Source organism: Eumetopias jubatus, unplaced genomic scaffold (genome assembly GCF_037043125.1).
Source record: "Eumetopias jubatus isolate StellerSeaLion01/CBP00866 unplaced genomic scaffold, mEumJub1_p1.0 scaffold_3, whole genome shotgun sequence".
Classification (NCBI taxonomy): domain Eukaryota; kingdom Metazoa; phylum Chordata; class Mammalia; order Carnivora; family Otariidae; genus Eumetopias; species Eumetopias jubatus.
This window is the reverse complement of record NW_028274809.1, coordinates 16120816-16409173: the sequence shown is the minus strand read 5'-3', so window position 1 is coordinate 16409173 and position 288358 is coordinate 16120816. Positions and strand designations below refer to the sequence as shown.

Genomic DNA, 288358 nt, shown 5'->3' with positions numbered 1-288358 from the left:
AACGAAGTCCTATTTAACCTGATTTTACGTAAAACGATTCAATTTGTCAGGGGGAAAACTTTCTCATTTCCTTTCTGCAAACTTGGTGGCCACCCAAGTCTGTGTCTTGGTCTCCTAAGCCACTGCTCAAGCCACTGCTCAGCCAATGTTGGCTGAGGCTCTCGGGAGCTAGGATTTTTTTTCAAGTTTTCCGTCTTCAGAAGGTTGATTGCGTTGAGCAGACGGCATTTTCTAGGGGCCGCGGTAGTTGAGAGAGGTAGGTGCCCAAAGTGTATTTTCAGAGAGCAAATGCAGACTCAACTCGCCGCTGAAAGGAACCCAGGAACATACAGGCCTGAGTGTCACGTGTTGAGGGCTCGGTCTCCAAAGCCTGTGGGCGGTGACCCGACGCTCTCCTCCCCAGAGCTGGCAGATGCGGGAAGGGACGCGCTCGCCGCAGACTCGTTCTCCCGGGTTGCGCGTCCAGCCACCGTGAGCAGCAGGGCCAGGAAGATCCCGGAATGGAAGTACTGCGGCTTGAACTGGTTCTGGAGTACCCATGGGAGCCAGCCCAGTACAAGCATCCATAAGCCAGCCACCACTTGCTATAAAAAATGTACAAATAGATACCACGAGGGTGTGTGTGTGGCTTGGGGGCCTGCAGCTCCAGGGTCTCTCCTTCTCGGCCTTTCCCCTGCCCTGCCGGAGCGCTCTGAGGTTCTTCTGTAGCCAGAGATCAGCTCGGCCCCTCTCCAGCCAGGCGGCCGTCAGAGGACCCCAGAGACCCAGGGCAGGGTGAGAAGGCACCCTCAGTCTCCCGGTGCTGGGCCAGTAGGGCTGCGGGACCACTTTGGACCTAAAGACTTCGGGGAGTCCAAGTTCCCTGAACTTGGTATCCCTAAAGTCCGACCCCGGAAGGCCAGGACCGCGATGTTGGCTGGGGCTCTCGGGCCTACGGCGCCCACTCGCAGTTAAACCAGACCAGGCCGAGAGCCAGAGGCTGGACAAAGTCGAGCGCAACAGGTCGCGCGGGAAGGCGGGGTGGTTCCCGGTTTTCCAGATTGGGTTTGAGAACGAACCCCGGTTCTACACTTCAGCCACTCCTTCCCTATCTCTGAAGGTTGTGCCTCCCCTTCTTTCCGTGGTCTCTCCGGAAGGAGAAGCTACCACAGCCCTCCCCGTTCCCCAGAGCAGGAAGGGGGTCTCCACCCAGGCCCCTTCCGCGGTCCCGGGCCTGTGAGCCCAAGTCTCCGTACCGAATCCCGGCGCGATGCGGGCGGTAATTAACAAAGGAGTGGCCCCACAGTGGGGCTTGGAAGGCAAGCGCCCGCACCCTGCAGCCCTGAACACAGGTTTGGGAGGCAGCATCATTTCCCCAGGCTGACAAACTACCCAGAAAGCAGGCTGGAGAGTCTCTGCCACAGTTTGTCCATCCGCGCTACCGGTGCACGTGCAAAACGACTGAAGCCTTGAAGGCAATAGTAAGATAATGGGGGGGGGGGGGAAATAACTTGCCGATGCCTCCTCTGCCCATAATTTCAGAGGAACTTCAGGTGAAATAGACAGCCGGCTGCCTGTTCGAGCCTGGGGCGAGCATGCCCCATTCACTTGAAAGTTCTTCCGCTCCCGGGTTTGGATGTGCGGATCAACAGTACCATCGTTGTTGAGTGACGTCTGTTTGGGCCGCAGGACGCCCTTCAGAGCGCAGCTTCCGCACTGTGGGCCCAGGCTTGAGCCTTTCATGGTCCACGGACTTCTTGTGGCCTCTAAGAGGTGACCTCGGTTCTAGCCAGCCAGACACTGGCCTTAAGAGAAAATTGCGATCAATGTAAAATAATATCCCTGACTTGAGGGGGTGGGGGGACGTCTGCCACCCAGGCCTTTTTTGCCCCAACTGGAGGGCCTGGCGCAGCAGCCCCTCAGAGACGCGCCTGCCCGCTCGCCGGGTCCCAGTCATCGTTCTGTGGTTTGAGCAAACACCATGAAACCCTCGATTCCGCAGAAAGGCGGCCCCGCGTTCACGCGAAGGAAATCAAAGGACCGAGTCCTTGACCACGCGCTTCTTGGCCGGATGCAGTGATACCGGATTGGTGAATGCTTGGGTTAAACCCGCGGCCCAGAGCAGCGCCAGGCCGAAGCGACCTTCGTTAGGCCCCCCGCAGTTGTTTTGTCAAAAGCTTTGGCGCCGCTATTCTCCCCACTGGAAAATCAGCCGGGATGAGGTCGGATTTAGGGACTGGATGGGGATCTGGGCTCCGCACTGAAATGTGGTGTGGGCCAGCCCCCGTGATTTTTGCCCCTGCGTGCCCCTACGGTGCCCCCGCAGCTGGGGAAGTGGGCTGAGAATGTGTGAGCGGGATCTCAATAAAGAACATATGGTTTGTGGGTAGAAAAGAAGGAAAATGAGGAAAGAAAAAGAAGAGGGGAAGAAGAGAGATGGAAAAGAAAAAAATTTAAAAGGCAGGGAGGGAGAGAATGAATCTCGCGGCAAATTGTCTCCTGTTTTGTTTGGCTCTGCAAAAATTATCTTTATGCAAATGAGAAAGACAAGATGCCAGAGCCCAATTCTCCCGGGGAATAAAGGGTCTTTAAAAAAAAAAATTAGAATAAATCCTCTCTAATCTTCAAAAATGCTCTGCCCAACTCAGTGAATCCACGGGTGGGGCGGGGGAGATTTGAAGTTTAGAAGAGAGATTCGACAACTGCTCTGCTTGTGAGAATGCAAGTTGTGTGCCTTCGGAGGGGAGGAGTCCTGTGTTTTCGTGGGGGTAAGGACTGAAGAGTCTTGCGGGGCAGCCTGGGCCTTGGGGAAGAGGCGGGGAGGGGGGGATCTGAGGTGGGGGGGGAGTGGAGCTGGAGAACGTCGATGGGAGTGCTGGGGGAGACGCGAGGGTCTGTTGGGTTTCTTTGAGGTCTGGAGCAATAAGCAAGGCAAATGACCACTCCAGGAACTCCTGCCTCAGGGTGTTTGGGGGTGCGTTAGGACGAAAAGAGCCCTAACTGGGTTCCGCTCGCAGAACCCTGAGTGGGGGATGGGGTGGGGGAGATGGAGGTTGTGCGGGGGAGTAGATGAGGTGGGGGAAAGCTAACAGGCCTTTCGCTTGGATCAGGCCTGGTGCCTGAATCCACGCGGCTCCAGGACCCAAGCCAGAGCCCTGAGCCGCCGCTGCTTCCCAACCCGGATATCTTCAACCACTGCAGGACATTTTTCTCCCAGGTGGATTTCAGAGGGAGGGATGCAAGGAGCAAGAAAAGAGAGATCTGGGAGAACAGCGTTTAGACCCGGGTCTCTAGTTAAGCCTGGACGCACCTGACAGTGAGGGCACAGGAGCCCAAGTCAGCAGAGCTGTGAGTAAACCCAGGACCCGCAATCCGCAGGGATTAAAAATTCACCCGGTGCGAGAGACTGCGCAGCCAACTCCACGTAGTAAGCACAACAGGTGGGGGGAGGTGGAAGAGGCTGAGTCTCCCAGAGCCCAGCCGGCGTGGGCCGGGGACACGAGGAAAACAGTAGGAAGGGTGCGTCACGCACCTTCCTCTCGGCGGCCCCTGTGGGCTCCCCGTGCGCGGACAAGAGGAGGGTCGCCCGCTCTGGGATGCATCCTTTCCTGACCTCACCAGCCTTTTGTAGGGGAGGAGGAGGAGGCGGAAGAGAAGAAGGAGGAGGAGGAGAGGGAAAAGACAGAAAAAGAAAGGAAAGAAAAGAAAGAAAAGAAAAGAAAAATAAATCACCACAAGCCAAACAGGACGCCTCAGCCCTTCCAATTTTTACACATCATTAATTCCATTACATTCCTTCCTAGACCTTAAACTTTCTCTCCATCTCCCTCCCCCTCCCCCAGGAAAGCAGCTATTTCGTGCTTTAAATTAGGTGTTTCTTTCTGGAGATGGATTTTAAACGAGTCTTGGGTTTGGGGGTGAGGAGTGGAAGAATAATTTTTATTTAGAACCTTGGAGATGGGAGGAACCTGGAGGGGAAACTCTGAAAAGATGAAAACTGACCATCCAGAACGCCAAAAGCGGTCGAAAGGAGCCTGCCAGACCGGGTAATTTAGCTGGAGGGAGCCCCGGACAGAAATGCAGACCTGGGGCTAACCAGCTGCCCAGAGCCCTGTCATAGAAAGCCGTCCCGCGTCCCCTCGATGGCCCTGCGTGTTGGTCACTCTCGCGGTCTTGCTTCTTTCCTCCGGAGAACTCCCAGAGAGGTGTCCCGGCCCCCAGACCCCCAAAGCCCAGGCTGCGCCAAGAGTTAAGACAAGTAGCCCCGAGAGGAATGCGCTTCGGAGAGCCTTTTTTTCTTACCATTTCTAAACGAAATCTAATACTATCTGGCTGCAAATATATATATCACTGGCCCAGAGACTGAAAGATTAACATTTGGATATGTAGGAAATGTAATCTGCATGGCTAATTGATTCCTAGCGTATCAGTTTAAAGGATAAAGATCGATATCTACATGATGGATATTGTATTAATAGGGGCATAAATAAAGGCCGAAGAGTCGTTACGGAAACCTTTGAAGCCTCTTCTGGCTCTTGGGCCCTCCACGCTGCCACGCGGCTTCCCCCACCTTCCCGCCCCCAGCCCCTCCTGGGTGGGGGAAGCATTTGCTTCCCCCACCCAGGGGGAGAAAGTCTCAGCCTGAAGCCAGAGTGTTTTAACGCGGCGACGCTCACGGGAAAGGCGGCACTTTTTTCCTGGGCTGGAGCAGGTGGACAGCAAGACCGGAGAGAGAGCGGTGTTTTAGCAAAACTCTCCCCTCACATACTTAGAAACACAGACGCATAAGACTCACATAGGGACATACACAGTCACACACGTTCACACACACTTTCAGACACAAGATCACACATACATTCACACGCAGGGGTAGGTTCCCAGCGTTTCCTGAGAGCCTTTGGCCTTAGGGACTCGGAGCTAGCGCCTCTTTCCATCCCGCACCCCCTCCCCGACAGCACCGACGGGGGTGCGCTCAGGGTTCCGCGATCACCTCTCCTGGAGGTCCCCTCTGGTGCTAGAAGGCGGGGGTGATAAAAAGTCGCAGTGAGGAGCATGCGGGGCTGGGAGTGACCGCCATGGCCCCCCTTGTCCTTTGAGGGGATGAAAGCTCACCCAGAGCTAGGGTGGTGTCCGACGGAGTTAGGGTGTGGAGGTGTAAGGTCCAGGGAGTAGGTCCCTAGGTCCCGTAGACGGCGAGGCGAGGGGAACAGGATGGGGGATATTTCGATCCGGAACTAAACAGCCTCAACTGGGTGGTTGCCAATTAGTCCTAGGTCCCAGCAGCCACCCCAACCGCGAAGCCCGTGCGGCCGAAAGCATTTTGCAAATGCAAATAAATCACCCTTCGCTCCCTTCTCTCCATTAATTAAGAGGGACGTTTCGACAAAACGGGCGTAATCTTTATTAATTACGCAGCCCTCAGAGCAACGTTTGCATCAATCACGCCCAAAGCGAAAGTACAGGGGGCGCCTAATCCCTTCCCAGAGCGCCTTTGGAGACGGAGCTGAGAAGCTGGCGTTTCCTCCGCCACGTCCACCTTTCGCGTTGCAGTGGCGGCTCGCTGATCCCCGTGAGATGGTCTTTCCCTGAACCAGAGCCCGCTGCGCGCGAGCCCGACGGCTCCCAGGGCCCGGACCCGCCCGAAAGTCCCCCACGCCTGTCCCTCCCTCATCCGGGCACTCACTCGTATACACGCACGGAAATTGACACGTACTGGTGCCAACACACCCCAGGGCTGGTTTTCTCCGCCCTCACCCTCCACTTCCTAGCCAGGCCCACACAGTTCCCCACCCTTCTCCCTCTGACAGCCGGATAAAACTCGATTCTGCGGAGCCCAAATCCCCGCTGAGCAGCAATCCAGGGCCCATCAGTCTACTCCTGCGTGGAGGCGACAGGGGTAGGGGGACAGAAAACCCAGTCCAGTGACCCCGAGGACGGAGGATGTCCCGAGGGTACAGTGGGGAAGATCTTAGAAGCCCTTCAAGGTGGCCCACTACTCTTGGATGCCAAGAGTGCCACAGGACGCTTGCGTTGCGCAGGTGGGGTGGGGGTGGAATATCAAAGCTCCAGTCCTTGGCAGAGAAACCCCGGAAAGCTCGAAGCCTCCAGACCATGTGTAGGAAAGCTCACTGGAGATGGGGGTCGACAAATTCAGGTTCCTTCCCGGCAGCCCCGCCGACCTCTGAGGGCAAGGACCCTGTGCTCACTCTGGAGAGTGCCCTAGGAAGGAGTGTCTTGTGCAACCACCTTTCCCGAGGTGGCCCGGGATTGGTCTCAGCCAAGAGCCCCTCTCACCGCCATCCCTCCAACGCCAACTTGCGGGTCCTGTCCTCTCTGTACCTTGAATCTGGACGGTCCGGGGTTGAGATTCTTCCAATGGAGCCCCTTAAAGAGATTCTGCTGGATTAAAAAAAAAAAAAAAGTGGGCATTTTGGGATACAAATCTAATGGGACAGTGATTTCTGAGGCGGTAGCAGATGAGTTAGGAGCTGCACAAGCCTCTTTGTGGGTTTTCTGAGTCCTCTGTGCTGACAGTAAGGATCGGACCTGGAGGGACAATGGGTCCATTCCTAGTTACCTTTCTTGGTTTTGCTGCCCAATTATGAATGCTGTGTGAAGCCTGGCATCGGAGGTCGGGCCCTCAGTCGACTGGGCCCCAAAAGCACTGACCTGACCACCCTTGCATCCTTGGACACCCTTGGCCCAAGGAAGTCTCCCCTGGAAGTGGAAAGTCACATTAGCCCTGGGACCCAATGGCCTGCAGAGAAGCCTGACGTGTTTCGCTGTGTTGGGCCATTGTGGCCCAGCCAAGAGGTGTGGGAGCTAGCACTGCCCTCCCTCTGGCCTTCGCAGCGCCTGGAGCATCGCCCTGTTCCCCACTGCATCCTTCATGCTCAAGCTGGGCACACTCTGGTGTCCAACATTATCCCATTCGATCATCCTTTAACCCCTCGGAAAATTCTCATTAAATGCTGAGGCTCCTTTGCTCGCTGGTCACCTCCAGGGCCTGAGACACCTGCAAAGCTGGCTCTTGAAGCCTTTCCCTGGGCAAGTTTTGATTATTTTATTCTAGCCCTTATCTCCAACCGAATGGTCAGTTGTCCTCTGCTGTGTCCTCAGAGCAGATCACAGGGCTGGCCTACAAGGACTTTCATTCATTCCACACATACTTATTAAGCTTCTACTATGTGCTGTTCCAAGAGCTGGGGCTACACTAGTAAAGGAAACAGACCAAAATCCTCCTCCTGGCAGAGCTGATGGGCCAGAAAATAACTAAAAAGAATATAAGTGCCACAGGTCAGGAGATTGGTTGCAAGGATGAGGCTCAGCTCTGGAGAAGCTGAAGGACTTGGGGGAGGAGGTGAGGGGGAGGAGTGGGCATGGACAGCTGGAGTCGGGGGCTGCGGGGGGGGGGGGGTGTGCTATTTCAGCCAGAGAAGTCTGGGCAGCTCCTCTAAGGTAGCTTACTGAAGAGAGGGGAGGGCAGGAAGGAGCGTTCAGTGGAGAAGTCCAAAGGGATGGAGTGAAGGAGCCATATACATTGACTACAGTAGTGAGAGACAACTGTCCACTGGACATTCTGAAGTCCTGGCAAACTGGGGCAGGCCCTGGCCAGCCAGACCTACAGATATGCTCTGCCAGGAAAGAGGCAGTTTTGGGGTCTTCTTGGGGCTCAACGTCCCTCTGAATGTTCTCCCACTGTCCTCTTTCTGAAGACACTTCCTTCAGGGTACTAAACTAGTGACAGGGGGACTGAGTCTTCTCAGGAACACCTGGAGGTTTCCTAGAGACCAACCCTCTCTCTGCCTCTGGGAGTAAGGCAGATGTCACCGTTGGAGGTCAGGGGATTGGGACTTCCCGATCCTAGAGAATTAGTCATCACTTTCCAGCTGGTGGCTCTTGTGAGATAAATGGAAAAGAAAGCAGGGACATTCAGGAGAGAGTGTCTTCACAAGGCTCCACAAATTACTAATACAAAGTCTTTGAAAACATTTTCCCTGAGGAGATTGGGGACCAGGACCCAACACATAACGTGGAGGTGACAGCCAGTTGCCCTGCAGTGGGGGCTTGAAAAGAGGCCAGGGCTCTCTCCGCACAGCGTACAGATGTACCACCCAGCCAAAGGGAGTTCTCACTTGTCACAAAAGCTACTGACAAAACGAAACTGGACGAGATGTTGGAGTTCCCTAGCCAAAGAGAAAACAGAAACCGTGTAGCTGTGGCCGAGGTGAGCAGGCTCATGGGAAAGGGAATCCCAACGGCATCTCCAGACCTGAGTTCTCTATCTCCAGAGCTGGCTGAGAAGGTTCTCAGAAAGCCCAGGCTGCCCTGTCATGATGGGGTCATAAGAGTCACCCCTGGAATAGAAATGATACTTTCAGGTCCCTCAGAACAAGGTCACATTTCCCTGGGGCGAGGGCAGGGGTTGCACTCTACTCCTCTGATTGGTGAGGAAGCCCCAATTTCAGAAGAGTAAACAGTGTGGTTTCATAGGGATGGATGACCCAGGAAGGCAGGAGCCAGACCCTGGGGCATTCAGGAACAGAGTGGCAGGTCACCCTGGGAGGGAGAAATGAAAGAAGCTTTTGGAGCTCAAAAAGAAGGAAGTGCCACCAGAATGAGAGGTTTGGGGCAGGGGGGAAAAAAGGAAAGAAAAGAAAATGAAAATGAAAACTCCTGGAAAGAGAGAGGATTGCTTTAAAACTGACAAGAGGAGAGGAGGGATGGAAAGGGAGGGAGGGAGGGAGGGAGAAAAAGAGAATATGACCAAATATAGAAGAAACAGTATGACTAAGATATTTCTGAAAAAATGAAACCTAATTGATGTCAGTCAAGGTGGGTTCATACTAAACAACAATGAATGACTGTTTCTCATTTGAAGGACACATTTGTACTGGAAGTAATCTGAATCCCCATTTCACCGTTCCAGAATATGGGGGCCTGGAGGACATACTTGTATATGGGGGGATAGCAAATGTAAGAGATTGGGAAGGACATTAGGATGGAAAATACAATAGTTGTAACCCTACCATGTGCCAGGTATGGTACGTATACTTTTACTTAATATTGACTTAATAATTCTATGTGGTTTGCTCTCAAGGTTTTCAATTTCATTTATGTTAAAAATAAATGAAACAGAAGTTGGGTTTTGTCAGCTTATACATTGAAGAAGTTCAGGGTGATGGAAGAAAGGGTGGGTATAAATAAAATCAACCCTTGAGATAAACCCTTTTAAAGTCCAGGGTGGGGCAATCAGAGAAAGGGATTCCACCTCCTCTACATACCACCACAGGTAGCTATGCCATCTCTCAGTCTCCCTCCCAGGATTCAGACCACACTTTCCAGGAGACTTCTCTGAGGACATGTCCAGTGTCCTGGGATTGGCAGTATGAGAGCTCAGAAGGCTTGGTGTGCCTTGAGCCAGCTGCTTGGATTCCCAATCTTGAATAAGCTATTTTGGGAGAATTGCAAATATATTTGGGAAAACATAAGCCCATTATGACCAGTGACACTGGCACATTATCATCACATAAATATATAATAGTAATATTATATAATCACATTAGGTTACTATTTTATGGTTATTATATTACCACAATATGAGAGTATTATTATGTTATATAATGTTATATATGTATCATATAATAGTAATGGCATATATTTATTGAGCATTTTGAAGGTGCTGGTATTGTTCAAAGCGCTTTACAATTTTACAATTTACTTACTTCTCCAAACAACCAGATTATATCTAGTCAAAATGAGGGAAAGGGGGCACAGAGAGGTTAATTAATTTGCCCTAGACACAGAGTTAGGAAGCAGCAGGGCTAAGATTTATTTCTTAAACATTTTTTAAATATTTTATTTATTTGAGAGAGAGAGAGATCATGAGCAAGGGGGAATGGTAGAGGGAGAAGCAGACTCATCGCTGAGCAGGGAGCCCCATTTGGAGCTTGGGGCTCCATCCCAGGACCTGGGATCATGACCTGAGCTGAAGGCAGACACTTAACCAACTGAGCCACCCATGTACCCCCAGAGCTAAGATTTAAACCCAGGGCATTATATTGCCAGTCCTGTTCAGTTAGAAAGCCCTAGGTTTCTGGGTTGCTTGCCTAGCTCAGTGGGTAGAGAATGTGACTCTTGATTTCCCAGTGGTGAAGTCAAACTCCACCTTAGGGGTAGAGTTTACTTTTTTAAAAACAGCATTTAAAAAAAAAAAAAAGCCCTAGGTTTCCACCACTCTGATTAGAGATCTGGGAGCTGCCCAAATACTTCATCTCCCCATTGTTTGCTTTGTTCTGGTTGTAAATAAATTTCCACTAAAGTTACCTTTAATGTTTCTGGAAGGCACTGATCTATCTTATCTCTACTGAAAAGAATTTGGAAATTTACTCCTCCTCATTCCCCCCTTTAAAACACACTCAACGATATAATCCCACTTTTAAATTTTTGCTTATTCTAAACAACCCCCCCTTTTTTTACCCCCCGCAGAGAATTTATTAGTCCATATTCCACCCGGAAAAGAACCTGAGACAGGTTGGCATCATCCATCTGCCTCTAATTCTGGCTGGATAAGTGGTAGGCCAGCTGAAGGTTTGCAGAAAGAATCCAAGTCTTCTTGACTCCCTGAAGATTGGCTCTATCTCTGGAACATGTCAACGTTGGGGCTTCTTGAGGTCCTACCAGGGGTCTAGCCCAGTGGTGAACCTGGCCTTCTGCTGGACAGGTGGTCCTGGAAGGTCTGGGGTGCGAAGCTGGCGGGGTGCCTGCGGGGGAACTCCAAGGAATTGACAAGGGAAAGCTAGGGACTCTTAAGGTACTTCCAAACCCCCCTCCCCCCACCCCTCCCATCCATTCGAGCTTGCCCGCCGCCGGGACAAGGGCAGGGGTTGTCTGGACACCTTTTGCGTCCTTGAAAGCTGGGGGTGGGGGGAATGGGGCGGGTTTTCCAGAGTCCTGAAAGCACAGAAAGAAGGGCTGAACTAAAGCGACTCCGCGTCCCCCGCAGGCTGCGACAGCCACCGCACTCTGCGTCTTTTCTTCTTTACCTCTGTATTTGGGGCTTCTCCGCTCTTTTTAAGAATAGTTGCAGGGGCGCCTGGGTGGCTCAGTCGTTAAGGGTCTGCCTTCGGCTGGAGTCATGATCCCAGGGTCCTGGAATCGAGCCCCGCATCGGGCTCCCTGCTCCGCGGGAAGCCTGCTTCTCCCTCTCCCACTCCCCCTGCTTGTGTTCCCTCTCTCGCTGTGTCTCTGTCAAATAAATAAAATCTTTAAAAAAATTAAAAAAAATAAGAATAGTTGCGAACTCAGAGCTTTGAGGCGGGCGCGGGGAGAGTCCCGTGAGCACCCAGGGACTGTAAATACACCATCGGATCATAAATCACAGACACTGGTGGAGGGGGGTGCGAAGCAGTCACAAAATCCAGGGCGTCAGGGCTGAAGACCAGGTTCCAGATAACTCAAAACAAAACAAGCTGAGCGGAGATGCTGGGTGCGAGGGTGGGGTTGACAAGATCCCGTGCAAGCTGGTCCCCATCCCACCCACGCCACACAAGTGGGCCATGTAAGAGCGTCCTTGCACCTTCGATTTCCACCCCGGCCGGTGCCTGCCCGTCTGGGTCACAAGTGCGCGCGTTGCGGGGCGGAGGACTGGGGCAAGGGACCGCGAAGGGGACAGTCCCAGCCGTGAGGGGATCAGCCTGTCACCCCGAGCAGCTGCCTCAGGTTCCCTCCAACCCAGGAGGCTGCGGAAGATAAGGGACATAGGCCAGCCCCAGGAGGCGGGATTCCACCTGCTGCCCTGGGAGCCAGCTCCGGGGAAACTTGTCTTGGTGACGGGCTCCGGGCGGTCCTTGCGGAGTAAGACGGGACAACCATCAGCGCTCCCAGGAACCCGCTTTTCGCCTGAGAGTCCTTTAGCTCAACAGGGAGCCACCGCAAGCGTCCGCGTCCAAAGGGAGAGAAATCGAGGTAATCCCCCGCCTCCCACCCACAGCGGCAAACTGGGTCTCAGAGCAAATCCATTTACACCTGGATCCAAGAACATGGAATTAATCTGCACGCTGAACGGCTGCTCAGAAGGGTCCTTTCAAAGCACTTAATAGTTCTCCTAGTGAATGTTTTAAAACATGAGTCCGCTAGATCTGCTTGAGCATCCATCCTGTTGGCGTCCAGCAGATTCTCCTTCAGCTGTCACCTACAGCTGTCACTGGCAAGGTTTTGATAATTTAACCTCGAGACTTTCCTGGTTATCCACATAATCCGCCCCCAAATCCCCACATTGTCACTGAATTTCGATGACTCAGGGGATTTGGAAACCACTTACCTATATTTCCGGGAGGAGGAGAGCTCACAGATGAGTCCTGTATGGCCGGGAGGGGAAGCGGTCACCCCGCCTTCGTTAGGAGAGATCACAGCACTCCAAATGGGGATGCAAATATTTACTTAACTTTCCAAGGAACACAAAGTCCACAGGAGTGTGAGTAGGGGGGAGGGGAGATTCAGCGACCAAAGCAACGATTGCATAGTTATCCAAACTAGTTATCTAAATTATGACCACTTGCAAAATCCAAGCATCTCTCCATGATCTCCCAGTTTCTAAGAAACCTGGTGGGGTTTAATTCATTAAAGTGAGATTAGGGAGAAGGTCGCATTTCAATAAAAACCTTGTGAAATACAATGGCTTTCAAATCTTGCTGCATAGTATAATCACCCGGGGTGCCTTTTAAAAATACCGATGCACCTCCCCTCCCTGCCAATTAAATATATGTCTCTGGGGACTGGTCGGGTGCTTGGGTTTTTGTTTTTGTTTTTTCAAGTTCCAGGTAATTCTAACCTGCAGTCAGAGTTGAGAACTTCTGCTAAGGTTCCCATCAGGCGATAAGTTTGCTGTGTGTGAATTTAATAAGAAATGGACTCTATGGACAAATCATTTGCCTTGCAGAGATTGGTCCCAAACATTCTTCCTAAGCAGTAACTGTCTACTTCTCACTTGGAGTTAATCCTTCCTCCAAACTACAAGTCAGGCGCAATTGTTCTCTACCACTCAAGTTTGACTATAAAATATTTTCAAATGCACACACAGTAGACATATACATGTGTTATTTCTATATGATGCAGATAATTCCATCATTGTGGTAAGAGAGAGCTGAGCTGCCCAGGAATTGCCCTGGTTTTTGAAATAGTAACTGTGGAAATAATAGTGTTCTGTTCTTGCAGTGATTAAACAATTTCCTCTTTATTTTGAAAACAAATTTGTTTTAAATATTAGGAGCTAGGAGAAGCTTTCTGCATACCCTTTCTATTCCCTTTCTTCTCACTTCAACATTCCCTCACTTCACCCCACAGAGACGTGGTATTTCTAAACCAAAGATAATCCAATTTTACATGCAAAGACATTTTTTTTCCTAAAGGAAGTGTGCACATTCTTCCTGAGCTCCTAGGAATATTCTTGGAAACTGGATAGTGAACACTTTTACTTCCCCGAATGTGTTTTATAATCAGGAATGGTGGTAAATTTATCACAGAAAAAACTTGCACATTTTAGTTTTGCATAAAAGAACAGAAGCCCCAAGTTTGATTGATGGAGAGAAACATGCTTATGGTATACATACCAAGCTTTTCTTTTCCTTTTTTTTTTTTTAAGATTTTATTTATTTATTTGACAGAGAGAGAGAGGGAACACAAGCAGGGGGAGTGGGAGAGGGAGAAGCAGGCTTCCCGCAGAGCAGGGCGCTCCATGTCGGGCTCCATCCCAGGACCCTGGGATCATGACCTGAGCTGAAGGCAGACCCTTAACGACTGAGCCACCCAGGTGCCCCATACCAAGCTTTTCTTAAATGGACAATCAAAAGAGATCTAGCAAAAGATAGATAAAATCTCTCTCACACTTTCTTCACTCATAGGACTTCAAATTAAGATCTGGCTGCAGTCATTTTTAACATTTATTTCAGAAATAGTTCCTTGAGTAAATATTAGATATTCCCCAAACTTACACTGTAATGCATACAATAAAAACACATTGTTTCAAAGGGAAAAAATGTAAATGAATACTTAGCAGGATGCAGTTCATTACCTAAGACATGAATTTAATCAACTTTGTATCATAGCAGAAATATAAAACACAAAAATATTAGCTAATGGGAAATGAATGATTAAAGAGGATGAACTGGATCACAGAATAATGGGGCATTACTCAGCTATTTAGATTATACATTTAGCAAGTCTATGAAGGGTAAGTTATTTAAAACGGCAAAGATTGAAGAATTAAAACGGAAAGCAACAAATGATGAGAAGTTTACATCCAATGTCGTGGGAAATCTCACTCGCAATATAAACGTGTCTCACCAATGCAGGTGCTGCTAGCTTGGTGGAGATTGTACAGTCATGTTCGTAAAGAAAGGAAGCCAAAAGGAGTCATACCTCGAAATCTCACAATGCATAAAATGATTGGAAATCAAGGCCAGATGCCCTTTAGTCTGTCCAGTGCCTTCTGTCACTAAATAGAGTGCACTGAAGATATTCACCGTGATAAACTGATTTTTTCTCGAAAATCAAAGTGGTTTTCTGGTATATTTTTTCACCTTTCAAAAATCCTTATGAAGTCGGGAAAAGCAACTGTTTACCCAAGCCCCCCAGAGTCTTGGGAGTTATTAAGTGGTAGTATGAGTAAGGGGAGCCAAGTTGCTTAACATTCTAGTCCAGGGGCTCCCATTCAGCCAACTCAACAGACTAGTTATCTGCCACTTACCATATGCTGAGGGCTGACCAAGGTTTTGTGGGTAAAGTCTGTGACCAGATTAGGTTTCTGCTCTTATTTTTGCATTCTGCTTGCAGGAGATTGAGATAAAGCATGTAACAATGAAACGAGACCTCTGCAGACAGTAATAAATGCTAAGAAGAAAATAAAACTGGTAGATAGTCCCTTGCAATAGAGTGGTCAGGGCAGACCTCTCTTGGGAGGTGATATTAGACCCTTGGAAATCTGAAGGAAAACAAGGCCATAGATCCACACAGGACTTCAGTTTCCAAAGCATTTTCACTTATATGCCCTTTTGTGTATACAAGTCCTGAAACCCACGCCATAAAGTAAAGCAGGGCTGATATTTGGTGTTCCCATCTTGTAGCAGACGAGTCCGAGGCTCAAAGAGGTTAAAGTATTGCCAAGGTCTTTCCCAGAAAGGAGAGAGCCCATATTGATTCACATCTCCTGGGTGCCATTACTAGTCTTTAGACCCCACATCAATGCTCTTTCTAGATATGGATCACCAAATCGTATTGCATTCAGCGGCTGAGTATTTAATTTATTTCCTGCAAGATGAGTTTCTTTCACTTGAAATTTAGACTCTATAGAATCACGATGATAACTCTAACCTTCAGCTCCAGAACCTAAGCAGAACCTGGGCCATGGAAACCCTGAGTTCTTGAGCAGGTGTGCAAACCAGACTTTTACAGTGACTTTATTGGCAGTTAACACTGAGCTATAGATGAGTCCAGAATTGAGTCAAGCTCTTACAAGAAGATGAGAATTTCCACAAGAAGGAGAAAAGCACTCCACTGTCACCACGAGCCCTCTCTACAACTCACCGACCATTTCAACAATTACTTTTTAAACTCCTGTTTTGTCTATCTAAGGCACTGGTGTACCAAGACTTCCCACATGTTGTAGGAATGACTAAAGCACATCCGCAAGATGGGAGACACTTGAAAACCACTGGAAATCACACCAAAGTTTTCCATTACTTTATCCTGTCGCTTAATTCCTGATAAGGAAGTCAGAAATTAGCAGTAATACAAAGTCAGCCAAGAAAAACAAAAAACAAACAAACAAACAAAACCCCCTCACTCTGTTTAGGTACTGAACTACTAATTGTATCTATTTTAAAGTAGTCTAACTCAAATTTCTCATTACAAGAAATTTACATGTGCAACCTAGGAAAGAAGCAAAATGTGGCTTGTGACTGAGGCAATTCAGATATCTTTCTCATTTATGAGGAATAATTCACTTTAGGTCATTGGTGTACCTCCCTCTGTGGAACATAAATAAACTCTCTAAGAAGCAAGCTGGACCCCAAGTAACTTTAGACAGACTTCTAGGTTGGCAATTTGAGGGAGTGAAATAACAAACATGTGTGTGCACACATGTACACATTGTTACATCCACAAAGTCAAGTTCTGTTACTAGCACACACGCCACACATACATGTGCAGATAGACTTGTGCAACTAAACAGTTGTGAATACAAACAATGTGTCAGCACTGGAAGTAAACAAAAAGTAAAAGAAAAATGAATACAGAAGTAACACAAGTTACTTGTTGGAGGTATAAACAACTCAAAACTAGTCTCTGAAATGTGACTCAGTATTAGGAACATAAAACCGTTAGGAACTGGAAAACATTTAGCAGAAACTAAGAACAAAATCTAACAACAGAGTTTAGTTTTAGTGGATGTTATATTAGTGGGTGGGTAAGCTGCTTCTCCCTTCAAAATACAACAAATCTCCCTCGGCCTTCAGGAGTCCTGTTAAACCCTAGAAATAATTCCATAAAATGCCCACCCTAGCAATGGACATTCCTCCCATGTGTGAGTTATTTCTCTCAGCCCCATTCAAAATGTGAAATTAGGATTTGGATGGGGATGTGTATTTCAAGAAAAGTGCCATACAAATAACTCGGAGCATGAAAATAGGTTTTTCTATAAATGCTTCTTGTTTTTATTAAGACAGTGCAGACATAAAACACACCGTATTGCAGTTCCTAAATTGCAGCCATACCACTTATTGATGACCAATAAATTACTTCACTCTAGGATAGATACAAATGCTCCATTCAAGTTCAGTTAATAGAATAGTGTCAGGATATCACAGGATATCATGCAGACAGCTTGCATAAATACAGGAGGAATAATAGCATACCCTCAATAGCTTCTGTGAATTTTAGACATGAAAACATTGTCCTATTCCAAATTTCAAAAGATGGAATAAAAAATGTTCTCATATAAAATACATTTGGAACAGTGGGTTTTTCCTTTAAAAAGGCATCTAATCCACCTGCAACATACACTCGCAACTCAGCTTTTTAGTTACAAAATCAGGTAGATATGTATTCTTTTTCATCTAATGTGACCGATGTGAACATTTCAGTGATTTCCAACAAAATCAAACAGTTAAATTCAAAATAATATTTTCCTGATAAGTGTGATATATATTTGTAATCAAAGGAAGAAAGACTTGTCAACTTAGACTTGTCAGTTTCGTCTTTGGGCGCTACTTTCTATTTTATCAGATTATTGAAAGTCAGTAGTTGTTTCACAGTATAAAATCTTGAATCAATTACCAACACGCCTTTATTTTCTGCTCCTAATTTTGAAATGTACTTGGACTGGAGGTATGGGAGAAATATTACTGATTATCAAACACTTGCCTGGAAATTTCAACGCACAAAGTTTCCAGATTTATACATCCTAAAATAAATTATTTTTTTTTTAAATAAAATTAAGAAAAAAGGCGGAGGAAGCCTACAGCTTATATTCTGCGTGAATAGCTTTCAATTATCTTCCAGGTGGGGGCAACAGTCAGTCAGTTTTGAGAGAAGAGAGAACGGGCTCTTTAAGCTCCCTGAGTCCAGTTACAGAAGATGAAATGACTTCTTAGTAGTAACACTGAATAAAACCACCGTAAGTTTCCAGGAGATGGGACTTCTGCACTCCGCCCGGCTGGGAGCCTCTGGATCCACCGCCTCGCGCGCGCCGCCCTCTTCACTCCGCGGAGTCCGAGGCAGCCCGGGCGCGCGCGCGCGCGCGCGCACGCGCGCTGCGCACCTGCCGTTGGCGCCCAGCTGCGCGCGACTGGCTCCCGCCGCCGCCGCCGCCGCCGCCGCCCCACTCCCCGACACCGCTGTCCCCCGGCGGTGGACGTCACCCTCAGCGCCCCGGCTCCTTCGCCTTCCAGGACCGCCAGGAAGCAGGGAAAGCCTTCTCTCACGTTGACATCTCATTCATCCTTGCTCTGGACAATTCAAGTCCTTTCACGACCGCTGCAGACGTGCGCGCGCGCACCTCTCCCCTCAAACTCTCTAGTCGCGGTCGCCAGAAAACCAGCTCTCAGGCGGGGCGGCGGGGGTCCCACTCCTCTTCCCCTTCTCTTTGCAAATCCTCGGACTCTGGGGAGGGACGGTCGTGCACTCTGGCGAGGACGAGGGTGGTGCGTGAAGCGCCGGTTGACCTTGCACAGTCTGTGGAGACGGGACGCCCCAGCAGCATCCCCGCCTCCTCGGTTGCCCTCTCCGACCCCGCGCGGGACAGGCGGGGCGTGGGAGGCCGGAGAGGCGCAACACCCCGGGCCGGCGGTGGCCGGGCGTCCGGGGGACGCACGGAGAAGGCGAAGCTCGAGCCCGCGGAGCCGGAGACCCCCTGCTCTCTGGCGGCGCGGGGCTGGAGGTGCTGGCGGAGGTGCTGGCGGAGGTCCAGCTTGCGGCCGCGCTACGTGTCGCTCCTCCGCGTGCCGCCGCCCGCCGCCGCCCGCGCCCTCGGGCCACCCCCGCCGCCCCCAGCGGAGGCGGCGGCCGCGCCCTCGGGCCGGTACTTGAGCCAGCAGATGACCCAAGTGACGACGACCGAGAAGAGCGCCAGGATGCTGGCCACCGACAGGCAGATGGGCCCCACGGGCGAAGGCGAAGGCGACCCGGTTGCCGGGGCAGCGCCAGGGGGCGCCCCGCCGCCGGGAGGTCCCCCGCCGCCGCCGCCGTAGTGGTTGACGAAGATGAGGCCGGTGAAGAGCAGCACCACCATGGAGAGGAAGGAGAACACGACGCAGACGCAGCCGGCGGTGAGCGCGGCGCGCTTGCAGTTCTGGCAGCTCTCGTAGGCGCCCGGGGCGCGCAGGCCGGCACGGGCACGGGACCCGTGGGCGGCGTCCTCGGCGGGCGGCGGCCGCGGGGCCGAGGCCGGGGCGGGCGGCGGGGCGGCGGCGGGCGCGGAGCGGCGCGCCGGCAGCGGCGGGAGGCGGTCCTGGGGCAGCGGGTCGTGCGCGGCGCGCAGGGCCAGCGGGAAGGCCTCGGCGAGCTTGGTGTTGTTGGGCAGGCCGTGCACGCGGCTGTCGGGCAGCGGCGTGCGGTGGCGGCACACGGGGCACGCGATGGCGCCGAGTGGGCCGTGCCAGGGCGGCGGGCGCAGCGGGCGCTCAGGCGCGGCGCTGGCAGAGGCGGCGGCGGCGGCGGCGGCGCGGAGCTGCAGCTGGCTCAGGCACTCCTGGCAGAAGGTGTGCAGGCACGCCAGCAGCTTGGGCGCGCGCCGGTCCGCGTCGAAGTAGTTGTAGCAGATTTTGCACTCGTAGTCCTCGAGCGGAGGGAGGCCGGGGACCGTCACCGCGGCGCTCCGAGCTCCCGCGTCCCCGCTGTCCCGGGCTCCCGCCGCGGGGACCCCGGCTCCTGTCGAGCTCCCGGGGCTGCTGCTTGGGCTCCGCTCGCCGCCGCCGCTGTCGCTCGCCGGCGCTGCCATGGCATGATCCGCCCCTCATCGGGGGCAAGGTGAGGCGCCTTCCTCCCCCACGGGCGCCGCCTCGGCTCCCGCCGGGGAGGAGGCGCTTCTGCCTCCCCCCCCTCGGGCTGCTGTCGCCTGGCGGGGGAGGCACCGCTAGCTGGGCCGGGCGGGGGCGCAGCGTCGACCGCCTCCCCCCGCCCCCCCCCCCCGCTGCCCCAAGGCGCGGGCGCCTGGGTCCCTCCCAGTCCCCTGGCGTCTCTCTGCCGTCCCCCTTGAGCCTCTCAAGGCCACTGTCCTGGCCCCTTTGGATGTCGGTTTTTGTGGGACTTGGAATTGGAAGTGGAGGGATGCTGGGGGGGCGGTGCGGGAACGAAATTTGGGGTGCGGCTGCTCAAGGATGTGGAGCCCATGCACACACACCCTCCTCCTCCCCGGCAAACAGGCAGGGGGTGGTGGACGGAATCCTGCCTGGTGCTGCTTTTTCCTTGTTCCTCTCCCTCGCCCTCCTCCCCTTTATCCTTGTTGTTCCGCGTTTACTGCCCTTGGTCTGGGGCCCAGTCCCTGGCGGAGCCTCCTCTCCCCCCACCAGCAAGAGCTCACCGGTGATGTAATGCGGGACCCGCGCAGGGAGGGGCAGCAGCAGCCTGGGCAGCGGCGGCGGCAGCGCGGGTTCCTGTCCTTCGTGAAAATCGTGATGTCATTTCTCCGTCCAAGGGCGAAAGCCAGCGATCACCCAGCCATTTACACTTTCCACTTGCATTTAGCAAAGCCCAGGTAACCCTGCAGGCTGGAAGCGGAGGGCTGGCATTTTCATTTCACCATCTGGAGGAAATTTTGGAGCTAAACAGTATCTTTCTTTCCCCTTGAAATATTTCCTGCTGAGATTTAAGGAGACACGAAGACACAGACTCATGGCCAGGTCTGGCTGATTTTCTGGCGCTGACCACAAGGGAGGAGGTAGCTATTTCGTTGGTGCGCAGGCGTTTACAGAGGCAGCAGGGGGAAGTGTTATTGTCAGACAGGTTTACGCAATTTCAAAGTCCGGCTTAAACTAGCCCCTGGCACCATTCACCACCTTCCTCCCCTTAAACTTTTAATACGCAAATGTAGAGAGCCAAAAATTCCGTGAGTACCCTAGGACAGATCTTCCTGATTTTTTAAAACGAATGGAAGCCCCCACTGGGCAGGTTAGCAAGAAGCAGCACTTTTTGAAGGAACACCCAGTAGAATACAGGACTAGTGATTTTGGGGGACCATCCAAAAGGTGCTGTTCAGATATTCCTAACCACAAAGTTCTGTTCCCTTGTTTTTCTCTAGGTTGGACGTCCCCCCCATGAAGAGAGAACCACAGCAAGGGAGAGGAGAGGATGGTTCTCTGGATTCCCATGAGATGGGAATGTTTCCACTTTTTCTCCGGGTTCTCTGCAGAAGGCAGTAAGATGCTCCAGAGAATGTTTGTGGAAAGGATGAATGAACGGGAAAGCAGCTGAAGGGAAAGGACAGAAAGAAACGGAGAAGCCACCAGTGCAGGAATTGTCATACACAACTAGTAAGTTTCTATGACATTTGAAAGTAAATTTACTTTTTATTGTTGAATAGTGAATGTGATAGATGTCTTAAGTGTGAGGGATCTTAGGGAAAACTCATTAGAGACCCCTTTAGCTTTCCATCTCCTAGTTTCAAATTTTATAAATATGATTTGGGGTAATACTCTTTCTTCTTAAAATATGTCATTCTGTGATAGGGGCTGTGCCGAGCAGGGGGCAAGGTGATGCACATCAGGAGAAGGTCCTCATCTGGCCTTGGAATATTACAGAGTTATGCAGACCAACTTCCCAGTGAAGGAACTGGCTGGCTGTCCTCTTTCTTTCCTTGAGCTGTATGATTGTGAAGAGCCTGGAATCATGCATTTTATGTGCAGTTTTAAACTGGGTTCTTCTAATGAAGCCCTTTTAAAATTTTTTATTTATTTTTTTTAAGATTTTATTTATTTAAGAGAGAATGAGAACGAGCAGGGGGAGAGACAGAAGGAGAAGCAGACTCCCCACTGAGCAGGGAGCCCAACTCAGGTTCACCCCAGGACCCTGGAAGCATAACCTGAGCTGAAGACAGATGCTTAACTGACTGAGCCACCCAGGTGCCGCTTTTCTACTTAAGCCTTGATTGGCCCTTACTGAGAAGAGACATAAAGCTGATGTAGGAAACGTTTAGAAACGGCGCATGGGGGGAAAAGAAGCACAAAAATAGGAGAGCTAGTGTGTATTTATGTCTTGCCCTTCCTACCCACCCAGTTCCTAGGGCATATGCAGCTTCCGTGCCAAAAGGGGATGGAAAAAGAGTTCTGAAAGTCCACATGTCTGCACTGGGCAAAACAATTGAAGATTTTGAATTTTCACTCGATTATGGATTCTCAGCTTTCGATGGAAGAATGGAGAAATGGAGCATGGGGCTAAAGCGGAGTTTCTCAGCCTCAGCACTATTGACATCTTGAGCTGGATAATTCTTTGTTGTGCTGATCTGTGCATTGTCAGATGTTTAATGACATCCCTGGCCTCTACCCACTTGATGTCAGTAGCAACCCTTTCCCTGGTGGTGATATGGGGGGGGGGGTAAACCCACCCTGGGGGGTATACTTACCCCTGCTGGAGAATCACAGGTCTCCACCAAAGTCACAGATTTAGTTATGGGGAAACCAAAAGCAAAAACATTTCCCAGCTTTTAATTGGTACAAGCAAAGATAGCCTTGGTAAACAGAAGTAATTATTTAGTAGCTACCAGCATTTTTTCTACAGCTCATGGTCGCTTCAGGACCCTAGCGCCCTCTTTGAGAGGTCCATACTTTCTATTGGTGGGATCATAAACAATTGCCAGGATTCAGTTAGCAATGCTGGAATTTACTCTATGTGTGTGGATGGCTTTTAAAGGGACCTAGCATCTCCAATCATTTATATCCTAGGGCCAGTCACTCATTTTTAGGACTCAAAAAGGTGTCACATGGGGGTTTTTGAGAGTGCAGTGAGGAGCCATGACATGCCTGAAGAGTGTGAGTTTGGGTGCCGCAGGCCACGGGCATCCGCCCTAATAAGCTGTAAGGCCCAGTGCTCACAGTGTCGCCTGCAGCAGTAAGTAGTGAAGCTTGGTCATTCGTGTAAGAATTAGGCTTTCCTTGTGGTAAAAACTGTGTTGAAAGGGATTCTTAAGTCAGAAACGAGGAACTCAATATTCACATCAGGGTCTGAATTGGCTTTGCTCATGAATCCTGCTCAAGCCTTGAATATATTAGGTACTCAATATTGGCTGAATTGTTTTCTTTTTGAAGACTCTTTTTGAGTAAATGAAAGACACCAATGGTCTCGGGTAATCTTTTATATATATTTTCTCCATCAACTATCTAAAGAGAGAGAATGTTTTGTTTTAGGGTTAATTGTCCTGGGTCCAAATGCTAGGTCTCCTCCTCACCTCCTCTGTAGCATTAGATATGCTAGTTAGCTTCTTTGTGCCTCAGTTTTCCAAACTTTAAAATGGGAATGAGTAGTGACCTAAGTCTGTTGTGAAGATTGAATATATTCTACACATAACACACAGAGTTCCCGATCTCTATTAACACTCAATATTGTTTCTGTCAGGCATTTCTATTCCGGACCTCAACAGTCCTCACAAATGCCCTATGAGAGAAGCCCAGAAGGTTTGTGTCACCAGCCCAAGGTGACAAGCCAGTAGCGACAGAGTGGTTCTAACCCAGGTCTTCCACTATTTCAAAGATAGAGACACATTTAGCATCTCAGTCAGAAAGACAAGGAGGAGCCCTGACCTAGGAATCTAACCACGTGTTATTGATCTGTTAGTCATAATAAATAAAGCCCTGTATAAAATACGAGGACAAAGTGAAGTCTCATTGGTAATATTGGAAGAATAGATGTATAGTCAGATAATGCCACTCGGAAGCAAGTAGTAAATGAGTCAATCAAAAAGTTGACATTTAAAAATAGAAACTGGGTTGATTCAATTAGACATTTATTGAGGTCCTACTCTGGCAGGCGTTAATTGCTGTGTGCTAAGGTACCTGGCCTTCAGAAACTAAGACTTTAATAGAGGATATTAAACATTTGTGCAAAACTTGGAGGCAGAATGAGGCAAGTTTGTGGTCCAGGGACAAGGTCTGGTGGGAATAAAGAGGAGAGAGAAGTTATTTCTGCTCTGGGGAGGTAAGAAGTTTCCACAGACTCATGGTCAGTGAATTGTAGAGGGTTTGGAAAAATTCAGAGAGAAAGACATTCAAGGCAGCAGCAGGAAAAGCGGTGTGTTGAGGGCATGGCAGGTGGCCTGCTTCAGAGAGAGCATGCAGTGTGTAGGACAGTGTCAGGGGAAACTGAGAATGCTGTACTAGGAGGGATGGGCTCAATTCTGTAGACAGCTGGATGGTCAAAGGTCAGCATAGGGCAGGAGTGTCCATGAGAGGTTGAGCTTGGGAGTGGTACGTATCAATTAAAAAGTTACTTTAGGCACTAGATCTCATTGCTCTATCCTGCAAAGATATAACTTCTAAAAGAATTAATGTATTCCATTTATGGTGATAAGTTTTCTCCCATTGTGTAGAGACAGTATGGTCTAGTGGTAAGAACACTAGTAGCTACTTACTAGCTGTGTAGTTCTGGAAAAGTTACTTAACCTTTCTGTGCCTCAGTTTTCTCTCCTGTAAAATGAGAGAGTGTTCTTTACTTCAGAGAGTTGTTGTAGGGTCTGAATGAGTTAATATTTGTTCAGCTTTAAACAGTGCCTAGTACATGGTAAGAAAAGAAGCTAACCAAACAGGCCCAATCTGCAGTGATTCAGAAGATGCTTTTTCTGGGGCGCCTGGGTAGCTCAGTGGGTTAAGCATCTGACTCTTGATTTCGGCTCAGGTCATTATCTCAAGGTCTTCAGGCTTGGGGCTCAGTGTGAAGTCTGCTGCTTCTTCTCCCTCTCTCCCTCACCCCTCCCCCACTTGCTCCTGAGCATGCGCGCACGCTCTCTCTGTTTCTCTCTAAAATAAATAAAGCATAAATAAATAAGTGAATAAATTTTTAAAAATCTTTAAAAAGATCCAAAAGATTCTTTTTCTAGAGAAATTATCGTTTCTTTTTTGGTAAATAAAAATAATTCATGATGAAAACTCTCTCAACCAGGTGATCAAAGTTAACTTCCATAGTGGTAAGTCAAGCTGATCACGTGTACCCTTGATATGTATGGAGAACGGCACTTTCTGTGATAGTCCTCTCAGAAACCTGTAGCCCCAGTTTAAGCACGGGACAACATCAGACAAATCCCAGTAGAAGGATATTCTACAAAACACCTGACCAGGACCTCCCCAGACTGTCAAGGTAATCAAAAACAGGGACAGCCTGAGAAACTGTCACAGCCAAAAGGAACGTAAGGAGCCAGGACGACTAAATGTGAGGGGAGATCCTGAACGCGAGACTGGAACAAGAACAACAACAAAGACATTAGGCGAAAACGGGGGCGCCTGGGTGGCTCAGCAGTTAAGGGTCTGCCTCTGGCTCAGGTCATGATCCCTAGTCTTGGGATCGAGCCCCCCATCGGGCTCCCACTGACCCCGGGAGCTGAGTCCCCCTGGGGCTACAGGTTTCTGAGAGGACTATCACAGAAAGTGCCGTTCTCCATACATATCAAGGGTACACGTGATCAGCTTCTCCCTCTCACACCCCCTTTGCTTGTGTTCCCTCTCTCACTGTCTCTCTCTGTCAAATAAATAAATCTTTAAAAAAAAAAAAGACGTTAGGCGAAAACTAAGGAAATTTGAATAAAGCGTGGACTTTAGTGTTACCATGTATCAATATTGGCTCATTAGTTATGATAAATGTGGCCTATTAACATAAGATGTGAATAATAGGGGAAACTGAGTAAGGAGTATATGGGAACTCTCTATGTTATCGTAATTTTTCTGTAAATCGAAAACTTTTCTAAAATGAAAAGTTTATTTTTTTTAAATGTGGTCAATTCGTGGGAACTTGCAATCACAAGGCCACTAACATTCCTTAGGATTAAGACATATCTGCTTACTGTGCATTTATATCACTTCAAGTAAAATCCAGTAAGCAAGATTTGGAAAACTTTCCAAAAAAACATTTGATTTAGTATTTATTCCATTAGAGTATCTTAATACTTTTTACAATGTGCAGATAATAGTAATTTTTAAAAATGTATAGAAATTGTTCAACTACTTCAAAGAAAATTCAGGAAAGAGAATTTTATTATTTTTTTAAAAGATTTTTTTTGTTGTTTTTAAGTAATCTCTACACCCAACATGGGGCTCAAACTTACAACCCCAAGATCAAGAGTCGAATGCTCTACCCACTGAGCCATCCAGGTACCCCAGGAAAGACAATTTTTAAAAAATATTTTATTTATTTATTTGACAGAGACACACAGCAAGAGAGGGAACACAAGCAGGGGGAGTGGGAGAGGGAGAAGCAGGCCTCCCGCGGAGCGGGGAGCCCGATGCGGGGCTCGATCCTAGGAGCCTGAGATCATGACCTGAGCCGAAGGCAGACACTGAACAACTGAGCCACCCAGGTGCCCTGGAAAGACAATTTTAAAATCACCTATAACCCAGTACTTTAGCACAGCTATTGCCATCCCTAAATTTATTATTCCCTTAGGTATATGTTTTACATAGTTGTAATAGTAATATATGTACTTTGCTTCACTTTAATTTGATTTATTCATCTAAATTACTATTTATGGTGTCTATTATGGACCAGACAGTGTTTTTCAGGTTGACAATGTAAACCACACAGTAAAGAAAACAGACAAAATGCTTGCCCTCTAGTGTGTGTGTGTGTGTGTGTGTATGTATGTGTGTGTGTGTATGATAGAGAGACACAGGCAATAATAAATAAATATATAACATGATAGGAAGTGGAAACTGCTATGGAATAAAATATAGCAGGAGAGGAGGACAGGGAATATTGTGGTGTCAAACAGGTAGCTTGCTATTTTAAATGAAGAGACCAGGCAAGCCCATCAGATAAAGTGATATTTGAGCAAAGACATTAAGGAAGTGGGGGACAGAACCATGTGGTACTCCAAGAGTGCCCCAAGCAAAGTAAAGAGCACGTTCAAAGGTCCTGAGGTAAGAGCATACTTGATGTGTTCCGGGAACAGCAAGGAAGCCAATGGCAGGAGCAGAGTGAGGTAGGGGAGGGGGTAGGAGATGAGGTCACAGTAGGTGTCAGAGTAGAGCTGATCATGTAGGGTCTTGCACACCATTTTAATGATTTTTGGCTTTTAATTAGAATGAAATGAGAAGCCATTGAAGGGTTTCGAGCAGAGAAGTACAGGATCTGCTTTAGGTTTCAAAAGAATCACTATAGCTGCTGGGTGAAGAATAGATTAGAAGGCAAGTTTAGAAACAGGTAACCTGGGTAGGTGGCTCTGATTAGCAAACTAGAGAGAGGAAGGTGCTCAGATTCTCTGGGACTGCTTGGATTCTGTACGTGAACAGGAGGCTGACAGTACTCGCTGATGTGGGGAGCGGGGGACTGAGATCAGTTTCCAAGGAGGCTTCCAGGGCTTTTGTCCTAAATCCAAAAACTCCAGCTTACATGTTTTAGTCAAGAGCAATCATTAATTTAACAACTATGGAATAAGCATTTTTCCATGATATTAATACTTTTTATAATCAGGACATCCTTCATTTCCTTGTTCAAATATAGTAAGAGTGATGCTTGATGCTGACCATCCAATCCAAAATTGCAACCTCCTCCCCACTTCCTGTCCTTCTTACCCTGCTGAATTTCGTTCTGTAGCTACAGTTGTCGGGACCCAATGCAAACTGAAAATGTGGAACACTTGTTAAAAAATTATTAAGAATTTCAAGAAGCTTAGGGCGCCTGGGTTGCTCAGTCAGTTAAGCTTCCAACTCTTGGTTTCTGCTCAGGGCATGATCTCGTTCGTGGTAGGGGGTTAGGGCCCCACATCAGGCTCTGTGCTCAGTGCAGAGTCTGCTCAGATTCTTTCTTCCTCCCCCTCTGCCTCTCCCCGCTCTGGCTCTCTCTCTCTCAAATAAATAAATAAAACCTTTTTAAAAAAAAATGAATTTCAAGAAGTTTGCCAGCAGAGCATTAAAGCAAGTGGGAGGCCCTACTAAGTACAGGGCCCTGTCACAAACCTGAGAAGCCAGCCCTGCATACACATGTCATATATTTAACTAGCTGTTTTGTTTACTGTCTGTCCCTCCTCATATTCACATAAGTCTGTGGAGGATAAGGTTTTTGTGTTTTGTTCCCTGCCTTATCACAATGGCTAGAATAGCACCTAGCACATAGTAGACACTCAAAAAATATTTTTGAATGAATAAATGATTTTATTTTTTTTTTTAAGATTCTATTTATTTGAGAGAGAGATAGAGAGTGCAAGAGAGAGAGCATGAGCAGGGGGGAGGGGAGAGGCGGAGGGAGAAGCACACTCCCCGCTGAGCAGGGAGCCTGCCACAGGGCTCGGTCCCAGGACCCTAGGATCATGACCTGAGCCGAAGGCAGACACTTAACCACCTACGCCCCAGGAATAAGTGATTTTAAATGGCTGATTAACATTTTATCCAATTACTCTCACATAATTTTTTTTTTTTAAAGTAGGCTCCAGGGCGCCTGGGTGGTTCAGTTGGTTAAGCGACTGCCTTCGGCTCAGGTCATGATCCTGGAGTCCCGGGATCGAGTCCCGCATCGGGCTCCCTGCTCAGCAGGGAGTCTGCTTCTCCCTCTGACCCTCTTCCCTCTCGTGCTCTCTATCTCTCATTCTCTCTCAAATAAATAAAAATAAAATCTTTAAAAAAAAAAATAAAGCAGGCTCCAGACCCAGTATGGAGCCCAACGTGGGGTTTGAACTCACAACCCTGAGATGGAGACCTGAGCTGAGATCAAGAGTCGGTTGCTTAATCCACTGAGCCACCCAGGTGCCCCTCTACCATAATTTTCTTAAGAATTCCTTCATCAGTGGATATTTGGGTGGAATATTTTGCTACTATAGATCATGTGGCAATTAAAATCTTCATCATCTAGCCTTTGCTATATTTTGGATTAATTCTCTAAGACCGATTCTCAGAAGTGGAATTTTTATAGACCATTGTCCTTGAAAAATGCAATTTGCAAAATGTGTTGGCTGGATGACTTTACATCATATTAAGCGTTAATTATCCTTGACAATTTGAGTTGTTCTTTAGAAACACATTTTATCACTGAGAAAATGCTTTCCTTCTGTTAATATCTGTGTTTATGAAAGGGTTTTTTTTCAAAAAGAGTAACTTTTTTCTCTTCAAGGACTTTATTGCAAGTATAAAACCATGTCTTGTCCTATTGCTTGCTTGAATTTTGTTTCAGCAAGATACGAGTAAAGAAGGAATAATCATATAGATTTTGTAGTTAACATAATAAATTCATCCCATTTCCTCGTATATTTTCTTGTCTCGTTGGATTTTTGGTGTTTTAATACTGTGCTTAAACTCTACTTTATGCAATAAGGTGCATGTCTGTTATGCTCCCCAGGGACTATACATAGTTGCTTTTAAGAGTTTTAGCTTTCTTTAAATGTAGTTATTCGAGTTGCCCACCAAAAGAGAAAAACTTGGGGCTTCCGGGGTTCAGAATCCCATGTCTTTGCCATTGCTCATGCAAACCTACGGAGTGTTTCGTGTCCCAGAGCTTATCCCAGCTGGTGGAGTGATTGGTACTGTGGTTGGTTTCTGTGTCAGCTGGCTGTCACCAAGGTTTGTCAAGCATCTACACTCCAGCGCAAAACGGAATCAGTCCTAAACAAGATGGGAGGTAGGTCAGAGCATCCCAGACTCTTGTGTCTTAACACTTTATTTTCTTTTATGTAAGGAATTTGAAAAATGTTTTTCTGCTCTTAAATTTGTGGAGCAGCAATATTTTGCAATTTCTTTGTTTTTCTACTTCCATTTTACAATAACGGTGCTAATATAGACCATGAAGGTCCAAATCATTTACCCAATGCCATGGGGTAAATTAAGCTAAAATCCAAAGCTATATTTCTCTGAAGGCTGTAGGGGAGAATTCGTTTCCTTGCCTTTTCCAGCTTCTGGAAGATGCCTGCATTCCTTGCCTCATGGCCACCTCACTCCAAGCTCACATTTCCTCTAACTCTGACTCTGACCCTCCTGCTTCCCCCTTACAAGGACCCCATGATTGCACTGGGCCCTCCTCGATAATCCAGGATACTGTCCTTATCTCAAAATCTGTAACTTAATCACATCTGCAAAGTCCCTTTTGCAGGTATGTAAAGTAAGATATTCATGGGTTCTTAGGATGCGGATGTGGACATCTTCAGGGGCCGTTATTTTCTTGACCATATAAGCTCTGCAGCCCCAATAAGGCTGCTCACAGCTAGTGACTAGTCCTTACGTTGCATCTGCCCCAGCCCCTACTCATTTGTAAAAGAGCTGAGAGAAGCAATATTTCTCAGCCCATTATGGCCCACCAGTGGGCTGCAGTAGACCAGTTAGGAAACTGCCATAAAATATAATCATGTAAAAGCAGATTTTTTTTGTCATAGGAGTGCCAGCACCCACATTTCCATCCCTGAGAACTTTCTCCTACAAGGAGAGTCTCCTTTGCTGCCTGGAGTATAGAGGAATTAATGCCCCCAGGAGTAGCCCTCAACCAAGGACTGATGAGAGCTGGTGTAGTCATACCCCAGCTCCCTCATCCCTCCTCAGGCAAGTGAATTCTGGGGCACATGTTTTCTCCTTGCTCTCAGAGTTTCCCCAGCAGAATTAAGCTCCAGATACTCACAGTGGGAGCTGGCTTGACAGGGTACCCTTTAGTGGCTGTCTTGCCTTTCCTGCTTCCTGTTCTTACCTCCCTTATTGGTGTTCCCTTGGGGTCACTTCTTCTGGAAGAACTCCAGTTAAGATGTGGGGAAAAGCTTTGAAAAGAAGGGAGAGCAGAAAAAAAATGCTCAGACACGTTTGCAAAAGCTTTTCTTGTTGAACCCTTCTTGAACTAAAAACTGGAGTGGGGGTAATAGTAACCCATAGATATGTTTTAGGGGCTTCCAGGATGTGAATATTTGTCTGTCACTTGTAGAGTGTATCCTGGGGTGATTCCAAGCCCCTGAGAGAAGCTGCACCCCTAAGGTTCAGAGTACATTGTAGCAATGCGGTAGGGGTAGTTCCATGGGGAGAGAATTAGACTCAGTTCATTCCACCACCCAGTTTCGAGTCTCCTGATGCCCCAGTGCACTCCAGGAGAACACACAAAACCTCCTGAGCCTGAGTGGGGAGCAGGTGTGTCTGAGACAGTCCAGAGGTAGGTCGTGGTTGGGAGAGGGAAGAGGCAGATGGACCTGAGAGGGAAGGTCCCAGCAACAGAGCATCAGGTGCACCAGTGACCAAGATGGGATGATGGTCACCTGGGCAGAGGCCAGCAAGGACCCGCTTGCTCCTCCCCACCTCCTGCCTCTGCCCTCCTTGGCCCCAGATGCCATCCAGAGTAAGAGGAGAGAGAAGGCCACAGTCCTGAACTGACTGAACCATTACCCCCAAAAAGGTGATTTGTAAACTGGAAAAGAAGTGACCAAATTATTGGCAAAATTAAGTTTGTTCTTTTGCTGTTATTCAAGGAAAATTGGGGGGGGGCGCTTATAATTCAGGAGCATATAAGATTATACCTGCCACTGGAGAAGATATTTCATTTCCCATTATGTGTTTTAACTGTGGTTCACCGTTCACGTGGCACCATGAAAATAACCCTAGGAAAACACAGGCTAACTGGATAATATGGAATAACATAAACGTATTAAACTAAAAGCAATTTATTTTTCAATGTTCACACACATATGCATACACACACACACACACACACACACACACACACACACACACACACGTTCCTCTGAACTGCTGTGCCCTTATGGCTCTAAGGAGGTGGATGGGTCAGTACCACGTTGGGAAAGAGGCCTCATGAAGAGCTCAGGTAAGGCTAGCCTGGGAGGAGTCTGCAGGGAGAAGGCGCAGGAGACTAAGGTGTCAGACAAATGTGTCCCGGCTCCCTCCTTCTGGCCGATGAACCCCACAGGTGAGGTGGAGCCTTGGAACTTGTTATTAGGTGATATGAGGGGATTATTGTTGATTTTGTTTGATATAATAATAGCAGTGGGATTATGAAAAAAGTTCTTATCTTCTCTGCCTAGGGATGTATTGTAGGAGAAAGAGTGTGATATCTTGAATTTGCTTTAATATGCCCTGGCAAAAATAAATATATAGACAAACACACTTAAAAGTGGGAGAGGGACACCTGGGTGGCTCAGTTGGTTAAGCGTCCAGCTCTTGATCTTGGCTCAAGTCATGATCTCAGGGTCAAGGGGTCAAGTCCCTTGTGGGGCTCCGTGCTCAGGACGGAGTCTGCTTGTCCCTCTCCCTCTGCTCCTCCCCCTGCTTGCACTCTCTCTCTCAAATAAACAAATAAATCTTAAAAAAAAAATAAAAGAGAATAGAAGAAATAAAATTGTTACCATGTATAAAAATTGTTGAAGCTGGATGATAGGAATTCAGGTGTTAATTATACTACTTTCTTTTGTGATATTTGAAAATGTTCCTGTCAGTTGTTAATCTTAGAGACAGACTCAAAATTGGCAGCATTCTTATTAAAATAGTCCTAATGCAGCTCACACCCTTGAAGGTCTCACTAGCACTTTGGTTTAAGGGACTAGGGAAAATCATCTTGAATTCAGCTCTTTCATTCATTATTTTTTCTTGACTCTTTTCTCAGCCTTCTTTAAGAAATCAAGGAAGAGCTACGGGGGGGTGGTGGTGGGTTGGGGAACCTCGATGTCAAACCAACCCTTTCCGGGATCACTGCCCAGTGCACGTTCTACGGGTTCTTCTCTCCTGTCTTTTCTCCCACATGCTGCTCAGGCACCATCGGAGCCCAGAGCCCTACCCTTATTATTCCGGGTATCTCTGAGTCATTGCTCCAAAACCCAGAATAACTGGATCAAGGGAGACGAAGAGGCTGTGTAGGAGGTTATCAATGAATGCTTATATGAGCAGAATGGAAAAACTAGAGCTTCCTATGCAGCGACCATACATGGTCTGTGAAGCTCTTTGTTACTCAGATCTTTCAAAAGATTCAGAGAGATGCAGGTCTTGCAGGCGGGTCCTCTCCTCACCTCAGAAAGTCTATGAGGCTAAAATTGCCCCACCTTCATCTCTGGGAGCCAAAAGACCGTGCCTCATGTGCCAACCAGCTGCAGGCTCAGTTCTAGTCCAGCTTCTCCACCCTTCAATCATTTGGTATCCTTTGCATGATAAAGGCAAAATTAACTGGACATGCATGCAATGTACGTTTCTCCAAAACGCCTTTTTGCAGCTTGACCCTTTTAATCAAGTCTGTATGGTTAATGGAGAAAAAAAATTTCCCCTCTTGTTAAATCTGCCCTTTGATTAGATGCTATAAAAATAATTAGGTAGAAAATGTGTTTTAAAGATAGAAAATCTCTTTCTCCTTGAGCTATGAATCTTCTCTTTGAGAGGCAAAAACCAAGTGCAGTATTTTTAATACAAAGATAAGCAGCTTCTTGGATGCCAACAGGAGAAAAGAAAGCTGCGATTGTATTGCATTTCTGACTGGTGTCTGTGCCGATGCTTCTATCGCTGCTGTGACTCCCAAAACTAAAGGCTGCCCGAATGTGGGAAAATATAAGACAGTGGAGTTCCCAGCCTGACACCAGGGATTGTCCTGACCTCTAGAGAGAATAAAGGCCAAAGATGGTATAAGGCTGTACACAAAATATCTAACCATAGCTTCAACTGGAAGAAGAGGGATTGTGGGTGCTCGTGGACCACGGGTGTTGAGGAGATAGCCCAGCCTCTGAGACTCTAGTGTCTTGAATTCTTTGCAAGGTCCTGGGTAGTGAAAGTCTTCCCAGACGCTGGATGGCCAAGCAGCTACTTGATGTGATTAATCTCCCAACTGCAAAATTTAAAAGGAAAGGGGATTTCAAATGAAAATATGTGGAATTTAAGAAACAACACAGAGGATCATAGGGGAAGGGAGGGAAAAATAAGATGAAATCAGAGAGAGAGAGACAAACCATAAGAGACTCTTCACTATAGGAAACAAGCTGAGGGTTGCTGGTGGGGAGGGAGGTGGGGGGATGGGGCAACTGGGGGATGGCATTCAGGAGGGCATGTGATGTGATGAGCACTGGGTAATATATACAACTGATGAATCACTGAACTCTACCTCTGAAACTAATTATACACTATATGTTAATTAATTGAATTTAAATTAAATTAAATTGAATTAAAACAATTTCAGACCCACTGTGAAATTCTCTCGAGTTCTTTTGTTTTACATACCTGTATAGTCAATTTATAATCTCTTAAGTCTTCTGGCTCCAAGAGAAAATTTTAAAAAGACCTCCTACCTTTGGTTAGAACAAAAATAAAGGTGAACAGAAGAAGCACGAAAAATGTCTGGATGTAAATGATCTCAATTCATCTGTGAGTAGTCCTAGGACAGTCACTGTTCTTTTGTGTTTGTGTGGCAAAAAGTACAAAACACACAGTTTACCATCTTAGCCATTTTTAAGTGTCCAGCTTAGTAGTTTTCAGAATATTCACATTGTTGTGAAACAGACCTCCAGAACTTTTTCATCTTGCAAAACTGAAACTCTATACCCATTAGACAGCTCTGCCTCTGCTCCCTCCCCCCAGCTCCTGGTAACCACCATTCTACTTGCAATTTCTATGAATTTAACTACTTTAGATACCACATACTAGTGGAATCATACAGTATATGTATTTTTGTGACTGGCTTATTTCACTTAGCATAACGTCCTCAAGGCTCATCCATGTTGTAGCATAGACAGAATTTCTTTCCCTTTTAAGATTGAATAACAATCCATTGTATGTATATACCACATTTTGGTTTTTTTGTTTTTTGTGGGGTTTTTTGTTTGTTCATTTGTTTTTAAAGATTTTATTTATTTATGTGTCAGAGAGAGAGAGAGTACAAGCAGGGGGGAGCGGCAGGCAGAGGGAGAAGCAGGCTCCCAGCTGAGCAAGGAGCCCGATGCGGGACTCGATCCCAGGACCCTGGGATCATGACCTGAGCTGAAGGCAACGGCTTAACCGACTGAGCCACCCATGTGTCCCAATATACCACATTTTGTATATCTATTCATCTGTCAATGGATATTTGGGTTGCTTCCACATCTTGGCTATTGTAAATAGTGCTGCTATGAACATGGATGTGCAAATATCTCTTCAAGATCCTGCTTTCCATTCTATAGATATAAACCAGAAGTGGGATGGCTGGCTCATATGGTAGTTCTCTTTTTAATTTTTTAATTTAACCTGTGTTCCATAGCGGTTATACCATTTTACAACCGCCCCCCACAACAGTATACAGGGGTTCCAATTTCCCCACACACTCACTAACATTTGTTATGTTCCGGTGTTTTTTTTCCTTTAATAGTAGCCATCCTAATGGGTATGAAATGATATCTTATTGTTTTGATTTGCATTTCTCTGATGATTAGTGATGTTGAGCATCTTTTCACATTCTTGTTGACCATTTTCATACGGTCATCTTTGGAGAAATGTTTATTCATGTCTTTTGCCTATTTTTTAATTGGTTGATTCCTGTTGTTGAGTTGTGCATATTTTAGGTTTTTTTTTTTTTTTTACAAATCTATTTATTTTTTTAAGTAGGCTCCATGCCTAGTGTGGAGCCCAACATGGGGCTTCAACCCATGACCCTGAGGTCAAGAGTTGGACACTTAACTGACGGAGCCACCCAAGTGCCTCATGGGTGTTCTTTATATACTCTGGATATTAATCCCTTTTCAGATATATGATTTGCAAATATTTTCTCTAATTCTATAGGTTGCCTTTTCACTCTGCTGATTGTGTCCTTTGATGCACAAGTTTCTAAGTTTGATGTGGTCTCATTTGTCTATTTTGCTTTTGTTGTCTGTGCTTTTGGTGTGTTATCCAAGAAATCCTTGTGACATTCAATGTCATGAAGCTTTCTCCCTTCATTTTCTTCCAGGAGTTTTGTAGTTTTAGGTCTTCTGTTTAACGATTTAATGCATTTTTACTTAATTTTTGTATAGGGTGCAAGATAAGAGTCCAGCTTCATTCTTTTGTATGTGCATATCCAGTTTTCTAACGCCATTTGTTGAAGACACTGTCCTTTCTCCATTGGGTGATCTTGGCACCCTTGTTGAAGATCATTTGACCATATATGTGAGGATTCGTTTCTGAGCTCTGAATTAAAAAAAAAAAAAATTTAATTTATTTGAGAGAGAGAGAGAGCATGAGCAGTGGGGAGAGGCAGAGGAAGAGGGAAAGCAGACTCCCTGCTGAGCAGGGAGCCTGATGCAGGGCTCAATCCCAGGACCTGAGATCATGACCTGAGCTGAGAGCAGATGCTTAACCGTCTGAACCCACCCAGGCACCCCTCTGAGCTCTATATTTTATTGCATTAGTCTACTGGTCTGTCTTTATGCCAGTACCACACTGCTTTGATTACTGTAGCTTTGTAATTTTTAAATTTTTTTTAAGTAAAATAAATAAACCCCAGCGTGGAGCCCAACACGGGGCTTGAACTCATGACCCTGAGATCAGAACCTGACCCAAGATCAAGAGTCAGATGCTCAACTGACTGAGCCACCCAGGCACCTCTGTAATTTTTTTTAAATCAGAAAGTGTGGGTCCTCCAGTTATCTTCTTCTTTTTTGAAATTGTTTTGGCTATTCAGAGTTCCTTAAGATTCCATCCATTAGGATGAATTTTCCTATATCTTCAAAAAAATGCCCCTGGGATTTTTGATAGAAATTGCCCTGACAGTCATTGTTCCTTAATAAATGCACTGGAGAATCTCAAAAAAAAGTGGTGAAAGTTACCAAGGCAGCAGACAGAAGCTTGATAGCTAGAAGCATGTATAATTTTCTCAACCTCTTTGTAAAATAAAACTATCACAGTAGAAAATTATACCAGTGAATGTATTTGTCTTAGTTTGTCTTTTTCTCAGATCTCTACAAATTAAATGGTGGTCCATGGACGCCTGGGTGGCTCAGTTGGTTAAGCGACTGCCTTCGGCTCAGGTCAAGATCCTGGAGTCCCGGGATCGAGTTCCACATCAGGCTCCCTGCTCAGCGGGGGGTCTGCTTCTCCCTCTGACCCTCTTCCCTCTTGTGCTCTCTCTCATTCTTTCTCTCAAATAAATAAATAAAATCTTTAAAAAAAAATAAATGGTGGTCCTTAGTAGAAAGGGAAGAGAGAATCAGTTGTTTCCTTTGAGCAGTAATTTTTTTTAAGATTTATTTATTTTAGAGAGAGAGAGAGAGAGCAAGCGAGCAGTAGGGGAGGGGCAGAAGGAGAGGGAGAAAGAATCTCAAGCAGACTCTGCGCTGAGCAGAGCCTGATATGCAGGGCTTGATCTCATGACCCTGAGATCACAACCTGAGCTGAAACCAAGAGTTGGGCATTTAACCAACTACGCCACCCAGGTACCCCAAGAACATAGTAATTTTAATAATAACAATAATAATAGTGATTGCCATGGTATCATATAATTTGTTTAGCATTTATGTTATATAAAGCATTTATAGTCCATTATATCATTTTATTTTAGTCCAAAGCAGCATGTCCCAAAGTTATGATCCCTGGAATACTGGTTCCTGGGAGTCATTGCCAACTACATTCTTTTATACTCTGCACTTAGGGATTCATTGTTAAAAGCTCTGAGGAGTCCTGCTGCAGATATATAAAGAAATCAGTTCAGTTTTATATAAACCAGTGTTTACCAAATGTTATGGCTACAATTTTTTTTAGTAAACTTTGTTAATGTCCCGTGAATGTAAGGTATGACTAAAGGCACTCAGGGCAGAGAATTTAAATGAACAGTTTTTATTTTTTTATTTATTTTTAAAAAGATTTTACTTAGAGAGTGCAAGAGTGTGAGAGAGAGAGAGAAAGAACACAAGCAGCAGGAGTGGTACAGGGAGAGGGAGAAGCAGGCTCCCCACTTAGCAGGGAGCCCAACATGGGGCTTGATCCCAGGACCCCGGGATCAGGACCTGAGCTGAAGGCAGACGTTTAACCGACTGAGCCACCCAGGTGCCCCTAAATGAAGTTTTTAAATGCTGCATTGCAAATATTGAGTTTGTTCACAGTGGTACAGGAAATAAGATGCATAGGACAAGGGAGCACATCAGTCAGCACAGGACTGATTTCTCCCTTCATGCCTAGAAGGAGCTAAAGCTGGGGGTAACAGTTGGCATGCATGGAGACCTGGGTGTGTTTGTCATAAGGAAACTGGACCATTTCTTCCATATGCTATACACGTGAAACTGTGTACCATCCTATTTGCAGCAATACCCTTGCTGAAAAAGAGCAAATGGATTCTGAAGTTATATTGAGCCAGGCCAGACGAGATCTGTTAGATGAGATCTATTTAATCACCTCTTCACATGATGATGATTTGGAGTATTTCCTATAGAGCAAAATAAATTACCTTTCATCCAGCATGATTAATCATATTGACTGTTTATATATTTCTCTCCCTGGCCATGATATATTCTCCTTCCTAATTTCTTTTAAAGAATGGCTTCTTCCAAAACACTAAGAGTTCAAAACCCTTTAAATGATGTATTATTTATCTCTCTGGTCACACAGATTCCTTCAGAGTCATTACTGACTCATTCCTACAGAGTCATTAAATCCATCAACGGCTCATTTGCTGACTTAACAATCAGCAAATTTGGTTTTCAGGAGACTCAGGCGGCTGTAGAGGGCAGATCCATGAGGTGGTATCACATCCATTACCAGCATGCAGCGGCGAGGTGCTCACTTCAAACCAGGGGAACATGTGTGGGCCTGCAGCTCAGACAGTTTTGGAGGCCCTTTTTAAATAATTCAAATTATTAGACACTACATTGAATATTCACTTAGAAACATCATGTAAACGACCACCATAACAACAAAATACTTAAAGCTGACAAACTCTGGAAAGATCTCAAAGTGTAGAAAAAGAAACACATATTTATTTAATATTTAGCTGATACATGACTCAATAAAATTCTTGTCTGTATATGCTTGATCGCCTATTCCTGCAACAGTGATTTTGTCCTGGTTTCTACGGGGAGACTAGAAGGAGAAATCAGACTTTCCTCTGATTGGATCAATCCAGTAATGGATTGGTGGTGAATCACGATGGTGGATGAAATGATATTTTGTTTTGTTTTGTTTTGTTGCCATGGGTGAAAGGATGTTTTTTATTTTTGATAGTGTGGAAAGATTTCTTTCGGCTTCTCAACTTACTCTTGGTACACTTTTTGGGATTGTTACCAATTTTAGGAAAACTTCTCTCAAGTGTCTTTCACAGACGAGCTGTAGGATTTCAAGGCATTTCAGAGGTTGGTTGTTGCAGAAGTGAATCTTAAATACTTTCTGAATTGATAACACTCATGGATCAGCTTGTCTTCGGGGTCCCTAATGTTGTGGCATATTACGAGGGTCATGTCAGACCCTGCACCTTCATTTATCATGGTAGACCGTGTCAGTAGAGTGGGCGTTAGAAGCATTACTAACAATTGTTCCTGTAGGGGGTGCAGCTAGAAATAACTAAACTATACACAGAAGAGTCTGTGAACCACACAAATGTCCCACTAAACCAAAACTAGACGTAACCCATCAACTTTCTTAGCCATGATCCAAAAATGCCCATGGCTCCTCCTGTAGAACCCAACACAAAGGGAACTATGAGGAGAAGCTGCAGTGGGAAAGAAACAGTGGCCCCAGCCATTTGTGGTTAAAATATCATACTCCTGTAAATTTTACAAGAACATACGGCCATGGAAGCACTTACAAGTGCTCCCCATGAGGAGCCATGAAACTTAAGCTTTATTGGTTTCCTGGTAAATCCACTTCTTCATTTTTGTCCACTCCAATTTTCTTTGGTGGAGCTGCTGTAGTTTCTTTAGAAATGATGCATGTTTGCTTGTTGAACTGAAGGACCAGATCTGTCGAAAATATGACACAACCGTGTAGGAGATGTGCACATGGCTGTATTTCAGCTGGCCGATTTATTACATTTAATAGAACAATTGCTTGACATTATGGGATCAGTAACTTTTAAATCTGAGGTTAAAATCATCTCTGTAGCTTTCTAAAAATACAATACACAATACACCCAGAAATTCTGATTCGGTAGACCCAGGGTGAGGAATCTCCGATTTTCAAGTTTCCCAGCTGATTCTGATGTGCTGCCAAGTTTGAGAACCACTGATGTAGACACAATATTTGGATGAATGCCTCTGCCTGCCGCAGTTCCATGGGACAAAATAAAGGGTGAACTTACAAAGAGGCTTTTGGTTTGGTGCAAGCAAGAGTGGTGAGTTCACCATCAAGTCAACTGCACCAGCACTTGGTAAGGAGATTGTCATAGGTTTTGTATTAGCTCAGACTCTTTTGGGTGCAAATAGAAAATCCCATTTCAAACTAGTTTAGGCATCAAAAGGAACTTATGGACTCCTGTGGCCACAATGTTCCTTTCAGGTGTGGCTGAATTGAGGTTTCACATAGCCTTCCACAGGGCATTTTCCATGGAGAGAAAGCACCCCTTTCAATAATGAGTCTTGGAAGAGAGTTTTATTGCCCCTGGCTGGGTCAAGTGTCTATTTCTGACCCAATTGCTACATCCAGACCATGGTCTGACTGGCCAGACCTGAGCCAGAGGACCACCTCAGGCCTTCAGGGTTGGTCAGCCTCACTGACCCATGAGACCTGAGAAAGGGGGGGTGGTTGTTCCCGTAAGGAAAATCAGGGTTGCAGGCAGAAACAACTGATGAATGGGTGGTTGGCTCAGTGACCTCCAGAGCCACTTCTAACTGAGGGCAGACTTGCTTTGTCTTTGCTCAGGCCTCAGACTTGCCCGGCCCTGGTGCCGTGCCCATCTGACACCCTGTTCCTGACAACTGGGGCCATGGGACTATGGGGAGGGGTGCTCTGGAAACTGTCTGGTGATCTGCGGCTTTCTGTCTCCTGTTTGGGTGAGGTGCCTGCCAGCAGTTTTGCAACAGTCCAAAATGAGATTGTGAATCAGAGGAGACTAAGCGGAGAGGTGGAGTCAAGATCCAAAGCCAAAGGAGGCAAAGTCAACAGAGGTTGACAAGAGGATGTTTCCGAAGTACATGGAGGTGTGCATGCGAGAAAGTAATTTTGGAGCAGAAGGACAGCTAGAACAACTGGCAAGGCCATCTCCTGCAGCTGTTGGGGGGCCCAGAACGGCTAACCCCACGATCCACTCACCAAACACGTTTCTCCGTAACGAGATAGGTGCTTTTGTGCATTAACTATCACACTATCACAAGTCAGTGGGAAGGCAGACCCAGAGATGGGCCAGCCGTATCCCCCTCAAGGAAGGTTCACTGTTGAGCTGTAGAGAGGTCTGTCACCGCACAGCTCCCAGCTGATGGCTCCTTCAGGGCCTACCTGGGCAGCCAACAGCAGCTGGGTCTGAGATCATGCCTGCCCTAGGCAGCCTGCATCTAGATGTGGAGTATGAAGGCCCGGCTAGTTCAGTCCACTGAGGGACAACTTTAATGGCTGTTGCTTGCTCTGCAGCTCTCCACCCATCCAGGGGCTTTATGAGGCCTGCAGCTCCTTTTCCCCCTCTGCCCAGTTCTTCCCACGAGCTTTCACCAGCATTGATCCCCAGTGAACATCCTGAACCCCAGACTTGGTTTCAGTATCTGCTTCTGGAAAACCCACCCTGTGATAAGTGTCATTAGGTTACATTTTAATCGGCCTATTTGAAGTAAGAAGAAACCTGCAACTTCCAAACTACGTTTTAATTCATAAAAAAAAAAAGAAGAAGACCTAGGACTCCTTCTCTTTCACTTAAAAAAATAAGATATTGTGACACCTGAAACTAATACAACACTTAAGTGAATTATACAGGGATTTTAAAAAAAATTTTAAAATATGGATAACACATTGAAAAAAATCTAAACTGTGTATTTGCACAGTAATCAAATATAGAGTGCTTGATTCTAAGTTGGTAGTTCCTATATAATTTGTTTTTTAAGTGCAGATTTCTGGGGGGACCTGGGTGGCTCAGTTGGTTGGGCAACTGCCTTCGGCTCAGGTCATGATCCTGGAGTCCTGGGATCGAGTCCCGCATCGGGCTCCCTGCTCAGCAGGGAGTCTGCTTCTCCCTCTGACCCTCCCCCCTCTCATGCTCTCTCTCTATCTCATTCTCTCTCTCAAATAAATAAAATCTTTAAAAAAATAAATAAAGTGCAGATTTCTGGAACGATACAGAGAAGATTAGCATGGCCCCTGTGGCAGATGACACACAAATTCATGAAGACTTCCCTATTTAATAAATAAATAAATAAATAAATAGTGCAGAATCCCCCCTCAGTTCTTTTTATTAGCCTCTCTTAAGAATCAGAGTGAAACATTTTCTTTGATTTTGCCAAACTTTGAGGACCCTGTAAATTCACAAGAAGTTGTGTAAGGAAAAAGATCTTCTAGTTTAATTAAATATTTGGGTAGGAAGGAGTCATTGTCTTCATCAGATGTTTTCAATCAAAAATTTTAAAAATTAAAATAAGGGGGCACTGGGGTAGCTCAGTCGGTTAAGCGTCTGCCTTCAGCTCAGGTCATGATCCCAGGGTCCTGGGATCGAGCCCCATGTGGGGCTCCCCACTCAGTGGGGAGCCTGCTTCTCCTTCTCCCTCTGCCATTCCCCTGCTTGTACTCTCTCACTCTATCTCTCTGTCAAATAAATAAATAAATAAAATGTTTTTTTTTTAATAAAAAGATTAAACTCAACACTGAAACTGTTTAGAACACGGTATTATTTTTCATTCACAAAGGCATATCGGTATCTCAAAACATATTTACATGATGATTTTGAACCTCGGTTTTATTTCATTACAGCTGTGGAGAGTATGTACTTAGTAGAGGCCTAGAGTTTTTAGAGACCCTGTTAAATTATTTTCTTTTTAAAAGGGAGTAAAATATCATAATTTAGACTCTTAAAATGTATTTTTTTAATCCAAGCCATAAAGCACACAGCTAAAAAATTGAAACAGCTCAGAACAGCTTATTATGAGAAAAGACCAATCCCCACATCGGTGCTGCTCACTTCCAGCCTGTCTCTCCTGAAGCAGCCCTATTAATCATTTATGTCGTAAGTTCTGTTAGTGGTTACCTAATGCATCTCTAAATTACGTACTTACATCGCCACTTCCTGATCTGTCAACTTTGGATATTAAATATTGATTTTCTGCTATCGTGGGTAAGGATTTAGTTCCTCCATTGTCCCAGTTTGTAGTTTTGTATTTCTATTTTTAGTTTCTTTGTAACTGTAAATAATATGCTAAAAACTATGTCTTATTCCATTGGTTTTCAAAGGCTCTCGTGATTGCTCCTTTTATGATGAGAATATTAACACCCTTATCCTTTCTTCTACATCTCTTCCCTCCCTTATTTCCTGACCTCTGTTCACTGTTCTCTAACTTTTATGATGTCAATGTTGATAAATTTCTATTCTGTGGTAATCATAATTAACTATGTCTAAAGGTTGGTTCTACATATTGAAATGGAAAAAAACAGTGTTCCCTCTTCTATGAGTCATGACTGGTTTATCAGAGACCCATGTCATGTGCTTTGAACATACCTCTTTGTGGTTTCATTGTCATGAAACTTGAACCTCCCCAGGGGAAATGTTCTAGGCATCAAGGTCAAATGTCTTCTCCTTTCTTATATTCTGTCAGTTATTCAGAACCACACTCCAGTTTAGTTGCTGTATATTTGAATTGTGATTTTTTTTTTAAGATTTTAGTTATTTGAGAGAGAGAGAGAGCACAAAAGCCAGGATGGAGGGGCAGAGGGAGAGGGAGAAGCAGACTCCCTGCTGAGCAGGGAGCCCCATGCGGCCTCCATCCCAAGAACCTGGGATCATGACCTGAGCCCAAGGCAGACACTTAACCAACTGAGCCACCCCGGTGCCCCTGAATTGTGATTTTTTAATTGATTTTTTTCCTACCTTCTGATTGCTTTCTCTCTTATTATTGCTGGTGAATGAAAAATAATGGGCTTTATTCACTGTTATTTGCATATCTTATTGATTCTGTTGATTGAATTTTTTTTCTCCTTCTCCTATATCTTGGAGAGTGTCCCCTTGGAGTGCTCTGGTTTCACATTTTAACATGGACTGATTTTTTTTTTTCAGAATAGCTGCTCAAGTTTCATCTTGAAGTGTGCTTTCATTAGATGCCTGGTTAGTGACATGGTTTCTTAGATCCCTTATCATTCTCTGTCTTGGTGTTCACCTTCAGGTAAATTCTTCAGAAATAGTGTAACCTAAACTCTATGAGTTCTTGCATGTCATAAAAAGAAAATGACCATTTCCCATTCTAAGTTGATAGAGTTTGTATGGTACCCTTGATTCAAAACTATTTTTCCTCAGAAATTAGCTGCTGAGAAGGCTAATGCAGTTGAGTTTTATTTCCCGAGGGTGACCTGTTGTTGCTCTCTGGAAGATTTAGAATATTCTTTTATTCTTGGTGCCCCGAAATTTCTTGGTGATATATCTGAGCCTGGGTCTTTAAAAATTAGGAAAAATTTAAGACATATGAAGGGGCATAAAGAATAATATAATGGAAATAAAACACTGGATATTCCTTTTTTCATTTAGTCTCCTTGGCTCACGAAGGTCCCCCTTATTAGAATTTTTATTAGTGGAATGGATTCATCCTCTGTCTCTTTTTTTTTTCTATTATCTATTTCTTTTTTTTTAAGATTTTATTTATTTATTTGACAGAGAGAGACAGCAAGAGAGGGAACACAAGCAGGGGGAGTGGGAGAGGGAGAAGCAGGCTTCCCGCTGAGCAGAGAGCCCCCCATGAGGCTCGATCCCAGGACCCCGAGATCTTGACCTGAGCCAGTCAGACGCTTAACTGACTGAACCACCCAGCCACCCATATCCCTATATTTTTAGCTCTTCTCTCATACCTGTCTGTCATACCTGAACCCAGAACCACTCTGGAGCTCTGTTGAGAAGATTGGTTCCCTTCTCCACTGCAGCTTCCTCCTAGAATATTCTAAACTGCCACCTCCTCAGCTATTAAACTTCTATCTGTTGCTGTCTTCCAGAAATTTGCTTACATCTCTCATCTGCAAGGTCACCCTCTGAATAGCTTGCTTTTATTACTGTTTTTATTCCTGTACTATTATTTTAATGGGATTTCTACAGAGAAGAGAATCAAAAATATGTGCTCAGCATGTAGATGACATCGTGAATCAAAAAAAAAAAAAAGTAAGGATTTTCCATTCTGCCCTCATTTAAAAACTTATAGACGTGTAGAAAAGCTAGCCAGTTTATGACACGTTTCTCCTGAAGGACCCTATAAGGATAAACTTCCTTATATATATATATATATATATATTTGAATATAAAGCAATTAAGTTCTCATTATGAATGAGAACTCCTTGTGTCTAGTACCTGACAGGTACTGCCTCCTTGAATGCTCATTTGACAGAGGGAGAAACAGAGGCCCAGTCCAGCAGTTTACACAAGGCCACACAACTAGTAAGTGGCAATTCAGTTTCAAAACCCAGTTCTGTCTGCTTCCTACACTGTGCATGTTGCCTATGAGGGGGCATAGGCTGATACAAAGTATGAAGGATGCCAACAGAAGCAACTTCTGAGCATAAAATAAAGACCCTAAGTATCTAGTTCAATTGATTGTGGCCACAGTCCATGTGTACAACAAAGGTGACCAGAAATTCTTTGTGAAGAGAAGGTACTCTTCTTTCTGCCTAAGACTGAACATTCCGAGGGAGCAGGTTTAATTGACGCACAAGTCTTTTGTGGTAAGCAGGCTGTTGTCTTTTATTTTAGTTCTCTTCTTGAAAGGCTCTGCTGAACTCTGTCCTCAGCAAATGCACTACAATCATATTGGCATTTCAGTTTCGGAGAAAAAAATCATTAATTACAATGTACATTATTGAACACCCATAGTAGTAGGATTACACTCTGGGAAGGGCAGCATATGCACCCTGTATTAATCAATTATTACTACAAATCCAAACCATACTGACAGTATTAGACATGTGATTTTTTTTTTTAAAGGATGGAACTGCTTTACTTACACTAATCTCATGTTTCCTTTCCTCAGTTTGAAGTTTTAAAAGACTGACATTTTCTGTGGGTTAATTAAATCAAATATTTAATACTATTTTTAAAAACCCATTTCATGACAATGAATTGAACATATGCAGATGGAAAGAAATGAGAACTGTAGCTCTCCAGATGGAAGCTCTTCAGAACAGATGCCATCATCTCGACATGTGCTCTGGAGGAAGAGGATTAATCAAAATAAGGAATAACAATGTAGTGCTTAATGGTTATGGCTGGTTCCTAATTTATAGGATAACTGACATATGTGGGGGAGTCAGAATGCAGTGAGGCCAATGCAAAGAGCCACTGCTTCATATGGTACAATTTGCAAGGGAGTCAGGAACAAGGGATATAGCTTGTCTCGTTATTTTAATTATTGTTTTAATTAATTGCTGGAAGTGAAATTGCCATCTCTAGAAACCTCGAGATAGGTACAGCAGCAAGGAGGTACAGAGCCCTCGCAAAGGGCTCAGAATACCGGTCCTCCAGCTCTGATTTTCTCTCCTTAGCAAGTTGATAGAAACACCTAACCTGGGGGAAATGTTATCAGCTAATATTATTTTCCTCAATATATCTTTTTCTACTGAGCCAATTAATCTTTAAGAAGATTTCTCTTTTTGTGCTTTATGGGCTGAGTGTTGGTATTTTGCCTGTGCTATTCAAGGAAAGAAAGGGAAATTCTTGGCAAAATAGATTTGTGTTGCAGTTGATTGGAATGGAAAGACTTGAATGATGAATTCAGATGAGTTCTGCCTGTGTTCTGCCAAATTTTTTTTAATAGGAGAAGGGGATCAAAAGGTTAAAAATGAGGGAAGGAAAGGAGGGAGGAAGGAAGGCAGGCAGGCAAACCAGTGACAGTTTTGCAAAAACCTCTGCCCTGTATTCAGATATTTAAGCCACATTTGCCTTTGATTTCTCTCTGAAATAGCTCTACAAAACTCAAGGTATACTTGAAATTTAAGCAAGGTTAATAAAAGAACCTGTAAGCCTGGGAAAGGTATTAGAGCCAGATTCATGCCCAGATAATATTGGCCAATGAAATCATCTTTATGAGAGAGAAGACCTCAGTGGTGTAAGATACCATGATGTTATGAGAGGCTAGACCTGAATATGACCCTTAGAGTCAAGATCCTAGCAGGGCAGAAAAACAGAACGAAAGGAGACCTGAAGTATGGCTTACTAGAACCTTCCACCAGCCCCTATGCAGCCTCTAGAGCTCAACTCACTGAAGAAATGCAACATGAAATTCCAGATGATGGAAAGCCGTTTCAGACAATGTTTGTACCCAGAGGGCAGGGGAGAATTGAGGCCATTGTGTAGATAACAAAGGCACATCTTTCTTTGTTGGAGATTTAGATGACTGGAAAGACAGTCTGGACCATGATGGGAGAAGTGCTATATGGAGCCAAGAGGATGCACTGAAGATGAGCTGCTGTGATCTCATGTAATAAGGCCAAGGACGTCTTACTTTACAGTAACATAGAATTGGATACACAGTGACATGGTGGTTTATTGGTGATAAACACCAGAGTAGTATATACTTGAGAGCACCAAAATATATAATAATCACAGTCTGAAGGAAAGTACACATTAAATGTGATATATTGGATTTGGCTTTTTAAATTATGTGAATTTATGTCCATTTTAAAGTAGAGGCTAATGATTTTTAAATGATATGTCGATTAGAGTTGGAATCTAGAAATGCTATTTTAAACTTTGCAAGTCAGGAACAATTCCACAGGATACCTTCACTGTGAATAAGGAATAACTTCAGCTCTGTCCTACTAATGCTGACCAATAACAGTGTGCGGGCTGATATGAACATCCAGCAAAATGCAGAGTTCTGAATCAATTGCCAGTGTTTAGAACATCTCAAGTGCTTAAAAGAAACTTTAAAGATGACAAATACTTTTCATTTTGCCAGCTCTACTATATTTTCAAGTTAGCTGCTGACTAGTCACAATGCTTAACTGCTAAAAGTTTAGCAAAATGTCTGTATTAAGTAGATTTATGTAATACAGGGCTTAAATGTCTTTTTTCACTGAGGAGTAAAAAGTAGAATTCATAGGGCAATGGCTAAGCACACGAGCTACAGTCAGAGAGACCCTATGGGAATCCTGCCTCTGCTCTGACAGCGTGAAAATGATTTCTAAACCCTCTGAGCCTAAATTTCTTCATTCAGGGGCCTAATAATCGTACCTATTCTTTAGGTGTTATAAAGATTAAATGAAATAAAGTACTTGATAAGTGCCTGACTTATAAGATACAAGATTTTGTTTTGTTACATTTTAATGGAAATTATTCAACATGATGCAATTTTAATAGATGCGGTTTGGGAGCATAAATACAAGGGACTTTAAACAGAAACATCAAAATTTTACATACAAAATTTCCTTCCTGATGAAATGCATAGTTTAACATGCTTACCTAGAGCCATCTTTGCAAATTTCTACCTGTGGGTGTTTTGGGCAAATAAGTGAGTTCAGTGGATTGTTTATAAAGGTTCTAACTCAAAGGAGAGGAGTGCTGAATTTATTAATTTATTGATCGATTCATTCATGACTGTATTCATTCATGAATGCAGTGATCACATTCCCTCTGTCTAGAATCTGAATTAAGACCCAGGGGAAATTTTAATCCGTGGGAGGCTGACAGGTCATTTAGAACAAGGCTGAGACAGCTAAATTGGGCCAAGCAGGAGATAAGGATGCAGAAGGAGGGACATGAGGGAGAGAGTGAGAACCAGGGCCAACATGAGTGAGAAACAATTGGGGGCTCAGGCAGAGACAGTGGGCAAGGCCTGCCAGATGGGGGCAAGGCCTTGATTAGGACTGATTCTGTTTCTAGACTCATGCACACTGATGACCCTTTGGCTCTGGGAGATTTCCCTGATGCCCCAAATTTTTGCCACCTCCCTCCCCATTGTACCTACTCTTGTTTAAATGGGTTTCTATGCCTTAAAACTCCAAGAGAAGAGCCTGGTGCATAGTGGATGCTGAAAAATCACTTTCCTTTGGACTTCATAACTTTCCTGGGTTTCCTGTTGGCTCAGGGTGGAAACTTTCCTGGAAGCTAGTGAGAGTCAAAACATCATACCACTATCAGTGTCTCTTATTCTGGTGATCCTCCCAAAAAAGGACCATTTAGGGGGAATTAGTGGTATGGGACTTTGATCCTTGGCATCATTAGCTCTCCCATTTGTCTAATGCTACCAAGTTTGCTGGTTGGAAAATGGACATGATGAGGGTAGCACCAACATTCAAGTAGGTGCAGAAGGGAGGTGTCAGAAATAGGCATATTCTTTTTTTAAAAAAATTTTAAGTAATCTCTACGCCCAACATGGGGCTCGAACTCATGACCCCAAGATCAAGAGTTATATGCTCCTCTGACTGAGCTAGCCAGGTGCCCCAGAAATAGGAATATTCTGTATTGATATATCATTATTCCTCTAACTAACATGCACTTAGAGACATGAAATCTGTTGACAGTTTGGAAGACAAAGGCTCCAGGATGCTAAGTGAGGGTCCAATAAGATTGCAAGAGACAAATGCCCATTTTCCCCCAACTCTCTTCTCTATTGTGGCCATTATTCGGTGCCATATAGCCTCTTTGCAATGACCTGTCCTGGTGGGGTGTGCTATGCTGGATTAACATAATGGCCCTTCTTTAATCACTATTACTATGACTTTTTCAAAAGTCTTGAACACTGTTGACAGAAACTGCTTTACGCTAAGGCACAGGAATGTTGGGCACAGAACCTGCAGGGCTTAGTGAATGGAGGCTGAAATTCCACACTGCTAATGAAGCGTGATATTTAAGAGTTGAAGCAAATTACCTATGAGGTCTCAGCCTTGAGCTCTAGGAAGTAAATCTCTTATATAATTACAAGGTTGAATTAACTGTCCAAATTAAAAAAAAAATTAACTGTCCAAATATTATTTATTGCCTTATAATATTTAGCTCTTTATCCCTCAATGATTATTATTTACTAAATAACTATTACTAGTGTTAAGGAGTAAAGTACTACATGTAATAATAATTATTATAAATAAAGTCATTGTTTATACGTATCATATAGAACTTACTATGCTAATTCAAATATCTATTTAAATTTCATATCCTGTTCATTGTATTACAATATATAACACTTTATCCCTATCTAATTACTAGTACATAGTAGTATTAGTATTTTGTACTAGTAGTCCTAGCAACTAGTGATCATTTACTACTAATAATTAGTATTATTTAGGTATAAAACAAGCTAGATGTCGAAATAAATATATAAATACACATACACAAATACTTGAAAATAAAGCTCTCATACACTTATAAAAATAAAGTGCTATATAATAATAATTATTTCAGAATATTTGGAAAATATAGAAAATAGAAAAAGAGGGGCGCCTGGGTGGCTCAGTGGTTAAGCATCTTCCTTCGGCTCAGGTCATGATCCCAGGGTCCTGGGATCGAGTCCCACATCGGGCTCCCTGCTCGGCGGGAAGAGGGCTTCTCCCTCTCCCACTCCCCCTGCTTGTGTTCCCTCTCTCACTGTGTCTCTCTCTGGCAAATAAATAAATAAAATCTTAAAAAAAAAAAGGTTTCAGGATGAAACATTAAAAAAAAAACTAGAAAAAGAGACAGAAAATTCCATATTACACAACTCCCAAAGACTATCACTTATTGATGTGTTAGTCTATTTCCTTTTGATCTATTTTCTACACAAAAGTGGTATTATTGGTGCTGTCATTTTCCTTGATTGTGATTGTAAGCATATAGAATTTTGTATTGTACTTTTTAAAGATAATATCTCTAGCATTTTCCAAATTTTCATGAGGTCTTCCTAAATGTAATTGTTCATCATAACACAGTTTTTCATCATACATTAACTTTATCATCTGTAAGTGGAAATTTAAGTTCTTTCCAAATAATTTTAATGCTTATTCTTTGAATATTTTAAAGTAAGTTTTTGTTAGAATGTAGGAGCATCTTTCTAGTATCTGTATTTTACTTGTTTAAATCTGCTTAGTTGTTTCAAAGAGTCACTCACCATATATCTTTTTAATTCATAGGAAATTTAGATATTTATACTTAAGACGCAAAGGAATTTACTAAAAAAAAAAAAAAATTCTAAAGAGTCACTCCTCTGAGTCTTTCTAGTTTGTTTGAAGACAGTTTGGGAGTTCCTAGAGTCTCCGTGATCATATTCTCACGGACTCAGTCACTAATGCTAATGGTATTTTGGTTTTTGGAGGCATTTCTCCGAGAACTGTCTGGGTAAAGTGATTCAGTGTAATATTTGGAACATTTTCCTTATTGGTGTTTTGCTTGAACTTTATTAGATTTTTTTTAGAGGGGGAGGGACAGAGGGAGAAGGAGAGAGAATTTTAAGCAGACTCCACACCCAGCACAGAACTGGGCACGGGGCTCGATCTCACAACCCCAAGATCATGACCTGAACTGAAATCAAGAGTCGAATACTTAACCAACCGAGTCACCCAGGTGCCCCTATTAGATTTTTTAAATAACAAAAGTGACATGATTTAACAAGTCAAACAATACAGAAACATTTAAGAAATGTAACAATCTGCTCTCTACTCCTGCCCCCCAAGATAAATGTAACAGTTTGCTGTGTAACCTTCTGTGTCCTTATGCTCATGTTTATGTATATAACCGTGATCATTTAATGATATGTGATACACACACACACACACACACACACACACACACACACACACACATACACACACCGAGGGGGAGTTTGGGATTTTTTGTTATTTGAAAATACCATTACACCACATACATTATTCTACAATGTCTTTTTTCACTTAGTAATATATATATCATGGGTATCTCCAAAGCAATAATATACACCTAACACCCTTTCTACTAGCTGCATGATAGTACATGGTATGGGTATAGCAGTTTATTCAACTGTTCCTAATAGTGTACATTCAGGGCATTTAGAGGTAGATTTTTTACATTACAAACAATGCCATAATAAAAATTCTTCAACATATATTCTTATATATTGCTTTTTTATTTTTATGGGCTATATTCTTCTAAGTGGAATCCTTAAAGCATATGGATATTTCAATTTTCAGGAGATATTTCCAGATTAATTTCACGAAAGATTGTAGCAATTGACAGCTATGTATGAAATTGCCAGTTGCAGCTCCACCCTTAATAACATCAAATTCTATTGCTCTTAATACTTGACAATCTGAACTTGAAACATTGTCCTGCTTAGCTTGCATTTCCATACTACTAATAGAGTTATGTATATTTTCAAGTGTTTGTTGATGTTTGCATTTTGTCTGCGAATACCCTGTTCATATCTTTGCCCATCCTTTTGCTGGGTTGTTTGTCTTTCTTATGAATTAATATGAAGAATTTGTACATTAGGGGAAATGACATTTGCCCTGTCACATACTATGCCAATCATTTTGTTCCAATCTACCATTTGCTTTTCAACTTAATTTATTATATCTTTTCTCACATAATTAAAAAACTAAGTATGTAACTTTATTGTTTGGGGGGTGTATTTCAGATGGAAAGTAAATTGTGCCAAGACTATTTATTCAAATAGTCATACATTACCCTGAATTGAAATGTCAACTTGGTTATATATCAAGCTACTACCTATCTTTGGATTTGTTCCTGTTGTCTGTAATTTATTTCATTGCTCTAGTAAGACCTCTACTGTGATATATCATGCTAGTGTTCTCTATTGGAGTAAGTAAATTAAAATAACTATGTTGACTTGTTTACTATGAACACAGTGTTCTTCCATTCTTTCGGTTTTGCCCCATAGACACTAAAATATAAAATGTTTTAAGCTAATGGGCAGGAATACCATTTTATCTCGGTAGCTTTGTAATAAATTTTAATGTTTAGCAAGGCAAGATGGTACCCATGCTCTGCTCATGTATGCATGTGCACCTGCTCATGCACGTATACACACATCTTCCTTTAAAATTATTGCCTATTCTCAGATACTTATCCCTCCATATAACTTTATGTTCATTTTGCCTGGTTTTAAAACATCGGTATTATGATTGCATTTGCATTAAATTTATTGTAACCATCGGGAAATGATTGGCCTTTTTAATATTAAGACTGCCCACATGGAATCAGGAAATGTTTCTCTATTAGTTCACGTTTTGTTTTATACCCCTAAACAAAAATTATAGTTTTCCAAATACAGGTCCTGTGCCCTTCTTGTGTTGTGGGCTTTTGTTTTGTTGGTTTGGTTTGGCTAATATCAATGGAATTTTTTTTTTCCATTTCTACTCCTAACTGGTTATTGCTATTATAGATAAAATTATTATTCTGGGTTTTTCATATCTTGTACCTAACCACATTATCTCTCTTATTTCTTCTTATTACTTCCAAAAGAACGTTATCAGCCTCTTGGCCTTCTTTTTTTTAAAAGATTTTATTTATTTGAGTGAGAGAGAGAGCGAGCGAGAGAGAGCACGAGCAGGGGGAGGGAAAGGGAGAAGCAGGCTCCCCGCTGAGCAGGGAGCCTGACATGGGGTTCCATCCCAAGACCCTGGAATCATAACCTGAGCTGAAGGCAGATGCGTAACTGACTGAGCCACCTAGGCACCCCTAAATCTTCTTTTTTAAGATTTGATTTATTTATTTGAGAGAGAGAGAAAACACATGAGCAGTAGGAAGGGCAGAGGGAGAGGGAGAGGCAGACTCCTGGCTGAGCAGGGAGCCCAATGTGCGGCTCGATCCCAGGACCCCAGGATCTGACTTGGGCCAAAGGCAGATGCTTAACTGACTGAGCCACCCAGGTGCCCCAAACATAGTATTTCTAAGTCACTTTTGCAAGGGGTTACATTTGGATTTTTTTCTTTTTTTTAATGATCAGCTGTTGGCTTTCCATATTCTTTCTTTGTTAATTTCTTGAGGTACACTGTGCAAGAGACGATGGAGGAGACCCCCTTAATGGTGAGGTTTTAGGCCACTGGAAAGAGCTGGGAACTTGATGAGCCCTGTCCTGGCTACTGCCCAACACCTGGAATTCCAGTCGGAGCTCCATTCCTTTAGCAGAGTTCCTTACTGCCTCAGGTTATAGTATCACTTGGAGAAGCAGTGGGATGCATCCCAGGAAAAAGCATGTTTCACACCATTTGCAACAAAGGAAATTTATTTTTTTATGCTCATACAGAATATAAAAACAATCTTTATGCTTGTACTTCACTGCCCTTTTTCAGGCAGAAATTAATGGCCATTTTTTGAAAAAGAGGCAAATTGTTACAAAGATATGCAAATGTGAAGTTTTCCATACAGACAAATAAAAGATACTCTTTCATCTGTTCAAAGTGAATTTAACAGCAAAGTTGCTGCTGTTGAGCTTGAATGAGAGGATGAAATTGTGGAGTGCTATGTGATAGAACACCAATGCCATCTTTGACATTCAGTGGTTTCTAGCTTTTGATTTGGCCGACAAGTGATGAAAAACTCTTGTTCACAAACATAGTTCACTAACGCAGTAATAGAATCAGAGCTCCCACGGCACGCTTTTTGAGACAAGGGCAGGCTTGAGGCAGATTTTTCCAGGACTCTTTGGGTTAATCCATGTAGCATCCGTTCCTTTGTGAGGTCATTTTTGGCATTGCCTGCATGCTTGATGTCAGCAAGTTAAGGGTCATGAACACACATTTAATTTCAAGATCACTGGAGCAGAAATAACCATCAAAAGGATTCTGTAGGGTTCCAGGTGCCTACAGATTTTTGCCTGCAGAAAAGTTGAAAAAAAAAATCACTCTCTATTTCAGCCTAAAGAAATACTTTTTTCTAGCATTGAAAATTCAGTATGATTGCCTCTTCCTGTCTTCTTTTCCAGAGGAGTAGTTTGGATGGAATGGAGGGTTAGCAGCTTTCCTAATAGAATATAAGGCTTTGAATGGAAAGAATGACCTCATTGATTTGATCAGAAGTATCCACCAATAAGCCATGAATAAAGTCATCCATGTCCAGTTGTCCTAAGTAAATATTCCTTTACTTATAACATATTTGTTTTCCTGAAGGTCATTCAGGTGCTGAAGACCTGCCTTCTAGGAAGCCAGCAAATTTCTGTATATAAGAAAAGTACCTTATTTTCTGCTGCCCTTCTTGTATCAAATTAACTCCTCAAAAAGTGGTGGTTGGAGGATCTGAAGTGGATGTCTTCCATGAAAATGGGCCACCAGGCTTAACGCGGGAAAGTTGGCAGTTTTCTTTGCCATCAGTGTTTGCCTAGGTAGAAAGCCATGAAGCACATACATTTCTTCTCCAAAGCTGGAGGTATAGATGTTCTGCAAAGCATCACAGAGCTCCATCTCTATAGAGAATATTGAGATTGTTTTTCTAGTGGCAGTTTTACTTTGCAGATTCCATTCTGAAGTTATCAGTGGTCTCTGCATATCCAAAAGGGGATTATAAAAGGTATTTTTTGATGGTAGTGCAACACAAGGGAGGAAAATCAAAAAGTGATCCCATGGTATGTCCTGCTAAAGGCATAGCTGACAATTTCTCCATTTCTTCCTTATTAGGTAGCATCTCTCTATAAAGAAGAGCTTTCTTTCATCACCTGGAGATGAGCCTCCGTTCCTTCTATAAGGTAAGAGTTACAGTCTCTTCCTCTCCTCCCAGAATAAAGCCTTGTGATTTAATAATCACCTCCAATAGTGGTAAATGAATTTCTTCTTTTTCTCCCCCGTTCTTTTCCTTCTTTTTAAGTTTGAATGTCATATGGACCAGGGATTTTTATTTATTTACTGTTACAATCACCGTATAGTCATCGTTCCTTCTGATGCTCCAGTTGTCCTAAATTTAGTTCTTTCATTCTGGCTTCGGAGCCCTTTTGAAACATCCCCATTAGACTTTGAGCGCTTTCTTGCCTTAGGGCAAACAGATGTTTGCCTTGCCATGTACTTTCCGTGCTCTAGACCTGAAATGGCTCATTTCTCTAAGAAGTCCTGCTTCCCTTTAGTAGAAAATATTACTTACAAATCAAAGTCTGGCTCTCTAGAAGTCTACGTTGTCAATGGGGAAAAATATTTTAGATGTTACAGCCTGGCAACTACAGTCATTAGACTTTTTTACCCTTTTATGCACAACAGCATCCCAGGCTGGCAAATACTTTAAAATTGTTTTGAGTGAATTGATACTTTAATAGCATACTTAGGCATAACTTTTTTTTTCAAAATGAATTTTAAAATCAAAGAAAAAGATCATTTTGGAGAAGATTTAAAGAACCCTGCAAAGGTTCTTCAGAGCCCCCCAAGAAGTGCCTGGATTTGTGTTTAGGAATTCTCTATTGGTTAGAGAATGGCTGTCCACTGTTACCACCTGGGAAGTTTTACAACAAATCCTGATACCAAGGTCCTGCCTCAGAACATATTAAACCAGAATGTTTAGGGGTCTGTCTTAGCATCGTTGTCTTTGTTTGGTATTTTGTTTTGTTTCAGTCCTCCCGGTGATTCTAATGTGCAGCCAGAGTTGAGAACCCTTCTGTTAAGCAAGCCAACACCCATCGAGAATAGTAACACCTAAATATATAATAGTATACTAATAACATATATAATAATATATAATAATAACACCTTTTACATTTCATTGATCCCAAAGAGAAATGAAATAGCCAGGACAATGGGTGTCTGGGCAATTGTTGGAAGGTGCAGGGAAGAAAAAAAAAAGAAAAAGTACAGTCTTCATATACAAAATGAACTGCTTTTTTGCTTTGATCAAATCTGATGACCAAGACCTCCAAAGTGTTTACTCAAGAAGCAATAAAACTTTATCAGGAAATATTTGAGCTGCTGGCCGACTGATAGAGTTAATGCACCCGTTGGATAATTCCAGCCTTGACATTGTTTATCCACATCACCATGTCCCAGGGTTTGCTGGCTACCACTGCTACTATTCTGGAAGAACTTGGAGCTGGAACTCAAAGCCACTGCTGCTTTTCTTCTGATGCATAAAATAATTTTCCAAATCTATCACGTCATTAGGTGTCTCTCTGGATATAATGGCCTGAAATCTGAAACAATGGAACTACTGGGGAGAAATGGCTTTCCCATTTAATTTGTCAGACTTCCAACCCCTCAGCAGTTCCTTCTATAAGCAAAGTTGCAGCCAAACCTCTATATTTCAGAATTCAATCATAATTGATTGAAAATGTTTTCTTAAGAGCCAGTTGACTAAAGACAATGTCCTAGAAGGTTTTGTCTTTCCAGATTTTTAATACATAAATTTTCAAACATGCACAAAAGTTGAAAAAAGCACAACAAAGATGTGTGTATCCCACACTCAGATTGAACAATTGACGGCATTTTGTTGTGACTATCAGTGTGTAAGGGTTGGCGTAACTGGGTGACTCAGACAACAGGGACTTATTTTTTTCACAATTCCAGAGGCTAGAAGTTCAAGATCAAGGTGTGGACGGAGTTGGTTTCTTCTGAGGCCATTCTCCTTGGCTTGTATAGATGGCCATATTCCCTGTGTCTTCACTTGACCTTCTCTCTGGATATGTCTGTATCCTAATCTCTTCTTATAATGACACTAGTCAGATTGGATTAGAGCCTGTTCTAAGGGCCTCATTTTGACTTAAGCACCTCTTCAAAGACTGTATTTTTATTTTATTTATTTATTTTAAAGATTTTATTGTATTTATTTTAGAAAGAGAGAGCGAGAGAGTGTAGGGCAGGGAGGAGCAGAAAGGGAGGGAGAAGGAGGGGCTGAGCGTGAGCCCTTCATGGGGCTTTGATCTCATGACCCTGAGATCAAGACCTGAGCTGAAACCAAGAGTTGGAAGCTCAACCGACTGAACCACCCAGGGACCTCTAAAGGCTCTATATTTTTTTAAAGATTTTATTTATTTATTAGAGAGAGAGTGATCGAGAGAGAGCATAAACCAGGGCGAGAGGCAGAGGGAGAAGCAGACTTCCCGCTGAGTGGGGAGCCCAATATGGGTGAGCTGAAGGCAGGCGCTTAACCAACTGAGCCACCCAGGTGCCCCTAAAGGCTCTATTTTTAAATAGAGTCATATTCTGAGGTACTAGGAGTGAGGATGTCAACATATGAATTTTGGTGGGGAGGTCATAATTCAGCCCACTTCTTCCTATCATATATAGATATATAGATATATTGATTTGATGATCCACTTGAAATCTGTAAGACATTATGACATCTCCTAAATACATTGCCCTTTTTTTTTTTAAGATTTTACTTATTTATTTGACAGAGAGAGAGAGAGAGCACAAGCAGGGGGAGCAGTAGAAGGGAGCCAAGCAGGGAGCCCGATGCAGGATTTGATCCCAGAACCCTGGGATCATGACCTGAGCCAAAGGCAGACACTTAACCACCCAAGAACCCTTACGTCACTTTTTTAAAAGATTTATTTATTTGAGTGGGGTGGGGGGGTGGGGGGAGGGAGGAGGGGCAGAGGGAGAGAGAATACTAAACGGACTCTGTACCGAGCTTGGAGCCACACAAGGGGCTCTATCTCACGACCCCGAGGTCACAACCCGAGCTGAAAACATGAGTCGGACATTCAACCAGGTGCACCACCCAGGCACCCCCTAAATACATCACTTTGCATCTCTTGAGAATAAGAATGTTGTTTTTTTATGTAACCTTATACCATTATCACATTTGAGAAAATTTAAAATATTCTGTGTATTTAATCCATATTCAATTTTCCCCAATTATCCAGAAAATTTTTTATGACTGTTTTTTATTTTTCTAGATAATGATCCAATAAGATTCATACTTGAATTTGGTTTTTATGTCCTTTTAGTCTTTTAAAATCTAGAATAGTCTTGGGGCGCCTGGGTGGCTCAGTCGTTAAGCATCTGCCTTCGGCTCAGGTCATGATCTCAGGGGCCTGGGATCGAGCCCCACATCAGGCTCCCTCCTCGGCAGGAAGCCTGCTTCTCCCTCTCCCTCTGCCTCTGCCTCTGCCTCTGCCCTTCCTTCCTGCTCATGCTTTTTCTCTCTCTCTCTCTCAAGTAAATAAAATCTGAAGAAAAAAAAAACATCTAGAATAGTCTATCCCTGCCCTGCCACCCATTGCATCTTTGCCCCCCCCCCCCCGCCCCCATATAGCACTAATTTTTTTAAAACACTGGCAGGTTGTCTATAGAATGCTTCACATTTTAGATTTGACTAATTATTTCCTTATGATATAATTTAACTTGTTCCTCTCCAGACTGTGTTTATATAAATAGAAGTTAGATGTGGTTAGATTGTAGAACTGACAATATTTTTTCTGTTACGTCTTAGAGTCTCTTTCTCCTCCCCTTGACTCCAGGCCCAGCCATGTGACTTGCTTTGTCCAAGCAAATGTGACAGAAGCAGAGACTTGAAATGTGCTTGTGCAGCAGGACTTGCCAGTCCTTGCTGCCCTTGGGGACCCTGGGACTGAGTGGGCCAGTCTGCTGGCTGAGGGGCGGTGTGTGCTAACATCTCCCTACCCCTTGCCAACGTTGAGCGTGAAGCCATCCTCAACTCTCGGGCTGGCTCAGCCCAGAATCATCTATCTGATGCAAAGAACAATAGAAAATAATAAATGGTTATTCTAAACCACTAAGTTTCAGGCTGATCTGTTCTGCAGCAAAAGCAGGTAGTGCAGATACAGAGGCTTGATTAAATTCAGGTTACATGTTTTGGCAGGAAAACTTCGTAGATGATGCTGGGTACTTCCATCACATGACAGCAGAAAGCCCTGGGGCGCCTGGGTGGCTCAGTTGGTTGAGCGCCTGCCTTCGGCTCAGGTCATGATCCCAGGATCCTGGCATTGAGCCCCGTGTTGGGCTCCCTGCTCAGCGGGGAGCCTGCTTCTCCCTCCCTCTCTCCTGCTCCCCCTACTTGTGCTCTGTCTCTCTCTGTCACATAAATAAAATCTTTAAAAAACAACAACAACAGAAAGCCCATCACATCAATAGAGGGCTGACTTTCAAACCTGATTAAATGTGGATTAAGAAGACAGATTCCTGCTGAGGGGATCCCCCAAGGTACTATCTCCCCTGGATTTTAGTGTCAGGTCACCCTTCAGCCATCAGGGTTTGTAGGGCGCTATTGGTGACAAGTGGTGATACCTTCCCTCATGTTCAGACTGACCAACACCCACCAGCAGCACCCACATTTGTTGTGGGGAGATTATCCCCCACATCACAGCCACATATGTCTGTTGTTCTAAATTTTAACACTAACAGGTATCATCAGTCTGACGACTTGGCTCTACCCAGCTTTGCAGTTGTGTCAATAGCCTTCTGTATAGGCAGAGTCAAGCTAATATATAACTTCCATTGACCAAATTGGTAACTACTCCATTCTTCCCCATTTTAAAGAAGTAGGTGTTACTTAATACAAAATAAAAGGAGCGCTTCCACCCATTACTACTTGCAAAGAAATTACTAAATTATGGCATTGTTTTAAATCAGAAGCTGAAACTGATGGGGCACCTGGGTGGCTCAGTCGGTTGAGCAACTGACTATTGGTTTGGGCTCAGGTCATGATCTCAGGGTCATGGGATGGAGCTCTGTAGTGGGCTCCGTGCTCAGCGGGGAGTCTGCTTGAGGATTCGCTCCCTCTGCCCCTACCCCCGCTCATGCACTCCCTCTCCCTCTCTCTCTCTCAAATAAATGAATCTCTTTTAAAAAAAAAAAAAACAACTGAAATTGAATAAGAAAAGTTAAAGAAAGTGACGAGAAGAAGTAGAGGAAAGAAAGCATTTTTATTGATCATCTGCAATGTTCTGGGCCTCTTGTTGGAAATGGTCACAGTTGCTACAGTGGGGAAGCAACATCACTGAAATGATCCAACATTTGAGGTTCTTATCAAATGCCAACGGTTTGTCGTTGAATAGAACCCACTCATGAGTAAAAGAAAATTTATTGGACACATGCTGATCCCAAAGCTATTTCTTTAAACAAGTAAATACAGTAATAATTGCAAAAGACCAGAGGGAAATTTATGGTTATTTCTTCAGGTGATCTTTTTTGTTTTTCCTCAAATCATCTATACATGATTTCATGTGACTTTCATCTTCGCTTTGCTCTTTGTTGTATTGTTTCGTTTTTTTAAATATTGAGTATGTGTTACTTTCATAATTAGAAACAAAACAGCAAATGGTGTTAATAAGAACATTTGAAAGTTGAAAAAAGAGGGACGCCTGGATGGCTCAGTCATTAAGTGTCTGCCTTCGGCTCAGGTCATGATCCCAGGGTCCTGGGACTGAGCCCCACATCGGGCTCCCTGCTCAGCGGGAAGCCTGCTTCTCCCTCTCCCACTCCCCTGCTTGTGTTCTCTCTCTCTGTCAAATCAGTGAGTGAAATCTTAAAAAAAAAAAAAGTTGAAAAAAGAAAGTATCGTGTCCTTTTAGGCTCTTTTCTATGTAATATTTCAAAATTACACTAAAAAATTATGTGAATTTGATATTGTAGTATATAAACTTCCAAAAAGTACACAGAAGCAGAGAATATCACAAACTCATGCAATCATCCCAGGACTCTGCAGCCGCCATCGATGTCCACCATCAATTTCCACACTAATTGCCTCTATCCTTCCTCTCTCAAGTTTTTAAAGCAACTGTCAGACATCAGGTTATTTTAGCCCTAAATACTATAGCACGAATCTCAAAAAAGGAAGGGAGCAGTTTCCTACTTAACTGCATTGCATGGCCACATGCAATAAAGCTAATGATAATGTCTAATGCTATCTAATACCCTGGCCATAATAAAATCTCCCCTATTTGCTAAAAAACATCTTGAAAACTGTGCATATCAAGAAAATGGTACATCTCAAGATCCAAACAAGGTCCACTCATTGTACTTGGCTGTTCATAATCTTAGATCTGTCTTGACTCTTAATCTGAAATGGTCTCTTCCCACTTTTGTTTGTTTGTTCTGGGCCATTGACTTCTTCAAGAAACCTGGTCACATGTCCTGTAGAATGGTTCACATTGTGGCTTTGACTGAATATATATTCTAAATGGCATAGTAGCAACTGTTTCTTCAAAGCAAACAAAAACTCCTTTGCATAGAAATTTCACAACTTCTATTGCCTGTAGGTGTTGGAATCTTTTTTTTTAAAGATTTTATTTATTTATTTGAGAGAAAGAATGAGAGAGAGAGCACATGAGAGGGGGGAGGGTCAGAGGGAGAAGCGGGCTCCGTGCTCGGCATGGATGCAGGACTCGATCCTGGGACTCCAGGATCATGACCTGAGCCGAAGGCAGTCGCTTAACCAACTGAGCCACCCAGGCGCCCGGTGTTGGAATCTTTTAATGGCCATTTTGCATAGATTATGTCCTGTATGCTTTTAAATATGCAAAGGTTTTGCATCCAGGTTCTTCCAAATGCGCTGCCACCGGGCAAGGTAAAATGTCTCATGGCTGGCTACACTCCATGTCCCCATTCTAGGCTTTTCTGTCTCTTTGACCGCTTCGCTATAGAAGCACATCCCAATTTTGTCCTTCATCTCTTGTTTGACCCACTGATTTGGACTTGGACTTCCAAGTCTTTATTTTGGCATCCTTAGACTCTACTTCCGTTGCCTTCCTCCCTCATGCCCGCACATCAGCAGCACATCTGGCCTCTGGGGCTGTCATGCTCTAGTTATATCTGGGTAAGGATGACAGGCTGATTGCATTGATGGCCCCAACTTTTCCTGCCTTCCTGTATGATCCATGGCCATTGGTCATACTCTCCCACACTGCCCCTGGACTTGGCCATGTGACTTTCTTTGGCTAATGGGACAAGACCTAACTTGACAAAGCATAGGCTTGAGAAGTGTGTGCAGGTTTCCACTTGTTCTCTTGCACAGTTGAGCCCTCCTTCTCATACTTGGGCCACCACCTGGAGAACATGCCCAAGCTAGCCTGCTGCAGGAGTGTGAGCAGATGTGCAAGGGGACCATGATCAGTTGAGACCATCCTAGACCAGCCAGCCCTTGGCCGACCAGCCAGCTGACCACAGACGCATGAGCAAGCCCAGATCAGCCGAACTACAGAGCCAACCTACAGACTCAAGAGAAGTAACAAATGATTGTTGTTTTAAGCCATTAAGTTTTGGGATAGTTTATTATACAAACAATAGTTGACTGACATGGGGGGGAAATGAATCCTACACCTAAATTAATCGAGGGCCATCCTATTTCTGCACAAAAGTGAGTTACCTGAACTTATAAGTTGGATGAAGGCACTTGATTTTTCCAGAAAAATGTAATTCTGAATCTTCTGAGGTTCAAATGAGTATTCTCTTAAAACCCCCCAATTCTACCCCTTTAAGGATGAAGGTCAGTGATGATAGTCATTGACCTGGAAAATTCCAAGCAAAACCTTAATATGACTCCTCTGTTATCAGATATGAGAAAAATTATTTCAAGGCCACTGGAGTTTGCATTTGGGTCAAAAGATTCTGGTATCTCTTAAACAGTATAGATCGATACCATTATTTTGTGAACCATGAAATTGGTAGCTCCTCTCTGATATTTTGAGTTAGCATTTGAAGCTGACTTCACTATTTCAATTCAAGCGTGACTACTTCCATGATTAAAAAAAAGCAAAAGACTAGACTAGAGGAAAAAAAAAACAAAACAACAAACAACCATGGAAGAATAAATGCTGTTCAGAGAAGATTAGGCAGTGAAACCTGTGGAGACCAGAGCAAAGAGTGGGTCTCAGAGTTCCTTGGAACCACACCTGGCAATGAGGACAGAGGCGTCCTTGAGGCCAAGACCAGCGAACGACTCCAGCAAACATATGGCGGTGAATTAAATTATCTTTTAAATGAAAAAATGAAATATTCCTGGAGTCAATTAGAGCTGGACCAAATCCTGACTCTTGTAATTGAATATGGGAAATGATTTGGGGCTGTAGTTTATGTTGACGAAGAAACAGAACATGTGATACAGGCTCTTTTCTTTAAGAGAAAAGTGCTTCTTTAGTTTAGAGCTTGGAAACGCGTTATTTTCTAGACCACTACAAGAGAGATGAGACTTTCTGTCAAATCACCTGATCATAATGGCTGACAAATCGTTGATGTTGAAAAGGCTTTGACCTAATTGTGGCAAGGATTCATGCAAAGAGTTTGGGGGCTTAGGTATAGTCATTATCTTCATACCACAGAACCCCATTTCTTATGTCTGAGGGCGGACATTTATCCATCTGAGGGTATCTCTCTCTTTTTTTAATTTAAATTTTAGTTACCACCCAGGGCAATGTTCATTTCCAGAGTAGAAATCAGTGATTCATCACTTACATACAATGCCCTGTGCTCATCACAAGTGCCCTCCTTCATCCCCATCACCATCTAGTCCCTCCCCTGCCCACCTCCCTCCTGCCACCCTCAGTTTGTTCTCTATGGTTAAGAGTCTCTTATGGTTTGTTTCCCTCTCTCCTTTTTTTTTCTTTTCCCTCTTCCCCTATGTTCATCTGTTCATCATTATTTTCTTTCTTAAATGCCACATGAGTGAGATCATATGGCATTTGTCTTTCTCTGACTTACTTCACTTAGCAAAATACGCTCTAGCTCCATCCACATCATTGCAAATGGCAAAATTTCATTTTTTTTGATGGTTGAGTAATAGTCCATTGTATATGTATACCACCACATCTTCTTTATCCACTCAGCAGTTGATGGACACTTGGGCTCTCTCCATAGTTTGGCTTTTGTTGATAATGCTACTATAAACGGGGTGCATGTACCCCTTCGAATCTGTATTTTCATAACCTTTGGGTAAATCCCTAGTAGTGCAATTGCTGGATTGTAGGGTAGTTCTATTTTTAACTTTTTGAGGAACCTCTACACTGTTCTCCAGAGTGGCTGCCCCAGCTTGCATTCCCACCAACAGTGTAGGAGGGTTTCCCTTTCTCCGCATTAAGGGTATCTCTTTATGTCCAAAATAGATAGAAACGCCCAGTAGAGGGCTTTAGAAATCATCTCAGTCCTTCTTGGCCAAGGTCACAGCCTGTTGGGATAGACTCCATTCCCAGGAGTCATTTTTGGTTTTGGGGTGTTCTTCTGCCAAGGCTTACTGTGCCCAAACGGAGGACCATCAGATGGCAAACTTATGTCAATCTCGCGTGTTCCTAAGCGGAGCTCTGCCATACACAAACACGAGCCAGAATTCCTTTGTTGAAAATGACCTTCTGTTAGAGCCCGAACTGTGTCAACTGTAACCTTCATACCAGAGACGTTGCAGTAGAAGCTGCTGTGGGGGCTGGGAGAGGGAGAGAAACAGAGAGAACCCCACCCAAATACTGAAGGGGTACAACACACCTGGACACTCTAGGGAGAAACAGAATAAAAGCAGAAGGAGTTGGAAGTGAAACATTTACCAACAAGAAGTAATCCAAGTAAAATGCCCCTCATGTAAGTGTACTGGAAAGTGTGTTGCAAGGGCCAGGAATCTGCCTTCCAACCCCTGCTCTTTGTGTACTTTATTTCATTGTCGTTTGCTTCTATTTATTTTATTATCATTGGCTCAACTTTCTAAGAGCAATAAGAAAGGGGGGGAAAGGAAAGCAAATTACTGAAGTGGGTTTGGAAATGGGAAAGGTTGTATCAAGATGACATTTGAAGCGCTGGCCCAACTTTTCCTTTGAATTGTATAGTTAAGATCACAGAACAATATGGGAAATGAGCCAGATTACACGGTACATTAAAATAAACTAGAGTTATTTCCTCAACCCCACAAAGTCGGCAATGCCACGGACCACTGCCTTTCCATGAGATGGAGAAATCCTTCCCATCTTTTGGAGAAGTTCTGTTTTAGTCCTTGGAAAGCATATTTGGATTTCTTTATTTTCTTTGTACTTCTCTCCCTTGTTAACATATTCTGTAGAGCATAAGGCCTAAACCTCTTCCCTTTGGCTGGTAATATTGTGAGTTGGAGCAATGCATTGATTCAGGGTTTTCAAAGTTCATCAGAGATTGGGTGTTTTCCTGTTGTAAAGGAGTTAAGTAGCATATTCCAAAAGTTTCTTTGCAAGGATGTTGGTTTTATTTTTCCTACGATGAGAAGCAGCCTAGTAGTTTCGACCAGTCTTAGTTAGGTTTCTTTATATCTCATTTGCATTAGAAACATGAATCACTTCAAATTAATTTAGTATCTTTTATTTAGGTTGGCTTTTGAGGTCCATAATAACGAAAAGAAAGCCAACTGATATAAGACCCAGCTGCCAAAAAATTATATTTAAAATTAGAGTTTTCTTGCTTGCTTCTCTCTGGTAGGCTTTGAGATGTCTCTTCCTGCAGGATGTTTTTCAGTAGTCATTTTAAAGCTACTTTAAAATCATTCAGTCATAACTGAACATGAACAAGACTTCTTGTTAGTTCAGTTGGTCCTAGGGTCAGCTTCATAGAGTTTCAGGAATTATTCATTCCTACAAGCAAGGTTCATATCCTACCCGCTTAAACTAAAGATGGCAGATGAAAAGTACGTGCTCTTTTACTTTTAATTAATGAATAAATGTTTTGTTTATTAAATAAAGACAAAAGAATATCAACTAGACAGCTTTTTATACTCTGGCAAGCATATCATATACATTAAACTATGGCGAAAAAAGGATTTTTAAAAATAAGGTGGGGTATAATTTATTATTATATTATTGAAATTGAGAACTTTCATTTGCAGATTTTATGACATAGAATGTAATGTGTCTATTCTAGCTAAAGCTGAAAGTTTTCTCTGCCTTCAACAGGTATGTATTCATTCCTTGTCTTCATTTCTTAAAACACTGTTACAACTTGGACATTTCCCCAGTGTTCTGAAAAACAACTCTGCCCTCTGGGCTGACTGCTCTGCACTGGAAGTAGTCCTTCCTTTTTCATGAAAGGTAACACATATTTGTAGCTTAAATGTTTTATCAGTTGGTTTCCTGACTGTAGAATTTGAGAAGTGTGTCAGCGTTCTTTCCTTTTGTCCTCTCTATACCTTACAATCCAAATTGGCAGTGTTTGTGATGGTATAACATTCTCAACCACATTATGGGTCTCTTTCATTTGTCACAGAGATGTACTCCATTAGACAAGAGGTTCCTCCACAAATCTTTTCTGAATGAACCCAAATCTATTCCTGGCTTCTGGTGAGATGACCAAGGGAATCCTTGAGTCATATGCCTAATCTCTCCAAAGAGCCTTCTGTGTAATTGAATCTAATGATCTTTTGAACCTTCTCAGGAACTAGCAAAAGATTGTCTATTTTTCCCAAATTACTAATGAAGAAACTGAAACTTGGAGATACTATTAATTTATTATTATTATAAATTATTTAATTTAATATATAATATATAAATCTCTCTCAGTCCACTGGAACCACACTGTGGTCTTTGCCATTCCTCTAATAACAGAGCCTCAGTCACCTCAAGGTCATTGCTGTTCCCATTGCCTAGAACGTTCTTCCTCCAGGTATCCATTGAACTGAAGGATTTTCTGGGCTTGGACCTAAACTGGGAGAGTCCAGGCAAACTGGGCAAGTTGTTTATCTAGCTTGCATATATGCTTTACAAAGGCAGGAGTCTTGGTTGCTTATTGGGGTTTCTGCAGCCCCTAGAAGACGCATATGATAGATGCTCAGTAGATATTTGTCACCTGAATAAATGAATACTATGCAGCATCTGTCTTGGCAAGTGGAGGAAGTTGGGACAACTGTATGGATTTTCCAGAGGCAGCATCCAATATCAGAGCTGATGGTGTTGGAGGCACAAGATGTACTGTATGGGGTCTGGTGGTGATGTGCTGGTTCAGCTTATGCATCAACTTGACTGGGTTGAGAAATGCCCAGATAGCAGCAAACCATTATTTCTGGATGTTTTTGTGAGGATGTTTCTGGAAGAGATGAGCATTTGAATCACAAACTGAAACACAGAAAAGCTGGTGGCGGGGAGAGGACAGAACAGAGAACATCTCGAGATCTGTGTGACAATATCATTCAACTTCACACATACAAAATGTGATTCTCAGAAATGGGGGGCAGATAGAATGGGGCAAACAATTGTGTGAAAAGATGTCAAGAACGCTCCAAAATGATGAATGATATGAATTCACAGATCCTAAACTCAAAGCACGATAAGTACAAAGAAATCCACATGTAAGCACAGCATAACCAAACCAAAAATGAAGGCAAATCTTAAAGGCAGGCAAAGAAAAAGACACATCACATTCAGTAGACACAATACAAATAGTGGATGATGTCACCAGAAACAATGGAGGCCAGAACACAATCAAGTGACATGATAAATGCAAGCTTTTATCTTGACTGCCAAACTCGTGCTGTCATCCACAGAAGCCCAATCTTGCCAACATCATTGCTAGGTGGTTAAAGCTGGAGTAAATCAAGAGATAGGATGAGCTCATAGAAGTAGAAAGAGAAACTGAGGGCTTGAATAACACTCACAATTTTGGCAAGAGTGGAAGACCAATAAAGGAAATAGAGTGAGTAGAGGTACAACAGGATTGCTCATTTCCAAAAAAAAAAAAAAAGTGTGCTCTTTGCATGTTGGGCTGGGCAGCTCCCCAGGATGTTTTGCATTCTTAGTTCCAGTCATTCAGCCATTGTAACCACCAAAGTGATGGCCACTGCTCCTCACATTTTTGAATGCCCCTCCAGGCACTCTACTACTGGTTATGGCAGGATTTCCTGACCTTGGCAATATTGACATTCTGAGCTAGAGGGTCCTCTGTTGCTAGGGGCCATCCTGTGTACTGTAGGATGTTTAGTCGCATCCTTGACCTCTTCTTGATCAAGGTCAGGAGCACCCCTCTCCCATTGTCATAACCAAAAATATCTCCAGGCATTGTCAAATGTCCCCTGGGCAAAATCCCACCTCCCTGTTGAGAACCACTGGGGTATAAGATAACAAAAAAACTGAATCTTAAAAAAAAAAGGGAATTGGAAACAAAGAGGTAAAGGAGAATGTATAAGGAAAATAAAAACACTTTTCTTATGGCAGTGGACACTGAAGTCAGAGTGTAGGGTAAAGAGAGAACGGGTTGAGTGAATAAGGCAGCAGCAAAGATGGACATTGAATTGGGAAACTGGACAATGGAAGAAATTGGGAAGATACCAAGCTAGGCAGCAGGGTTCACAAGGTCTTACTTTTGTAGTGGAGAACTTTGAAACCTCAAAGGCAGAGGGAGAGAAGCTGATAGAGAAAGGGAGCTCGAGGACAATGCTGAAAGGGAAGGGGACATAAGAGCCAGTGACACTCATGAAATCAGTGGGTGGAGCTTTTCACTTTGTTTCTAATCTACATATGGCCATGTCCCACCCAGACTCTAGGCTGTGTGCTTCCTCCAACCCGCTGCAGCTTGAGAATCATGGATTTGCAGCACAAAGGAAAAATCAGTTCTCAGAGACAGCAACTAATGAGATGAGGTAGAGGAGGAAGAGGAAGGGAGGGGTAGGAAGGGAAAGGGAGGGCAGAGAGGGAGAGGGAGGAGGAAGATGGGAAGCAAATAGAGAAAGAGAAGGGGGAGGGATGGACAAGGAGCCCGTTAATACATTCATTCAGTTGAATCCTAATGGTCTCAGCTTCTGCCCTTGGTAGTTAATGTATAGGAACGACCCCACTCTTGATAGTAAGAAATAGACAAAGATGGGAGATAAATCCAAATTGGGTTGGGAGAGCCAAATCCCTACCTCATTCCCTATACTAAAATAAATTCCAGATGGATCCATATTAAACTTAAAAACTGAAATAATAACAGCGCTGGAAGAAGATGTGGGTGGATTTTTTAAAATAATATGAGCATATAGAAGACCTTTTAAAGCATATTACAAAACCCAAACCAATTCCATGATGGTAAAAACATTGCTAAACATGACTGTATAAAATTTTAAAGTTCTGCATGGCAAAAATAACATCAAAGTAAAAAGATGAAATGGGGGAAATTGCCATACGTACTATGGGAAAAGAGCCATTTCTGTGATAGTACAAAGAATCCATAAGCAAGTGAAAAAAATATATGGAAAAAATAGAAAAAAATGAGCAAAGGAAAATGATCACAGTTCACAACAAAGGAGATACGTTAGGGCCATAAACTCTTCTAATTACAAAGAAGCAATTAAAGTAATGAGATGCTCTTTTCACCTACCAAATAGGCAAATATTTAAAATATTGATAATGCTTAATAGCAGCGATTGAGTAGGAAAGGAGTTTCATATGTTCTTAGAGGGCCTTGAAATTGGTGACGGCTCTCTGCAGGATAATTTTGGACTATCTTTCAAAATTAAAAATGCACAACCCTTTGACCCAGCAAGTTCACCCCCAGGAGTTGATCCCGAAGACGTTGAGACTCTCTGCACCAAGATGAATACCATAGAATGCTCACTGCATCCTGGTTTGTGAGAGCTGGGAGCAGCTCCAAGTGGCCAGCAATGTGGGCCAGTTGGATAGATGATGGGATTGTTTTCCTACATGCAAGCATTACTGACGAAAAATACCCACGCATTAAGAAGCAGGCTACTACCTTGACAAAAGAGAAAGTTCAAGTGCTCCGGTGAATCTGCATCTGGTGAGGCCAGAAGCTGCAGGCTGGGACAGGCTGCAGGAAGGAGGGTTTGGAAATCCAGCCAATGGAGCCACCAGAACCGAAGAGTGCGTCACTGTGAGAAATGGTCTCCAAAGGGGATGTGTGAACCAACAGCAAAACTGAATCGCTATTGATGCTGATTCCTCTCTTTGGAGCCAGGACTTGTCCTAGAGAGTGAGGCAGTGCTTAGCACGGGGGAGAGAAGGCAGAATGGTGCAGTTAGCAGATAGCCGGGTTGGAAAATCAGAAAGACCCAAAGAGCACCACCGCAATGCCCAAGCTCAGCTATTTTAATAAAGAGTTTTATTCTTACAGAATTCTTTATTTTTAAAAGATTTTATTTATTTGAGGGAGAGAGAGAGAGCATGAGGAGTGGGAGGGGCAGAGGGAGAAGGAGACTCCCCATTGAGCAGGAAGCCCCAGGACTCCAGGATCATGACCTGAGCCCAAAGCAGCCAATCAACCAACTGAGCCACACAGGCTCCCCTACACAATTCTTTAAAGAGCACCATGAAGTAGAAAAGCATGCTAGCATGGCTCTTACAGTACATCTTCAGTAATTGTAGGGCCTTAGGATGTCAGAGGGAAATCCATCTGGTTAATTATGCTAGTGTGAACCAGTTATCATGATTAAAGTCAAGTTTATGTCAGAATGATTAATTACTGAATAAATTTCTCTAATATGAGTAAGCTCAAGTGTCATATTCCATATCCTCAAATTATGGTTTGGAAAAAATTATTGTTTCCATAAAGACATTACACAAGAATGAAGTTGGTGAACCAAAGGCTAAATATTTGAAAAGTATATATATATATAGTGATATTTGAAAAAGATTTTTGATATTTGATATTTAAAAAGATAGATATATATATATCTAAAGTACATTGGGACACCTGGGTGGCTCAGTTGGTTAAGCGTCTGCCTTAGGCTCAGGTCATGGTCCCACGGTCCTGGGATCGAGTCCCACATCAGGCTACTTGTTCGGCAAGGAGCCTGCCTCTCTCTTTGCCTGCTTCTCCCCCTGCTTGTTCTCTCTCTCTCTCTCTGACAAATAAATAAATAAAATCGTTAAACAAAGTACATTAAAAGGGGTGGTGCACCTGAGAATCTTGTGTAAATTCTATTAAAAATCAGAATTACAGTTCCCATAAAAGAGACAGATTGCAACACTTCATTCGGAGAGCATTGCACACCTGTGTGCTCATACCTTTTGCATTTTAAATAAGAACTATGTCTCTTGCCCAGATTTAGTTCAAGGTATTGATTCACACTTAGTTCAATAGTTCTTAGAAGTTTGCTCTAAATATATTTTCTACCAATGAAAACATTTTCTCTTTTTTTAAAAGCACAAATCAATAGATGCTTTCTTGGGTCCTATTATTGCTGTTTTTGTGATTCACCTGATGTATCTATGGTCAGGAGTACATTATGGTCAGTACAGAAGGAGAGACTTTTCATTTTGCAATTAAAGCAGTTCTCACTGTAATTATTGTTTACATGCCTGTGTTCTCCTCCCTCCCCAACTCACACGCCCACACACCCACGTATATATGGGCACGCACACACACCATCTCTGTAAACCTTGGGTTTTACCCTAACAAGTGCTCAATAAATATATGTTGAATTAGTGATGAATTGCCCTTTGAGACACCATCTGTTGCCTACTCAATATCCATTCTTATCTCTGCTCTTCTTGTGAAGAAAACCTTGATTCGTTCAGGTGGTGATAGGTATCTCTATCCCAAGGAAAGGGGATGAATTGTGATTGGTCTAAACCAGTGCTGGTAAGTTCATTGCCCTTGGCCAGTATTGCTCAAAGTACAGTATTGCATCTGTAATCCAGATGTAAATGAGTTTTCTAAGTAGGCTTTCAGAAAACATTTTGCTTTCTCAATAGGAAAGATCAGACTCAGTCGGGAAAACCCTTGCCCATCCTTTTCTTCCTGAAAGAAAACATGAGACGCCCAGAGGCATCTTACCATCACTGGCACATGAGGACAAAAAGCCAACAAATCAAAAATGGCGGGAATTTGGAAAGATAGAAAGGACTTATGCCAGCATCACTGAGTAGCCACACTAACTTGAGAGAAAAATTGCTTGTGCTACTCAGTGTTCAATAGTAGTAGCTGGGCATTCCACTTACTTAACAGCCAAAAGCATTCCTTACCGACACCACCCTTAAATGTTTATCATTAAAGGACATAGAAGTACTTCAATATAGAGAAGCCATTTCTGGCTCTTCCCACTCTCTCATTTTGAGTATTCCATTAGTTGTTGACTTCACTGATTTTCCCTCTATAGTATATATTCCCCAAGTTTGCTTCTACATTAGTTTTCTGTTACTGCATAAAAATTACCACAAACTTAGCAGTCTGAAACAAGGTTAATTCATTACCTCACAGTTCCTGTGGGTCAGGAGTATAGACACGCTAAACTGAGTTTTCTGCTGAGGGTTTGACAAGGTTGAAATCAAGATGTCAGCTGCGCTGCCCGCACAGTTCTAGCAAAATTCAATTTGTTGCAGTTGTAGGACTGGGGCCCCCATTTCCTTGTTGGTCATAAGCCAGGGGTTGCTTTCAGCTCCCAGAGGCCACCCACATCTCTTGCCCCCTTTCATCTTCAAGCCAGCAATGGACAACTTCTCACACATCCAATCCCTCTCATGCTTCAAATCTCTGACTTCCTCTGTCTCTCTAGACCCAGATGTAAAGGGTTCATATGAGTAGGTCACGCCCACCTGGACAACCTCCCTATCTTAAGGTCAACTGATTTGCAACCTTAAAGACATCTGCAGATCCCTTCACAGCAGTACCTGGGTTAGCATTTGATTGGATATTTCAGAGAAGGTGTGTGTACATCGGGGGCTGGGAATTCTGCCTGGCACACCTTCTGGAGGACAGAGACTGGCTGGGCCTTACACATATTTTTCAACTCCCTATCTTTCCTACCACAAGGTCCTTGTGATGTTTTTCCTCTGTCTGTCTGAAGTTCTGTTCAAATGAGTTTATTTCAGTGATTGGAGATTTCTGTCGCATTCCTGAGGCACAAGCGTGTTTAATGGGCCATCTTTGCAGAGTGTCAACGGTGGTATATCCTTAGTGGATCTGATTTAGCAAGTCCAGAGTGAAGCCAGGAATCTGCATTTCTCCACAGTACCATTGGAGAGTTAGGAGGTGGGTGGTCCACAGACCACTGGAGAGAAACAGTTCTCGACACTATACGTGCCTTGAGGGGACAGTCCATTCTTTCCAGAGCTGCCAGGAGGCACCGATGACACTAAGTATATAAATCCCTTGGCACATTATGGGAACGCAGTGAATGTCGATCTGTTTCTCAACTATGTGCACAATACCCGTCATATAGAATGCATTCAATACGTATCAGTTGAATGAAAACTTCAGGTGCATTAGTTAGGAATACTTTTGACTGCAAGGCACAGAAAACCTGACTAAAGCCAGGATTATTTTTTCACCCAACAAGCTGTTTGTAGGTACACCGTTGCTGACGCTGGTTCAGTAGCTAAATATCAGGGTTGTGGGCTGATGTCTCTGTGACTCTCTCTTTTCTAAGGATTAAAAAAAAAACCCCAGTTCTATTGGAATATAATTTACATACCAGAAAGTTCACCCATTGCAAGCATACAATTCATTGCCTTATAATACATTCACAGAGTCCTGCAACCGTCACTGCAATCTAATTTTGGAACATTGTCATCATCCCCCAAAGAAATCCCATTAGTAGTCATTCCCCACGTCTACTCTCCCCTCCAGTCCCAGCCAACCCCCGATCTACTGACTGTTTCTATAGATTGACCTATTCTGGGCACCTCCTTACAGCTATTTTGCAAGGTGTTCTCAGCTTCATGCATTTGGTACTGGGTGAGCGATTTGATATCTATGAGCCAAACACTGATGTGTATTTTTAGCAACATGATTATGCTTCCTCCTTTATCTGCAGAAGCTGATCTCTTTGCCAGTTCAAGGACCCGTTAGTTGACCAGCCTGCCATAGGAGCTCTGCTGCTATCATCAGACACGGTTTTCTTCCTTTGGCTCATTTTTAGAGGAGCTACCTTCTCCTAAAGCAACACAAGTCTTATCAAATAATATCGCCCCAAATAATAAATAATATTAGTAGATGATCTACTAATCTAATATTTGTCCACCTAAAGTTGGTACCATGAAGCTTTTCTTCATTTATATTTCTTTTTTTTTTTAATATTTTATTTGAGAGGGGGGAGAGAGATTGAGCACACACTCGGTGCACGCACACAGGCAGGGGGAGGGAGAAGCAGACTCTCCGCTGAGCAGGGAGCCTAATGCCAGGATTCTGGGGTCATGACCTGAGCTGAAGGCAGATGCTTAACCAACTAAGCCACCCAGGTGCCCCATTTATATTTCAAAATGAAGATATTCAGATCCAAATCATCTGAGAAAAAAAAGATCCTAATCCATTTTAATGGTGTCATGAACCCAGCATTTAACTACTTGTATTAAAATAAACATACCCCGTGTATGTGACAAACATCCAGTGGTGCTGGCTTCCAAACATAATGGAATTCTTCTTTAAAATATTTAACCACTGCATGGAGACCTAACTTACTTCTTAAGATGACAACTGGTTTCACTTTCATCTTTTTAAAACAAATACATGTAGTTCAATGTCTCTGCTAGCACTCAGTAGTTACATATTTTCTTGTAAGTTAATATTTAGTAAAATTTTATCAGTCTGACCTCATAATTAAATTTACTAATCAGAAAAATATTTGAATTATTGTCTAGAATAAGATGGTTTGTTATTTTAATTTCATCCACACAAGGCCTGTTGCTGGCCTCCTCTGTAGATCATGATCAGGCCATTTTTGTTCATCTCTTCCCTCAACCTGTCACCTAACTTTTCCCCTTCACATCACTCTCTGACTTCCTCCCACACCATTCTGTTTCTGCTTTTCTTTGTGCTGCACCTTCTGTCTTTTGTCTGATGTATCCTTCCCGAATTTCTATTTGTCAGCCTGACATCCCTGCAGAATGGACTAGTCCAATCCTGCCTTCCTCACCCTGTGCTAAAAGTTATTTACCATGCCAGTGCGTAATGTTGGCCATCCAGGTGATTTCACAGGTGGCTGCTGGGAAAATGGATTAAATGGGACACCCCTCCAACAGCAGCTTAGTGGAAAAGAAACTTGTTTTTGCCCTAAAGCATAGGATTGTTCATCAGTGGTTAGGCCACTCGTGAATTGATAATGCTATTTAATAATGGATTAAAGTTCTATTTTATAGCAAGTCACATAACCTTCCCAATTCTCAGTGTTCTCCTCTGTCAAGTAGAGTAGTAGGAACTTCTTCAAAGTTCTCAGTTGCTGTGATAATTAGAGATAATGTTTGTAAAGTGCCACCTTACACCATGGGTTCTCCTGGTTCTGGGGCCTTAGGACTCAGACCGGAATTATACCGCTGGTTTTCCTGGGCTCCAGCTATAATCAGGAATCCACCCCTGGAATCGCAGGATCATATGGTGAGTCATAAGAAGTGGGTGATTCAGAGGCTGCTGGGAAGATGGCGGAGCAGGACATCCCCGTGCTGACTTCTTGCCGCGTGGCTGCCTAGAGAGCACCCACATCGGCATAAATAACCCAAAAAGCAGCCCGAAAACTGGCAGAACAGACTCTCCGCAGCCCGGCATAGACAAGAGGCCACAGCGAAGCAGATCCACCCCCTCTGATAGCTCTTGGCAAGACCCCGTCAAAGCGGTGCCACAAGCCTGGCAGTGTGTGCGCGGCCCAGACAAGGTCAGCACCACTCCAGAGTGAGTCCTGCCCCAGGGAGAGGGGAAGATAACCACACACCCGTCTGACTGTGACCCTAGCAGTGGGCTGAGGGCAGGCAGCTGGTCTGACTGCAGGCCCCACCCACCAACAAAAGCTTCTCCGGGGATGACACAGGGACAGTGCCTGCAGTTTGGTGCTACTGCATCTCTGGCAAACATCTGGTCTGACTCGACTCAAGCCCGAGGCAGCCCCGGAGCAGCCCACTAACACCACGGGCACCAGACTCTGCCCACAACAGGCAGGGAGCCATCGCAGACAACAGGACTGAAGGCAAACACATCCCAGCCACAATGGTAGGACACTCCCTGGAGCAACACACATAGGAGACACCCCCTGAAGCACCAGGTTCTGGGGAACAGACATCGCACTGCAGGACCTCTTCTTCATAGAGCCACTACTTTCAAGTGCAGGAGACGTAGCTGACTTTCCTAACACAGAAAAACAGACAACACAAGAGACAGAATGAGGAGACAGAGGAATGTGTCCCAAATCAAAGAACAGGACAAAATCAGAGCAGGAGACCTAAGCGAAACGGAGATAAGTAATATGTCTGATAGTGAATTTAAAGTAACGCTCATAAAGATTCTCACTGGAATTGAGGAAGGACTGCAGGACTTCCTTGAGACCCTCTACCAAGAGCTAGGAGATGTAAAAAAGAACCAGTTAGAGCTATTGGATTTACTAAATGGAAATAAAAATAGACCATCTGGAATAAATAGCAAGCAAGAGGAAGTAGAAGAAAGGACCAGCCACCCGGAGGACAGAGTCATGGAAAGCAATCAAGCCAAGCAGATGAGAGGGGGGAAAAATACACAGAATGAAAATAGACCCAGGGAACTGAGCAACACTGTCAGGCCTAACAGTCGCACGATAGGGATCCCAGAAGGAGAAGAGCGAGGAAAGGGGGCAGAAGATTTGTCTGAAGAAATAATAGCTGAAAACTTCCTGAATCTGGGGAAGGAAAGAGAAATCCAGATCCAGGAGGCACAGAGAGCCCCCAACAAAACCAACCCAAAGAGGTCTGCACCAAGACACAAAGTAAATAAGACAGCCAAAAGTAGTGAGAAAGAGAGAATTTTAAAAGCAGCAAGAGAAAGGAAAGCAGGTACATACAAAGGAAACCCCATGCAGCTATCAGTGGGTTTTTCAGCAGAAACTCTGCAGGCCAGAAGAAAGTGGCATGATAGATTCCAACTGCTAAAAGGAAAAAATCTACAGCCAAGAATACTCTATCCAGCAAGGCTTTTGTTTAGAATAGAGGGAGTGATCAAGTTTCCCAGAAAAACAAAAATTAAAAGCAAAACTAGCCACGTCCCTGTCACACACGATGCCATCGGCCTGTGGGTCCCAAATTCACGGTCCAGCCGCCCTCCTGCCTGAGTCAGCATGCACGGCCTGCTACCTGCTAAATGCCAAGTCAACACGCCTTCACCTCAGATTGCCAAGGGCTCAAGTTGACACTGTTCCCCTCAAATTTCAGCCCCTGTACCCAAGTTTGTGCACAAAAGTGGTAATAATTATAACAGCAGAATGAAGCAACCCAAACATCTATTTCTGTGGAATACAGAATGGATAAAAGGAGTGTGCTAGGCTGAGAACATCTCCAAAAAGCACATGAACAATACATACAGCATGATTCTGGTTAGTTAAAAAAAAAAACCAAAAACCTGGGAGGAATAAAACAAGATGAGTCAGTGATAATGCAGATAGGAGAAAGCTCTCCAAAAAAAAAGTAGGCTATGGAATGATATTCCCCATGGTTACAGAGGGTTATACCTGGGCTCAGAGAATTAAGAGAATTGACTGAAGACTAAATGAAAGACCTGGATTTGAATGAGGGATATGCCAGATCACTCTGCCTCCCAGAATTACTGGCAATAGGAGAGGGAATTCAGTAAAGAAGACTATTAACAATGAGAAAGCATGATGAGCAAAATTATAAATTAGCATGCTGGCTAATTTTTCTGGGGAGGTAAGTGTTATTTGAGCAAGACAATATCCTTATTAAAATTGCCAACGTCTAAACATACCCTCAAGTGAAGTTCCACAAATGTCCAGATGGATGAAATTGAATCAAGGAAGTTCAAATACAGGATCATTTACTGATTTGTTACCAGTATGCTTAAGGAAGGCGAGAAGAGGGCGCCTGGGTGGCTCAGTAGGTTAAGCGACTGCCTTCGGCTCAGGTCATGATCCTGGAGTCCCAGGATCGAGTCCCACATCGGGCTCCCTGCTCAGCAGGGAGTCTGCTTCTCCCTCTGACCCAACCCCCTCTCATGCTCTCTCTCTCTCTCATTCTCTCTCTCAAATAAATAAAATCTTTATTAAAAAAAAAGAAGGTGAGAAGATTTGGGAGCCACATTTATTACTAGATTTATTGACACAGCTGCCTGTCCTGTCTCTTCTACTGCATTCCAGATTCCTTCAGGTAAGGGATGGTGATCTCTTTTTGTATCAACCATTGAGAGATGGTATTCCAATGGACAGCATTTTTAATGAGCATCATTGGCCTTCCTTGATTTACATGCAGTGACTGTAAACCCAGATGCTTCAGGGACCAAGCTAGAAATGAAATGAGCGATGAGGAAAGGATGCAAAATAATACAGAGTGAGGAGAATCATAGAAAACGCCAGCATGGTGCCCATCTAGAGAGAGCAGTAAATATTCAGCTCAGGTAAGCGTTGCCAACAATGTAATCTGGGCCCAGTGATATCAGAGTTTCCAGTTTTTAAAGAGGGGCTAAAAATGTCTATTGTCCATACAATCATCTGATTTTTTTATTTTTTTATTTTTTATTTTTTTTTTAAACTTGTAAGTCAGTTTCACTTTTTTTTTTTTAAGTTTTTATTTATTTATTTGACAGAGAGATACAAAGCGAGAGAAGGAACACAAGCAGGGGAGTGGGAGAGGGAGAAGCAGGCTTCCCGGTGAGCAGGGAGCCCGATGCGGGGCTCAATCCCAGGACTCTGGGATCATGACCTGAGCCGAAGGCAGACGCTTAATGACTGAGCCACCCAGAAGCCCCTCATCTGATTTTTTTAAAGGTTGGCGATTAAGTCCATTTTTAAGATCACGGCCAGATTCTGAAGGCTCTCGAACTCACTTCCTTATCTCTGACTTTTGTCTGTAGACTGTGCTCAGGGAGCCTGTCTGCTGAAGCCAGGCCATAGCCCTGATTCTGAGAACCTATCCTGGCAAGCCTGAGGCTCGGGGCTTTTGGAGAGAGTGGGTGCTGGTCCTGTGTGCTCAGGCCGGTTCCAGATTGGTCACCTTCCCATTGTAGACATAGAATTACAGATGCTTAGGTTTAAAGGATCGTTATTAAGCTGCCCTCAACAATAAAGAACATCGAGAACCCGAGGGATTCTATGTCCTCCGCATTTCCCCCCCTCACTGCCCAAGGTCCTTCTCTCTACAATATGACTTATTAAATTACCCAACTGAAAACCCAAAAGCCTCTAGACCGCATGTTCAAAATTTTTTTATTGTCAATCAGGTGAGTGTGACAGGGGAATGGTTACCTGTGTGAGAAAGACGAGCTTGTGATATCTGGTGGTTTGTGGGCACTTTTCCATGATTGTCACCTCTTGGTATAATTACTCACAATAATCTCTTTTATATAAGTGTTTTAGAAACCGCTTCTTTCACTAGCCAAGCCAGACCAGTTAGAAGAGGTTTTTGTTTTTATTTTTTAAGATTCTATTTATTTGACAGAAAGAGAGCATGAGCAGGGAGAACGGCAGGCAGAGGGAGAGGGAGAAGCAGGGTCCCCGCCGAGCAAGGAGCCCAATGTGGGGCCTGATCCCAGGACCCTGGGATCATGACCTGAGCTGAAGGCAGATGCTTAAGCAACTGAGCCAGCCAGGTGCCCCAGTTAGAAGAGTTTTGAAAGAAAAACAAATCTTTTTAAATCACAAGAGTAATTCATGGCTATGAAAAACTGAAACAAATCCCAAGTGCATAGATTAAAAACAGAAAGTTCCTGTTTGCTCCTCTCTTATGCCAGGAGGTATACATTAGCACGTGGGTGTTTTTATCCCGGATCTTCTTCTGTTCTTTTGTATGTGCACACACAAGCACATGCACACACACACAAATATGTATTTTGTGCATTTTAATATCTTAAGGGTAAATAGCAAAATGCTGTACATACTTTTCCATATTATTCTGGGACCTGCTTTGTTTATTAGACACTGTGTTGGAGGTGAATATCTGTGAAGTTTTCCAACCGACTTTTATAAAGCTTGTAGATGATTCATGAATATATGCATGAAGTATAACTAAAAATGCTTTCCTTGGATTCGGAAGCTTGTTTAGAGGCTTTAAAATTTTGATAACCAAGTGGGGTGGTTCTACCCAGATCTATATAATACACAGTCTTAGAAAGTGTTATGTTAGCTGAATTTGTACATTGAATCGTATTATAAAAATGTCCAGGAAACTGGTTTTTGGAAATAATTCAACAATGAGTGATATACATACGGAATGTTCTTTAGGAATAAAAATGACCATCCCTAATATGCCACTTGTAAAGAGTCAAGTACATTTTTTTTTTTTTTTGTCTTACGTTGGAGCACTCAGTACATGAGCTTGACCAACCCCAATGCAAGCCTGATGGAATTGGAAGAAATTACTTACTTTTCTTTATTTGATGTTTTGACGTGTTTTATCAAAGCATAAGCCAAACAAAGAGAAGGACTGAAACATCCTTGGTATGAAAGATCTCTCCCTTCCTTTGGATTCTATACGTAGGTATAGCATGCTAAACTTTACACTATTCCTCATAAAGTCTTCAAAATCCACCAAAATTTATTAGGAAAAAAAAGTATTTTTTATGATATGGCTTGATTCAACTGGATTCAAACCAAGAAGTCCTGACTGAAATCAAACTCTTAACCAATACTCATGCTCTCATAAGCATGGACCATTCCTCAAATGTCTGCTGCAGGGGAAATCCAAGACCCTAGCCTTCTTCTTACTGGTTGCCCTCTTTCTGCCCCACTGTTTGCAGGAACATCACCTGTAACTGTTTTCTTTTAAAGCAAGGTTTTAAGCTGATATTTCTCCCAGCCGGAAAGGGTTTTTTCCGCTCCTAAGAGATTTTATGTTTGATGATTTGTTGAAAATATCCAAACAGAAAAAATGGTTTTCATTATTTAGAAGAAAAGAGTAGCACCATGAACAACACAAGATGGAGTCTGTGCTTTATGGTTGGTTCAAAATGTTAGTGAACCGGAGAGCCCATGGAGCCTTAGGGCTTAGGTCAATTTATCAACAAATGCTAGGTCTCTAGTCTGCTGAGGCTATTAATCATACTTTACATAGTGTACATACAAAGATATACATTAGCATTAAAAAAAGCCTGCCAGCAATCAAATTCATATGTAGCAGTTTGCAAATTCTGAAAGGGTGGTGTGCCAAAAGTTTGCTTGGATCTCAGAATGCATTACCCATATAAAGTGACTTGATTTCCAGCAAAGTCCAGGAAGCAATTTGATTCATTTTGAGGGGAAATACTATTATAATATTGAGAGTCACTGAATTCCAGAATCTCTTAGGAAGCCCAGATGGTGTTGCCCTCTCCAGCATCCTAGGGGGCTGGGGTGGGGTGGGGGTTTAGGGAGCCAGGGTGGGGACCGGTGGTTTCCATGGCAGCAAGAAGCTACCTCCAGCAGCAAGAGGTGGCCATGGTGGGCCCTGACGGGGGACAGAAAGGTGGGAAACTGTTCAAGTCTGAGTCCAAGAGCCTCGGTTTCTGTGTTCTGTCAATTGCTGGATGTCTGAGTTAGGCCTCTTCAGGCCATGAGTAATAGTAATGGGGAATCCGATACCAAGGATTTGTGGATGGCACAGGAAAGGACCTCACAATGACTGCAACAGACACCATTGAACTGCCTGGGGGGGGGGGGCGTGCTCACCTTGCCTGCTTCCCTGCACACCTGTCTCATTTCTTCCTCACCGGCACATGGCGGAGTTGTCTGCTCCATGTTTTAAGCTCTGGTTTCTAAGTTTTCTTCTCTTTCGTTCAGCAGATGCTGCCTGGGGTCTCAGAATCCAAATTCCCAAAGAGGAAGAAGCATTTGGTGAGTCCCAATTGGGTCAAGTGTCCAGCCCAAGGCCAGCCGCCTCTGGCTTGGGGGGGCCAGGTCACATGGCCCAAACATGACTGCCAGCCTCCCCTCCGATTCATTCCTCTGCCTGCCCACGGGGAGCCAGGCTGGGCACAGACCCTGCACAAAGTATCTAATACATTTTATAATTTGGGGAAAAAAATCACATCTCAGAGCCTCACCTAAAATGGAGAGAAAACCACTTGCCTCTCAGAGTAGTAGAATTTACCTGCAACAATTTGAAAATGAGTTGTAAACTCTGAAAGCTCTAGAAATGGTAAGATTTTACTCCTAGTTTAGGTCACCTTTCACTGAATGAGTATATACTGAGCACTTAGTTCACACTGGGAACGCTTTCTAATACAAACACAAAGATAGTAAAGGCAAATTCGGGGACTAGCATGCTAATGTAGTAACAGAGAGTATGTTTTGGAGTCACACTGGCCTGCACTGAATCCTCCTTCTGCCACTTATCAGTTGTGAGCTTTGGGCATGTTTCTTCTCTCTGAGCCTCAATCTTCTCATCTGTAAAGTGGGAGTATTACTCCTTATGACAGCCTACATGGCCCTATTGGATCTTGGTAGGGCAGGCTCCTTCCTTTTCTTCAGGTCTTTACACAAATATCCCTTCTCAGAAGTAACCTTCTTACCTAAATATGCCTTCCCCCTTCCCAGCACCTTGCTCTGTACCACAGCACTTACCCCTCCCTAATACTACATATTACTTGATTTCTTATTAGCTGTGCTCCCTACTGAAATATGTTTCATGATCCAAGGGCTCTGTTGTTGTTTTTGTTAAACTTAGGTAACCCTCAGCCGGAAACAGTGCCTATTCTTAGTAAATGTACATACTGTCACATAGGGAGAACCCCATGTGACAACGGAAGAGATTGGAGCGATACTCCCACAAGCCAAGGGCCACCAAGGATTGCCAGCAATCACCAGAAACAAGAAGAGAGGCACACCACAGATCCTCCCTGTGAACCCCCGAGAAGGAAACAACCCTGCCCGCAACTTGATTTTGGACTTCTGGCCTCCAGAACTGGGAGGGGATAAATTTGTGTTGTCTGAAGCCATCCAGTTAATAGTCATTGGTCACAGCAGACCTAGGAAACTGGCACAGTACTTATTCAATCCATGGAGGTTATCGTTATTTGTGTTAAGAATGTAGCTCTCACTACAATGACCTCAGTAGACAAGGTGAGCAGTCGTCATATAACTGCCTTTACTGGAATTCTCCACCGCTCTGAGAACACACCCACCCAGTTCACCTTGGGTTGGACAGGTTTTCCAGACCAGGTTTGGTCCCTTTCTCTACCCGCACGGTCGTCCTGTGGGCTTCCAAAGGTACTTCGGGATCAGAATCAGCTCTGTCTGGCACCTTGGCCAACACTGGACCGGAGCTGCCTGAACATGACATCCAAGTCAAGAATAGCATTGTTTGGAAGCACCCCAAATGTTCATCAGTGGGTGACTGGTAAAATATAGCTTCTCTTGCACTGATACGGAACAATCTCTAATTATATCATAAGTAAGAGAAGCAAGACCAAGAACATCATGTAAAGAATGTGACCATTTGTATTCAAAAAAACAAACAGTAGATTCACATTTGCTTGTCTATGCAATGAAGGAAAATCCCACTTGAGAAAGTCCTTTAAGAAATCTGAATTACTGACATGGTCCTGTGATGATGCTCCCCTCCCCCCCGCAACTTCTCCCTGCCCCCACGTACCATTCATCTGATAGCCAGCCTCTTCAGTCATTGTCTGGAAACACAGCTTTTCTCAGGTTCTTCATTTGCTTTCCAGTGGCTTTTCATGACCTCAAACATCTACCACAAACTTTATAATCTGCCATTTGGGGTCCCCTGCTTACATAGGGACACTGTTTCTCTTTCTAACGTCACTCCCTTACACAATCCGGGAACTCTCCCCTCCAACCAAACACAAGTGCTCCATGGCCCCAGACACAACAGCCATTTCTATTTTACTGAAGGGTTTTGACAAGAATGCGTGTTGACTTGTCACATGACTTTTCTGCATGTGTCCAAATGAGCCTGTCCAAGTTTCCCAGGGCTACTGTGACAAAGTACTACAAACTGGGGGGCTTCAAACAATAGAATTCTTTAACCCACAGTTCTGGAAGCTGGAAGCCTGAGATCTGGGTGTTGGCAGGGCCACCTCCTTCCCAGACCCCTTTGGGGAGTCCCTCCTTGCCTCTTGCTGGTTTCTGGTGGTTTGCCAGCCATCTTTGACATTCCTTACAGCTGCGTAACTCCAATCTCTGCCTTCATCTTCAGTGGTGTTCTCCCTGTGTGCCTGTCTTCACAGGGCCATCTTCTTAGAAGCACAGTCGTCACATTGGATCAGGGGCCCACGCTACTCCAGTATGACCTCATCTTAACTAACTACACCGGCTGTAACCCTATTTCCAAATAAGGTCCCATTCTGAGGTACTGGGTGCTAAGACTTCAACATATCTTTTGGGGGGAGGGGACACAATTCAACGTATATAACAAATCATATGACTTTTCTCCTTAGCACTATTAATACGATGGATCATATTGGTGGATTTTTTTTGTTATTTAACGATGCTTGTTCATGTTATGACTGGAACCAGTTTCACTTAGCTACAATACATTCTTTTTTAAATGGACTTTGGATTTCAGCTGTTGATATTTGATATTTGATATTTGATTTTTGAACCCTACTCACAAGTGACAGTCATCTGTTTTCCTTTTGATGCTCTTTCAGTTTTGAGATCAATATCATAATGGCTTTAATAACAGGAATTTTGAAAAATTCTTTCTTCTAGAATAAGTAGCTTTGAGATTATCCATTCTTTAAAGGTTGGGTAGAATTTCCCTGTGAAACTATCTAGGCTAAGTGCTTTTTATGGGGGAGAATTTGAGCCCCTTTATCTCAGTCTGTGATAATTGCCGTGTTAGACATTCTTTACTGGGGCCAATTTTAGGTAAGTTGTTTCTTTCTAAAAAATTATCTATTTCATCTGCATTTTCAGATCTGTTTGCACAGGGACATGGGAAGTACCCTCTAAAGACTTTTAAAATTTCCTCTGCTTTTGGTGATTATTTTTCCTTAGCATTTCTAATTTTAAGCTTTCATCTTTTTTCCTTTTATTCTTTCTTTGTCATACTAGTGGTTTTTCGATTTTGTTAATTTTTTCCAAACACTCTTTTTGGATTTATTTATCAGTTTCATTTTTTTTCTCTTTTCCAACTTAATAATTTCTGCTTTCAGTTGTCTTTCAGTTGTCTTTAAGGTGTCTGTAACTGGCAGATTTGTAAGGTAATTCTGATCCCAGATTTGAGAATTACAGCTGTGGTACATGTAGTTTTTTACTAGAAATTAGTCTTCTGGTGCCCTAGGTCTTCCATTACACATGTTCTCATGTAATTGCACATTTCTTGTGTGTGTATGTGCATCTTATTTCTGCAACAGATAGAAGCTCTTTGAGGCCAAGCCTCCTGTATCATATCTTTTTGGGATGATAAATATTGATATTGTGGAGATGAAGTTAGAAAGTTAATGTAGGTGTGAGAACCTATGGTAGGCAGTGTCCAAAATAGCCCCTGCTAATCCAAACATCCTACTGTTCATGCTCTTGTCTTATACCCTCTCCCATTGACTGTGGGCTGGACCTACAGACTGGCTTCTAATAAGTAGACCATGACAAAAGTATTGGGGTGTGACCTCCAATATCAGATCATAAAAGATGGCTACTTTGTCATGCTCTGATTCTGTCTCCGATTCTCTCTGTTTGATGAAGGAAGCTGCTGGGTTGTGAACTGTCCTATGGAGAGACCTGTATGGCAAGGAAGAGAGGGTGGCCTCTGGCCAATGGCCCACAAAGACTTGAAATCTACCAACCACCACTTACGTGATTTTGGAAGCTGATCTACCCCTTTAGCTGAGCCTTGAGATGACTGAAACATTGTGAGGAACCCAGAGCCAGAGGACCCAGTTAAGATGCTCCTGGACTCCTGCCCCACAGAAACTTCAAGATAATAAATGCTGCCATTTTAAGCCACTATTTGTGGAAAAATTTGTTATGCAGCAATAGATAACCAATACAGAATCCCAACCCTGGATATGTCTTGATCTAGGAAATATTGCCAAGTTGAAAACTGAATGGTTTGGTTGAAATGTGGAAGTGACCTGCTCTATAGAGAGAGAACTCTAAATCAGAATTTAAAATAATGCAGTTAATACCAAAGTTTTTCATTTAAAAGGCATCTTGACATCAATTTCTTTTAGATTTCCTCATTTTGATTCAACAAAGAGATGACAGGTTTCCCTTTGAATTTACTTATTTTTAGTGCTTTCTTTACAAAAAAAAAATTATATCTGCACATGAGTATCTAGAATGTGTCAAATTAAAGACAGACTGCCTAGATAAAATTGGGCAGATGATGGGTGGAATTATAACATAGATTTATATTTTACAACATTCAAACCAACATTGGTTTGTTTTCCATACCTGATTGTCCACCAAAAATCTGTCCTCCCTGCTTTCACAGAAATACAGTTAAAGCTGGACATAGGCTGTTCTGCTAGAGATAACATTTGCAAGCCTGTCTTGGGCCATGTGACTGTGTTATTACTGATGGAACCTAAGCTGCTGCTCAGGACACTCAGGGATTTCAGATGTGCGCATCACCCAGCTTCAATCATGCAGAAGACGACAGTGACCTTGGGCTTGGTCCCAGGGGGGTGGGGCAGGGGTCGCGATGAAAAGAATCTGAGTTGCTGTGTACTGTCATGGAGCAGGGCCTCCTACTAACCCAGACTTCTCACCTTGGAACTCTTATATGAAAGGGAAATAAAAAGCTGTGCTCTTTAAGCCACTAGATTTTGGAGTCTCTTTGTTACAGTAGCTTAACCTTTACTCTAACGAATACTTCCATTGCTGGTCCTTTAAAATGTCACTTAGTAATTATTATATATACACAAATACGTGGATTTCTGCCCTGGGGGTGGAGGAGGGGAGCCAGCAAAATCTATTTCTCCCAGGCATGACTAGTGTTAAACTGTCCAAACAACTACAGGTTATTTTTCCTGCATCAACTTTATTTATTAAATGCATGACTTCAGGCTACCTTGTAACTTCTCCACTAAATGTTATGCTAGAGCAGTCCTTCAGCCTACCACTTCTTGAGGACATTGATTTTTGTTAGATTGGTTGGGAAGTTTATGTTCAGAACATCAGCCTGTGCCCTAAAAGAGAGGATCAGGGGAAGCATGCAGATCACTGCCAGAAGTCACTGGCTTTTCAGTCTCGCTCAAATTGTTCAGAGCCACATCCTCCTGAAGACTCCTTCCTAAATTGAATGGCTCTGGCCCAATACAGAATGCTACGGCTATCTCACCAGGTTGCCTTATAGAGCTTATCTAAAGATTTTTCACAATAGCCTTAACAAGACAAGAAGCACAGATTATTATTTTATCACAGGAAAAAAACCGAAGCACACTGTGATATCACAAGTCCCTGGAGGCTGGAGCCATTACTTGGTCCTCCAAGGAGATAAAATACATTATCTGAATGTGCAATTCTTTCTTCTTATGTTACATGTGCCATGCTTGCTTTTTGCTTCTTTTTTCTAATTGAGAGAAAGGAAAATTAAAGCATTATATCTCAGAGATACACCACTCAAGTGTCTTCATGGGAGAACCTATTTCTTTTTTTTTTTTTTTGAAGATTTTTTATTTATTTATTTTTGAGAGAGAGAGAAAGCACATGGGGGGGAGGGTCAGAGGGAGAAGCAGACTCCCTGCCGAGCAGGGAGCCCCATGCGGGCCTCCATCCTGGGACTCCAGGATCATGACCTGAGCCGAAGGCAGTCGCTTAACCAACTGAGCCACCCAGGCGCCCGGGAGAACCTATTTCTTTCACACATAAAAAGAACAGGTCCTGCCTTAGTCCAACTTTAGCTTTTAAAAATAAACGATAGGGTTTTGTCCCAGGGGCTGTAAATGACAGCGACACTGGGGAGGGGAGCTGTCTGCTTCCAGGGCAGGATAGCTCTTGTGTGTCACACAGCTGGATTGTGACAGCAGCCCTGTGCTGCTTCTGTGAACTAAGTATCTCCCAAGTGTCATTGCTTTCTTTGTCACCTTGATCTTGCCCCTCCATCACACTGGGAAGGAGCACAGAAACTAAAGCGTGAGGGAGACCAAACCATCCTTGAAAGCTACATCCTAAAGACTTCCTGATCCAAAAGGACAACTGGATAAACAGGAAAGTGGCAGGTGTTTGTTCATAGTCATTTGTGCAACCAAATACTCAGTAGGCTTTGCATGGGCTACCAGTAACACGCAACCTCTTGCCATCAACTGAAGACAGAAAGACAAGGATTGCACTTTTGCTGCAGGCTGATCAGCTCGGCCTAATTTGACTGTGCCTCTCACTCCTTGTCAGGAAGTGCAGAGGCCCTCGTGGGGGGAATCTCAGCGCTGCTAGGAGATTCAGGAGGGAGGGAGGAAAACCAAGGGCACCTGCAGGACGTTTCCTTTGTTCCTCGCCTTCTGAGATCTTTAAAGCAGGCAGGGGTGCGGTGAGATGTCAAATCCTCCTCCCCTCCCTTCACCTGGTTCCCTTAGGGTCTAAAGATCGTGAACGATCTTGTTGCGCCTCTCCAGTGCCCCTTTGTAATTAGAGGCAGAGCAAAAAAGTAGAAGGGAGGGGCAGCATCATCTTTCCCAATGCAGAAAACTGAGAAAGAGTAGCGTTTCCTCCACACCCGTCTAAAAGTGTTCACCAATTGCCAAATCACAAGAGCAAGCTCAAGGACTCAGGATGATTCATGTATACTTTCAACCTCTCGGTTCTTGAGCAAGGTCGAGGAGGTCGGGCTTCGGGGAGACGTTGCATCACAGTTTGGAAAAAACTTGGGGATCTTCCTTAGAGGGCTCATTCTTCCAGGAAGCAGGCAAAGAAAGACAGGAGTAGACGCCTGAGTGCGGGAAGCTGGAAAGAAATCCGACCTCACCTTGGGCTCAAGAGTGAAAGTGGGGTCACTCCGGGACCAGCCCGCGCATGGCAAGAAGGACTCCCGTTGGTCTACACGTGCTCGGCCGCTCCCCATTAGGTGGCACTTCCGCGCCAGCCCGAAGGGACCGGGCGGGGGGGCGGGGAGGGAGGGCGCGGTGGCACAAAGAGAGGCGCGGTTTAGACACCTGTGCGCCTCCGCCTAGTTGCAAGCAGGCCGGACGCCAGGGACCGCCCGAGCCCTTCCGAGCCCGCGGGGAGGGCAAGGAGGGCGGACGTGCCCCGCGCAAGGTGGAGGCGGTCACCTGGCTGGCCGCGCGCGCGGGTCGGCGCTAGGACCCGAGCGGCGCACCTGTTGGCTGGCGCCCCGGGCCCCGCCCGCCCTCCGCCCCGAGTGCCCGGCCGGGCGAGTGCCGGAGCGGCGGGGACAGTGCGAGCCGAGGGCATCGGCGTGGCAGTGTTGGCGCGCGGGCCCGGGAGCACCATGGCCGAGCTGCTGCGGAGCCTGCAGGATTCCCAGCTCGTCGCCCGCTTCCAGCGCCGCTGCGGGCTCTTCCCGGCGCTGGATGAAGGCCCGCGCGAGAACGGCGCGGGCCCCGCGCAGGCTGCGGCGCGGGGGCTCGCGCAGCTCCCTGCAGCCAACGGCAAGGGCGGCCGGGGGCCGGCCAACGGGCTGCGGAGAATCGCGGCCCCGCAGGTAACCGCAGACAGGTGTTCGCCGGGGTTGGGGAGGGGGCAGCCCACGCCGCAGCCGGCGGACGTGCAGGTCCCGCGGGCTCCGCGACGCGGGGACGGGCGAACGCCATCCCCGGCGGCGACCCGTCTCCGGGCGCGGGGTATGGAGGGCAGAGGGGGCGGGGAGTCCAGTCACCAGGATGCCACCTCTACCGCTGCCAGGTATCACCCCCGTCCGTTCTGACATCAGATGCACCCGGAGCTTTAGATCCATCTAAAGACTTTCTCCCTTCCTAAGTGAAATCATGTTCCTGAGCTTTCTCCCAAATGTGTAAGAGTTACGTAATTGAAAAGGGGAGGGGAGATGTCCTTGGCGTTTTCGCGAGAGGCTTCTCTGGGGAGAAATTCTGAGGACTCCCGCAGGATTCATTAGTTTCCGCCCCATCCCCCGTCGCCTGATCCGCACGCGAGGGGTGAGCAGGGTTCGCTGTGCCCTTCACTGTCCTGCATTTCCAGCTCTAAGGACGGAACTTCAGGTTTTAATTGCTCCTGGAGAGAGCTACAAACTGTACCCCCTACCAGCACCGGGGCAGAAATCCCCGTCCTGCCCAGTGGGTCTCTTGTAACTGGCACCAGAGACTTCTAACAGATGCAGTCGAGAGAGAAGCTCGCCGCGCTCCCCTCCAGGCTTTCAGAGTGTGGTTATACAACCCACTGCGGCTTTGGGGAGCCGGCCTGTGTTGTCATCGCGGTGCAGGGACTCCGTGCGGGAGGGACCGAACAGGCTGCAGATGCTAGCGTGCCAGGGCTGCGGGAGGGCTCTCCGCATGGGCCCTGGCCACCCACAGGAGCTGCCCTTGCCCTGGGAGAGCTCAAAGTGTGGCACTGGAGGAAGGAAGCAATGTACTGACGATTCCAGCTCCTTTTCTTGGGGGAGGGGGGAATGAAGAGCCGTTTTGGTGACAGGAAGGGGGCATTCATTTACGTGTAGATTTCCAGATCTCCTAACTGAGGAATTACGAAGAACCTGGCTTCAGTGTGGGATGGCATATTGCCGGCATTGAATTACAAAATTTATTTGAGAGGGTGAAGTTGGGGTGTGTTCTCCACTCTAGAGAAATCCTCTATAATGTTCCTTTTTTTCTTTATTGTTCCTGCTCTGTCCCACATGACATCTAGTAACTTTTAGGTGAGTTTGAGACCCGCCCCCCCTTTCCCTTTTGCCTTGTCTTAAAAATGGGACAGAGTGAGGAGCTAAGAACCAGTCACATACCTGAAATGTGGCAGAGCATCTTCTGTGCACGCACACATACACACTGTTTAACACACGGGTGGATGCACGGACTGCTTTCTGATGCCCTCTCCCCACACTCCTCCTCTGTTTCTCCAATTCAGGAAACTGAAGCAGGGTGCATTTTCCCACTAATGCTTTTCAGGCTGTTTTAAACATTACCTGTGGTAATGAAATTCAATTCTGGAAAAGGATCCTCTTGCCCATTAAAAGCAAGATAAGCAGATGTCTTGCTGAGAGGTGACTTCCACCTGCTTAAAAAGCCTGTGCATTCAGCCACACAGTAGGGGTTTCTCTCCTCCGGTCCAACACACGACCTTACTCACTATAGACCATGAAATACTAAGAGGAAGCTAAAAATTCACGATAAGAAGTCACTGTATTGGTGTGTGATGGGGGGGCGGGGAATAGCCCAGGAGAGCATTTGATACATGAGAGCTTAATGAATGTTTTTAAAGGTGGGTCTGTTTCAGGTGACTTGGGAAGATTAATATTTTGCAAATACAGGGAGAGTTCAAAAGGAAACTGATTGCATACCTGTCCCGGATAATTAATAGGACTCTAAGGGGACAGTTTTAATTGCTCCTGGAGAGATCTACAAACTGCACCCCCTACCAACACCAGGGCAGATACCCCATCCCCATCCTGCCCAGTGGGTCTCTTGTAACTGGCACCAGGGACCCAACAAGCTATTCTTCCCTGGGGGCTCTGGCCTCTGCCCAGCCCATGGCCGGCCTGAGCCGCCTGTTCTTTCTCCAAATAACCCCACTCATCCTTCAATTTCAAAGGTCAGTTCTTCAAGAGACACTTTTGCTCGCCTTGGAGTCTACTCTCCCTTTTAGAGGTTCTCTTTGTTTCTGGTGATTCTTCATTACAGCATTTATCACATTGCGTAAATAGGCCTTGGGAGAGGGGAGTATCTGATTATTGCCAGTCTGCTCCACTGGGTGAAAAGCTCTGAGAATGCAGGAAACTTGCCTGGTGTGCTCATTATTTTCTTCACTTGGGAGCTCAGTGAATTTTGTGAATAAATGAGTGCAGACTGCAATATAAAATCTGCCCTTTAAAAGCAAGATAAGCAGATTTCTTGGAAAGACTTGTCTTCTTGCTGCTTCAGCAAGCAGAATGGTAGGGGTTTGCCCCTTCCCATCCCAAAGACGACTTCACTCACTATAGATCATGAAAAAGTAAGAGAGAGCTAAAAATTCAAAATAAGAGATTAAAGATTTTTTTTTAATTGAAGAGTAACTATGGAGAATCAAATGTTTTCCACGTAACCTAGAAATCAGGCAGCACTCAGACACTGATTTAAGACCCTCCAAACAATAGAGAAGTGCGTTCTTCATTTGGGTGGCTTTAGAATGCAACACATCTAATTTTTCTCACCTCCCACATTTGCTGTATTTATTTTAATCCTTAAAACAGGACAAATGCAGAAATGATGAAGGACTTCCTTGACCAATTCTCATGCAACACCAGGCACTGCTAAGTTACAGATTAACTACATCCTTTTCAAACCAGGGCTGGGCTGGGGTTGCACAAAGCTGTCATTGAATAAATCAGAGTGGACCTCGAGATTGCCCCAGTAATCATGCCTTTCACAAATAGGTCTGAGTCCTGAAGGTTTAAAGGCTTTGTTGAGGACTTCCCAGATATCCGCACAGTGGGGCCTTTTGAGCTCAAGTCTAAATTGCTTTCTTCTGTGGACCTTCCAGGGAAAACTTCCAGTTTCATTTTATCTGTCTCACTGTGAAGGTGTGAGGTGTTGGGGCTGGCTGGGAGCCTGGCAGAGGTTGGGTGGAAGGAGAACAGGTTGCTTTCAGTGCAATGGTAACTGGTTTGCAAGGGTAACCATAGGAGGACATTCCTGGCAGTAGCCAAGGTCAAGAGGCAGGGATCCTGGGACCGAGGAAGAGGGCAAAGGCCTGGTTAGAATTGTGTTTATTTGTTCTGGGGTAAATCTAGCCTCGGATAGAATGGTATTTTGATTTTTATCATCTTTGCTTACTCAACACAGTTGCATTAAGACAGACTTTGCAGGCACCTGGGTGGCTCAGTGGTTAAGCGTCTGCCTTCGGCTCAGGTCATGGTCCCAGGGTGTCCTGGGACCAAGCCCCGCGTCTGGCTCCCTGCTCAGCGGGAAGCCTGCTTCTCCCTCTCCCGCTCCCCCTGCTTGTGTTCCCTCTCTCCCTGTGTCTCTCTCTGTCAAATAAATAAAATAAAATCTTAAAAAAAAAAAAAGACTTTGCAGAGCCTTTCCCTGTCATTACTTTAGACTGGAGTGATCTTTCCAAATTGTGCGGTGCTCCATAAATACCTTTTGATAACTATTTGTTCAGACATAGTTCTACGGTTGGGTTGAGGCAGGGACCAAAGATAGGTTATTTAGAGAAGTCTTTACACCCCTATTTTGAAACATTTGGGGCCCTCCAGTTCTATCAATCTGCAAAAACCCACGCTCCCCTTTATTGGCTTGCTCCAGTACAAAGAACCATCTTAGCAATCAGGAGACCTGGACCTGACTCCACCTCCATGTTACCTTGAACTTCTCTGGGTCTCATCTGCAGAACAGGCAGAGTGGAATAGAACTGTGGGTTTCCACCTGTGGCTGCACATTACAGTCAGAGGAACTTTGAAAACACAAACAAAAAACGAATGTCCAGGGTCCAGGTGAGAAGTGGGTCTGGAGAAACTGGCAAACAGAGGTGGGAAGCTCTGAATCCCCTTCTGGGGCCCACCGTGCTTAGTGTTTTCAGGGCGAGAATGGTGGTGCTGGAGGCTGCAGTCATGGCCACTGGGACATTTTGGCTTGGTTGTAACTCCACTGGCCAGTAGGCCGAACTTCACGTTTTGATTTTCTTTGATGTTCAGGTTTGAAATGGCAAAATAAGCCACTTTGAAAGGGTACCTTTGATCATTTTTTCTAGTTACAGATATTGTTCAGATGGGAAAACTTGAAAAAATACAAAGAAAGAATTAAATCGGTGGCCATTATACCACTGCCCAAAGGTAATCACTCAGTAAACATTCAACCTGATTTTTAGTGGCTATACCTTACTCCACAGCATGGATATACTATAATTTAGTTGGCCTATTGCTGGGCTTTTAGGTTTTTTCTGGTTTTTGCATTGAAAATAACAACATCTTTGTGTAAGTATCTTTCCATATATCTTGATTGTCTTTTTTAATTGAGATATAATTGACATATAACATTCTATTAATTATTGGTATACAACATAATGATTCAATATTTGTAAATATTGTGAAATGATCACAGTAAGCCTAGTTAATATCCATCACGACCTAGTTTTTCTTCTTGTGATGAGAACTTTTTTGTTAGAAGATTTTATTTCTTTATTTTAGAGAGAGAGAGAGTGTGCACACGCAACCCAGGGGAGGGACAGAGGGGGAAGGAGAGGGAGGGAGAGAATTTCAAGCAGACTCCGAGCTGAGCTGAGCTGAGCTGAGCTGAGCTGAGCTGAGTGCAGAGCCCTACAAGGAGCTCAGTCTCAAGACCCTGAGATCATGACCTGGGCCAAAACCAAGAGACGCTTAACTGCCTGAGCCACCCAGGTGCCCCATGATGAGAACTTTTAAGATCTACCCTCTTAACAACTTTCAAATATACGTTATTAACTGTAGTTGCCGTGCAGTAATTACATCCCCATGACTTATTTTTTTTAAAGATTTTATTTATTTACTTGACAGAGAGAGACAGCGAAAGAGGGAACACAAGCAGGGGGAGTGGCAGAGGGAGAAGCAGGCTTCCCGCTGAGCAGGACCCTGGGATCATGACCTGAGCGGAAGGCAGAGGCTTAACGACTGAGCCACCCAGGCGCCCTTCCCCATGACTTATTTATTTTGTAACTAAGTGTGTATTTTGTCACCACCTTCACCCATTTCACCTACCCCCACCCCCAATGCCTCTGGCAACCACCAATCTGTTCTCTTAATCTATCAGTTCAGGTTTTTTGTTTGTTTGTTTTATATTCCACATATAAATGAGATCAGACAGTATTTGTTTTTCTCTGACTTATTTTACTTAGCATAATGCCCTCAAGTTCCACCCATATTCTCACAAATGGCAAGATTTCCTTCTTTTTTATAGCTGAATATTCCAGTGTGTGTGTGTGTGTGTGTGTGTGTGTGTGTGTGTGTGTGGCAGATTTTCTTTATCCATCCATCTGTAGATACTAAAGTTGTTTCCAAATCTGGGCTATTGTAAATAATGCTGAAATGAACATGGGGATGCAAATATCTTTTCAAGTTAGTGTTTTCTTTTTCTTCAGATAAATACTCAGAAATGGAATTGCTAGATCATATGGTATTTCTATTTTTAATTGTTTTAAAAGATTTTATTTTATTTTTAAGACTTACTCATTTATGAGAGAGAGAGAAAGAGAGAGAACAAGGGGGGAGAGGCAGAGGGAGAGGGAGAGAGGGAAGCCCAAGCAGATGCCCTGGTGAGCACGGAGCCCCACGTGGGGCCTGATCCCACAACTCCAAGGTCATGACCTGAGCCAAAATCAAGAGTCGACACTTAATTGAGCCACCCACGTGCCCCTCAAGATTCTATTTTTAAGTAATGTCTACACCCAACATAGGACTTGAACTCACAACCCGGAGATCAAGGGTTGCATGATCTACTGACTAAGCCAGCCAGGTGCCCCATTTTTAATTTTCTGGGGAACCTCCATGTTTCCATAGCGGCTGCACCAACTTACATTCCCTCCAGCAGGACACAAGGATTCCCTTTGCTCCACATCCTTGCCAACACTTGTTATTTTTTGTCTTTTTGATAATAACCCTTCTAACAGGTGAGGTGATATGTTATCATCATCTTGATTTGCATTCTCCTGATGATGAGTGATGTTGCACATCTTTTCACGTGTCTGTTGGCCATCTGGATGTTTTCTTTGGAAAAATGTCTATTCAGATCCTCTGCCCATTTTAACCAATTTTTTAAAAAGATTTATTTATTTATTTGAGAGAGAGAATGAGAGAGAGGGAGAGAGCACATGAGAGGGGGGAGGGTCAGAGGGAGAAGCAGACTCCCCGCTGATGTGGGGGGTCTGATGCGGGACTCGATCCCGGGACTCCAGGATCATGACCTGAGCCGAAGGCAGTCACTTAACCAACTGAGCCACCCAGGCGCCCCTCTGCCCATTTTAATGGGATTATTTGAAAAACAATTCCCCTTATCAGATATATGATTTGCAAATATTTTCTTCCATTTGGTAGATTGCCTTTTCATTTTGTTCATGTTTTCCTTTGCTGTGCGGAAGCTTTTTAATTTGATGTAGTCCCACTTGTTTATTTTTGCTTTTGTTGCCTTTGCTTTGGGCGTCAAATCCAAAAAAATCATTGCCAAGACAGATTTCAGTTTTTGTCTTTTTAATTTAAATTTCCAGTCATGGAACTGCTGGGTAGAAATACATATATTATGGCTTTCAATACCAAGCTGTCCTGCAGAACAGGTGTGCTAGGTTATCTAACTGTGAGTGTGGGTGTACCCACCCCCTCACCATTATTCGGTATTAATACCCTCTTTGATCTCTGGAAAAAATAGACCACCTCCGCCTTTTTTTTTTTTAATTTTATTTATTTATTTATTTTAGAGAGTGAGAGAGAGCATGTGCAAGCAGGGGGAGGGGCAGAAGGAGAGGGAGAGAATTTCAAGCAGACTCCGCCCTGAGCATAGAGCCCAATGTGGGGCTCAATCCCACAACCCTGAGATCAGAAGCTCAACCAGCTGAGCCACCCAGGTGCTCTAATAGGCCACTTTTGCTTCTGTCTCATCTTTTCTTCCTTTATTTCCAACCAACATTTTTTTTTTAATTTAACTTTTAGTTTGTTACCATCCAGTGCAATGTTGGTTTCTGGAGTAGAATTCAGTGATTCATCACTTACCTACAACACCCAGTGCTCATCACAAGTGCCCTCCTTCACCCCCATCACCCATCTAGCCCCTCCCCCACCCACCTCCCACCAGCCACCCTCAGTTTGTTCTCTATGTTAAGAGTCTCTTATGGTTTGTTTCCCTCTCTCCTTTTTTTCTTTTCCCCCTTTCCATATGTTCATCTGCTTTCTCTCCTAAATTCCACATATGAATGAGATTGTATGCCAGCCAACATTTCTTAATCAGCTACTGTGATTCTGGGTTAGTCCTCATCCTTAAAGATACAAAGATAAATAAGATCTAGTTCCTGTCCTGGGAAAGTCACAGAGAAAATGATGCAATGCAAAAAATACTAGGATAGACTATGTAGGCTAATAATAATAATAGGCTGATAATAATAACAAGCCCAGGGAGACAGTAGCAGGAGTAGCTCACCATCCCTGGAGGAGCTCATGAAGTCTTGAGTGGGGCCTAAAAGAGCAATGGGAATCAAATAGATGAAAATGTGAGAATCCCAGGGCGCGTGGGTGGCTCAGCAGGTTAAACACCCAACTCTTAGTTTTGACTCAGGTCATGATCTCAGGGTCTTGGGATCGAGCCCGGGGTCTGGCTCCCTACCAGTGGGGAGTCTGCTGGAGATTCTCTCTCTCTCTCTCCCTTTCCCTCTGCCCCTCCCCTTCTCACATCTGCACTCTCTCTCTCTCAAATAAATAATCTTAAAAAAAAAGAAAATATGAGAATCTCTTTTCTTTACCTAGAAATCTTAAGTGATAAAACATGAAGTCACTTTGCCATTTTTGGTGAAGAGTGAAACATTCAACCTGGGTAGAGTAAGATTCCCAGCAGGAAAGAGACTAAAGGGTAATTGAACTCTTAAAAATGGTTAAAATGGCAAATTTTGGGACACCTGGGTAGCTCATTTGGTTAGGCATCTGCCTTTGGCTCAGATCACGATCTTAGGGTCCTGGGATCGAGTCCTGCATTGGACTCCTTGCTCAGCAGGGAGCCTGCTTCTCCCTCTGCCTGCCACTCCCCCTGCTTGTGCTCTGTCTCTCTGACAAATAAATAAAATCTTTTAAATAAATAAAAAATGGCAAATTTTATGTTCTGTACATTTTGCCTCAAAAAAAAAAAATCCGTAGGTTCTATTTCAAGGAGGAGAAACATAATGTCCTTCTCCTTAAGTGTGGGCTACACAGAGGAATAATTTTATAGTATGGAAACCTGACAGACACCCCCTCGGCCAAGTTATCATGGTTAACATCAACAGTGTAAGTCATGTTGACGGTGTATACTCTTGATGCATGTTGAAATTATATACTCTTGATACATGCTGAACATGGCACTTCACCTGGGTGGTCTTCTTTAAAACCTTCAGCCTAATCATGAGAAAGACACCAGACAAATCCTAGTTGAGGGGCATCCTGCAAAATACCTGGCCTATATTCTTCAAAATTGCCAAGGCCATAAATAACAAGGAAAGTCTGACAAATGTCACAGCCAGGAGTAGCCTAAGAAGACATGACAACTAAAGGTAACTGTGGTATCCTGGATGGGACCTTGGAATAGATAAAAAAGGGTGTTAGGTAAAAACTACGGAAGTCTGAATAAAGTTAGGAATTTAGTTAATAAAAATGCATCAGTAAATTTTTCTGCAAACTGAAAACTGTTCTAAAAGATAAAGTCTAGGGGCACCTGGGTGGCTCAGTGGGTTAAGTGTCTGCCTTCGGCTCAGGTCATGATCCCAAGGTCCTGGGATCAAGCCCCATTTCGGGCTCCCTGCTCGCGGGGAGCCTGCTTCTCCCTCTACCCGGCTCCTACTCATGATCTCTCTCTCTCTCAAATAAATCTTTAAAATAAATAAATAGAATAAAATGAAAAACTAAAGTCTATTTAAATTTTTCTAAAAGGGGGTAGGTAATTGAAGGGAGTTCAAAGATGGGATCATTTACAAAGGTGTATGTGGTGTTGGAGAAACCAACAAGGGAGGATAAGCATCTTGGAGCAGATGACTTTCAACCTAAAAAGGCAAGAGAAGATATGGTTCTGGCAAGCCCAGCCCCAGTGAGTGCTTAGCTGTCAGAGAGAGACTCCTGACAGGAGCTGAGGCCTTTAGTAGGGAAACACAGCCACAGCCGGGCAGGAGGAGTGGAGGAACTCTATCTCCAACTCATTCTCCAAGTGCTCCTCATATGCCGCCAGTGCCTTCCTTGGGCCAAATTCAGAAGCCAAGGAGACTGGGAGCCTGCCTGACGCTGCACACAAAGGTCAGCCTCCATGGAGAAGGGTGTAGAGTGGACCTGGAACGACAAATGGAGGAAAGTATCCAGCCCAGGTAGCATAAAGAAATTGGGATGGTGATACCAGCTGGAGTTTGGGGCTGGAGCCTGAATGTGGCTTCCTGCCGAATTTGGTCTTCAGCCTGTAGACAGAGGGATGGCAGATCAATTCCATGCCTTGTGTGGAATCAGAATTAGTGATGGGGACATCGTGATAAGAAAGGTTCTTGGGGTGTCACTGTGCCCAGTAGCAAAGAGTGTGGGATTGAATGGCCTGCGATGGGGGGCATCGCAGGAACCTGGTGCGGAAGCATTTAAGAAATGGCAATGTTCTATTCAAACAGGAGCAGACACAGCACTAACATGAAATCAAGCCTTAATATCTGTTTGGGGTTCTTCGTGATACTCTTGAGTGGCACTCACCCACAAACTCTTAGGAGGAAAGAGACCACTAATGGTTTCTTTTTTTTTTTTTTTAAGATTTTATTTATTTGAGAGAGAGAGAGAGAAACAGCATGAGAGGGGAGAAGGTCAGAGGGAGAAGCAGGCTCCCTGCTGAGCGGGGAGCCTGATGTGGGACTCGATCCCAGGACTCTGGGATCATGACCTGAGCCGAAGGCAGTCGCTTAACCAACTGAGCCACCCAGGCGCCCGAGACCACTAATGGTTTCTTAAGACATGGGTTTGCCTTGTTAATCTTACAAATAAAACTGTAAGTAATTTTGTAACAAAAATGGGTTCATTCAGGAAGAGCAAAGAATTGCAACTCGGGGACAAGCAAACTCCAGCAAAAACAGAGGAGAGGAACAGTCTTTTATAGAGGAAAGAGGGGAGTTGGGAAGGCTGTTAGAAACAAAAAGTCCATTGGAAAAAACTAGGAGTTTGAAGTAGAGTGGCTTTTCATTGGCTGACTTGTGACAGCTCTCACTGGCTGGGCTGTTGCTGGGTCGGGAGAAAACCTTTCTTCCTCCTGCTGGAGTGGTGTGGACTTGCAAGTTTGTTTTGGGTTGGGTCTGCAATTGGCTGAGGAGTGGTAGGGTGTGAGAGCTCCCCCTGCTGGCCGCCAGTTCCATTCCAAAGGAGGTTTCCTTTCACTAATTTTCATACCATCGTTTGGGACCAGGGGATCCATGCTGGGACCCCATCATTATGGCTACAAGCTGACTGGATTGGGGAGCAGCCCTCTATTCAAGGGCAGCCTTCAATAGTCTGGTCAGCATTTGATGACATGGTCTGGTGTGAGGACCTCACGTAGTTGGGATACTGCACAGGGGAGAGTGATTGATGGGACCAATCACATTGCTCCCTGAGGGAGTCTGAATGCAAGACCCACAAATAGGGACGGAAACGGAAAGTGGTGGTGAACTTCAGAGAGAGAGAGAGAGCGAGGAGGCCACAGGCAGAACCCACGAGACCAAGAAAGCAGTAGGAAAGCAGAAGCGTGTTAAGTGCCCATAACTGCAATCAGATCATGAGTTTTTCTCACTTTTGTGTAGTTGGGAATGGGGCGGGGGGCAGGGGCCAGATCCCTCTTTCTCCTATGCCCGAAGCATGTAAGTAAGGGTGTGCTAAATTCAGCCTCTTCTTTCTTGGCAGAAGCATAATCACCTGCTCTCTCCTGTCACAACTGGGCTTGCTTTATCCCTCACGACTTGACTTGGCTGTGTCATCTTTTAGCGTAATTTTTTTTTTCTGTGTTGGCTCCTTCCTTTTTATCCGGGAAATTGATGAAGGGTTTTGATTAATGAATAACTTTTTTCATAGTTTGCTTTCTTCTTTTGGACACCGTGAAGGGAGTTTAGGGATATAAAAGTTCGTGAGGGTGAAACAGACACCTGTCAACTTAAAAAAATGTGATTAAGCTACTATGTTTAGGAAAGCTGTTGACAGCAAGCCTTGTCTAATTCTAATTTCCTTGACTTACAATTAAGATGTCAACATTTTTGAATTTAAAAAAAAGGCACTTTCACTTCTGTTGTTACAGTTTTTATTAATTTTTAAATCCTCTGTTGTCATGATAAGAATTATGTCTCTAACAAAAGCATTCTTGCATTTTGTTTGGCACAGAATTTTCCTGGGAGAAAATACTGTCATGGTTTCCTGGCAACACGTTTAGAGTGTTTCTATCTGTGTTAGGAATCTATGAAAATGCTAAAATGGGGGGCATCCACTGGCCTTTATTATTCTACTTGCCTGGGAGATACACTGAACATAGGAAGAAAATGAGATATTGAAAAATCCAGTGGAGACCGCAGTACACGTTTTTCTCTCCACACTCCTGCTTCCAACACAGTATGGACGAATTAGCCAAGTGTTTTTAAAATCAAAGAAAGCAATCCTTAAGCGCAAGCCAGGGTGGACGGAAGAGGAAGGAAATAACCACCTGAGATCTTGAAAGGAGGGCGGGAACGGGAGTAAACGGTTTCCTTGAACCACTTTGAATATTGCCTCCAGGCCCCCAAATGCTGCTGGCATTTTTATACACATTTGTTTAATAAAACAAAACAAACCATCAGATTCATTCTTGCTTTTGTTGATGCTGTTTATTTGGTATGCGTGCCTGCTGGAGAAATGCCCTCTCTGTAATCTCCAAGTAGGTTTTGATTTTTCTAAATGGCAAAATCTTTGTTCCCATAGGTTTTTTTGTGTTTTTTTTTCCCATAGGGTTTTATGGGAAGTAGCCCACCAAACCAAGGGCTTCTGTGGGTAGGAGGGAGAGGGAATGGTGGTGAATAAGAAGGTTCCTCAGATAAGAGTGTTGGGAGCTGAGAAGCCAGGGTTTAATTGGTGGAGAAAGGACTTCGGTGAACATGGTTTTTTTGCAGTGAAAAAAAAAAAATCACCCTCTCTTGAAAGGTGATTTACAAAGTAGCCATGAAATAGACATCAAAGGTTTTGTTAAAAGCACTGCAAGTGAAAAGTGGCTCTGTCAGAAGTTGGGTTTGGGGTTTTTTTCCCCCCCCCCTCCTTTCTGAATTTTAATCTTTTGATGGATTTTCAGCTAGGAAGATAACAAATATTTTGAAATTAATTTTTGCACTTTTCAACTCTTTTTTAAAGGAATTTTTCTGCTTTTTTTTTTTAAGGATTTTATTTATTTGAGAGAGAGGGAGAGCAAGAGCAAGAGGGAGAAGCAGCCTCCCCACTGAGTAGGGAGCCCGATATGGGACTCGATCCCAGGACCCTGAGATCACGACTTGAGCTGAAGGCAGATACTCAACAGACTGAGCCACCCAGGCGCCCTCAAGCATTACTTTAAAAATCTTTTTAACTTTTCAGCTTGATGTAATTTCTGATTTTTGAAAATTTGCAAAAATACTACAAAAGAAATTCCTATGTGCTCTTGACCCATGTTTTCCTAATGTTAGCATCATATATAACCACAGCTCGGGAAATGGTATGCAATCTGTGGACCTTGTTCCATCCTGGAAGTTCTTCAGTCTTTGCATTTCCTCACCTTGACTTCTGAAAAGTCCATACCAGTTATTTTGTATAATGTCAATTTGGATTTGTTCAATATTTCCTCAGGATGACACTTGGGTTCTGTAGTTTGGGCAGTGGGGGTGTGGGGAGGGCTGGGGTGGGGTGGGAGGTACCATAGGCAAGGTATTGTATTCTTCTTAGTGCATCATATTAAGAGGCACAAAATGTTGATTTATTCCATTACCAGTGATTTTAACTTCAAACACCTTTAAAAGTGTGTTAAGTGGTTTCTTCCAGGTAAATGTTTTTCTCTTTGTAGTTACAAAGTATGCTGTAGGGCGCCTGGGTGGCTCAGTCAGTTAGGCTCAGGTCCTGATCCTGGGGTCCTGGGTTTGAGCCCTGCCTCAGGCTCCCAGCTCAGTGGGGAGTCTGCTTCTCCCTCTCCCTCTGCCACTCGCCCTGCTTGTACTTGCGCGCGCTCTCTCTCTCTCTCTCAAATAAATAAAATCTGTTAAAAAAAAAAAAAAGTATGCTGTAGACCAGTATTCAGACACCATTATAGATATCTTGTTTCTTGGCCTATTTTCATCATCCATGAATTTTGTCAGCCATTAGTGACATTACCTTTTAAAAAAAAAGTGATCAGCCAATTTGATAGCAGAATGAAAGCATCTCATTATTCTAATTTTGTATTTCTTTCATCTCTAATGAGGTTGAGTATTTTTCTTCTGTTTAGCAGATACTTGTATTACCCTTTTTGTGAATGGTCTGGTCAGACACTTTATCTACTTTTTCCTCTGTGATTTTAGTGGGGGTGTTTTTCTTACTGATTTTGGATGGTCTTTTTTTAGTTTATCCATTGTACATCAGAATCTTCCACTATACATCAGTTAACATAAATTCACAACCAATATGTGACTAATCTTTCCTTGTAAAGAGGAAACCTTTGGAGCCTGAGGAGGAGAAGGGAGATAGAGAGGGAGTAATAACTTCCTTCTATCTGTGGGCTTGGAAAAGTCATGCTTGGTCTCCTTGTTCTTCTACCTGTTACTTCCAGGTCCAGAAAGCCCATCATTCCCATTCTGTGAAATGTTTGTAATATTTCAGTAGCCTTGGGCAAGGGTTGGGGGTTCTGGAAGGGTCAGGGAAAGCTTACGGTCCCTGGCAACTTTCAGCAAGGAAGGCAGTAGCTGAGAGGGTGTTTCTCCCATATTATGATGATGTGAAAGTGAGGCAGGAAATGAATTAGTTCGGCTGTGCACTGCAGAGGGTGACAGACAATTGTGAGTCCTCCCAGCCTTGGGTCTCCCCCTTCTTGATGGTTCCTGAGGAGGCTTCCAGGCTGCTTTCCTGCCATGCTCAGTTATTATATCACACATGTCCTCAAAGGGAAGGAACAGATTACTATCCCCAATATTTATTCAGTAGCATATTTCTGATAACCATTACTTTTAGAAAGGAGGAACTAATGTCCATTGAGCACTTAATTTTGCCTCCATCCAATGCCTTGGTCATATTTTATCATCTAAAAATTTTGACCCTGAAGGAATTATCTGAATTTTTCTAACATGTTGGGTTATAAATGGTCTAGCCCTGATTTCTTCTTACCTCCCTAGGACCACTGCAGGGATAGAAATGGGAATTCCCACACTCATCCTGAATACTTCCTGGTGTAGACAGGTATATCTGCATAAATCACGGACTTATTTAAACTTTAAGAACTTATTTATTTAATCTTTAAAAGTTAGTACTAAATATACATTTACCTTGCAGCCCACAATTACACTCCTGGGAATTTATCCCAGAGATATGAAAACTTGTTGACATGAAAACCTGTACGTGATTGCTTATAGCAGCTGTGTTTGTATTAGCCAAAACCCAGAAATAACCAAAATCTCCCTGCTAGGCTAAATAAACGGTGGTACATCCATACCGTGGAATACTACTCAGCAGTAAAAAGGAATAGACCATTGATATACCCAACAATTTGGATGGATCTCAAGGGCATTTTGCTGCGTGAAAAAGCCAATCTCAAAAGATCACATAGTGTATAATTCCATTTACATATAACATTTTTGAAATAACAAAATTATAAAGATGGAAGACAGATTCGTGGTTGCCAGGGGTTAAGAATGAGGGGATGACTGTGAAGGGGTTGTACAAGGGGGATCTTTGTGGTGATGGGGCAGTTTTGTAACCTGATGGCGGTGGTGGTCACATGGGTCTAGTGACTACAGGTGTAGTAAAATGGCACAGAACTGTACACACATTGTCCCAATGTCAGATTCCTGGCGCTGATATAGTGCTATAATTATGTAAGATGAAACCATTGGGAGAAGGATATATGGACCTCTCGGCCCCACCTTTGCAAATGCTTATTTGCATTGCTCTAGTTATTTCAAAATAATTATTTTTTAAAAAATCAATACTACTGCCTTGTAAAAATTGGTTCTGCCACCCTTCTCACGGCTTTTACTGTAGGCCCTCTTTGTGCACCCCACGGGAAACCCAGGAAACGCAAAGCAGCATTTGGGAGATTTCCTGAGCTTGAGCCAGCCATGCTGCTGCATCTGCTTCCAGAACTGCAGGGCTGGGTTGTAACCCTGCCCTTGACGCTGGCTTCCTGACTCCGGAGAACACAGAGAAATATTTGCGGGTCTGAAAGCACGTCTATTCTTAACTTTATTTCAGCTCACTTGCTTTATAGCTGCAGGTTTTTTGCGTTAAATTTTTTTTGTTTTTGTTTTTTGTTCTGTGAAGCCACTTCCAATGGGTGTTGCCAGTAGGTCAAGTTTGCACACGGCCTCTTCAGTCTCTCCTCCAGTTGTCATTTTTTTCTCTCAATCTGTAAACATGCTGAAAATCTTCAAGCCCCTCTTTACACACCACAGAACATCTGCTTTCAGCCCCAGTGTCCCTAGCAGCTGCCGTTCCTGCCTTTCTTGAACCACGAGCATCTCCAAAGAGCCACCTGAGGTCTGCCCTCCTTTCGGCTTCCTCGCCTGTGTTTTTCAGGCAGTGTGGCCTCAGCTGGTACAGTATAAACTACAGTGAAATCAAACCAGGAGAGACTACTTAGTGGAAGATATAATTTTTGAGGTTTCCTTTGCCCATGGGTCCTTTCATTGAGAACAGCTAATTTTAAATTAAAAATTGTAAAAGAGAAGTCCCTTCGAATACACACAAAAAGTAAAGCAGCTTCTTCTTTATTTCAACTGTACTCCAAATGGGCCGTGGCTGAAGTTATGGCCAGGGGAGCTGAGTGGAAGCACAAATTCATATTTTAATAGCTGCCTTTTCTGGTTTCAAGGTCAACCACAAGGTCAACAAGCCATTCCTCAAGTGGTAAACCCATTGTATCTGTTCAGTAGATGGATGCCCTTCTCCCACAGGTGGTTTTCGTCACCAGAAAGTATTTATCAAATATCTAACTGTTAAAGGTTTCTTTCAACTGTGTTCTACAAGGGAAAAACTTAATAATGACATCTAAAGGAGATCTTGAAAGTAATTAAAATTCTAGAAATATATTTCTAGACATGGAAATGCAAAAAAGGAGCAAATTTTAAAAATGATATCCATTATATAACCCAAATTTCAAAAACTGCATAAGCGTATATTTGAATGTATTTTTTTAAAGGATCTGGAGTAATGAACCAAATGTTACCAGTTGTTTTTTCTGAATATCTTTAAATATTTCCTTAATTATGCTTTTTATTTTGTTCATGCTTTTCTTGATTTTCTGCATAGTTTATACAATAAGAAGGTATTATGTTTAGAGAAAATTAAACCATTTTCATTTATTGGAAAAAAATTTCCCCTGAGGATGTTTTGTAGTTTTGAGGAATTTTAGTTACTAAAATTACTAAGGTTGTTCCGCATAAAACTTTTTTTAAATTACCATGGACATCTCTGGAGCAAAGTTCCAAATATCAGCAGTTTTGCTTGTGTTCCTACCTTGAGGGGATATTTATTAAACCCTTGGAAGTACTCCAGAGCTTTCTTAAATGAAACAAAATGGCTCCCTCCGTGTCTGCATAAAGACCCCACGCGAAATTACAGTACACCTTTTCCTACTCTGTCCAAACAACCGCATGAATTGCCTGGAGCTTAAAACACAATGTTCTTCTGAGCTCATGGGAATTCCTTAATGCACTGAAAGAGTTTGGCCTGGAAAAGATCTCTCCTCTACTAGGCCAAAGTTGTCTTACTAGAGAGTCCAGGAAGATCTTAAGGAAAGCAGATGCTGTGGTTACCACCCCACCCTTCAGACGATTTTTGGCAAGTAGTTTTTGTTGTTGCTTTAAAAGTTGTTTGGGAAGATCGCTTTTTATTGTCGTAGATCCAAACAGTTGTGAGTGGTTTTAGTTCTGGAGTCACCTGCGGGCAGTATCTTGGGCATGCTTTGTGTTGCAACTTGGTTCCTCCTAATCTGATGACAGTGTTTAAAGTGAAGGGACCCTAACCTAGGATTCAGTGTAGGGTAGGGACATCACAGCCACCGTTGTCCGTTGTTTGGTGTGGTTCTTAATTGAATAATGTAAGAATTTATCAGTTTTCATTTTAAAATAAAGCATAATTACTAATTTCAAAAACTTAAATGAATGGATATTTTCTTTTTAAAAATAATGAAATTCTTTACTTCCCTAAAGAAATGTAAAATAACTTTTACATAATATTAATTTTAATGTAATTTTAATTGGAGTTGTATTTAATCTATGGGTTAATGTGGAGATAATTAACATCTTTATGATACAGTCTTCTAATCCCTGAACATGTTAGGACTTGCCATTTAAGTCTTTTTTAAATATCTTTCAGTAGAGTTTTATAATTATCTCCATAAAATCTTGTACCTCGTTTGCTAGATTTATTCCTAAATACTTTATGTTTTTGTTACTATTAAAACAATATTTTGAAATTGGTTTTCTGCTGGCATGTTGGAATGCAATTGAATTTTGTGTATTGATTTGGCAAACTTGCCAAACTTCTGTTAATTCTAACAAATTATCTCTCATTTCTTTGTGTTTGCAGTGAAAATGGTCAAAAAGCAGATTTTTTTGTCTTTCTTTTCTATTCTTATTCCCTTTCTTTATTTTTTTCTACCTTATTGCACAGACAAGGACCTCCAGTATTATGTCAAGTAAAAGGGGTGATAGCCCACTTTCTTGTCTTGTTCTTGATTGTAAGGGAATGGTTTTAACATTTCACCATAGAGTATTATATTTGATGTAGTTTTTCCCTCCCTTTTAGAGTTTGTTTGCCCAGTGATATACTCGTGAATTATGGCTAAATTGTATTGACTCTTTTTTCTGTACCTAATGAGAGAATCATACAAGGGTTTGTTTTTTTTTTTTAAGCTCCTTTAGACTTATAGAAGGTAAGTTAAAAGACATTTTCTTTGTTGAACCAAACTTCCATTGATGGAATATACTCAGTCTTTGTCATGATATAATCAGTAGCAATAGTTACTGTAGCAAATATGATGAAAATACTATCTAATAGACTTTTTATAGTAGTGTATTTTAAAAGCATCTTCCTCCAACCCCTTCTCCCACCTTTTTTGGCTTTATTGGGTGATGTTTTTCATAAGCACAGAAAAACACTGGACAACTTAATTATGTGGTTCATCTTCATGTGTCTATGAACATTGGATATGTATCATAAAATTTGCCTAATTATGTAAATATCCTTGAACATAAAAAACGAGTGTCTCTCGGCTAAGAATCCAAATTGTCTTTTTAAAAAGTAGTTTCTTTTTGCACTGTGTTTCTGAACTAGTATTTGAACTCTGAAGTGTGTAGCAGTTTATGAATCCACATTGGAAAGATGTGACTCAGGGGGCCCTTCGCTTCCTCCTCCCTCAGCGCAGCCACTGTTTTGTGGCGCTCAGACCCGTAAAGACTCCTCCCACAAGCACAGCGAGATCACTCGGAGTGGAGACTGGGCGAACAAACCTGAACTCAGAGTGACCAAATACTGAATTCCAGTATTGTACCAAGGACCACCTCAGAAGGAACTGGCACATTTGCATGTAGTGACCTTTATAAAACACCCACACTTCAAAGGAAAATGACATTGTTCATGCTTTCTCCCCTTAAGAGTCACAGAATTAAAACTGAAAATATATCATCCGCATGCCGATTGTCTTGTGAAGTAGAAGTACCGCGTCATGAAATCAAAGTATCCCTGGCTTTGCTCTGTGAATCTTTTTTTTTTTTTTAATTTCAGTTTATTTTATTACTGACAGAAAGGGTGTGTGAGGGGCCGGCAGAGAGGGAGGGAAGTAGCACCAGCAATGGTCTTTCCTACTGACCCTCTTACCATTTCTTCTTCCTTGTGGTTCCTGGGAGATCTGTGCTAGGCCAGGAGTAGGTGTCGCAATAATTCTGCAGTTCTTACGTTTTTCACCATTGGTTTTGGTGGTGTTGACTTGAGTCGTGGGCCACCAGGATGTTGGTTGTGGTGAGCCCTTCATGGCCACACACGCCCCTGGTAAAAGGTCTGTGTGTTCCATGTCTGTGCTGTGCTTTGGTGGGAGGCAGTGTAGTGAACAGGCCAAGATGGTGCCTTACTTCTTATACTTCCAAACCTCGTCACCTTGGGCATATGATGTAAGCTCTACCACCTTGCTCTCCTTATCTGTGAAATGGGGGAAGTAATTACATAGACCTCCTGGGGTTCTGAGGCATAAGGTCATCACTGGGAGCACTGAGTGTCACGTTGTGTCTGGCATCAAGTGAGCCCTCAAACGCTAGCTGTCTACACCACCAATGCTCCTACTAGTCCTAATGCCCCTACTGCAATTTTTTCCCAACAGGTCTTTTCTGGAATACATTTCCTATCTTGTGGTGGCAGGAGGAGTGCTGGACCACACAGGTTGTCAAATCTATGTTCTGAGCCACTTCAGAATGGCTTCTACCCTAAAATTTGGGCCAGATGTGCTTTGAATTGTCTTGAAGTATATTCAGTTTTGTATTTCTTCCTTCTGACAGTTTGTAGTATCCAATCACTGGCATAAAAATGCTTTCCCAGGTCCTGCTCCCCCTCCTCTGAGCTTACTGAGTTATGGAAAGTGTATCATGGAGTGTGTGTTTTTTTGCCTTGAGATAATGCTATCAATGCTCAGCCAAATACACGAAGCACCTAACAGTGTGCCAGGCCCTGGACTGTACTCTAGAGCCCTCAGCAATGGATCTGCCTTGCTTCCCCTGCTCTTGAAGAGCCGTCAGTCTATCTGGGAGACAGGTAAATAGATGAACATAACATGGGGTGGGAAAGGACAAATTCCCAAAGATTATCAAGGTTCAGTTGGACAAGGTCTTCCTTTCTCAGAGTCTTCCTCATTCCGCCTAAGAAAACTCTAAGTGAACATTTTGAAAGAAGTTGCTTCTAAGATTTCTGATGGACCCATGAAGAGGATGCAAAACTTACCAAATCTCAAATTAGGACAGCTGACGGTCTTAGACTTTAGACAACAGTAAATGTGATGTCATATGGAAAAATGTTCCTGGAGATTTTTTTTATTACAGTATATGATGTATAGATTTCATGCTTAAGACTAGAGTATCATAAGTTAAGAGAATTTAAAAATGGGAAAAGACATTGTGTGCACGAGTAATACGGTAAAGCTTTGAGCATGTGGGTGTCAAGACTCCTGTCAGTTCCTGGCCAAACCCCTGGCCCAGGAGAGCATTAACTATTTTAGGGTGGAAGCCATTCTGAAGTGGCACAGAAAGTAGAATCATATTGGAGGGATTAGGCTGTGCAAATCCACTGCTGTTGGGGGGAGTGGGGGTGGAAAGGCTGATGAGCTCTGGCTTCTCTGAATCCTCCCAGCACCAGGCTTGGATGGACCCACCACCTGCCTTATCCACGTACTGGCCCAGGAGCCTCATTCTGAGACTAGGCTTGAGAGAAAGGATTTGTTGGGTTTTAAAGAATGAAGATTTGGATTGTCGGAGGAGATGGAAAGAACATTCCAGAAGGAGGGAACCACGGATCAATGTGGGAATGAATGTGCCATGTGGAAGGAACAGTTAGGAAACCGGACCCACAAAAGCAGGGGAGAAAGGGGAAAATAAAGTTGGTTCTTTGGCTGCTCAATCTGTTCCTGAATGCCAGGCTGAGGACCCGGGGTGCTTAATCCTAGAGAACTAGTCCCTGTTCACTTTAAACAGGGGGATGGATGAAGAATGCAGATGATGGGAAGGTTAATTTGGGGGCTGAAATGGTGAGAGACAGGAGGTGGGGGGCCGCTAGAGGCAGTGGCTGAAGGGTTTTCCCTGGATTCTGGTAATGACCTGAGAAGGGAGACATTGGGATAAGTCAAAGGCACCAAAACTTGTGTTTTTTTTTTTTTTTTTATTACATGAGCAGTGTGTATTTACTATAGAAACTATAAGTAACCAAAAGTTTGAAATGAAATGGTCAATCTCATTACCCAGATCACCCAGAGATATTCACTGTTACTATTTTGGGGTATAATTCTCTAGACACTTTTCCTGTGCATATATTATATACATCTTTAATAAAAATACTGTTTAAAAAAAAGTACTGTTTTCCAATCTGAGTTTCCAGTTGACATATCTAGAACTTTGTCCCACATCAACAAATATTTGTTCACAATATTTTAATGACTACATAATATCCCATTTTCTATCTGTTATTTGTCATGATTTATTTTTGCCAGTCCATTAAGATCATTTCCATTTTTTCTGCTAATGTAAACACTAAAACAGATGCCTGTGTGCACATCCTTATTGATTTGACTGAGACATTCTGAATGGATTTGCAGGACTTGGGGATGGATGCCTTCTTTGCCTTTTGTATCCAAAGATAACTCAGCATCCTGAGCCTGAAGAATTTGGAGCATAATGACTGTGTTATTGACATAAATGAGAAAATATGGAAAAAGGAAGAAATGCAGTTGTGAAGACAGACACAGTAGATCAGTCAAGATTTTTTTTTTTTTTTGCTATAGGTAACAGTAAGCCCCATAATAGTTGCTTGAATTTTTATTTTTTTCCTGTAACGGTAAGTCTAGGGTTGGTGAATGCCAACATTTGTTCAGCTGCTTCCCAATATCATCAAGGACTCATGCTGCTTCTTTTAGCTCCTCCATCTTTTTAGCTTGTTGGCTTCTTGTTTCATGATGCTAAGGAGGCTGTTTTGTTGCTCCTGGCATCTAGCCATGTTCAAGTTAGGAGGTGGAGGTAACGAAAGATGTCTCTATCCTTTTTATAAAGAAAGCAGAAGCTCCTCCCCACCTCTTTACTTCTCACTGGCTGGAGTGGGTGATGTGGCCACCCCTAATTGCAAGTAAGTTTGAGAAAGGAGAAAGGAGAATTGTCCCGATCGACTTGCCCCATTGCCTGAGGTTCAGCCTGAGTTTGGGTTCTGCTAACAAGACAAAGGGGATGGGGCAGTATCTAGTAAGCAATTCATGATGTCTCTGATGCTATGCTTTGAAAAGCTGAGTTACTACAACATTCAGGCAGTATTGCTGGGGGCAGCAAGAACGCTGGTTTCCAGGCCGAGGCTGCACGGTGGAAAAGAAGATCAGAAAGATCATTGCATAACCACAGAAGGAGCCCCAGTTGGCAAGTCAGACACACAGGACAAAGGTAAAGAGCAGATTATTCAGCTTGAAGAAGCCAACTGTGAGAAGTGGGAAGAACTCATCTTTGTTACATTTTACGTAGGTGGCTTGATTTCACCCTCCCAATGATAATGGAGTCATTCTCCAAATATTACCGAGTGCTTCCCATGTGCTGAGATGGGCACTGGGGATACAGTGGTAAATGAGGGAGGCAAAGCCCGTGCACTTCTGAGCTCACAGACTAGTGAAGGAGGCAGGATACCAACCAGGGAAGCAGATGATGTCAGGTAGAAATCGTACCGTGAGGACACACAGAGCTGGACGAGGGGAGAGATGTGCCTCCCACACCCCACTTTATTGCCGAGGACACTGAGGTAGGCGGGCCAGTGTCCACAGTGAGCGGGTGGTATTTGGCAGAGCCTGGACCCTGATCCAGGTCGGGCTCCAGGGCACAGACTTGGGAACTTGCTTTTTGCCGTGACTTCCTGGGCTCCACCAGCCAAGGCCAAGTGCAGTTGTAGAAACAAAGGGACCGCAATCCCTGCTGTGAGCTGCCTGGATGCCCCAGCACCAGTTTATGCGCAGGATGGAGACACAGTTCAGGGATCCCAGTCTCTGGACTACTTGGGTTTGAACAAGCACTGCTAGGTGCATACACTTGGGCGAGTTAGCCCTCTGTGCAACTAAATTTAGTGCCTTGCTGCACAGAGCACCTGAAACAATGCAGGTAATGGGCACATGGGCAGCACTTAATACACACTCACTGTGTGTATTGTCACTTGTGGTGGCTTCTAGAGAATCTTGGCACCCTCCAATGTTATACTCACAATGCAGAGCGAGCCTCAGAAAGATATCCTTTTTTCTCCATGTGAGAGACTCACAGTCACAAATTTATAAAACTACAGACATCCTTGTGGCATGACGAGGGATTGTGTTCTCCTGATGGCACATTTCTGAAGCCCAGCATGCTCAAAATTTTAACTCCCCGCTTGACATGCTTTTGCAGACGGCACAATATGGAACTGGTCAGACTCCTAATTATGACAGTGGTCCGGAGCCAGAATCCAATCATCCCGTTGACAAAGAACTTGGTACAGAGAGAGCGGTGACCAGCTGTCCCCCATCTCCAGTGAACAGAGAGTGAAGAGGAAATGGGTTTAAGCTGCGTGAAGGATTTGGGTTATTTATGGCGGAATTTCCTGACAGTGAAGGTTGCTGAACGTTAGGGCCAGATTAGAGAGAGGGGTCGGAGGATTCCCGGCTGTGGAGATTCTGAAAACGTGTTCTTGTGTTTGTGACTGCTGTTGACTGAGTCTTCCAGCTGCGCTCTCGGTCCTGTGTCTTCCTTTCTACACACGTGGTGCTTGTAACCAAGCGACCCCTCTGAAAGCCAAGGTGGGAGGAGAAGGCTGGTCTGCAGCGAAGACAAGGGGCTCCTGGTTAGCCCAACTTTGGTATTCCGGGGGAGGACACATGAACACAAACTGGGTTAGTTCACCGTGCGCTGAGAAGCCCACCTGGGCCAGGTGAGAGGCAGAGATGGTCAAGTCGAGGACTTGGCTGAACGTGGAGGACACGTGGCAGCCCCATACGAGGATCGGTGATGCTCCTCACAAGGCCCGTGGGCACTCACTCACCCTGTTGCCAGCCTTCGATTCTCAAAAGAAGAACAAAATGTAGGGAGGTTGAAAATTCTGACCATTTTTTAAAAGCCAGTTACACGTGGGCTAAAATGAGTGTATCTCTGGGCCATAATTCTGAGCATAGGGGGCTCTCCTGTGACCGCCGCTCAGCCGGGCCCTGTTGAGAAGGAGAAGAGTGAGCAGCTCTCCAACTGCCAGGCACGGCCTCGAGGCAGCAGGATACCTCCTTCAAAATGCAAACCTATTCACGGTTTGAACCCGAAGAACTGCTGTTTTGTAGATCAATAATTATCAAATATTGTCAATCTCGTAGGCTTTGATCTAAAAGGAATCATTCACCACTTAACAAAATAATATTCAATATAACCCGTGTTCTCTCCTGTAGCATCAAGAATCTCAGCCTCCTCTGAGACTAGAATACCCCAGAGCCCCATGTTGTTTCCTGGCGAATCAGGCCCTAGCAGATGAAGATGGCGTCAGCAGTCACGTGGACTGCATCCACACCCCATTATGCCAGGCAGCGGACAGAGAGAGCCTGCCCTTCCCAGGACTGATGGCTTTGCCATTGTGGAAGCTCTCTTTACAGTATAGAGGCATTTGTGGAAACTTCTCAAAGAGACCATCCTTCTCTTCTCTTCCCATCTTCCACATACTTCTAGGCTGCCATTTTCTACAAATACAATTAGTCTAAAATCAATGGGACATCCCCTGAGGATAGAACAATTGTTATCCACAGGCGGGCAGAGAAATTCCCACTCCAAAGCAGGGTGAGTTCATCTGCATCCAGGATCCAGGACCCACAATGGTTCAGATGGAAATCAGATTGCTTACTGTTGTCTTTTTTTTTTTTAAGATTTTATTTATTTTATTTGACAGAGAGACAGTGAGAGAGGGAACACAAGCAGGGGGAGGTGGAGAGGGAGGAACAGGCTTCCTGCTGAGCAGGGAGCCCGACGTGGAGCTCTGTCCCAGGACCCCGGGATCATGACCTGAGCCGAAGGCAGAGGCTTAGCCAACTGAGCCACCCAGGTGTCCCAGCCGTTGTGTTAAACAAAAGGTGTTCTGTAGGGAGATGTGGCTGGCAGACCTCATAGGACCCAGGAGGGGATGGTCCACCTCAGAGGCCATGTGTCCCCTGCAGCCCCCAGACGGACTCCTGGAGGTGGGGAGTACGTGTCTGAACCCTTGGCCATGTGAGAGCAGAAAGAGGGACAGGAGAGGAACACCCTGCTTTTCTCTCTCCTCTTTTCCCATGTGTCCCAGAACTCAAACTCTGATGGGAGGATTTCTTCAGCCAGTTCTGAGAGCCCTCTAGATAAATAGGGTGACATGTTTCTTTCTTTTTTTTTTTTAAAGATTTATTCATTTATTTTTGAGAGAGTGAGAATGAGAGAGAGAGAGCACATGAGAGGGGGGAGGGTTAGAGGGAGAAGCAGACTCCCCGCCGAGCAGGGAGCCCGATGCGGGACTCGATCCCGGGACTCCAGGATCATGACCCGAGCCGAAGGCAGTCGCCCAACCAACTGAACCACCCAGGACATGTTTCTTTTTTTTAATTAACCACTTAAGATTTACCCTGAATTGATTTATAAATATTAACCTCTTTGTGTATTTTCTTTTTTTTTTTTTAAGATTTTATTTATTTATTTGAGAGAGAATGAGAGAGAGAGAGCACGAGAGGGAAGAGGGTCAGAGGGAGAAGCAGGCTCCTCGCCGAGCAGGGAGCCCGATGTGGGACTCGATCCCGGGACTCCAGGATCATGACCTGAGCCAAAGGCAGTCGCTTAATCAACTGAGCCACCCAGGCGCCCTGTGTATTTTCTTCATAATGGAAAAAAATGTATTTTGACCAAATGCAGAATGCATTCTTATTCTCATAATTAAATGGAATCCCCCCGCCCAATTTCTTCTCTCTAATAAGCAGCAGCAAATGAACAGAAACCATACTAAAGAGAAGAGTGGGAGGAAGAGCTGGAATCAGAGACTTACAAAAACAGAACTCTGCTCTAAAACAACTTTCTAGAAGCAATTTTTCAGAGTACCGATGAAATCAATCATCTGGGGGATGTTTTGAAGGGAGAAAAGTGCCCTATAAAATGACTAGAATATTTTCTTCATGTGACCTAAAAAAAGAAAAAGTATAATCTGTTCCTCACCACATTGGTGGAGAATACTTTGACAGTCATACTAATATTTAGAAGACACCTGTGGCAGTGCATGGCATTCTCCAGCCGCCTCTTTAAATCCTCTGAGTTTTCTGTGGCTGGCTTGGAAAATGCAGAACAGATATCTGGAGGGGCTGAGGTGCTGAGCCCCGAGCTGTCCTGGGAAGCACTGGCCCCTCTGGTAACCAGCACCCCTTCTCTTATCTGAGGGCAAAGAAGCCAGTGCCTGCTATGTTCGCCCAGTGACTGTCATGTCTTAGCAGCTTAGCTTCAGGTTTCAGACTGATAACCTGACAAAGGCACTAAAAGTCAAAGAAGATGAATATGGAACTTTCTAAATGAATGAATGAAAGGAAGGAAGAGAAGGAAAAGAACAGTGATACATCGGGGCACCCAGGTGGCTCAGTGGGTTAAGTGTCTGCCTTTGGCTCAGGTCATGATCTCAGGGTCCTGGGGTCGAGTCCAGTGTTGGGCTCCATGCTCAGTGGGGAGTCTGCTTTTCCCTCTCCTCCCCACTCACTGTCTCTCAAATAAATAAATAAAATCTAAAAAAAAAAAGAAAGAAGAGTGATCCATTGATTTTAAAACTGTATCCTTGCGACCCGTGAGCGTGGCAGCAGGGGTGAGTGGGAACGTAGTGCCTAGCGGTGGTTGCTGAGTGCCTGGAGGGGCGAGCGGTCATGACCATCGTCAACAACTGACATTCACTCAGCACTTTCTACGTGGCACACACTGTTCTAAACACATCGTGCGCATTAATGCATTTCGTTTTCGCAACTCTGGAAGGTTGATGTTTTAGTTTCTAGAGTTGCAGACCCAAGCACAGAGCCAGGGCCACCCCGCTGGTGGGTGGCAGGGGAAGGAATGACACCCCAGTGTTTAGCCAAGGTGCTGTCCTGCCTCTTCTGATCAGGGTGCCAAAGACCATTTGGTTATTTCAAAACAGAGCATGCATTTTGTGACCATGTGGCTCTACTTAACTTTCTTCCGTAAATGTCCCTTTGGAACCTCCAGGAATGAGACCTTTTCAACCTTGTGCCTTTTTTGCCAATGCAAATCAGGGAGTTTTCTCTTAAACCTGCCAGGAGTCTAAAGGGAAAGGGAGGAGAACCTGGTTGCTTTTATCTTTCTAACAGAGAGAAGGGAAAATATATCCCTGCTGGCTCTCAGTGGATGCGGTTCCTGTTTGCCAAGGTCCCATGCTTTATATCCTCGGGGGGTCAGACTCTGCAGAAAAGCAGCCAAGGTGACCTGGGCTATGGCTCTGCCAGAGCTGAAGTCTTGACGGCAGGAGAACGTGGAAGAGAAAGGAATGAGTTCAGGGCTAACGTGACTACTTTGTGATAACCTTTGAGGTGGCCTGTTAAGAAAGGGCTTCCCAGTCCATGATTCAGAATAGACTTCTCCCTACCATGAGCCGCAGAGGTTTCACGGGTCCAGGGGATCCACAGTACATGTAGACTTGTTCCTGGATAGTTGAGCTTCTCAGACTTGATACCTAGGCTTGTTGCTTGACTAGTAGAAACTCCCATCAAGTCTGAGCCTCAGTTACCTCCTCCGAAAATAAGGCAATTTGATCAAACAGTGGAGCTTTTAAAAAATAAACCAATTTGTGGGCCTCACTCCCAGGCTGGTAGACCAGACTGACTCTAGGGGTGAAGTCCAGGCATGTGTGTTTTCCTCAGCTCTCTGGGTGGCCATTAAGAACTTCTAGACGGTATTGAGGAGGGCACGTTCTGCATGGAGCACTGGGTGTTATGAACAAACAATGAATCATGGAACACTGCATCAAAAACTAATGATGTAATATATGGTGATTAACATAACAATAAAAAATTAAAAAAAAAAACTTCTAGACGGTTCTAAGGCCGTTTCTATCCAGGGTGTGCGCTGATGGCAGGCTCGCCCTTCATTACTCTGTTCATTCAACAAGTGTTTATCGGATGCTTGTTATGGGGTAGGCAGAGTAACGGCCACGTTGCTGGGTGCCAGGGATCCCGCAGGAAGGCATTGGTCAGGCTCGCTGCCTTCAAAGAGCTTGCGCTCTAGTGCAGACGAGCAAGCAGGTACAAGAATGAGAAACTCCCAGGTGGGATAAGCTATGAAGAGAATGGAGCAGGGTCGTGCCGTGAAGCCACTGAGTGGGGGGCTGGAGAAGGCATCTCCAAGGGCAGGCTTCTCAGAAACGGGAAGGAGCCAGCCAGGCAGAGCCATGCTCAGTACAAAGGCCACGAGGCTGCAACATGCTTGAGGAACAAGTATTAAAGGAAGGCCAGAGTGGTTGGAGCATAAAAAGGAGGTGAGCCTCTAGAGAGGTAGGAAAGATGTGCAGTGGTCAGATCTCCAGCCTTGACCATGAACATGCATTTGGACTTCCAAGTGCAATGGGGGGACATTGGGGAGCCATTGGAGGGTGGAGCCATGGTTTGTTTTGTTAGTTTTCACAAATGAATGGGTTCTCTGGGATTTACATTTGTATAAGGTCATTTTGGCTGCTCTGAGGAGACCTGACAGGGAGGATTTATGAAATTATTACTTGATAGTTGACCAATTAGGCTTTACTTGTTAAATTGAGAATAACTCACATACCAGCAAATTCACCCTTTTAGAATGTACAGGTCAGTGGTTTTTCGTATATTCACAAAGCTGTGAAGCAACCGTACAGCTCTGGAGATAATATATCACCACTATCTACTTTTAGAATTTAAGAATCATTTGCTTTAAGTTGCAAAAATGTGACAGTATAAGAAATTACCGTACCAACAACAGAGTGAGTGAGAGAAAGCTCTGGAAAACTCTTCCCGTTCAGCACATGCAATAGAACTTTCCGTAATGATGGAAACTTTCTATATCTGTGCTGTCCAAATTGGTAGCCATTAGTCACATGGGGCTGTTGAGCACTTGAAATGTGACTAGTACAGCTAACTGGATTTTTATCTAATTAAATTTAAATTTAAATAGCCACATATGGCTGCCATATTGGATGGGGCAGCTGTATGGCAACTTATAAATTCAGTCTTATCTGAGATCGTTTTCCCCATGTCCCCGAGCTCCCAAGTTTCCAAAATGATTGAAATTTTCAAACATATGCTATACAAATTGTTGTATTTAAACTTAATCCTCACTACAAAGAAAAAGCTGCAGAGCTCCCACAAGGAATCCAGATGACAGGGTGGGGGAAAGGCATAAGGGATAGGGGAGCCTGTTCTAGAAATACATCTGAGTGGGAGTCAATTTAGTTGGCACCAGGCATGGGTGACATCTGTACACTCACAGGAGGGCAGAGGAAAGTTGTGAGCTTGGTCTTGGCTTCACAGCTCACAAGGAATAAAAGTAATTCCAAAACCAGAATATTTTGGAGGGCACAAAAGTAAGGTTGCTTCTCCTGCTCAGATTGTGGGTTGTGTGTGACAAGAATAAAATTGCCCCTTCTAGGATTCTGTCACCAAACTATCAGTTAAGAAGAATCAGAGAGCCATGAGAGACTCTATAGACTCTCGTGCATAAACTTATTTTCTTCCCCTCCCCAAAGTTCCAGTTAAGCTGTTTCTGTTAAAAAAAAAAAAGCCTCCAGCAGCTTGCTTTTTTTTTTTTTTTTTTTTTTATGATGTGCTTTTCCATCCTTCAGAAGAAGAAAAGTAGCTCGGGAGTGCCTGTTTTCATTGCTCCTTATTTTCTGGGGGTCTCCCTCCCCTTTCGTTTAACCACCATGTTTTGCAAATATGAGGCATACATGAAGACAAACACGTTTAAGATGCTTCTTATCCTAAAGCTTCCTGTACTGTTTTGGAGCAAAAATAAATCCTTAGTATTTATTATGTATGAAGTTCTGAAAAGATGAGATGGCCTTTAATGAATATTTAATATTTATCTATAAAATCTGACATGCTGGGGAGATGAGAAATACTGCTTGATAAACTTAGAGAAGAAAAAAAATAATCGACCTCTAAAATTGCACGGTTTTAGGAAAGTGCACAAATGGAGACAGGGATCCCACAGATCAACATATTCTAAAGTTATTTCTTTAACTAATTTAAGCATTAAGTATGAAACGCTGTGACCTCCTACTTTGACAGATATATCTTCCTGTGACCTGGAAAGCTGGGTTCATGTTTCAATTCTCAGGCTCCCAGAGTTACATGCTGGAATGTTGCAAATTCAGGGAGCCAGCCTGTCACCCATCCAGGACTACCCAATGAACCCCCCCCCCCACGAGCTTGGGCTCTGCCCATGTCCCCCCACCAACAGCAAGTCCTCAGGTCTGGGGAGTGCATACTGGTGTTCCCATCCACACTAGGGAGGACAGACCTCGGGGAGAGACCTGTGTAAGCCAAGTATGCAGGGGCTTGGGCATTTGAGCAAAGAATACTGGGCTTCCAAGTGCCTGGAGAACAATCTAGAAGACTAGGCCTCTTCCCTTGCTCTGTGAGAAAGGACATGGCTCAAGTAGGGTCAGAGTGGGGCATCAAAGTCACAGAGTCCAGGGCCTGGGCCCTGATGGCCTAGCTCTAAGGGGAGCACTGAATCTTTTAAGAGCAAGTTAACCATTTCAATGCCTCTGCGTTGAAAGAAACTCCCCTCCCTAACAGACCCCTTCAACTGCAGGAAGCTGGGACCGCAGAACAGTCTCTCCTGAGTTACCCTGCAAGATCCGGTTCTCCACGTGGTCTCTGTTACAGAAATCAGAAATTTTTAGTTTGGCTGGTATTTCCAAGTCTCGAGTGCTTTTATTTAGATTTTGAAGCTTTACTGAGAAAAAATTCACATACCGTGCAGTTCACCGATTTCATTCGTTTTTAGCATAATCACAGAGTTCTGCTGCCATCACCACGATCAGCTTGCGAGCATTTCCATCACCCTAAAAAGAAATCCGTACCCATCAGCAGCCTCTCCCCTCAATGCGAGCCCTAGGCGACCCCCAATCTACTTTCTGTTCCAACGCATTTGCCTCGTCTTCACAGAGTGATTCTGTGCTTTTCCAAACTGTTTCCTCTTTCATGGGGCCTAAGCCCAGGGAGAACAGTATAATTAATCTCAGTACAAACATTTTATTTGTTTTCTCAATCGATGTAGATTAGTACTTCCCGGAACATCAATCTTCTCAGCCTTTCAAGGCGCATGCAAATCACCTGGGGACTCTGGTGAAAAGTCCCAGTGATTCTGCAGGTCTGGGATGGGGCCTGAAATCCTAAATTTCAAACAAGGGAGCCCCATGCTGTTGGCGTGGGGATCACCCTTCCAAGAAGGACACGGATGACGCTGGAGGCATGATTTTCACCGGAGCAGCCTCCATGTCAGACAGTGTGTCTGGCAAGGACCGTCTTAGCGGGGCAGGGGCCCACCATCGCCCAAAAAGCCGCCGGAAGGCAGCGTGCGTGCTTGCGTGCCTGTGTCTGCGTCAGGCAGTGGACGCGGCTTGGCGTACGCGGGCCTCCATCTACTTTTCTGACATCGGAGTGGGAGGGGGCCCCTCCCGGGAGGGGGCCCTTCCCCCCTCCCCCCCTCCCCCAACCCTTTTCTTTTTCTCTTTCTCTCTCCTGTCTTCCAATCTGTGCTCTCCCCGCTTTGTCCTGGGCCCCCTGTAAGCAGCAGAGATGTCGCGGGGGGGTTCAGTATGGTCTGGTGCCCTGGCTTATCAAGGCTGCACAGCCACGTTTCTCTGACCGTCTCTGCTGCATCAGGGTCATCAGTTCCGGTCATGCGGCACTTTCTGGAAATTGGATTCCATGATACGAAATGAGAACCACCTTTTCCGCGCTTTGGTGTTTTCAGCGAGTTCTGCGTCCTTAGGTGTAGGAAGTGTGGTCCCTGTTTATCTGGAGCACATGGGTGCTCTGGGTGACAGAGCAGAGTTGAAACCCAGAGCCTCTGGCTTTGTTCAGGGTGGGGCATCGCATGGCCCGTGGCGTTCGGTCGCCATTGATGGAAGAACTCACTTTCTCTGGGTTTCATCAAATTGTTTTTGTTCCTGTGGTTTCTTGCTAAATCACTGTATCATCAGATCCCACATGACTAAGCCAAGGCCCAAACAGAAACCAGGCTGTCTTCGTCTTCCGTGATGGCCCGTGGAGACCCTCAGAGGGTCCAGCTTGTACTTCAGATGTGAAATGGGAGCACAGGGAGGCTCACGTGGGTCTGTGGGACTCTGGGTGGCGGAGGAGGGCCGGGTGTAACGCCCTCTAAGAGCACCGCTTGGGATGTGGTTGAGTGGGCCTGTGGCAGCCTGTCTGTGACCAACCCTTGGACATTCTGCGTCTGCAAGAGATAGGAGCTCACTGAGAAAGGACAGGACCGCAAGCACGTGGTGGCCACTTAGAGCGCATCCCTGACCGGTGACTTCCTGGCTCACTCTCAGGGGCCCCCGTCACCCACGTGTTAAACCCAGCCTCCTTGTCAGGTTCTCAGGTCTCCTCTGTCTGGCTCTGGTCTTCCTCTGGCCCAGCTAGTGGCAGCTCCCCTTGTAAATACCTTACTCTCCCTCTTACTGGATGTGCCCTGCTCGGGGACACTGTGGCTTGCTGCCCCCTAGCTCTCCTCATGCTCTCCCCTTCAGCTGAAGGCCTGTCTTCCCTTTGTCATCTATCACAGCCCCAGTCATCCTTCCTGGGACAGCTTACTTGCCTCCCCTATGATGTCTTTGTTTTTTATTTATTTTATTTATTCATTATTGTTTTTAAGTAGGCTCCATGCCCAACATGGGGCCCAACGCAGGGCTTGAACTCATGACCCTGAGATCAAGACCTGGGCTGAGATCGAGTCAGATGCCTAAGCAGCCGAACCACCCAGGCGCCCCTGATGTCTTTGTTTTTTAAATCGTCTTACTTCTTTCCCTCCTCATCTTCCACTATAATTGGATACTTCTGACATTTTCTCATTCTTTATACTGTTAATAAAAACAATGCAAATACAACTATCATTTATTGAACACATATTGAGTGTCTGATGTGGTATGATGTGGTTTATATAAGGGACTTCATTTCCTCTTCCAAACATCTTTGCAAGGGAGCTGGTGTTATTCCCACTGCACAGGTGAGAACACACCCACTGCACATGTGAGAACATGCCTGCTGCATGGGCAAAGACATACCCACTGCACAGGTGAGGATACACATCCGCTTCAGAGATGACAAAGTTCATGCCTCCCCAGAGTTGCCCCAGCAGATCTGTCATTGGACCCAAGGCTGACTAACACCCAGCCCCTCTTAGGTTCCATTTATATCCATTTACCTCAATCAGAGGGAGCTGGAGCTGATGAAGGAGGGCTCTGGGTCATGTGCAAACCCCTGGGACTTCCAAAGCCATAGAGGCCTAGTTTTACCTGTTGCAAGATGGATTATGGAACTTTTTCTCAGCCTTAGCATAGTGACTGTCATGGCTCATGCCCATCTCCAGGTCTTTCTTGCTTGCTTGCTTGCTTTCTTTCTCTCTCTCTCTCTCTTTTTCTTTCTTTCTTTCTTTCTTTCTTTCTTTCTTTCTTTCTTTCTTTCTTTCTTTCCTTCTTTCTTTCTTTCTTTCTCTCTCTCTCTTTCTTTCTTTCTTTCAAGATTTTATTTATTTGAGAGAGAGCATAAGCAGGGGGAGTGGCAGAAGTGGGGGAGAAGCAGGCTCCCCTCAGAGCAGGGAGCCTGACACAGGGCTCTATCCCAGGATGGGAGATCATGACCTGAGCAGATGCTTAACTGCCTGAGCCACCCAGGTGCCCCTCATTCTTTATTTCTTCAGCAGTGTGCTTTGTGGCCCTTGGACAGCCTTAAAGGGTATCCCTGCAGCTTTTGCATAATCTGGCAAAGAGACTTTAGGTCATTGGGAAAACAAAACAAGCAAACAATAATACCAAAAAATATAAACAGAAGGTTGCAGGGAATGTCATCGGTGTAGATGCTTATTTGGTCAGGTTAAGTAATGAACGAAGGAGAGAGAAGTCCTCTGGAATGGTGCCTCCAGGTGCCCCAGCAAGAAGTGGGCAAGGAACTCCGTAAAGTTTGAGGCTGATGAGATTCCTGCTCACATCCACAAAGGCCAACCTGCAGACTTGCTTGCTGTCCTGGGCTGTGCGGGGATCTGCTGTCGGAACGGGTGAGTGAGAAAGTGGAACACAGTGAAGGTAGCACTTGTAAAAAGTTGACAGTCAAAATTGTGATCTCAAATATTTAGGGATCTAAGGAAATTCAATACAATAAATAATACTTAAAAATTTAAGGGGCGCCTGGGTGGCTCAGTCTGTTAAGCGTCTGTCTGCCTTTGGCTCAGGTCATGATGATCCCAGGGTCCTGGGATCGAGTCCCACATCGGGCTCCTTGCTCAGCGGGGAGCCTGCTTCTCCCTCTGTCTGCCACTCCCCCTGCTAGTGCTCTCTCTCTCTCTCTCGCAAACAAATAAAATCTTTAAAAAAAAATTTAAGATAGAGCAGAATCTCAATTTTATTAAAATACATGGCACCACATGGTCTCATTTACGCATGAGATAAAGACCAGCGGAGATATCCAAAGGGGTTGAGTCTCAGAGGTGGGATTAGGGGCCACTTTTACTTTGTTTTTATATAGTTTTTGGACTCCTAAATGTTCTCCAGTAAGATGTGTTAATCATAAAAAAAAACCACAAGTGATAATCAGATAATCAGGAAAAACAAAACAAAACAAAACAAAAAACAAGTGATATAAAAAAAGTCCAGAACTTTAACTCAAAAATGTTAAAAGTAAAACAAGACCAAATAAAAAAAAACAAAACAGCCTTCCCAAGGCACATAGAAACCAGAGTGTGCCAGGGACAAGCTGGGTGGGGAGAGGACCATTGTTCAGACCCAGCATGGCTTTCTTCTTCATGTCCTTTCATGGATGCGCACACAATTTCAAAGCTTTTCCTAAGTTTATTTTTGTGACCGGTGGCTTTAAACTGGCTCAGAGAGAACCTTCCAGAGGGAACTGTAGTTTGAAAACATGGTGGAAATTGATGGAACGTCCCCAGCATTCCCCCCCACCCCATCCCTGGACAAGGCTCAGGGGGAGTGTGGAGGGAACCGGGCTCTGGGGAAATATGCTCCCGGCCCATGTGCCCTTCCTGGGTCTCTCCCATCCTACAACAGTGCCCCAAGGAACGCGGGTGGATCAAGAAAGGAACATTGTGCCAAAGTACTATCTTTACCATCTTGGATTCCTGGAGAGCTCTGAAAAGTAGAGGGCTGGACTTAAGGAGCTGGGCGGGGGAGTACGGAGAAGGCTTCTTTTTTTTGTTTTCCTCCTTCTCCATGGACACACACACCCGAACCACCACGATAGCCTTGGACAAAGAAAACTCCAAGTTAAAAATGCTGTGCCCCATTTTGCCCAGAGAAACAAGAAAGGAGCAGGAAAGCCTCTGGATAAAACCCCCTTGACTTCAGGGGCCAACTGGTCAGCCTTTATTTTCCTTTCTGTCTGATTTAAATGTGTTTTTAAATCTTTAGAAGTAAAAGAGCACCAAGAAGAAAAGCTTCTATGGGCCTGAGTAATTTTCTTACATTTCAGGCGTGCCTTTTACGCTGTAGAAATTTTTTTTTTGAAGGGACTTAGGAAAGGGTGAGTTCATGCTGCCTGTTAGAACAGAATGGAATCAGCAGGTCCAAGTTCTGGATTCTGAATGTGTGCATCGGGGTGGGAGGGGTGAAATTCCCGGATTAAAACTAATGAACTCCAAGTTTATAAGACTCCTTCTTGCACATATAGCTCTTCCAAATGTCATTTTGATAAGTTAATATAAATGAATCAGAAACATCTGCACCAAAAATCCCCCTGAATACGCAAGGGCTTACCAATTAAGTGGAAGAATGTTTGGTACAATGTGTTTCAGGTTTTAGCAGATCCAAAATGTTTTGAAAAACAGTTAAGTTCTTAACACATTTTGAGAATTTAAAGGGCAGCTTGTTCTCCCACCCCACCCCCCTTAAAAATGGGAATGGTTATTTCTGTTCTTTGTGGCAACTCCTGTTGCCCTATTGTCTGGGGAGGGAATTCTCCCAGCAGAGGCCCACATCTCTCGGCTCCGCAAATCACTGTCCTGCCCTCTCTCTCTCTCCCCAATTCTTTGATTTGCCTCCTAAGCAGATAATTTTGTGTTTCAGGCACAGGGATCTGGAAGTGATGATGAGACTGCGTTCTTCCAAGTTGTAGGGCCCATTTCTAGCTTCAGGTGGGGCACTGTTCCCGCGGTGGGTCACTGTCACAATTTCAAGAATTTCACAGTCTGAGGTACCTGGGGGGGCGCTCAGTTGGTGAAGCATCTGCCTTTGGCTCAGGTCATGATCTCAGGGTCCTGGGATCGAGCCCCACTTTGTGCTCCCTGCTCAGTGGAGAGCCTGCTTCTCCCTCTCCCTCTGCTGCTCCCCCTGCTTGCGCTCTCTCTCTCTCAAATAAATAAAATCTTGAAAAAAAAAGAATTTCACAATCTGTGATACTTATCGGTCCACCCTTTCTGCTGGTGCCCAAGATGAGAGCCAACTCTTGAGGAGAAGAACAAAAAGACATCAAATGCTCAGAGGATCAGCTGAGAGGTGACGGATTGTCAGGAGGGGAAAAAAAAAACAAAGTTCAAACCCCGACAGATCCCCACTATCAATAAAAGCCACTCCGGGTTCAGTCCCCTCCAGCCACCCTCTTATTCTCGGACACAGACTGAGGGGTCCCGACAAATGCCAGCCAAGCAGAAGAAAGGGGTTCATGGGCAATTCCCTTTCAAGCTCTTTTATTCAAAGAAGCTGTCCTTCGATTTTATTGACTTTCAGTGTCACCATCCTGAAATTTTAATCACTGATCACTGAGCAGACATCGGTGAGCTCACCCAACTTGTAATTCTATCTGGACTTCAAGATGAAAGGAGAAACCCTAGTTCATTCTTGTTCTTTCTGTTTCCCCTCCAAGGGACACTGCCAATCTTTCTTAGGCTTGCTAAGTAATCATCATTTAATCGTCTCTGTAGGTTGGACAGTCTTGATCCCCTGAACTTAAAAAAAAATAATAATAAGAGTAATTAAAAGTGATGGGAGCATATTCTTAAGCAAATGTGAATCCAGGATGCCATGTGTCTACCTGACTGCGGAAACAATGGGATCCCTCCCCCTCCCCCCCATTTAAATTCAGCGCGGCTAATTAATGGTATTTTCCCACGACGTTTAAGAAATTAAAAAAAAAAAAAAACCCGAAGAATTAAAGCAGGGCTTCTTCTCACTGTTTCTGAGCCAAAATTTGTTTTAGTCTTGTCAGAGTAGATCAAATCATGCTCTTATTTGAAACTGTCTCAGTGAGTTACACTGCTGCCAACCTAAATCCCAAAGCTTGGCCTGATCCGGCTTCTGCTCTTCATCCATCTCTCTCTCTCCCGCCCGCCATGTTCCAGCACACAGACCTGGTTGCTCTTTCAGGGTCTTTCAGTAAGTGGTCTCTCTAACCCTCAGATCCCAAAGGAACCAACTCGCCTCCCCGTCTGGGGCTCGACTCGAAGGGGTCTTCCTTGGGGAGCAATCCTCAAAACACACATATCACTTTGTACACATTAGTCTGCTTTAATTTCATCACATAGCTGACTGAAATAATCTTGCTTATTGTCAACCTTCCATCACTAAAGTGTAAGTGATGAATGAATAGTCTACATAGACATGGCCTCTGTGTAGAAAAGATTTGCCATTTTCAGTTTTCTTTTTAAAGGTTGAGCCTTGCTTGGTTTGTACTTTGTGTGTTAACATGCTAGGTAGTGTCTCATAATAGCTTAAGAGAGTGTTTATTTTATAAATATTCCTCTAGGGTGTAATGGCAGGTCCACCCCAGCCTAGTCTTTCAGAGAGAGATGGCAGGACCCAGACCTTGCAAATCAGAGATTCTATTGAAAGAGGCATCAAGTTCCTTGAATTTGCCCTTCCCAATCTCTGGGCTCTAGATTAGAAATTCTGGCTGAATATATGCAGGGTATGACAGCAAGGCAAGGTGGAGTTTTAGTCCTGAATCTATTGCCTTTTGGGGCATTGCCCCAACCATGGAAGGTATTTTTCTGGGGAAGCCCCAGTCTCCATAAATGGCTAACAATCTGGACACCATAGGCTGATATCCCTCTTCCCCCACAATCCCAAGCACATGAAGATATAGCCTATCTTGAAAAATAATCCTGGGCAAGCAGGTCCATCCAGGAATTTATGTAAACTCTTCTCGAACGAAGGCAAGGAGCCCAAGATGGCTTCTTTCTTTCTTCATAATCAGTTGGTTATTTGATCTGACTGCTATTTTGGTGAGGGGGAGGGGGGCATCTCTTACACGTGCCTTCCGCTTGGTACCTCCTGCCATCGAGGTGCTTGCCTGGGCTCCGTTCCTGCATTCAGACTATATTGTAGGATCGTCCATGGACCTCACTAACCATCCCCTTCTGGTTTGTCACCAGCATTTTTACCTGTTGCTTTGATCATGCTATCTTATGCTCCTAAACTCCTATTGAGACTTCCTCTGACACTGAGGGTTAAATCTGAGAGCTTGACTTTTGTCTTTAAAAACTCTTCAGTGGGCTGGCCTTTCTACTCAAGGCGTGGTCCACGGCTGGGCAACATGGTGGCGTAGGTATCACCTGGGAGCTCAGTAGAACGTGCAGCCCTGCCCCAGGTGAACTCTATCAAATGCTGCATCTTTAACCAGATCCAGGTGATGCGCATGTCCGTTAGAACTGCAAAGTGTTTTCTGAGAAATCTTTATTGCTACCCTCACCAGCCGTGGCCGGCAGCTCGGTGGTTTCTCTGCCTCGTCAGCAATGCTGATTTAATCCTGCCAATGTCCCTAAGTGGTAAGTACTGTTATTATTCCCATTTACAGAAGGGGAAACTCATTGGTGTGAGACTATGTGGGTCGTGCATGGTGGTCCTTTGCTCTAGACCCCGTGTTCCTGACCTCCAGGCTTGGTGGCCTCCCCTCTCCCTGGCCTCTTCTCTCCAGGCCATCCCCTCTGTGTTCGGTGGCTGCTTTCTCATCAGGTGAAGGGAATGATGCTGTTCAATGTGTTTTATAAAAGAGCTTTGGGCCTTAAACTTCTTTTTAAGTAAGATTGCGCTATACCCCATAGAGATGTGATCCCCATCGGCCCTAGAAGTTGAACTTCCTGCTGCTTTCCACTTAAAATGCCCTGCTTGGGGTGCCTGGGTGGCTCAGTTGGTTAAGCGTCTGCCTTTGGCTCAGGTCATGATCCCAGGGTCCTGGGATCGAGTCCTGAATCCGTTCCCTGCTTGGCAAGAAGCCTGCTCCTCCTTCTGCTGCTCCCTCTGCTCACGTGCGGTCTCTCTCTCTCTCTCTCTCTCTCTGTCAAATAAATAAATAATAAAAAGTAAAATAAAATGCCCTGCTTGGAGCTGCAGACAGCATCGCCTCAGATGTGAATCCCTTCGGGCTCTGTTGAGGTAAAGGACTCCTTGACCTTTGGAAAACACAGTTACAGCTCTGATCTGGAAAAAAAAAAAAAAGTAAAATGACCTCGCATCGACATTGGTCCTGAGTTTATCAAATCCTTTAAATAAAGACCTCAAGGTAGGCAGACACATAGCCTGTGTTATCCCGGTCCAAGTTTGATTACAGAAAGGTATGTGAGGTCTGACAGAGATGAAGGTCAATGGTTTTCAAGCTGATTTCCGACACATTTCAAGGAGACACTCCAGAGAAAGACTTGGGGGTACAGGGCGGCCTGGCCTGAAATTAGAGGTCCCCTAGGCTTCTCCTTACTTTCAACCAGTTAGTCCAGTCTTTCAGTTTCTATTTTATAGAATAAGCCCTGGGATCACATTTTATTTAAGGGGCCTTTCCCTACCTGTAATTGTTTTTTGTATATTAAAAACCAGTTGAGCTAACCGACTCCATCCTCTGCCTCTGAGGCCACTGAGGTGCTGAAGGGGGAATTCACTTCCCCAAGGTCACGTATTGTTTCAGCTAAAAGCAATTCCTTGTATTCCTCCTTTGAAAGCTCAAATGCTGGGCCAGTTGCCAAGTCTGTCGGAGTTTGTTCCTCTGCTGTCTGGGTCAGCCCTTATTCCATCCAGGGGTGCTGACCTGGCCAGATTTCCTTTTTGTGTAGGCCTCCTCCGGGTATGTTTGGAAAACAAAACACCATTCAGGTGTGTTTGGGGGGTTGTGGGCAGATTCGAGTCGAGAATCCTCTAACGGCATGCTCTTTCTCTTTGAGGTACAGTCAGCCTGTGTGGTTGCCCCTCCCGCTGATTTATTTATGCCTTGCAGGCAGCCTTGCTGAGAACACAGCCTTGCAGAGAACACAGCCTTGCAGAGAACACAGCCTTGCAGAGAACATTGAGCAGCTCTTCTCCACCCAAAGGCGGTTCCCAACAGCCCCATCTTGGGAGACTGCATTAGAGGAAATTATGCCCTGAAAGGAAAAATTGTTTTCACCCGTGGAAACACTTGTTTTATAACTTTCAGGAAAATAAAGCAATAAGCCAAACACACAAATACAAATGTCAATGACATTTTGCCGCTAGCAATAATGGATATGTGGTCATTTCCATCTTAGCCTCCCTGTTTACTAGAAACTTCTTCATTTAGCTCTGTGACAGATGAGAAGCTCACTGAGAAGCAGTTGATTTCTACAAATAGCTCTCCACCCACCTAAATATTCAATGCCTTTACGATCTTTTGTCTAAAAACTCAGCTGCTAATCCCTGCCTCCTGGGTTCGTGGTCTGGAGACCCTGCCCACATCCTGGCCTGTCAGCCTCCGTGTGTGGTTGGTTCTCAAGAAATAGAGAAGCAGAGTCCTGGGACCTGGTTTCCTTTCTCCCAGCTTCGACTCTGCTCCTCTCTGCCATTGGCTTTATCTACCATTTCTATTTCTAACCCCTGTTTCCGCTCCCTCTAATTATTCCCATTGGGACCAACATATATACTAGCATTCTTATTATTTCCAAAGATATATTGAAGTCCTACACTGAGATTTCCTACAAGGGAAACGTCGATTCTGGTTCTGAAAAGACAAGCATCCAGCTCTTTTATTTAGGTACATCTAATTCCCAAGAATTTGGAGACCGATAATTGGCTTTCGTGCTACTTAATTACATATTCAGAGATGTTATCTAAAAACTCCTTTGGGTGTCCTATATATGCGCTGATATTTTTAGTTTCACTTTTGCTTCTTCTGTTCCTAAGAAGATTTAAAGAATATCTAGCTCTCCTCCAAAAGAGAGAAATCCTCAGAGATCGTAAAAAGCAAGTCGAAATATGTTAATTAGTAGTATGTCTCATGAAAGTGATTTGCTGTCATCCCTGCCAGTCTTTCAATTATTTACTAGGATTGAGATCCTGAACTTGGTCTCAGGTAAATCTCTAGGGTAGGGAAATGGTTGTCTCTGAGTGTTGATAATGTCCTATAACATTTGGGTATCATGAAATGACACAAGGGAGGAGTTTGACCCTTTTCAGAGTTTGGGAAATTTCTCCCTGTAAAGCTTCAAGGCAGGACAGATTCCTGGGTATATTGGTAGCTGGTGGGTTAAAATAACGAATCTTTATATACAAAGGGGCTTTTTACAGGCTTTGCCTCAAGGATGAGCCTGTAGGATGTATATTCATAAACCAGAAGCCTCAGCGATTAGTCCTCATATCAGAGAGAGGGGAGTTTGTCATTTATTTGTCACAATTTTATTGGTTCTTGTCCTGCAAATCCAGCCCTAATATCTTGGCAGAGAGGTAAAACTCTATATGCTTCCTTATTTCATTCATTTTGGGCATTATTGTCTTTCCTATATGGGATGGATCTATCACCATCCTAACTTGAATTTACTTAGAAGTAAAGTTTGTCCCCGAAGAGACATGCATTTTTAGTTTACAGCACGTGCTCGCCAGTGACTTTCTCTGGGGCCATGCCATGCACTTCTTGGCTTGAGGCTGAAGCCTTGAACTTCCCATGACTGGAGTTGAGAGCAGTGTCAACTTCCCCCTGAGTCACAGGACTCTGGGGGTGGGGGGGTGGAGGGGGAGGTAGAGATGCTGGAATAAAATCAGGAACCTTTTAGGAGAGAGGAATGCATACTTGGCACACAGCCAACAGTGTCAAGTCAGTTAATATTCTTGCAATTTCCAGGGTCATTTTTTTTTATTCCTTAAATATAAAAGCAATCTTGTCTTGTTTTCAAGGCCTCAAACACAGTATTGGTCCTTTAAAGACTTCATTCCCCCAAACAGTACTCTCTGGCACCCTCCACAAGAGCTCCTTGAAGCCAGGTACTGTGCCTGGCTCATCTGAATATTCTTGGCGCTCTGCACAGGTTCTGGGCCACGGTAGGCACAGCATGAATATTTGCAGAATAAATGCATGCAATTTAGTCTCGAATTCCGCCAAGGATTTGAGCACCCCAGACTTGGTATAAAGCAAAGCAGAGCCAAAATGCAGACCTACGAGAGTCCCTTTACGCTGTTGCCCCTGTCATAGGGCTGCCTCTTCTCCCTATTTTCATTTTGGTTTCATTTTATTTTTATAAAGCTTATGACTACCATAAAAAGCACAAAAACTCTATTTTTTAGATTGATTTAACAGGGTGACCATGTTTTTGTTTGTTAACTCGTTACTGATCTACCATAATTTAAGGACATTTGGCATATTTTAAAATAGATTGCTTATTCCTGTTTTAACCCCCTTAAGTCTTTTTTTTTTTTTTCCCCTGCCTACTGCCAGGATAAGAGCGAGGGAAGGGATGGTTGAAAATAGGACTGCATTTTAGCAGACCCTGTGTGTTCTTGATGTGTTTCTTATACTATCCCTCCACTGGGTTGACTGTACTAATCCCATTTAAAAGGTAAACCAACGGGGCACCTGGGTGGCTCCGTCGGTTAAGCGTCTGCCTTCGGCTCAGGTCATGATCCCAGGGTCCTGGGATCGAGCCCCATGTGGGGCTCCCTGCTCTGTGGGGAGCCTGCTCCTCTCTTTCTCTCTCTCTCTCTCTATCCCTCTCTCAAATAAATAAAAATTAAAAAAAAAGGTAAACTAAAAATATTCATTGGCGAGTGATTTTTCTTAAGTCTCTATATTCATTACCCGTGGCTACTGCAACAAATCACCACACGCTTAGTGGCTCAAAACAACACAAATGTAAATGTATCTTTTTCAGCTCTGGACCTCAGAAGTCCACAGTGATTCTTATTCGGACAAAACCAAGGCCTCACCAGGGCTACAGTGCTTTCGGAGGCTCAAGGGGAGAATCTGCTCCCTTACTTTTTCCAGCTTCCAGAAGTGCCCTGCATCCCTCGGCTCGTGGTCCCTCGCCCCATCTTCAGATCACCCTCTCCTTGACCTTCCTGCCTCCTCCTCCCATTTTGGAAGGATCCTTGTGGCCACACTGAGCCCAACCAGATCATCTCCCCACCTCCACATCGTTAATGACACCTGCCAAGTCCTCTTTGCCATGTAAGGCAGCAAATTCACAGATCCCTTAGGATGGGGAAATCTTTGGGCACATTATTCTACCTACCATAATCCTAGACCCAGAGAGTGTCTTCACAGCATTTACCTTCTGAATATACAAAGGAGACAAGATTTTGGCTTGTGTGCCTTCGCCTGATAGCCTGTCTTGGATGTTACTTAATTTTATGAAGAACTAACCTCTTCTGTATTTGTGTGGACAAATTGGGGTTGAGCGCACGGATAGCAATGCTATTGTAATTACTTTGGCACCTTGGCAGTTGAGAGCCTGTGAGTTTTAGAAGTTTTTTAAAACTTACCCTATAGTGACATGTTGGATGAACTCAGAGTCTTCTAACTTTTGTCTTTTAGGCTTATGTACAGAAGTACATTGTGAAGAATTATTTCTACTATTACCTATTCCGATTTTCCGCCGCTCTGGGTCAAGAAGTCTTCTACATCACATTTCTTCCGTTCACTCACTGGAACATTGATCCTTATTTATCCAGAAGACTGATCATCATATGGGTTGTAAGTATGCTGATTACTCACTAACCATGACTACGCCTACAACAGCTACCTGCTTTGGCATTCAAATACTTTGCATATGTGGTCTTCTTTTTTTTTTTAATCGCTTAGAGTCGAATTTTTATATGGTTTACTTTGGAAATATTAAAAAGCTATGAACACAACTTGTTTGCAAATCCAAACAAACCTGTGATGCATGTACATTGGCACACACCTCTATTTGGGGGAATAAACCTAGAAGAGAGATGATGTGAGGTGCAGAGGAGAACGGACGTTTCTGAGAACCCATGTATAGGGGCGTAAAATGCATCCTCCCAAGAGGCCAATTTTAGTACAATTTGACCCAAAACTGAAACTAGAAGCCATTGACTAAATCATTCCAAGTGGTCTTAGAAGCTCAGAACTAGGGCCCTGGCACTTGGGAGGACGCTACCAGTCGCTGCATGAACGTGCTTAGTGACTAGTCTGTGAAGGCGAGGGAGCTTTAATGATCAACCAGTTCAGAGGTCAGTTTGCTTGCCTGGGAGGGGGAGCGTCAGGGCGAGGCTGCCAGCACGCTGTTTCCCCAACTCAAGATTCTGCGCTGAAAACGGGTTCACGAGCTCTTGGCTGTGTGCAAGGAGTCTGGGTTCTTGTGCAGCTCTGCTCTGAGAAGCCGTATGGTCTTAAGCAAATGACTCCACCACTCAGCTTTATTTTTCTCATTTGTAGACCAAGTTCAAGGGTCTAGAGAAGCCTCCGTCAGAAGCCATAACCTCACATGTCCTTTAAGGCAAGAGAAGCGAAGTAAAAGAGTGAAGTCCTGGGTGGGGATGGTGGGGAGGGGGTGTCAGTGAGAGTCACGGTGTGGCCACTAGGGGCACTGGGGAGCAGTCACCCCTCCACTCCACCTGTGACCTTCGTGAAGCAAATGGGCTGGAGTTGCTAGATGTGTTTTTAGTGGAAAGCCTCCCATTTTTTAAATGTAGGCTTACATCTTTAAAACATTATGTGTCAGCTGAACAAAGAATCCTTGAAGTCCACATGTACGAGGCTTGGTTTGAAGACTCTAGCCTAGAGCTTTAACCACTAAGGTCTCTAGGGCTTATGGTTACGATTATTTGGCCTCAAATTCTTCCTGACTTTTTTTCCCCTCCTTTTCTCTCTAAAACTACAAGCCACTGGTTCCTTTCCCCATCCCTGTCCCCAACCAGTCTTTTTCTGAAATCTAGCTCCTGTATGAGCGAGAGTATGACCTGAGATTCTGCAAAAGCATAGGCTTCTTGCAAAAGGCAAAAGTTCGTGTAATCAATCGTGCATGTCTCTTTCTGATGTCCCTTCCCTACCTGCAGAGCAGGGCTGTCCCTGGCTCTGCTAGGAGGGCAAGGAGAGTGCGTGGGGGCAGGGAGCATTTCTGAAATGCTGCAAAGGTACACGGTGCTTGTGTTTCCTCCCTGCTGTTTACTTTCTAAGTGTGTGTGCATATGAATATTTATCAGTTTTCCAAATTTTATGGTGGTTGAGTGAGGCAAATGATGCAAAGCACTTTAATAATTGTTCATGTGCACCGTCTGCTCAAGCTGTCTCCCCCACCGAGAGTGGGCCGTTTTTCCTGAGGGGCTGAGAGGACCTTTACACCCGATGGCAGTCAGGGGACTCTCTGATTGTCCTTTTGGTTGTTATGTTTCACCGTGGAGCCCTCCTTTCAAAGTGCTTGAAGGATTTCCTGTGTGAGGTGAATTACCAGTCTTTTGTCGGAGAGTGAGCAAATCAGATCTTGGCCTGAGAAAGTAAAAGAGCAACCTTTGAGTAGCAGATCATCCTGCGCTCTGGTGAGCAGTTCCTTGCTTTTAAAAATGGGTGTGTGCTCAGGTCCACAGGCACCTGGGCTCAAGGTTCCATGTCCTGCGGGGTCAGTCGGATCCTCAGAGCAGGGAATTCCTAGTAGTTCCTTGTGCAGACAGACCGTGGAAGCCATTCCAGGAGATAGACAGGGACAGGGAGGGACAGGGACAAGCAGAGGTGGACGAGGAGAGACAGAGAGAGGGAGAAAGAGAGAGAGAGGGGCCCGGAGAGGCAAAGATGGAGAGGCACGTTGAGAGGTGGGGACGAGGGAGCTCTGTGCTGGCTGCAGAGATAAGGAGAGATGCTTGGTTTGGCTCCACAGGAAGGTAAAGGGAGTCCCTGGTGGTGGTGGGGGTGGGGTGGGGGGGTTGGGAGGGAAGGCAGGGTGGAGCACAGTGAGGTCCTTCCTCTGAGGGAGCCTCTCCTGCGGAAGGGACATGGGTCTTCAGAGAGTGAGGATGCAGCCACGCTAATTACACGAGGCAGAGCTGAAGCCCCCTAGTGTTAAACAGCTTATCTCACCCCAAAGTCTTCGAAAGGCAACTGTGTTCAAGAGTGCCAAACCTCTTGTGAGATTCTATATCTATTCAACAGTTGTCCTTGGATGGAATCACAACAGGTGTTATTGCATTTAAAAATTATTTATCGTGCGGGTGACTCATACCATCTGAGGTAGCTTAGCAGAGGATTTATGGTTCTATTAAGCACTTCCTCGTCGCAATCCTGACTGTGCCCCCACCCACACGCACACACATTGTAAGGCTTCCATTGCTTTTAATGGCGTCTGTGTTCATTATCTTATTTGATTTCCTAACAATGGGTGAGTATCATTTTCATCATTTTACAGATCGGGATAGTAATACTTCAAATAATAATGAGCCCTACCCTATGTTGAGTGGATCAGTGTATATTAACACTCACTGTGACGATGCTGTCCATATTTTTACCTCCTTTAATCCTGCCGGCGATCCTGAGAAGTGGTGATTGCCAGCCCATTTTACAGATCAGGAACTGATGTCTAGAAAGATTAAATAACTCACCCAGGATCACATTAGGGGAAGTGGATTTGATCCTGGCTCCCAGAGCCTCCTGCAGTGCAGACAGCTGCTGCAGTCATTTCTGAGAACAGAGCCAAATGACATGAAGAGCATTCTCTCTCTCTCTCTTTTTTTTAAGATTTTATTTATTTATTTGACAGAGACACACAGCGAGAGAGGGAACACAAGCAGGGGGAGTGGGAGAGGGAGAAGCAGGGTCTCCGTTGAGCAGGGAGCCCGATGCGGGGCTTGATCCTAGGACCCTGGGATCATGACCTGAGCCGAAGGCAGCTGCTTAACCTTAACCAACTGAGCCACCCAGGCGCCCCTCTTTTTTTTTTTTTTTGAGATGTTAAAACTGAGGCTTTAAGCATTAAAATGACTTTGCCCAAAGTTACCTCCTCCTTCTTCTTCTTTTTTTTAATTTTATTTTTAAGTAATCTCTACATACAACCGGGGGCTTACAACCCCGAGATCAGGAGTCACACGCTCTACCAGCTGACCCAGGCAGGTGCCCCCCAAAGTTACCGTCTATTGCATATTCACTATGATTGTGTTGCAGGTTTGTCCATATGACATTTATGAACTCTGTATTCTATCTAAGCATCTTTTATGTAACTTTCTTGACAAGTCAAAGTATTTTATCCCAGAAAATGTAGACAAGCGAACCTTTTCAGTTAGCTGAAAGACCTCAATCAAGTCATCATTTCCCTCTTCTGTCACTTACCAGGGTATTTAACCTGGCATTGGATTCAACCATTGGATTTCACTGAGCAGAGATGACTGAATGGTTATCGACCTAGATTCTCATGAAAAGACATGGTAGACTGTGCTTTAGGAAATCACTGTCCAGAGTGACTATCTCATCTCTTGACTCCCACTTTGGTGTGGTGGCAGCCCCACCAAAAAATAAAAGCTTTGAAATAGTATTGCTGTGTCTCCAAAAGGTGAGAGGTCATTTCATTGAAATTGCATGGAGGTCAGCTTTGTAACAGGCAAAAATCTCACTTTTTTGCTAAATCAAGTTATTCTCCATTTAGTAAAAGAGCAATGCAAATATTGATAGCACAGTTGATCCTTGGGAAGTTCCTTCTTGTCTGTTCTTAATGATATTTTACTTATTTATATACTGCCTCTTTTAAGATACCTCCTGGCATTCAGAACGAGGTGCAAGAAAAAAAATGGGAAAAGCAAAATTTGGGGAAATACGGATAAATTAGGAGATAAAGGCCTAGTATGAAATGAAATGTAGCTTGCTGATTCAAAGTTGAGCCACAAATCTGTCTTTGACTTTGTCCTGACCAAACCAAAATGAGATTCAATCACATCCACTAGGAAACATTTGGCTTTCCCCTAAGGGAGCAAAACTTTTCCTGACACACATTCATAGAATCATTGAGCTCTGTTGCTAAATTATTTTCCTAGAAATAGTGTGGTATCACTACCCCCATCATGTGTGAGGACCCATTTTGACTTTTCCTCATAAACTTTGTGCATTCTCATTTTTTAATCACTGCTGATTTCACCAATGAAAAAATGGTATCTCAGTTAATTTTCATTTCATAGTTTTAGTGAAGATGAAAGCATTTTTCAGATTTTTATTAGCCATTTGTATGAACTCTTCTGTGAATTGTTAGTCTGCCTTTTGAGTGGTTTTTTTTCTTAAGGGGCTTTAGTTTTTTAATTGACTTTTTCATCAGTTATAAAATGATACTGAGCTATTGATTTTTCCATGGATCAGAGACCATGTATCTTCATAGATAAGATCTTTAGAAGTTTGAGACTTTGAGAAATGGTATTTAACTTTATGGTATCATTAGTGACTTAAAGTCCTTTAAAATTGAATTTCAGGGGCGCCTGGGTGGCTCAGTCGGTTAAGTGTCTGACTCTTGATTTTGGCTCTGGTCATGATCTCGGGGTCCTGGGATTGAGCCCCACATCCGGGCTCCACGCTCAGCAGGGAGTCTGTTTAAGGATTCTCTCTCTCTCTCTCTCTTTCTCCCTCTGCCCCTCCACCCCCCTCTAAAATAAATCTTTTACAAAAATTTAATTTCAGTGCTTTTATCCTGGGTGTTTAGTTTGGGCACAGACCTCACCACTCCCTATTGTCTTACCCCTTGTGACTGCCCTGGCCCCTTTCAGGCATTTGAATTTGGGATTCCTATTTTCAGGCACCAAGTTTTTCTGGCCTGTAGTTTCCCTGGCCACAAATAGCTTGCTCCAGTGACTAGTCCTTAGAAAACCCGGTTCCTGCTGCCTGAACTCCAATAAATTTAAAATGTGTCTCAAGTTTTTCCTTGCCGTTTTTTCTACTTGTAAACATTCTTCTCATTTGTGAACATGGCAAATATGTGCATGAGAAAATCTGCAAACTTTTTTTTACCTAACATCAAAAGATCTGTTCCCTACCATGCTCACTTAAGTGAGAGTATTTTTAAGAAATTATTACCCTAGCCAAGCTATGCTGACAGTTTTTCTGATGGCTGCTTCTGAGCGTTTTCAGGCAGAATTCATGTCTCTTCTGAGGATTCATGGCTTCGGCGGACCTCCCTGATTGGAAGCGAGGCAGGGAGTCGGGGGGGAGGGGCTGCTTCCAACTCGGTCCGCAGCTCTGTGGTCTGGTCAGAAGGTCCTGGTCCTGTAAAACCATGAAAGGAACACCAGGCTGATGTTTGTAGGTAGTGCTCTTTGGTTTCCAGAAACAGAGACCCACTCAAAGTCGCTCAGGAAAGGGGGGATTTGGCGTTAAGTTTCCAGGGAATCCAAGAGCCAGAACATCATGGGGCCGGATGCTGGTGGACAGTGTGGTCCTTTGCTCAATGAAGCTGTGACCCCAGGTGCCTGCTGGTCACCTCCCAGCTGTCTTCTCCTTTCAAGACCATCGGACCCAGCTCATTAAGTCTCATGATTCCAGCCATCTGGTGCCAGTGTATGCATGGGTTGTACTTGCTCCAAACAGCTGTTTCGGCGGTGGGGATAGACAGTTAATGGGGGCACAGAGCCATGGGCCAGGCTGGAATATCAAGATTTGGACTGTAATCCTAGCAGTGAAACCAGCTCGAGGTAGATGAGGATTCTGTCCAGCAGTGCGCCTAGCTTTCAAATGAAAGGACGCAGCTAGAGGATCCTTGGAGGCCTGCAACAGAACATGGTCATGAGTCTTCTTTATATGTTCACTGTATGACCTTTAGAAGAGATTCATCTCTGGCGTGGAGTAAGAAGCAAAAGAGCCAACGTTGGGCCAGATCACATTTAAAAAACAAAAACCAAACCCATGTCCTCTCTTTTGCAGACTGAATGCTAATGTGGCTTTACTAATTTTGTCTCTGTGTGATGAATCCGCTCAATATCAGACAGTACAATTGACATCCATACCCAATCCATTGCCGAATAATTGTTAGACTGCATGCTGTTTGTGTTCAACAGGATCGAAGGAACACTTTAAAGGAATTTCAAAGGAATCTGAGGAGCAGATTTCTTTTTGCCAGGCCCTTCTGTTCCTAGTCTTCCCATTCAAATTAACTCATATCGGAGAGCTCAAGTTTGAAATGATGGATTTCACATGGCTCACATTCTGATGATTGAACCGTAGCTAGCTGATATCAACGGTACAAAGCAGACCTGGAATTTACACTTAAACTGTGCCCATGATCTAGACAGTGTCTAACTGCTGTGGAGTCTAGAGTAGTATTTTATAAAGCTGACCCATCGATTGGTTAAGAGGCAAACTTTGTGATAACCTGTCACGGTGGGCAGAATGGACTGGTGTCTCTGCATATGGGCAGGCTGCCATCTGGCTGTCCCACAGAGGAGTAAGGAAGGAGAGGGGAAAGGGCTGCCCGGTCCCTGGAATTCACCCCCCTCATCCGGGGTCAATTTTAGTGTCCAAAGATGACTTTAAATGTGATTAGCTCCTAATCTTCTGTTTAAACCACTACCACTGTTCACTTCAAAAGATTGCCCTGCTCATTAAATTGGTTCTTGCCTGAGATTAATGAGTCTTGAAAAGTATTCAACACTGGCCAGATTGTAACCCATGCTAACTTGCATTGAATGAAACAGAATTAGGCGGCAGAGATTCTGCCCAGTTTCTCTGAAGTAGCATCTCGTAATTTAGTCTTAGTTAAATATTAAGTAAATGGCTCTAGGGGGTTTGTTATGCAAATTGTATTGGTTTGGTTTTGAAACACAATAGGAAATAGTTTGGTTTCAGTCTGGGTTAAAAAAAAAAAAGCTTAAAATGCGACTCATTATGGTGGAACAGATAGTTTGGGTCTCTCTGTGGATTGCTCTCCTTACCTGAAACATGATCTCCCCCTCTCTCTTTTATGATGATGACTGGAAAATGTGCCCACATTCTTCCCTACTTCCTGCCCATTTTATCCCCCTCACCCTCTCCCATACTGTCCCTGCTCCCAGCCCCCTAAGACTGTAGTGCTGGATTTGGGTTTGGTTCTGTTTTTACTGAGCAGAATTGTAATCCTCCCAGAGAGCGGCCCCCATTCCCGAGCATCCCCTCTAAATGCGTCACTTAATTTAGCCTGTGGGTGTGTGATGGCTTTGGAGCTTAGCTAGGTATGAAGTCGTTTGAAACCCCGGAGGCCTGCAGGCGGGTTACCTTTATGGAGCTTCTTAAAATAATACAAAACGCTGAACATTTCGGAGAGTTTGGTATGCGGTTCGTCCTTCTTTTCTCCCTTTGGTTTTACGGTAACTTTTCACGTCTTATATAAAACAAACAAACAAACAAAAGACAAATAGCATTTGCCAAGTACTGTCCAGACCAGAAAGCGAGAAGCAGCCAGGCAGGGAGGAGCGAAAGGAGTTTGGGATTCTCTGAATTCACAGGAGTGGCCCGGGAAGGGGGTCGCAGGCTGCTGTCCCCCTCTGCTTTGGGGACAGTCCCTGCGGGGCTTCACAAAGCACCCTTCTTTGTCCCAGATTCCCTCCCTTTCACTTGCAAAACAAAAGAGAATGAGCTAATCCATAGGCCATGGGGGACGGGGGGAGTGGTCTTTCAGATAAAATTTTCAAATAAAATCTTAACAACTCTATTTTTTCTCCTACTAATCAATTCCATTTGCAAAGCTGTATTCTTGAAATGGGTGTGCTTACAGAGTCTTCCCTCCACGCCAGGTGCTTTACATCAAAGAACCCCACTTCACAGATGAGAAAACTGAAACCCAAAGACTTAAGTGACTTACCCAAAGGGACAGAACCAGTGAGTAACACAGGGAGTGCGCACCCCTGGTTCTCTCTCCCGACACCAGGTCCTTCTCATCTTGCTTCAGATGTGGCTACACGTTACTCATTCCCCACCCCCGCCCCCCAGTCCAATCCTTCAGAGGCGTGCTGGGCCTGCGAGGGTGGAACGTCTCCTTTGCAAGTGCCCTCTACCTATGACATTTGTCTCTCACTTCTCTGTGCTGGGGTCCCTGTGAGTACCCCCCTGGTCAGACTGTGTGCCCCAGACTTGTTTTGCTTCCCCCGAATGCCAGGAACCCAGGACGGTGGAGAAGGGTTTTGGTAGCTTTGTTCTGAGGCTGGGAAGCCTGAGGACCGCTCCCTGCTGATACTGTGGGCTTGCCCTGCCTGGGCCCACCCTCCACTGCCTTCCGCTAGTTTGCAAAGCAGCCAAGTGGAAAAGGAGGAGCGAGGATAAGAGTGGCCCTTTGTCCCCTGAGGAGGCGGTGATCTGAGCCGCAGGGGACTCTCCTTGCCCGAGGAGACAGAACCTCCTGGGGAAGACCGGCCTTTTTCTTGTCACCATGCCTTGCATTTCCCAGGCTTCTGGTCCCTTCCTCTTCGTCTGCCTTGCATTCTGCGCCTGTGGGCCCCAGTGTGAGGCTGAGGAGCCTTACTCTCCTCAGTAGCTCTCCTATAGCTTTTGAGGGTCGGGAAGTGTCCCCTTTGCTGGGAAGGGGAAGGAAAGGCCTTTAGCAGTTACAGCTGGAGAGGTCGTGCTCTAGTGAGGCCTCGGGAATTTTCTGGACGCTTGAGAGCTACTAGACAAAAAAAAAATAGTGGTTCCCTAATGGCTGTCCTCTCTCCTCCTCCCTGTCCTTTTACCAGGGCAGCCACTGGAGCGTCCCCAGAGGGGCCTTTCGTAGGCTCTTCTCCCCGGGGCAGACAACAGGGGAGGCCCTCTTTAGTGAGAGGTCCACCTGCCACCGGGCCCTTTTGCTCCGGTGGCCTCCGCGGGCACACACAGTAGCCCGGAGGCTCTAGGCCTGCTTGGCGGGAGCCGGACCTCAGTCATCCGAGGGTTAATCTGGGAAACTGAGGCTTGCTGGCCCGACGGACTCCAGAGGCACCAGCCCTCTGTCCGGTCCATCCGCTGATGTCGGAGCCCCAGCTCCAGCACTGTCCTCGCAGTCACACGCTCTTAGTCTGCCCCTCTGGGAGGAGGAGCGAATATATAATTTTCAAGGAGCCACGGTGTAACTGCCTATGAATCCATAATAGCCTAAAGTTCAGAAGTGTAAGCCTCGCGTGGCTGTGTCGGCCCAGCCTGAGTGTCCCTCCGAGGAGCAGAGCCTCCGTGCCGGCTTTCAAGGCCATGATGGCTCTAAGCACAGTGACGGCCATCATTTGTGGAGTCCCGACTCTGCGCTAGACGCAGGGCAATGGACTTCACAGACATTACTGAGTGCAACAAGGGCGCAGTTCTTATTCTCCTTTTAAAGGCAAAAAGCACTGTGAGCAGGCCAGCCGTAGCGGGTAGGGAACAGAGACAGGATTTGAACCCATGACTATCTGATCCCAGAATCCTGACCACGAACCACGACCCTCTGCACTAGCCTTTTCCCTTAATTATGTTCAATGTACCCCCCGCTTTTTTATGTATTTAACATGCTCAGTTAATTTTATTGTTTCATTTTGCAAGTAGCGAACCACGTTAATACAAAAAGCAAGAAAATAAGAAAAAGCTCCCTAAATTCTACTTCCTTTATTGATTTGCAAGCAGTTCACCGTTTCCATCTATTTGCCGCCGGCCTATCCACACAATGTTTGATCACAGCGTAGGGTTTGCATACTGCTTGGGGATAAATGGTGTGCTAGAACATTAAACAGGACTCAGAGTTCATGCATGAATACATAAGAAAAAGAGGGAAGTGGGGTCAGGATGACTCAGGAATCTTTCAGCCTAAAAGGAATAATCGAATGAAAGGATGGTTTGTTTCCCCTAAGAGTTAGCAGACTCGGATTCTAATCCAAGTGAAAATTGCTCCCTATTTAACACAGCCTGTGTTTCAGCAAGCTGGGATGGGCTCCTAGCTTGCTGGCTGTCCGAGGTATGCAACCCATGGTAGACCAGAGTTTAATACCCAAATGGCATTTATTTCTGGGCCTCAGTTTGACCATCTATGAAATATGGAATTGAACGAAATAACCCCAGGGCCCCTCTTATTTTGGGAGTTTTGCAATTATTAAAAATATTGATGGTGATGGTCTTTCCAGATAGTCTTTAGTCCTTGTTCTGACTTTAACAATGCATCTGGCCCTATAAAATTTCCCTGGAGTGACAGCCCCTCCACCTTGACTCCGTTAGCTCCTACCAGTTTTTCTGGGGGTCTCCCATGAAGGGTAATAGTGGTTCCCTGGGAAGAGGTCCTTAGGAAGATAGTTGGACCCACCCCAAGTCTGAGGCACTAGGAATCATTTGGTCTTGCAAATTCAAGCCAAGTTGGGGGCAGAGGGATTCACTGAAGCTTCAGCACTCATCCTAGTTCAGGCGCAAAGGCAATGGCAAACATCAAGCACGCAAATCTTGCTCTGAGCTTTGGGGTGCGCGCGTGTGCACCCGCGCCCATATAAATTCATTGTATTGGATATGCGCAGATTTAACTAGAAAAAGATATTAGTTTTCTTTTCAAAATTAAATTTCTTCTGGCATTCACAGGCACTGAAATCAGAGGGGACAAAATGTTTTGTTCAATTTGAAAATGTTTTTCAGATACAGAGCAGTTTGACTCTAGAGGTTGGGAAATGACGTTCCGAAGGTTTTCCCAAAAACACTAACTTGGAAATTAGCAAGCTGTGAGCAGCAGTAAGCTGGCTTCCTTTTACACTGACGCTGCTATATAAATAAAGCCTCAATGAATGAAATAAGAGAGCTGATTTCTTTTATGAGGCCATAATAGAAGGTTCAGGCAAAGAAGAAAAATAATCTCTGCATTTAACACTAAACGCTACAATTCCACCGCGCACCTGGATCGGGGCTGCGGGAGGTAAGGGAGCCGGTCCCAGCCTGACCACGCCCCCACGAGGGCTTCTTAAATAGGGGCGCGTGAACTAGATCAAGGTTGAGCAATTTCCAGTGTTCGTCTACATAATTGGGAAAAACATTTAGCTAGACAGAGTGGACACGGGGTGGGGGTATAGATTGAAAGTCTCCATTTTTCTTTAGCCAACAAAAATCACAACATGACTGTTTCATTAGAACTCATTAAAAAAAAAAAAAATAGGGACTCAATTCACTTGGGTGAGCATTCCCAACAAGCTAAATGTCCTCTGAGGCTTTTGCTTACTGGGGCCTGGATTCAGAAATTTAAACCTAAATTTGTACTGTAGAAAGCTTTTAGAATGTGTAAGACTGGATTTTATGCTTAAAAAAAATGCCAATCTACGAAGAATGTTTGACTATTTTCCCTGGGGGCAATTAAAAGGGTATGTATTAACACTTAATGAATTAAATAATTAAAACTGTCAAGAGCCTGAGTTTCAGAAAACCAGGTGCTTGTCTGTAAAAACCTCTCCGTTACCTACAAGGGTGTTGAAGGTGTATTAATCTGTTATCTAGCTCTCTTATGGATATTTTGTGTAATTTTATACATTGATGAATATAGTGTAAGGAAAATCTATAAAAGAATATAAACATACCTAGAGCCTTTTTAGGGTGTCACCTTTAAGATTAAAACCTAAAGAGACTTTCATGAGATGGATCCCGGTTCAGAAAATATCCTTGGAAAACAGAATAGCAGCTTTTGTGATTGAGATTACCCTACAAAAGCCAAGGTGAATGGACAAACACCCAAATCAAAACCCCATGATAAATACTCTGTTGCAGTCCCCTGGCCATTTTTCACCCCTTGCAACCTGAAACGCTGAGATTATGTGCATTTAAACACTAGACATTGAGACAAGCGGGAAGACAAGCATGAAGGCGTCTCCTAAAACATCAGACTCTTGGGTTCTTGCAGAGACACCAGCCTTAAGTCTCCACCTGTAGTTTTTTGTTTGGGGATCTTGTAACCATAAACTTAATGCAATAGTCATTGCTACCAACACTTTGGTCCTCAACTGCGTCCAGGTGGACCCCTGCTGAGCGGGGTGGCGGTGGGGGGGGGAGGTGAGTAAAAGCAGATTAAAATGTGCTTATCTCTTAAGATGATGAGATGGTGCTGGAGTGTAATTGATCTCATGTGGGCTCTTCGCAGCTACTCTGAAAACCGAGGGACACAAGCAAAGGCTGTGGAAATAGGAACTGTAGCATTCCTGTATCTAAAATATGATGTCAGAAGCACGTTGGTAGGTTCCACACATGAAATAGAATTTCCGTGTGAGTCAGTCATTATTTCTAAAAAGAATATTAAAAAAAAAAAAAAGCCTGTAACTCCACAGATGGCACAGCACTTCCAAATATATTCCTTTCTCCCCCCCATATTCTTATCTCAATCTAACATCATTTTGGTAAGATACTTAATACCTACATTTACATATGATAAAATGGAGGGTGTGATATTGATAATCCTGCTCAATCTACTGCCTTTCTACATCCTCCTGCTGTGTCCAGCCTAGAATAAAGGGTGTCTTTGGAGGAAATGAAGTCTTTGGAATGGGCCAGTGGGTTAGCCTGTAGGTGGTAGAGGGAATGTGGATGGGCAGAGGCACCCCTCAGGAAAGTTCAAAGAAAGTCATATAATGAGTCACTATCACATGTATTGGGTAAAGAAGAGCAGGATTTAGAGACATCTAAGCATTCAGTAAAGACTGGGTCTTTTTTTTTTCTTCTAAAGGAAAGTTTGCACTTTTTCACTCAGTGACCCAAGTCCTAGTTTTGCCTTGTGTCAGCTTCTTGGAAAGCTCCTGGCAGTTTTCTTCAGTTTGTCCTTAGTCTAGATGATCGTTTGAGGGCCTTAGGTGATGTCAGAGCTGACCTTAAAGTACTTTCACCAAAGTCCGTTTTAAACCTACACTTTCTCCTACAAATCAAAACCCATTTAGATAAAGTTCTCAATATCTTCTTCCCTTTCTTTTGTTTTTAAGCCAAGAGCATGTCTGTTGAATTTTACCTGAAACCCTGACGATAATCCTTCCCCCCCTTTTGTGTTCCAGGAAATGACTCACTTCAAGGACCCACCCTTCCCCATTTGACTTCAACACTCTGCAGATTTCCCCCTTGTTTACCTGTGACAAGGCCAGACTCAACCCTCCAATTCCCATTCTTTGTCTTGTCAATGATTTGAACCCTGTCTCCCTTGACCAGTCTAGACAATACCTGACTTGACCAAACTTGAGACTTCTTTCCCTGCCCACGTCCCTGAACTTTGACCCACCTTTGCCCCAAACAGCACACAGCCCTTCCTGAAGGGCCCTCCCGAGAATAAACTGAGCTTAGGCTCCTCGTGCTCTGATCTACTGTCCTGTCCATCTCCCTACACCTGGGGAACATCTTCAGTCCTCCTGGTGAAGGAAAGCCCATCTCTGCCTAATCTTGGAATGCTCCCAGATCTCCCGATGAGAGGGGTTGCCCGTTTGCCATAGTCCCTTCCCCTTCTTGTAAGAATCCTTTACAATAAAGCGTCTCCTTACCTAAATCCAGATTTGGGGTTTTTTGTTTGTTCAAAAGAGACAATGAAGAAGCACAGAGGATTCCACACTAGAGTACCTCTGTGTGGCGGCACTACGGTCCTCTTCCAAGTATCATTTTGTGGCAAATTTTATTCTATTGTTATTTTTTTTTTAAGATTTTATTTGACAGAAAGAGACAGCGAGAGAGGGAACACAAGCAGGGGGAGTGGGAGAGGGAGAAGCGGGCTCTCCGCTGAGCAGGGAGCCGGAAGCGGGGCTCGATTCCACGACCCCGGGATCATGACCTGAGCCAAAGGCAGATGCTTAACGACTGAGCCACCCAGGCGCCCCTTGTGGCCAATTTTAGTTTGTGTTTGCTGCCCTTATGCAACATACAGTGTTTTGTATTGCGGAATAACTTTCAGGAAGGCATTTGAATTTTTCGTCTAACCAAGGCAAACATATAAATAACAAAATGAGGAGAGGGGGTCATCTTGTTCAGGCTGGTATTTAGCCTCACTTGGGAATAGATGTGGAAGACAGAGATGTAAAGATTGCTACTCGGACACAAAATGGGTTCCTAACTTTATTTTTATAGTGTCCAATCACAAGCATTAGATATGATTGATTAGATTATAACAGAGGTGGTTGTCCCTTGAATAACATGGGTTTGAGCTGTGCGGGGCCACTTATTCGCGGATTTTTTGTGATAAATACAGCCTAGCACTGTAAAGGCGAATGTATTTTCTCTTCCTATGATTTTCCTAATAACTTTCGTTTTCTCTAACTCACTTATTTTAAGGATACAGTACATAATACATATACAAAAGTTGTTTTGTATTACCTGTTTGTGTTATCTGTAAGGCTTGTAATCAACAACGAGCTATTAGTAATTACACTTGAGGGGCTCCTGGCTGGCTCAGTTGGTAGAGCATGTGACTCTAGAGATCCTCAGGGTTGTGAATTTGAGCCCTATGTGTGGTGTCGAGTTTACTTAAAAAAAAAAATTTTTTTTTTTGAAGTTACACGCGGATTTTCCACTGTGCCTCTACCCCCTATGCTGTTTCAAGGACAAACTGTACATTCAAATGTAACTACAAAAGCATCTTCCACAACCAAACATTACATTATTTCTGTATGTTCTCCCCCTTTATTTTAGGGCTGGCTTTCCCAGCCTTCATGAGAACCATTGGGAACCTGCTCTCTAGTACCCCCTTCTCAGCGGGGTGCAGATAAGTCTATTAACTTGGGGTGCAGATAAGTCTATTAACTTGTTTTATTACTGTTTCCAATTGAATAAATAGTTCTCAAAGAACATGGATTTTAAAAGAGTGCTGTATTATTTTCAAATTATATAAGGAAAAACTAATTCTATTAGGACATGTAGGCTGTTGATTATATCAACTGTGTGTTCTACTTGATATACTGGTTAATTCAGGGACCTTGATATCATGAGAGGTATGATCAGATCTGTAGTAATCAATCCTACAATTTTTTGTTCACCTTAGTAGTTGAGCCTGTAAGTTACATAGTGTCAAAGAAGGTATTACATAGCATTTTATGTAAGATTCTCAACTATGTCCTAGGGTACTAGCAACAAGCTACAATCCCAAGTTATTTATCGATATAAGTGACTTGTTGACTTTATTTTTTCATGAGCTTTGTAGATCCAAAAAGTAGGACTTTTAAATCAAAACATCTGAACGATCTCCCTTCACACGGGGAGCCGTGAAACAGAAAAGCTACAAAACAAACACGAGCCGCCCTAAAACATTTCATGTCCACTCGGTCCTCACTGCTCAGATTGCTCCATCTTGTGAAGCGGTGAGCAGAGCCGTTCTCTGGGGAGCCAGGGATGGTCCACTTACTCATTTAGTGGAGATTTTTATTCTATACTGTGTCCTTGTAATTTTATATTTCCCACATTTCTGGAAACATTCCCTCGGTGAAAGCCTGCATCATCTTTATTTAGCACTACGGCATTAACTTTCTAATGAATCTCCTATCAGCTATTCAAATGCACGCCCCCCCCCCCACACTCACACACGGCATGCAGCGTGACCTCTCTCCTGCAAATCTGACCAGACACTTTAAAGCATGTTAATGTCCAAGCACCTTAAAACTACCTATAAGGCCTTACACGACTAGATTCTTGCCTAAATCTCTACCTTTAGCTCTTCTTCCTATCCATTCTCTGGAATCACAGAACTCCTGATGATGATCCACACTCCCATTTCAACGGTATGCATTTTAGGCATGCCATGCTCTGCTTTATTCTTCCTTCCCAGAACTGCCCCTGCCTCATGATGTCCCCTGCTCCTGTCTGCTGCAAGACCCAGCACCGGCATCATCTTCAGAAAAGCCACCCCGGATCTTGAATCTGCATTCCCTACTCGATGGCTCCTTATTGTCCCCTGCAGCTCCCACATAGTAGCAATTCAAATAATTGGGTAAAATAAATGCAGGCTGTTTCTACAAAGATGATTTAAGATCTGTCCCCCTATAGGGGACAGACCGACAACGAAGTAACGAACAGTTCAGGGTGCTAAAGATACATTAGAAAAATCTACAAAGTCCTGAGGTGGCGCCCTAGAGATCTTTTTAAGATGGAAAGTCAGAACCCACATTTGGCCGAGATTCCATCAAGGTGTTTTCAGTATGAAAGTAAAAATTCCATTTTTTTTCTGAGCCGATAAATAGTCGAATCAGAAACCAGATTTTTTTTGCTTTTTAAAAAGAGCGTCCGACCTTCTTTCTTACCCTGATATTGAAGGGCAACAACTCAAATTTTAGTCACTCATTCATTCCTTTAGCCAACATCTGACAACACTACCCTAAGTGCTGGGAACAAGATAGATGCCATCCTGCACTCCTGGGATTTCCGTGCGGACAAAACAGACAGTAATAAGGAAATTGATACAGTAAAGCTGGTCTGATTATTGTTTGGGCCACAACCAGGGTGAGAGCAGAGACTTACTTGAAAGAAGTTGATCAAGAAAGAGCACTTTGTGCTGTTTCGTTTAACTTAAGGCTTGAAGGATGAGGGGGAGCCAGCCAGGTGGGGGAGCTGGGGGAGAGATTTCCAGGCTCAGACAGGTGGAAAGAGCAGGGTTCCCCAGTTGCCCAGGGCACCACTCCAGACTCTGGGCGGGGCATCCGCTCAGGGTGAGGATGGGACAGATAAAATAAAAATACATAGTCTAAACGGAGGCAAGGTAAAATTCTATGAAGAAACATAAAAAGGTGTGGGGAGAGGTAGCCTTGTTAGGGAAGGTGGTCAGGGAAGGCCCTTCTGAGACGGTGGCATTTGGGCACAGGGCTGACTTGACATATGGTTTACTTATAGCTCACGTGTAAATTGTTTGTGGCAAATCTAGAATGTTTCACTTATCATCAGTCTTTCTATATTCATGATATCTGTACTCATTTGGAAACCGGTGTTCCCAAGAAGTCTGAACGGCCCTGGCAAGCAAGACTCTAAGAAGCAGCTAGAAAATAGGTAGATTTTTTAAAAGTGTGAAGCCACCTTGCAGTTGGTCTTTTCTGTCTTCGAAACGAAACTTGGGCTGTGATTCAAATCTGTAGGATGTTTCGAGGAACTTTGCACAAAGGCTGGCTTTGCCCACCACCGTGTGGACCATGGCCTTCCAGCAGCGGGGCAAGTGAGGGAAAAAAGTTCAGAGAGAAGAACATGGATGCGCCTCTTGGCCCAGAAAGCAGACACCAGCGTGTCTCTGCTGGTCATGCCTCTCCCATTACAAAGGGTCACAGGGAGGTTATAGCCCCGGTTACAGCCCCATTTGGGGGTTGCTGACTGTGGGATCCCCAGACCCTCCTAACAGAGTTAATCACTCACTGGCCAACGGGAAAAGCAATGGTGCCCTGCTCCCTACCCCCTCCACCATGCCTGTGCTCCTCCAGACTCCCCCCTTTGCCTCCTGCAGAGAGCAGGCGTCAGGCAGCGGACCCTCTGGGATTCCTGTCCCTTCCTGCTCAAAGATCCGGCTTTTCCGGGAGAGTCATCTAGCTCCAGGGGAGGAGAGCCAATTCTTCTCTGCCTGGGAGAGACCTTGTAATGAAGCCATCCTGCCAGATATGCAGAGGAAACAGCAAAGACAGGGCATGGGGGGGGAGGGGGGGAAGAAACAGTTTTTTGGAAGAAAGACATTCTTGCAGCCAAAATGAAAAGGAAACTTGATTTTCAGAGATGACGGGCTCAAGAATATTTCCACGTCTACCACCCCTTGTCAAATGCAGTGGCATCTCAGTTTTTAGGGGGTGGTGAGTTGTGTTTTTGTGGTTGGTGTCATTATGTTTACACCAAGCAAGCCCTTCTGTAGAGCTTACTAGAACCAGAGGTCTCTTGGCAGAGAGCCTGAGGGATCAGGATGCTGGTGGCCAAGATGAGAATTTTAAATATTCTCACATAATAATTCAAAATAATTCATAATAATTAAAAAATCCTTTCAGAGGAGGTCTGAACCGTTTTGTTGGCAGAAAGGTGTCACCTGCAGATGGAATTAAACCAGTCTGTCTAGCTGACTGGTTTCGTGCCTGAGGTATGAGAGCCTCCACCTGGATGTCAGGGCTCAGGTACTCTCTCCTTTCTAGAAAAGACTGTCCAGGTTCTGATGTTTTCGGGAGTAGGGTTAAGTCTTAGACCAGGGCCCATTGCTTTTACAAGTGGGATGGGAAGTTGCTGTTCCCAGGGGTGGTGATGGTGGGGAAGGGGAGCAGCAGAGTCATAACTGTGTGGTCCTAACTTTCATAGTTATTCAAAATAATGAGAGTTGTTCAAAAATGAGTATGAAATTGGCTTTGCCCAGTGCTGATAGCACAGCCTGTGATGTCAGCCTGAGAGTGGAAATAGATGTCACGTAAAAAAAATAGAAGAGCCCATTTGGCCATTCCCCCTGATTCTTTGAGTAGATACATATCCAGGGCACCCTCACCCCAAAGTGACATCATCTGCATTGTCATAAGTGGATTTTCTTCCTTACATTCTATGATTACGGCTTCCCTAATTTTGTTAGCTTGCATATTGAATTTTTATTCTTATGCATTTCCTCAGCTCTCCATTTCCTACCCAGGCTTTTAGCTGGTAATTTCGTTTGCTCAGGGACTGCAGCACGAGAAAGCACCTCATGGAGAATGCGTGCCTGCCCTATGAATGTGAAGTTGTTTGAGCATGAGGAAATGTAGCTGGCACTATCAGCCTTTAGAGACGGAGAGCGCCCAGACCTAATGGTCTGGGGACTGTCATCCACTAACTGTCTTATCACAGTTAGCTCAATGCTAAATTTCTTGCCAAGGAAGAGAAAGGGGAAGATTTGGACATGTGAAGAGAACAAAGCTGGGCAAGCAGAAGGCCCCTGACCCTTGAACTTCCTCCAAGAAGGACCGTTAGCACACTGCTTTCCAGATTAAAGATGGTTGTAATCGGGTTACAGCAGGAGTTACAAGAGCCCGCGCCATTAACCATGTATCTTTCTGTGCAGCGCGGTTCACTGGTCCTGTGAAAGGCAAGCCACCAAGATGCGGTTGACTGGGATTCAGAACTTGAATGGATGAGGCTGCATGGCTTGACTCCGTGGAGTCTTTAATCCTTCCAGAAATAGATCTTTTTTTTTTTTTTAATTTCTCTTGAGTGACCACCATTCAGAGCTTTTCTGAGTTGTGTAAGAAGGTAGGCTGTCAGACCCACTGAGGCAACCTCTAACTCCAAATGTTCTTAACGCTCAAGAGCCTACCTTTACAGGAAGCCAACTTGAAATGACCCAACCCTGACTGACTATGTGAGGAGAGCCTGTGATGGCCTGAAAAATTAGGGGTCCAGTATCAGACCTTTAGCCTAAAATTAGGCTCAGGGTCTGTCAAGTGAGCATGATGGCCACCCCAAACTCCCCACGTCTAGAGACTTCCTCCTCCACAGATGCTGCCATAGAACATAGACATTTTCTCTTGTCTCCAAGTAATTCAAGCCTAGACTCTCTCTGAGGCTAGAGATATTTCAAGATCTACCGAGCCTGAGTCTCATTTAAATAGTATCTATGTTTTTTCCAATTGATTTTTTTTCTTCAGAAAATTCTGACACATTACAGAAATGCAAATGCTTTAGTCTACACAGCTGTTTTTGCTTTATGAAATGTTTGGGTTTGGGTGGAGTTGAAAGGGGACATGTAAGAACATTTGTTTTTATGACCAGCAGTTTTTAAGACAGATGCTTTATGGTGAAGCACAAGTTACTGGGTGCCCCTAGCATGGCCTGAGCTTGAAGAAGGGTCTGGGCAGACGTTCCTTGTGTCACTCTCCTAAGTTTTCCCATTTGCTAGGCCCACTTCTAGAACACAACTGATAGAATTGTGGGAACATTTGTGAAAGACGAACGAAACGGAGAAATTGGCCGAGGTGAAGTGAGAGAATTGCTCAATTAAATTTTAAAAAATCACCGGGAATTTGGGTATGTACATGAAAATGTCTTGGGAAAATTTAGAAATCAACAATTGGTAATTTAAATTTAACTTACTGTCTCCTCTTCTTATTATATCTCTGGAGAAAAATAAGAGAGTGACTTGCCAGGGTCCTTTGAAGGTAGAAAACAGTGCTTTCCTGACTTCTTGCCAGAGCATATCCCATATTTGCTTTATCACATGCACCATCTATAGGCTGCTGTTAGCAATGTTGATTTGTAACGTCCCAATGGCTCCCAAGCTGATGTATATATAAGCAAGTGGGGATTTAGGGAAAGCCTGCAGCAGCTTATTATTAATGCACTATGCTGAAAAGCTCTAGCTTGCTGTTGATAAACACAAGAGCTCTGGGGGAAGATGATAGCTCATTTTGGAAGCTAATTTTAGAAATGGTATCTCTACTGAGGCCAAGCCAGTGAGGTTCCCATTCAGCTCGGGGATGACCTTGCACACAGCCTTGATTGGCCTAGGGATTCAAGAATATTGATCATGAACATTATACCACAGCTTGCCAGAGGGGCCATTATGATCCTCATCCATGATCATCATGGAACAATTATGATCCATGAGCAGTGATGGCATGGACCATGGTCTTAGTTTCTTCCACATTGCCAAGGTCATCATGGATAACCTTGGCCCCCAGGAGGGCCAAGCACTCAGTCTGTAGATGGCATTGCTGACAATCTTGAAGCAGTTATCATCGTCGCAGTTGTCTCCCTTTCTGAGCATTGTGACATCAGCGCAGGGGTTCAGGATGATGATGCTTTGTCTTCACCTTTCAAGTGAGCACAGCCTGTGTAAGATGGTGAAGACAGCAGTGGGCTCTGTGAGGTATTCAGCACACCACCCCATTTGATGTTGGTGGGATCTTGCTTCTGGAAAATGGGAATGGAATTCCCATTCACTGTCAGCTTTCCATTCTCAGCCTTGACGGTTCCTTGAACTTGCTAAGGGTAGAATCACTTATTAACATGTTCGTGTTATCAAGGTCAAGGAAAGGAATTACTAATGACCACAATGGCCACTTTGGAAGCAGGCTGGTGACAAGGCACCTGGTGACAAGACACCTGATACAAATCCCCTTAATCCAACTTTTACCATCATGACAAGGATGTGACCAGCACCGCATAACAAGGTGAAGTTTCAGGAGCACCTGGATGGCTCAGTAGGTTGAGAGGCTGACTCTTTTTTTTTTTTTTTTTAAGATTTCATTTATTTATTTGACAGAGAGAGACACAGCGAGAGAGGGAACACAAGCAGGGGGAGTGGAGAGGGAGAAGCGGGCTTCCCACTGAGCAGAGAGCCCGATGTGGGGCTCAATCCCAGGACCCTGTGATCATGACCTGAGCCGAAGGCAGACGCTTAACGACTGAGCCACCCAGGCACCCCAAGAGAGGCTGACTCTTGATTTGGCTCGGGTCAGGATCTCAGGGTCCTGGGATTGAGCCCTGCGTCGGGGTCCGTGCTCGGGGGCAGTGGGGGGAGTCTGCTTGAGGATTTCTCTCCCTCTCCCTCTGCCCCTACTCCTGCTCATGCTGGCTCACTCTCTCTCTAAAATAGATAAATAAATCTTAAAAAAAAAAAAAAAAAGGTGAGGCTTCTATTGAATGGGGAGGAACTGAGAGTTGCATGAGTTTTAAACATGAAAAAGGAAGTCACGCATTTTAGGCCAAGGACAGGTAGCAAGGTTGAGTAGCATGGACAGTGTGTTGTTCAAATCTGCTTGGTTCCTGAGTTCCAGATGGCAAGTGACATGAGGTTTGATAGCAAGAAATTTATCCAAATGTTTACCTAAATCTCTTTAGCTTCAGATTTCAGGAAATAAGAATTTGGATAGCAAGGGATACATGCATATTTACTGCCTGCTTGCTTGCTTGCAGGCATTCAGGACCTAGGCTTGTTGCAGGGGCCAGGGGAGTAAAACAGGCATAGCCAGGGCGCCTGGGTGGCTCAGTCGGTTCAGTGTCCGATCTTGATTTTGGCTCAGGTCATGATCTCAGGGTCATGGGATTGAGCCCTGCATCTGGCTCCATACTCAGTTGGGGAGTTTGCTTGTCTCTCTCCTTCTGCTCCTTCCCCTTCTTGCACACGCCCTCTCTCTCCTTCTCTAAATAAATAAAATCTTAAAAAAAAAAAAAGCATAGCCTAACCTAGAGGTATTCATATGAAAATGAGTGGTGATCAATAACCACATAATTATGTAACTGTGATTCCCAGAGTGCCTAGTATGTGAGGTGAGTTTTTATTTTTTAAATGTACATCTGGGTTCTACTTATGTTGTAAAATATAACCAAAAATCAGGTCATGATTTCACAGATATTGTACTAGAAAAGAGTAAGCCAATCTGAAGACCAATATTATCTAATAACATGAGTCGTCCATGGATGAGGCAGAATCTAGAAGGTGGTTTGTGACTGACTGTAGTTTGAAAAATACTAATGAGAGCTGGGCCTGGAGGGGACCCCAAACCCAACTGGGTAGGAGGGCCACAGAAAGTGTCCCACCAGAGGTCCAGACACATTCCAGTTAAAACTATGCTGACTCAATCTTTGAAAATACTAAAAAGCTACTCATTTAGGCTATCCTTGCCCCGTAAAGACAAGGGATGATGCTTGGCTAATTGGTGAGGCTGATTGGCGAAGAATTCATTTAGGCTCTTGGCTCAAATTGCTTGGGGTGATTTTCCTGAATTTGTTGGGTTTCTAACCTGTGGGAAAGTCCTGTTGCAGGTTTTACTGTTTTTGATGCAGGCAAGAGCACAAAGAGTCAGGTTAGTCGTCAGTCAGCCAAGACCGAAGGTGGAGTTTCCTTCCAGCTTAAATTCTGAGACTTTCTTCCTTATGTTTTGCTGTAGCCTAGGCTGGCTGGCTGGGTTACGCACACAGATTTTTAGTGCATGCTTGGAGATGCAAGTAGTTTGTGGTTTTAATCAGATGAGAAAATTGAACATGGTGAGTGACTAACATCTATTGCATTTTTGCTTTCAGGGGTCTATAAAAATAAAGGTTTTGATCTTTCAATATTACTTTGCAGTTTATTTTTCTGTGGTCAGCAGGACTGACATTGAAAATACTTAAAAATGTGAGAGAGGAGTCTCATAAAAAGGAATTTTCCTTGCAATGGTTACATTGTTATCTGAAGTGAATTTTTATTTGTATGAAAAACTCAAATAGTACACAACGTACCCACCCCAGACCTCAGTTCTACCCCCACAAGTGATTCTGCCATCCACAATTTCCCACGTACCTACATGCATTTATATGTAAATATATTTTTTTAAAAATACAAATGGGATCAACATATACTCTTGCAGCCTCTGGCTTTTTTTCATTTAACCATATATTTCACAATGCTTTTTGAACTGTTGCATAATTTATTTAACCAGTGGCCTGTCATAGGTATTTAGAGTTGTTTCCAGGTTTTTGTGATTGGTTGTTTGAAGGAGGGTGGGCTTATGCATGATTTTAGCTTTTGTATGTGCTCTATAATTATTAGGACTGAAGACACCCATTCCCTCAATGGGCACCATTTTGGATGTGACATCTATCCAGTAGTGAGTAAAAGATACTGTGGTCCCAGCCTTCTGCTGGATGATTCATTGGTGGAATGGTACAGATAAGAATTTGGAAATTTTCTCATCAGCGGTGACATCTTAATCTCTTAGTCGCGAGGGCAGTCAAGTGACCTCTATCGAGTGCTACATGCATGTAATGGGTTAGGATCACAGCATTTGGGCTCCTTAAGGAAAGATATCTGTTTGAATATATCAATCATCAGATGCTAGATGGTGGAATATGGTGAAAAGACCATAGGATTTGGAATCAGAAAACAAAATTCAAGTCCAGCTCCACTACTCTGATTGTGTTATCTTTAGAGAGACATTCATCTTCTCAGTTTCCTCATCTGTAAAATAGGAATGATATGAACATTAAAATAAGTAAGTTCTATGAAAACGCACTGGAAAAAAATCACTGCACAAATATTAGGTTATTATTGAACTCAACTCCTCCTTAATAATGAAAAGGAGGCTCCGTTGGTTGTTAAGTAACTTTCCTAAAGGTGTCCATATATCTATGACTTAATTATTAATCTTTGTACCTTTAGTATGTCTTCAAAAAGTCCAGAAGCAGATCTGAGCCTGAAAAAAATGGAGCATTAGAAAGAACAAGCAAATGTTGTAACTTAATTATTTTATTTTTCCTACCTGTCATTTGTGCTTTAGTTGTTATATCTCCATTTCCACAGGACCTTGAATATGTAAAGACCAGTTTTCTGTCAGTCTTCTGTGATTTATGGTGTTTGCTCTGTAATTTCTTTGTTTTGGTGCTTCAGGCATGGAATGAAATCTTATTAGTTTGAAATTACAGTTGCTTCTCTCAGTGACTCATCAACCCCCTCCCCCGCACGCACGCGCGCGCGCACACACACAAACACATGGCACACTGGAAATGAGCTCAGAATTTTTAAAAAGTAAATAAAATAAAGTCACGCCACAAGTATGAGAAGACATTCACCAACTGAAAACAACTTCTCTCACTGGCTGGTAGGCTGTGGCTTCTAGAATGTTCCGAAATAACCATAACAAAGAGCTGCTTTTAATTCACTCCCTGCCGACAAACAAGCTGCCACAGAGCCTCCCCCCCCCCCCCCCCCGCCGCACCCCACCCTCCCACACCCCCCAACCCCCATGTCTTCCAGGGAGAAGAGAGGACAGTATGCAGGGTAAACAAGAACACAGTCCAGTGCGGCCAGTCTCTTATAAAAGTGTTGATCTGAAAAGCCTCTGCAGCTAAAAATTGCTTTAAAATGAGTCCCCTACTCCTGGTTTGGAATAGGTGGGTTTTCAGCAGCTTTCTCTGTGGCCTGGGCCATCACTCTCCCTGGCTGCCCTGCAGAACCAGGTTAGGGCACAGTTGGGCGGGGCTCCTGAAGCAGAGAATATTAGTAATCCCCTAGCGGCTTCTCTGGAATCAATACTGGAAGGTGTTGTCAGTAACACTTTGCAGCAAAGGACACAAAGAAGAGGTGTTTCGAGGACCCATTTTGATGTCTAGTTTCTCTCTCTTTTCAATTTGTGATGAAATTCACATACCATGATATTCACCTTTTTAAGGAATGTAATTCAATGGTTTTTAGTGTATTCATGAAGTTGGGCAACCCTTACCCCGATCTACCTTCAGAACAGTTTCATGTCCCCCAAAAGAAGCCTCCTATCCCCATTCCCGTCCCCACCAGCCCCAGACAACCACTGATCTACTTTCTGTCTCTACGGATTTGCCTAAGCTGAACATTTCCCGTACATGGAATGATACTATATTTGTCCTTTTCTCCTCTGGCTGCTTTCACTTAGTATACTGTTTTCAGGGTTCGTCCATATTGTAGCCTTTGTACTTCATTGCTTTTTATGGACACATAATATCCCATTGTAAGGATATACTGCATTGTGTTGCTCCATTCATCAGCTGATGGATGTTTAGGTTGTTTAAACTTCGAGGCTATTGTGAAGGATGATGCTAAGACCATTCATGCGCAAGTTTCTGTGAGGACATAGGTTTTCAGTTCTCATGCGTACGTACCTAAAAGTGGAATGATTGGGTGTCTGATCTTTCTTTATCCAAATTATCAGATCAGTAACCTGAGAAGCAGAGGAATGAGCTTAATTTGGTTGGACTAAGAAACAAGATGGGTATGTACGGGCAGGGAAGCTATGGTCTTGGGATTACATGTTAGTGTTCTCTAGTCTCCAACAGTTAAAGAATGATATAACTAAATTCCTGACTTCTTAAAAATAAATCCATGGATAGGCTAGTTATAAGTCCCAGTGACTCACGATATGACACTGAGGGACACACTTTTGTTGCCGTGATTCCCTCGTGGCAGAGGGAGCAGAAGGAAGGAAGATGTCAAAGCTTATCAAAGTGTGTGTGTGTGGATGGAGGGTGGTGAGCGGATGTAATTTGAAATTATGTGCCTGTATCACACAGAGGATTTAGCTCTTATTGTAACAACAGTGGAGTCTTTACACCGTGGGGGTGGGGATGCTTTGGGGGGGAGGACAAATGGGGTACAGCTGGTAATCTGATTGTATAAAAAAGAATGAGTAACTGCCTTACTAGTAATAATGTTCTTGCAAGGATCCTCTATTTTCGAAACTATCTAGGTTTTATTTACACTAGTGTGAAAAGTAAAGTCTTGTTAATCTGAGATGCGTTAGACACTGTGGAGCTGTCAGTGGGATTGTAATAACTAGAAAGAGCAACCACATGAAGAGAAGATGCACTGCTTTCTCTGACTGCCTCGGATAAACCCAGACATGAAGAACAGACCCCAAGTTGGAAGTCCTTCCATGCCAGTAAGACATGTTCTGTGTTGACAGAATTGGTTTCCTAGAAAAAGCCTTTTGTCTGCTTGGGATCAACAGTAGACTCTCCAGAAAACTGGATTTTTCCCCCCACCCATACATTTCCTTTATCTTGTAATCAGGGCAGAAGTTAAAAAAAAAAAAAATAGACTAATTCCTCATCACCAAATGCCACAGGGCCCCAGCACCGGGCAGGGGACCCAGACAGCTTGCTAAGGCGTTAATGATCTGTAATTGCTTCCTGCCTTGCCGCCTCTCATGGATTTTTCCTTCACATGTAGGCCTTTGGGGCCTCAGCCCAAAGGAACGTGATGGATGATGAAACTTAATTTGGTCCCTTTAGGTAGGAGGGCCCTTCAACAATACAGAGCGAGGCCTTCCACTTAGGGCAAGCCATGTCAAGTTAATCATTATACTCTTGAACTGCAAATCAAATGGAGAAATAGTTCTCTTCTGCCACAGTACTCTTTTTTTTTTTTTTAAGATTTATTTATTTTAGAGAACACACGATCGGGGCGGGGGGGGGGGCGGAGGGGCAGAGGGGGAGGGAGAGGGAGAAAGAATCCTTGAGCAGACTCCCCACTGGCCAGGGAGGACCTCGGGGCTCGATCCCAGGTACCTGAGATCATGACCTGAGCCAAAATCAAGAGTGAGCCACCCAACCGACTAAGCCACCCAGGCACCCCTGCCATAGTACTCTTTTTAATAGACTTGATTTTTTAGAGCAGTTTTAGGCTCATTGCAAAATTGAACAAAAAGTATAGAGAGTTCCCATACACTCCTTGCCCTCAGCCATGCACAGCCTTCCCCATTATGAACATCCCACACCAGAGTGGTACATTGGTTACAATTGATGAGCCTACACTGACACGTGATAATCACCCAAAGTCCATCGTTTACAGTTTACTCTTGGTGTTGAACATTCTCTGGGTTTGGACAAATGTATAATGACCTGTATCCACCATTACAGTATCATATAGAGTAGTTTTACTGCCCTAAAAATTCTCTGTGCTCCACCTATTCATCTTTCCTCCCCTCCAATATCTGCCAACCCCTGATCTTTTTACTTCTCCACAGTTTTGCCTTTTCCAGAATATCATATAGATGGAATCCTATAGTATGTCGCCTTTCAGATTTTTTTTTTTTCACTTAGTGTGGACTTAAGGTCCTCCCATGTTCTTCTCAGGGCTTGAAAATGCGTTTCTTCTGGCGCTGAATAATATTCCTTTGTCTGGATGTACCACAGTTTGTTTATCCTTTCACCTACTGCAGCACATCTTAGTTGCATCTAAGTTTTGGCACTTATGAATAAAGCTGCTGGGAACACCCATGTACAGGGTTTCATGTGGACATAAGTTTTCAGTTCCATTTGGGTTAAATACCAAGGAGCATGATTGCTGAATCTTACTGTAAGAGAATATTTAGTTTTGTCAGAAGCCACTGAACTGTCCTCCAAAGTGGCCATACCATTTTACATTCCCACCAGCGAAGAATGAGCATTCCTGTTACTCTCCCCTCACCAGCACTTAGCATTGTCAGTGTTTTAGATTTTGACCATTCTGACAGATGTGTAATGATATCTCCCTGATTTATTTTGTAATTCCCTAATGACATTGATGCTTAATTCTGCAGTAATGTTTTTAATATATTAGACTTTTTGATTCTGTCCGACCCAGCACAGTTGTTTTTTTTTTTTTTTAAGCAGGACAATGCTGTTTTATTGAAGCAAATAAAATGCAAAGAAGCTAAGCATACTTTCTGCTAATGTTTCGATTCATAGGCTCCATGAGAACAAAGACCTCGTCTACCTTGTTCTTCATGGTGATCCCCAATCCAGCACAGTGCCTGTCATTCACACACTATTTGCTGAATATAGTGGATTAAATGGCAGTCTTCAAAAAGATACGTCTACATCCAATTATATGGGATCTTTTTTAGAAAAAGAATATCTTTTTTAGAAAAAGAATAATGGGAGGGGTAATTTGGTTAAGGATCTTGAGATGAGGAGATTACCTTGGATATGTGAGTGGGCCTTCAATCCAATGGCAAGTGCCCTTATAAGAAAAAGGCAGAGGGAGAGTTGAGATGGACAGAAAAGCAGGAGACAGAAGGATGGGGGAGAGGCAGTGTGATCACAGGGGCAGAGACTGGAGGAATGTGGCCACCAGAAACTAGAAGAGGCAAAGAAAGGACTCTGCCCAAGAACCCCTGGGAGTGTGGCCCTGTTGGCACCTTGATTACAGACACCTGGCCTCCAAGGCCTAGCCAACCACTAATCTATTTTCTGTCTCTCTGGATCTGCCGATTCTGGACATTTCGTATAAATGGAATCATGCAATATGTGGTCTTTTGTGTCTGTCTTCCTAAACTTAGCATAGTATCACCTCCTTTTATATTCTAAATGTATTGTAGTGCCCCTGTTGCTTTCCTTAAATGAGATTCATAGAAAATATGACCTACTTACGTAATTTCTAAAAATCTGCCTTGTAATAAGAAGGTGGCTTTTAAAATAAGCAAATTCTGGGGCCTGTCCACGTAGGGTAGTAGGATCCTTGAACCTATACACAGTGTCCCTGTGCGTCAACTACAGTGGCGTGGACGTGGGCATGTGACATTAGAGTCCCAAACACAACAAGCAGCATTTCCATCGGTGACCCAGTTTCTCCAAATGGTGAGCCATTCTAGATACAGTTCCAAACAAACCGAACTTCAGTCTTCCCTCTGTTTACTTGGTGTTTACGTTCTCAGAACCTTCGGTGCATGTTCAAACCTTGCAAAAAATATTTGGTGTTGACTTGTATCACAGACTTAGGCTCTCCGTTCAGAGGATTACAGAGAGGTGTTCACCTACAAGAATGTCTGGTAGAGCCCTCCAGAGTCATGTCAGAGACAAAAAACGATGTTCGAGAATGGCACCATCTTGTGTGTGAGTGGCACACCACACCCCTGGCCTCCTGCCCTCTTCATGCCGGCAGGGCCTACCATCATCGAGCTAACCAAGAGTGTCTCCCGGGAAACCATATGTCCCTTATGAGGACCAGTGGTTTAGCTCTTCTGAACTTAAACATTTCCAAATACACGATCACCTCTGGGTTCCTAGTCCATCAATATCTGTGGATTTTTTTCTCTCTTATTTAAATAATTTCTACTTGCCATTCTTCCAACACTTATAAACCTATCCAACATTCTTCCAGCTTAAAAAAAAATTTTTTTTAATCTGTCTGCTGCCCCACTTTTGCTGACCTTGATCCTACTTTTCTCTCTCACCTGGATTTTGTAATATTCTCTTACCTGGTCTCCTTCCCTCTAGTCTTGATGTCTTTGCCCCCACTCTGCCCAGGACACCGGAGGACAGATCAGGTCTGGCTACACCTGTTCCCCGAACCTCCAATGGACTGAAGACCTAGATGCCCTTCTACACAGTGTCTCATGGCCAGGCCCACCCCCCCCCACACACCTCCTCATCCTTGAGAGAACTTTGGAAATGTTGACATGTTGAAACCTAGTGCTCAATGGAATGGTATTAGGAGGTGGAGGCTTTGGGAGGTGCTTTGGTCATGAGGGTGGAGCCCTCATGAATAGGATTAGTGCCCCTTGTAAAAAGGATCCCAGAGAGCTCCCTCACTCCTTCTGCCAGGTGACGACCGAGCAGGAAGATGGCTGTCTGTGAACCAGGAAGCAGGTCCCCACCAGACCCCAAATCTGCTGGCTCCTTGATCTTGGACTTTCCATCCTCCAGAATGTAAGAAGTAGATTCCCATTGTTTATAAGCCACCAGTTTATGTTTGGTTGTTATGGCAACCCAAGCTAAGACAGCCACTTTTTGTGATGTGATCGACATACAGTAAATTGCATGTCTTTAACAGCTTTATTGGGGTATAATGCACATACCATACAATTCACCCATTGAAAATGTCCAATTCCACAATTCTTAGTGTGTTCACAAACTTTACACATATTTAAAACGTACGAGTTGGAATATTTTGGCATATGTACATATCCCTGAAATCATCACAGTTGTTAAGATAGATATCCATCACCCCTAAAAACATCCTCATGCCCATTTGTGATTTCTTCCTCACCCCACCCCTTTCCCGGCAACCATCCGTCTGCTTTCTGTCCTATAAAGTTAAGCCACTTTCAAGAATTTTATAAGTATGTACTTCTTTTTTCTTTGTTTTTTGTTCTGGCTTCTTCATTCTGTCTCTGCACATGTACATATCCAGAGAATTCGTTGGATAATTCTTTTCAAAGCATATTTGAAACAGATCTTCTGTTTATGCGACAGTTTTCTCCACTCACGGACTTGAAACCTAACCCAGGGCTCGACACATCATTGCTTTGCTGTAGTGAAAGCAAAGGCAGAGACTCCCCAACCCACGAGTGGTACTCCTTTCTTAGGACTTGAAAAATATAACCCTATTTTTTTTTTTTTAAGAGAGCTGTCATTACGGTAACTGTTACTTGAAATCTATTGATCAGATACAATGTGATGCTGTGGTGATATTGTTGAAAGAAAATGAACAATTGTCCATATTCTTAAGAACATCCTTCAAACACAGAAGGCAGAATAGAAATGAAGTCAGAGGGATTTGTCAACTTCAAGGAAATTTAAAAATTTGTCTGAAGGCCTCCCTGGCTGTCTTCACCTAATGATATTAAGGGTCCCTGTCTGAGGATTTCAAGAATTTCTGAACAAACTAGAGTTATTACACGAGCCGTGTTTTATTTTTGCTGGTGAGTGGGGAAGGGACAGTGTTGAGAAATCCATCTCAAGAAGCTTCTGCGACATTCCTGGTAGTCAGTGATGGCTGTGAGCTTTCCAACTGCACACATAATTGTCAGTCTGATGTGGTTTTTACAGGTTCACAGGAGGGAGGCAGAAACATGAAAGAGTGAGTTGGTTTCCAGGACAGTAGTTCCTGGTAATAAGGGGATGGTAAAGAGGTTGAATTTCAAAGTCCGATTAGAAATCACAGCTATGGAATTCAGTGATTGTCACTGAAAAGCCTGTGGATTTGGCCTGCTGTGCACAGACAGTGGCTCTTGGTTTTTTAACCCAGAGCAAAATGGCAGCGGAGCAGAAAACATAAGCAGCGCCTTCTGGGGGATGTGCGTACGCTAGAATAATGCTCCGAAATAAACAAGTTAAAAGAAAGCACCAGAATGTGGAAACCCTAAAGCACTCTGGCTGACTAATGAACATTATTTTGAAATAGTCCTTCCTCATGGGTTTTGTTCCAAAGCAAGGTAACTCCATCCATCACGAGCTAAAGAAAGCCCTAGTAAAATCAATTAGGGTTAGGTTTATGATTAAAGCCCATGACAAAGGGACCCAGGCGAGAACATAGTGTCAAACAGGGCTCCTCGGATTCTCGTGTGCACACGAACCATCTGGGAGTCTTGTGACAATGGGGTTCTAACTCCGTCTGTCCAGGAGGCTGGGGCCTGAGATTCTGCCTTTGAAACCAGTGCCCAGGTGGTGTGCACGCCGCCCACCCTCAGACCACACTTCAAGCTGCAAATGCAGACTTGGGGGAATGGGTTGCTCTTCTCTCTTTATCACCGATCCTGAAATCATCCTGTAAAGTTCCCTGACAAAATGAGTCTGTGGTTAATAGTCCTGGTTCATCTCTGAAGGATACAGAAGCCAAATTCTGATTTCTATCTTGTGTTCTAAAAAAAAGGGGGGGGGGGCAGTTTTTTCGTTCATGTCATCATGAAACATCATGAAAATCATTTGAAAAAACTGTAGATTGAGTTGTCTTTATTTTAGGGTTGAAAATATTCATGCCATTTATTTTACTGATGCTCCTGATGACTGAAAGAAATTAAATTTTATCCAGTGTGTTACCTACATGCATCAGGAATAACAGTGGCATTCAAAACTTTTTTAAGCAGAACTTCAGAACAGTTGCTTTTCTGGTTAAAACTTGAAAACGAAGACTGTCTGATTTGAGAACTGTCCTGGGTTTTGAGGTATTATCATGGTAGCATCAGCCACAGATTTTGAAGCAAAACTCCCTGGTTTCAAATCTGGTCCTCCACTTACTATATACAGTGGTTATTCCTCCATAAAATGGATCTGCATTCTCTGGTGTTACTGGATTAAGTGAATGAATATTTGTAAAGCTCTTAGAACAGTACCTGGCATGCATACAACGTATAGAAATGCTTGTTAAGTATATCACTAAAATTTAGATATGTGTTAATGTCGAGGTGCCTGGGTGGTATAGTCGGTTAAGCATCTGACTCTTGGTCTCACTTGGGGTCATGATTTCAGGGTCGTGGCATCAAGCTCCACCTTGGGCTTCACGCTTAGCTCGGAGTCTGCTCAAGATTCTCTCCCTCTGCCCTACCCCCCCCAACTCCTGCACTCTCTCTCCCTCTCTAAAATAAATAAATCTCAAAAAAAAAAAAAAAAGAAAAGAAAAGAAGATGTGTTAATGTCATGTCTTACTGGCCCAGTGGTCTTCTGGAATTCAAAAGGTCTGTTTCTCTTTTTACAGACTAAAATAGTATCCTACAAAACTTTCCCAGCTGGTAGCTGGGTCAGAGAGGATGGTGATTTCAGCCAACAGACTGGGAACCCCAAAATAAATTTGCACCATCTAGGGGTTTTACTTGTTTGGTTGGACTCACCTCAGCCCTTTGGTTTTGCAGTTGGTGATGTATATTGGCCAGGTGGCCAAGGACATCTTGAAGTGGCCTCGTCCCCTCTCCCCACCTGTGGTAAAGCTGGAGAAAAGGGTGATTGATGAGTACGGAATGCCGTCCACCCACGCCATGGCGGCCACGGCCATATCCTTCACCCTCCTCATCTCTACTATGGACAGATACCAGGTGAGGCCCGACTCCTCTTCCTCCCGTTTAACCTCATCCATGCAGTGAGGCAGTAAAGAGAGGTTTTGCTTCAGAATTTTCCTTTTTGAGGAACTTTGAGGTTTATGAAATGAAGACTATGGGGGATCGAAATGTATTGAGCCATCAGTGATAATTTCTTTATAGAGAAAGTGACACATGGCTTAGCGTCCAAATGAGGCCATGCCTCATGGTGAAAGTGATACCCGCAGGAACAACACCCCCACCACGAGACAACATGGACTGCCCCAGGAACAGGGTGTGGAGTCTCCCCAGCGGAGCATCGTTACCCTGAGCTGCCCAACTAGACCGCACATTATCGGTTCTCTCATCTTCTTGTTTGTAGCAGACGGGAGGAGCTTAGGATCCTCATCATTGGTCCTCCAGGACTGAGATGATTCCCCCAGATAAATCCTCCTGCTAGATTCCCCAGGGCCCAGGACAGGAAAGGGTCTGGGCCCCACATTGGTTCCCAAGGATACCTCTGCCCCCGGTTGGGGCTCAACCACTAGAAATAATGGCTCCATGTTTTCTAGAGTACTCTAAGGGACAGCAGGTTGATAAATGTTGCAAATAGAAGAATGTCACTTAATTAATAATCTGCTTAGATGCCAGTTACAGTCAGACCTTTTAAAAGTTGCACTAGTACTGCAGTGAAGTTTTTTTTGCCTGAGAAGTTTTGCTCCAAGTTTGTGTTTCATTTAATAAATAGTACCTTTTACTCTCCGGACAATTCAGATTTCATTAAACTTAACCATCTTGTATGTAAAAGACAGTACTGTTTCGCCTCGTCCCTTCATCCTCAAAACACGGGAGCACATTTTGTGCTCCAGGTTGTGCAGAACTAGGGGAGTCCACCTGATGCCGTTGGACAAAGACAAGATTAGTGTTGGGTCCTGGTCTATGGTAGAAACGTCTTCTGCCTAGTCACCTGGGGGTCAGACCTCAGTTTCCTGGATGGGAAAGGGATGGGTCTAAGGAGTATGTCCAACTTGGTATATTATAATCTATTGTAACTTACTTACGTGTCATGCCAAGATCAGAAATGTCTGTGATCTCCAGTACTGTCTGAATTCACTTAATGCAGACTTAGGAGCTACATCGTACACAGGGCATATGCCCCAGAAGGACACGGGCAGCCCAAGGCCGGCCCCCATCGGGCTGCTGTCAGCATCCAGAGAGGCATTGTGCAGGAAAAAAGCCCCAAGCAGCAGCTGACTGCAAGAGCACAGCAACAACCACTGTTTATAGACTCATTTCAAGGCCTCCTGGTCCTTCTCAAAAAACTCTTTTCAGCTCATATGATGCAGCAGTTTTCAGCCTGAGCTGTTATTCAATTTTTAATGATAAATATATTTAGCTATTTGGGTTATTTGCTGTAAACAGTTCTAAATATGGCTTATTTATATGACTGTGTGTGCAGGCTAATGCCCAGACTCTAATTTTTGAAAGCATTAACTCATTCATTTCTAACCCTTTTTCTTAAATTAAAATCCAAGACGCGGTTAATGATAAATATTAAGAAAAGACCTACGACCATGTATAATTGTACTCCCATCTTGCATCAGAAAGAAGGTGCTGGGCTTGGATTCAGAAGAGGGGGCTTCTGGTTCTGACTCTTACCCTTTACGGACTGAGTGACCTTGGGCAGGTCATTTGGCCTCTCTGGGGCCAGCTCCTGTTGTGAGGACCAAATGGGATGATTTGCGTTTCTTCTATCAGCGTCTGTGTGCTAAAGTTTAATAGCGACGTAACTGATTATCTAGGTTAAGGATTTCCTCAGCTGTGGAATGGAGCTAATGATAGAACCCACTTCATAGGATTGTGCGAAGATGGGAGGAGGGGGTGACTCTAAAGTGCTTCACACAACGTAGACAGCTCTCTGCCATCTTTATTCTTTTCACCATGGGACGCCACAGGTGTTAGTGCTTGAAGCACATGGATTATGTCTCTACGTCTTCGTTTATAAGCAGAATACCCCTGTGCTCCTTATAGGACTCAGCAGTAGCCAGATTCCTCTGGTTGCTGTAGTTACCCACCAGCAAATGATGAGATGTAGTAAAGTCTGGATTTTTGCCTCAACATCTGTATGTAAAGGTGCCCGTTCTTAGCCTGGCTGGGCTTCCTTAGGAAGCCAGTGGTGGCCAAGCTTTACCGCCCAGCGCTCAATGAGGAAGTTGTCGGTTGCACTTCCGGGTGATAGGACTGTCCCATCTACCTCGCCCCTCGCTCCACACTACACTTCATACATGTTGGGCGACGAATAGGTTGAAGTAAAGAATGATTTACTTCACGAAAACTATCCACACCATGTCTGTGGTCATGAGGCCTTAAGCCAAGTTCTAACGATGTCATAGGCATCTTCCCCTTCTTTTTGCTCTTTTTCCCACTTTTCAAGTGGTTTGAGACCATCAGACTGCCGCTCTGGGGAAACTGAGGGTGAGGCTAGCAGTCGTTGGGTGGGAACCCTTTCCTCCCACCGTGTCAAACCGTGTGAGCACAATCTCATGGCCTTGTTTTCTCTTCTCCCCTCACAGTATCCCTTTGCTTTGGGACTGCTGATGGCTGTGGTGTTTTCCACCTTGGTGTGTCTCAGCAGACTGTACACCGGGATGCACACGGTGCTGGTAAGTCCTGCGGTCAGGTCTTTGGGTGACTGTCCCAATAACCCTGCGGCCGATGTATCAGTGTGTTCTTCACACTTCTACAGCTGTTTGCATGTGTAATTATATTTCCCATCAGGCCCATGAGGTAAGTAATTATTATGTTGTGGCCCCTGCATCATCATCATCATCATAATAATAATAATGAATCATTAAGATAATATCAAGGAGGCTCACCTGGGCTAGACCCTCGTGACTTGGAAGATTGGCTAGAATGGCAACAGAGGCTCAGTCATTTAGGTTCATGTTGGTTTACTGATGATGCAGAAGTAGTGCAGGAAAAACACCCAGGGTCAAGGAGACGAGTGGGTGGATAGGGTTCCCCACTTAGACCCTCACACAGACAGGCCTGGATTTTTAAGGATCTCAGCTGCCCTTTTAGAGAAGGGGTCCCACTGGGTCAAAAGAGCTCAGAATCATGGGTTCGCTTCCTTCTGTACTGTTCTGGGCTGGGGGCCATGGTGGGCACAGAGAGACCCACCTGCATTTAAAAGTTCAGCTACCCTTTTACCATATTCAGAATTTCAAGGGCTGCTCTGGTTAGCACAGTTAAAATCACCTCAGAGCTCTATTTCCTGGTGTATTAGCCAGTTGCCTTGAGGTTCCAGAGCACAAGGCTGGCTATGGTTTACCACGGGGCACTACTGATCATCATAACTGGCCTAAGAAAGATGTCTCTAGAAAGGAATGGGCCCTTGCTATTTGTTGTACTCTCCATATGAAGCTCAAAAACTGTTAGGAAAGGCCACCCTCTTGTTTCTCCTCCCGGTGCCTGGTGTTGGCAGTTGCAAGAAGGGTGGCAGGGAGGGTTGGGAAGGGCAGAAGCAGCAGAGGTGAACGGGTAGCGAGGAAATAAGCCGAGAGAAAACAAGCTTATGGCTACACGAGACTCAGAGAGAGACATCTTGCTTCCCTCATGAAAATGCACACCCTAACTCAAGGAAAAGCAAGGGGAAGCCGAGAGCCAATGGAGTTGAGGCTGGGCCTTGGTGAGGGAAGTAAGGCACAAACGGCATGCCAGACAGCTCCGCGACCAAGGTGAAAGATTTTAAATCAAAATGAATGTGAAAAGTTTCCACGTTAAACCAAACATCCGGGGCACCTGGGCAGCTCAGTCGGTTAAGTGTCTGCCTTCAGCTCAGGTCATGATCCCGGGGTCCTGGGATCGAGCCCCACATCGGGCTCCCTGCTCCGCGGGGAGCCTGCTTCTCCCTCTCCCTCTCCCACTCCCCCTGTTTGCGTTCTCTCTCTTTCTCTCTGTCAAATAAATAAAATCTTTTTTTAAAAAATTCCACATTTCAACTAAGGTCCAGCTCTGCCCCTGAATTTGCCCGCCGCTGCTTTCTCTCGCCCCATCCTCACTCCGGCCTGACCAGATCTGGAAGGTTCTGCAGGAGCAGTTAGGGGCCTGGCTCCTCTCCCTCCTAAGATGTGTCCTTGCTGTCCTCGTCCCGTCACCCGGCGCATCTGGCTTCTGAGCCCACAGGGGAACAGAGAGGAGAGCATTCTTGATTTGCCACACTACTGCTTCGCATTAGAAAGAGGTTCTCTCCAAATACGTCCACAGACTTAAAAATGGAACCAGGCAGAAGTCTCGCGGGTGTTTTGGCATTTCTTTTATCTGGGGCTACTTTTTTAAATTTCCATAGGCTGTCATTAAAAAAATGATCGTGAGAATTCAGGTCAACATGAGAAGCAGCGTAAATACGAGGACGTGGGGCTGCAGACGTGAGTAGAGATCACAGAAAACCCACCTCAAGAGAAACACAGCTTCGTGTCTGGCTTTTCTTTTTCAAGTGTTTTATGGGGATAGGGAAGCAGGTATTTGTGGGGAGGATTACTTAAGCCTCTCATTCAGCTGCAGGGAATGGGCACAGCAGCTCCTTTTGGAGCATCTGTCCCAGAAGAAACTGGAGCGAAGCTGTAGCAACTTCCACCCCTACCCTGTGCCCCCATTGCCCACTCCTCCCCCCGGGGCTCCTTCCACAAGTGCAATTTTATTTTATAAAGGTCTGAGACCCTGACTCAGGCCCAGGCCCGAGTGGAGACAGACGCATGGCCCAGGGTTCGATGGCACATAATTTCTAGCAGCTGAAGGGGGCAGTTGGTTTTAATAGTAAGATCCAGTTAAATAATAGATTGGAAGTCTTCTTCCTTCAACAGCAACTCAGTAGTTTGCTGCAGGGTGCCAGGCCGGGAGCTTGATCATTGAGATATGGAAGTAAACAAAACCTACCTCACCCTTCTGGGTCCCTGAGTGTTGATGGTGACAGAGGTATGAGCTGCTGATAATTAGCCTGGAGCAGCTTGATCAGGCCGACTAAGGGGGCATGCCTCTCCCCCAGACCCCTTGCGGTCACCAGGAACTGCCATGAGCTAATGGTTCTCAACCCTGGCTGTGTATTCTCATCCCATGGAAAGCTTTGTAAAAATATCCCTGGGGGTATTTGGACACCCACATTCATACCAGCAGCATTATTCACAATAACTGAAGAGTGGAAATCACACACACACACACACACACACACACACACACACACACACACACACACACCCTAAGCATTGGTATTTGTTCAAAGATCCTCTGTAGATTTCTATGTGCAGCCAGGGTTGAGAGCCATGATTAGACTAATTATCCTCTAGAACTGGCCACGAGCCTGTGCCTGAACCAGACTGGAGAAGGCAGGTGGCAGGCAGGTGGAGACAGATGCTATGTAGACACCCGCCATGTCCACAGCATGAATCCTAATGGTGTGCAGTGAGGACACAAACAGCTCGCATGTCATTCAGGGGGCTGCCTGCTTCATGCAAATGGTTCTCTGCCCATGAAGCAGAAGCAATTCAAGGAGAACAGAAATTTACTTATCTCACCCCTTAAGAAATCACTCCTTGTCAGAGGTGAGTGGCTTGCTCGCTGAAGTCAAGGCTTTGGGGACAGGCCCCAAGCTGACTCCTGGGCAGGCCTGAATGAAGCCTGAGGAGGCAGCGAACCCACACGTGGGGTCACTGTCCTGCCAAACCAGCTCTGGCTGCACCTCAGAGAAGGGTGTCTCCATCCACCAAGATGCCTCGGCAAGAAAGCTGGGCACCGCCCTAGCTCCTCCCTTCCCACACTCCTCAGCCAGGCAGTCACCAAGCTGAATTAGTTCTGACTCTTAAAAATTTCTTAGAGCAGCTCTCACACCACTGCCGGGATATTAGGAGTGTCTCCATCTCCTGTTGGATGTGAAGTATGACCCAGGTAGCCCCAACTGTGAGTGGCAGCCATCTGGGGACCCTAAGGGAACTAACCTTTGAGAGAAGTCAGTACTGTTCATGGCAAAACATGGAAATAAAACATGGCAGCCCTGATGACATCCTTGAGCTGCTGATCCACCACACCTGGGGCCACACTGCCTCTAGGCTTGTTGTTCAAGGTAAAAAGTTCATTATTGCTCAACTGATTTTTATTGAAGTCTTACATTTCCCATAGTGAAAAGTGTCCTAACCAATGATTTACAGAAACAACTTTTTGTGTATAATTTCATGTTCTCTGCGTTTGAAGAGGAAACCAATTGCAGTCAGCTGAAGGGGAGTGGTGGGGAAGGAAGAAAGACAGGGTAGAATGTCTCGGAAGGCCTGGGGCAGCTCATGGAACTCAGTATGGATGGGGCTGAGCAACTAAACCTCTGAAAAGCCCAGAACCATGGTGTCTCCGAGAATGCCTTCCTGTCCCTCTGGAGGACTACTGTTCGAAGAACCCCACAACCTCTCTCTCAGATCAAAACCTTAATTTCCAGAGGTCTGGAAACTAATTGCCCTGTGTGCTACCCTTGGACCAGTGAGGCTCAGGAAGAGGAACAGGTCCCAGAGCAGAAACAAGACCCCAGGAGTCACTTCCGTGGGCTGCAAAGGCAGTGCCCCGAGAACAAGGAGTAGAAAGACAACCCAGAATTCCCAAACCTAAGAAGTTACTGTCTGCACAGGTCAGGACTCCTAGGGTGCAAATAATAGACACCAACTCAAACTCACTTAAGCTTAAAGGAAAATGTATTGGTTTTTATAGCCACGCTGTAGGAAGGGCAGAGGGCAGGTAGCCATTGGGAGAACGGGACTTGCGGTCTAGATCTTTGCTGGAAGTCTCCCCACTCATCCTTAAGCTTCTCTGTACATCTCTTCACATGGTAGATCCGTGCTCTTGGGCTGCCTTCTCTCTGAGGCTAGATCCAAGGAGCTCTGGGCTTAAATTCTGTTTTGTTCCTGAAAGGATTGTAGTAGAGAGAATTTCAGGAAAGCGTCTAATGGCCTGACCTGCACAGTGAGCCCATTGCTGCACCAAACGCTATGGAAGGGTGCCGAGGACAGTGATTGGTCCAGTGGGGGTAGGAGCCAGCCTGTGTGAGCAGGGTCCCCGATGGGCAGGGATGGTTAGGGTTGGGATTAAGGTTGGCCTGTGGGAGGAGCAGTTCTCCAAAATGAAATGGGTCTGTTGTCAGAAGAAAAGGGCAGGCAAATCCCTAGTGGTATCCTTTCTACATTGACATTATTGTGTTTTCCTGCTCTTCCAAGGACTCAGAAACTGGGCATTATGCTTGTTTATGTGGGGAAAGGAGGATTAGAGCAAATCAAGAAGGTTTCATGCTCAGTTTTCGGTGCCTGAGATTAATCAACTTGAACAGAATTGATTTTAAGTCTTTTGACTGATAAGGCAATTATCCCCAATATGTTAACGGTAAAATTAGCCGGAGTTGTTGTTGCTAGATTAGTGAATGGTTGTCCCACTATTTTGAATTTGAATTAGCTGAAATGCTGTTCTATTTTATTGTCCCTAAATTGTTTGATCTGTGGATAGTTATATAGATACTGGGTTTTATTTTTTATTTGCTTACTCATTTATTTTTTTCCCCTATTGCTTTAGTTTTGGTTGCAGTTGGAGAACGTTGAAAAGGCTTCTCAAATATTAAATTATCTGCAGCCCATACAAAACTCTGTTCTGGCTTTGGACTAGAGCAGTCTTGGCATGTTTTTTTTTTCCAAGTTCTTTGAAACTACTTAAAAAAAAAAAACCTTACTTCAAACTCCCCTTCTTAATATGGAAAAGAAAGCTAATTGTAATATGAATTCTACCCAACCAAGCCTTACTTTCCGTTATAGGGTAAATTAATTACTGAGATAAAAAGGGAATTTGGTTGTGTTTCTGAGCACTCCGTTATTATGCACATTGGTTTTTCTTTACCTTGGAGAGACATATTTTTATTCTTTTATTAAAATAGAGAATTATTTCTGGTTTCATAGGTAATAAGGACTCGTGGTAGAACATTCTTCCTCTGTTGTTTTTAAAGTTGTTGTTGTGTTTTTTTAAGATGAAATAAATCATTATTCGTTAACCACCGTAGGAGAAGGGCCGACAGCCATTTGTTAGGATGATATAAAGGGAAACTGAAGACGTTATATGCTTCTATATCAATCAAACTGAAGTTAGGGCATTTCCAGCAAGAGCTGCTTGTGGTATGTATTCCTAACAATAAATGTAGGATCTGCTTTCTCCACACTGTCCAAAAAGCCCCGGCTGGGGCTCAGTTTTCTGTCTGTCCTGCAAGTGGGAGGTGAGTGGGCTAGCCGGGAGTGCTCCGAATCCAGGAGGGGAGCTGGACTGAGCCTTGAATGCAGCCTGCCCAAGATTGGCAAAGACAGAAGGTTGTCCATGCACTAGAATCGTGCAGAGGCCAGAGGCCCCTCGTGGGCAGTGAGCCAAAATGTAAAGGGCCGAAGCAGGCAGGCACAGACTAGTATGGGGCCAGTTGGTCTCAGACCAGAAGCCTCATCCATCCTTCCTGCTGCAGTAGAAACTGGTTGGCCTCAGAAGCCGTTCTAGTGTTGTAGGTTTTCAGACCTGAGACAACTAACTGACAATTAGCCCGACTCTCCAAGGCTAATGGCTGGACAGCCAAGCCAAGTGGACGAGGCTGGCAGCTACGGAGATGGTCCATTGAGGTGGAGTCAGCCAGGCAGGGTGGCCATGGGGAAAACAGGTCAGTGACAACCTCCCAGAAGTGTCCTTAAATCCCGGATTGCTGAAAAGGGAGCTTGGATAAATGCTTAAAGTCTAGATTGTGTCGAGAATGCCTTCACTTTTGCCAAATAAATAAACAACCACATGCAGGGGTGGAGCCCAGCGCTGGGATCTAGCACCACGGGGTTATACTTGTGCTTTAGGTGAGTTCCAGTTACTCGTAATGTAAGAGCAAGAGATTGGGTTAAACCTTCCACAGAAGCCCAGTCTCCACCTGTTTCTTTCATTAGGTACTTGCCTTTGGGATGATACAGTGTGCTACAGTTTCACTGAAGGGTGAGGTGTTTCTATAAGCTTATAATCGTATGCCTCTCTTAACAGAAAATGCGCTGTCTTCAAAATCTGTGCGATCCACTTTTGTAAAATGAATCAGACCTTCCCATTTATTTACATGATTTTTTTTTTAAGATTTTATTTATTATTTATTTGAGAGAGAGAGAGTGCATAAGCAGGCAGAAGGAGAGGGAGAAGGAGAGGGAAAAGCAGACTCCTGCTAAGCAGGGAGCCCAATGTGGGGCTCGATCCCAGGACCCTGAGATCATGACCTGAGCCAAAGGCAGACGCTTAACTGACGGAGCCACTATTTCAAGGTAAAGAAATAGGTGCCCCTATTTATAGGATTTTTTTTTTTTTTAAGATTTTACACACAGATTTTTGAAAGAGATTCTTTGGCCCCTTGGGAAAATATGTATATACAAATTTCTCCCATAATGCTCACTGCTGCTGTGACATCCCAGAAAATGTTGGCATGCACTTGCCAATGCACTTTATTGTTGTTGCAACTTTCTCCATCATTGCTGGTTTGTCCTACCAACAGACCAAACAGAAGAAGAGGTGGAATGATCTGCTATGATCCTCAACTAACCACTGAAACCTGAGAATGGAGCCTATTTCTGAATCAAATTCAGTCGTAAGAAAAACAAATTTAGTTCAATAAATTATTCACCTTCAGAGGACAGATGTAGAAAGGAAGAATCCTACACATTTAATATCAGTAGGTCAGAGCTGCAGAGGCAGAAGCAAATCCAGTGTGCTCAAGGTGAGGTGACTTGGACTCAGGCAGGAAGCCTCTCCTACTCGTCACGCTACCTCAAAAACTGGAAAAATCAGAAAGAAAATATTAATGAATATTTATGGAGGCTTAAAATAGAAAAAGGTATGATGTGAAATGTAACAGTCCACAAAGAAAAGTTAGAAGAGCTGACTACATACGTTTTTTTTCACTTCTATATATAAAAAAAATCAAAAGTCATCGTTAAGGGACGCCTGGGTGGCTCAGTCAGTTAAGCATCCGCCTTGGGCTCAAGCCATGATCCCAGGGTCCTAGGATCGAGTCCCGCATTGGGATCCTAAGGAGCCTGCTTCTCCCTCTGTCTGCCGCTCCCCCTGCTTGTGCGCTCTATCTGACAAATAAACAAATAAAATCTTAAAAAAAAAAAGTCATAGTTAAAAACATAAATGTAATAAATGATAGACAAACAATTATTATAAGGAATCAAGAGCAGGCAATAACAAGAACAGGCAATTCCCAAAAGAAAAAAATAAAAATGTCCAGTAAGCATAAGGAATCAATCTTACCTATATTTACAGGGATGTAATAGAAGTCATGAAGGACAGGTAAAAGTGAGATGCCATTTTAAAATTTTTGCTTGTGAGAGTGGTGAAAAATACAATCAATCATTGATGATAAGGAGTTGAGTAAAGGGATATTCTCATAAGGGGACCTTTGGATGTAATATGTATCAAAAACAGTAAAATGTGTGATGCATGCCTTTTCCAGGTATTATCCTAAAGAATCATTGAATATATTGGTGGTAGTGTTCTTTAAAAATAGTGCAGCATTGGCATGGAACACTACATCACAAACTAATGATGTAATGTATGGTGATTAACATAACAATAAAAAGTTTAAAGAAAAAAAATAGTGCAGCATTGGGCACCTGGGTGGCTCAGTCAGTTAAGCACCTGCCACAGGGCTCAGGTCACAATCTCAGGGATTGAGCCCCGCATCGGGCTCCCTGCTCAGTGGGGAGTCTGCTTCTCCCTCTCCCCTGCCCCTACCCATGCTCTCTCTTGCTATCTCTCTCAAATAAATAAATAAAATCTTTTTAAAAAATTTAATAAAAATATAGTGCAGCATGAACAATAACTTAAATGTGCAACAATAAGGGATTGCCCAATTAAAGTATCCATCAAGACCTGGAACAACATTCAATTATTTAACATTATGTAATTAAGTATTTATTGATAAAGCAGTTATTCATAATCCCTAAACTCTGGAAACAACCCAGATAGATACCCTTCAGCCGGTGAATGGATAAGCAAACCTCCACAGGATGGATTACACTCTGCAGTAATGTGGAGCAAACTCTTAGCGGTTGGTTCTCATGTGAATTATGCTCACTGAGAGAAGCCAGACTCAAAAGGCTATGTATTGTATGATTAATTTCTATGACATCTGGAAAGGGATAACTATAGTGAAGGACAAAAGATCAGTGGTTGCCAGGAGTTGGGGGTGTGGGAGGGCTTGTCTGGAAAGGAGAGGCATGAAGGAGTCTGGCGGACGATGCCATTGTTCCGTGTCCTGATGTGTGTGGTGGTTCTTTCAACCTGGGCATGTGTCAGAACTCGGAACTGTGAACTGAAAGAGGTGAATTTTAGTAGATGTAAATTTAAGGATTAAACTGTACTCCGAAATATGAGAGAAAGGCAGACCAGGGGGAGAGGGAAAGAAATATAACTCGTAGAGGAATAAAAGCTGAAGAGACTCCAATTTTTTAAAGAAGTTCTAGAACTCGGAAATCTGTTCAAATGTATCAGGTGAAAAAAGCAGGGTACCCCCCTCTGTTGCATTTTGCACAAAGTTCCATGGAACAGTTGTCTCATGAGATTCTCTGGTAAGAATAAAAAAATTCCTGGAAGCAGTTTGTGCCAGGCTTTCTGCTCCTCCTGACCCCAATACACAAGAGTCTACCGAGGTTCTTAAACATTTAAAGTAAAACCAGTGTAACATGGTTCACCCACCCAAGGCTCTACCCCTTTTTTTACAGTGAAGGAAATTCTTTTTTTTTTTTTTTAATTTATTTATTTGCCAGAGAGAGTGTGCACAAGCAGAGGGAGAGGGAGAAGCAGGTTTCCTGCTGAGCAACGAGCCCAATGTGGGACTCGATCCCAGGACCCCAGGATCATGACCTGAGCCGAAGGCAGTCGCCTAATAGGCTGAGCCACCCAGGCGCCCCTACACTGAAGGAAATTCTAAGTGCTTACTCTAAAATGCATTATAGGTGTACCTCTGGCCAGCTCTCGATTACTGCTGAGAAAATTTCTGATCTTAAATTGATTTATGATTTATTTTTGCCGCTTTGTATGTTTCTGGACTGCCTCCATCCTGACATCTATTGACGGGCTCTTGGTAAATGCTAATTAAACAATAGAATTTTATTAAAAACAAAAACACAACCTAGGACTCTAGATTGGAGTGAACAAATAGAATCAACTCTAGGTATTTTAGCAAAGGGAAATGAAACACGGGGAATGCAGTCCTCACAGAATGTGGGAAGGGCTTGACAGGCAGAGAGAGCCCGTGGCTGCTGCTGGCCCCCAGGAGCTGAAGGGCCGATGCCACCGCCACCCTTGTGATCCCCACCCCTCACACTCACCAACCACATGAACGGATGCTGGGCTGAGTCCAGCCACTGTAACCACGGCCACAGATGCCTCTAGAAAACTAGGAGCTGGTGACAGACACCAGAATCCTTAGACAAGCTGCTGCAATTCACGTTACTGGGACTTCACCAGGATATGCAGGAAGGAGAGGAAGGTGGCTTCCCCAACTGCACCTGGATGGGGGGGACCTGACTTCCGGAGGAGCGGCGGGAACGGCGTCTTTAACTTCTCCATGTCCCCAGTTCAGCGGGAGGTGGGAATGGACACAGGGGACCAGCTGACCATTTCCATCAGGCTTTAGGATCCTTGTTCCCATTGTCATCTAGTTTCTCCTAAGCAGACTCTGAAAAACTCTGCTCGCAGTAATTTCCAAGAAGTGGGTGTCCTAGGGAAACCTATGTTTTGCCAACAGAGAAGGCAAGAGTGTGAATTTCCTGACCTTTCCTTTAACTCACCGACAAATATTTCTATTTCAGTAGAGGTAAGGACCCTTGAGAGATTTTCATTCAAAGTCTCTTAGGTCACGGTGCATTTGGATGTGTAAAGATCACTTAATTAGCAGTAAGAGCAAGCTATGGTACAGGCATGTGGTGGGTTGTAGTCATCCTTTTGACTGTTAGGCTCTTGAGGCTAAGAATCTGACTTGCCTCACCTTCATATGCCCCGAAATTCCCACCAGAGTGCCTGATAGTAAGTGCACTCACGATAGTGAGTGGAATGCATAATCATCTGTAATCTGTTCACAAATCAGCGTTTTCTCTTTTATTTCTTTGTACTTTATCGAGTTGGATTTGACAAGATTCATCTGTTAGTCTGAATACTGCATTCACCATAGGAGGAGGCTAACTCACATCATCTGATCTGTGCTCAACATTATTTTCTTCTGCCTGAAAGAATAAACTCGTGAACAATGGACTAGAAGTGTCACTGCCACAGTAAATACCGTGTGAGTTTGGCTACTCTGTTTCGAGCTTCTCGAACTCCCAGAGTCGAATGTGGCAGTTGTCTTGCTGTGGGAGCGGGCATCAACAGCATGAAGCTGAGGCTCCCTGAGGGCCCAGTTCTTAGGAGAGAAGGAAGGGTGTCCAAAGACAGGCCACTCAGTACCTCACACGTTTCTTTTAATAAATAGGATAATGATGCAGCCAGGGATGAGGAAGAAGGTTCTGTAGTTCCTAACAGACTTGAGAATTTCATGGAGAACCTGGTGCCTGGATATAGGTGTGTACGTGGTACCTAGAAGAGAGGGAGAGATAAGTAAGCACCCCCCAGGTAACCACCATCCAGGTCACGGTACATAGAGCATTACCGGTACCTCAGAAGTGCCCCCCATGTCCTCTACACCACACCCCTTCCAAGTACCCCCTCCGCAGATCTCTGACCCCATCCCTTAGTGGAACTAAGGATGGAATTATACACTAGGCATTCTTCTGTCTTGGGCTCCTTTCACTTACTATTTTCTTTGTGATATTTACCCATGTTGTTGTATGTAGCTTTAGTTCATTAATGTTCATTGCTGGATAGTATTAGAATGTACGACCATATCACACTTTATCCCTTCTGTTACCGATGGATATTTTGGATTGTTTCCAGCTTGAGGCTATTGTAAATGATGCTATTCTGAACTTCCTTTGACATGGCTTTTAGAGCGAGTACGTACGTTTAGCTATTGAGTATAAATGTAGAAGTAAAATTGCTAGGTCATAAGGTAGACTCAGCTTTAGGATACACTGTTGTGTCTTCTGAAGAATTATGCCAATTTCCACTCCTATCGGTGGTATATGAGATTTCCAGTTCCCTGCATCTCTGCCCACCGTCCTAACGTCAGCCATTTTCATTGTAGTAGTGTGAGGGGGTGTGTAATAGTAGTTCATTGTGCCTTTATTTTGATTTCTCTGATGAATAATGACAGCCCCTTTTCATATGTTTATTGGCCATTTACATATCCTCCTTTGTGGGGTGCCTATTTGTCTTTTGACTTTTTTTTTTTTTTTTTTGCTGTGTTGCTTGTCTCTATTGGTGAGTCACTAGTTGGATATATGTACAGTATTGCAAATTTCTTTTCCCATCCTGTGGCTTGCCTTTTTGCTCTATTAGTGGTAATTTTAGGTAAAGAGAAGTTCTTAATTTTAACATAGCCCAATGATCAAACTATGTTTACAACTTTTTGTGTCCTGTTTAAGATACTTTTGCCCATCACACGGTCTTAAAGATATTCTCTTGAGAAGATTTTTATTTTGCTTTTCTTATTTAGATCCAGTCTACTTGGAATTGATTTTTGATCCATCTGTGTTCTGTAGGAATACCCAATATGCTCAGCGCTATTTGTAAGGATTGTCCTTTCTCCATTTACTAAAGCATCAGTTTTGTCATAAATCAAATGACTGTTGACACTCCCCATATATATATACACCCTACTCTCTTGTGTCAGTTTGTCTTCATGCCAATACCACCTCCTTCTTTACTGTGGCTTTGTAATAAGTCTTGATGTCAGGTGGTAAAAGTCCTCCAACTTTGGTCAAGTATTGTAACTCTCCTGGTTTTGATCCTCTGTGGGCTTGTTAGAAAATCTTTACAGTTCTTTTAGTGGTTACCCAAGAGATTACAACATGCATCCTTGATTTATGAGAGTCAAATGCAAACTAGCACCTTTACCACTCCCTGGGAGGAGTGAGTCATTAAATGAAATTCAATTCTACATATATTTAAAGCCCACAAGAACTTATTTTTATGGTTTTATAGTGAACGTATATTTAGGTTCGTCCATGTATTTATTCTTTCTTTTGTTCTTCATTCCTTCCTGCAGTTCTGTTCGTCCATGTGGCATCTCATTCTTTCTGCTTAAATTGTCTATTTAGTGTTTCTTTTAGCATGTTTATGCGGGTGATGAATTCTCTCAGGTTTTGTTTCTTTTGGAAATGGCTTCGTTTCACTTTGTTTTTTGCAGGATACTTTTGCTAGGTATAGAATTCTTTGTGTCCTTTCCTTCAGTGTCCCTGAACTGGACTCTTGCCATTTCCACTTGCCCACAGTGTGCACTAAGTCAGTGTAACCAGCTTGGTCAGATAACTCCAGATCTCATATCTACCAAGCAAGGATGACTATTTTTAGAGATATGGATAATCCATCAGATTAGGCTTTTTGGAGGACATTTTGCAGAATATATGGATGTCTGAAGTGTACATTCTTAGTCTTCTGGGCTTCTAGCCCAATTCTAGGAGTTTGCTCTAAAGCATATAATTTCACAAGTGTAAAAGTGAAAATAACAGCAAACGTTTTTTTTTATTTTTTTAAAAGATTTTATTTATTTATTTGACACAGAGAGACACAGCGAGAGAGGGAACACAAGCAGGGGCAGTGGGAGAGGGAGAAGCAGGCTCCCCGCAGAGCAGGGAGCCTGATGCGGGGCTCAGTCCCAGGACCCTGGGATCATGACCTGAGCCGAAGGCAGACGCTTAACAACTGATCCACCTAGGTGCCCCAGCAAACATTTATAAAGTACTTGTGATCTGCTGGGCACCATTCTAAGTGCTTTGCATGCATTAACTACCGCATAGGGCAGTTGACTACCTCATAGCAACTCTACAAGAGAGGTGCTATTGTTATCCCAGGCTTACAGAGGAAGCATAGAGAGGTCAAGTAACCTGACCAGGGTTCTATAGCTGGTAAGAGATTGGACTGAGATTGAAAATCAAGCAGTCTGACGTCAGAATTCATGCTTTTAATTACCATTCTGTACTACCCCTCCAGGATGTTATTAATGCATTTAAGAGCAAACAATGTGAATATACTAAATGTCCATCAATCAGATCTAGTTAAGTAAAGTGTAGTATTTCCATAGAGTGGAATGTTCTATAGCCATTAAAGTAATACAGTTCTGTAATCATGAAAAGATATGGATGACATATTGTCAATGAAAAAAGGCTTTGGAACTCTATGGAACAGCTTATAGAGTATGGTGCCATTAGTTGTGAAATTGTGTGTGTCGGGGTGGTTACGGACAGAGGCCTCGGCAATGCACTTGTAATAGTGAGCCTGACTTGTTTTTGACAAAAAACTATAAAACTATTTTTGTTTAGTGGACAAAGACTGCATCTTCCTCCTCCTCTATCCTCCTATATTTCTTGTTATGTAATAGCCAGTTGAAAATAAATGAACATGATGGCTATTGAATGGATGAATCAATAAATATTTGAGCTCTATTATTATTTACATGAGGATTTCCTACAAGGAAGATTTGAGACTTGACTGTCATGAACAATAACTCCTCTTTGACTGGGTACTTGCATTTCTTAGTATTCCCCTGCACTGTCCTTTTTTTTTTTAGAAACAACACAATATGGATTTTGGCAATTACACAAATACATGAGTTTCAAAGGGCTTTGAGAATCAATCAAATTGGCAAACCATTGATTAGCAAAATTCCTCTTAGTTGCTGTAATCCTACCTCCCAAACCTGATTGAAAAAGGGAAGCAAGTTCTCAACAGAATTACTATCCATCCATCCTTTCTCTGTGGTGCTGTTTCAAAATGAGAAGTCCACCTCGAAGAGTTGAGTTGGGCTGGAGCATGATGCTTGCAGGAAGCAACAGCAGTGTTTCTCCAGCCACAAAGGGCAAAGGAACTGTTTATCCATTGCAGCCGTAAAACTGCTTGAGAATTGGTCTTATTACCCAAGCCTGTCCTGCTGCTGTTCTGACGGACCCAACTGGGGCACAGCGGACAGATAAAGGGGGGTCAAGGAGCTGCCTTGCATCCTGTCCTCCGAAAATCACCATAAGCCCCAGAATTTAATTTTGATCTCGAAACACCACTGAGGTCTGTGTTTATATATGTCTGTGGGAATGTTTCTTAAAACATGCTCACTTGGGAGAGGAAGTAAGTACTTCATGTATCATATTTTTAATGCACACAAGTCTTCCTGTAAGTGCGGCAATTGACTTGATTCTTAAAAAAACAAACAAACAAAAAACCTGGAAACCTCCATAAAATTATTTCATGTGCATAGATTGATGGCACAGGTTGCTTTCCACACCATACCCCAAGCTCTACCCGCGCTTGTGAAAACAAAGGGTCGCCCATGTACCACAATCTTGTGCCTCATTGTATCCTGGCTCTCGCTTATAATAAAATTGCATGGCTTTGCCGCCTTCTCACTTGGCACACACTTAGTGACAAGGAAGTGAAAATCCTGTAGTTGGGATCGTCCAGCCTCATCATGGACACCGCAGAGCCATATCCGACATCACTAGGACAGTCCGCAAAGCAGGACGGGTATTTTCCCCGTCTCCTAATCTCTAGTTCCTACTGTGATGCAAGGGCTGCCCACTATGCCCTCCAGAAGTTCTGTGTTTGCACAGGGAGCCAGGACTCGAGGGTTCAAGCTAACATTTCCTAAGGTCAGTGACGAAGGGCTGGGACAGATTTTCTTTTCCTCTAAATGGGAGCACCCCTGTTACTAGGCCAACAAAGAATTCTCAGATCTTTCTCTTGTACCTCTTTGTACACAAGAGTTTCTACATCAGAGTATGACCTTGGACTTTCAAAAGCTGTACTACCACTTTCAAGTATGGTACTCCTATAATCCAGAAGTTTTAGTCTTTTGTGTATGTTTCAAAGAAGCCCTCCAGCAGCCATGACCTGCCATATTCACTATGAAAAGCCCGCGTCGGCCTCAGGGGTTTAGCAAGGTGAGATTGTCCCCTGACCAGCAGCCTCAGCATCCCCTGGGAGCTGGTTAGAAATGCAGACTCTCGGGCCCCACCCAGACCCACTGAATCAGAACGTGCCTTTTAAGAAGCCTCCCAGCAGATTCGAAGCAAGATACAATTTGAAAAGGCACCGAAACGGCCTACCTACAATATCCCAGCAAATATGGGGACAGTGCCAATTAAATTTCAACCTGCACGGACCTGTTCAATTACATTACATTGAACATGACTTTCTTCTGTTCTCTTGTTGCTCAGAGGCCCCTCTGCCCACCCAGATTGGAGAAACATCCCTTAAATGTTTGACAGTGTCTTTTGTGTTTTCTAGCAGATTGCCCTCCCCTATACTTGTCATTCTAACAGGCTGCTTAGCAGTTGTCAAAAATGATGTTCTAACCTGTCTCAAAGCTTGTTTGATCTCCTATCATAATCCCGTTGACCTGCCAAGCCTTGTGATTCATTATGGTTAGAGCTGTGCATATTAATGCGAATTATGGGTGGGGGAATTTTGTCTGCTTTGTGAAGATCTACTGTTTGGACTTGTTAGATTCTGTGAAGCCAAGACAAGCAAGTGATTGTTTCCTAAATCATGCCGCATATGGACTAAAGTTTAGAAATATATACCTAAGTATCTATTTAGCTAATACTGATATTGTAAAAAGCATGCAGTAGTATCTTATACCATCACAGTAAGAAACATAACACCTGCCTTTTTTACTTGTTTAGCAAAGCAGTGCCATTTAAAGAGATATACACAGTAAAACAAGGTAACAGTGGTGGTCGTTATATGGAATATACATATTCAATCATCCAAGATAATTAGTCAAATGAACAAACCTTGAAATAATTATTTACTTGCTAGGGTATCATTTTAAATGGTAAAATCCTAACTCTTGGCCAAACAAAAAATGTGTCAGAGATTTTATTCAACCGATTAATTAATGAAGGAAATAGCCTTCATTAATAGAATAGCCTAGTTAATAGAACTAAATATTTATAGATAATTTAATAAAGAAATCTTACTTTGAGACTGCGGGGTTATACAAAATTGGTTACTGTCCTATAGGGCAACAAACTGTAATCAGTTTGGGGTTATCATTTCCACTGGACAGAAATTGTTTGCATCTCTACCAAAGAAAAATCCATCAACTCGCCTGTCACGTTATGAAGTCTGAGACCTCTGTCTAATCAGTAGTAAACAGTGAAGAGAGTACTATCCCTTCTATCATGCTTGGGTGGCCTTTTCCCCCATATGACATTGAAATGAGGTATTTTTTGCCTCATGTCCAAGTTTTATGTCATATTTCTTAACACACTTACAGAAAACCATTTTCTGTTACAAAAGTTCAATGTAATTCTTTTTTTTTTTTTAAAGATTTTATTTTATTTATTTGACAGAGAGAGACAGCGAGAGCAGGAACACAAGCAGGGGGACTGGGAGAGGGAGAAGCAGGCTTCCTGCTGAGCAGGGAGCCCGGTGTGGGACTCGATCCCAGGACCCTGGGATCATGACCCGAGCCGAAGGCAGACGCTTAACGACTGAGCCACCCAGGCACCCTCAATGTAATTCTAATGAAGGTTTAAATGTGCTCACTTAGAAAGTGAGCATTTATTTTAAAATTGCAGAAGGTGAAAGGTGGCATACTTTCTTCTACCTCATGTAGTTACTCCTGAGCTTGATGAGTTTTCAAAAAGTCCTTTTCAAAGCTTTCTCTTTATGGCCATAAATTTCCATGCCTAGTGATCCCTAGTCCTAGATTTGTGCTTGGAAATCAGGTGGCTTTAGATGACAGTCGTGGCAAGGAGGGGCATCAGCGACAGAGTGCCCACTCAGAGAGCCACAAATATCAGGAGGTTCGACCGCTTACGTTCACACCATGTGGCAAGGTAAATCTTCCTGCTTTTGCTTGATTCCTGTGAGCGTTGGTGTGTTTCAATAGGAAATTAATATTTTTTGAATTTATGCAGTCGCTCTTTCTCCTCTATACATATGCTAATCAAATAACATGTAGGTTTCTCTCCATAATCATTCATATTCATATTCATGAACAGCATTGCCTCCCTCTTGCCATTTGGCTTCTACTGAATCTCATCTGCATTATTCTCAGAAATTGAACTAATTGTGAGCCAGCATGGAAGTGAGTAAGTATTCAGAGTGTGTTAACTAGGAAACATTGATCGATAACTATAAGTTATTTTCTAGAATAATTGTAGGAGTTTAGATTTTTTTTTTCCAGTTTGTTTTAATGTCAGGGTCTGCTCGCATTGAGAGCATTCAGGGTGCGTACAAAGAAGTGGGTCTTGGCTTTTCCTCTGCTCCTGGCTGCAGCCTGCTCTGTGAAGGCAGCCAAGGGCAGAGAGGGCCCTTCACATTCTCAGCGGGAGACCTGGCTGAGGGGAAGATGCCAGAATCATAGAGTTCTCGGCATAAATAGTTCCAAGATCTGAATGCATTCTTTCCTAACAATTGAATGAATGGGTTTCTTCTCCCCCCTTCTTTCTAGTTAGCTAACCTTGTGTTGTGTTGGTCTGCTCAATAGCATTCTTCAGTGAAGATGTTTGGAAAGGGAATGTGAATTTGTGGCAGTAAGCTGCGCATGGGATCGGGATGTAGGGTCAGAATTCACAAACACTGGCCCTTCTCAGGGTGGGGGCCTGTGGCTGACATATTGACCAGGAGGAGTGTTTCTGTTTGGCTAAGAATAAAAACACTATTTTATGTGTTTCTACAAGCACTCGCTGAAGTTTGTCCTGATGCTTGGGCTAGCTTGGTTAGCATTCTTTCCCGAACGCTCCAGATTGCCTGTCTTTATTTTTGTTTTCTGTAATGAGACATAATAAAGCTCAAGCTTTTATCTAAGTACTAAGTGTTATAACCGAAAATGGGAATAGGTTCAAAAATCATCGTTCTGCATTTTAACTTTGGAAAATGTTAAGTCTCGTGCAATGATTTTTTTCCAAATAATTTCAAAAGTTTTGTTTAAACCCGGGATGGTAAATGGAATTAGAGGTTCATTATATTTTGAACAATGTGCTCGGTCAGGTAGCCCTGACTATGGATCTTATGTGCCTTTCTTTTAAATGGTAGTTACATCCTGGAGGAATGGTATGTTGACTATCATATAGATGCTTGGGGGTGTTTCCCTTTTTGGCATTTTTATAAGCATCAGTTAATTATTTCTGTTTTCATCTACTTTGAAACATTCTGATTTTAACATCCTGATTTCTTCACCTGGATTACATTTTTATTATAATAAAATAACAGGTGTTGACTAGAAAATTTACAAACTGCTGCAAAGCATGGAGAAGATAATCATCATCTGTAATATGCAAACAGAAAAAAACTGCTTTTTAACATTTTAGTTGATTTCTTTGCGATATTTTACCCATGCATGCAAGTATGTGTTTCTATAAAACTAGGAGCATCCTTTATGCAAAGTTTGTATTCTGCCTGATATTATCTCACTTTTGGTTACTTTGAAACCATAAAAAATGAGGCTCCAGAAAAGTATCTTCTCAAATGTAAAATGTTCATGCTATATTAGTACATATTTTTATCTTATTATAGTATGCCTAATTTATATCTTTCCAGATTCTTTCTTATTATGATGCCTGCCCCATTCCTTGTGCTATTTTTGCTTGTTTGTGTTTCTGGATTGTTGTTGTGGAGCACCTGTTTCTTTTTGAACTTAATTGGTATGAATTGAACTAACCCAACGAGAGTCATCCCTCTACACAAGTCTTTGTGAACAGCTTATTTATTTATTTATTAGAATAAGCTCTCAGGAGTGGAATAATTGGGTCAAGGTGGTGAATATTTTGTACACTTCACAGTCTAATTATGTACCATGGAAAGGAGTTTTAAGCCTTTTTTTTCCCCCCCGCAGTAAGGAATATCTCTTCTGCCATTTTTGTCCTCAGGTCTTTCCTTACCATGCTTTTGGCACCATTCCCTTTTCCTGATCTCCTGTGCCGTTTACATCTCCCTGTAAACCACACATGCCCTTCCCTCTCTCCTCTCTGCCCCGCCTGTCACATCTACCTGCTCAGGACAGCATTGTCCCGGGGCTGGCTGTTGGCTCCCCACCTCTGCCCTGTGCCCCCTGCCCTGACCTCTGCCCACGGCCCATCTTTGCCTCGCCAGAGACCTGGGAACTGTTTTCTCTCTGGCCCCGTGTCCTGTGCCGAATGGTAGAGGTTCCAAAGAAATCACCCCCTCATTTAGAATGCGCCCAAATCAAAACAGCAGATGCAATTTTGAGATGGAGATTTTTGTCAGTTCCTGTAGTTTCAGTAGCTTGAGAAAAGTAATATAAAAAGTTGTTCTTGAATTTTCAAGCATTAGAGACCTTATTTTTAGAAGCTGCTTAGGATCATTTTATTACTAGAAATTTAGAACGCTCATTTGAGGTGGTTCAAGTATTTTCCTTAAAAAAAAAACCTAAATGTCTTTATTACAATATCACCTTTTGTGGCAGAAAATCGAACCATGTGGCTAGAAGGAACAAACTCTATGCCAGCAGCCATGTTTGGCTAAGATTATTTTTGCCTCAAATGCTAGGGCTGTGGACTAAGTGTAGTCTCCTGATGCATTGGAGAGGAACAGAATTAGCTTATGAAGAACATTCCAACCAGATGTCTGGGAATTGCTAACTGCAGTTACAAAAAAGACGGAAGGAAGGAAGGCAAGCAAAGTTTCTTTCATGTATTGAAACAATGGGTATTAACTATTATGGATATTCAGGTTAAGAGAAAGGCATTGAATTCTCCTAATCGCTATGAACTGAGTATCTGCTGAGAATCTCTATTGTAGAAGCCTTGAGGATAATGCCAAGATGCAAGAGAATGTGCCCTTGCTGATCAGAGTCTTGTAATCAACTCAGGGGAAAAGCATGCGGATACATGACCACAGCAAAAGCCAGAGAAGGGAAGGGCTTTCCGAGGGATATTAAGCAAGGGCTTTCACATTCAGTTCAGGGAGAGGTTATTTCCAACTGCGGTGATACACGAGGTATTTGGGAAAGGAAACAGCTTTTGAGCCAAGCCTTCGATGCACCGATATGATCTTGATAGAGATGGTTAAAGTGTACGGTACATAAAAGGAATGCAAACCTAGGGGATTGAATTGTACCGGGCATGTTTGGGGAAAGCAAGCAGCCCTGTCGGACTGCAGTGGAAAAGTTCAAATGGGAAAGCAGTGAGCGAAAACCCTAGAATGATGGACTAATCAAACCCATATCACGCTGGACTCTCTCAGTCTGTAGGCTAGTATTTCTCAGGGTTTTTATCCGGGCCTTGCTACCTCAGGTTTGGTCGGGTGTTAAATGCAGACTCCTGGGCCCACTTCCAGTCCCCTGAAATCTGCAACGCACGGGAAAATCGGAAAACATTTGCTATTGAAACAGCCATCGGGACACTGGTCAGTGAAGGTTTGGGGGCAGGAGAGTGGCCGGCAAGAGGCGAAATGAAGGTTCAAACTCTGGGTGGTGACAGCAGGAGCAGGGCTTTGTGCCAAGCAGGAGTCTCTGGAATATAGTGACGGGGGTTATGGGCGGCGAGCGGAGGGAGCCGTCAGGTACGGCCAGCAGGACTCTGAGCTTCCGCCGCCAAGGAGACAGGGGTGCCCCCAGCAGCGATATGGATCACACGTGAATTTCCCTGACACCTGCATGATCACTCCAAACCTTCACCCCGCGCCCCCTCAAAACTGCATTTTGTCCCCACCCCTAACCGAAATGCCCCCCACCAAGTATTTCTGGAGTTTCAAAGAGCCTGGCAGGTGCTCATCAACAGGTCTGAGCGCCCTAGCGCCTCCTTGCTGTCGGGGGGGTGTCAGGATGGCTTGGCTACATTCCTTGCTCTCTGGCCAGGCCGTGAGCCTGGGCGCCTTGGTCTTGCCCACTGCTTCGGGGCTCAGCAGCTCCCTGATCCTGGCAGTAAGTGCCCCATGGTGGGTCTAGGAGAGGCGGGCGTTGCTCAGAGTACCGTGGCCCCACCCCGTCAGCCCCCTTCCCTGCTGTCTGCCGGTCACCGGCATCTTCTCTGCGGCTCCCCCACGCCCAGCAGGTCCGTGCCTGAGACAGATTCAAGGGACATCGTGAACCATGTCCTTCCTGCCAGGTGGTATCATCCAGTGCCCACCTGGGGCACTGGGGACTGGAGGTACAAGGACGGATGGATCTGCCCTTTGGAGAGCCCTCTGCCAGAGGGATCCCAAAACAGCCTTCTTCAGCTCTGAGTCTTATAAATTGAGGCAAATGACTCTTTGGTCCTCTCTGACTTCTTCAGAACTCAGATAGGATGTGGGGCTGCCAGGAGACCATCTGAGTGGTAGAATCTTCTCTCCCCACTGAGAGTAAAGGCTTGTTTGGGGTGTTGAGTTCAATGAGTTCATGTACCTGGGTCTCCTCCTTCCCTCAAAACATGTGTTCCTTTAAAACACGCAAAGTACTCTTGGTCCTCAGCAGGTGACACTTTGGCGGGCCATTCCCCCCCCCCAGCGTTCACCAGATATGCCCAGTACCCCATGGAGAACACAGCTGGACTCACCTGGGATCCCCACTTCATATGGAAATTGAAGGCAGATCCTGTTGGGAAGAGGAGAGACTGAATTATTTCACTTAAAATTTTTTTAAGATTTTATTTATTTGTTTGTCAGAGAAAGATACAAAGAGAGAGAGAGCCTGAGCATTGGGAGAAGCAGGCTTCCCACTCAGCTGGGAGCCCGACGTGGGGCTCGATCCCAGGACCCTGGGATCATGACCTGAGCCGAAGGCAGACGCCCAACCGGCTGAGCCACCCAGGTGCCCGGCTTTTAATTTTTTTGCTTGGAATGTAATTTTTAATAGCAAACAGTAAAATTGACTTCGTTTGGGGTGTATGGTTCTACAGATTTTAACACCTGTATAGACTGGAGTAAGCATGCACATAACATGGAACAAATTCACCCCCCAAAGTACCCTCCCCCACCCCTCGACCCTGGCAATCACTGACCTGTTCTCTGTCACTACAGTTCCATCTTTTAGAGAATGTCATATAAATAGAGCCAGACAGTGTGTAACCCTCGGAGAGCGGCTGTTCCTGTTCAGCATGATTTCCTGGAGATTTCCTCCACGCTCCTCTATGCTTCAGTAGTTTGTTGCTTTTTTTACAGCTGGGAAATATTCCTTCCTATGAATGCAGCACACCTTGTTTACCCCTTCACCCACTGAATGACTTTGGGGTTGTTTCCAGTTTGGGGGGGATTATAAGTAGAACTGCTGTCCACATTCATGTACGGACTTTTAGGTGAACGTAACTTCTCATTTCTCCTCAGCCTAGTTTAATTTCCACTTATGAGTAAGTTTCCATATGTTTGTGTATGTCTAAGAGGCATTCCTATTTCCTTGTCTATAAACTTCTCATTCTCCTTTACTCACGTCTCTTTTTGGTTGTTGGTCATTATTCTCTTAGACAAGTTGGTTTGGGGGGCCGTCCGTATGTCTGGGTGACAGTGTCCAGTGTCGAGTTAAATGTGGGGCTAACGTGAGAGAGACACAGGAAGACCCAAACTTGAGAGCCCCACTGAGAGGACAGACAGGAAGCCATGGCGCCGCACAAACCCTCCGAGGGAGAAAATGCACACGGCCGGAAGACAGGGTCTGTGGAAATGCCTGTGTTTAGGAAAGAGGAGGAAGCCCGAAAGGAGGAAACCAAGAAAGAGACTTCTTAGAGAAGAGTCAGGACAGTGCAGGGTGACGTCAGTAAAAGCTGAATACCGGAGGCCTGCTAAGTAAACACAGGGTACTATGTTCAGAAGAAGAAAGAACATCTCTTTCCAAGAATTCTCAGCCAAGATGAATTCTAGAAAAAGTGGAAGGCAACATGCCAAAATACAGACAGGGTTGACTCTAGGTGGTGAAAATAAGGATCTATTTTTATTTCTTATACTTTCCCCTGGTTTTCCGATTTTCTGTCATGCCTATGTAGTGCTTTTTTGGTGCTTTTCAGATTTTCCAATGCACTGGGGGAAATATTTTAATTTTTCAATGGTAAACTTTCAAAATAACCCATGTGAAACTTTGTAGCAAAACCTCAGCAAGCCCCTCATTCTCTGACTTGATATACTCCTCTATTAATTACAGTGAGACTTCACCTTCTGATGAATTTTGCAGTGAGAACACTAAGGGAAGAAGAAAATGGATGACATTAAGGAGTTAAGGATATATATCTTTATTTTATTTTTTTAGAGAGGGAGGAAGGGGGCAGAGGGAGAGAGAGAATCTCAAGCAAGGCTCCACGTCCAGCACAAGGCTTGATCTCATGACCTGGAGATCGTGATCTGAGCCAAAATCAAAAGTCAGATGCTTAACTGACTGAGCCACCCAGGCGCCCCAGGATATTAAAGATATTTTAAATAGGCATTTAAGGAAGGATTGGAGGGATGGGGGGGGCGGTGTGGAAGAGAAAGGGAGGAACAAAAGAAAGAAGACCACAATCTAAAATGTCTTAAAGAAGGATTAGTGAAGACAAGCATGGTACATCCACTCACTGAAATGGTCTGCGTGCGGTTTGAAATTCCGTCTCTGGAGACGGAGCCAAGACAGGTGGAGCTCTGGCACCAGCCCATCCAGAATGTCTTCTCAAACCACCCCAAATAGATGTACCCTAGAAGGGACAGCAGCAGCTGGGGTGTGCATGGGGCACCCCCAGCAGCTAGCCCCCACCCCCCGCCACCCTGCAGCCCCGGCCTGCCAAGAAAGGACGACGTCACCCCTGCAAAATGATGACACTTGCTACCTAATGTTAAATCAAAATGATAGAAGATGGGGGGAAATGGGATTAGAGCTGCCCATTAAGAAAACACGGAATATTTAATCCACAGGAGAGATAGGAAAACTAGAAAATACACATGAATAGCACGACTGTTTTTCCTGCTCTCAAGTGTCTTTGCAGCTTTACACCTTTTAAAGCAATGCCAAATAAAGCCATGCCAAAATCGTACTTTCAATGTCAAAGCGGCCGTACTTAACTCACAATTCTGCCCACACCCGGGGAGGCACGCACCGGCTTACGTCCTTCTTTTCTCTCCTTCCTGCAGGACGTGCTGGGTGGCGTCCTGGTCACTGCGGTCTTCATCGTCCTCACCTACCCCGCCTGGACCCTTATCGACCGCCTGGACTCGGCCAGCCCCCTGCTTCCCGTGTGCGCCATTGTGGTGTCCTTCTTCCTGTGTTACAACTACCCCGCGTCTGACTGCTACAGCCCAACCAGGGCGGACACCACCACCATTCTGGCCGCAGGGGCGGGGGTGACCCTCGGGTTCTGGGTCAATCACTTCTTCCAGCTCGCGTCTGCGCCCACCGAGTCTCTCCCTGTCGTTCGGGACATCCCGCCGCTCACCACCGACATGTTGGTCTTGGGCCTGACCAAGTTTACCGTGGGCATCGTGTTGATCCTTCTAGTGCGCCAGCTAGTGCAAAACCTCTCCCTGCAAGTGCTGTACTCGTGGTTCAAGGTGGTCACTAGGAACAAGGAGGCCAGGCGGAGACTAGAGATCGAAGTGCCTTACAAGTTCGTCACCTACACGTCCGTGGGCCTCTGTGCTACGACCTTTGTGCCAATGCTGCACAGGTTTTTGGGGTTGCCCTGAACCTCAAAGGAGTTGGAATCTAGCCCCCTGGACAAGGGAGCCCGAACAGGAATGGGGCGGGGTGGGCAAGCTTTGACAATACATTTTTCTTAAAAAAAAAAATCCTTAAGCCACATGTCTGTGTTGCTGATGATAGCGGAGGTCAGTGTTGCTGCTGTGTGGAAGGAAATACTGTCTCATAGGGACATCAGTCCGTAAGCGTCAGGTTGCAGGGGAAGCCAGGCTAAACCCACAGTCCGTTCTTTAGGGGTCCCCACCCCATTCGGACTTTGGACCTAGTCGTGGACTGGCAGGAACGGTGGCCTGGCTTGGGAGATCCGGAAGAGACGGGCATGATCTGAGAGGCTGGAGGTCAGGCGTCTCTCTTCTGTTGTGACCTCGCCCACCACAGGGCCTCATGTCCAGACTTGGAACCTGGGTCCGGAGAAAGGGTGGCATCGTGTAGAACTGCCTTCCTTGGACAGGGTGACATTTGTGTTATGATCACACTAGACTGTGCCCACTTGGGTGGCAAGAGCACCGTGGACCCCACCATGGGGCAGTAAGGGACGCGGGCGACCCAGGAGATCATGGACGGGAGCCTGTTTCCCTCCTCAGTCCCGCTCTCTGGGGGGTCCATTCGTCCACGTCTGTGCATTCTACAGAACTCCGGGTCACGTTTCCACACTCTTCTGATCCGTGAAACCCACTAGCTTCTCCCACCTCTCTTCATCGGGGCTTCCCGGTGTGTCCTGCTCTCTCCTGCTTCGCCGTGACTTGGGACCAGCCCTCGGCCCAGATTTAGGTGTTTTTTGCTTCCGTACAAACTGGGGAGGTGCTGTCAACTGCCTGCAAGGGTGGCCCAACAGAACAGATGAACTGAGTCCTCCCTGGGGCCTGACAGGGAAGGAACAGACCTCCGGGGCCTTGCTCCTCCATTTCTGTTACTTTCTGTAAACCGATTTTCTCACCCACCAAATAGAATCAGGGACTCCCTTTCCACCCCCACCCCCTTATCTCTTGGCAATTTTAAGGGTAATTAATGCAAGAACAGGATCAGCCTCTCTTGGGAAGACAAGCTGACCAAACACAACACAGCCTTTAAGCCCGTGCGTGTCCTCGTGAGGCATAGGAAGGCCACGACAGGGGGACACGTCCTCTGAGGGCAAATCTTCAGTTCTTAAGAATAAGGAACACACATCAACAATCTTCTGAAAGTTAGCATAAATGCGTAGTTATGAAGTGTCTTGTGCTGTGCGGTGCCCGAACCACCAAACCCAATGACTTGAATCCCAACACATCATTTCCACGCACACACTTCAGGGTTAGGCTCTTCCCTCTGCCTCCAGTGTGAAAACTGAATACCCCATTTGTCCCGATTTCAAATATGTCCCCTGATATTGCTGTCAGGATGACCTTTGCTATTTGGCTTAGTGCTCCAGTCTATTGGGAACGATGTTGAGGAAACCATTCTGCCTTTCCTTCAAACTCTTCTGACATTGTTCATAGTTAGAAGGCAGGAATCAGAAGGACTTGCCATTTATTTGACTGTTCTTACAGCAAACTCTGACTAGTATTTGTGGCAGCAGGATGGAGGCGGGGGGAGCCCCAACTTACAGGCACCCCTGCCCTGGGCCAGCCCCACCCATGTGGCAGATGAGGCACGTCCCCGCAGCACTGGATAATAGTTAACGCAAAATAATTTTAGTTGATTTTTCTGAAGCTAATTAGCAAAGGACCGGGTTTTTCCATTTGTATCTTTTGAGAGGAGGGGCCGTAACTGTCATGGCAGTGGGTGTTGGCAATTCATTCGTGTGTGTGTGTGTGTGTGTGTGTGTGTGTGTGTGTGTGTGATTTTTAATGCTGTCCTTTTAAGTCCCAACAACAGGACAGCAATCAACTGTATTAATGTTTTTAAGGCTGTATTTACACGATTGGATGGAGGACGATTAGCCATAGCACCTTAAAGAATGACCCAAGGGCTTGTCACAGTTGGTCACTTTTTTTTGAAGTGTCTCGTTTTGCAACTGGAAAATAAAAAGTGTATATTGAAGACCATTTTAGTTTTTAAGCTCTACTGCTCTGCAGAAACGGATTGGAAAAGTAACTACCAGCTTCCTACTCTCGCTCACCAGCCCTCCTCAGGCACTTCTCACATCCTCCCAGGCCCACTGTCTTGCGCACCCCACCCCTGTCCCTTCCAGGAGCAGGCCTCCTGGCTCCTTGGAGACATTTGGATTTTCTCTCTGGGGAGAGACTGCCCCCTACTGGTGTAGCCTCAGCTGTGGTCCAGAGCCCCTCTCCATCAGGAGACGTGGAGATTAAGAATTTAAAAAGTCAAGCTCACCATGATGTATCCAAGATAAGCTTAGGACCTGGGGTCTGCATTTGGAAGCCATGACCCCAAAGCCCTCAGGACGACTGGGGCCTCTGGGAGCCCAGCAGAACATGCCCTCTTCCTCATGTGCCTGCCCCCAGCCCCCTCCCACTCTGGGCCAGGCCCTCCTGCGGCACCCTTCCAACCAGCTGTCGCTGCAGGCTGGTTTTGCTCAGACCCGCACCACTACAGAATATGCAGAAGGAAACACAGAAGGGACCCTGAACTAAAAACCCTTAAATGGCGGTGGCCGAAATCACGCTACAACATGCCTGAAGGTTGCACTGTAACATGGGATTTTTCTCCCCCCAAGTAGGCAACTCATGCTTCCCGGGTGTAATCAAAGCATGTGGTGTTTCAGGGCCATATGCTCCGGGTTTCTATTTTGGAAGCTTCCAGCTGTCTTGCTTATGTACTGTATGTAAATTTATTCTTTTTAAAATAAAATCATTTTGTGTTTGATTATGACTCCTTATTAAATGTTTCAAAGGCCAGTGTTGTGCTCCCTTGGATAACCACCCCCCACCCCGCGCTGAGACCTTTCAGGGTTCATTGGACCTGAGTTGAAAAGAGGTGGCAAAAAGAAAGGGCAGGCTATCGAATTCTCTGTTGCTGTCCCTAATTCAGTTGCGTACGGGTGCTGGTGAGCGTCGCGGCCGCCATAGATGGGCTGAACAGGAAGTGGTACGTGCACCTCCTCTAACTCCCTGATACTAAAAAGAATCATCTTACCGTATGTCAAGTAAATGTTACTGGTGTTGCTGGTTAAGGTAACTAAAAGGTTTTCGTGAATGAGTCCACTGCTGAGCCAAATGAACATGACCCTATTTCATATTCACAGGGTTACAATGCTATGCTCTGTATTTAAGCATTCCAAATTTGCTATTTGAAATGGTACAGAGAGCTGACACTCATTGGCAAGGTCACGGCTAGGACCCTGTTTGTATTTTTAATACCTGCTATGCTGGGTACCATGAACATGTGACGTTGGATGGGACCTAATCTGCCCTGTGGAGTTCTCCCGGGAGAGAGGAGACTCTGGCTCAGGGAAATGGAGGAGAGGAGAGGAAGCGGAGATTAATTCCTGCTTGAGGCCCGCAGCAACTCAAGGAAGGCTCCGGGGAGAAGCAGTCCATGAGCGAGGCTTACGGAACAGATGGGGTTTGCACAGGGATGTGATGGGAAGTAGGTAGGAGATGATCCTCCAAGGGGAGGCACAGCTTGCCAGAGATACTTCCCCTCAAACACCTGCAGCTCTTAGGAGAATCCAAACCAAACCCAGGTTGGCGACTGTGTGTAGGAAAACAGTGCTGGGACAGAGGATGAGCAAGGGGCTTTGACCCTGCAGAACCCAATCACAAGAACAGGAAGGAAGGGTGAGAAAGCCCCTTAGTCCATTTTGTTATGTCCACCTGGGACCATTCCAGAGGAGGTGACACCCAGAGGGGATTTCCTAGTCTCCTCCATCATCTATCATTCCCTATTCAAATGTTAAACAGTCCGCAGTGGGCACCTTCCCCTTCCACCACGTGGAACCTGGCCCCTCATGCACAACTTCATTCCCGGGGTCTCTTGTTCAGTGTTCAGCAGAGGTGACAGCTGCTAGGACCTCTCTCTGTGTCCTTGGTGCCCATTTTCCCTCTTCTCTTGTTTCAGTTCCCTGAACTTCTCCAGTGGAACTTGATTTAAAAGTATTTGACTTTGGGCGCCTGGGTGGCTCGGTCGTTAAGCGTCTGCCTTCGGCTCAGGTCATGGTCCCAGGGTCCTGGGATGGAGCCCTGCATCGGGCTCCCTGCTCGGTGGGAAGCCTGCTTCTCCCTCTCCCACTCCCCCCTGCTTGTGTTCCCTCTCTCGCTGTGTCTCTCTCTGTCAAATAAATAAATAAAATATTTGGAAAAAAAATAAAATAAAATAAAAGTATTTGACCTGGCTCTTTGAGAGACCTGTACTTGTGCTCACTCCCCCTCCCTCCACTATTGTGGAATGAAGCCCCAGTTCTCTAATAAGAGGCTAACCAGAACCAAGTGGCGTAGATGTATCTAGTTTTAGCGGATAGATGTTTTCCTAAAAGCTGTCTGTTTTGATTTTTCTTTTTAACTTGAATTTTAAGTACACCCAGGGGTTTGCTGTTTATAAATAGCATTTTTAATCATATGGCAATTCTTCATTTCTGTAAACATAAGGCTCTTCAATGGATTACTTGGGGTACGCCATGTGTCCATTGTTTTCTTAAAGTGGGGCACACCTGTAGTACAGACTTGACTATTTACAGGATGCATATGAAGAATAAGAGTTGAATGTGGACCATGAATAGAATGTTAAATTCTTAAAACTGTAGCCACATGAGACAAGGGAGCTCTATGAAGCCAAAAATCCTTTTTCCTTTTCCACGCCTGTCTATATGGCATGCAAAAACAAACAAGAAAAGCAAGGATGCAGCTAGCAGTTCCGGCTGCGACGCTCCTTTCATGCCCACACTCAACACATCTGCTGGCCTTGCTCTTCCCTGCCATGACAGTGGGGTCCCCTTGCTGGGATCAGGAGCCAGATTCTTCCCCAGTGGAGGTGTTCAAAGACTGTCCGTGCCTCTTGACAAAGCTAGCCTCAAATGGCTGAGGCCAGCGGTGGCTGCCTTCGGGCCCTGGGTCTGCATCTGCTATCTGAAGAGGATGAGGCCTCCTGGGATCCGGGTCTGCAGTGTCTCTCGGTCACATGGGAACCTGCTGAGCGGTGCTGTGAGGGGCGCAAAGGATGCACGGGGCACACTAAACAGGCCTCGTGAGCCAGCTTCATTAGGTGCCGGTAAGAATACTTGGCTGGAAAGCTATTTTTGTGGTGGGGGGGGAAACCATAGCTTAATGTCAATTTTTCATGAAGTCAATTCTGCTGTTATTACATAGGTATTGGTATTATTTTTTCACTTTATTCCTTTATCTCCTAGGTTTTGTCTCTAGGTGAAAATCTGTATCTTCTATCAACGTGTTCGTCTTTCCTCTAGCATTTTGGACAAATGGACTACAGTTACAATAATATCCTCCCTATCAATTTTATCATCTCTGCCCTGTCAGTTTCTGATTCATTTTTTTTTTTTTTCCCTTCCACAATATTGGTTGTATTTCCCAGCTTCTTGGCTTGCCTGGTCATTTCTGACTGGATGCCAAATACTATGAATTTTACATTGTTGGGTGGCGGATATTTAGTAATACTATATTCTTAAGCTTTGTTCTGGGATGCAGTTCATTCCTTGCAAATAGTTCCTTTGGGTCTTGTTTTTAAGCTTTATGAGGCAGAACTAGAGCCGTGTTTAGTCTAGAGTTGGTTTTCTCCACTACTGAGGCAAAATCTTTCCGGGACTTCTCCCCATTGCCTTATGATTTCGGAGGTTTTCTAGCTCTGGCTGGCCTGTGAGCTCCAGGCATGGTTCCTTCAGTTCCTTCAGTTTTCTGTGGATGGTTAAAGGCAGTCTCCTCTGTCACAGACGGTGCCCTCACGTGCACGGGCTGACCGGTACTCACCTCGAGACTCAGGGGTCTTTGCAGACAGGGGTTATGTCCAGTGACCTCCCGAAGGCATCTCTCCTACAGGGACCCTCTCTTCCCTACCGTGCAGTGTGTTCACAGGGTACCTTTCCATCTGGCTGATGTTATTTCCTCTGCCTTGGGGGCCCGCCCAAACTCTCCGTTTAGATGTTCTGCCTACCACTGCTGAGAAATGCCTACTCCCGTCCATCTCTGGTTGGTCTTCTACTCTGTATGTATCCAGCATTCATGTGGGTGTTTATCACGTTTGCACCCTTTACAACTGCTTTCCAGCCCTAAGCAGGTTTGTTTTTTTTTTAGACATATTTTCATGCCTCATGACAAAAAGTTGTGACTTGTGGAATGCAGGAAATTTCTTTTGGTACCAGGTTTGGTATCAAACAAGTGCCTTTCCTCAACATCTTCACTTTTCTGGTCCTAAGGACAGATTTGCTCTGTATGGCTGGTAAGTCCTAGAATTGGAACACTGTAGCAGTTCTCTTGCAAGTGCCTCCTACCACAGGGGCGGGGGGGGGGGGGCGGGTGGTTCAAAATGTTTTCTAATGTAGAATCACATCCTGTTCCTTAAATAGAGACGATCGAGGCCAAACCTTATGGATGAGTGTAAAACTTGAATGGAGAACTTGAGCATATTCTTACCATGCTGCATCAGTCACACAGGTGGTGGGGGGGAGAGTTCATACCGGGCTTTGGCATAATTCCATTGCACTCATTGCTGGAGATACTTGTTCAACCCACAGTGGAGCTACAATGTCTTCAGTCATCCCTTCTGTTTACTAGTGGTAGAAACTAAAAGGACTCTGGGTCGGCTTTGCCCTTCTTGTGGCCCCACTTATTTGTCAAGGATTGGCTGTCTGGTTCCTCCACCTTTATCCAAGGAGGCCGATTTCCTAGAGCTGACTTTGCTCGGGGGCCTTAGGGAGCTGCTCGCAGCTTGTCCCAGAGGTGCAGGGCTGCATCGAATTTCATTATGTATACCAGCCTCTACCTTTTTTTTTTTTTAAGTAATGTTATTCAAGCTCCTTTTAATAAGCCACAACCTGGAAAATAGCAGATGTGTCCAATGCTTCTGTTGTGTAGAGGGCATATTTCACTGAAGGCACCTGTGTCCCTTTAAGGCCACCTGTCTGCCAATTTTGGACAAAATGGACCAAAGAGCCAACTCAGGACCCAAGCATTGGGGTTTGTGATATTTACAGAAAACATCAAGCAGAAATAGAAGCTAAGACTGAGACACAAAATTGTAAGCAGTGCTCTTTTACCACCTAATAAGCTCCTTAACTGCTGAGGGCAAGAGGGGCAGCTGGGCTACCTGGTTCCTAGTTAGGCTACTCCTGTTTAAAAGCTGATAGTAACTGAGCATCCTCTACACCTAGGACTCTAACCTACTGGGATAAGACACTGCTTGAGTGCCGAAGTCCCATCTAAGAACTATCCAGGTAGCCCCATGCCTCTCAGAATGTGTCTGTCAAACACCAAATGTGGAGGTTTACACAGCCAGTAGGCCTGGGTTTTCATGGACTCCATGCTAGTGCTATTTTAGGGGGAGGCATATGGAAGTGCATTGGTCACTGTAATTGCAGAGTTGGAAACAACAGAATGTCAACAGAGGAAAAGCTGAACAAATTATGGACAGCCATACAGTATTGCATTCATTTAAAAGGAGCTACGTCTATAGGTACTGACCCAGAAAAATAGGACATGTTAAGTGAAATATCATGAGATGTACTATGTAAAATAGAAATCAAAATGTGTTGCAAATCAGTAAGTAGAGTATAACCCAAAAACTGTGAGCATGTATGTGTGTGTGTATGTGTGGCTGACAGTCTAAACTAAGAAAAATGCCAGAGCACAAGCTAAATTATTAACAGGGGTTAGTTACTTTAGTAGGAGATTGGGGGAAGAAGGGTAGATTAGCTTGGGAAGGTTTTACTTTGTACAATTTTCTAAAGTAGGTAAGATTTTTAACTTATGTTTTTCAGTATTTTTTATATAAGAAAACTCAAATTTCAACATTTCGGAAAAGTAGGTAAATGGCACAAAACACTGAGTAATCTATGGAATCCTTGTCACTCATTGTCACAAACCCATTTATTACCCATGGGACTTTTGGGCACATCATTAATCTCTCTGAGGGCTGAATGTTCTTATCTCATAAATCAGTGAGAATTCCTATTTCTACCTCCTATGATTGTTAAAAGAAATTTAAATGTTGAAACAAGATCACATGTGAAAATACTTTGTAAACCAGAGAGCAATGCAGGAGTATCAGGCTTCAGTAGAAGTTATCTGTAAGCTAGAACAAGAAATCAATTATATCTAATTTCCCTTTTAATACTAGGGCTCCCAGTTTTTCCTATAAACGTATGTGTCTTCTCCAACAAAGGTTTTGGCAGTGTCCATGGACTGCCCTGGCTCCTGTTCAAATGCCTCAGCCGGCACAAGGGTAACCTGATCTGCCTGTGGAGCCTCAAGTCCTAAACTGGAGGTTCATTCCTTCTCATGTACCCGATGTTTTTCTTCCTACGCTTTCCTGTTTCAGAGGGCAGAAACTTCCCCATGATGGATGGAGTTGATCTTTCCCCTTTCATGCTGGGATCTACAATCAGGTATCAGTGGGTTTTTTATTACAAGTAGTTTCTGACCAACCAAAAAACACCCAGGTGGCTGGCTGCTAACAGAGCAAATGGCTCCACTCACTTCAACAACGGCGATCACGTGGCCCACGAACCAGAACTTGAACCACAGTGAACCTGAAACTGGGGAGAGTATCTGCTTAGTAGAGGTGGACCAGTAAGCCACTTGGAGCAGACATACCAATTCTAAAATCCATGCTTTTACCCTATGCATGGATCTGTTGTGTAAAATTATTAGGGAAAAGATTCTTTCCATCATCCCCAAGAGCTTCCGCTTTACCCTTTGCAGTCCCTTGCCTTCCATGAGCTCTAGCCAACCAAACTGCATCTTTTCTAGAATTTCATGTATGTGGAATCACAGGTAGTCTTGGGTCCGGTTTCTTTTGCTGAGCATGCTTTGGGATTCATTCATATTCTTCAGTAATTTATTCGTCCCCGCCTTTTTTTTCAGGGGTGGAGGGGGAGAAGGAGAATCTTAAGCAGGCTCCACGCCCAGCACGGAACCTGACATGGGGCTCGATCTCACGACCCTAAGATCATGACCTGAGCTAAAATCAAGAGTCAGACGCTTAACTGACAGCCACTCAGGCGCCCAGTAGGTCATTCCTTTTTATTGCTGAGAAATACTCGTCATACAGACGTATGAGAATTTATCCACTCAGCTGCTGATGAACATTTGGGTGGCAGCTACTATAAATTAACACTGTTTCTTCTGTTCCCACCAGCAGAGCACAGAGGTCCCACAGTTCTGGTCTCACCAATACTTGGTATGAGCCAGTCTCTCAAACTGTAGCCATTTCAATTTGTATTGTGGTTTCTATTTGCATGTCCCTGATGACTAATGACTTGAGCGTCTTTTCAAATGCTTACTTCGTGTACCTTCTTTGGGGAAATATCTTTAAGTATGCTGAATACAAACCTTCTGATATTTTTTTGTGAGCATATCTCACTTCATTTAAATGCTATTAGGATCTGCCTACAACAGAATTGGGAAGGAACAGGAAAGTCTGAATGTTCACAGATCTTGCTAGGTTGGACCTTGCTGCCCTGATTCAAGGCAGTAACAGGGTGGGGTTTCTTCATAGCAGGTTCAGCAAAGCTCCATAAACATAATTCTCACTTTGTTAGCTATTTCTACTGGCACTTTAAGTTTTACATTTTGTGTTTCATGTCATCTTAACAGTAACTGAGAACTTATCTCAAACATTAGACCTAGCTTTTTTCACTATCGGTATCTATTGGAGGAGTCTACATCAAAGTAGAAAAGTAAATTAGGAGGCAAGACAAGGCAGATTGACAGAAACTTAGCTTCAGAGGAGATCCAATACTTCCCTATAAAATAAGATAGAACCTAGTTGCTCAATTAAATATTTAAAACCATGATTTTATAATATTGATTACAGTAAAATGTATGGCCTAGGGCAAAAATAATTTTTTCACTGTTTCCCAGTGTTCACGCTGCACTGCTATCAACATGTTTAACTTGGCTGGCAGAACACGACTGTGTTGCACGTAGTCTCAGGATATCATGGAGTGCAAACACCTCCACACCTTCAAATATTTCAAATACTTGTGACAGATTTTTCTTCCACTTTAAAATGACTTCAGGGGCGCCTGGGTGGCTCAGTCGGGTTAAGCAGCTGCCTTTGGCTCAGGTCATGACCTCGGGGTCCTAGGATCAAGTCCCACATCCAACTCCTTGCTCAGCGGGGAGCCTGCTTCTCCCTCTCCCTCTGCCTGCTGATCCCTCTGCTTGTGCTCTGTCAAATAAATAAAATCTTAAAAAAAAAAAATGACTTCAAAGGCTGTAACTGCTAGACGGTTACTGCTTCCTAATGGTCTCCTAAAAATACCGTTTCCCAATGCTGAATGCATGTCAAATGTGAGCACTAACTGGAAATCTTCCATTCTCTCGTACTTGTGTGCCCGGCCTCCGAATCCACTCTCCTGTTTCATCAGCCAGGCTCTGATCCTGCGCTCCTCTGGGCTTTTCCTAACCATGCAGCTTCACGGACACCACGTTCCATAAGCTGTCCTAATGCAGGGAGCAGGCAGCATTGACCCACGGAGCCAGCCATCGCTTTCTACTTTATTAAACATTAAAGCACAAATGGATGGTCCCTGTGGAGATGGCTACAGGATGACAGGGAAGGAGAAGGGGACACTCAGGGATAGAGTCACACAGCAGAGACCCATCTTCACAAAAAAGGCTCGATATTGATTTCCAGGGAGGAGCAGGGCATAGTCAGCTCAAATTTGGTGATGACATCAGGATGAAGGACCCCAAGCTTCCCAATGCTCTGACCCCTGGCAAAGATCTCTGCGCATCTCCCAGGGAAGAAAGCAGGGCCTGAAAAAGAGGAGAGAAATAAACGTTTCTCCTGGCAAAAGCGTCAACAGACATTTAACACCTACGACTCACTAGGATGCTGGAAAAATAATGTCTTTAAACCATTGGCTAAGAAATGAGAGTGCTGTCTTCATACTTTCTACTCTTAAAACGAAATATTCAATATTACAGCAAGGAACTCTTACAAGGAAAAGGTTAAGCACAAATATGAAAATCAGGGCCCTGCATGGGTTTTTGTTTTTGTGGGTTTTTTTCCGTTTGTTTGTTTTAATCCCAGGGCTTCAGGCAGGCAGGATCAAGAAAAGGAGGCTGGAGGAGCACAGCTGGAGAAATCCTCGGTGAGCTCCACAGGGAGGAAGGACAAAGGGGAGAAATGAAATGTAAAACTGATGACGTTGCAAGAGAAGAACCTGTTTGAAACAGGTTTTTCCATAGTCCTACCTGCTGGATGAAAAGTCCACCCTTGAATTCATTTACTATTCAAAACTCACTTTTCTACCTTATTACACAGAGAAACAGAAACTGCACGGTCACCGGCAGGCTCAGGCCTTGCTACCAGAATGCAACCCGCATTCCTGTTGGAGAAAGAACTTTCTCAGCAGTTTTAGAGCATCTTCTGTAAAAGACCAGCACAAACCAGCCTGGGATGACCCCTGAGTTACTTCAAGACAGGCAGAAAGCACTCTCTTCATTTGGGTATCAATACACAGAGCTAGGGCTCACCAAACCAGGAACTGTTGTGGAGGATCAAACAGCTAAAAACAAGCAAACAACCAGGCCCACTCCATATTCACTATGACGAGAGCCACAAGAGTTCATCAGTGCTCATTCCCCACTCAAGTTTAAAAAAAAAAAAAAGCTGACTCATTTCACTTGCCACCAACTTGAAAAGGGATCAGGCCCACAGCTCCTGCCTGATTCAACCGAAACGGTTACTGGCATGAACTATAAATACCCAGCAGAGCTGGGCCACAAGCTTGCAGCCTGCCATTTCAGAGTGCATTATTTATGAAAGAATAAACTGCTGAGGCTACTAATGGCTCCAAGGTCAGCATGATGAAGAAATACAGCATGGGGGGAGGGGCAGCATGCTGTTAACAAGTCAGTACCAGCTACACCATAAAGACACAGGACGATTCCACATACTTCCCAGTCAGTCCGGGAGGATGTGTTTATATTTCTGAAAAACATTTTTAATTGTCATTCTTAACCCCCAAAGCATCCTGGGCTGGACTAGAAGGTGGCTTGTTCCTCACATCCCCCCAAACTAAACTGTCTTATTAAAGCAAGACTTTCACTGAACTGCATTTGAAGTATCTGGCTATGCATATTAATCCACACTTGGGGACAGGGGCAGAGAAAAGACTCAAAAAACACAGAAACCAACTGGATTGATAATGCAGAGCCTTAGTGAGATATGAATAGCACTAAATCTAGTAAAGATGGTGTATTTTAACACTATCAAAACAAAACCCAATTTACAAAACCATCCCCCTCCCTCCACTGCCCAAATCTTCAAATGACAAAAAGTGAAGCTTGTATAAAGTGCTGATGCTAAGCAGTGTAACCAAGAATCGGGGAACCTTCATTTCACCATGCATCACCCCTTTTTACAGAATTATTTGTAGCTGGACACCCTATGCTAACTGAAAACAAAAACAAAAACAAAAACAACACCAGCCTATTTTTAAAGGCCATCCAGAAAGGAAGCTTATAGACCTTCACTGGTAACTCTGCCATGTTTAAGAATCCTCACTGTGTATCAAAATCCTTCCTTTTTATCTACAAATTCCAATTTGATTGGATTCATTTTAACTGAAGCATAAAACCAGACTATTTTAGAATCTAAGCCAGATGTGCTAGTTCTAACAATGTTAGCAAAATAAAGCTTAGGAGATAAGAACTTAGAATTTCTACTTTGTAAAACAACTTTTTGAATCAGCACTTTTTAGCAAAATTCAGTTGCATTCTTCTTCCGTGAGCAAGCGTGATAATGCCACCCTGTCCTTTTCTCTAGAAGTCTGGACCATACTTGGCTTTAGCTCATTAACCGGTCAGGTACTCAAACAAAAACGTTCCTATCACTAAATACAATTTTCCCTCTTTCCAAAGAAAAGCAAAGAAAACAAATTCATATTATATGTTATTTAAAACATAACTATGAGAGTATTCTAACGAATGTAAGAAGTATCAAGAGCTCTCAGCCCAGCACACAGATCCATCTGAGGCACTTACCACACCCTATATCACCCCCGAGCCACAGGGCCTTCACTGCCCGAGGAGGAGCTGCTGCCGAAGGGAGCGGGCACCAAAGGGGTCCTCTGGCCTCTCATCCACAGTGCTAACCCTCTCCTCCCCACCCACATGTAACAATGACGTTCACGAATGGATTTCCATATAAACCTTGCTGAAAACCGCACACATTAGCCTGTGACGACCATGATCAATTTCTTGCCATTTTTCATTTCTCACAAGGTCAGATTATGATGGGAAGCACTTAAGATTTGCTTCCTCTTCTGTTCAGTCAGAGCAAGGCTACAAGTTTGTTCTTCACATACACAAGTTGAGAGGCACACAAAAGGGACTTCCATGGGTACAGAGAGAACCTAAAGAATGGATCTCTTGACTGATGGGTATGGACTAGAAATCCTGAAAGAAAATATAGACTGTGTGGTTGTAAGCAAACTTTGCAGCAGAAAGGAACCGCTCCAAAGAAGGCAGCCAAGAGAGCATTGCTTCACCACCAAAACAAAGGGCACGCACCCAGCTAAGGCAGCAATTCAGCCCGAGTTCAAAGATAAGGGCATCTCCCATCAGCAGCAGGGTGGTTGAGCTCAGTAACTCAGGCGGATGAATGGATCCTAACACTCTAGCTGGGACTGGATGCAACTTAAACCAGTCATTCCAGAAGAAGTCACAGCCAAACAGAGCCGCAATCTGGGTCTGGGCTTGTGAAAAACCAGCCCTGGATGGCAGTCAGAGGCCACTCTAACCTCCTCAACAAAAATCAAACAGGTGCCTCTGGAGAAAGAGTAGTCTGCTGGGCCGAGAGACAAAGTTGCCAATTCAAGGAAAATCCTATTGCCTTATTAATAATGGGAATTCTAAAATTCAAATTCTAAAAAATACAGCCGCCTACTCTTCAGTGTCTAAGCCCAGAGTTCCTGGTTTGCTGTAAACACTCCAATTTTCAACCTGTGCCCCAGATGCTCCCTGGCACAAAGCCCCTCAGCCCCCTTTTTCACCTGGTTCCTGACACGGATTAAGCGCCCCGCTTTGCTGGTATCCGTCACAGCGAAACGGCCTCCAACATAAAACAGACCCGGGGGGAAAGTAGTGCTCTCTTGCTGAAATCCATGTGGAAGCCCAGACAAAAGAAACATCAGTTAAGCACAAGCAAGAATTTAATTTCCAAAACCTAGTGGGGTGTAAGTAAGTCCCTTAATTAAAGCTTTTGTAGCATCTCCTCCAGGTCTGTAATTGTCTCTGTGCTCAAGCGGCAGGACCACTTTGAGGACCTTGGGGGTAATTCTCGGCCAGTAACGCAGCACAGCACCCAGTCTTTAGCACATTTTCTGGCTAATTGACCTTCAAAGAGTTTGTGAGCTCCCGCTCTTGCTCGTTGCCAAACACCTTTCACAGTTTCTTTTTGCCCCCGTCTTTCTTTTAGAGTCATATTATAGGCCCAAAATTTGGATAAGCTTTCCACATCGAGTCATTCCTATAATTTTACGAAGCATCGGAAGTAGAGGTTTAAGGCGGTAACTGAGCAGACCCCTAATCGGAATGCAGGACAGTGTTATCAAGCATGAGGCCCTTAATGCCTTAATCTTCAACCCCCTGCAACTGGATATATTCAACTAATTCATCTGGTGCTTATGTTCACCATCTCTAATAACCATCTACTCATAATTTTATTTTTCCCTCTCTTCACATCACTAAGACATGCTGTAGTGTTCAAATCTACATACTGTTTGTTAACTGCCTGCAATCTGGTACTTCATCACCCCAATTTTCTCCAATAAAAAGAACAAAATAAAAAGGGGCAAGGAACTCTGGGAAAGGCTTGAGTGTATATCTCATGTGTCATAGCAAATAACAGAACCCATCACTGTCAGCTTAAATACAGATAACCCATACACACTCTCCTAAATTCAGGGACAAAATACAAACTGCATAATCATATAGATACAGTAGACCACTGGGCCAACTGAGCGTGCTTTAAATCTGTTCTAAATGGCCGATTATGTAATATGGCTAAGAGAATAGGAATAATCATTTAACAGTCTGATCCTAGGGCTGGCACTACCAAACCCTACCCCTTCCTCTCCTAAGTCCCTAATTCCAAATACCATTAGATATATATAAAATAATCCATTCCATGTTGCAACAGTCCATCCTAAGAAAAACACAAAGGACAAAAAAGTCTCCAGCATTCCATTCTGAAGCAAAGTGGGCAAAGTGGGGCGCAGGGCAGAGTGGAAGGGCTGAAACCCTGTTTCCCTACGCAGGACTCATCTCCTGCTTTCCCACCAGCTCTTCGATCATGGAGTAACCATGATGGTCTAACTCTGCTGCCAGCACCTCAACCTCCCTTTCCTTTTCTGAGTAGTGTCAGTTTAAAGGAAGAGGAAGGACAAAATAAAGGGCCTCTTTTCAAAAACTGGGCACACACTTAAACCGAACATGGGAGCATGGTAGTTGTTCTCCAAGTTTTCAAGGCAGGAGTTTTTGAGCGTACCAGCAGTTATACAAAGTGAAGAGAACCGAAAGGGCGGGGGGGAGGCATGATGTAGGCCACACATTTAGAAAAAAAGGAAGAAAAAGGTATAAGAATAGAAGGGAAAACAATCAGTATAACTCTGAGATAGACACCCACACATTTTCTTCCAATCTCAGTCCACTACAGGCTGGGAGAAAATATCTCTACAACGATCACTTAATTTGTAAGAAGAGACTGAATAATTTCCAACTGGTAATATAAAACACCCATTTTACCCCAGATGTATACAATTCTTCACCTTACATCTGAAGCGAAATATTTATGGTACCTAAAGTCTTTAAAGAGAGGGGACCTAATCCCTTGAGTTTAATGGCTATCTTTCATCCCTTTCGGGAGATCAAAAGAAAGAAAAAGCCCTTACACAACTTTACAGTGCTAATCCCAACACACCTGCAGACATCATTAACTCTTAAAGCGAAGGCAACCGGACGTGAGGAGACCGGGTGCCTACTTAACCCCACAGCACGGGACCGGGGAGAACGCCAGTGCTCACGGCAACATCCTATCAAGACACGGCAGACAAAACCCCTATTGCAAATAAGGACTGGATCCTGGAGATTTCATCCTTAAAAAGTAATCAGCAGAGCCCAGACTATCTAGTCTTCTAATAAAAAGGAGAAATGTCTTCAATAAAGAACCTTTTAAAAATAAATCACCACAATCAACCTTATGGTAAGTTTTTAGACTCAGAACCCCAAAGTTTCCCAGTTTTACTTTGTATAGACAAATTTGTAATTTATTTCCATGGATATCACTTAACATTTTTTAAGATCTACTTTAAAGTTTAATCTTATGTGCCTCTCATACACACTCATATTTAAAAACCTGAAGAAGGTCAGCAATGTTAGAAGAATTTAAGTGCAAACCATCCAATTCCATTTTATTTTATTTTATTTTAAAGATTTATTTATTTGACAGAGACACAGGGAGAGAGGGAACACAAGCAGGGGGAGTGGGAGAGGGAGAAGCAGGCTTCCCGCGGAGCAGGGAGCCCGATGCGGGGCTTGATCCCAGGACCCTGGGATCATGACCTGAGCCGAAGGCAGACGCTTAACAACTCAGCCGCCCAGGCGCCCCTAATTCCAATTTTAAATCAGTCTCAACATTTACTTGTATAAAACCAAAGTATTTTTAACTCTAGTTTAAAAAGTGCCCTCACTGTCTCTACTGGCTTTGAAAATTCCTATTCTATAATAATGCCATTGTCTTGATTTGTCTGACACGTAAATCATTTCCCCTAAATTGTCACACTTCTTAAACGTTCATAGGACGGTTTTAGAATAACTTTAGAAATGGAAGGTACGGATCACCTGCCTTCCTGGGCCAATAAAATGGTTCTTTTCTAGTTTTTCACCTATAAAATCCCTTAAGGAGACAATTTCTCAAACCAAATATGAACAACTTTATTACTTCCTCCACAATTATAGTGAAATAATAATAATAAAGAGACTATTGTAGGGCTAATTGGGGAAAGAATAGGAATATGGAGTAAATAAGATTGTATCTATAATTTCACAATTAGTTAACTGACTATTCAAATTCAGACCTTTGGCCAATGTGGAGTAAAAAGAACTTCCAATGTATACTTACGATGGATAGGCTTTAGTTGCAGAATTCGATTACCGCTGACAAGTAGGGAATGCAGGAGAAAAAGGAAAGAACACGGAGACTGTTTTTTATTTTATTTATTTATTTTTATTATGTGATGTTACATCCCTAGTTTTTGACGCAGTGTTCCTGTTAAAGCCAGAGTCCTCTGCCTTCTACTCGTCTCCTTCCATCCCCCGGAAAGGCCTCAGTCCCAGCACAGCCCTGTCCGAGCCCCCGACGACAGGCAAGTTACAGATGGGAAGAAGTGAAGCACAAAGAGATTAGGGGACTTGCCCAAGGCAAGCAACAGTAGAGGCCACAGAGCACGCTGAAGGTGCCGGCGGCCACTGACACGGGCGCCCCTTTGTGTGTGGCCCAGAGGCACAGATGGTCTACAGGATAATGTTCTCAAACTTTTGGTCAAGCTGTCCATTTCGTGTTTGCAAACTTCTTCTGGTTTAAAATAAAATAAATAAATGAAACTTGAGAGGAAAAAAAAAAACAAACCTGACAACCTCTAACCTTAGGACATACCCAAGTATGCTCTGTCAAACTGTGAATACAACATAACTGACGAAACGGTACAAAACCTAGAGCCTTCCAGGGAAAACAGAACTATTTTTTTTCAATCTCACACAACATAGCTACACTTAAAAAATGAATTCCAGATTGAGACAAAGCTAGAATAACATGAGCAGATAAATCAGCACCACAGTGACACCATCTAAAAAGGCGAGGTAAAAAAGCACGTATGTTAGAACTTGTGGCAGAGCCTGCTTCTGAAGCACTGAAACTTCTGCAGAATCTGACACTGGAAACGACTCTGGAGAAGATCCTGTCTGTGCCTTTGTTTTAGAAATGAGAAAATGGATACCAAAGAGGTTAAGAAAACCAGAGAGCCAGGTAACAGCAGAGCGGAGACTTCCTTATCCAGCGCCAATTTTCTGAAGGGTAGAGTTGAAAGAGACTATCTATTCCAAGATCCTTCCCCAAACTTACCTGCCTCTCAACAACTCTGTGGTACAGGCGGACAGATCCCACCATTCCCATGGGAGAGATGAAGAAGTTGGCATGAAGGGAGCAAGTCCTAAATCGCTGGAAGCAACATCCAGTACTGTTTTTCCTGCACCACGGCTGACCACACACCCCAGGGTCTAACAAAATGTACTCTTTCCTATCATTTTAAATGGTGTCTGTACCACCTTGGGATCTGCACTTCAACTTTGTTTATATTCATACGTCTAAAGACATTTTTAACATTTCTATTATATATGTCATCATTTGCCAAACTGTTCTTAAAGTATTTTAGGTTGGAGTTGTTTCCAATTATCCACTGTTATACAGAGGGCTTCTATAATATATATTGCTTTTTGCTCTTTCTTGATTTCTTTCCCTTTGCCAAAAGTAATACCACGCAAATAAAAAATTATGAATCCTTGTCTAGCTCATTATGTATCAAAGTGTTAAACAAAAGACTTCTAGCAATGGTAGTAGCAACAAGCCACACACTTACACTAATAAGGATTATGCTGACCCCATCTTGTATGACACCAATTAAGAAATACTTTCCCTTGCACTGTACCAACTACTACCTTTTTTAGTTCTACTGGTGGGTGAAAAAAAAATGCTTCAAAGTAGCCTAGGAAAATAATTCCAAGAGAAAGTCTCTGTTCAGAGAATATAATTCAAATAAGCTAGGAGCCTTTAGGAATTAAGAGAATAATCAGAAACTTCTCTCTTCTGGAAGGTGAGTGCCGAAGTACAGTGGCTGAGGTAACAGCATTGATAAAATACCTACCAGCTACTGATGAATATTAGACACATCAAAACAGGTCTTACCACAGAAACAGGAAGTTCTGGAGCTGTTTAGAGCAAAGCATTTTATCTATTTTTGTTCCAATGCTTACTCTTTATGGCCTTCAGTATCAACTCAGAAGAAATAAAAATCCTGTAACTGCAGTCACACGGTTTTCGCTTACAGTAAGGCAGTAAATAACGGCCTGTATTTGCTATTATAGTGGGCAGTGTTGCTCTCCCCCACATTTCCCCTCCCACCTCTTCCTGAATATGCATTTGTCACCTAACAGCATGGCTGTCACCATGGCATGGTTTCAGAGAGCGGGAAGATTTTTCTTTTTCCACTGAGTTAGCCCCCATTCTTCGTGTTAATACCTGAAATTGTTATAAAGGGACCACATTTCTCTTCCTTCATCATTAGAAAGGCAGCTAAAAATCAAAGCATCTCTTAAGTTCACACTGATATGCATCAACTGAACTGAAGCCAGATCCTTTCCTGAGAAGAAAATGTTTTTCAGGCAACAGGAGACAAGTAAGAGCAGGAGGGTGGGTGGGAAGAACACCTGAGACACAGAAGGGCTGCAGGGGCTGCAGCATGGCGAGGGCCAGGGGTCCCGAACACAAGCTGCCCACCTCACCTCTGGCCTGTCGTGCCTAGAATAACCCCCAGCAGGGAGATTCCGTTCCTGACCCCCAACCCACCTGAGCCTGCAGTTCTCAGAGGTGTGTCCAGGAGGGAGGAGAGGGTGCCTACGTCACCCTCGTGACCTTTAGCATTGCTTTCTCAAACAGGTCAAGATTAGACCAGAGCTATTCAACACCAGTGTAAAGCAAAGTAACTCCTCAAGATCCAAGCTCTCAACTGGGACCTCGATGAAGTTAATCTATCCTTCTATCGTTTATATAAAAGCATTGGGAACACGTTGAATGTCGATCTGTAGGATTCCTGCCATGAGGTAATAGAAGACTAAGCTAAATGGCAGAAAGGAGTCTCTCTAAACAAAATATGGGAAGGAGAGAGAAAAGGTGCTGGCAGATGACAGCTATCTAATGAACATATGATTATGGTTCTGCTTCCCCACTGCCCCAAAGTGACAGTAAAATATGCATTTCTCATCTTTAATCAAAGCAGATTATGGATTAGTATTTTTTTAAAAATCAGCAAGCATTAGTTATTAAGGATCCCAGAGGCTTGCTTGCTTAAAAAAATAAAAAAAAAAAAAGGAAAGAAAGAAAGAAAAGAAAGATGTTGGTCAGTGATTTTTAACAACCTTCTAATTTCCTAAACCATAGTAGATGGTAAGCTATTAGCTACCAAGCAGTGGGAGTTACTACATCAAACTATACCTTTGGTTCAACTAAGCAAGAAGGGAGCAAAACCGAGACCGCAAAAAAGGTATTGGCATCCAGTGGAATGACTTTGTTATTCTAAAAGAACAGAAGCAAAAAACCCAAACCAAACCAAACCAAAAACCAACAACCCCACAAATAAAATAAAATCCTTGGATGGGGAACCTGGTTATTAAGTTGCAAAGTGCTCTGAAAGGATGATGGATACCAACATATGCTCCAGCTCCTGGGTAAATGGGACCATATACAGAGTCCTCAACTTTGATAAATAATGTATTCTTAAAACAGTTACAAAATAAACCCAACATATAAATACACAATCAGCTAAAGGTTTTATAAACTCCCCAGTTATGGCATAGATGTTTCCTTTTGGAATCTCTCTGAATCTTATCAATATTACATGATTAAGGTCTCACCTCAATTTCTTTTTTTTTTTTTAAGATTTTATTTATTCATGAGAGACAGAGAGAGAGAGAGAGAAGGAGAGGGAGAAGCAGGCTCCCAAGGAGCAGGGAGCCCAATGCGGGACTCGATCCCAGGACCCTGGGATCATGACCTGAGCCGAAGGCAGACGCTTAACCATCTGAGCCACTCAGGCGCACTCACCTCAATTTCTAATTACCTACCTTTACATATAAATAAGACATTTATTTTAATGTTGGGAAAGACTGCTAATGGACTAAGGGGGCTGGGCTGATTAAGGAGACTATCATGCCAACTCTGATCGTGCTTGCAAATTTCTTGAAATAGTTCCCAGGAGTTGAACAATAGAAGTTTTCTTTTCTTCAAAGAGTCTGACCCATTCAAATATCCTGTTTTCTTCCGTACCTGTTCAATCCAACTAAAGGATTTCCAAAAATCATTCCATCTTTTAAAGATACCAAAGATAAAAGTTTAGATCTCTTCTACTCCTTTATGGATTCCAAAAAGCACTTACCCTAAATTTAGGAAGTTAAACAGTACCATTACATATGTTAAAAAAAAAAAAAAGGCAGTAACTGGAAAATAGCATGTTATCAGAATCTCCAAAGTATAGGGAAAAAGAAAAAACTGGATCTATTCCTCAAATGTACTCAGGATAAATTACAAACAGGTAAGAGGTGTAAATGTAAAATAATGAAACACTTAAGCTCTAGAGGAAGCATGGGGAATTTCCTCCCTCACCATGGAGTAGAAGAAACTTTAGGACTCAAAATCCAGAAGTAATAAGGAAAAAGATTAGCAAGTTTTACTATATAAAAGTCTACATGGCAAAAACCAAAAGAAAAAAAAATTTAAAAACTTATAAAGAATGATGGATGTACATCACAAAGGGTTAATATCCCTAAATGCATAAAAAATTTCTAAAAAGAAGAAAACAGCCAACACACCTGAAGAAAAATAAGCAAGACACATGAACAGGCAATTCACAGGAAAGGAAATAAAAATGTCCTAAAACATGTAAATATGTTTACCTGCTCCTAAGAGAGCGCCAATTAAAACTACAGTAGACACCATTTTCCTCCTGAAAGACTGCCCCCACTTAGAGAAGTCTGACAAGTCTGTGAACAAGGTTCAGGAAAAAAAAAGGTCCTCTCATCTGGTGCTGCTGGGTTTGTACAATGTTAGAACACAAGTCCTCTGGAGGGGTGTTTGGCAGTATCGAGCAAACATATGAATTTACGCTTTGTCCCAATAATCCCATTCTTCTAGGAATCTGTCCCAAAGAAACACGAGCAAAAATACCAGATCATATATGCGCAGGTCTGGTCATTGTGGCATTATTTGCAGCAGCAACGACTGGAAAGAGCCTAATTATATCCATCGCTAGGGAATTAGTTGAATCAACTGTGGCACTCCAGAGCAGTGCTCTGCAAAAAGAAAGCGGAAGATCTCCCTTTGGGGCTGCAGTGAGCTCCAATGTAGATTAAGTAAAAAAAAAACAAGGTGGAGAACAGTATGCAAAGTATCAACTCCGCAGCTAAGAATGTGGAGAATACACACACACACATTTAAAAAAAACTATAGAAGAATAACTGAAAACTAATAAAAATCATAACCTATCCAGGCAGTGAGGGAACAGTGTGATCGGAATAGAAATGGAAGCTGGAATTTTTGAAATAGACTTCATTTTGTAAGCTGTATCTTACGTACAAAGAGAACTGCAGATAACACTTAAATTGTTGTAATAATCACACTGATGTCATTTTGAAAAACACGCAGAGTGAGAACACCCCCCAAAAAAAATAAGTCAAAAAATGGGCAGAAGACATGAACAGACACTTCTCCAAACAAGACATATGAGTGGCTAACAGACACATGAAAAAATGTTCAACATCATTAGCCATCAGGGAAATTTAAATAAAAACCACACTGAGATACCACCTTACACCAGTTAGAATGGCAAAAATTAACAAGTCAGGAAACAAATGTTGGAGAGGTTGTGGAGAAAGGGGAACTCTCTTACACTGCTGGTGGGAATGCAAGTTGGTACAACCACTTTGGAAAACGGTATGGAGGTTCCTCAAAAAGTTAAAAATAGAGCTACCCTATGACCCAGCAATTGCACTACTGGGTATTTACCCCAAAGATACAGATGTAGTGAAAAGGGACACATGCACCCCAATGTTCATAGCAGCAATGTCCGCAATAGCCAAACTGTGGAACGAGCCGAGATGTCCTTCAACAGATGAATGGATAAAGAAGATATGGTCCATATATACAATGGAATATTACTCAGCCATCAGAAAGGATGAATACCCACCATTTACATCAACATGGATGGGACTGGAGGAGATTATGCTAAGTGAAATAAGTCAAGCAGAGAAAGTCAATTATCATATGGTTTCACTTATTTGTCTAACATAAGGAATAGCATGGAGGACGTTAGGAGAAGGAAGGGAAAAATGAAGGGGGGGGATCGGAGGGAGAGATGAACCATGAGAGACTATGGACTCTGGGAAACAAACTGAGGGTTTCAGAGGGGAGGGGGGCAGGGGGCGGGGTTAGCCCAGTGATGGGTATTAGGGAGGGCACGAGTTATAATGAGCACTGGGTGTTACACGCAAACAATGGATCACGGAACACTACATCAAAAACTAATGAAGTACTGTATGGTGACTAACATAAAATAATAAAAAAAAAAAGAAAAGAAAAACACGCAGAGTGAGCAAATAACATAAGCTCATTAGGAACCAAGATTTTCAATGTAAAGAAAAGAGCTATAAATATATAACCAAGCATATTAAGTAAAAATCCTCTAATCCTAAATATAAATTAGAAATATCCATATGAACTCAATGTTTTCTCATTTAAAAGAGAAAACAACAACAAAACGATTTCCCCAGCTCTACACACCAAAGTCCTACAAACAACTTCTTCAGTAGTGGTGAGCAATCTCAGCACCCAGACTGCAATCTAAATTAGATTTCTCACTAAAAGGAACCAGGGCCACTTGGAGATACACTTGCTTCCAGGTCTGCCACAGAAAATATATATGAAGTCTTTTCCCTTCTCTTCCAGAACTCTTCAGCCCTCAAGAGGCTGAGGAAGGCAGAAATCCCCACCCTAGGGACTGTGTGTCCCCCAGATCAGGAAAGAGAAAGTTCGGCAAGGAGGTCAGAGACTAAGGGGGTGGGAAGGGCATCCACAGGTGAGCAGGGGACAACCCTTGGGAGGCAGAGTGATGAGCAGAGCAAACATGCAGAGGAAAAGACGGAGTCAGGTTACAAACAGGCACTGATCAAGTAAATAAAGAAGTTAGGAATAATGGGAGCCAGGTTTTTCTCTGTTGAAGAGACATACAAATATGGAACAAGAGAAAACTGGAATGGAGGCACTGTCGTGGACTTATGGTCTTCACAATATACACATGGGGAAGAAAATGTGTGTCCGCACACGCACATACACATGCAAATAAATCCTACCCCCAATAGCAATAAACACACCCTAAATCTTGGCTTTTACACACCATTCCCTAACAAATAGAACCAGGATGGAGAAATGGGGCAATGGAAAGTTCCAGATAAGCCTGAGAATATCTTCTTGTGCCCAAAGCAAGGGAAGGGTAATAAGAAATAGGAATATGTTAAAAGGACACAGAAGCCAGCTTGAAGCAACAGCCACTTGCCAAACTGGGGACAATGTGACCATCACAAGAAATGGTTATAATGGATTAAAATATTGAATAAGAAATAGTAAGTCCATACTGATATAAGTAGGAAGACACATTCAGAACAAGACACTTAAATAATTTCAAAGTTCTTCCCACAAAATGTGTATAATAATGGAGGAAGGAGTAACTTTGCAGGAAAGCTTAGTACACACCACGTTAATGATTCAAGTGGACAGCATCGGTTATGACAGAAATGGAGACTCGGTGCCATTTGAGAAGACAGCATTATTTCTGCAGCGTTTCTCCAAAGATGCCTAACCGGAATCTAACAGTGAGAAAACCGTGGACAACCCAAAATCAAGGAATGCACTAACATGTTCACTCTAAAAATAAATAAATCTTAAAAAAAAAAAACAAACAACCTCTTTTCAAGGCCACTCCAATGGGTAGATGGACGGATGGATGGACAGATCTTAAGAAGGGAACAACCTATCTAAATACATGCATACATGGGGCACCTGGGTGGCTCAGACGGTTAAGTGTCTGCCTTCGGCTCAGGTCATGATCCCGGGGTCCTGGGATTGAGCCCCATATTGGGCTCCCTGCTCAGCAAGGAGTCTGCTTCTCCCTCTCCCTCTGCCCCTCCCCCTGCTTGTGCACTCTCTGTCAGATAAATAAAATCTTAAAAAGAAAAAAAAACTGCACACTGGAAAGAAATGCCAGTGGTGAGCAACAACAGCCTTCAAGGCAACGAGACACGAGTGCATCCACAAGACGAATATCCAGGAAGGTGGGGGAAATGAAACCACTCCTTGTGTGGACAGGAGAGTGAGTCATCAAAATTGTGCTCAAAAGTCTCAAGTAAAGGGATACAACAACTGAGAGAAAGAAAAAATGATTTTACTAAGAGTTAATTTTAAAATGACTTAGAAGTTAGCTTGAAACTTGGTTCCATAATCTTAAAGCTGGACAGCACTCAACTCTGCCAAGGAGTTCAGGCAGGTAGAAATTAAAATATAACTTGTAAGTTAGGATTGGTTTTATCTTTGAGAAAAGAAAACTCCAAATACCAATGGCTTAAAGAATACAGAAGTTTGTATCAAAGGCAGAGTTAAGTGCTCCAGGGAAATAGGCCTTTATTCTGAATGGTCATGTGTTCAGCTAACTACTCCACATTAGCCCCACCTAGGGATTTATTCATTATGTTCACCTCTTTTCTCTCCACCTACCCACCCACCTATCCATCCACCTATCCATCCATCCATCCATCCATCCATCCATCCTTTTAATCTTCTGGATTGGCCACTGAGAGGGTTGAAATTTAGTTTACCAGAATATATCATTCCCTAGGAATTCACCAGAAAGTGTTCTTAACCAATACGCTGCAGCACACCCATGTGCCAAACCCAGGTGCCACCCAAGTTTGACCAATGTGTAAACGTGCTACTACCCGAGGAAAGTAGAACCGTCTGATATATAAGATGAAAATGGAATAGTAAAAGTCACCCTAAAAATCCTCTAAATTTTCGGCATCTGGGCACTTATTGAAATAAGCTAAAAATGAATTTCTTTGTATTTGGGCCATGACCTTTTCTTTTCTTCCATGATAGAAGCCAGGTTCTAGTTGGGAAGCAGGAAGGAAAGGAGTACAGGGTGGCAAGTAAAATCTTTTTGCCCATTATAAATAGCTGAATTTAAGTAACTCCAAAGACTGCATGCATTTACAACCTCCATGATCAATACTAGTTCTTGGGGACAGAAAAGGAGGTGTGAAAAAAATCTTATAAATTACAATGGTTTGTGGCCCTCCAAAGCCGAACCCAACGTGACCATCTCGCTCCTCAGTACTCAGTTCCCCTCACTGGATTGTCTTGGGCATCACAGGGGCAGCTCGGACATGGAGGAGAAAGCAAGTGTATGCAAGGCCAGTCAGTACAAAACCACGGCGAAGCACGGCTGTGACTCTGACTAAAGATTCTACAGCTCATGAAGCCGGGCAGACAGGTGGCCTGCACATGCGCAGAGGCTGCTGTCCGCTGCCTGGGGGATGCTGTTCACGTCTGACTCCAAGAGCTTCTGTGACGGCTCAGGCTTTGAGAAAAAGAAAGTTTCTAATTCGAAAAGTTATTCAGCACATCATTAATTACATCATGTGCCAAAAAGAAGAAACCATGACAATATCTGACTACCAGCTATTTTCTCTCAAGAAAAAGTTAAATTCACTAATTAAGAAATTAATTTCAGTTGTTTTACTTTTGCTGAAAAAAAGGTTTTAAATGACAAAATGTGATTAATGGGCATATATAATTTGACACACTATAATTTGTATAAGTAAATAAACATGAAAAGTTATTCAGTAGATACAATTTAACTTTTAGAACTTTATTTTTAACCTTCAATTTTAAGAAGGTTCATACTTACTCTTTTTATGTAGAAGCACAGCTATACATAAAGTACATAATATGTAGGGGCAATTAGAAAAAGTCTAAAAAGGTTCCCTAGGGGAGACAAAATAAAAGCAAGTTGAGAAAGTTACTACAACATCTATCAGATGAGAAATGGAATGGAGTCATTCAAGTGGAGGGTCGAGCACTGCAATCTGCTGAGTACTGGAACATCAAGTAAGTACCCCCCGCCGCCACACACACAAAGTGAAATGAACAGGAGGCAGAAGAGGAGGCAAAAACAAACAAAACCACAGGGCTAAGTGAACTGCATGTGAACGGCCCGAGCGTCAAACACCGTGGCGCCCGGTACAGGGCTGCTCCCTGCGTGGGGATCACGGCTGCTGCAAAACTGGTTTGAGTTGTTTAATCCCTTCCAAGAAGGTAACAAAAACCATATCTGAAGGCTTGCCCGAAACATGAAAAAGCAGAGAAGTAGAGGAATAAGTACTGTTTTTACGCAGAGTAGTAAGGTCCGGAAGCTTAAAAACATGTAAACCTTTTTCCTTTTAAACTTGATGCCTTAAAAGAGTGCCTTTGTTGGTGGTAACTAAGTGTGGACACATCATATGGATCCCCCCCCTTTATTCAAGTCCAGAATATCTGTGTAAATCAAACCATAAATGAAACACCTTTACTTCAACAAGTTGTTCAACAGATCTTCTCATACATTTCCAAGCTCAAGTTACACTAAAAACCAGTGTGAAGACCAGGAAAACCCTCACAGTTTCACCCTATTTTTTTAGCATCTGAAATCCTTCACAGGTGTCCTAAAAGAGGAAAAGGTCATGACCTACAGGTCAAGTCAATGATCATTAGGTGTTGCTGTAACAGAAGGTATCTAAATAACCACTAGGGGTACATATGGTGCAGGATAAAATGTGCGTATTACTTACATGGTTATTGTTCATTTCACAAGATGAATTCGGAGCAGCATGAAAACTAGAATGGTCAAAACTAAAAGCTGTAAAACCTGTCTCTCAGGGATCTTGTCTCAAGTTAAACGGGTTTTCTGGAGAATTGTAAATAAAACAAAACTGAACTCGGTAAAAAAATTTAAAAAGGGGAAAAATTACAAACTAAAGTCAATACAGCCAACTGCACACAAAGCCTACCACCTCCTACAAGAAATTATTTTTGCCACTGATATGCCCAGCAACCACATAACTGTCCTAAACACAAAAACGTTGAGATTTTTTTCTTGCCCAAAAGTGGTTTCTGAAAAGGATAAATGCATTCTGACATACATAATTTAGTTTGCAACAAACCACAAAAGGGAAGAAGCTTGGGGGAGGAGGGGTAAGGCATATATATATGCTGCAATAATCTGACCAAATGCCATTAAAACACTGAGCTGGACCCTTCTGAAACCCTCAAAGGCTCTACAGTCTGCTAAAATGTTAAAGGTTTTGTTCCTCCCTCCCACTTAACTGCCCTTATTCTATCATCAATTCCATGTTCTATCTCACACTACGTTAAATGCAAAGGTGCTCAGCGAGTGAAAACTCTTAAGACTAAGCGACCGTGGCTTCTAAGTCTGGCCGCAGTCGTGAGCCAGACATGCTCCGGCACAGACTCCTCAGGCTGCAGAGAGCTGCTGCCTTCATATAAACAAGGTTACATCCAATGTCAATAGAACGCCCCGGGATCGATGCAATGATCGATCAAATGAGCTTCCAGATTTCTCTCACAATGGACAGGGCCACATTTCTCAAAGGGGAATCAAATTCTGTTCCACTCATCACTACTACCAAACAGCACAGCACAAAAGGAAGTCGGTGGTGTTCATTAGAAAAGACAGAAGAAATTAGGTATAACTGCCAATGAACTGACATTAGCAGGAATCTCTGGTGAACAGACTTAGCTCAATTATAAATGCAAAGCCACCAGGGATTTTTAATTATTAAAAAGTAAACCATATGCCAGAGTAACAGAAGACAACTCAGTAATCAAGAATGGTAGGAAATGGTAGCTCTTAATCTGCTTCTATTCTTTTTGATACTCTCAAGACCTTCTCTTTGCAGAAAAAGCTATATGCAAAATAACAGTAAATCGGTAGAAATGATATAGCTAAACACGCTCCAACTACCAAATTCCTGTGTTTACATATTTACTTAGGAGATATATACATATACCTATATGATCTATATAATATATACATGAAATTTTAGATGAATACCAGCTTTGCTACTGACTTATTTTGACAAACCACTTACTTTAAGTGTTGATTTCTTTAACCATAAAAGAAGACCATGTTTGTCATTAATCAAAATAGACTTAGAAATGCCTCTGAGAAATGAGGAACTATTATTTAGAATGACAGTAATTCTCTTTGGTTTGATGGCTCTTATAGAAAGCACTTAAAAAAAAAAAAAAGATGTGGCTCATGCTGGTGATAGGGACACTAGAAGTAAATACCCTGTTTTATTTTCCCAAAATAGCCAGTTTAGATATACCGAAATATGTACTAGTCCAGGCCACCCATATACATAAAGAGGTTGTATCAAAGCTTTTCAAATTCATAAATCTAGGATATTTCATAGATGTCAAAACTTTAAAACATTGGAATATTTTACTATGAAAGCCTAAATAAATTCAAAAGGAAACAGAATATTGACTCTGTCCTCATACTAAATCAAAACCATAGTAACAACTTGGTCTAAAACACTGAACGCAAAGATTTACAACCACATGAGAAGGTTACAATTTATGAATGCATTTTCTAATTAAAAAAAAAAAAAAAAACCCAAACCAAAACAGACACCTACATATAAGGGAAATTAAGTATGAAGCATTACATATTTTAGCACCAGGATTTAAATACTGCCATAGGTTTAGAATTATAAAAATCTGACTTTTAAAAAGATCAACACATACTAGCTGTTATTATAAAAGTTCCAAGCGGGGGCGCCTGGGTGGCTCAGTTGGTTAAGCGACTGCCTTCGGCTCAGGTCATGATCCTGGAGTCCCGGGATCGAGTCCCGCATCGGGCTCCCTGCTCGGCAGGGAGTCTGCTTCTCCCTCTGACCCTCTTCCCTCTCGTGCTCTCTGTCTCCCATTCTCTCTCTCTCTCTCTCTCTCTCTCTAATAAATAAATAAATAAATAAATAAATAAATAAAACCTTAAAAAAAAAAAAAGCTATAAAAGTTCCAAGCGGCACATACTGTGAAATATTCCAAATGCTAAGTGCTGTAGCTCCTACCTTTCAGAAGTTTCTTAAATCAGTCTTCTTGGAATAGCTACGCCCGACACTGAAGTTCAAGTTTCAAGCCCACACCTCACCACTGTAGTTTGGTGTAGACTCTACCACAGTAGACACACTCCCATACCTTCCTCACCACTGTAGTTTGGTGTAGACTCTACCACAGCAGACACACTCCCATACCTTCCTCACCACTGTAGTTTGGTGTAGACTCTACCACAGCAGACACACTCCCATACCTTCCTCACCACTGTAGTTTGGTGTAGACTCTACCACAGCAGACACACTCCCATACCTTCCTCACCACTGTAGTTTGGTGTAGACTCTACCACAGTAGACACACTCCCATACCTTCCTCACCACTGTAGTTTGGTGTAGACTCTACCACAGTAGACACACTCCCATACCTTCCTCACCACTGTAGTTTGGTGTAGACTCTACCACAGCAGACACACTCCCATACCTTCCTCACCACTGTAGTTTGGTGTAGACTCTACCACAGTAGACACACTCCCATACCTTCCTCACCACTGTAGTTTGGTGTAGACTCTACCACAGTAGACACACTCCCATACCTTCCTCACCACTGTAGTTTGGTGTAGACTCTACCACAGCAGACACACTCCCATACCTTCCTCACCACTGTAGTTTGGTGTAGACTCTACCACAGCAGACACACTCCCATACCTTCCTCACCACTGTAGTTTGGTGTAGACTCTACCACAGCAGACACACTCCCATACCTTCCTCACCACTGTAGTTTGGTGTAGACTCTACCACAGCAGACACACTCCCATACCTTCCTCACCACTGTAGTTTGGTGTAGACTCTACCACAGTAGACACACTCCCATACCTTCCTCACCACTGTAGTTTGGTGTAGACTCTACCACAGTAGACACACTCCCATACCTTCCTCACCACTGTAGTTTGGTGTAGACTCTACCACAGCAGACACACTCCCATACCTTCCTCACCACTGTAGTTTGGTGTAGACTCTACCACAGTAGACACACTCCCATACCTTCCTCACCACTGTAGTTTGGTGTAGACTCTACCACAGTAGACACACTCCCATACCTTCCTCACCACTGTAGTTTGGTGTAGACTCTACCACAGTAGACACACTCCCATACCTTCCTCACCACTGTAGTTTGGTGTAGACTCTACCACAGTAGACACACTCCCATACCTTCCTCACCACTGTAGTTTGGTGTAGACTCTACCACAGTAGACACACTCCCATACCTTCCAACCATCCTCTTTACCTCTACTTTCTATGCTACCCAACCTCCATATTGCTGCCAGATTAATCCCTTGGACTCACAGATCTAAGTTATTTCACTTACTTGCTTTAAAAACAAAACAAAACAAAAAAAACCCAAACAAACCAAAAAAAAACAAAAAAAACAAAAAATGCTTCAGTACTTTTCTATTAGCTAAAATCCCTTATTCTAGCACTGAGGATGCTAAATATAGTCCTAAGCTTCCTCCTCACCATATAGTCAAACCAAACTGCACTAGGCCACATATGCCATCATATTTGTCTTTGCTCATGCGGCCTGCCTTGCTTCCTTCCACTATACGTAACTGCCAAATAACACTTTTTAAAAAAAACAAATGTTCTGTTAGAAATTTAAGAGGCCAAATAATGATAAAAAATTGTCAGGTAAGCAGTAGGAACGAGTGGTCAAATATTTCTTTCAAGTTCGTTCTGGATCTCTAGTCTAACAAAACAAACTCAGATTCAAACTACAGGGATACGAAAAGCAAAAACTCCAGAATGCCTCCCATCAGGAGAACCCAGGTGCATCAGTAGTACATAGACTCCGTGTGGTTAGCCTAACTGAAACTCCCCAATGCATTTTACTGCCCTTGGGCTTTCATACAGGAGGAATCTCACTCTTCCTCAGTCAGCCTTAGGACTTGATTAACATGTGAAGTCTCTCAGGATAACTTGCCAGGTTTTTCTTTTGCCTTAAAGGCTTCAGATGGGCAGCTTCTGAGTGCACATCATCAGGTTAGGTTCTCCCAGCTTCCAGTTTGGACTCCTTAGTTCAGAAGTCTCACCATGGGGCTAGGGGCTTGACGGTGCCAATAACTAGGGGTTACCACACTCAGCTGAAACAGAAGTATTTTGTGCAAAACTAGAAGACCCTACAAGCATTTTCCTAAGATGCTGCAGGGAAAAGGAATGTTTTCTGGAAAATACTAACAATTAAATGAAATGAAGTTCTATTTCCCACCTCCTCACCCCAATCAAACCAAAAAAACTATCAAAAATAGGGCCTGGACTCTTCATGGCAGGCGAGAATTCTACCACTGAACCACCAATGCCCCACCCTGGACTCTTCATGACATTATCACTAACTCTGGATTCAGCCAATCAGTCTTACCTTCTGATGCTTTGATCACATATCCGCCCTTTTCACCAGGAGGCACATTAAGCAACTGCATGATTCTGTCTAGTAGCCCATGGATTATCTCGAACCCAGGATTCTTGTTGTAATAAACAGCACAGAGATGCCTGTAGTTTCTTGCACCTACATCTGAAAAAATAAAAGAATTGGCCACCAGGCCACGGTGACCATTACTTAAGAAAGTACTATGGGCCTAAAAAGCATCTTTATGACACTTAAGAGCTAAAGCAAATACTTATAGTAAATTGGAAAAAAAGAGAGAGAGACCATTAAGTTCAAAAAAAAGTCAAAATTATATCGTTTAAAGAACATACAAAGGTTGGAAAACCATGAAGTGAAGAAGGGAACAATTATCACAAAAGTTAGGACAGTGATTACTCTAAGAGAAGTGATATGATGGGGAAGAGCCTTACAAGAAGTTTAAGATACTGGCAATATTCTATTAGTTTGGATGGCTGCAGTAGTATTTGCTTTACAATCTTCTTAAACCATATACACAGATATTCCTCACAATTACAAAATAGGAAGATAAGAATCACACCAATGTAAAAATAAGCTAAAAAAAACCCCCAAAAAACAAAAAAAAACCTCTACAAACAGGAAAAAGACTGAAGAGAAATATACCTAAATGTCAACAGAGGTTATATTTGAGCAGAGATCATTTTTTTTCCAAGTCTCATCTATTTTCCAATTGTTCCTTGATTATTATGTAGTATTCTACTTTGAAAATCAGAACTTACAAAATGTACTATTTCAAGACAGACATGCAGCAATCCAAAAGAACCCTGCCGGTGACTGGATAAACAAACTGTGGTTCATCCATACAGTGGAATGAATACTACTCAGCAATAAAAAGGAACAAACTATTAACAGACTTGACATCTTGAATGAATCTCAAGGGCATTCTACTGAATGAAAGAAGCCAGTCTCAAAAGGCTACATGTAAGTGCATTTTTTGGACATTCTGGAAAAGGCAAAACAATAGCAACTGAGAACAGACGGTGGCTGCCTGGGGTTAGATGTGGGGGAAAAATGTGACAGGTGGGTTTTGGTCGTGACAGAGCTGTTTTGTATCTTGTAGTCATGGTTACAAAGATCTGAAACTTTATTAAAACCCCTTTTCAAAAAGAAGTGTATAGCGTATAAAGGTAAACTCAAACTCAACAGTGAGCATTTAATCTTAACAGATATATACACTTGTGGCCCTTTAATTCCAAAGGAGATGACTGCTCTGACACAAACACTGAATGAATATGGACTTCATTTTGCTGTTCAAATTACAGAAAGAATTACAAAATAGTATCTGGGGAGAACTGAAAATAATCTACTTTATATTAGCAGGTGCTGAGCAAAAGTTCTCCCACAGATTTATTCCCATAGCCATTTCCATAGACAAAATATAAAACGTCTTTTACCTTCCAGATATCCAGATAAAACACGGTATCTTAAGACACCATACTACTAAAGTAATATAAAAGGGAGCACATAAATGGGGCAAAAAGTGAAACTAACAACTGATTATCTACTATGTGCTAGGTACTTAGCACCTATCATTCTATCTATAATCTTATTTAATTTTCAAGACAATCATGTAAAGTGAGTTTTATCATCCCTATAAAATAGGATAGGAAAAGTAAGATGGAGAAACAATGGCTCAGAAAGATTTTGCCCAGGGTCAAGCCAACTGGCTAGAGCTAACTGTAATTAATTACATAGCTAATAAGTTATAAAAGCAGAAACGGACCAGTATCATCTGGCTCTAGAACACATGTTCTTTTACTAAACACTGGAAATCCCTAAGTCTCTAAAGGATTTTTTTTTTAAGATTTATTCATTTGAGACACAGAGCTACAGAGAGAGAGAGAGAGCACGAGCAGGCGGGGAGGGAGAAGCAGAGGCAGAGGCTGAGGGAGAAGCAGGCTCCCCGCTGAGCCAGGAGCCTGATGCGGGGCTCCATCCCAGGACCCTGGGATCACGACCTGAGCCGAAGGCAGACGCTCAACCATCTGAGCCACCCAGGCGCCCGTCTAAAGGATTTAGAGGAGAAAATCCCTGAAGGACTTAGATGAAAACAAATAATATGAGAGCAAACTTATGGATAGATATACACCTACTTAATATAGTCAAAGATATAGATTCTTGAGATGGTTTTGATAGGACACATATTTTAGTATTCTCAAGTGTTTTACTTTTGAAGTCCTTAAAGTTTCTAGCATTCAACAATATTGTAATTTATGGAAAGTATGTTCGGAGTGAAACTTCTGACTGAACACACGTAGAGAAATAAGCCTTGTACCATTTCTTAGTGCCTTCTACATTCAAGGCCCGCGGCTCTAGGTATTCCTGGAGGGATACGGTCAAAGCCAGCTCCGGGCCTGCACAGACTAAGCCCTCAACAATTAATTTCTGAATAAATGAACAAAGCCTGGAGAGGGAGGTAAAGACACACATAAACTATTACACAGACCAGGCCCAGTGTTCTGCGTGGAGCACTGGGTGTTATGCACAAACAATGAATCATGGAACACTACATCAAAAACTAATGATGTAATGTATGGTGATTAACATAACAATAAAAAATTAAAAAAAAAAAAAGACCAGTCCCAGCCAGTGGGCCACATTCTAAGTCAGCACAAGAGCCCACTGATGTAGGAAAGGGAGTTCTGTACCACTGTCACTCTCTCTCTCGTTTCCACTTGCAAGAACAAGGAAATCTGGTGTCTAAATGCTCTAATGGAAGGTGTAAGAATAAAGATTAATATTAAAACCAGGCAGGCATAAAACCTCACTAAACCAACCACATGCATAAACTCAAATGAGGGGCTTGATTTCTCCGTAGGAACACACACACATGCTCGCGTATACACGCACACTCCCTGAAGGGAAAAAATGAAATGAAACAGAACTAAATTATCCCTTTCATATTACTGACTTGCTCCTGGGTATCTTTGCCATATGGTACCCATTTGTTGGGGTCACATGCTTCCACTTTAACATACAAACATGTATTCAAACTACTTTGTTGTTCCATTTTTGCTGGGAGAGAAGAGCCCAACAGTAATGCCAACATTCAGAGAGCTTAGCAACGTAAACTGGAAGCTTTATTTTGGTAACCTTTGTGCCTTGGAATACTTCTTTCCTGATCTCCCAAACTACATAAAACTTACCTTTCTGATAAGAGGAGCAACATCTGGTTTAAAGACTTAGAATTTAGAACAAGTTGAGTGATTCTGATAATTAGAATGATGAACTTACAATAAAAAATACAGGACTTAAATTATACTCTATTCAAGAAAGGTTTCAGGATGTTTGCATAACACACATACACAAATGAGCTATGTATTCCTGGATTCAATTCTGCAACATTTTTAAGAAAAGCCGCAGATTTTTAGGGCCTTATACTAAACCCACTGTAAGAATTAGGCTATTTAGGCAGCCCCTCCAACTCCCACCATTGATTGGCCATTTTTTTCCACATTTCCCAAGCGTTATCACTCCCTCTAGACTTGCTTCCTCCCATCTCACTAAGATATTCCCTTTGCTGTAGCCGAACTGAATTAAAGGAGGAAATAACCACATATTCAGTTCCACCCATTCGTCCTTGGAGAAACTGCTAGGTATAGTAAAATTCTCATTTCCTCATATTTTGCACTGAGGGACCATATTACATCACAGGAAGTTCACTCACTGAATGCCACAAAGTAAGAACTATTTAAATTTCATGCCAAAAACAAGGGTTTGTTGGAAATGCCTCAGTTCTTTATAACTCAGTTAACAGACCTCTTGTGTCATGCCATCAAACAATTCTGCTTTTTAAATGGGCCTGCCAAGTATGTCAGCCTAAATTACCAATGTATTTTGCAGACTTCAAAGTACTGCCCGGAGAGGCTGATCTAAACCACCCAAGGCGGGGAGGTGGGGGGGTGGCTACAATTCCATAAGCTGAAAGAAAATGCCAAATGATTTTTTTTTTAAAGAGGATGGGAAAAAAAGAATGGTACATGATGTCCCTCAGTAAAGTAAAACTACTGCCTATGACTCAAATTTTTCAAATGGGCTCTTGCTTGGTGCAGGGCCTCTTTCACCAAAGTACCGATGATAAGAAGCAAATTACGGTGTTATGTTATTATATATGGACCACCTGGAAGAGGGCAGAGTCTTCAAGAAAATGACTCCATCTCTATTCTCATATTCACCTGAAGGCCCAAATATAGATGCTAGGAGAAAGCCTACTGAAAAACCAAAAAGACTTCCAAAGTAATCAGTGGCTGATATGGAGCACAAGATTAGTAGTCCGGCCAAGACTGAAAAAATAAAATGAATCACCCTAATTTTTAATCCATTCCATCAAATACATTTCTTTAATATTAGTACCCAAGACACTATATAGCTAATGTGGCAAATTTTAAGTATCTCCTGAAGAATTTCAATGTAATATTAAATGATTCACAAAAGCTACAAGAATCCTGTGAAGATCTATACCTTAAAAACTATCTAATGTGTGAAACAGGAACCTTTACACACTGGTGGTAGGGCTGCAAGTTGGTAAAAAAAAAAAAAAAAAAAATCTTCTTTGGAAGAGAATTTAAGACAGCAAGCATTTAATATGCTTACCTATGGACTGACCAATTCTATTTCTACAAATACAAATTAGTATAAGGGTACAAGGATATTCATTACAACAGACATATTAGCAAAAACCTGGTAGCAATCTAAATATTCATCATAATAGTCTGAATTATAATGTAGCCATACGATGGAATATTATACAGCCATTAAAAAGAATGAGATGGCCAGAATGTGTTCACAGGGAAAAGGTAAAGCATAGGGCAGCTAAAGCATAATTCCATTTGTGTAAACACTAGAAAGTAATTTTTGTAAAGATTTTATTTATTAGAGAGAGCAAGTGCAGAAGTGGGGGGGAGGGGCAGAGGGCAAGGGAGAAGCAGATTCCCCGCTGAGCAGGGAGCCCGACACAGGGCTCGATCCCAGGATCTTGGGATCATGACCTTAGCCGAAGGCAGATGCTTAACCAACTGAGCCACCCAGGCACCCCAACACTAGAAAGTATTTATCTGTATCTATGGCTATGCAGAGAAATGTAAAACATATGGTTGCATATGCATAGAAAATATCTGGCAACTAATTGTAAGAGTAGGATTAAGGAGAAATTGGATACATGATTTTTTTTAATGTGAAAAGAATAGAACTGCTCTTAATATATATCTATAAAGTTCTTAAAGGTAGTACAAATAAATTTTATGAACATAAAACTTAAGAAAAATTTTCCTTAAAATTTCTGTACTGTAACACCAAAGTACAGATTTTTTTTTTCTTTTTTTAAGGTAATGCTGAAAGCCAAGAAATTAACGTGAGGGGGGAAAAAAAATCTATGCCCTTCTCAATGCCTGAAGGAAAAAGTTATAACCTTATGGGTTGGCTTTTAGTTAACATAAACCTGGAATAAATTTTTATCTATTAAAAAAATACGGTATGCAATGCATGACAGAGCATATTATACTCACGTTTGCAGATTTTAACTGTGTGAAACCAAATGTACTAAAATAACTTTCCATATTAAAAATGATGTTATTTACAGTTAAGATGCCATCATATAGGAGAATGATGCTACTTCAAATATTGTTAATGTCAATGTTCCTTACACCCATATTTTTTGAATTATTAATTGGAAATTCTACATGCCAAAAATATGAAGTAGTAAAATTAAATTAATCCAGACTGATGACATAAGCTCTCTTCAGAAAACTGCATTCCACATGTGGATGCTAGATAATCTTCCATTATTTGATGGCTACAGAATTAATGGACAATTTCTCAGAGCTTAAGTATTTCACAAGCTCATAATGAAAACACTATTATTGAGCTCTTTATCAAGCAAAGAATTATAGAAAAAACTATAAAGATCTGGCCCCCAAATTCAGTAGGTTACAAAACAAGACAGATCCATGAATGGTACAGAGAGCAAATTGGAAGAACAAACTAAATCACAGAGCAGTGACTTATTTATGTTCTACACAGCTATGGTGGCTGCCCAAGGAGGAAAAAGGAACAAGAATCTTACATATTGTGATTAACATTAAAAGAGGTTCTGAATTTCCACATTTAAATAAGTCAGGGTAAAAAGTAGATCCTTCTGATTTAGAAAAGCTACAGGAAGGGCAGCCTAGGTGACTCAATCAGTTAAGCATCTGACTCTTGATTTCTGCTCAGGTCATGATCTCAGGCTTGTCGGATCAGCCCCACGCTGGGCTCTGTGCTTAGCGGGAAGTCTGCTAGAGATTCTCTCTCTCTCCTTCTGCCCTTCCCCTTGCTCACATTCTTGGGCCCTCTCTCTCTCTCAAATAAATAAATCTTTAAAAAAAAGAAAAGCTTCCGGAAGTATGTGAAATTTTAGAAACTAGGAGAACTATTTGGGGGTGGGGGGAAGAGAAAATGCAGCTTGTACCAGGACTGTAGCAATGCTTTGGAGAAAGTAGGAATGGTCTGAGCAAGAAGTGAAGGCTTGAAGTGAGCTACGGCAAGTGAGGTAGCTGGAGCCCTCCAAGTGGTCAAGGGCCTGTAACCTACGCCATCTACTACAGTATTAAAACCCAAAGTCTCTTAAGTGCCTAGTTCAAACTAAAGGGCATGATGATTTGATTTTTCAAGATTCTCTACAGATATATGTCAAACTGACAACTGGATGACTGCATCATACTAAATCTAAGTACCTTTACAAAGTCAAACTAAGTCATCTTTCTCAAGCTATGGTTCCTTTTAAACTTAGACTCAACCCGGTGATGTGTTTTCTCCTGCCACCTCAGTGAGCTTCTAGGCATGCTGCAGCAGCCTCAGGGACCATCATGGAATAAACTGTGATGGCAGAATTCCATGTGCTTTTAATAAAAAGCCCGAAAGTTCGACTTTGCAAAATATAGTTGCTTTTCTGGGCACAGAGATTAGCAATTTACAAGTAGGTCCTTTGCTCCTCTACAGTAATTTACTATTTTGTTTACAGTTTAGTTATTCTTGACATTGAATGAAAGTAGGAACAACTGAAACCAATCAAGAACTCACACAGCAGCCTGATTTGATAGCTCCAGGGCCGCTTCTACTGACTTCCGCCATAAAGCTGAAAATGTACCCCACAGCAGAGTCTGCATTTAACTTCTCGTTCCAAAGACACATGCCACTCTGCCCAGAAGGGACAAATCAGCTTAGATGCTGGGAGTCATGACTAATTTTTAACAATGCGGCAGCAACTTTGGATCTTACAGCTCAATAAATGCAGTGATTGGCTCAGCCTTAAAGAACCGGAATGTGTTGGACTCTGAATGGAAGTCTTACTATCTGAGAAGTGTGCCTGACTTAGTCACTAAACAGGCAGTGGGCCTGACGGTCTCACAACATGGACAGCCGGTCAAAAGGTCCACAAGAGCATAAGAAACTGTCCAATGAGGTCAAGCATGAAAACAGGGGCTAGTAAGCTTTCATTTACCCTTACACGAATATAAGTCAAACAAAATTTGTGGGAGGCATACTGAAATCCAGCATAGATTCCTCTTTCTTTTCCATTGTGGAAGATACGCTTGCTACACAAAACTGACAGGAGGCTGAGTCGGGGTTTTCCTTAATGTTAGAAAACAAGTCAGTGGCAATTGTCACTCCTTCTCTGTGCTATCAAGGGCCCCTTGCGCGCTCCCTTGGAGTATTACCTATAAAAATCTGCTCACGAGTCTCCCTCAAGACTGGAAACTGTCTCTCTCATATTCCAAGCAGACCCTAGCAAAGGAAAGGAACTCAAAAAGACTTTTTTACCAGTGCAATGAATGAGACTGTCTTGCTCACTCTTGCCACACATCTCTGCCCCTTCTGAACCAGTACTTTGGGTATGGCCCCCACTAATGAAAATCTAGGATGTTACACATTACTGGAAAACTCTACCATTTCACTTTTAATGGTCTAGATTTTTCTTTTTCAAAAACAGTTTGAATATTTAGGAGGAAATGGCTAATATAAATCCAATAGAAAAATGCTTACTGGCTTAAAAGGCAGTAAAAAATTTGTGCTCAATTCATTGAAGAAAAGTGGGTGATGAATTACTGAAAACACAACATTCCTGAAAAACAAAATAAAACAACAACAACAAAAACCACATTCCTGTTTTTAAGTAAATTTCCCCATCAGTACTTTTTGGTTTTCATACCCTAAAAAAAAAGATAGTGCACAACAAAAGCCAACTAAATCAAGTTAGGATAAAAATGAGTCCCAAGTGCCTCATCTTTAGTGTCAGCAAGGTGACATTAACCCTTTAATAGCCAAAAGTTTCCAAGTCATTCTCACAGAAAATTACCATAGACCAGGATGCTACACATCTGGCCTTAGGAACTACTAATACTCTAACGGTAAAGAGCAGACACCAAACAGTGATTATGTGGCTCGAACTTTTCAAAATGCAATTTCATTTAATCCTTACCAAAAATCTAGTAAGTGCTATGGTCATCCCCATTACAACAGATGAGAAAACAGGCACAGAGAGATAATTGTCCAAGGTTCAGCAGCTCATAAGTGGCAGAACCATTACTCAAAACTACTCTGGCTGTACAGTCTTGAATCCACGGTGCTACACTGCCTTTCCTACAGAATCCTCTATGTATACTGAATGCCAAGTAGGGAGTCTGCTTGAACATATGGAGAATAATCCATCAGAAAAGCTACTTGTTAGCACATAAAATCCAGGCCTAACTAAAGAGAAAACCCACTCTGAAGCAAACTTAGGTTTTCAAGATGGTAAACTTATTGAGCACACTTACCTCTTCTCATTCCTCAAATCCCACTGATGGGACAGAAAATTTTGAAGAAAATAAACCATAAGTGCAAGACAACAGGCAAAAGTAGGATCAGATAAAAATGTTCCCATAGGGAAGACAGCAAAATAATCACAACTAAACACCCAAATAAGAGAGGTCTGCTACAGAGAGGGAAAACTATTCTTTCTGATGAAACGAAGTGCAGCAGAAATCCAAATCTGAGTTAAAAAGTATAGGACTGGCTTTCTGGGGTTATCACCAGGGTGACTTATTATGGCCTACAGCCTAGTACTGCACAATAGTTTGCTCTCAACAGGCGAGGCTATCTCCAAGCATGGGCCTTGGGGCAGAGTGGAGTCTATGTCTGGGCCTTTTCAAAAGACACATGAAAGAAAAAATAGTGACGATATCCCTAAAAGGACTGCAATACAGTCAAGTGCTCCGTGCTTACAGTGAAAATTTCCTGTGGCAATTGTGGGGAACCCCGCAGCTCCTCACCCTCCAGACTCTGAGCTGCTTGCTCACAAGCATGCCCAGCCCTACAGAGCCCTGTAGGGAGTCCTTACCGTTAGGGAGAAGGCCTACTGCTGAAATAGTATTATAAAACTTTTGAGGAAACTTAGACTCATTTTATACCTAAAAAAAAACACCTGCAGATTCAAAGTGAGAGGATGGAGAATGATTTAACATGCTAATGGACATCACAAAAGCAAGCCGGAGTAGCCATACTTACTTACGCCAAACTAGATTTTAAACCAGGTGTAAACAAGAGATGAAGAGTGGCGCTATATCATAATATAGGTGTCTATCCAACAAGAAGATCTAAAAATTGTAAATACTTATGCCTCCAACTTAGGAACACCCAAATATATAAAACTGTTGAGGAAACTCAGTATAATTAACCTAATCCTGTATCTGTAAATATGTTTGGATCACCAAGGATCAAAACCTACAATTCAAAGAGCTAAGATGAAAGGAAAGGAGTCAAAGTTAACAGCAAAAATCTGACGTTAAAATCATAACAAATTCGTAGGTATCTGTACCAATGGAGGATTTGAGGCACAGGAACCCTCAGAACTACTTATAGCTGGCACTGAAAATGTTTTCTGATTCTTACCACAGACTGACCACCCAAAGAAAATTCTAAATAGACTGATATTAAAATAAACTTTTCTTCTCTAAGGATATATGCACAGAGACCAAATTCTGGCCCTAGTTCTAAGTCCAAAATTTATGCAGCCTTGGGCAAATTATTACTTTTCTTAGTTTTCCTACATATTAAGTGGGGACAATATTTTTGGTCCCATCTGCCTCAAAGTCATAGATTAACAATCACAATAGAAAAGGTATATTTTTTAAAAATTTTCAACAGTATAAAGTACCATACAAATGCAAGCTGATGCTGTTAATTGAACAAAGGCTGCACGGTGAAGAGCAGATGGAATCCAGCTTTGGCTGCAAAGCTTGCTACGGAAGGTCCACATACAGTCAAGTGGACATGCCTCTATAATATCTATTTCCTAAGGTTGATTTACAGTCAATAGTTCTTGACTACTCTGGATCGTCAAAATAATGCCATATTATCCTCTTCAGGAGTAACTGAGGAAAAGGCCTTTGCTATTGTCAGGTGATTCAGAAGAACACACTCTGAGTTTTGCAGTCTGGAGTAAAACTCCTAAATAAACATCGTTAGGACTGGAACTATCAAATTCAGGGAACCAGAGAAATACCACCAGTAATTCAGTCATTTGATGGCCCTGCTACCAAGAAGTGACCTCATATGCAGCTCCAAACAGACTTGTTGTCTAAGTCTGAAGACAGACATTTTAATAAGACAGACATCCTTGGCAATCAGGTTTAAGTACTACCTAAATATGTGTTTATTAAATAACCTCTGAGTTCCAAATGGTGGACCGGGCAACTTGCTATACTAGTAAGTCCAGCCTATTCTCGAGGCAAAAACTAGTCAAACACATTTATAATGACTAATACAAGAGTGATGAATAGCTAATGCTAAACTAGAATGACAAGACATCAAAGCACCTTAAAATGACATGCACATATATCACAAGATAAAAAAAAAATGTTCCACAGTACTTTTCAAGCTGAGGTTTTAACAGGGAAATTCATAAATGTTAAGTTCTTTAAGATTTGCTTTCTACTAAAAGAAATAAGAGAGAGCAACCAAATATCTGAATATATTACTTGGATGGATTCATATCAATCAATCATGAAAACTAAATTTATAAAACAATTAGGAAAATGTAAACACTAGCTGGATGTTTGATGATAAAATAGTGTTGGGTTATTTTTAAAAAAAACAAAAGTGGTATCTTTTATCTTTTAGATACATATATATCTTTTAGAAATACATACTAAAGTGTTTGCTGGTGAAATGGTAGGATGTCTCGGAATTACATCAAACTAACATGGGGGAGTTCCATGTGCTGAAAACTGCTGAAGGTAGGTGCTGGATTCACAGGGTGGTCATACTGTCCACTTTTATATAGAGCTGAGATTCTCATAATAAAATACTATAAGTGTACAAATCAAAGATGACTCATTCTTACCTCTGCTAGAATCTTTTACTACGATGTCAGAGATTTCAAACAGTTTCAGAGGAAGGGGCATCTTCCGATTCGCAGCTATGGTCTTTAGGAGGCCAGGAAGAAGGGTAGTGCGTGCCACCTACAGGAGAAGACGTGAAATTGAACTGACCAAATAACCCAAACAGACTTGGTTATAAGACAAGGCCAAAAGAACTCAACAGCTTCACAGTAGTAATACTCTTCTGGAAAATGTAATGTGTAAATGTCCAAATCATCTTTAATCATCAATTCCAAAACAAAAAACTGAAAATATTCTGGCTCCCAAACTTAGAAAGTGAAAAATCATAAAATCTGATAAAAAATTGAGAAACAAATATAAATACAATGCCTGTACCTAGGATTAGTTATTTTATTATTTTTAAAATTAAAATTAGCTTCTAAGATTGCAAATATGTAAATTTTAATATCCTGTTTTATTTTATAAAGTAAATGAAGGAGATTACAAGAAATGCAAGTATTTAAATAGATTAAGTATGAACTAATCAAATTCTTAAAAACCAAGACTAGGGAAAATGTAAATGCAATTAAAATATCACAACAATGAGAAAACAGAACACAAATATGTATGCACTAAAAAAATTATGAAGCTGCTATGGGCAAGCTGTGACTATAGTTTTCAGCTTAGCGGCCAAATACAAACATACATCCTAGTTCTAAAAACAAACAACAGGGGTGCCTGGGTGGCTCAGTCATTAAGCGACTGCCTTCGGCTCGGGTCATGATCCCAAGGTCCTGGGATCCAGCCCCGCATTGGGCTCCCTTGCTCAACGGAGAGCCTGCTTCTCTCCCACTCCCCCTGTTTGTGTTCCCTCTCTTGCTGTGTGTCTGTCAAATAAATAAATAAAATCTTTAAAAAAAAAAAAGAAAATAAATAAATAATAAAAATAAAAACAACAAACAACTTCCCTATGTCTGTCTCAAATCTCTCATTCCAAGCTATATGAGCTAGGTTAGGTTTCAACACAGGATGTTTCCAGAAGAGTTTTATGAGCAGTGGTAGGGCATCATCATTAAGATCCTGAGCTCGCAGCAGATACCAGTAGCACCACCTTTGACCCAGACTACTTAAGCTGGTTTCTCTGCTTCCACTCCTGCCGCCTTATGGCCTGTTCTCCACAGAGTGATGATTTAAGGCCTACATCAGATCATGAAACTCCCCTGCTCAAAAATCTAACAGGTTTCCACCAAATTTTGAATAAACTCCATGCCTTGCATGGGGTCCTGTCTGAATCTGGCCCTGGCCTCCTCTCTACCCTCCATGCCTGCTGCTCCCTGGGCTTACTGGGTTTCAGGACACCCCCCAGCAGCATTCCGGCTCAGGCCTCCGAGCCACCTCCTTTCCTCTACTGCATACATTCTTCCTCTGGATTCACATGTGGCTGTCTTACTTTCTTCAGCTCTCTGCTCTGGCCCACAGAGGCCTGCCCTGACCATCCTGGCTAAAATGGCAGCCCCTCCAAGATCCTACAGGTATTAACAGGAATGTGTGTTGAGGGGAAAAGAAAACCTTTCCAGTCACGTTCACTCTGCCACCTGCTGCTAGTAGCCTTCAACTCCGTGCTTTTGCAAACATCGCTCACTTTCACAACTGGAGAGAAAGTGCCCAAACCATTCATAGAAATAAAAGTACAATGTCAAAAGAAAGCTTAACTTACCAGAATATAAACAAGCTACCTTTGTAAATAGCTTTTCCCAGCGGGTTTTTTTTTTTCCATTTTATAGATCAGCCTTATTTGCTTAAAAACTCACAGCAATACAAAAAATTAAACCTGACTCCAAATGAAGCTTCTAGATCTACCTACCAATTTACCAGAAATATAGGGGACCACTGGAATGTATTTAACAAAATCCTATGAGAACTCTATAGGACAAAGGACCCAGTTTCTTCAATAAAAAAGGTGAAGGAAGAAAGACAGAGATGGACAGAGGGACAATCTGTAGATTAAAAGAGACTTAAGAAGCACATCGACTTTGACATGAAGTTCATACAAACTATTAAAAAAATTAAGACAAATGAGAAAATTTCAACAATGACTGGACATTTAAAAATATTAAGGAATACTATTGCTAATTTGGGGAAATGTGGTAATATTCTGTTATTTTGTTTATAATTATAAAATTTACACGTTTTAACTAACATTTTTCTTCTTTTATCCATTCTCTAACACATCTACAGTTAGAATATACCCCAAAAATAAGAATTATCCAAGAAAAAGAATGGACTTAAACAATAAACTGAGTTACAAGCCCATAAAAAACTTTACATTTAACCATAAATAAACAGAAACCTGTTAGCCACGTTAGTGTTGGTAGGACATTTCTACTGGTAAAGCAGGAGTAAAATATAGAATCTGTCCCGTCTAAAAGATGGACTCATCTAATGTATTTCATGCAGAAATATTGATTCTGAAAGTATGCTAAACCACAGCTATATATAGTGATATTTAATGTGTTTCTGATTTTCCTTTCACTTAGATAAAATAGAGAAAACAGGATGCAAAACCTACAGAACATTACCACATCTTAAGAAATCGATCAAGCTTGATAAATGAAACTGGGAGAAAAAGGAAAATTTAGAATAAACTCAAATAAAAGTCCAGTAAGATTTACTGAAAAATCCCTCTACCCAAATGAATTTGTGTCTCTCATTGAAAAGAACACCATGGGCATCTTTTAAGAACAGTAGAAAAGCTAGTGGAACTTATCACAATCCTTCCAAATTGGCATAAGAATTCTTCAAAGTTCTGGGCACGTGGGTGGCTCAGATGGTTAAGCGTCTGCCTTCGGCTCAGGTCATGATCCCAGGGTCCTGGGATTGAGTCCCGCATCGGGCTCCCTGCTCCTTGGGAGCCTGCTTCTCCCTCTGCCTCTCTCTCTCTCTCTGTCTCTCATGAATAAATAAATAAAAAAAAGTTTAAAAAAAATTTAAAAAAAATTCTTCAAAGTTCTGACACTGAATACAGAGAAATAATTTATGTACTTGATGAATATTATTACCAGTTAGTTCTTTAAATAGCAGTCTAGCCCTAATCTACCACATGACTGGTACAGATTAAATCTAACTTTAAAAAAAATCCAAATTTTAACATTTTTAGAACTCCAAAAATTTTTACAATTTAAGACTCCCTCCCATACTTTTAACAGATAATGAAAATCAAGATTCACAGAAACAATCTCAAGTCACAGAGTTCACATATTATAATAGCATTAATTTTCTTGAAAGCATTTCCTCCCAATCCTAAGATTCCAGGGTTGATTCTAAGCCAGGGTTGAAGAAAATCATAAAGAATTGCATGTGCAAGAAAAACAGAATGAGAACTGACCAGTAAGAAAGACAGGAGATGGTGTGAAGTCATTAATAAACGAAGATAACATTTACTAAGATAGTATTCTCACTGAAATATTCCTGAACTTTATGTGAAACTACCACTGAACTAGAGGATTACCATGAAAAAAATGAAGGCAGCATAGTCAAGAACTGATGTAACAACTACTTTCAGAGTGAATGACTTAATGGAGGTACTGGGAACAGCTGCTGACTCATTTATTATAAAATGGGTAGAAAAGATGAAATCTGAAAATAGCATTAAAGTCAACTGATTTGAAGTGAATGAAACGGAAAGTTCAGACAAGACTGGGAAAGCAAAGCAAGCAAAACACAACTGTAGGCCAATCAAGAAAAGACTAAAAAGTGTTAAGAATTCGTCAGGAAGGGGCGCCTGGGTGGCGCAGTCAGTTAAACATCCGACGCTTGGTTTCAGCTCAAGTCATGATCCCGGGGTCCTAGGATCGAGACCTAGTCAGGCTCCCTGCTCAGCAGGGACTCTGCTTGTCCCTCTCCCTGTACCCCTGCCCCAATTCTTGCTCTTTCTCGCTTGTGCACGCATGCTCTCTAATAAAATTTCTGCCCCTCCCCCAGCACGCTCTAATGAATCTTATATCCAATAAAAAAAATTCATCAACAAAGTTATGTAAGAACCAACTATAATCTTTTTTTTTAAGTTTTTTTTTTGTTTTTTTTGGTGTTTTTTTAAAGTTTTTTGAGAGAGTACAAGCAGGGAGAGCAGCAGGCAGAGGGAGAAGCAGGCTCCCTGCTGATCAGGGAACCTGATGCTGGATTCGGATCCCAGGACCCCTGGATCATGATCTGAGCCGAAGGCAAACGCTTAACCGACTGAGCCACCCAGGCATCCCAGAACCAACTATAATCTTATCCAAGAAGAGATTTTTTAAAAAGCACTAAGATTTTGTCATCTTCAGTTATAACTTATGTACTGCCTCTCAGTATTTATCTAAATCCTTACCTACTTAAAATTCTCACCTGAAATTCAGCTGTTTTAGGATTACTTATATGGACTGCCTCTGTTGCAGAGATGTCCAAACCAAGTTTATCAGCAATATCTTCTTGGGAGCACTAAGAAGTACATGCAAAATAAAGAAAGAAAAACAATGACTAAACTTAATATACAAAGTATTTAATGTTGTAAGTCAACTTATGGTCTCATAGCAATGTAGATTTTCTATATAAAGAAGTTAAAAATAATAAATATATCAACTAACTCAGGGCCACAGCAGATACAATTTAACATTAACAATTCTCTTACAAGGAATTCTACCTATGATACAGAGGCAAAGTAAGTTTTTCACATGCTGATGGTGGTATAACTATATTTGGGCCCTTCCTAAGCTAGCCTCCCATTACCTTACCAGTCTAGTCTCTTACAGTTAGTTCATTCCCTGAACCTTACACTCTTCCTTACTTTTACGAAATGCCTTCTCGGCCCTACCTGCTCCCATCCCCCAAGGCTCTACTTAAATGCCAGTTCTACCGCTTCCATAAAAATATTCCTAGTGACTCCTGTCAAATTTGCTCTCCCCCTTAAGTGTTCCTATGGCTTTGATTACCATTATAATCCCTGCTAAATCCATACTGACTTGTGGTAGAATGGTAAGACTAAGAGCAGAATTCAAGTGGCCTGAATTCTGCCCAATGTTCTTTCTACTTGATCATTTAACTTCTGTGCATAGGTGCTTGATAAAGCTCTGAGCAATAAACTTCTAAGCACTCACCCTCCAAAGAGAGGAAGATACCTGTCATACTCAAAAACCAGGATGACCGACAGAAGTTATAAAACTATTAGATGCACCACATCTAATAAATGAGTTAACAAGATAATGCAAATAAAGTACCTGCCACAAACTAAGTGCTCAAAAAAATATTAACAATGATGATTAATAAGTACTAAAATTTATCACATATATTAATGCTAACTGTTGCAAAGGAGTTTAAAACTTAACGTGAAAACTGATGGACCATCAGGTTACTGAGCGATTTTCCAACATTAGGTGACATTGCTTACTACACTATTTTACAAAGTGGCCTTCAAGGACTAGTCTGTATTTCTTAGAGGAACACACACACACACACACACACACACACACGGGTTTAGGTTTTATGTCAATGCCAGCTCTAATGATTCTTGCCATGCTCTCCTGGGAAGGATACCGAAGCCACATTCAAGCAGAGCACAAAAGAGCTCCCTGATCTACAGAGGCAGAGAATGGTGGCAGGCACACTGGAAATAACCAGAGTTTCTCCTTAGCACAAGAAGTTTTTATAACAAGATATAATGTGATTAATTAGGAAATGCAATTTAAATAACGCAATCAACTCTCACACAGAACTAGTACTGTGTGTGTGTATGTGTAGAAGAAAGGTTGTTCCACAAACACATGGCAGCGGAGGTATCTAAGTGGCCTTGTACTTCATCATGACAAGGAGGATAAGGGACAGAAATCAGGAGCAGTTTTAAATCAAGGCAACCTGAAGTGGCAGTAGCTAAAATTTTTTTAAATATCTTTTTCAATGTTAATGTGTTTAAAGTGTTAGAAAAATATAATAAGTAAATGAAGCCCATGATTTTTATGAATATTCTTGTAATATTTTAAATTAACTCACTTTTAAAACTATCTACTTTAACCTTAATACAACTAGTATGCAGACAGAGTAAAAATCATAATGATGAGATAACAATTACTTGTATTTGGAAAATCAAGGGCTAGGTTTTAGAAAAGGTTCTGTTTCTCTCATGCAAAACTAGATATAAGGCACAGAGATACTTAGGTTTGCTAATTATGTCACATTGAAATTCTTATTAGACGTTGAATTTCCTATTAGAAAACTGTCATTACATATTTGAAACTCTGGCACCTCACTCCTTTCCCCCCAGTGATAATGTGTTGAAGTGACTTGGGACAGCTGAACAGACTGTTTCTGGCACTCCTGGTGGACAGTTCCGTCACAGGACGTGGGTGCACACAGGCCTGGGCTGGAATCCCTGGCCCAAAGCCGACCGGCTGTATGGAATGGGACAAGTTACTGCCGCTTAAGACTGGAACACCTACTTCAGAGCACTGTGCGGAGCGGGAATCACGGGCAGAAAGGCCTGGACACAGGATAAACTCTTCCTGCAGAGCAGCCCTGGTTGGGCAGAGTATGTGCTCCCCTGAGACACATGGAGCTACACACTGTTACAAAATCAAAACTCACTACTTCTATAAAACGGCAGGGAAATTCACAGGCCAAAGTCTGAACCTCAGTTAATTCTGGGGAGGAAAATAGGGTTGAGATCTGAAGGGAAACAGGGAAACGGTTTACTCTACATGGTTCTGTACAGGTTGAATTGTTTCAGATCAATCCTATGCCACTTAATTTTTAAAAATGAAATACGTTTCTCAATGCTACTTTTTGCATGGGCGCCTGGGTGGCTCAGTCGTTGAGCGTCTGCCTTCTGCTCGGGTCGTGATCCCAGGGTCCTGGGATCGAGCCTCACATCGGGCTCCCTGTTCCGTGGGGAAGCCTGCTTCTCCCTCTCCCACTCCCCCTGCTTGTGTTCCCTCTCTCGCTATGTCTCTCTCTGTCAAATAAATAAATAAAATCTTTAAAAAAAAATGTTCACAACTGTATAAGTGTATGCATATATGAATGACCTGTACTACAAACCGAGCATACACAGGCTGAGACAACAGGAAAAGCACTGCTCTAAAAGCCAAAAGGCTAGGACTCTGGTCCTGGTTCTCCTGTCTGTATAGACTTCGTTAGGTACTTGTCCTGTTGACCTCAGGCCTCTTCATTCTTACAGTGCCTGGCATACAAGAGATGTTCTGTAAATGCGGAATAAAGGACTCCTGAATCAAAAACAGTGACAATGCTGAACTAGAAAATCTGTAAGGTCCCTTCCCAGGTTAGCAACCTATGAATGACAAATGCTCAATAAAGGGAGAGGGGCTGCATGTCCTTTCCGATCACCCTCTCCCCACAAACTGGTAGTAATGTAACCCCCACTACTGTGCTCTCTGTAAATATAAGATGGAGAAGTCTGTCTGGAGTTGAGTTGGAGGGAAAAAATGAAGTCGTTTGTTTTTGTTTGGTTTTGGTTTTTGCCCTCCATCATTAAGCTGATATCTACTTGAAGACTCCAGAACTACACACTATAAGCATCACACAAATGCTCAGCAAGAGAAGAGGAAATTATAAACAGCATAGATGTTTTATTCTTTTCAATCTGGTGGGGGAAGGGCATTGCCTTCTATTTTGTAATAAAATTCATTTCCTGATTCAGGCCTTTTATGTCAGCTTTCCAACTCAAAGCAAATGTGAACGTGTTCAAAGACAAAGAAGTTTAATGTGGAACAGTCCACAAATCCTTAACTAGGGCGGCATCTAGTGGGCACAGACCCAAATTAAGACTAAAAATTCTAACTTAATCAATTTGGTTATGAAATTCGTTGTGAATTCAACCCTCAATACTTCCATAAAAGTACAAAATACATTGTTATCTGTCATTTAAGACTTTTGTCCTTCATGATTTTGTGACAAAAAAGAAACATTGTTTTACTAGAAATTATACAATCTCAAGTAAAAAAAAGTTATTCTTCTAGAACCTGGAAATTCTAGCAGCCTAGATTTTATAAATTTATGTAAGGAATCAGAGTACAAAACTTCAGAGATTCAGTGTCAACAATCAGCTGCACAGAAAGCACAGGAGACATACCAGAACAAAGGTAAGCACTTCAGTGAATCCAGCGGCTGCCATGTCATGTCTTAGGAGTTCTGTGAGCTTATTAAGAGGAAACTGAAAAAAAGATATTTAACTTTATTCCACCTCAGTAAAATTTCCTACAACAAAAGTTTTATACAGGTCATGAAAAGGCAAACCCCCTTCCATCCTAATACTGCCAGTACCACCACTTCACTCCCTGCTCTTTCCCCACTGCCTCACTACCCCAATACTCCTACACAGATGAACAAACCCACTTCACCTCTCCCACACTGAACTTCTTCTGCCTTCAGGCCAGGTTGAAAAAAATGAATCTCCCAGTTCAAGATTCAAAAGGACTCCAAACTCAAAACCTGTATTTCTTCAAGTACTAGTCATCACAGGTTTTGAACTTACTCTAATCCACTGGGCATCTGTTTTGTATCCTCTCCATAGCGAACGCCTCTCATGGCACAGCATGTCCAAATACTACTTAATTCCTATGTGCTGTTTTTCTCGAATGCCTTCCTGGCATTCAATAATCAGTTTCTAACAACAAGGAGTATTTAAGGGTGCAATCTTACTTGATTAGCTATGGTGTAGGTTTTCGGGAGAGTCATCTGAATGTTGTTATATCCATAGGCAATAGCTGCATCTTCTACAATATCACATGCATGGATGATGTCAGCTCTGGTCGGTGGGATTTCGATCTCAATCTGATTCCCATCACCTATTACTTCTGACTTTAAACACATCCTGGTTAGAAGCTTGGCAATATTTTCTGGAGTTTCTCTGAAACAGGAGTGTACAATCCATAAACTTCACTGGAGTACTTAAAACATGCTTATATTTTAAGATATTCTACTATCTGAAATATCACCTTCCTTTCTGAGTTCCATGAGACACCAGACATCCTAACAGATGATTTACGATCACTTACTTACTCTGAAAAGATATCAAAACCTTCTCTAAGCATAAGCATTCCTTCAGGAAAAATTAAAGTCTTGTGGGTACTTCATTCTTTTTTTTTTTTTTTTTAAAGATTTTATTTATTTGACAGAGAGAGATACAGTGAGAGAGAGAATACAAGCAGGGGGAGTGGGAGAGGGAGAAGCAGGCTTCCCACCGAGCAGGGAGCCCGATGTGGGGCTCAATCCCAGGACCCTGGGATCATGCCCTGAGCCGAACGCAGACGCCTAATGACTGAGCCACCCAGGCGCCCCTGGGCACTTCATTCTTGAATTCTCTCCAATAGCAAAAAAATGTTTTCAAAGCCTACCTGATTCCAACTTTTTTGTTAATTAGATCAGCTCTCACTATCTCCTTTCGGTAAGCCAGTTCCTTTAAAGAGAAAAAGTTTGAGAAGCTGGAGTGAGTGCCTGTCAGCTACAGCGTTAGACTCTAACTTTACCTCGTCTTGTTGGGTAGTTGTACTGCCCTCCCAAAAAAACTGTGGTTAGAGCGAGATCCTCAAAATAAACGTACTGTTTCAAAACATTACGGAGGAATAAATCTGCTACACAGGTTCACTCTACTTGCTAGACAACTGGAACTGCTCAGAAATAGAAAATGCCAAACACTTTTCTCTCGGATGACCAATCACCATTCTCTGCAGTAAAAAATCCTGGTGCATTACATCATTTCTAAGACGCTTATAAATCCTAAGGATTTTCAGTCTCCTCGCAAGCCAGCAGGTATTTATGACCAAGAAAGAATAATTCAAATATCACCATGTACTATCAAATATCACCATTATACTAAGCGCAGATGCTTCGAAGAAATTCCTTTCTTATCATTTATCCAGGTGGGGGAATGCAACCAGGCCCCCAGGCAGTCCTAGCTATCATCATTCTGCTCCAAGAAGACAGTAGGACTGGGAGCATCTCATAAATTGGTACTCCCCTTCAAAGAGTATATAACTTTTCCATGTTAGGTAGGAACAAACATGTATAAAACACAGGCTTTTGCTAAAAAGCCTTTGCAGACATAATCTATGAATATTTATCATTAAATTACTCTCAAAAGTATAACTACCACTAGCAAAAAGGCTATAAACCTAAAAATCTGGCTGGACTCAAGTAAGTACAATGGACCAGAGCCTTGCCATTCAAAATGCAATTCTCAGGCAGAAGTATCATCATCATCCAAGTGCCTCTTAGAAATGCAGGCTCCAGGGCCTTTGTAGCTGGTAGCAGTGACACGGGACCTACTGAATCCAGATCTGCAGGTTATCAAGATCCTGAGGTGATATGACTGCAACATAGGGTTTAAGAAGCACAAAACTAGAAAGCTAATGATTGCAACAGAAACAAACCTTTCCTGAGTAGTTAATATGAACTAAACAGTACAGACACTTTCAGGATAATCTTAACCCTCACAACAGATACTATTAGATTCCTTATCAGTGAAGTGAGAACAGCTAAGTTGTAGACAAAACTCTTCCCGGATCACAACAATGGTTAGCTGCTGGGCCCTGGTGCTGCTACATTCCCAGCACTTACAACAATGCTTGTCAGATCCTAAGCCCTTGGTATGTAGTTAATGAGTAAATGTGTAAAGTAACAAATGAACAAATTAATGAATTAACAAGTTCAGGCAGCCTAATTCCGAAGCTCACACCATTAACCATTGGTCTGACTACCTTCCACTTCTCTCCTCTGGTCCTCTTATTCCAAATTCCATTCTTTTATATGAAATAACAGAAAACTAGGAAAGAACTATCAAAGTACTTAGAAAAATAAGCTATTTCATGTGAGGAAGAATCAGTTCCTCAGAGGATCATTCTCCTCTGGGAGGACAACCTGAGGAGAGCTGTTCTAATCTACGTTCAGCAGGAAACAGATTAACAAATGACAACACTAATACAGTACTCCTTTTCAGAAATTCCACCATTTCAAATTTATGGAAGTTCGTTATAATGCAAGTGATTTCAAGGATTTATCTACATGAGAAAAGTGAACCAGATTTTAAGGTATCTTTTTCCTCCCCAAAGTACATATTTCACTTTTGTTAATATTTGACAATTCTTCATATTAAAAAGAAAAAAGAAATTTTCTCAAATCAGACATCATTTTAAAACAGACCAAAAAGCAATCTCTGGCCAATCCCAACTACTACTGTGGTAAATCATATAGATGGCTACATTATTCCCTTCTCTGCTGCATCCATGGCCTCACAATGGGGCACTTCAGGCCCTCGCATTGGGAAATGGGAGTCTATTTCACCCTTCCTTGAATCTAGCAAAATGACTGGCCGAGGCCAACAGGACACCATGCTTAAAAATACTTAAGCACTGGACTTGCTCTCGTGCTGTTGGGAATCCTGCAACCACCACCATGTAACGAAGACCAAGCTAGCCTGCTAGATGATGACAGACACTTGACCTAGTGACTCTAAGGCTAAGCAGACTTGTGAGTGCGGCTATCCCAGGTCATCTAGATGCTAGTCTACCAACTGGCTGATTACAGAGGAGCAAGCCCAGGAGAGACCAGACTGGCCAAGCCAGACCAGACCAGAACTACCCAGCTGACCAACAGAATCATGATAAATCACTGTTGTTTTAAGTCACTAAGTTTTGTGATATCAGTTTGTTACATAACAAAAGCTAACAGGCACTAGAAATTTTTTTAAAACTGAGACTGCCCATAATTTCAATTACGTTTTCTACAGCTATACATTTATTTTGAATTATAATCAATATTCTAAAGTATGATGCTAAATGCTCATGTTTTCAGGAAGGGGAAGGTTTTGATCTTGGCAGGTTTTATCTACTTTAAAAACTAAATAGTAGAAACTATTCCAGGCTATGATTCACTTAAGTGACAGAGGAATAGTAAAAAATCTAAAGAAGTGCTTAAAAAATGGCCTCACTGAATCATAACCACAACTAAATGACTAATACAGTCATGTGTTGGAACAGCCATCTTTATATTAATAAAATGATCTTAGGGGAAGAAAGAAACCCAATTAAGAATAATGCTGTTGTTTTTTTTACCAAGATTTTATGTCTTGACAATACTTGTGCTTACTACTTAGTCCTATTAATACATCTGGAATTATTAGTTATAGTGATGGCTCTTCAGTGACTGTTAATTCAAGTGTGAACAGACTAATTAGGTTTGGAGGGCTGAGTAATCTTAAAATGGGTGAGACTATAAATCACCCAGTAAACTAGTTAATAAGAATAAATAAGAACCTGCACCCCAATGTTTATAGCAGCAATGTCCACAATAGCCAAACTATGGAAAGAGTCCAGATGTCCATCGACAGATGAATGGATTAAGATGTGGCGTGTGTGTGTGTGTGTGTGTGTGTGTGTGTATATAGTAATACACACTCCATCTATATATAGCATATATAGTATACATATATAGTATATATGGAACACTACTCAGCCATCAAAAAAATGAAATCTTGCCATTTGTAACAACGTGGATAGAACTAAAGGGTATTAGGCTAAGCAAAATAAGTCAACCAGAGAAAGAGAATTATCATATGATCTCACTCATGTGGAACTGAAGAAACAAAACAGAGGATCATAGGGGAAGGGAGGGGAAAAATAAAACAAGACAAAATCAGAGAGGGAGACAAACCATAAGGGACTCTTAATCACAGGAAACTGAGGGTTGCTGGAGGGGAGGTGTATGGAGGGATGGGGTAACTAAGTGATGGACATTAAGGAGGACATGTGATAGAATGAGCACTGGGTGTTATGTAAGACTGATGAATCACTGAACTCTACTTCTGAAACTAATAATACACTATATGTTAATTGAATTTAAATAAAAAATAAAATAAAATAAAAAGAACAAATCAGAGGAATTCTGGCCATCTAATGCAGTGGTATAATGGAACATGTTGGGAGCTGAAGCCAGACTATCACCTAGCTCCACCACTTAATAGTAACAGGCAAGCTATTTAACATCACAAGGTCTCTCCATCTGGGAAAGGGCCAAACAGCACCCACCCTCATAGGGTTACTGTGAGGATTAAATCCATGTAATGCACATAGTGTAATGCCTGGCATGTGGGTGGATGATGGAGAGACATACAACGAGCACTCTATAACCATTATTATTACTAGTATTATCATCAAATCCATTTCTTAAATACTTACTGGAAAGGTATAGGATTTTCCATTAGGGAAAACTACTTCAGCTGCTTCAACCCTTAAAAAAAAAAAAAGCCAGAAATATTAAAAACAAAAAGGGCCATAAATTCTAGAAATGTGTATGGTTAACAAGTCTCTCACTTGTTCTACAACAGTAACCTCAACACATTCAATCTTCTCACATTCCAACACTGCTGTCTGGATTAATCCTCCTCAACACAACACCACCCTACTGTTCCATCCCCTGTGGCTCCCACATCTCTTCAGGCAGCACACATCTGATGTTTACTTCTCAGTGCTGCAAAGCATGCAGCCTCTATTACTCCTTGCCAACATGGATATACACATTACAAGCTTTACCAGGGTGCTGTGTTACACCATGAAAGCTTGACTATGCAACCACTAATCAATTTAAAAAATTTAGGCAAATCAATTTGAAAAACAGACCCTGCCATACAATTTCAGTCCTGTGTTCTGCAGTGATACGGCTATTTTGAATTATAATTAACATTCTAGAATAAGCTATGATGCCGATACATGGCAAGGACCATTTAGTTAAATCTTTTTAATTAAAAAATAAGCTTTGGGGGCACCTGGGTGGCTCAGTTGGTTGGGCGACTGCCTTCGGCTCGGGTCATGATCCTGGAGTCCCAGGATCGAGTCCCGCGTTGGGCTCCCTGCTCAGCAGAGTCTGCTTCTCCCTCTCACCCTCCTCCCTCTCTCATACTCTCTGTCTCTCATTCTCTCTCTCAAATAAATAAAAAAATCTTTAAAAAAAAAAAAAGCTTTGGAAAAAATACAGTAATCCTATTGATACATAAGGGATATATACTTCCCTACTTTTGTTTAGCTGGTCCTTGTCTGTCCTTCCATGTTTACATCCTCAACTCCAAATATCTTTAAACACAGCTTAAATTTCATTGCCTCCACAATGTCTGCGCAGGTGCAATAACTAATCCAGCTAGCAATAACTTGCCCCTACAGCCCAAACATTACTGGAACTTTTTAAAAGTAATTCTCACTTTTTATTTTAATTTTTTAATTTTTATTTTTTTAAAGATTTTATTTATTTATTTGACAGAGAGAGACACAGCGAGAGAGGGAACACAAACAGGGGGAGTGGGAGAGGGAGAAGCAGGCTTCCCGCTGAGCAGGGAGCCCGATGTGGGACTCGGACCCTGGGATCATGACCTGAGCCGAAGGCAGATGCTTAACGACTAAGCCACCCAGGCGCCCCTCACTTTTTATTTTAAACAGTTATGCATAGGTCTTAGCCCCCCAAAGAGAGGATATGCTCTAGTCACAGGAGCCACATTTTTCAAGGCCCTAGTGCTTTGCCTTCAGAACAACAGGCTTCAATAAAGTTGTCAAATAAACTTACATAAATTGATTCTCACAATATTCACTGAACATGGTGACAATAACATCAAGAACTATTTTTGCCTGCAAAAAAGAAAAAAGACAAATACTATAGTCTAAAAATATATTCTCTTCACTCAGATGGAAGTGAAAACTTAATTTAGTCTTCAAACATCTAAAAATGAAACTGTATATATACATTCTAAAAAAAGGGAGTGTGGAATAAAAACTTGTGGGCTAAAGTAGGCCTAGCCTTATCTTCAGGTGGTCTGCATTTATTCGGTTCTCTGAGAGTTAACAATCCATGACTGAAACAAATCATTTACTTCCCCTGGCCCTCTCCCTTGGGTTCACCAAGTTTTAAGAGAGACAAATGGCTAACTATGGGAGTAAACCTTATCAATCTCCTAGATCTCTGCAGCCAGTTGCCGGACTCCTGGCTCAACCACTTACTAGTAATCTGACTTTGGGCAAGTTACTTACCATCTTTGTACTTTAGCATCTTCATATGTTAAGTAGAGATTATAAATATTTCTATATCTCATTTGGCTATTATGAGGATAAAATGTATTAATATATGAGCAATGCCTAGCACACTGTAAGGACCATACAGATTTGTTCAAGTTTTTAATTGAAAAAATATTCTTAGGAAAAAATACAGTAACTTTATTGGGATATATATAGGCTTTGCTTTTATATGTACTTCACTGTTTAAATATAAGCTTCAGCAAAGATATCTAAGGCCTGTTAACATGAATTTTTAAAAAATTTGTAAATATTGTAAGCTATATTACTATAGTATTTCTGAAGGCAAATATAGCCCATAAAAGTTATAAATGAAATACCTTACAATGGTGTCCAATCCTGTAAGATGTACTGAATGCCATTTATGGCCCTATTTCTATAGGCCAGCCTTCTCCTGCCATTCAAGCTTATCTTATTAATTTGCTTAATTGCCACATTACCATATGCCTTAACATGTATAAAGAAATTTATGTTGTAAAAAAAAAAGTTTCATAGCAATCCAACCAATATACGCAGTTACTAAAAGTGAGTGAACTAGTATTCTACATATTCTAGGTATCATCGTGTGCACAAACCCTTTATCAATTTGCTAAATAATACCTCTTCATAAGCCACTTCATTTTTAAACACTTACTACCAAGTACACACAGGTACCAAATTACTCAGTATTTAAATTAAGCCAACTAAGATAAACAATTTATACAACACTTATTCCATTCAGGTATATGGCTAATTCTCCCACTGGAATGAGTTCCTTCAAGTCAAGAAACATGAAACTCATTAAATGACAGCACTGGAAAGATAGGAGGTGCTCATTAAAGATTTGTTGATTAAATGAACACACCATAACTAAAGTACAGAATATCTGTATCTTTCTAATTTTCTAAGTTTCTGAAATATGTTCCCACCTACAAAATAAGTACTTTAAAGTTCAGCCATCTAGTCTTGGCCCAGAACTAAAATGTCCTGTCTGACCATACAAAAATGGAAACAGAGTTTTATTTACCTTAGTGAAGTCAGTTCCTGTGCATTCAATAAATACATTTTTAGTATTTACGGTTATTTTGGAATGATTTCCTACAACAAACACAAAATAATAAAACAATCAGTTTCAGAAACATAGGTGTATTAAAAAGTTCTCTAAAACAAACTACATTTCACTTAGAGTACAATATAAACAGACATCTCAGAGGTAAGGTGATAATGCAACATTTATTTTAAGCCCCCACTACAAGCAGGAGAATAGAGATAAAATACTAACAAGCCTTTACTGCATTCAGTGTGTCAGGGCTGCAGTGCCCAGCACTAAACAGAGGTTGTCTCTTCTCCTCTCCACCACAACCCTATGTCAGAGCTGCAGGCAGATCGAAGATTCAGAGCTTCAGCTCACTGACCCTGATCACAGTCTATTAAGCAGCAAGGCTACAATCTGGGTCTGGATCTGGCTACTCTGAAGCTCAGGTTCTGAACCACTGTAACAGCTAGAGTTCAACACCTCAAGGAGGAAGAGACTCTTCCCATCATGAATCAACTAAACCCCCTCTTCACATCCAGAAGGGTCAACATGTATGGCTATGTATGACATCACTAAATTTTGTAAATACATCCAAGTTGCCTCTTCAAAAGAGTCTTCAGAAATGAAATTCAGTTTAAAAGCTTTAACTATAAAATAGCAGGCAAGGCAGAATTTGAGCTTAACCAAGTTGAGTCACGGGCTAAAACCAAAATATCAATGCTCTTCGGAGGAAAATAACAGAATCCAGAGACTGGCACCAGTAAATATCTATGTACTTATAAATATCTATACATTTAAAAGTTATATAAAAATCACCAGTAAAATGTTAATGAAAAGAACTATTACAATAAAATCTACAAAAACCAGAGATTCCTGATTAAGATTTATTTTATTTGATTGCGCCAAGTCTAGAGTCCAATTCTTACAGAAATGTTGACGGATAAGAGAAAAAAAAAATCTGATGCTTAAGAAATAACTCACCGTTGACAATCGGAGGCATTGAAAGGATGACACCATTGCTATCATAGATAACTGGGTACAAGGGTTTATTTTCAATGATATGTAAATAATGTTTAAGGTGGTTGTCAGTCTGAAAAAAATTAAAATTAATTTTGTATTTCTAATGCTAATTAGTTTATACACCTATCTAGTATAAAAAAAGGGGAAAAGTTAGAAAAACAATAAAACAGCCCCGTATTACAGAAAGTCCTAGATTTGTCAGATTTTCTAAATATCTTAATATCCTTATATACCTCGTCTCCTACTGGGGAGAGATGAGAACACAGCCAAGTCGTTTTCCAAGAGTGAAAACAGATTTGCACTGGTAAGCCTAACTGGTCTCAAGCAAAACACAAACCATCACAAAACTGTTTACATAAATAGGAAGAAAACACTGGCAAATCAGGCCAAGGATAAAAGCTTTATTTTTTCTGAATGATACTTTTTTTTAAGCACCATTAAGTGACTATAGAATAATTTTAACTGCTGGAATCTAAAATGCTAAATAGTAGGAGATACGTCAATTGTAATACTATTTCCCACAAAAAAAAACCCTACCTAAATCTTATCCTTTATAATGTGCATGAGTTATAATTATACCCAAATATGAATATTATAATGTGGTATGTTCTACTTCAGTGGTTCTCAATTCTAGCTGTACATTAAAAGCATCCAAAAGGTTAAAGAAGTAATAAAACTATGCCCAGGCCCCACTCTACATCAAATGCATCAGTAGCTCTTGATTGGAGCATAGACAGTTTTTAAAAAGTACTCATTTACATCTCCCTAATTCCAAGACTTGACTTTGAAGAAATTTTCTTGATTTATGGAGAATTATTTGCATAATATAAAAAAAAAATCTACCTTGTATATATTCATCAGTTCACAGGCTGTATACTCCTTGGTCTTATTTAGAGGCTTGAATTTGATATCTGAAGGTCGCTTTGCTGTATATGTAAAAGGGCCTGACAAAGTGTCCAAATCATGAGTACCAATAGCAACCAAGGCTCTTTTCCTAAATGTTGAGGGAGAGAGAAAAAAAGAGATCCAAAAAAAAAAAGTTTTGAATATTCCAAAGCAGAAATTCTAGAACCAACAGACCTTATGTTTAAAAAAAAAAAGATTTTTGACAATTCCCTAAAATAGCCTGTTACTATAAGGCAACTTCAGAAGAGTATAATGAACAACTTCTCACAGTACTGAAAGTAATGAGAAATTCTAAAGCTACTCAAAACACATTATTTCAGTAGCTACAGTAAATTCCTTGCCACTATGCCTTCCCAAGTACTGTGTTAACTAGGACATTTCCCAAGTGAACACTATCCCTGCTTTTTTTTAACCCATTTCCTCTCAGGGTCCTCAAGTAAACAGATGTTTTAATACAATAAACTCCCAAATTGCTGTGGTTTTTGTATATTTTCCTAAATTTTCTGTCACAAAGCAGTATTACTTTAATCATGGAAAAAAATTAAGAACAGTGGATTACACTTAAAATTTAAAGTGTAAGGGAAGTTCAAAAGCTATTAATTTCATTTGTTCTACAGTTTATGTGCAAAGAATTTAAGGTAATTTTAGGAACTTACAGCAAATTAAGATTAGGAGAGAAAGAAAAAGTAGGGATATAATACAGAGCCAGGAACAATGTTAATACTAAATTAGAATCTAAAGGCCTACAGTCTTAGCACAGTGGGTCACAAATTTGGCTCTAAGCTTTCTAAAAGACAATTCAAAAAGAAACTTGGTCAGAATTTACGGCATTCTTAAGATTTTTTAGAATTAGTTTTAGATGTATGTACAAATATATTTGAGGATTTATGCTTAAGTGCATATATACACCAAACAGATTAAATGCATTAGTAATCAAGGATTTTACTGAAGTCCATGTTATATGAATTATGAAACAGTTTTCAAAATTTGTAAGAAATAATTCTTAGTCATCCTTCAAGACTGGTAACAAGAACTTTAAGAAATAGGATTAACTCAAAAGAACTGTTAACAAGCACAAAAGAAGTGTTACATTACTCAGTGATTTATGTGCTTACAGAAGATAGCTCCAGAAATATCAGAGGTTGAAATATACAGTTAAGTGTAGATAAATTAACAATCAACAAATCCACAAGTAAGAAGGTCCATGTTTTGTTTTGTTTTAAGATAGTAATGGTCCCTTAATCCTAAAACAGTTCTCCCACAAAAGGTCACTAAATTTCAACTTTAATCCAATCACAAAAATAAATTCCAGATGAATCAAAGAGCTATGCATTTTGAAAAACAAGACACAAATGTACATATACTCACAGAAGAAACCACAAAAATTATTCAAAGAAAATATAGGACAACAATGTGTAAAACTGGAGGATACCCCTTGACACAAAATAAGAGTCCTAGGAAGACTGATAGATGGGACTATCCAAATCTGAAACTTCATACATCCAAAGACCCCAAAAGTCAAGACAAACTGAGAAAAGGCTTGTAATTTACGTAAAGAAAAGGATTAATATCCCAGACATATGAAGATACACAAACTAAAAATTAGAAATCAAGATTTTAGCTGTCGTACTGGCAAAAATTTTAAAGTCTTGCTGTGAAAAAGCAGAAGGCTGAAAGAACTGAGAACACTGCTGTTGCCAACTGCAGAGATCTTGCCTAGCCTAGTGTTTCAAGTTTGAGTCTAAGTATTCAAGAGTCTTTGCCTATAAGACAAAACCAGTCTTCAGAAAATCAAGAGCCTTATCCATAACGTAACATTCTACGTGCAATCAAAAAGCAGTGGGCATGAGGGGCACCCAGCTGGTTCAGTCAGGAGAGTATGCAACTTTTGGTCTCGGAGCCCTAAGTTCGAGCCCCATACTGGGTGTAGAAATTGCTTAAATAAGCTTAAAAAAAAAAAAAAAAAGCAGTGGACATGAGAACAGGGAAATGTGATTTCTACTCCAGACAAAACCAGTCCATAAAATCCAATGCTAAGATGACCCAGATTTTCAAATCATCACACAAATTTTAAAGTTCCTACCATAAAAAATAATCAAAACTTACGGGGAAAATATGCACATAATGAACAGATGAGGAAATAACAGCAAAAAAAGAAACTTGTAAAAAGAAACCAAATGGATTCTAAGATGCAAAGTAAAATAACTGAAGTAAAAAATTAATTGGACACTTCTAGCCAAGATGGAGTAAGAGACTAAATTTACACTCTTGCCCGAAACCACCGCAAAGAGACAAAATACAAGAAACAGTTTCATGGGTGGCACTAGACATCAGGCAATGAAAGGTAGCAATCCCTGACAGGAAATAAATGAAGTGAGCCCCACATCTGCTCCAGCTTACTGCCTGGAGGGGTTTCCACATTTTAAGTTAGGAAAGAGGGACAAGGTTGGAGATCGGCAGACTCCCTGAGTTGAGAGAAATAACTGAGAGTCTAGGGAGACCAAGACAGCTGGGGTTCACTGGAAACGATACTGAAGTGGAGAGAGCTATGAGAATTCTGGAGATCTGCAGAGGGTACCCCTCAAGTGTTCGGCTGAGTACTGATCAGTGCATGAATGTGAGGAAATTACCTGTGGCCAGGGAAAGACTCAACAGAGGAACAGTGTTCACACAGACTGAAAACCTCACTACTTCATGTGGGAATGGATCAAGTAGGCAGAAGGGTCTTGCCTCAATACTAGCAACTAGCCCTACACAGAACAGTGCTCAGAACAGTGCTTAATCAATGAAGGGGGAAAAAGTCAATAAAACCAAAAGCTGGTTCTTTGAAAAGATCAATATATTGATAAAACTCCAGCCACCCTCCCTTGATCAAGGGAAAAAAAGTGAAAAAAGTGGTATCACTACTGATACTAGGTATTAAAAGGATAAGAGAACATCGTGAACAACTTATACCAATACATTTGCTAATGTAAACAAAATGAATATATTCCTTGAAAGACACAAGTTTCCAAAGCTCATGCAAGAGGTTAATTAGGATTTACTGACAGGTAAGGATTCTGGTACACCACAGTGTTAGGAAAGCATTTATTTCTCCCCTTTCAAAAAGCTCATGATTTCCACAAATACCATATAAACAGATCTTAAAGCTGAATTAAGTGAGGAAATGCCTTCCAATTTAGATAAAAATAGATTCTTCAAAATAACCAAGTCCAGAACAGATAATCGGCCTCAACCACTTACTAGCTTGTCAGAAATCTATTTTGTTCATTTGAGATATTTAAATTCTTATTGTTTTGCTAATAGCAAGCTAACAAATAGACTATTTTTATAAAAGAACAGGAATAAATATTATTTAGATTCTGAGAAAGTTTCTCTTACCACATAAAGATGTTTCTGGAAATGGAGGCGTACTGGTGTTTTATTTTTAAGACATTCCACCCCAGAAGAAAACGTCCAGGGTCCCCTCCAACCCTGTCCCTAGCCCATCACTTACATAGAAGCCTCTTCAATCTCCAATATACCAAACTGCAATTACTACAATAAAAACTTTTTCTATTTTTACTCGATATCAATAAATGTTAATCATACTTCTTGATCAGCATGAGATATGCTGATGTATTTCAGGACCAACACAAAAAAAACTTGATATGTTAGCTAAAAGCTTTATGTTTATCAGTAAATCTATAATTTCCTTCAGGATTTCTTAAATAATGAGGTTAGTTCAAAGACTCCCACTGTTACCTTCCTTGACCTTTAGGAGTTCAGGAATTATATGTTTGAAGATCACTGCATCAAAGGAGCCCATGGGAAATGATGGATAGTAATGTTGAATAGGAGTAAGAAAATTCAGTCATTCAAAAGTCTCAAGTTTCATCTGCAAATTTATAATTACACTCAAAAAGTGACAACAAGCCAAAAATTTTTCCATTTTAAAATGACAGGTCATACTTCAAACTACCATCATTTAACATTTAGTAGTATAATCCACTACTAATAATTTGAACCAAACAACAAAAGCACAAACATAAAAACCAAGAAAATCTCTAGGAATAGCTATTTGTCTATGCAGTATTCCAAATAGAGCTCTTATTTCTCCATGCATGCACTGTTAGTAACAAATAGCTATCTGGTAAAATGTAAACTTATTTAAATTTAGTTAAGCAAATTAAACTCTTGCTACTCTCACATATTGATTTAGAAATGCTTTGAAAAAATCCGCAGAGAAAGAAAGGAAGGAAGGAGGGAAATAGGTAGAGAGAAAGGGGTAAAAAGGAAAAAAGAGGGGAAGGGACAGAGGAAGGCAAGGAGGAAAAATGCAACCACAAACCTGCAAATGTTCTGATGTAATTTCTCCTGGAGTTCAATGAAGCTGTCATATCGATCTTTAGTGAACTTTATATTTCGGAGAACTGCTGCCACAGCATAAGGACGTATTTTAGCTGTCTGAAGTTCAATGTATCGTTAGAGATTGTCCATACCTGGGCTTTTCTCATAACATCTTGTGAAAGAAAGTTAGCTGCACTCTTGATACTATCGCAAATTCGCAAAAAAGCATATATATTTCATTTAATCAGATATAGTGGTGACAAGAGACAAAGTCACCCTTCTCGTGGAATGTACATTTCAGTAAAATTTCTGAAAATTTACTAACCAGAAAAAATTAACATGTAAGTAGTTTGCTCAGAGTTGATATTTTTACCAAAATAATGTTCCCCCAAAGTTTCTTTAAACTTTATTAATAGACCACAACTTAATACTATCTCAAAGTTTTTTAAATAAACACCTGGTGTTATTTTCCAAAATTATCCAGGAAAACAAATGCCTTGCTTTCACCAATAAATGAAAGGGAACAAATTGACAGTTTTTAAGAGCTAGAGGCTAAATATATGTCCATTTTTGGCAAATGGTCAAAGAAAATTATATTTGGCAGAAGGATCAGCTTTGTACCTGTTCCCTACCCACCTTACAAATATATACACAAAGGAAACTTTCTAAAAAGGAAAATAAGAATTTAGTCTTACTACCTCTTCAGTGATGATCAATTTCTGGATTTCTCCATTAGGCATTACCCGCTTATACATTGGAGCCTTTATCCTAAAAGGAAATTAAACTTGATTTTTAACCAAAACATTTGATAAGCTCCATTCTGTGTAAAAGTACAAAAAATGAATAGAGCTAAGACAATAAATAGGCTGAAGTTACAGCAAATCAGATTTAGGCTGAATATTAAAACAAAATGCAAACTTTTTAACATTGAAGGTAGTCCAAAAATGGTATAGGATGCCTCATGGTAAGAAGTGTCCGGTCACTTGAGGATCAGCAGAGGCTAGAAAACCACTAAGCAACCATATAGGGGGTATTTAATTCAGCTGAGGGGCTAGATTTGTTAACTTTTTTTTTTTAGATTCGATAACCTTTAAGGCTTTATTCTAACCATTAGATTCTGAGCTTCTAAGAAAAATAGGGTTTATTAAAAATACAGATTGCCTGGTCCCATCTGGACCTACTGAATCAGGATATTCAAATGAAAGGCCAAGGAAACAGTACATTTTGAAGGCATAGTCCAGGTAATTCTTATCAGGAGAGATTGGGAACTACTGTTTCAATTCAGTGCTTCTCAAAAACCTTAATGTGCTCACAGTCAAGTGGGAAATTTGTTAAACCACAGACTCATTCAATAGGTCGTGAGTAGAGGATGCGATTCTGCATTTCTAACTAGCTCTCAGGTGATAAAGAGGATGCTGATCCACAGACCACACTTTGAGTAGCAAAAGGGTTAAGTCACTTTCCTAATCCTGTCTGATCATAAAAAATGAGTAGAAAACTCTAATGAAGCAGGTTTTGGAACATGCACTCTAAGGGATCATCCCTGGCCCTAAAATATGAGGGTCTGATTGTAACAGAACCAACTGAGTCACCTTCCAAATTTTAACCACCTAAATCAAATGCCTAATTATCACCCTTTCACCCATACCCATCAGTCACCTGAAACCTCACAGGTTCAGAGTCTAGCCCATTGGCCAGAGGCTCTCATTCTTTTGCAACTGACCAGATGACATGTCAACAAAAACAAAAATAATTATTTTTGATAGGTGTTATGTTTCACCTCTTTTTCACTTCATATATTCATTACTTTCTATATTCATGAATAGTTGGAAGGGGACTTAAAAATATTCATTATAAATCAGGAGACTGAGGGATGCCTGGGTACCTCAGTCGGCTAAGCATGACTCTTGATTTGGGCTCAGGTCATGATCTCAGAGTTGTGAGACTGAGCCCCGTGTTGGGTTCCACACAGAGTCATGGAGTCTCCTTAAGATTCTCTCTCTCCCTCTGCCCTCCCCTACCCCCACCCAGCACTAGCAGGTGCATGCTCTCTCCCAAAAACAAAAACAAAAAAATTAGAAGATTGAAACTAGAGGCCAATTAACTTGTCCAAGATCAGAGAGCCATCATAAGATTTTCAGTTTTCCAGGTAGGAAGCTCAGGAGTGGAGCTTCCTTAGAGTTCTTAAGCAAACAGCATACAAAGTTTTGCCACCTCTACTTTCCTCCCAACCTTTAACAAATCCAACTAGTCATCTATTTCTATTGGATTACTGAGGACGTTCACATGAACGCACTGAAAAATTTTCTAAGAAGCCATAAAATCCTTAACCACTCCAGTTTTAAATAGTTCCCCAGATGGAAGGCTAGGATTCAATATGCAAATTTTTAAATGACTAAAATACGCATGAATCTTACTCTCCAACCCTCCCTCTAAGCAAAGCTAAAGCTGTGTACCTGCCCAAGTTCTTTTCTAAAGACTTAAAAGAGGATTGCCGATAATAACAGGCAAAAGAAATCTAACTGAGCAAAGTATTTAATAAACATATTCTCTTACCTTTCTTTGAAGACTTGAAGTCCTCGAACCAATCCTTCCAAACACAGGAGATCATATCTATTGGCAGGGATGTCAATTTTGTAAAGAACAACATCAGAGGCTCCCTCTGCCTTTTCATTACCTTGTTCCTTACTTATGATTTCTTTCTCAGAAGTCTAAAACAAGTCCAAAAAAATAAAGGGAAATAAATCTAAATTATTTGGAAAAAGTTGTTGACAGGGCTACAGGGGCTCCTGGGTGGCTCAGTTGGTTGAGCATCAGGGTCTTGGTTTCGGTTAAGGTCAGGATTGATCTCTTTCTCTCTCAAGTAAAATAAATAGATCTTTTTTTAAAAAAAGGAGTAACTACATTATACATGTTCTTTTCTGCAATAAAACATGTTTATTATATCTGCAACAAAAACATTAAATGTTATAATCACAGCAACAAAAAATACTCAATGTTCTGCTGAGTTCAGACATCTAGCATACTCAGTCATTTCAGAACAGCACTAACTCCTCTAAAGCAAGGGTCAGCAAACCATGGCCCACTGGCCAAAATCGTACCTGCCACCTATTTTTGTTAAGTTTTAATGGAACATCACCAGGCCCGTTTGTTTACATGTTATCTATTGTGGCTTACTACATGTTATCTACTGTGACCTACATACTGTAACAGCTGAGTTGTGATAGAGACTACACCACCTACAAGGCTTACGATCTGGACCTCTTTTACAAAAAGAGTTTACCCATCCCAGATTTAAAAGAAAATACCACCACCAAGTACGTAGAGCAACAGCGAAAAGTGTCAAAGAGGCAAAGTAAAGATGATTTACCAAATAAATATGACTTCTTATGACTCTAAAAGTTAAATCCAGTAGGCACCCAAGCCTAGAAGCAACATGAGAATGAGAGGAACACTAAAAAAAAAGAAGAAAAAAAAAACTGAAGAGATCAGAACTGTGGTTTAAGTTAGGAGAGATTATAGGCACAATGGGAAGCGACCTAATGACAGTAAAGGTATAGAGCAGTAAGAATAAAGGCAACCAAAAAGAGAGAAGAAACACTAGAATAATTTTAATTCTGTAGCCAAAAGCTTAAAATATCTCAATTACCACATTATAGCAGGGAATAACAGATTTTTTTTATATTTTTATTTTGGGGGTTTTTAAATTTTATTTTATTATGTTATGCTAATCACCATACATTACATCATTAGCCTTTGATGTAGTGTTCCATGATTCATCGTTTGCGTATAACACCCAGTGCTCCATTCAATACATGCCCTCCTTAATACCCACCACCAGGCTAACCCATCCCCCACCCCCCTCCCCTCTAGAACCTTCAGTTTGTTTCTCAGAGTCCATAGTCTCTCATGGTTCGTCTCCCCCATCCGATTTCCCCCCCTTCATTTTTCCCTTCCTATTTTTTTTTAACATATGATGTATTATTTGTTTCAGAGGTACAGTTCTGTGATTCAACAGTCTTACACAATTCACAGCGCTCACGATAGCATATACCCTCCCCAATGTCTATCACCCAGCCACCCCATCCCTCCCACCCCCACCACTCCAGCAACCCTGTTTGTTTCCTGAGATTAAGAATTCCTCATATCAGTGAGATTATATGATACCTGTCTTCCTCTGATTGACTTATATCGCTTAGCATAATACCCTCTAGTTCCAACTACGTTGCTGCAAACGGCAAGATTTCGGTTTTTAATGGCTGCATAATATTCCATTTTGTGTGTGTGTGTGTGTGTGTGTGTGTGTGTGTGTGTGTGTGTATACTACATCTTTATCCAGTCACCTGTTGATGGACATCTTGGCTCTTTCCACAGTTTGGCTATTGTGGACATTGCTGCTATAAACATTGGGGTGCACAGACCCCTTCGGATCACTACATTTGCATCTTTGGGGTGAATACCCAGTAGTGCAATTGCTGGGTCATAGGGTAGCTCTATTTTCAACTGTTTGAGGAACCTCCATACTGTTTTCCAGAGTGGCTGCACCAGCTTGCATTCCCACCAACAGTCTAGGAGGGTTCCCCTTTCTCCACATCCCCGCCAACACCTGTCGTTTCCTGACTTGTTAATTTTAGCCATTCTGACTGGTGTGAGGTGGTATCTCATTGAGGTTTTGATTTGGATTTCCCTGATGCCGAGCAATGTTGAGCACTTTTTCATGTGTCTGTTGGCCATTTGGATGTCTTCTTTGGAAAAATGTTCATGTCTTCTGCCCATTTCTTGATTGGATTATTTGTTCTTTGGGTGTTGAGTTTGATAAGTTCTTTATAGATTTTGGATACTAGCCCTTTATCTGATATGTCATTTGCAAATATCTTCTCCCATTCTGTCGGTTGTCTTTTGGTTTTGTGGACTGTTTCTTTTGCTGTGCAAAAGCTTTTTAACTTGATGAAGTCCCAAGAGTTAATTTTTGCCCTTGCTTCCCTTGCCTTTGGCGATGTTTCTGGGAAGAAGTTGCTGCAGCTGAGGTCAAAGAGGTTGCTGCCTGTGTTCTCCTTTAGGATTTTGATGGACTCCTGTCTCACATTTAGGTCTTTCAACCAGTTTGAGTCTATTTTTGTGTGTGGTGTAAGGAAATGGTCCAGTTTCATTCTTCTGCATGTGGCTGTCCAATTTTCCCAACACCATTTGTTTAAGAGACTGTCTTTTTTCCACTGGACATTCTTTCCTGCTTTGTCAAAGATTAGTTGGTCATAGAGTTGAGGGTCCATTTCTGGGCTCTCTATTCTGTTACATTGATCTGTGTGTCTGTTTTTGTGCCACCTACACCACCTACAAGGCTTACGATCTTACCGTACTGTCTTGATGATTACAGCTTTGTAACAGACCTTGAAGTCCGGAATTGTGATGCCACCAGCTTTGCTTTTCTTTTTCAGCATTCCTCTGGCTATTCGGGGTCTTTTCTGGTTCCATACAAATTTTAGGATTATTTGTTCCATTTCTTTCAAAAAAGTCGATGGTATTTTGATAGGGATGGCATTAAATGTGTAGATTGCTCTAGGTAGCACTGACATCTTCACAGTATTTGTTCTTCCAATCCATGAGCATGGAACGTTTATCCATTTCTTTGGAAATGGAAGTACTCCTTCATGAGTACTTTATAGTTTTCTGAGTACAGATTCTTTGCCTCTTTGGTTAGATTTACTCCTAGGTATGCTATGGTTTTGGGTGCAATTGTAAGCGGAGCGACTCCTTAATTTCTTTCTTCTGTCTTGTTGTTGGTGTATAGAAATGCCACTGATTTCTGTGCATTGATTTTATATCCTGCCACTTTGCTGAATTCCTGTATGAGTTCTTGCAGTTTTGGGGTGGAGTCTTTTGGGTTTTCCACATAAAGTATCATATCATCTGCAAAGAGTGACAGTTTGACTTCTTTGCCGATTCGGATGCCTTTGATTTCTTTTTGTTGTCTGATTGCTGTGGCTAGGACTTCTAATACTATGTTGAATAGCAGTGGTGATAGTGGACATCCCTGCCGTGTTCCTGACCTTAGGGGGAAAGCTCTCCGTTTTTCCCCACTGAGAATGATATTCACTGTGAGTTTTTCATAGATGGCTTTTATGATACTGAGATACGTACCCTCTATCCCTATACTCGGAAGAGTTTTGATCAAGAAAGGATGCTGTACTTTGTCAAATGCTTTTTCTGCATCTACTGAGAGGATCATATGGTTCTTGTTCTTTCTTTTATTAATGTATTGTATCACATTGATTTTCAGATGTTGAACCAACCTTGCAGCCCAGGAATAAATCCCACTTGGTCGTGGTGAATAATCCTTTTAATGTACTGTTGGATCCTACTGGCTAGTATTTTGGTGAGAATTTTTGCATCCATGTTCATCAGGGATATTGGTCTGTAATTCTCCTTTTTGATGGGGTCTTTGTCTGAGTTTGGGATCAAGGTAATGCTGGCCTCATAAAATGAGTCTGGAAAGTTTTCCTTTCATTTCTATTTTTTGGAACAGTTTTAGAAGAATAGGAATTAATTCTTCTTTAAATGTTTGGTAGAATTCCCCTGGGAAGCATCTGGCCCTGGGCTCTTGTTTGTTGGGAGATTTTTGATTACTGCTTCAATTTCCTTAGTGGTTATAGGTCTGTTCAGGTTTTCTATTTCTTCCTGATTCAGTTTTGGTAGTTGATACATTTCTAGGAATGCATCCATTTCTTCCAGATTATCTAATTTGCTGGCATATACTTGCTCATAATATGTTCTTATAACTGTATTTCTTTGGTGTGGGTTGTGATCTCTCCTCTTTCATTCATGATTTTATTTATTTGGGTCATTTCTCTTTTCTTTTGGATAAGTCTGGCCAGGGGTTTATCAATCTTATTAATTCTTTCAAAGAACCAGCTCCTAGTTTCGTTGATCTGTTCTACTGTTCTTTGGGTTTCTGTATCATTCATTTCTGCTCTGATCTTTATTATTTCTCTTCTCCTGCTGGGGTTAGGCTTTATTTGCTGTTCTTTCTCCAGCTCCTTTAGGTGTAGGGTGAGGCTGTATATTTGAGACCTTTCTTGTTTCTTGAGAAAGATTTGTATTGCTATATACTTTTCTCTTAGGACTGCCTTTGCTGCATCCCAAAGATTTTGAACAGTTGTGTTTTCATTTTCATCGGTTTCCATGAGTTTTTTTAACTCTTCTTTAACTTCCTGGTTGACCCATTCATTCTTTAGTAGGATGCTCTTTAGCCTCCATGTGTTTGAGTTCTTTCCGACTTTCCTCTTGTGATTGAGTTCTAGTTTCAAAGCATTGTGGTCCGAAAATATGCAGGGAATGAGCCCAATCTTTTGGTACCAGTTGAAACCTGATTTGTGACCCAGGATGTGATCTATTCTGGAGAATGTTCCATGAGCACCAGAGAAGAATGTGTATTCTGTTGCTTTGGGATGGAATATTCTGAATATATCTGTGAAGTCCATTTGGTCCAGTGTATCATTTAAAGTCTTTATTTCCTTGCTGATCTTTTGCTTAGATGATCTGTCCATTTCGGGGGGTGGGGGGGAGGGTTGTTAAAGTCCCCGCCTATTATTGTATTGTCGTTGATGTGTTTCTTTGACTTTGTTAAACTGGCTTATATAATTGGCTGCTCCCACGTTAGGGGCACAGATATTTACAATTGTTAGATCTTCTTGCTGGATAGCCCCTTTGAGTAGGATATAGTGTCCTTCCTCATCTCTTATTACAGTCTTTGGTTTAAAATCTAATTTGTCTGATATAAGGATTGCCACCCCAGCTTTCTTTTGGTTCCATTAGCATGGTAAATGCACCCCCTCACTTTCAATCAGATTTTCTTAAAGATAACCATTTGGCAAGAAAGAATCACTATGATATACACCTGAGATAAGATACTGTAGGTCACTTATACCTCAACTTAAAAAAGCAGCAATTCTATTAACCTCTTTGAGCTCTATTTAAATTCTAACTTTTCCTCCTCCTTCTGCCTCCTTTCATGTCATGCTTTCATCTCCCCCATTATAGGGGATGCGGCGTTTCAGGAGGGACCCATATGAAGAAGGGGAGAAAATGTGGTAAGTAGAGAAATTAAGACATCTGAATTAAAAAAGGAAAAAAAATGCCTACTCCCTTTGCAAAAAGACACACCAGCTTAAATCTCTCAGTATCTCAATTCATAAAAAGACTGTACCTGAAGGCTGGGTTTGTAAGGGCTAACAAAATCCTTATAGAAATAAAAGACCACAGAAATTTCAGAGCTGGAAGGGATCTACAGGGATCATTTAATCCACAGCCCCCATTTCATAGATGAGAAGGAGGCCCAGAGAAGCAATGTAGTTGTCCATGGTTACACAGCTAGTGAATGTGGGAGCTTGAACTATTACTCAGATTTTCTGATACCCAGCCCAACCAAGGCTCTTAGATATCATACAGCCTCAAACATTACTGAAGTCTAATTATTAATAGCAACTTGGAGAAATCTTAGCCAATTTCAAGCATAAAGATGCTCATTAACAACAACAAAAAAAACTACCTGTAACATCAGTAAAACGGCAGAAAAAACAAGGCAAGTCAATGTACATTTTTGTCAGCCTAAACCTCCTAGTGTTCTAATACTGAATAGATCAAGGAAGAAGACTTAAAAAAAAATAACACTAATTACAAGAAAAATATGAAATCATCATTTTAGTTATAAATACAAGGTCTTAAGTGATCATTAGTAATATATTTTGCAGATGAACTTTTTAAAAGTATTTAAATTATACAATTAAAAGACTAGGAAGATGCTCTGTAACAATTTTTATAAGCAACTCTTCAAAACCTAGAAGATCATCAGGGCGCCTGGGTGGCTCATGTGGTTAAGCGACTGCCTTCGGCTCAGGTCATGGTCCCAGGGTTCTGGGATCAGCCCCGCATGGGGCTCCCTGCTTGGTGGGGGGCCTGCTTCTCCCTCTCCCTCTGCTGCTCCCACTGCTTGTGCTCTCCTGCTGTCAAATGGATAAATAAAATCTTAAAAAAAAAAAAAAAAACTAGAAGATCATCACTTCTCGGCCTTTTGGCTAAGACCAAATGCAAAAACTAAAAGATCATTTTACAAGGTCAATGTAAACAGTAATGATTAGGAATGAATTAACACTGGCAAAATAGGAATAGTGGAAACAGGAAGTGAAGGAGGAGAAGCCACAGGCCACATGAACCCTGGCTAAAGTTAACATTTCCATTGCTCCCCAGTCCCCTTTCCATAATTGATTTGTAAAAAGGCACCTCACTGCCAGAGAGCACACACTCATTCTGGGTTACTCAAGATGGTCTATCCATCTCCACAGCATTAGCCTGGTAACTTGAGGTGACTACATACAACTTAACACATGAACCCTTTGAGATTTTTCTTTTTTTAAAGATTTTATTTATTTATTTGACAGAGAGAGACACAGTGAGAGAGGGAACACAAGCAGGGGGAGAGGGAGAGGGAGAAGCAGGCTTCCTGCGGAGCAGGGAGCCCGATGCAGGGCTCGTGGGATCATGGGATCATGACCTGAGCCACTTAGCAACTGAGCCACCCAGGCGCCCTGCCCTTTGAAATTTTAAAGAAAGCAACAGATACTCTTAGAACTGGAGCTTAGCCCCTTAACACCAAGAACACAGAAATCACCAGAGCCCACAAATGTTCCATCTTAGTCTAACTATAAGGTAACAAAATACAGTAAACCTCTGAAAAATGCGCTTATACATGATTTAAAAAATATTCAATACATACAGTTTCATCAAGTTCCAGACCAAATTCAAAACATAGTTCATCAAATTCTTCATCAGCTGAAAAAAAAAAAGGAGATTGCTAATTTTAATCTGCTCAGCTTAAATGACAGAATGTAAACTGCATTTTCTTACTAACTGCCCTATACCAAGCTAATAACAGGCATCAGATAGCACCATTTTAAAACCAACAAAAGGGACCCCCCAAAAAAAAAACGCTCAAAAGAAACAACTATTTAAGGGCTGATTCATTTAATATCAACTACAGAATTAGGTTACCTGCAGTGGGAAGCTCACATTTACTCAGAAAAACAACCTATTAGGTAGGAATCAAATGTAAAGTAGGCTCCAAAACACAGATCCAGCACAATGGGATAATGTCATGTAAGTCCTATCATTTAAAATTCTGAGGCCTGATAGCGGGCTCTGGAGGCAGGCCAAACAGAGTTTGAACTCTGAGTATTCCATTTACTAGTTCTGAGAGCTTGGCACCTTATGTAAATTTCCTTATACCTAGGCCTCATCCATAAAGTAGCATTTTATAGCTATTCATTTTTAGCATGGAACTCTGGGAAAGATTCCAACGATATTATGCAGGTAATGGACTTGGCATAGCACCCCAAAACACAGTAGGTCTCCAATAATTAACAATTCTCTTCCTTTAAGTTATATTCTACTTTGCTACCTCATACAGCATTTGGGGGGATTGTCATTATCAAAAAATTGAACACAAACCATCACTACCAGTATATTCTCGTGAAAAGCTGGTCTTAAGATTCTGACCCTGACAATGAACTTCAACTCAACACTTAAGAATTATCTACTATATGCCAGGTGCTATACTCGGTGCCAAGGCTACAAAAATAATTCCTACTCTAATAAAGAAATCAGATGTGTAAATATAGTTATGTTAAGTGCAAGGTACAGAGGTGGCACAAAGAAAGTAATTAGCTTCATTTAGAGTCAGCTAAGGCTTCACACAAAGGCCAAGTTCTTTAGGCAGAGACTGGGGAATGGGACAACAGCATGGGAAATTTGGAAAGGTCAATACGGATGAAGCATAAGGATAAAGTCAGGAAGAGATACAATGCAGCAAGCAGAAAGAACCCACATGCCAAGGGACTTGCTCTGTCCTGCCTGCAGACAGTGGGGGTTACACTGAAGGATTTTCTGCTGGGCAAAAGCAGGATTAGATCTGCACTTTAAAGAACAGTGGCAGAGTGGTAGATGGAGTGGAGCAGGGAGGCTTCTGCAACAGTACAGGTGAGGCATAGTGAGGACCTGACTGAAGGAGCCGCACTGGGTACAAGGAAGAATGTGAGGAATGTCAAAGAGGCAGAATCTGTAAGGCTCAATGACGGGCTGGGAGGTGAGAATGGTGGCAGCAGGAAGAGTCTAGGTCTCCCAGGTCTCCAGCGTAGGTACCGTTAACTAGCGCCAAGAACAAAAGATGTCCCCAGTAATCCCTGCTCTTGGTATTCACATCCTTGTGTAAATGGAGGTCTGAAGCAACCACAGGAGTGATCCTGGAAGCGTATTCTTCAGCCAGCCAAGGTAGACGGAGATAAAACAGCCCCAGAGAAGCAAAATGACTAAAACAATAGAAGTACCTGAGAAATATCCCTGGTAAGCAAAGAGATGAAGGGGAAGGCAGTAAGTGGTAGAAACAATGGAATTTAGGACAAAAAGCAAACCTTGGAGGGACTGAAGAGGGAATGGAGATCCAAAAGCGTGAATGAGATATTATCTGAAAATAGAAAGGAAGACTGGGGCGCCTGGGTGGCTCAGCCGGTTAAAGGACCGGCTCTGGATTTCAGTTCAAGTCATGATCTCAGGGTGGTGGGATCCAGTCCTACGATGGGCTCCACACTCGGGAGTCTGCTTGAGTTTCTCTTCTTTTCCCTCTCCCTCTGCGCCCCCCCCAACACTTGTGCACATGCTCTCTCAAATAAATCTTTAAAAAAAATAAAAATGTTTAAAAAGTTAATACAAACCTAGAGAATTTCTTACTTTCCCAGAAATGTATGCCTGGGTGGTAACTAATCACAGATGTCTTGAACAAATATTTGCCACATACCATCTTTTGCAATTCAGGCATATCATATACCATTAGTGAGAATATGGTTTGGAAGAATGGGTTAAGAAATATAAATACGCCAAAAAAAAGAAAGAAAGAAAATAAGCATGTTATAAAAAGTATAAAGAAAAAAAAGTATAAAGAAAAAAGTGTAGGGAATTAGAGCTGAATTCAGAGGTCAAGAGTATTACCTCTATTTTCAGGGTCTTAAAGGCAAAACCCTACAAAGAATACTTAAAGAATATGTAGTACCTAAAATGTTTCTGAAGGTGTAAATTTTTTTTTTTTTAAGATTTTATTTGACAGAGAGAGAGAGAAAGCAAGCACAAGCAGGGGGAACAGCAGAGGGAGAGGGAGAAGCAGACTCTCCGCTGAGCAGGGAGCAGGATGCAGGCCTCGATTCCAGGACCCTGGAATCATAACCTGAGCCCAAGGCAGACGCTTAACCAAATGAGCCACCTAGGTGCCCCTCAGGAACATTTTAAAAGCTATTTTCAGGTAATATCTTATTCTAGGAAGCAGTACCTTTTAAACAGACTAGGGCTCTGTTATCATCCTGAGCCCTAAAAACCAAAAACGGCTCTCACAGCTTTTATATAAGCTGCTAACTATGAGAGGCAGATACCATTTCAAACTGTTACATCCATATGGTCCCAGATGATTGTACTTCATATTTCCTCTTTTCTAAATGGGGATGTTTTCAGAACAGAAGAGATGAAGTGAAGACTGAGCCCACCCAGTAAAGACGCCTTGTTGTCATTCGGGTCTGAGCTCAGATGTTACTACTGCATCTAATGTTGTTCTTAGAACAGTATTTTCGTTTCCCGGATAGCCTTTAACTTAATCCAGAATCATTTTATTAATGTGCTGGTTACTTATTGTCTGCCTCCCTCATTAGAATGTGAACGTGGACCTTATGTGTCATGTGCACCGCTGTATTCCCAAAGTGCTTAGAACAGTGCCTGGCACGTAACAGGTAATAACATAATACCAGCCCTTCCCGCTCAAACTTCTCCCTCCACTCCCTCATAAGTGGAGTTTCTATAGAGCTCTTCTTGCTGCACTCCACTAGCTGCACTCGGGATGCCACCTAGGGCTTCATTCCTACTCTATCCCCTGGCACCAGGCACGCAGAAGACGTTCCATGGGAGATTGCTGAATGAATGACACAGCGAGCTGGACAGGCGCGGATGCAAAGACAGCCCTGGCACGACTGGTGGCGAGAGGCTACTTCAGCCCCGCCGCTTAGACAGCCAGCCATCCCGGTCTATACCCGGAGCACCCGAGGCCAAAACCTGCCGGGCAGCATGAACATTACCACAGAGCCCTTTTGAAGGGGTCCCGGCCTCTGAGGAGAGGCACAAAGCCAGGCTATGGGGCCGGCACTTACTGTAGGTCCGACCCAGGGCTTTGAAGAGCAGATCCCGCTTCACGCTGACAGTCGGCATGGCGAGTCAGACCCCACTGCGCCTGCGCCGTGAGCCGGCCGGCGCTCAGCTCACAAGGCGTGTAGGACCCGGCCCGCTCTTGCATGGGCTCTCTTAAATATTGCCAGTCTTCTTCCAATAGTTTCTGCCTCGTTTTTCATCTAAAGCCAAGTAAATTGTCACAATTCAACTCTGTAAATCCATCTGCGTTGTAAGAATGACGTGCAGGCTTAGAAAGGAGCCAAAATTGGATAGAATGTGCTACGATTTGATAGGCAGTAGAAAGGACAGTCTGCAAAGGCCCTCACGCTTCTAACCCACTAAGGGCGGAGGTCGCCCAAGTAGTGGGCGGGGACAAGGGACGGCACGTAGTGGGGTGGGGCCTGGAGATGGAGCATCCTCTCCAGGAGGTGGGGAGAAGGTGAGCGAGCAGGCGGGGTCTGAGGCATCGCACCGGAGAAAAACGTGCAAGTCTGAGCTGTGCGAGCAGCTCAGGGAAACCAAGGGACCGCAGTTTGGGCTTCATTCTTCGTGCTTACATAGTCTCCCTTGTACCCTTGTAAGTCTTATACCTGGGTTGGAGCCTTGCAGCCGCCGCTTTTGAAAGGAGGCTTCCTTAGAGACTTTAGAAGAAAGAAACTGATATTTAGACAGTGCTACCTGCTGGCAGAGGCTGGGCTCAGTCCTCTGCCAGCATTAGCAAATTTTCTCTTTCTGACAACCCTGAATGTAATGGGCTGAATGGGGCCCCCGAAGATATCAGGTCCTAAGCCCTGGCCCCTGTAAATATTATCTCACGTGAAAACAGTCTGCAGGTTAATTTAAGGATCTGGAGATGGGGGGGTGGTTATCCTGGATTATCAGATGGACCCTAAATGCAATCACACAGGCATCCTTTGAAGAGGGAGGCAGAGGGACATTTGACAAACAGAAGAGGGGCAGGCAGTATAGCCAAAAGGGCAGAGACTGTAATGATGTAGCCACAAGTCAAGGAATGCCAACAGCCACCTGAAAATGAAGAGGCAATGAAGTGTTCTCCCCCTGGCCTCTGGAGCAGACCTACAGTGTCTAGAGACACTGATTTTGGCCAAGTGAAATGGATTTTGGACTTCTGGCCTCCCCAACTGTGAGAGAATAAACTTGTTTTAACCCACCAAGTTTGTGATTATTTGTTACAGGAAATACACCAACACAGGTGATCATTATTCCCATTTTACAGATGGTGAGACTGAGGCACAAGCTGAGTCACTCAACTCTCAAGGCTGAGCTGAGGCAGTTTCATGGGGGAGACTTGCCCTTATCCTTTTGTAGTATACAGTGAGTGAGGGCCTCCAAAGCCATTCAGGTGGGGGGCAGTATTTGGGTGGAACTTAGGCCTTTCGACTACCATTCAAGTAGGTTTGCACTATATTAACTTCCCTCCATGACTGCAGGCAATCCCTTCCCAGTGCCCAATATAACAGATTGGCAGAGGCCCCATCAATGGCAAACCTCTCCAAAGCGCAATAAAATCTTTTGCCAAATTGGTACTCACATCTAAGTTACCGAATAAAGGACTTCTTAAATTTCTGCATGCTGACCTGCTCTCCTCTGGGTACTCCAAAGTGTTCTGTCACCTCTGAACCTCACTTTCCTTATCTATAAAACAGGTAATATACACCTTAGAGAATTATCCTAAGGATCACAAATCCTCATAAATCATTAATATAGTTATGTCCTAGGTCCTCAAAATCAGGCAGCTGTCACTCATCTATCCTAGTCGGTTTCCTGCTCGTCTCAAACTAGCAGGGACATTCTGTTCTCCTCTCCCCATATCCCGCAATGCATCCATCCCGTTTTTCATCTTTGTACCTGCTCTAGTACTGAACATTTAGAGGATTCGAATGGAAAAGAGAAAACTAGACCACAAGTACTCATCACAAGTGCTCACCTGACTGATAGGAATGATAGTCAGAAAACGTTGAGATAGTATATCACAAAATGTAAGTAGGTACTGCTTTTGTTTAATATTAGGGCCAGCTGGAGAGCAAGAAGGAAATGGCAGCGTTTCCTAGAAATTAAAGATGGGCTGAAGTTCTCCTTGCATTCGAAGTTAGGGAAAGGCAAGTTAAAATCATAATGAAATACCTTTTCATACCTACCAGATTGGTAAAAATGTGAAAGTCTGACCCAACCAAATGTTGGCAAGAATCAGGAGTATAAATGGATACAACCCGTTTGGAAAATAGGGCCTTACTTAGAAAGGCAGAACACGTGCATACCTGACTACTGTTACACTCCCGGCAATATTCCCCAGAGAAACTTACCCATGTGCCCTAGAAGAGCAAATAAAAATGTTCATTAAAAAAAAAGAAAAAAAAACACCACACAACCCAATCTGGAAACAACCCAGTGTCCATCAATACTTGAATGCATAATTAGGATAAAACCATACAACGAAACACCATGCAGCTGTGAAAGTTAATGAACTACAGCTGATGCATAAACTTGGATAAGTCATAAAAATAGAATATTGAGAGAAAAAGTGAATCACAGAAGCATCTACACAGTATGGTATCATGTATATAAAAACGAAAAACAGGTAACCTAGAGAGTGTATTGTTTAGGCATATATAAATAGACAGTAAAACTAAAGAAAATGGATGATAAAATATGGGAGTAGTTAGTTCAGAGTGGAATAGAACAGATGTAGCCTGGGAGCATTTCAAAAGCATTTCAAAAATATTGGTAATGTTCTGGGGGCGCGTAAGTGGCTCAGACGGTTAGGCAGCTGCCTTTGGCTCAGGTCATGATGCCAGGATCCTGGGATTGAGCCCCTCCTGCTCATCAGGGAGGCTGTTTCTCCCTCTGCCCTTCCCCCCCTGCTCATGCTCACTCTCTCTTGAATGCGTTCTTTCTCTAATAAATAAGAGCTTTAAAAAGTATATTGGTAATGTTCTGTTTTACCTAGCATACCTTCATGGGCATATTTTAAGAAATTAAAGATGAAGGTAAGAAACAAGAGATGACTGTGGCACTTTTTTGGGGGTGAGGGGGACAAATGCTTGGTGGCCTTTAAGTAAACAATAGAAATAGTTGATATTTGGTTTTTTTCATAAAGCACTTTTAAAAAAGTTTTAGTCTCATTTATAATTCTCTTGCCTTATAGATTCTGGGCTTTAGGTTACATTTTATACAGTCTTTCACCACCTCAAGACTGTTTTATAAAATTCATGTATGCTTCTTAAAGGGCTTGGAATTTTTTTTTAAATCTTGTATCTTTCTGAAATTTATTTAGGTTTTAGAGCAAGTAAACCAGCTTTATTTTGTTTTCAAACAGCAATCTAGTTAGCCCAACAGAATTTGTTAAATAAGATTGTTTTTCCCCCCACAGATTTGAAATAACTTCTTTAACATATTACATTTATTTTTTTAATTTTAATTCAATTAGCCAACATATAGTACATCATTAGTTTCAGATGTAGAGTTCAGTTATTCATCATATTCATTCAGCAAATAACACCCCCTGCTCATCAGCATATATTATATTTCCATACATATTTAGGTCTACTGCTGAATTTTCTAGTTCATTACCAGTACCAAAGTTTTAGTTATTATAGCTTTATAATGCATTTTAATATTTGGAAGAGTTAATGTATCATCAGTATTAGAAGTTGAAGGAGGGTCAGTATTCTCCAGACTGAGAAGGCACTTTGAGATGGAAAAACAAAGTTATCCATACCATTCGCGCAGGATTTTAATCAGGTTACCTTGCTGGGAAGCAGGGAATGGAGCAAGCAGTCCCAGCGCCGAGCGGTCCTCCTCCCTCCTCCCTCCTCCCTCCTCCCTCTCCCTTCCTCCCTCCTCCCTCCTCCCTCCCCCTTCCTCCCTCCTCCCTCCCCCTTCCTCCCTCCTCCCTCCCCCTTCCTCCCTCCTCCCTCCCCCTTCCTCCCTCCTCCCTCCCCCTTCCTCCCTCCTCCCTCCTCCCTCCCCCTTCCTCCCTCCCCCTCCCCCCTCCCCTCCCCCCTCCCCTCCCCCTCCTCCCTCCCCTCCCCCTCCTCCCTCCCCTCCCCCTCCCCTCCCCTCCCCCTCCCCTTCCCCTCCCCTCCCCCTCCCCTCCCCGTCCTCCTCCCCTCCTCTCCTCCCACTCTTCCCCCACCTTGCGCCTTCAGCCACAGCTTTTATAGAGCAAGGGGCATGATGGCAGGGTCAGAGGGTAGTTATCCAAAATGGTACCATCTGTATGCCAGGGACTCTCTACTGGTTACCTCAAGTGGGACCGCCTCTGTCATCTCAGCCAGTTATTTCCAGTGGCGCCTTCCGAAGGTCCGAACAAGCCCACCCGCATTCGGGTCAGGGCATACGTTAACTTCCAAGGGAGGTCATTGTGCGGACATGAACAAAACAAAGGGCCAAAGATGGAGTTAGTGTTATCGACACTCCTATATCCATTGCTTTCTTTCACAACAATTTTCTATCTCTCATGTTCATTTTTCTAGATAAACTTTAGAATTCTGTCAAGTTCTGAAAAACTTTTTTTTCTGCTCTTTTATTAGGAATCAACTGTAATTTACGGGTTAATTTAAGGAACTTTCTATCCAAGAACAGACTCCATGTGTGTTTGAACTTGCCAGTCAGTGACCCACCTTAGAGCCTCTGAACCAGCAGTTCCCTCTGCCAGAAGGTTCTTGACCCCAGGCTCCCACAGGGGTAGCTTCCTCTGCTCTTTCAAGTCTTCTCAGAAAGATCTACCCCTAACTATACTATGTATTATGCTTATTAGATATAAACATCTCTCCCTGCTAAAACATAACTTATATAGGACAGAGATGTTTGTGTTTTGTTCACTGATATATGCCAGGAGCCTCAAACAGTGACTGGCACAGAGCAGACACTCAATAAATATTTGAAGTTTTTTTCTTAAAGATTTTATTTTTAAGTAATCTCTACACCCAACATGGGGCTCAACTCACAACCCTGAGATCAAGAGTCGCACGCTCCACCAGCTGAACCAGCCAGGTGCCCCTGAAGTTTTCTTTTAGTGATAGAAATGCATGGTGTATTTTCTTTTTTTCTGTTTGTATTTCAATTCCAGGTAGTTAACAGTGTAATATTAGTTTCAGGTGTACAATATAGTGATTCAACACTTCCCCACAAGGGCTCTCCGTAATCCCCATCACCTATTTAACCCATCCCCCCACCTACCTCCCCTCCAGTAACCATCTGTTTTTTTCTCTGTACTTAAGCGTCTGTTTCCTGGTTTGCCTCTTTTTTTCCCCCTTCCCTCATTTGTTTTTTAAATTCCACCTTTGAGTGACATCATATGGTATTTGTCTTTCTCTGACTGACTTATTTCACTTAGCATGATACTCTCTAGCTCCATCCACGTCATTACAAATGGCAAGATTTCATTCTTTATGGCTGAGTAATATTCCATCGTGTATATGTATATGTATGTATATGGAATATCTATATGGAATGTGTATATATGTTATATACATTCCACATGTATATACACTGTGTATGTGTATATATATGATTTCCCGATTGTCAATATATACACATACATACACAATGGAATATTATTCGTGTGTATATATATAATATATACATTATATATTATATATAATATATACACACATATACATATAGTTATATATATACACAATATATAGAGAGTGTATATATATTATATATATATACACACACATACATATACCACATCTTCTCTATCCATTCATCTGCCAACAGACACTTGGGCTGTTTCCTTAAGGTATATTTAAAAAAAAAATAGATACTTCAGTAGGAAAAAATGGGCAAAGGAAATGAACAACCAATTCATTAATACAAACAAACAAACAAAAAAAAAGTGGGGAGGGGGACAGAAACCAAATTAAAACAATAATGAAAGCAAAGATATTTTCTCCAAAGACTCTGGCAGAGGTTAAAGAAATAAATGACACCACCTTGTGTTGGCAACAATGTAGGAAGCGGCCAGTCTTAGGCAAACTTGTCAGGAATATAAATAGTAGTTTGGCAGTATGAATCAAAATTTTAAATATGCATTCTCTTTGATCCTGAAATTCCACTCTTGGAATTATTTTAAGGAAGTGAGTATTCTTCTGTTCCTAATATAAAAAGTCTTGAAACAACCTAAATGTCCAGCAATATGGGCTTGATTAAATAAAGTCTGATACCACCATACAATAGAATAGTGTGCAAGCATTAAAAATGATATTGGAGGGGCTCCTGGGTGGCTCAGTCGTTAAGCGTCTGCCTTAGGCTCAGGTCATGATCTCAGGGTCCTGGGATCAAATGCCGCATCAGGCTCCCTGCTCGGCGGGAAGCCTGCTTCTCCCTCTCCCACTCCCCCTGTTTGTGTTCCCTCTCTTGCTGTGTCTCTCTCTCTCAAATAAATAAATAAAATTTTCCAAAAAAAATGATATTGGAGGGGTGGAGGACTACCCTGCCCCTGTGAGTGTCTTTATGATAATCACCTGTGACCAACAAAGACTAACCAGCCCCTAGAACGGAAGTAAGCCATTGAAGGTGTTATCAATGGAGATGTTAAAAGGATTTAAGTTCCCGGTTAGCCTTCTATAAAAGACCAACCCTAAAGACCCTCCTTGGCAACCCTGTTGGGACCCCTCTCACTCTTGAGAGCTTTTTCTGTAACTTCACTTAATAAATTTCTATCACTTTACTCAAAAAAAAAATGATACTGGAGAACTATATTTTTTAACATGGGAAAAAGTCTACATTAGATGAAAGCAAGTTACTAAACAATAGACTAAACAATAGACTTAAGGTGATCAGTTTGGTTTTTTTAAATGCATGTGAGTATGAATAAAAACAAAACAGCTGGTCTGATATACACCAAAGTGTTGGTATTTTATTCATTTATTTGAGAGAGAGAGTGAGAGAGTCAGAGGGAGAGGGAGAAGCAGGCTCCCAGCTGAGCAGGGAGCCTGATGCGGGGCCCGATCCCAAGACTCTGGGATCATGACCGGAGCCGAAGGCAGACGCTCAACCCTCAACGACCGGCCACCCGGGCACCCCTACACCAAAGTGTTAACAAGTGATATCTTTGTCCTTTGCAGTTTTCTTCTTTTTCTTTAAAAGTTTTCTTCTTAATTCCTTAATATTTTTCTTAACAGTGGTTATCTTTAGATGACGAGATTATTTCCTTCATTGTACCGTTTGTATTTAACAGAATTGTAATTAGCAAGAATACTGTGTTAGGGGAAAAAAATAAGGTTGTTATAAAACACAATCATGTGCCATTCCCTACCTAATCAGACAGGTGTAGACAATCCAGCTATTTCGTGACTGCGTGAGATGAGATCCTGTGTAGACCTGTGGGAGCTCAATTGTTTTTGCCTCTGAAATGTGTAGCGCATAGTGAAAGTTTCTGAAATGACTGTACCACCTTCCTGTAATGCTTTTGGGTTGGGCAGCAATTGGATAAGAGATGTTATGACGTCGGAAATCCTTCCAACACAGATCCTAAAGATGCAGTATTGTGTCTAATGAACTTTCACACTCCAACAGCAGGTAGTTGAAAGTGGTACGCCAGAAACAAACATTGTCCATCCGCATCCTCAGGTTCTTCATCCATAGAATGGAAACAGAACCTCAGCGGTTTGGCTGGGTGAGGATAAAGTATTTGGAAACAATTTGAAACCAGCAAAGCACCCCTTGAATATTAGATATCGATACTCAAGGTAACAACCCAGTGATCTGAGACTATAAATTTGCTCTGGTATTAAGCTTAGTAAAATGTGGGCTAATGCCTCCAGGAGGATGAGACAGGGCTGTAAGCTCAGGTTATAGATGATACAATTTACCATAACTGACCTAGTTTTAATTGTAGTATATCCAAAACTGGTTCTGTTCTGGCTAAAACCTTGTGTGTCTTTCCTATAAATTTCCAGCACACTCTAACCCCTTTGTAGATTACCCTGAAACTTTTAGGACATGGCCAAAGTTCCTATTTCTTCCTGGGTTTCTACTGATGGATCTACCTGGAACCAAGAAGGTCTGCTGGACCTGCCAAGAGTCAGGTTGATTGGTATTGACTTCCCAATTGTCAAACCAATGGCTGTTTTATTTTTTTTTTAAGATTTTATTTATTTATTTATTTGAGAGAGCGAGAATGAGAAAGAGAGAGAGCACATGAGAGGGGGAAGGGTCAGAGGGAGAAGCAGACTCCCCGCTGAGCAGGGAGCCCGATGCGGGACTCGATCCGGGGACTCCAGGATCATGACCTGAGCCGAAGGCAGTCGCTTAACCGACTGAGCCGCCCAGGCGCCCCCCGATGGCTGTTTTAAATTGTATTTTAAAAATAACCTCGATGGACACTTTATATTATAACCATCCCCTCATTCTTGAAATTCTTTTTTCTTAGTTTTCCTGACTCCGGACTCCTCCGTATAGCTCCCTGGATTTCTTCTACTATTGCTGTGTGAGAGACAATACACTGCAGTGGAAAGAGTTCTGTAAATTAGTAACAGATTAAAACCTTGTATTTAGGGGCGCCTGGGTGGCTCAGTCGTCAAGCGTCTGCCTTCAGCTCAGGTCATGGTCCCGGGGTCCTGGGATCGAGCCCCGCATCGGGCTCCCTACTCGGCGGGAAGCCTGCTTCTCCCTCTCCCACTCCCCCCTGCTTGTGTTCCCTCTCGCGCTGTGTCTCTCTCTGTCAAATAAATAAATAAAATCTTAAAAAAAAAAAAAAAAACTTGTATTTACTGCTCACTGAGACTTTGGACCAATCACTGATTACTGATAAACCTCACTTCCTTGTAAAATGAAGGTAATAGTAATACGCACACCATAGGTATGCCATAGGATGGTTATTTAAATTTTAAGAGTAGTTCATGTTAGATTTTGGCACAGCCTCCTCTGCCCCCTACACTACCCTTGCCCTACCTTCAGTGTAGGATACCCTCTGGAATTATGTCTGGTGATCTTCTGCCCCAACAGTCTCAGCTTCTACCACTCCCTAAATGCAGATGGTGCTCATTCTAAACTCCAGCCCATCTCTCTCTTCTGTGCACCTTTCTTACCAACTTCTGAATATCTGCACGTGGATGTCCAACAGGCTGCCATGTTGAACTCAAAAACTGAACTTTCCTCTTACCCCTAAACTTACTCTTCCTTGTGTGCTTCCTATCCTTTTCAAAGTCACCACCATCTGCCAAGTCACCCAGGCCAGAAATACTTCACTTGACCTAACTCCTCCTTCATCTCTCTCTTCGAACTGGTTATGATTAAGTTAACTTGAGACAACCTGCCCAGCATGCCTTATTTCTCTCTGCATGAGGTAAACCTTTGAGTCACCATGCTAAAGCAATGGAACCCTCTATCCCATGCCAGTGTATCAGGGGTAAACACCTGATCCAAGCTGGATCTTGGACCTGGGACCACAGGGAACTTGAGTTCCATTTTATTCAATGGTGGAAGCAGTAAGGTACAAGTCTGGAGGCATTGGTGGCCATGTTTCCACCACTTAGAGAAACTAATCTGCAAAGAGATAAAATGATACTAACACCAAGAGAAAAGCTAGTGGAGAGAAACCTGGAAGCATTTAAATGGCTGTTCTTAAGCCCCAGATGTCTCCCTCTTCTTCCTGAAATTTGGTTGCTCAACTGAATGAAGTTCAGATGGCTTAATGCTTAAAGTGTAAGAGATGGAGAGTTACACCTGAGACTCAAGAGGTAAGCAGATGCTCTGTAATGCGGGGCCCAAAACTGCATTAAAGAGTTTGGACTTGGGCGCCTGGGTGGCTCAGTTTGTTAAGCAACTGCCTTCGGCTCAGGTCATGATCCTGGAGTCCTGGGATCGAGTCCCGCATTGGACTCCCTGCTCAGCGGGGAGTCTGCTTCTCCCTCTGACCCTCTTCCCTCTCGTGCTCTCTATCTCTCATTCTCTCTCTCAAATAAATAAATAAAATCTTTAAAAAAAAAAAGAGTTTGGACTTTATCTTAAGAACAACGAGAAGAAGTTCAAAGACTTTAAGCAAAGAAATAACATTATCATGAAGTAATTTGGAAAGATCACTTTGGGTACATTATGGAGAGGAATTAGGGGTGTTAGTTCAGAGGGCAAAATTCAAGGCAGGGAGACCAGTTAGGAGGCTGCAACAATCCAGGGGAGCAATGATAGCAGCCAGGACTGGGGAAATGGCATGTGTTTAAAGAAAAAAAAGTAATAACAATAGACCGGAAGAATCAACAGGTCACATACCAAGTAGCCATAAACAACCAGAAAGTTACAAACATGAGTGCAAGCAAACCCATTGGATTGGGCCTCCTTGGAAACTGGAAGTGGTGGAGCCTTGTGCCATACCTCCAAGGACACTGCTGTTGGATACTGTTGACTGCCTCTTTCAAGAGCGGGCCCAGGCCCCAGGTCGGTAGCTGTAGACCTTTCCAGTCTCTTTCTCCTCATTCCTCCCTTGCTTGGGTTGCTGGAACCTCAAGTAGGTTTCCAGACCAAGTACAAATGAAAGTGTGGGTGAGGGTCATGAGAAGAGGAATCATGGTGGCTACAAAGCCTCATGAGAAGAGAAATCATGGCGGCTATCTCGGGCAAGACTCCTGCAACTCTGCCCAGAGCAAGCATACTCGAGCCCTGTCAGGTTGATAAAATAAGTTAATTGAAAGGACAATAAGAAAACAGAAGGGCCAGAGCAAATTTCTTGAACTTAGTTCAAAAGAGTGTTGAAAACAGAACTTCTTGAAGGACTTTCCATTGAAACTACCATTATGATGGCCTTCTATCCACTTTAACCAGATCTGGTCACTCTCAGTGAATTATGGTGACCATGACGTTTGAGTTTCATGAATGTGTGGGGGTGTGTGTCCAAGAGAGAAGGAGAATATTTGCCTTTATGATGAATGCACCTTATGAAAACTGGCACGGTGACCTTTGTCCTAAACTATCCCCTCTGAGAACTCTCAATCCGGGAAGAATACTATTTCCTTTTCAACTTAAAGACGGGAACATTAAAAAAAAAAAAAAAAAAAAAAAAGACGGGAACATATTAGCTTAGGCTGCAGTAAAATGTCATGTTATGGCAAAACATTCTCTTCCTGTTAGTTGAAATTACCTGACGTGAAATGCACAGGAAAAAAACTAAAACAAAGAAGCGATTTTATTTATTTATTGACAGAGAGAGACACAGCGAGAGAGGGAACACAAGCAAGAGAGAGGGGGAGAGGGAGAAGCAGGCTTCCTGCTGAGCAGGGAGCCTGATGCAGGGCTTGGTCCCAGGCCCCTGGGATCATGACCTGAGCCGAAAGCAGATGCTTAACGACTGAGCCACCCAGGCGCCCCAAGGAAGCGATTTTAAAGTAGTCATTTCCACAGGTAGGGTTTGTAACCTATGAGGCAATCTGAACTGTCATCTTCCTATTCCTTAACTAGAGCTGAGACCTAGAAAGAGGAACCACCCTAGGTTGGTGGAACCTCAGATCTCCAAGCAGGACAGCCATGATTTCTTATCCTTATGATTGCATCAGGACTTGCCACAGCACAGGTGTTTAATATATTGTGGTTGAATTTTTGAAAATTTATTTGTTTTATTCACTCACATATACCCAATGCCCAAGCACACAGTATGTGGTTGGTAAATACTTGTGGATTGAATGAATAACTAATCCCAGCCCAAACTATGACACATTTGGTCCTCTGCATTCTTCTGCTCACTGTTCTGTGACTTCCCCATTTTGATGACATTCCCTTCCTTCCTTGTGCTATCATTTAAGAAACAGCAGTTATGTGCTCAGGCTCTGGAAACAGACAAACCTATTTTCAAAACACAGACACTTAGTTCTACTACTTAAGAGGTGAACAGTTCGTTTCACCTGTAGTCTCGATTTCTTCGCTGGTCAAGAATAACAGTACCTAGACTGGAGAGCAGTTGAGGGGGGTTGGTTTACATCAGACACAGCACCATAAAGCATGAGTACAGTACTTGCTAGGTGGTAAAGCACTCAGTAATATTGACATATATGGTGGGGTTTTTTTTAACTGCAACCCCATTCAGACCTTGTACTTCTCCAAACATTAGGATGCCCACACACACAAAAAAGCCAAATAAGCTTCCAAACTGGGTTTTGCCAAACCCTCCCAGCTTCTGAAACTGTTTAATGTCAATTTCATTTTGCTACAAATATAGTCGCTATGGGAAGGGGGGAAATGCTGAGTGTGTTCCCCACCTTTTTTTCCCAATAAGAGCAGGTTCACTTGGATTTCTTTTTATCAGAGATCTTTTGAAGATTGAAAAAAATTCCCCTGCTAGAGTCAAAGTTTGAAACCATGATCCCATACCATGTTGCTTCTCCTCATCCATTTTAGTAGGCTATGAAGAGAGCTAGGTCTATTCCTCGCCAGTAACTGGCTGGGTTATCTTGGGCAAATCACTTAACTTCTCCGCTCTCAGCTCCCCATTCCATTAAATGTGTAGTTTGGAAAGATAATGTTTACGGTTCATGTTTTCATGTTAGTTTTAGTTCTGGAAATATGAGAAGAGTTGGTTTTGAATAGCTTGATAAATTAAAGCTTTCTCACCATTTAATTTCAGTAATCATTTAGCTACAATAACCTGGGGCACGATATATACACAGAGACGTGCTGAATATTAAATGAGTGAGTGATTTAATTGTTGCTTAAGATGGTGATTGGCTGCACCCTGGAGGGGCCATGCTTTGCTTCCTTGTGCTGTGCTAGGGTCTAACAGTTGTTTTCTACTAGCTGAGGGCCTGGAAAAGTGACAAGAGCATGATTCAGTACAGTAAATGTCACATGATTAGGAGAAGTCTGGATGTCTTGCTTATTTACCAAAAAACTGTGAATCCAATTAGCCAATCCTACCATTTATATTTCCCTTGCATATCCCAAATCCATCTCTATCCTCCTTTACTACCACAGTAGACCATACCACCATCTCCTACTCTCACCCTAGGATGGCTTCCTTAGGGTCTGCCTACTCCCACTCTTATTTCCAATCTGTTCTAAATAGATGCTCATTACTCCCTACCACTGGAATGAGCGTGTTTCTTTCAGGCACTATCATTCATTTGGTTCTATACCCATGTGGTTATTTTGTTTCTTCCAGGAGGCTGTGAGCCCCATGAGGACAGAGACCTTTCTTATTCACTGTTACCCATACCTGCTCCCCAGCTTGTGCCTAGCACAAGAAGCCTTTTCATAAATAATCAATGAATGAATGCTCAAAGGCTCAGAGACCATGTCTTAATTTACTTTTGTGTTATCAACTCCATGGCCAATGCTGATGCAAAGCGAGCACTCAATTGTTTGTTCCATGTGAGATTCATTTAATGAAGGGATGACTCTCCTCTCTGGGTTTTAGACAAAACTGTTTGAATCTTTCCCACTTTGCCAGCTGTGTGACTTTGAGCCTGGATTTAACTGCAAAATGAGCTAGTGCTTATTTCACAGGGTTGCTCTAGGATGAGCAAAGGGCTCTGCAGGACATCTGAAATAGTGTGTATTCATAGTATCCCCACAAGCACTGGGGGAAGGCTCAGGGAAGAAGTCTAAAAGAAGAAAGTGAAGCCTCAACTAGGAAAAACAAACAAAAAACAACACAAACCAGCAAGTTTTGCATACAAAAAGTCACAACTTCCCTAAACTACCTTGCCTTAAGTATTCATTTGTATCCAACTTTCTATTAGAATTGTTGGAGAA

General features: G+C 43.0%; 3 protein-coding genes and 1 non-coding gene across 5 annotated transcripts; 2 read left to right on the top strand and 2 right to left on the bottom strand.

The window, feature by feature from the left end:
• Positions 1 to 18454: 18454 nt before the first annotated feature.
• On the bottom strand, positions 18455 to 19471 carry RNF228 (ring finger protein 228). The gene has a single exon (XM_088022024.1). The coding sequence runs from the start codon at positions 19469 to 19471 to the stop codon at positions 18455 to 18457; it is 1017 nt and encodes a 338-aa protein (XP_087878150.1).
• Positions 19472 to 41761: 22290 nt separating this feature from the next.
• Positions 41762 to 41866, top strand: LOC114210919 (U6 spliceosomal RNA). Its single transcript, XR_003609614.1, has one exon. It is a non-coding gene; the product is annotated as a U6 spliceosomal RNA (small nuclear RNA).
• A 47772-nt stretch (positions 41867 to 89638) lies between these two features.
• Positions 89639 to 195115, top strand: SGPP2 (sphingosine-1-phosphate phosphatase 2). 2 transcript variants are annotated; one of them, XM_088021541.1, is made up of 7 exons: positions 89639 to 89851; positions 133893 to 134051; positions 167198 to 167377; positions 169933 to 170039; positions 179981 to 179991; positions 187271 to 187371; positions 194564 to 195115. In XM_088021541.1, the coding sequence occupies exons 1-7, from the start codon at positions 89639 to 89641 to the stop codon at positions 195113 to 195115; spliced, it is 1323 nt and encodes a 440-aa protein (XP_087877667.1). The 2 variants fall into 2 exon arrangements, with proteins under 2 accessions (XP_087877667.1, XP_027961091.1); XM_028105290.2 differs by lacking the exons at positions 179981 to 179991; positions 187271 to 187371 and having other exon boundaries at positions 169933 to 170022.
• A 10600-nt stretch (positions 195116 to 205715) lies between these two features.
• On the bottom strand, positions 205716 to 274727 carry FARSB (phenylalanyl-tRNA synthetase subunit beta). Its single transcript, XM_028105297.2, has 17 exons — positions 274630 to 274727; positions 271167 to 271222; positions 263954 to 264108; positions 262096 to 262165; positions 261399 to 261514; positions 257006 to 257156; positions 256124 to 256232; positions 255134 to 255204; positions 253625 to 253686; positions 252250 to 252301; positions 248413 to 248474; positions 247718 to 247925; positions 247149 to 247229; positions 243416 to 243508; positions 239056 to 239173; positions 227652 to 227804; positions 205716 to 205996 (listed from the first exon to the last, which is right to left on the bottom strand). The coding sequence occupies exons 1-17, from the start codon at positions 274685 to 274687 to the stop codon at positions 205845 to 205847; spliced, it is 1767 nt and encodes a 588-aa protein (XP_027961098.1). The 5' UTR covers positions 274688 to 274727; the 3' UTR covers positions 205716 to 205844.
• Between the last annotated feature and the right edge of the window lie 13631 nt (positions 274728 to 288358).

Bases quoted from the DNA above. Each gene is read 5' to 3' on its own strand.
- RNF228 (XM_088022024.1), bottom strand. From the start codon at position 19,471: ATGGCAGCGCCGGCGAGCGACAGCGGCGGCGGCGAGCGGAGCCCAAGC.
- SGPP2 (XM_088021541.1), top strand. From the start codon at position 89,639: ATGGCCGAGCTGCTGCGGAGCCTGCAGGATTCCCAGCTCGTCGCCCGC. The intron at 167,378-169,932 runs GTGAGGCCCGAC...CTCCCCTCACAG, and splicing joins CTACTATGGACAGATACCAG to TATCCCTTTGCTTTGGGACT. The intron at 187,372-194,563 runs GTAAATCTTCCT...TCCTTCCTGCAG, and splicing joins CGTTCACACCATGTGGCAAG to GACGTGCTGGGTGGCGTCCT.
- FARSB (XM_028105297.2), bottom strand. From the start codon at position 274,687: ATGCCGACTGTCAGCGTGAAGCGGGATCTGCTCTTCAAAGCCCTGGGT. The intron at 261,515-262,095 runs GTAGTAAGACTA...ATTGAACTTCAG, and splicing joins AATTGATCATCACTGAAGAG to ACAGCTAAAATACGTCCTTA. The intron at 256,233-257,005 runs GTAGATTTTTTT...AATTTTTTTCAG, and splicing joins AACTGATGAATATATACAAG to ACTGACAACCACCTTAAACA.